The sequence below is a fragment of the Dermacentor andersoni genome, chromosome 4 (genome assembly GCF_023375885.2).
Source record: "Dermacentor andersoni chromosome 4, qqDerAnde1_hic_scaffold, whole genome shotgun sequence".
Classification (NCBI taxonomy): Eukaryota; Metazoa; Arthropoda; class Arachnida; order Ixodida; family Ixodidae; genus Dermacentor; species Dermacentor andersoni.
Genome location: NC_092817.1, coordinates 53,864,657 through 54,119,754, shown reverse-complemented (window position 1 = coordinate 54,119,754; position 255,098 = coordinate 53,864,657). Strand labels below are relative to the sequence as shown.

General features: G+C 46.9%; 10 protein-coding genes, 1 long non-coding RNA gene and 1 other non-coding gene across 15 annotated transcripts; 6 read left to right on the top strand and 6 right to left on the bottom strand.

Moving 5' to 3' along the window:
• Window positions 1–26,674: 26,674 nt before the first annotated feature.
• Window positions 26,675–29,183, bottom strand: LOC126537183 (uncharacterized). Its single transcript, XR_007600756.2, has 3 exons — window positions 28,260–29,183; window positions 27,984–28,177; window positions 26,675–27,905 (listed from the first exon to the last, which is right to left on the bottom strand). It is a non-coding gene; the product is annotated as an uncharacterized lncRNA (long non-coding RNA).
• Window positions 29,184–35,019: 5,836 nt separating this feature from the next.
• Window positions 35,020–88,278, bottom strand: LOC126536681 (uncharacterized). Of its 2 annotated transcripts, XM_055073783.2 has the most exons (6): window positions 87,971–88,278; window positions 82,481–82,673; window positions 60,473–60,624; window positions 54,656–54,756; window positions 48,577–48,773; window positions 35,020–35,852 (listed from the first exon to the last, which is right to left on the bottom strand). In XM_055073783.2, exons 1-6 carry the CDS (start codon window positions 87,974–87,976, stop codon window positions 35,734–35,736), a joined length of 768 nt encoding a protein of 255 aa, XP_054929758.1. In that variant the 5' UTR covers window positions 87,977–88,278; the 3' UTR covers window positions 35,020–35,733. The 2 variants fall into 2 exon arrangements, with proteins under 2 accessions (XP_054929758.1, XP_054929757.1); XM_055073782.2 differs by lacking the exon at window positions 87,971–88,278 and having other exon boundaries at window positions 82,481–83,114.
• TRNAS-GGA (transfer RNA serine (anticodon GGA)) lies at window positions 87,114–87,188 on the top strand. Its single transcript has one exon. It is a non-coding gene; the product is annotated as a tRNA-Ser (tRNA).
• A 520-nt stretch (window positions 88,279–88,798) lies between the features above and the next one.
• Window positions 88,799–90,648, top strand: LOC129386201 (uncharacterized). 2 transcript variants are annotated; one of them, XM_055073781.1, is made up of 2 exons: window positions 88,799–89,375; window positions 89,957–90,648. In XM_055073781.1, exons 1-2 carry the CDS (start codon window positions 89,125–89,127, stop codon window positions 90,594–90,596), a joined length of 891 nt encoding a protein of 296 aa, XP_054929756.1. In that variant the 5' UTR covers window positions 88,799–89,124; the 3' UTR covers window positions 90,597–90,648. The 2 variants fall into 2 exon arrangements, with proteins under 2 accessions (XP_054929756.1, XP_054929755.1); XM_055073780.1 differs by having other exon boundaries at window positions 89,954–90,648.
• A 9,104-nt stretch (window positions 90,649–99,752) lies between these two features.
• On the bottom strand, window positions 99,753–115,077 carry LOC126537175 (uncharacterized). 2 transcript variants are annotated; one of them, XM_050184363.3, is made up of 5 exons: window positions 114,970–115,077; window positions 114,001–114,183; window positions 112,582–112,785; window positions 107,730–107,965; window positions 99,753–105,126 (listed from the first exon to the last, which is right to left on the bottom strand). In XM_050184363.3, the coding sequence occupies exons 2-5, from the start codon at window positions 114,062–114,064 to the stop codon at window positions 104,569–104,571; spliced, it is 1,062 nt and encodes a 353-aa protein (XP_050040320.1). In that variant the 5' UTR covers window positions 114,065–114,183; window positions 114,970–115,077; the 3' UTR covers window positions 99,753–104,568. The 2 variants fall into 2 exon arrangements, with proteins under 2 accessions (XP_050040320.1, XP_050040319.1); XM_050184362.3 differs by having other exon boundaries at window positions 114,755–115,073.
• Window positions 115,078–120,082: 5,005 nt separating this feature from the next.
• LOC126536680 (ovochymase-2-like) lies at window positions 120,083–170,969 on the top strand. Its single transcript, XM_072287608.1, has 19 exons — window positions 120,083–120,972; window positions 124,337–124,540; window positions 129,994–130,059; window positions 131,151–131,405; window positions 132,723–132,817; window positions 136,042–136,148; window positions 137,713–137,975; window positions 138,809–138,981; window positions 140,442–140,633; window positions 147,148–147,166; window positions 149,675–149,893; window positions 157,895–157,960; window positions 158,387–158,452; window positions 158,876–159,160; window positions 162,767–162,867; window positions 165,455–165,561; window positions 166,692–166,960; window positions 168,653–168,825; window positions 169,412–170,969. The coding sequence occupies exons 1-19, from the start codon at window positions 120,885–120,887 to the stop codon at window positions 169,619–169,621; spliced, it is 2,958 nt and encodes a 985-aa protein (XP_072143709.1). The 5' UTR covers window positions 120,083–120,884; the 3' UTR covers window positions 169,622–170,969.
• Window positions 170,970–171,055: 86 nt separating this feature from the next.
• Window positions 171,056–178,309, bottom strand: LOC129386200 (uncharacterized). Its single transcript, XM_055073778.1, has 3 exons — window positions 178,024–178,309; window positions 175,731–176,008; window positions 171,056–171,365 (listed from the first exon to the last, which is right to left on the bottom strand). The coding sequence occupies exons 1-3, from the start codon at window positions 178,168–178,170 to the stop codon at window positions 171,233–171,235; spliced, it is 558 nt and encodes a 185-aa protein (XP_054929753.1). The 5' UTR covers window positions 178,171–178,309; the 3' UTR covers window positions 171,056–171,232.
• Window positions 178,310–191,928: 13,619 nt separating this feature from the next.
• Window positions 191,929–202,907, bottom strand: LOC129386310 (cholinesterase-like). Its single transcript, XM_055074142.1, has 7 exons — window positions 202,901–202,907; window positions 202,139–202,385; window positions 200,418–200,726; window positions 197,402–197,606; window positions 194,848–195,039; window positions 193,586–193,866; window positions 191,929–192,055 (listed from the first exon to the last, which is right to left on the bottom strand). Exons 1-7 carry the CDS (start codon window positions 202,905–202,907, stop codon window positions 191,929–191,931), a joined length of 1,368 nt encoding a protein of 455 aa, XP_054930117.1.
• Window positions 202,908–202,968: 61 nt separating this feature from the next.
• LOC129386345 (uncharacterized) lies at window positions 202,969–204,337 on the bottom strand. Its single transcript, XM_055074202.2, has 2 exons — window positions 204,102–204,337; window positions 202,969–203,445 (listed from the first exon to the last, which is right to left on the bottom strand). Exons 1-2 carry the CDS (start codon window positions 204,239–204,241, stop codon window positions 203,151–203,153), a joined length of 435 nt encoding a protein of 144 aa, XP_054930177.1. The 5' UTR covers window positions 204,242–204,337; the 3' UTR covers window positions 202,969–203,150.
• A 5,778-nt stretch (window positions 204,338–210,115) lies between these two features.
• LOC126537178 (uncharacterized) lies at window positions 210,116–214,318 on the top strand. The gene is made up of 5 exons (XM_050184366.2): window positions 210,116–210,153; window positions 211,498–211,703; window positions 212,745–212,865; window positions 212,950–213,025; window positions 213,800–214,318. The coding sequence occupies exons 2-5, from the start codon at window positions 211,552–211,554 to the stop codon at window positions 213,895–213,897; spliced, it is 447 nt and encodes a 148-aa protein (XP_050040323.2). The 5' UTR covers window positions 210,116–210,153; window positions 211,498–211,551; the 3' UTR covers window positions 213,898–214,318.
• LOC126537176 (uncharacterized) lies at window positions 214,055–225,963 on the top strand. Its single transcript, XM_055074141.2, has 7 exons — window positions 214,055–214,076; window positions 216,366–216,385; window positions 217,161–217,232; window positions 224,301–224,367; window positions 224,491–224,573; window positions 225,259–225,341; window positions 225,729–225,963. The coding sequence occupies exons 1-7, from the start codon at window positions 214,055–214,057 to the stop codon at window positions 225,889–225,891; spliced, it is 510 nt and encodes a 169-aa protein (XP_054930116.2). The 3' UTR covers window positions 225,892–225,963.
• Window positions 225,964–237,276: 11,313 nt separating this feature from the next.
• LOC129380241 (uncharacterized) lies at window positions 237,277–249,922 on the top strand. Its single transcript, XM_055074140.1, has 10 exons — window positions 237,277–237,285; window positions 240,885–240,967; window positions 242,048–242,101; window positions 242,165–242,203; window positions 243,250–243,267; window positions 243,376–243,390; window positions 243,475–243,504; window positions 245,553–245,573; window positions 245,722–245,799; window positions 249,489–249,922. The coding sequence occupies exons 1-10, from the start codon at window positions 237,277–237,279 to the stop codon at window positions 249,658–249,660; spliced, it is 519 nt and encodes a 172-aa protein (XP_054930115.1). The 3' UTR covers window positions 249,661–249,922.
• Window positions 249,923–255,098: the final 5,176 nt, after the last annotated feature.

Here is a 255,098-nt window from a genome sequence, read left to right as displayed (position 1 = left end):
GACTTCAAGCAAATAACTGCATTTACAAATGTACCATGGAGCACATACCTATAGTATCCCCATAGTGCTTTGTGTTTCATTATGGCCACATTTCTCTTCCCCTTTGCTATTATTGTTTTTTCCTGTGTTTCCATATCTCTATTGCTTTCGTTTATCCATATACAAAGGTATTCATACTCTTTTACTCGAGGTATTTCCTGGCCCTGTATTGACACTGCCTGTTCACTGTTTTCATTGAATACTATAACACCTGATTTTTTAACACTAAATTTCAGATCTAAGCTCTCGCCTTCCTGTCCGCAGATATTAGCCAGACATTGCATATCTGTTTGCTCGTTGGCTAGCAACACAATGTCGTCCGCATAAAACAAACACGGATGCTGCTGCTCTACTACTGTACCCACCTGTTTGTATGAGATCAAACTCAATATTAGTTCCTTCTAGTGCCCTTTCCAACCTTACCATGTATATCATAAACAGCAGTGGGGATAAAGGGCACCCCTGTCTCAGTCCTATGTTGATATCAACTTTCTCCTCGATCCCCATCCCTTCCCATTCAACGCAAGCAGTATTTTCTTGGTAAATCTCTCTAACAAGCTGTACACAATCGTCGCCAAAGCCTTCCCCTTCCAGAATATCCCACAGGATGTCGCGGTCTATGTTGTCATATGCTCCTATAATGTCTAAAAAAGCCACATACGTTTAACGGTCTCCTTTCCATTCTGGATATTTCAATACACTTAGTAAGTACAAATAAGTTATCATCCAGATGCCTACCAATTCTGAAGTCATTCTGAAGTTCTCCCAATATGCTCTTATTCTCTGCCCATGCTTGTAGCTTTAATTTAACCGCCCGTATTTTACCAATGTAATGGTCAACGGTCTATATGAGTGAATCCTATCTTTTTCCCCTTTACCTTTATACATTACATTCATTCTACTTTGTCGCCAACTGTCTGTTATTGGTCTATCAAGGTTTTTTCTACTGCTTTCAGCAAAGCTTCCTTACTTTTTCTTCTTCGTTCATTAATCAGCCTAATGGGAACGTCGTGTAGCTGTGTGGCTGTGTGCTTTGGAATTTTCTCTTCGGCTTTCTTCTAGTTGAAATTTGTCAGCACCAGCTCCTTTTCGATCTGGTTCTTTTTTCCCTCAAATACAACCTCGTCATTGCCTTGGAAAGATTCGGCTGTTATTCTTCAGATGTAATTTAATGCAGTGTCCCCTTCCAGTTTGTTTCCATCTTCATCTAGGATACATTGTATTGTTCCAGACTTCCTGACTAATAAGTTTATGTGGTTCCAAAATATTCTAGGTTTGGCCTTCTTTTTCTGATATATTTCTGACAACAAACATTCACTTTCACCTTTTATCTTTGCTTGAACCAGCATTTAAACCATAGATTTTCTTCTCCTGGTATATTTCCCATTTTTCCGGCTACTTCATCCTGCAGCAACTGCGCGTTTTTGCCTGCCTGTGCTCTCATGATGCTTTCTGCCAATCGGCTATTGCTTCTCATATCTCTCTATTCCACCAGTTTTTCGGTTTCCTTTTTCCTTTCCAACAAGCAAGTTGCTTCTCTTTCCATATTTCTGTCGTAATTACACTTAGAAGCTCACTATATTTCCATTCTTTGCTTGGCTATTTGCCAAGTGCTTCCTCGACTTTTGTGATATATTTATTGTTTGTTCAGCATTCAAATTTGGAATGGCCATTCTTTGCTCCTTGCTCTTTTTCCCAACTACACATCCCATTTTCAAAAGGATGCGTTTATGCTCATGCCCTATGATGCTATACCCTTGCTCATCAATGGCCATTTCTCTCAACTTATCATAAATTTCTTCTATCATCAGACAGTAATCAATGGTTGATTGCCGGTGTCCCACTTCACAGGTGGTCTGCCCATCACACTTAGGCCCTGCATTCATGATAACGAGGTTATGTTGCATGCAAATCTCTAGCATTGACTTCCCGTTATTGTCGGTATAGCCATCTTGATCCTGTATGTGGGCATTCATGCCACCCAACAGGATAATTTTGGCATCATTCCCGAAAACCTTAATAGTAGCACTTAGGCATTCTACTAACGCTTGATTTTTCTCCCTGCAATTATTTCTGGCCCACAAATATGTTGCGCCTATCCAGGTATTCTTTCCACTCATTGTGTATGATAACCAAAGATGATCTTGAAATTCTGAATTGACTCTTTTCCATATGGCTCCCTGATGGATGAGCATTCCAACTCCTTCCCTTCTTTCTGATTTAGTTCTGTTGCACCATTCCAAAGCATAATCACTGGTGGCGCTTCCGAGTCTCTAAAGCGCATTTCTGTAACCACATACACACCTATTTGTTCTCTATTTAACTGCCCCAGAATCTCTAACCACTTTTCCTTTCTTCTTCTGCCTTGCATGTTTATGTAGCCTATCGCACGGTGAGCCCTAATTTTCTTCTTTTCCTTCTTTTTCTGTTATTGACTGTGATGCTAGTCTGAGGTTCCCTTAGGGGTTCTTCTTCATTACTACCTACCCTGGCCTCTTGAATGCCTGCAGGCCCCCCCAAAAAAGCAAAGGCACAACCAGCATGTCGCTAGCCCACTTCTCATCCAAGCCTGTGATTGAAGCGGATTCCATCTCATTGAAGGCCACCATACCTTCTCACTTCCCTGTTTACTTCCACAACCTTGAAACCGTTCTTTCGGCTCACTCTATATAGCAACATTAGCGGCCACAACTGTTTTTTGTAGCTTCCGTATGGGTTCAAAGTATGTTTTAAACATCCATCCCCATGAATCGATGCACTATAACAGGTGACAATGAAAAAAAGCCGAATAAAGACTCGAAGAATATTACCATTAAAAAAATTTCTAGCCATTAGCAGCATATTGCAACCAGACCATTTCCTGTCCATTCTTCTCCTTCCCCTTGTCTACTTTGAGGGACCCCCCTATTCACTGCACACTTTACCCCCTTTCTTGCCATATGCTGCACTTATATTTCTCTTATGCTAACATGGAACCTTTCGAACCACATCCGACAAGCAAAGGCTGATACGTACAAAGCCTAAATCCTTAAAATGCCACAAATTATTTATCTGCAATATTGTAAAAACAATAAATGTCAAACAGACATAAGATATGTCACACGGTGCCATGTGTTCAAACACGTGGCCATGCTCTGACTGTGCTTCAAAAGCAATATTCCCAATACAAATACATACACACTAAAAACACTAATAGCTAATTCTCTTGCCACTTCCAACCTACTATTTAAAGCGATCCTGATACGATTTTGACCATTTTGTACAATCAATCTGAGTCGTTAGGTGTAGGTCCTTCCGATCATTAATTGACGCATCTAAGTGCTCCGCACAAAGTGTGTAATTTATTATAAGCTTTTAAAAATTTATTTCTCTACTGATTGGTTGCCCAGGACGCATCATCGATTTTTTTTCAGCTTTATGGCAAACAAATGCTGTTCGTAATAGTTGGAATGTTAGTTCATTTGTTTTTATAAAGAGAAAGTAATAGAAAGAGAATGCACAATGACAATTTATCACTGCACTCAAGACTGCTATCACACAGCGAGTGTCATCTGCTTGTGTTGCAATATTCTCAGTGTTGATGAGAGCTCCATGATCAGTGTAGGTCTCGATCTTTTTTTTCACGAGCGCCATGGTTCACCCTTGTTACGTTGTGGGCTGCAAACACAGTGAGTGACAATATGTCAAACTGCAACATCGTGTCCCTCTGCAAGGCAGCAGACAAGCGGAGTGGCTGCAGTGCATCGAACTGTCGGTACCAGAGGATTACTACCACAATAGTGTTTTGTGTATCCGGTATTCGGGTAAACGCAAGTAGACTTGGCCTGGACATTTCACAAGATGAGTGAAGGCGCAAACGTGACCCATGCGTGAACGGTCTGCACTGTGCAGCCACCTGGTGGCACAGAGCTCAACCAAACACAGAACTTGTATAGCAGTAACGAAGTGCATTCTACTTTGCTCCAAGTGCAAATTTTGGGCATGAGTGTACATGAGCTACAGCAAACACGTTTTTCTAAATTTTAAACATGTTTTACACTTGATTAGAGTAACATTAGCTCTTTGGCTGCTTAGGCTCTGGACACCAGGTGGCTCGATCGTGCAGAGCAATCTTAGGCTGTTCAGGCCACATGTCAGGCCACTTGCGTACGTCTAGGCTAAAGCCCCTTGATCATAGCAATAGTAGTATAGTGGGGCTTTAGTTTACGCCTCCACCCATCCGTTCAAACAGCCAGCTCACCTGTGGTTACCGGAATACTGTACATGCGCGGTGCTGCGACAAAATGCTCACAACGCACGCTGCTTTGATAGCTCTCGCTTCGGATCGACTGTCAGGCGGCTGGTGGAGAGGTTGGAGAGGCTTCGCACGCTGGCTCTAAGACACTCGGAAGTAGACAACATGACATCCCACCGTGATGAAGAGCCAGTGAAAGCGAAGCGTAGCCCTGATCACTCGATGAACGAGTCGAGGAAAAAAATGCGCGACTATGGAGGATGGTAACTTGTAATCGTCTGTAGCTCTTTAATATGAGATGCTTCACACATATTGTGGTGCGAATAATTTACTGTAGCTGTACCCTACGTGTCTACAAAATTTGTCCGAACCGTTTCAGAGACCCCTTAAAGGCTAAAGAAGCCTTAACATGCCACACGGTTGCATGTGCTGAAACACGTGGTACGAAAGGATGCTTTGACCACCCCCTACAAAACCAAATATATCACACACACGCACAAAAGAAAAGACACTAATAGGTGATAGCCTTGCCGCTTCCAACCTATTATTTAAAGGCTACAAAATAAATTGGCCGACGATTACACTTCTCGGAAATGCGATCCTTGAGCGCAGCTGCTGCCTTATTTCAACAACAGGCAACCACATACAGAACACGTACTGCCTAACGGAGGCGATTCTGCGTTTCGGATTGGGCAGCACACACCGCGATCCCACGCTATCGCGCCATATTATAGTGGGTCACCGCAGCAGTGAGGTGGAGGGGGGGGATTAGCAATTATTATTTAATGTTTCTTCTGAGGTGGGATGAGGAACCGGGTGGAGAACAGGGGTATTGAGTAGAGGTCACACACTCATTCACTCACAGACAGACCTCAATGTGGCCGCACAAGGTTGGGGTAGGAAGTAGAAGTAAGGGGACGAAACATAACTGTCTTTCGAGTCACTACAATGGCACTGCACCAGGTGAGGGGAGGTATAGAGCAAGAGTAGAGGTGGGAGAAGGACAGCCGGGCACAAGCACTGCCAGAGGTGACAAATGCCACTGAGGAACGCGCCCTGCAAACGGGGAAGCGAGAGACACGGCTGAGAGCCGTACAGCCACGCGACACGGAGGAGCAGAGAGCCGTGGATTACGCGTGAGGCGGCAATGAGCGCCCGCCGCAGGCACCGCGGCAGTGCCGCGACAGCGGGAGAAGGGACGGCGAGTACGAAGTGGACGGTAGCGGCGAGAGTCACCGCAACGGCGATGCGCGGAGGAAGGGGGCGAGATGATAAGCGAACACGTGATCCGGCTTTGGAGGACAAGGGTAGAGCAAGACTCGCGCCGCGCGCGAGAGATGGCAGCAGGAGCGCGCGCAGCTAGAGCAGCGCGCGGTTGATGACCTTGGTTACGGCGAGGCCGACGGCGGCGCAAAACGCGGGAATGGGCGCCAAAGAGCTGCGCTCTAAAAAGAACACAGCAAGTCTAAAAACAGAAACAAGCTCAGAGCATGGACAAAACGCTTTTGTCACCGCCACGAAGCCCATGGTAGTAGTGGAGTTACTGTATAAGCTCCCTTTAGGCTCCTTAGCCCTAGGGAGCCTCACTAAGCCTCGCGAATACAGAGCGCCACCGCCGCCAAGATCTGTAAGTGGTGGCGCTGGCTAACACTCCCAGGGTTCTGCTAGGAAAACGAATACCCAAGAAAGTGGATGGGGAAACGGCGCCGCGGTAGCCCAATTGGTAGAGCGTCGCACGCGGAATGCGAAGGTTGTGGGATCGTTCCCCGCCTGCGGTAAGTTGTTTCTTCATCCACTTTCATTTCCATTTATTTATTGTTTCTTTATTTCATTCATTAAGCACAAGTAATTTCCCCTATGTTGTCCTTGGTGTCAGTGCTTGTTGGCTTCTCATGATATGCTCAAATCTCCAAAAGTAGTGCCAGCCACTTCCCTCCTTCTCCGCGCCACTCCCACGCTCGGCGCGGCCTCGACAGTGGCGCCGCCCATGCTGGCCCTGCCGTTGCAGACGACGGCTTACGCGCTACCGGAGGAAATCCGCAGAAAAGTTCGTTCGAGCCCTGCGGAGCAGTTTTGGGGCGAGATTTCGCTTCAATTGGTAATTGGCCTAAATAATGTCGCGTTGTAATTGCGCAAAAAATAGAGAAAGGAACCATTATTTAAGGCGTAAAGCGACCGTACGTTGAGAGTTCGTGTTGCTGAAACACGACGCATGCACACGGTGTACTCAAACACGCACGTAATTACCTCAGTTTCAGGTTTTGACTGCGTGAGAGTATGTGCACGTGGTTTCGTAGGTTCATTTACGTACCTGCAGGATACTTTTGTTCGGCCGGCGCCTGAGAGATTCCAACTGTCTTGGCCCAGCAATGCCTAGCAGCAGGGCCGCTACTGCTCTGCACCTTTTACAAATGTGTGTAGCTCATGCACGGGTTGCGGCAGCCGTGAGGAACGTTTTCCCAAGTAGACAGTATTGATAATTTGAACAATGTACCAGCACAAAATAGTTATTTATTTATTGCAGTGCAAATGGTTGGAATTTGATAGCAAGAACGAACTTGATTGGACAACTGGACAGAGGTTCCGAAAATAATTATCCCGGCATGCGTGCCGGCATTGCAGAGTGGGGTCGAGTTTGTTACCTGCGTCTCCCCGCAGGCCGGCTGGGGCCTCTGAATAATAGAAGGCAGCATCCGCGCGACTTTGCGTCCCCCGATTTGGTTCCCTAAGCTGGTTTTCAACTGTTCCTATGAGGCCACAGAATACCTAGTGTGTCACGTGATTGGGCCGTTTCTTCTCTGTATTGCCGCCGCAATATACAACAACCCACGTGTGTGCAATGACACGGAAACCATGTGCTTCCAAACGCCGCGAGTGCGTCTATAAATATGACTGCGCTCAATTGTCTTGGTCTTGCCTACTCCGCTTCGGAATGGCGCACGTCTGTGATCGAGCTGCCATCGGCGATGACGAACGTCGCTGCGAATTTTGCAGCAAACTATTCACCCAAAGGAAGAACATGCTGAAACACACCAGAAACGTTCACAAGATGGCCGTGGATGTCAAGAAATTGATGAAATGCGACGTATGTGGCACTTCCTTGCCTACAATGGAGTATTCGGAGCACCATATCGCTGCGCATAACTTCGACGCTGAGTAAGTGCACCTGGTGTTCCAGAACGATAAAGGTAAGGAACAGATTTATTAAGTTTGTTCTCATTCATCGTGAGCAAATGACGTTTAAACGCAAAATTATATTTCGAACTTTTTTTTTATTTCTTGTTGCGCGCAGTGTGCCTCCAAAAAGCAGTTGTTTATGCCTTGCGCCTATGTTTTCTCTCTCTTTCCTCCGTTTCGCGAAGAGCAGCTTTTGCGCAAGTGCCTAATCTATTTCCGTTGGGTATTTTGTAGTTTGTTTCCCCATTAAATATCGTTTTTTTTTTGTCTATTCATATTTAGTTAGTCATGTGTGCGCGCGCTCTGCGGTGCGCTACATGACATACGTTTGTCATGGTCTGCTTTCCTGCACAGCAGTGGAGTGAAATTTGGCGTTTGTACATGTATCTCTCTTTTTTTTTTTTAAGCGACAGGAGTAAGCTGTTCTGCGTTCTGACGCTGCTCTGTGCCACGTGCGTGCGTGGCCTGGTCTTCGCCTCAATGCACGTCGCCATGCGGCAGAGACGCAGAACCGGCACCATAGATGAATTTGCGGATGTCGCCGGGAGGGTCTCCCAGCGTATTGTGGGAAAACTCTTTTGTAGTACATTTCATAAAATAGAGCGGAATTTGACGCTCGCTCAATCCCCCCCCCCTCTTTTTTTTTTTTCTTAAACGAAAGGAGGGATTTGCTCTGCGTTCTGACGTTGCTCTGCGCTACTTGCGTGCGTGGCGTAGTCTTCTCCTCAATGCAGGCCGCAATGCGACAGAGACGTAGGTCCAGGACCACACTTGAAATTGCGGCTGTCAACGGCTTGGTCTCCCGGCGTGCTGTGGAAAAATTATTTCGTAGTACCACAGTCCTTCAATTGAAGGACTCTGTAGATTTCATAAAATAGAGCGAAATTCCTTTTTCTTTAAGAAGTGTGTGTTAGGAGGCTACTTGGTAAGACATTTTTTTTGTGAAGAAGAAGAACAAAACTTTATTGGTAGAAAGAACTTCGTTGCCCCTAAAACGGGGTAACGCCGTGTGGTCGGGCCCCTATTCCAAGGCACCGCTGGCCCTCGCCATCCTTTCTGCCCTCCGGACGAGCCTGAGCTGATCCCCGAGGGCGGAGCTGGATAGCGATGGCTCCCACCTCGCTCTCGTGTTATCTTCTTGTTCTTCTGTGTGAGTTGTGCACTCCCATGTGATGTGGTAGAGTGTTGGTGTGTTCCCACACCACGGGCATATGTCCTTTTATGCTGTTGGTTTGTATATGTGCAATTTATGTAGGTTTATGTATGTGTCCGTTTGGAGCCTGCGTAACGTCGCTGAGTCCACGGCTGAAAGGTTCCTATGAGGGGCTGGGTAGAGCCTTCTGAATTCCCTGTAGTGTTGCAAGATCGCTTTATAACTTGGATCGATGAGTGTCGGGTCCTCCACCATGTTGCCATGGGCAGCTCGGCAATTAGTGAAACCTCGAGCCGCCTCATCTGCATGGAGGTTCCCAGTAACACCCTCGTGTCCCGGGGCCCATGTTGCCGTTTGGGTATACCTGACGTCAAGGTCTCTGCTGATTTCGGTAAGTATCCGGCGTGCCCTCGCACCGATTTGTCCCCTCTGATAGTTCCTACATGCGGCCTGAGAATCTGTGATTATTGTTAGTGGAGCATTACGCTCTATGCCTTCTCATAGCTAAGGCGATGGCTATCTCTTCGGCTTCTAAAATGGTTGCTCGGGAAACCGAAGCACAGGCCGTGATTTTCCCTTTACGGTTTACAACTGCCACCATGTTCTTTGCTTTGGCCCGATATGGTGAAGCATCCGTGAATCGTGCAGTGTCCAAGTATTTTGTTGTTTTGTCTATGTATTCTGCTCTAGCTTTTCTCCTTCCTGCGTGTAATGTCGGATCCATGTTTTGTAGTATTGGTGATACCCCATACAAAGCTCTAATCTGGCAGCGTAGACCTTTGGCGTGTTGGTATATTTGTATGCATTCTCCAAGGCCGAGAAGAAGAGCTCTGCCGACTGTCGTTTGCGCCAATCACTCCTCTGCGCTATGAGTTGGGCCTCAGCCAGCTCATGAAATGTATTGTGGAGGCTGAGGGCTAGAAGCTTCTCATTTGAAGTGTTGCGTGGCAACCTCAGGGCTGTCTTATATGCCATCCTTATTATTGTATCAGCCTTTTCTTCTTCCTCACTGTTCATGGTATGGTAAAGTAGCGAGTACATTAGTCTGCTAATGACCAGGCTTTTCACCAGTCTGAGGGTGTCTAGTGCCCCCATTCCTGTCCGATTATGAGCCACACGGGCTATCATCCGGTTAATCTGTTGCGTTGTTTTTCTGATCGTGTTTAAAGTGTGTAAACATCTGACATTAGATTGCAGCCACATCCCCAACACTCTTGCTATTGACCTCTCAGGAATAATTTTCCCTTCCAGCCTTATGTCGAGTTTGAGTCTCGGGTCAGTTCTTTGTTTTTTGGTTTTTGTGAGGCGAATGAGTTCTGACTTCTCCGCAGAGCACTGGAGTCCTCTTTGTTGGGTATAGTTTTCTATTATATTGGCTGCCCGTTGAAGCTTCTCCTCCTCCTTTCCCAAGTTGCCCTTGGTTATCCATATCGTTATATCATCCGCGTATAGGGAATGACGGACGTCGGGGATTTCTTGGAGTTATTTAGCTAGTCCAATCATGGCTATGTTGAAGAGTGTAGGCGAAATCACCGCACCCTGTGGCGTTCCTTTGTTAGGAGGATGGATGACTTCAGATTCATCGTTTTCTACTTTGATAACTGCTGTTCTCTGGTTGAGGAAGCTTCGGATGTACTGGTACGTCCTTTGACCGCAGCTGGTCTCTGCAAGTCCATCCAGTATCCCCAATTGTGACTTGCGTTGTCGAAGGCCCCTTTTGTGTCGACAGCCATGACAATGTGTTCTCCTGCCTTGGGGACGTTCGTTAATACTACCTCTTTTAAAAGCAGGAGTATGTCCTGTGTTGAAAGATGTGGTCTGAAGCCAAACATGGTGTCAGGCATTAAGTTGTTTTCTTCAATATGACGTTGGAGTCTAGTGTTTACTAATCTTTCGAACATTTTTAGACATGATGTAAGTGAGATGGGCCTAAGGTTGTCTAAAGTAAATTTCTTCCCTGGCTTTAGAATCATGATTATCACAGCGTGTTTCCATTGCTGTGGCATCGTTCCTTTGACCCAATTGTCATTTATAAAGTTCGTAAGGGCTGTTATGGCTTCATCATTCATGTTTCGAATCATGGCATTTGATATTTGGTCCGCCCCTGCCGCTGTGTTCCGTTTTGTACTGGCGATTGCTGCTCTAACTTCTGCCACCGTGAAAAGTTCATCCATTTCTGGGTTTGGGTGTCCGGTGTAATCAGCTTGGTATGGGGGCATCGGGGCTTTGTTACCGAAGCATTTTCTATGGACTGCCTGAAGGAGTTCTTTTTTTGTGCCTGGGTGCGAGTGTAGCAATCTCTCCAAGTTCTTTTGTCCTTCGCGTCTGGTTTTGAGCGGGTCAATCATTCCTCTGAGGATGTTCCACTTTTTGCCGTCCCTAGGGTTCCATTAAGTGATCCGCAGAAGCGTTCCCAGTTGGCTGTTGTAAGTTGATTAGCGTATTCCTCGGCCCTCTGTGTTATTTCTTTGATTTTCATTTTGAGTTTGCGGTTGCATTTCTGTCGCTTCCATCTTTTGGTCAGGCTTCGTCTTGCATCCCACTTCAGGTGTTTTGTCCGTCCTGGTGATGGTTTTGGTATGTTTCTGCTTTATATTTCGTATGCGTTCGCACCAATGATCTAAATCATTTATGTCCGTGGTTTGTTCTTTAAGCGATTCTCTGTACGCCCGCCAGTCTGTTATTTTAGCTGTGCCTATTTGTTTGCGGATTTGAGCTGTGCGGATTGTGGTGCTTATAATGCAATGGTCACTTCCTAGATTTTCGAGGTTGTTGCACCACTCCACATTTGGACAATTTTTGGTTATTGTTAGGTCCGGACTTGTGTCTGCGGAGATACTATTCCCTGTTCTTGTTGGCATTGCAGGGTGTGTTAGAAGTGTCATGCCGAGTGCTTCTATTTGTCCCATGATATATTTGCCTTTATTGTTCTGGGTTGGATACCCCCAGAATTGAGTGCCTGGCATTAAAATCCCCAACTATCACTAGAGGTCTCCCCTTCGCCACTTTTGCTGTCTCTTGAAATAGTTTGTCGAATGTTGCTCTTTTGTGGCTCGGCGGGCTGTAGACATTACTTATGAAGGCACTCTTTCCTCTGGTGCCTTTAAATGTGATTTCTGTTATTATATGCGGAATGTCCGTTCCTTCTATGGATTTGTGACATATTGCCGTGACTTTCTTGTCCACCAATGTTGCGACCTTCCAGTTTTCACCTTCGGTATTGAAGGTTTCGTATCCCCGTAATTTTGAGTTTTTTCCGGCTTCTTGTAATGTAATTATAGCTGGTGATCTTTTTTGTGTCATCACCAGCTGCGAATGTTGTCCCATTTTGCGCCGGAACCCGCGGCAGTTCCACTGCCATATTTCGCACTCTTCGGAAGCGTGCTTTTGACGTTTAGGCATCGTATGTCGCCTGGGTCATGGCTGACAGGCCTGGCCTGTTGTATACTTTCTCTGCTTTTTCTCTTATGCTGCTGCCTGTGGCATGTTTTCGCAACGCTTTCGTGAATTCTATTTGTTGTGCCTGGATTTTCTTGTCCAGAGCTTCTAGTTTTCGATCTACCTGAATCACCACCTGCTCTATGATTGTGGGTATAAGTTATTTTATGGTTTCTTTCAATATCGACAAGGTAATTACGGTGTCGCCTTCTAAATTCGGTAGTTTTCGTCCTTTCTGTCCTGTCTGGACTGGTTTAGGTTCTTGTTGTGGTTGCTGCGTTTGTTGCTTTTTCAATTGCCTATTTTCTCTTTCTAGGTCTCCTATTCGCATTCGCATTAGCTCTAGTTCGCGTTCTAGGCGTGTGAGTTGTTTGGTGTGGGGGTTGGGAGGCGATTGCTGCCCAGCTCACCTTGTTTTTGCCTTCCTTGTTCAGCGTCTTCTTGCTCTTCTGCTGTTGTTTTGTTGTTTGGCCCCTCTCTTGGCCACTGTCCCTGGAGTTGGAGCGGTCTCGGGAGCCGGACCTGGATCGGGAACTGGATCGGGACCTGGAACGGGCCCCGTCTGGTGATGCAGAGCCCTCGCGGTCCGTGCTGAACCAGCGTCTCTTGAGGATTCCGTTGGCTTGTGGTCGGCGTAGACGTTGCGACAGTGGTGACCTGCCCCTTTGGGGGCCCGTTTGAGTTTCTTGGTGCACTCCGATGCCGCCGTGGGATGAGCCCCCCCGCAGAGGGCACACTCTGGATCACAGGTGTGGTCCTCAGGAGGGTCCCTTAGCCAACAGTTGCTGCACGCCTTTGCCGTGGGCGTTGGGCAAACGTCCGTTCTATGTCCCTTGCTTTTGCACAGTTTGCAGTATTGTCTCGTGGGCTGATAACGCACACGTGGCATTTCGCCAGCGTAATAGTAGAGGAAGCGTGGCACTATCGGTACATCGAACGTTATCATTGCGGTTTCAGACTTGCCGAGCATCCAGGCTTGGACGATTGTCACTCCTTGCGTGCGCACTCGGAGATTACTTAAAGTTCATATTCTGGGGTTTCGCGTTCCAGTCCGTGTACCGCTCCTTTGAGGTACCCTTCCGGGGTGGTTATGTAGGTGTTCATCGGATGTTTAGTGCCATTGAGCTCCAGCATTTTGGTCTTCACGATCTTCTCCGCCACTTGTTCGTAGGGGGTACTTGCAATGATTATGTTTGACCCGTTGCGGAGGCGAAGCAGAAATTTATCGCCCCTGCAGGTCTCCGGGTCGCCGCTTGCACGTTCTATCGCTCGCGCAACCTCGTAGATTTCAAGTTCTTTTACAAGTAGCCCTGGCTTGGGACGCATGATAATTTTCATGTCATTTCTGGGCAGCGGCGCCGCGCGCGTTCGCCGTCGGGCTCTTGCAGGCGCCACGCCGCGTTTAGTTCGCTCTCCCGAAAGGCGCCCTGGTGTTGCAGCTGCTGTTGCCCTCACCGCCGCCTCGAGCTCCGCTGTCATCAGAGGCTGCTCGCACTTGTTTTCTTAAACCTTTTCGTGCTCGCAAAGATAGTGCAAGTTGCCACTGACCGTTCTTGGCCGTGCTTGACCGTTCTTGAAAGAATTTTCAGCAAAACTTGACGCGACACACGTAAAATCGTAAAACATTCCCAAATTCGTTAAACTTACGAAACATACAGCAGAGATAGCAGGTGCGTTATACAAAAGCGCGTACAAAGAAGAACCTACGCGCACAACTTTGTAAACGAGGGAAGACGCTTTTTTTTTAAACATCCTCCGACTAACTGTTTCGGTTCTATAGTCTGCATTATAGGTGCAGGTGCCCGACTTCAAGCACCTTACCCGCCGCGGTAGCTTAGTGGCTATGGCGTTGCGCTGCTGACCTCGAACCAGCTTAAACGCCGACTTCAATGTTTCAAATGGTCATGAACAAATAGTATTCCCATTAGGAATGACTTCAGCAAAGCTGCAAGGCTCTGAATCCGCCTTTTCTTCTTTTTTTTTCGTTTTCCTGTGCTGCTCTCTGCCGCAGCCCGCTGGAAACGTTTTGGTAGGGTGCCGGGCGGCTTTCGCCGGTTGATTAATGCACCAATGCTCATGTTGAGTTTGCGTCGGCAGTGCATTTCGTGGATTGCCATTAATTATTAATGACTTCCCCGGGGCAGCATGTCGTACCTGGAAGCCACGTCGCACTCACAGCGAATACTGGATGAGCAAGTCTTAAGCGCGCTGTTGTGCCAACAGTGCCACCGTTGAAGACGTGCGGAGTTTGGTCTGCCAACGCGGCTGCCTTGGAGTTTGTTGTCGCTGATTTCAGTCCTCGCACTTCAGTTTTTGTACTGCTTCTACATATTCTTTAGACATTTCGCGCATCCGAGAAGACTTAGAGCGCAGCCATCCGCGTCGGAATTACCAAAGCGGTGTGTTAGTCATCTGCAGCCACCGGTAGTTAATTCTTAGCTTCAAATGTTGTGGAAATGACGCATCGCTGATATAAAATAACGTAAAAACGTAGCAAAACAGAAACATATCTGCGCGTATGAGTCACCTTGTTGCGCATAGATACGAGTCAATATGAGCGGCCGAGCCACTTAAACACCGTGAACTGTCATCCAGACACATTACGGGCTGTTATTGTGATTACCGTTTCTGTTTTACTTCGTCATACTTAGTTTGCGCGTACCATAAAGTATTAGAAAAGGAAACGGCTCGACATAAGTGCTCACTTTTAGGCCATGTAATTCCCTCGCGAAAACACGGATGCAAGCGCGCTGGTAATTGAGCGAGGTGGTTGTTTATGCTGGTGTACAAAATGCAGTCTCTTCTTCCCCGTTTGATGTAGACGTAAACATGCATCTCTGGAATTACACGTATCGGCACGTGACGGCGCCCATGTCTTCAATTACCGACCGATTTCCATAGTATCCTCTTCTTGTAAATTAATTGAACACATTGTTGCTGATTACATTAATGATTTCTTAAACGAGCGTAACATTTTATCTCCTTTCCAACATGGCTTCAGGAAGGGACTCTCGACAGTCACCCAATTAAGCACAGTCATTCACTCGTTTGCTTCTGTCCTTGACAAGGCTGGCCAAGTAGATGTGGTATTTTTGGATTTTCAAAAAGCATTTGATGTAGTTCCGCATGACAAATTAATTTGTAAACTAGAATTCCTTGGTCTTCCTGGCTTTATCTTGCCCTGTGTTTCTTCTTACTTGACGCGTCGAAAACAGTACGTAGTGATTGATGGGCAGCAGTTCGATTCTCTTTCAGTAACCTCAGGCGTGCCTCAAGGCAGCGTGCTTGGCCCACTACTATTTCTTATTTATTGTAACGACATAGTTGGTGTAATAGATGCCCCGGTCAATATCCGTCTGTTCGCAGACGACTGTATCATTTTTAACAATATTATTACAGTTAATGATCAACTATCTCTTTATTTAGCCTTAAACAACATTCTTGAGTGGAGCAACAAGTGGGGAATGAAACTTAACTCGGATAAATCTGTGCTTCTATACGTATAACAAACAAAAAACTACCCCTGAAGTTTTCTTAATCTATTGGCCAACATCTCTTGGCCGAAGTGAGCGAGTACAAGTATCTTGGAATTACAATTACTAACAACCTAAATTGGAATACCCACATTGCTGCTACTGCCTCTTCTGCTTTCAGAAAGCTATCTCTACTTCGCTATAAGCTTAAACATGTATCCCATGAAGTAAAATCATTAGCCTATATCACTTTTATTAGACCGAAATTGGAATACTCGTGCGTTATTTGGGACCCGTTTACCAAAATCAACATTAACGCCCTTGAAAGGATACAGAGAAGAGCCATACGTTGTTTTTTTTTTTCGAAATACGGCCGGGAAGAGTCTGTAACTGAATAACTGCGGACAAATGGCTTTCACACCCTTCAAACGAGGCGAAAAATATTACGCCTGAAGTTCCTTTACTCCTTCATAATCCGTAAATTTTCTTTAGATCCTAGTCTATACATAACTATTTCTGCATCCAGGAAAACCCGTCATTCCCGCCCCCTCGCTCTCTCCCCTTACGTTGCCAGGACAAACCTCTTTAAATTTTCTTTTTTCCCTCGAACTATAGAAGCATCGAACCTCTTCCCTTTCTGTCATCTGAACTCCCATGAATCAATTCAGACTCATATAAGTATTTCCTAAATAACATTGCTGTTTCGTGTTATATTGTTTCATTTCTTAAGTTTCATATTTTGCAATTTCTGCCTTTTGTACGCGTATATTTTATTTATTACCTTGCCCCTCCTGTTTGGGCCACACGGCCTGCAGTATAGTGTAAATAAATAATAGCACGCACGGACCCACCAATCTACGCAGCGAATGCGACTGTCAGTCTTCGAAAACGGTGGCGTACATATGATGGCACAACGCTGTTTCGCCGCTTGCCACTTATTGTGCACGCGCCTTGCGAAGTAAAGATGACTTAAAATCGCTAAGGCCAGAGCTAAACTATAAAAGCAGCTTCCATCGACATAACTGATTACATTTCAGTTCAGGTCTGCCGGTAGCGGGTGCCCTAACTAGACGGCGCCAGGCCTAACCTTCCCTGAACAGGACCGTGGGTGATTATCGGATACTGTCCCGCACCACAGCATCGAAGACAATCAGCATGCTGCAAGTAAGCTGAAAATTCTTGGAGGCATTTCAAATGTAAGACATTTCAGAAGCTGCATTATCGATTCTGGAACTATGTTCAAAATTTTATTTCAGTTAGCATATAACTCCAGTGAACGCCGAGTTGACAAGAATATGCACTACAAGAAAGTGCGAGCGAGCGAAGCAACTTTATTCTGAACGCCTGCAGAACGATTAGCCTTCCCCTGTAAGGGAAGCGCCAGGACGTGACGCGGCCAGGACGTCTTCCCGGAGTGTGGCGCCTCTACTCCGACCGTGGCCGCACTCCTCCCTTTGGTCGACCGCGCCTGCCAAGTTCTCTAGAGGGTGTTGGCCTGCCCCTCTTTGGGGAGGCAGCCTCCCTCCGGTTTCGCTCGGTCGTTGCCTTTCGAGGGCCGCCGAGATCTGCTGGACGGCCTGGGCTTGGACCTCTTGATCGTAGCACCTCGTTGCGACCTCGAGTCGCGGCGGCATCGTTGTCATCGTTGCAGCTTCGTTCGGATTCTTGGCACAGTCCCAAAGGATGTGAGCTGCAGTGGCTCTTTACTTTCGGCACACACAACACAGGTCACTCATATGAACACTCGGACACACGCACCTCATCAGCACCGTGGTGAATAACGACCCCGTCTGAAGTTGTCGATATAACACCGCTTCCCTACGGGTCAAGTCCGGATGAGGTGGCGGCATAGTCCTTCTATAGTCTGTACCACTTCACAATTTCGTTGTAGGTTCATTCTTTCCTTGCTTTTCCACGACCATGTGCACGACGGGTCGACCTCAATAGCAGCGGCACGGTTGGTTAGTCCTCGCGCCGCCGCGTTCGCCGTCTCGTTGTGGTTTGCGTTGCCGCGATACGACACATCACTGCCCATGTGCGCCGAAAACCACTTAATCACGACACACCGATTTTCACTCGCAAGATCAACCGCACGCAACACACGCGCGGCTTCACCACACACCCTTTATCTGGCGCAATTGCTCACTGCCGTCCTAGACTCACAGAGCACAGTCGTGCACTCGGGGTCGACGATGGCCAGGGCAATGGCCACCTCCTCGGCTCGACGACGGCGACGTCAAGATCACCACCGATGCAGCAGGGACGCTCGCGGCGTCTCTGAGGCGTAGTGCTCGAGCTAAGCCTCAGCGTGGTCAGGATCGGCGTCCAGGGACAACCGACCTTGTCCAACACCACGAAAACCCGTTGACCACGATAATGGATGTGGAAGCTACCAACGGCGACGATCCAGCAACAGAAGGATATCCAGAAGACCCGGCGGATGGATCATGGCTCACTGCTCGCGGCCGGCGGAGACGCCGCGCCGACGCTAAGTCTGACCCAGCAGCCCGCCGCCAAGAGACGCAGCATTCGAACCAAACTGTACCACGACGACCCCAGAGGCCCCCACCTCTGCCCATTGACGATTTTAAAGTCCTCCTGCGCCCGAGAAACGGTCTCACATTCAGTGAGTGGCCTCGCCACACTCTGACTCGCGCCGTCGGCATCGAGGCGCGCCTCAAGGAACAAGAGGTCGACGAACTTCACCTACGTGTTCAACGTGCCCAAAACATCGCCCTCATCAGTACGCCCAGTGAAAGAATAGCGACCAGCCTTAACAAGGTGACATCGCTTGCACTTGGCCCGCACCGCTACCCCATCTCAACATACATTGCCTCCCCCGATAATTCCTGCAAAGGAGTCATCACGGGTCCCGACACAGGGACTACATCAACCGAACTTTTAGACCACCTGTTGGCACCTGGGGTGGAAATCCTCCATGCTCGCATGATGGGGCGAACAACCACGGCCATCATAACATTTGCTGGCCTCAAGGTACCGCGCTACGTTAGGTATTATGGGGCCGAGTACCGATGCTACATACACACCCCGAGGGCCCAGGTGTGCAGTGTATGCCTCACAGTGGGCCACCGTGCGGACGTCTGCCCCACGCCAAGCATCAAGCGCTGCACCACATGTGGGACTGAAAACCCATCCACCACCGAACCTCACCAGTGCCAGCCCCGGTGTCTGACGTGCAAAGGGGATCATCCGACAACCGATCCCAGCTGTCCGGGCCGGGCACGAAAGCCACCTAACAAGCAACGAGTGCGTCAGGAACTCGAGAAACAAAAACGGCAACAGCATCGTCCTCCGGCCCAATCTAGAGAGCGACGAAGCCGATCGCGGTCCCGTTCCCGATCTCGGTCCCGATCCCGGTCACGATCTCGGAGCCGAGGCCCCTGCGAGTGTTCTAAGAACCGCGAGCGGGTACCGCCACCATCTTCATCACCACCGTCGTCACCACCACCGTCGTCACCACCACCAGTGGCACCACCACCGGCCAAGAAGAAGCCGCCACCACTACCGCAACAGCTACCATTAGCAGCGCCCGAAGGGCCAGCCGGACCTAAAGGGGTAAGTTGGGCGGAGGGCCCGCCACCTTCACTGCGCAAATCTCCCTCACACTCATCCGAACCTCAGTGCCTACCACAAACCCAATGCCAATCCCAGGCGCCCCGCGCGAAAATCCCTCCCCAGTCCACAACTGCATTGTGCCGCGACCTCCAGCAGGAGCTTCGACGAGAATTGCACCGAGCTATACAGGAGATGCGAGAAAGCATTCTCACGGAGGTTAAGGAAATGATCCGAGCCGCCTTTGTAGACTTCCAAACCACCGTGCTGAAACCAATGCTACAGGAAATTACTAACGAACTCAAGCAGAGCGTGAGAGAGCTCACGGCACAACCCCTTCCCCCTAAATCATCATACTCCTCATCCTTACTAGTCGCACGCGCTACACCAACCTCAGCGCCGTCACTAGCGACAAGCGAGCGCGCTCACCCGTACGTTCGCCCAGCCGAGATACAGAATGATGGCTCCTGCAATGCAAATGCAAAATAGAACGGCTGGACTGACGATGTGGCAGTGGAATTGCAGGGGGTACCGATCTAAACGGGGCTCGCTGCAACAGTACATTGCCGCATCGTCAGAACCGCCGGACATCATACTTCTCCAAGAGCCGGGCGCCACCCTTGCAACTATCAGTGGCTACGAGGCCGTTAGGGGCTCAGACGAGGCGAAAGTGTGCGCGCTTGTGTCCAAGAAACTCACCTATACCCATACTACTCTCACGTCAGATATCCCTCATCAAATCATAGAGGTTGTCCCCGCGGACACGAGACAAAATAGCCTGTACATCTTAAATGTATACAGTGCACCTCGGGCTCGGTGCGACAATTTTCAGTATCTACTCTTGGAACTCATCAAGTTGGGCCCGGTGTCCGTAGTGTGCGGCGACTTCAATGCCGCACACGTGGCCTGGGGCTATCGCAGTAACACACCGAAGGGCACCCGGCTTTGGGACCTCACACATAATCACCGATTCACCCTCATAACAGATCATACCCAGCCTAGTCGCCAGGGAAATAGCGTCGAGAGAGACACTTGGCCGGATCTCACTTTCACGAGGGGGGTCCTGGGCGAGTGGCTGAACACTGGCGAGACGCTGGGTAGCGATCACCACATTCTCATCATCCGCATCAATCACACAAGTTACAAACGCCCTGAAAAGAAAATTTGCATTACAAATTGGACCAAACTTCGCGAAATTCGTAAGGATCGAGCCACAGGAGATGAAAGCCCCAAAAATTATGACAGTTGGCTCAGTGATTTACGCAATGATCTAAGCAAAACGACTAGCCGCATTACCACGACGACAGAGACCCCCGAGGTTGACCCGCATCTCCTACATTTGTGGGACGCGCGCCGAGGTCTCACGAAGCGATGGAAGCGGCAAAAGTTCAATCGAAAATTGCGCTACAGAATATCCCAAATTAGGAGAGCAGCCCAGGAATACGCAGACCAGCTAACCGGTGCTAACTGGCAAACGTTTTGTGGTAAGCTAAGTGGTACGCTGGGCACCGCGAGAACCTGGGCAATCCTTCGGTCGCTAATAGATCCCAGAAACACGAAATCCCATAAAAACCGGCAGCTTCAAATTTTCCTCCACCAGTACGGAGGAGACGCAGACCAGCTCCTGAAGGACCTTGAACAAAGGTATCTTCCCGTGGCTCTAAGCCAAGCTATCCGGACTATCCGTACAGAGAAGAAAGTGACCCGCTAGGCACTGACATAACTGTCCAAGAAATCAAAGCCGCACTCGCAGACATTCATAGGAACACCGCACCCGGAGAGGACGGGATACGTTATACTCTACTGCGAAATCTCCCGGATGAGGACCTGGAAACGCTCTGTGCTATGTACAATCAGCACTGGCACGCCGGCACTCTTCCTCTAGAATGGCGACGTGCCGAGATCACTTTCATGCTCAAGCCCGGAAAACCCCTGTCGATCCAAAATTTACGGCCGATTTCCCTCACATCGTGCATCGGGAAGCTGCTTGAGTACGTAATCCTAAAACGGCTTCAACCTTTCTTGGAGATGCAAAATTTCTTCTCCCACACACAGTTTGGATTTCGCCCCCATTTGTCCGCTCACGATGTTCTTCTTCAAATAAAAGAGGATCTCGTTGACCCCCCCATCAGGGCTCAGACGAGAGCTCTTTTGGCGCTTGATGTCAAAGGAGCTTTCGATAACGTTTCCCATGGTCTCATCCTTGAGAACCTGGCCCACTCCCACTGTGGCTCCCGTATGTACAATTACGTGCGAGCCTTTCTCAAGGACCGTGTAGCCACAGTGGGAATGGGCCCATATCGGTCAACAGACATTAAAGTTACCGGAGCGGGGACACCTCAGGGGTCGGTGCTCTCGCCGACGCTATTCAACATAGCTATGGCGAGACTACCCCAGCTACTGGAGAAGGTTGAGGGGCTATACCACGCGATATATGCTGACGATTTGACTCTCTGGACGTGCACCGGCTCGGATGGAGACATTCAGGACCGCCTACAGACGGCGGTGGATATAGTGCAGGCGTACCTCGCGACTGGAGACCTCGAATGTGCGCCAAATAAATCAGAACTATTACTAATCCGACCCCGATGCAGCTATGAAACGCCAATTCCAGTGATTGAAGTGAAAATACAAGGCATACCAATTCCCACTGCACAAAGGGTCCGAATCCTTGGTTGTCACCTACAATCCAATGCCAAAGCTCACTTCACGGTAGATCTCCTTGGTCGACAGTGCGAGCAAATCATCGGTATGATGAGGCGTGTTAGTAACCGCCGCTCAGGACTCAAGGAAGCCGATATGCTGCGGTTGGTCAAGGCATGCATTATCAGCCGGCTAACCTATCACCTCCCATACCACAACCTCACGCTCTCTCAGACCAACCGTATAAACACAATTATTAGAAGAGCCGTTAAACAAGCACTCGGAATTCCTGTATATGCTTCCACGGAACGACTACTTGCTCTCGGGGTACACAATACCATCGAGGAACACATCGAAGCACACAGGATGGCACAACTCGAGCGATTGAGACTGACCCCTACAGGCAGGCATTTGCTCTCACGGCTGGGCTACCCACAGCATTCACCCTCTACGCGAGAGCATGTCCCAGTCCCATCAAACATCCGAACCTTACTTACCATAGCGCCAATACCGCGCAATATGCATCCAGAGCATCATAATGGTCGCCGGGATGCACGTGTTAGATACCTTCGGAAACTGCTCAACGCCCAGCCGGAGGGCACCGTCTATTATACCGACGCTGCCCACTATACTCTTGCGACCAGAAACAAAGAAAGACAAGTGTCGGTGGTGGCGGACGATCAGGGTAATATCGTCACCTCGTGTAGCGTCCAAACCGAGGCTACGCTCACAGGGGAGACGTTGGCCATAGCACTCGCCTTCAACCACATCGTCGGTCACATGAAAAGATCACCAAAACACGACCACATCATCATTACAGACTCACAAGACGCATGTCGAGCCTACCTCAGGGGTCATATACCTCAGGAAGCCAATCGCGCTCTCACCAGCACACGTATGCTCCCCGCCATTCCAGATCCCTCAATACCACGCATCAGGCTGATTTGAACACCTGCTCATGCCTCACTGTCGGGCAATGACCGCGCTCATGCGGCTGCCCGAGAGCTAACCTGCCGGGCACCTGGCAGTGAGGCGAGCAACCCATATAGAGCCTCCCAGAATTTGCCCAACACATACCGGGACACTCTAGACTTTTACAGACTAGAGCGCTTGCAATATCACCCTCCTCCCAAATCTTTCTCCCGGAATGAAGCCGTATCCCTGAGACGGCTTCAAACCAACTCACATCCGAACCTCCTCCTTCTCAACAAGCTCTCCCCAACCTTATATCCCACCATCTGCCCAGGGTGCGGTGCACCACCGACGACGTTCCACGTCACGATTGAGTGCCAAAAACCCCCTAAGGATATCCCTCTTCTACAATCCCCCCAACCAACATATGCGCAGTGGGAGGCGATCCTCCGTCGCTCCGAGCCTCAGGTCTGGCTGGCCCTGATACGACGAGCACGAGCGGTAGCGACAGCCATTGGGGCCCTGGACTGAGGGCCCCAACCACATAAATCCTTTCACTTTATAATAAAGTTTCTTCTCTCTCTCTCTCGGCTCGACGCGCCCCTCGAGTCAACACACTCGCCGCAGTTCTCGTTGCACCGGTCGATGTTCCGACGACTGCTGCGGCGAATGCCTTTCTGTCATTGGATACTCTGCCGCGTCCATAAACACGGCACCCCTGTCTTTGGCATGGAGATCGATGAGCTCCTTGGCCCTCGCCGCCCGCCGTTCTTTGTGGAACTCAAGGTTCATGTTTCTTGGCACCGGACATAGCCGTCACCGTCTACTAATTGCGTCTGGTACAGGCACTTCTGTATTTTCGGGTCCCATTTCCTTTGGCCCCAGGCCTAGGTCACGCAGCACTTGTCTGCCCGTTCTTGTTTCCGATAGCCGCACTAGCTGGGCGGTCCTCTGCGCCTCGGCGATTTCTTCTAGGGTGTTATGCACTCCCAGGGACAGGAACTTGTCGGTGCTTGTGCAGTCGAGAAGTCCGAGTGCAGCCTTGTACGCTTTGCCTATGAGCGCATTGAAGTTACTTCGCTCACACTGCCTCCAGTTGTGGAAAGCAGCAACGCATGCAATGTGGCGTATAGCGAAGGATTCCACCAGCCGGGTGAGGCTTTCTTCCTTCATGCCTGCTGTTCTGTATGACACCCGCTTGATGTGGCGAAAGCCGTGGTGACTTTGGTCGCGAGACGGTTGACCGTCTCGCCGTTCACTCGTTTGCGCTCAATCAGCGTCCCCCGTGTCTCGGGTGATTGAGTTGCCAATTCTTGTACGGTATGCTGGGTCGGTGATTAGATTTAGTTTCAAGTCGGTAGCATCTTACATTAAGTCCCTGCCCTTTGCCAATGTTATGGAATAACCCCAGGCTTGTTAAGGTCCCCGCAGATTACCATCCTGCTGTCGGGCCCCGCGACGTTGCACGCTTTGTGTAACAGTGCTTTGAATTTGATTTCCGTGTGACGGGCTACTGTACACGTTTGTCAGAAAAGTGCTTTCCTTCTGCTTCTTCCCGGTAACCACCTCTACCATGGTGTGCTCGATTGTGCTTTTACTTAACAACTGGTGCTCGACGTACGTGGTGCCTTTTCTCACCAAGGTGAAACTCCCCTGCCGTTACTGCCGGCCGCCACCCGAAGGCTTGGCGGGCTGGCGTGGGACCGATAACCTGAGAGCTTGACCTCCTCAATGAGGGTCTCTTGCAACATGATGATATCTGGCTTTCTTGATACTTGTTCTAAGTGCTGTTGAAGTGCAGCCTTTTTCCCAGTAGAACCGTTGCAATTGCAATGCCAGACCAGGAGGCCTTTCACTGCTGTTGCGGTTGCGGTGGTTGATGTCCTATACATGTTTGCTTAAAGTTAGTCATTTGCGTAGCCAAATTCTGCACTGCCGTAGCCAATTTCTGGCACGTCTGTTCAATTGGTATGAAACGGTAGGTGATCGTTTTCGTGAACGTCGTGCGAATATACTTTTCAAAGCGGTTGAGCCTATCTTCAAGATTGTCTACCCTATCTCCGAGTCTACGCTCTTTAAGATCTTCAATTGCCCTTCTCTTGGGTGCCGGACCCGCCGCGGCCACGTTCTCTCTCCTCGGATTCGCCGCTACTTCTGGTTCATCCTCGGTCATTACCATCTGCTGTGGTGGAGGCGATAACTGCTGTGCTTGCTGCTGCTGTAGCTGAACCGCCATCATTCTCTTGATCTCTTCCATTTACTTATTTATCTTACTGACTGTCGCCTCTAGTTCATTGTTCTTCCGCAACACCTCGTTTGCTTCTCTGAGCGACTCCATCGCCTCACTTTCGTCTTTAAATTTCCCTCCGCCAATTTGCAATGGCGGTGACTGCTGCTGCTATCGCTGCTGCTCCTGCTGCTGCTCTCTTGGCTACCCCCGACTTTACTGCGTCTGCCCAGCCGACTTTGTCATTGGATTGGTATCGGCGGCTGCGGCTCATGATTCCGTTTCGACTTTCGCTGTTGTCCCCGCGCGAGCGTGACTCATGGCGACGAGCTGTGCCGCTCGCTCCTGCTGACGTCAGCAGCGGTGCTCTCCGGGTGTTGCTGTACGCGCTGTTCCGCTACCTTGCGCTCCTACTGCCTTTTCGTTACTACGTAGGGAGTTTGTTCTTGCATTCTCTATCGGCCATTCGGTGTTGTCCCATATAGAGCTTGCATTTAGGGTTACACTCGCTGCCATTGACAGGGTTATTGGCCCCACAGCCGAAGCGCACTTTCATATTGGGGTTAGGACAAACGTCTCTTGTATGGCCTAATTTGCCGCACTGCTTGCAGACATCGAAATACTTGCGGTACGGACTGCACCTCGTCAGACTGCACCTCGTCAGACTGCACCTCGTCAGACTGCACCTCGTCAGACTGCACCTCGTCAGACTGCACCTCGTCAGACTGCACCTCGTCAGACTGCAACACAGGGCCATAACATACATAATTTGGAACCTTTCGGGCTTCGGAAACTATAATTACGGTAGTCGTATTGCCAATTCCTTGCGCCCCTCTTCCTAATGGATTTCTTGAGTTAACAACGTTCCGGTCAATCTCCGCCGGAGTATCTTCGATAGGAATTCCTCGAACGATCCCCTTGACCGTACCATGGTGTAGTTTGGTACGCGCCTACCTCGTGTATCTTGTCCCCGATGCGAATGGCTTGAATCTTGGCATAGGACAAAGCACGCCCCTTATCGGGGATACTCACCACCATGATATTCTGGTGTAGGTTGGGGCAGAAGGTATCCGTCGCACCGTCTTCTCTCGAAACCCTCACCGCCACCATGACGGCCGAGGCAACGATCCCAGTCTGCGTTCTTGCGATGTTTAGGCCTCCCCGCGGCCTCTCTCGGCAGCACGTCTGGCATCCTCGCTGCCCTTGCTGCCGATGCGATCACTTTTCTGTTGAAGTGGTCTCTTGTTTTAGGCATCGACTGGCGAGTGGCGGAGCCCTCGCTCGCCGGGGCTGTTATGCGCTGGCCCGCTTGCCACCAGCCGATCCCAGTGTGGAACACCTCAGGAGAAATCTATTGCCCTTGCACCTCGACGCACATCTGGCCGGGGCCAAGGCTCGACGTCTTCGGAGACGTGGCCATCTCCATCTCGGACGCCATGTCGTATGGTTCCACGCCGGGATCAGGCCCAATCCCGGCGGCCGCGGAGCAAGCCTAGGCTTAGCTCACCACCGCACCGACCCCGGCGAATAAGTTCCAGAAAAAGGTGAAACATTTGCCTTACGTCGAAAGTTGGATATCGGGCGATTCCTAGCGCATTCACAAACACACTGGTAACAACGAAACTGCGATTTGAGTCAAAAGGCACTGTCAAATCGGTCATCGAAGACGGAGCCAGTGTTCAATTAGAGGATCACGACAAAAAATGCCAAAATGTTTACAACTGTACAATGTTCTCCACACAGGGGAAATATTACTAAAGAAAAAGAACACCGTCGTCATTTTATTAATTTCCATTGAACATTGTACAGCAAGTACATGTTATAGAAAAGTACAAGTGCATGCAAGGTAAATTTACACAGGGCAGTGAACAGTGAAGTACAAAAGTAACGGTGATGAAACAGTAATCAAGACTTAACATCGCAGGCACGTGCGGTGGTGGCGTCCGATCAATGTCCAATCTTGCTGAAGGAAGGATCAGGATCTGCTTTGCTTGGCTGTGTAGTGGTACGCAGCTTTACCACTAACATGAATAATGACTGTAGACAGGTTTTTAAAAGTAAGCTGGGTACAATGCCAGCACTGTATTTCGAAGGATAAGCATGACGCTCACAAGCGAACGGAAATGTTTTATTGTCTTTAATTCAACCATATGCATTTTGTAACGATACGCTGATGCTTCGCATTAGCCGTGATGAATAACTTGGTAAACAAGGAAGATATGGACAAAGGAAATACCAGCAGAAACCACTTGGATTAGAAAAGTTGACGAGGCAAGGGCTACAGACAAATACACCACTGGAAGCCCTTCAATTAAGGGGAACGCCCAGAGCCAAAGTTGGAAGGATTTTGGAAAGGATTGGAGACTATCACTGCGGATCCATCAACGACCGTTCTGAAGAATTCACAGACGAGACGAGGCCAGCCACCAAGGATTCCATGGAAGAAGTGAGGACGCACCCAGCTAAAAATACGCCAACAACCAGATGAAGTGATCGAAGTCGCACGCGCGTACAATAAATAGACAACATACATGCAGCACCACACGGAAACCCACGCATGCTGATACGAACACATACGCGCGTGCAACTTCACAATGCGAACCAGCATGAACGTACCATTACGAGAGCACAGGATGTGAATTAACCTGCAAGAACCTCCAGATTGACTGAGCAGTGTATCAGATGAGCCAGGATGTTACCTGGAATTGTTTTAGTCCGCTTGTCAAACAGTCAGGGACCTTCAATACGAGCCTTTATCGAACGGCCATTATACAGCTACCGGGCGGAAATAACTGTCACAGGGATGTTGTGATCGGTGTTCGTGTCACGACTCCGCAGTCGTGCAGCGTGATCGAAGCAGCATGGATGAGCCAGAGAGGTACTTTTCCTGCAGCTCAACGTCAGCGAGCGTAGAAATGTGACGAACTATCTCGTGAGAAAGGCTTGCCGCACTACTCTGAGCACTGGACTTCATGTCCTACTACACAGGCGGAACAAATCTTTAGGGGCGGCGGATGTCAAGACAAGGGTTGGAGACTGAAACGACAAAAAAAAAGCGTGTTAATGAGCCGTCAGCACACCGTCGCAGCACGGGCCCGGAGAATTCTGATGTACCTACGCAACGTCGACGTACTGCACGGCGGGTCGTGCAGGTTTCTTCGTTGGCCAGGACACCAGTAGCCGTGTGGCTGGAGGAGAAGTGCACAGACCGTCAGCCACGGGACGACAGGCGATGAAAGTCACCCGTCTGGGACACGGCAGGGCGCAGGAAAATCCGTCGCACGTGACTGATGGCAAAGGCTGGGGAACTGAAACGACAAGGAGGCGTCGTGTTAAGCACTCGTAAGCACAACGCCAGAGCACGGGCGAGAAGAACTCGGATTTACTTACTAGCAGTCGACGTACTGCAGGGTGGGTCGTGCAGGTTTGTTCATTGGCCAGGAAACCAGTAGCTGTGTGGCTGGAGGAGAAGTACACAGGCGGTCAGCCGAGAGATGACAGGCACTGAACGTCAACCGTCCGGGACACTGCTGGACGCAGGGACGTTGCTGGAGTGCGCTGAAAGCGGAGGCCTAGGGTGCGTACCTGAAACTTAAAAAATGACAGCTTTTCAAATTGGGAATATAACCAGAAAGTAGGTACTCACCATTACAAGCGTCACCGCACGACCCGTGGGAGATGAACTCGCCAAACATGGTCCTCGTGTCGAGCGACAGAAACAGCGTGGCACAAGGAATGGAAAAGAAAAAAAGTGGTCACGTACTTTGGCCGCAACGCGCCGCGTTGCGGACCGAAGGCAACGTCCGTGCTTCAGCGTAGCTAGACGAACTGGAAGTAATACGCCACTGGTTAGCCTGACACAAATTCCGGATGCCACCGACTTCTGCGATTCCACATTACGCGCCCTTTCGCGCGCGTGGACGCGAAATTGTGGCCGGGAAGCGATAGCACCCGGAACGGGCCGATTGCCGTGTCGCAAACGAGAGAGGACTCCTGCCAGCTGTGGCCTGCGCAGTGTCGGCTACCTGCCTAGTGTTAGCTAAGCCTGCAGCTAGAATCGCCCCACCCCGTCCTCTCCGCTTCCGTCACGGCGACGACCCGATGTGGCTGCGGCCGTCCAAGGAAGCTCGTGCCTAATGAAGCACTACAGTTAACTGCACATAATTTGCCAATGTTGTCAATCAGTTTTGATGAGGAAGTTAATGGCCGTGCCGCCCTCGCAAGCTAAACACTCCCACCTCGGCGATTAGATGCCGAAGCGACGCTGCGGCGACAGTGGCTGCGTTGTCCCTCAGGGCAGTGCCACGGTCACTTGGTTACACGATCTGCCCCTAGGGTTGGGAAGATAAAAAAGAAGACAAGTCATGGCACGCACGGGTATTTTGAAATATGGCGTATTTGCTCGTAAATAATGCAACCACGAATACAACACGATGGCGTAGGACTTTCGGTTCCAGAAAAGAAAGATAACGATGCACACATACATATATATACACATATATATGCATGTTACGAATATAACGCGATCTCATGTCTAAAAAGAAAGGCGCATGCATCGCAGGGCTTTATTCACCATTACTGCAAAATGCGGTCTCAAAACGAAGTAAAACTATGGGCTCAGACGTGTCGGTGATAGCGGAGTCACGCGTTGCTCTAACTAACGTTACTGGACAAACAGCACCTCGTGTATACTACAGCGACACAATCGAACGGGACAATGCCTTTCGTGGACTGTGCGAAGATTCACCGCGCGACTTCGAAGACAGCGCGACGCACCTACACATCGGCGCCTATTGTCTTGCTCAGAGCTGCGATGGTTACACTGCGAGCACGTTCACGCGGCACTAATCAGAATACGGCGCAAAAATACGCAGTGGCAGCGCGCACGGAGAGCTGGAGTAGAGACGTGAGCGCCTTGTCTACAGAGCGCGCTTCTCGGACCGCGGCGGTGCAAGACAGGGATGTCTAACGTTAGCCGCTGGGCTCGAGTAGCACTGCGCACGCGCTAAGAAAAGAAAAGAACAAAAGCTGGGTGCCTCATCGCTTCACTGTCCAGTTCCCGCCTTGTGCGCTCGCTTCCCGCCGCCATGGCCACGCTGCATGGCTATGTGGTTTTAATACGAGGCGCAGTGATCACCCCGCCATCACTCTTGCTTGCCTGGAAGCAGTGGCAACGTCATTTTAAAGCCGCACTAGGGATGAAGTGCGGCCACGGCGCCACGAAGCGAACACCCCAGGTGGGAAGCGGTCAAGGAAGCGATGAGCAGGCACCCGACTCTGCTGCGCGGGCGCAGCGGACACCAAACTCGAGCCCAGCGGTTAGGGTTAAGTCGAGTTGCTCCGCAGGGCTCCGGCGGCACGCCCTAGACAAGCCCGCCCACTTCCGTAGAGAACCGCATCAAAGACTATATAATCTTGCTACGAATCCGAAGACTTCGCGAGGCGCGTAAGAGGAGAGAAATATCGGGGGAAAGAAAAACTCGTTATATTTGTGGAAATACGCTCGTTACGTATTAAGGGTTAAACATGGGAAGAGGCCGTCATGCAGGTATAACAGCAAAAAGAAAAAGACAGCCGCGCCACCGTAAGATGTGGCGTTCCAGCTAACCTTAGCTAAGGTGTTACAGAAAAAAACATGGTGCAAAACAGTCCTAAGGTTACGGTGTTCGGTTGCCAGAATTCTGACGATATAACACCGCAGGTATTATCGTATCTTGCGCCGTGAACTCTTATACGCTTTTTTGTTTTCTTTCTTGAACAGCTCTGATAACTTGAACTGCGACATACAGTATACACAAGCGCGCGCGTACACACACAGTGGCTCACCTCACAAGGTAGTTGAAACACGTACCGACAACAGTTGCCTCGTTGTCCCTCGGTTAAATGGAGAGAGAGTTCGTTCGTAGGAACACACGCACAAAAGAAAAGACCGCCACAAGCGAGTCTTCAGGCTTGTTGGCAGCAACGGCGTCGTTGGCGTCAGGCGTGACAGCTCGTGCGTGAGAAGGGATGCAATGGCCGCCGCGCGTCGCATGCATACGTATTCCGAGAGCTCCAATGGACCGTGCGAGAATTCCGGAGCAAAAGAGAGCCTCGTAACCGCAATTGCAGGAGTCCAGGCCGTAAGTGGTGCAGCCGCGACTTAAAGCTTCGAAGCACGCCATAGAGCAGAAGCCATCGCCGGAACCCATGGCTGTTTCGGGGTCGGTGATGTGGTCGACAATCGCTGCTACAGCATATACGGTACGATGCAGAGGTTCAGCTGACACAGGCGGCTGCGGCGTGAAACGCAAAATGAAGGGCGCGTCTCGGCGGCTTCTTAAAGCAAAATTTAAGCGCGACTCTTAACTGTTGGCGCATGCGCTGCTGTGCCCAGGCGTCTTTCCTTCATGCGCCGTACGTTATCGTTCGTCGCCACTGGACCGCAATAGCCGTTATCGCCGAGATCAAGAACTCGGGGCAACCGCTCGTCTGCAAGAAAAAGAAAGAGGAAACAGAAGGAAAATAATTGTTGCCATAATCTGGCCTTTCATAATCCGCCGGTTTCGGAATGTTCCAGTAGCGTCCACTTCGTTCAAGTGCGGCTCCGTGCCCTACTGAGGATGACGGACCGCCCGCAGCCGCATTGTCTATCGGTAGGGCACGCTGACGCAACCGCTGCTCCGAACGCGCTATCAGGAACTGCGCGTCTTGCAATCCATGGGCGCGTATACTACGTGACGTGTCGGAACCCCTTTCGAGTTTCGTTATCGATTTCATTTTTTATTCGCACCGTCTCGTTACGGACTGCTAGCGACGATGGTTCGCCGTTCATTTGATGTGACCTCGCGTAGCAGATGTTTCGATTTCATATCGCGCGCGCTTATATGGTGACACCGATTTCGTGAATATGATAGCAGAGCCCTAAATCACGGTTAACGGGTAAAAAAAATTGAGACTAAAGGGCCGTTTATAGTCCGACGTAACGCCCGCGCGCGCGCACGCTACGTCACGTCGGCGAAAACGACCCCTCTATAGTCGGGCGCACCGGCGCAGCCAACGTAACCGGCGGCTTCCGACGCGCCCGGCACCGATATGGCTCCTGAGCCATTTGCGCGTCGGAGTCAGCGGAACTCTCGCACCACAATGCATTGCGCGCGAAGAAAAGGCGCCAACGCGACTCCGCAGACGGCTTTTGCGGACGGCGCGCGACTTGGCGAACGTTCTGCGCATGCTCCGAAGATAATAGCCGACGGCGGACGCGTGGAAGTATAGAGGGGATGGCATCTCGGCTGGCGCAGCGCAACCGACGTAGCGTGACTGACCGCGAACGACGCTCGCCCGCGCGCCGATAACGTCGGACTATAAACGGGCCTTAAGTGCTGTTCGCTGCAATGCTCGCGCGGATGAGGCCAACCGCCGAGGCAAAGGCCAGTGTCTCGATGACGATGACTATACTACGTTGCGAGAAACATTTAGCGCCGACGATACGGCTGTTTCATAACGTCTCTGCGCCTGGTTTCAGAGCGTGCTTTTCGGGGCAGTAAGCTCGCTGTGCTTTAGCTAGCCACTGATCCTCAATCTACGTACATCTTCGTAGCTCCTCGCCGCAGCTGTGGCATTCTGCTCCCCAACCCAAGGTCGCCGGCTCGGGATGTAGTAAGAAAATGCTTGTCTACATAAATGCAAACAGTCGGCGTCATCCTTGGGTAGAGCGCGAGAACGGCAGCCCCCGCGGCGCTGCCGAGGCAGCCAGCGACATTTAACGCTAAGCTGCTGCTGGGCCCGACGTGTCGGTAGCTGCTGGGCTCTTTTGAGCCCAGCAACTATCGTTAGACGTCGCTGGCTGGCCCGTGAGCGCCCCGCAGTCCGCCGTTCCCGCGTTCTACACAAGGCTGACGCCGATTGTTCTTACGTCTCTTTACGTAAAAAAACACTGCGGCCGTTATGACCGTTCGTGACCGTCCGCGGGTCGTCCCGGCATTGCACTATCTTCGGGATTGGTCCACGTATGGGGAGTGCTTAACGCCTGCTTCACCTCCTCCGCGGGCCGGCCCGGCATTGCACTGTCTTCGGGATCAGTCCACGTATGGGGAGTGCTTAACGCCTGCTTCACCTCCTCCGCGGGCGGCCCGGCATTGTACTATCTTCGGGATCGGCCCACGTATGGGGAGTGCTTAAGGCCTGCTTCACCTCCTCCGCGGGCGGCCCGGCATTGCACTATCTCCGGGACCGGCCCACGTATCGGGAGTATTTTGCCTACCATGACACGAAAATTTCCTTGGACGGTAGAGGTATACAGCTTCGCTGTAAAAAGGTATTCGGACCCTCCAGATGCAATTTTCTCCAAACTAGGTGTTTTCTTGGCACGAAACAAGCGTTTCGAGGTTCCTGGAATGGTACTTAAAGAGACACTAAAGGCAAATATTAAACTCACGCTGAAGTGATAGATTACTGCTCGATTATCTCTAAGGCATCAATATTATCGCGAACAGGGCCTTAATAATCGAGAAATTGAGGTAAATGCAGGACATGCATGATTACAGACTCCTCCGGGACATTTAAGTACTTGCCCGATGACGAAAGCACTCCTCAGTTAAATTCTGTGACTTGTGGTCAATCACTCGTTGCAAAAAACATCCTTGTATTGTATTATAAGACGAAATAAAACGCTACTTGTCGAGCTCTATTTCTTTTTTAGAAAGAACAACTAATTGAAGTTACCCTTGACAACAACGTTGGCGGTCGAAAGGTTTCGTTTTTGCTCGACTTCGCGCAACCCACGCTTTCGCGTTTCAGTGGTTTAGTTATCACGTAGTGCTGCGATGGTTTTGCTGCCTCGCGAAACTCGCACAAAACTGCAAGTAGCAAGTAATTCAACTTCCATGTGATGTCGCGGGATGCCCGAACGGTCTATGCCACTTGACCAAAAAGCAACTGCAGCGGGAGAATCCACCGATCTGTGTTGGTTCGATACCGCCGCCTATCGGGCGCCGTTTTACCCACCGACGGCAGCAAAGGGCGGTGATGGCGTATGGAACGTCACCACTTCCTCAGTCGGGTGGCGGGAGATTTGAATCGCGATAAAGGTATTCGGACCCTTCCGATGCAATTTTCTCCCAAATTAAGTCTTTTCTTGGCACGAAACAAGCATTGCGAGGTTTCTCGAACGGTATTTAAAAAGTCAACGTCGACTTAGCATCAGCCTTTAGTGTCCCTTTAGGCTTCGATTTTAATAGTGGAACGCGATAGCATTAAAAGATCCCTGAGTGCTTCTCACGCTTCCCGGCAACTACAGCTTATGTAACCGTAATGTTTACCGAGAAACGCTGACGGCGAACGCTATATATGCACGAAGGAGAGATTTTGGTTCTATTTTTGATGTGCAGGAACCGAGGAGGCCGCGCCGCTCCTACTAAGACAGACTGTTAGATACGGGCCGTTTCCTGAGCCTACTTCGAGTTCCCCAGACCACATCGAATCGCACCACAGCTAATTAAGGAGCGCAGAAACACGGATACAACATTCCTGAGGCACGGCACGTGCAAACAAGTTGGCGGACCCCACTTCGTGTGCAGCCGGTGGAGCTATTCACTGCTTGACTCTTCCCGAAAGTGAAGCGAGAGCCTGGCACTGTGGCGGGTAAAGTGGGTCCCGAAGCAAGACGGCTGTAATGCGCCGTGACAACCTGGCGGCGTCGCCCCCCCATCCGCCTATTGTGACGGCGCCTTGCAAGTCAGCAAGGCAAGACCGCAGGGCACGTGCCGCAGGGAGAAGAAAGCCCTCGGACAAACACACGAGCAGCGACTCTCTTCGCCGGGTGTGACTCCATCGCACGGGCGCCTACCATTGGCCGAAAATGGCGTCACCTGAGCGGGCTCTCCCATTGGCCGAACGTGACGTGTCTTCGAGACACAGAAGGGCTTAAAAGACGCAGACCGGGAGCATTCGTAGAGAATTCCTAGAGCAATCCTTGATTCATCTCTTTCGAGCTTCTTGCCACGGGCCAGAGCGTCCGAGTTGCTGCCGGCCCGTAATGACTTCAAGACTGTTAATTGACTCTCACTGTAAATCATGTAAATAAACCTGCCAAGTGTTTCATCCCAAAGTCCTCCTCAACTCCTACAACTGGTTGCTAGCGGTGGGATCGCCTCCAAATGCTACAAGACCTCAACGGCAGCTAGAAAACGCTATTTCATTAAGAGGGGTTTGTGTTTGGTTTCCGCGTAACAGAATTGTTTTCTCGTATATTCAAATTACAATCCGACGCTATCATGTCTGCAGGTTGTATTTAAGTCATACTTTACAATTTTTCTACGTATTTTTCGAGAAATTCAATTAGTTCAGTAACTTCGTAGCGCCATATGAAAGGCCTGCGTGGTTGAGTATGCGTGGTTTGGTATTCTTTTCGCCGAAGCGACGTCCGATGCTTGGCGCGGGACGCCGATGCCGGATTTTCTGCGACACGGGCGGGGCCCTTAGCTATCTCATTAAAAACAGGTGCGGCCTTCCGCATCACGCGGGTTCCAAGGAACGAACGTTGCAGCCGTTGTTGCATTCTCGGCCGCTTGGCTGGGCCGAACGGCGCTAGCTGTCCGCGGGACGCGTCGGCTTCCAGGGGCGACGGCGTTCCAAGCGCGTTCCTCACGCATTTTCTATGCCAACCCCAGACAACAGTACCCGACTGGTGACGCCATTGCAGATCGCACCGTTTTCTATGCAAGCGGCAGGCCGCGCATTTTCTTTTTTTTTTTTATTCAGCGACTTTTCTTTTTATTTAATCCGGCGGGCGTGCTCCAAGATTGAGCAATTCCCCAACCCTACCCATCACTCAAGAGACCACGAATTTGGGGAACAGCACACTTTAACTGAGATGTATTTTTTTTCAATATATGGTGATGAAAGCATAAGGGAACACTGGAAATTGCTTGAGAGCGATGATGATGAGCAAGGTCACGAGGGCTGGGACCATGAATGCTGTGGGAAGAGTGTTGGTCGCCTTCCCTGCAAAAGGATACAAACCACAAAGCGGGATTAAACATGAAGAGAGTCAAAGACATTGCCACATTCCTTTTGTACGCATTTATTTACTGTTTCAATGCAATCGCTAGCAGCACAAGATCGCGGGTCCTATCCACGGCCGCATTCTGATGGGAGCGGACTGCAAGAATACTCACTTGGTTCTCAAAATTCACGCTCACGTTAAACAACTCAAGAAAAGCCACAGCGTGGCACAGAAGGGCAGGCGTACAAGCACGGGCAAAAGCAGAAGGAAAATGACAACACTCTTTTCGTTGTACGCATTCGCACACCTGCATGTCTTTGCGATACCGCGAATCCCCACCAACTTGCCCAGCTTTCAATCGTTCTAAAGCCATACCCCCCCCCCCCCCCCCCGGCTGCATCTCTGCAAGTCCCAGAATTGCTCTGAAATGTTAAAACCCAATCAATCCTAAACGAAAAAAAAAAAAAAAACCGAGGACACACTAAGCACTGCTTATGAGTTGTGAATGCGAAAGCATTAATGTCCAATTCAACGCCGCTGAAGGGTCCTTCAAGTAATGAACTCCTCGCGGGTAAGCGAGCCGGTTGAGACGCTTGGAGCTTGCTTTGATTTGGCCTAACCGAGGCGCATTTAGAACGCAAATCGAGAGCTTGCCCGGACGAAAAGCGCGCGTAAGAAAGACATTTCGCCAAAGGGGTTATAATGCTTGCGCATTCCCGCACGTAAGCAGTCTTAAGTGTACCTGCCGAACTTCTTTTTTTCTTTTTTCGGGGAAAATAAGGTGAAATGAAATAAGTATCTTGTAAATGTTAATTAAAACGTCTAGTCGTGCAGATATGGATGCCCAAATATTTACATATTACAGTAAAAATTATGTGAGCATAGGAAGTAAAAAGAACAATTTTAGCACGCAATTCTTTTTGTATCGCGCAGAAAGTTGTAGAGGGTTCCACAAACGTTCCTGTGGCTGTAACCCAGTAGGGTAGCCCCAAAGGAAAGAATTACCGGAAAAGTCAAATTCAAGCCAAGGTTTTAGAAGGGTTCTTAAAGAAATATTTTCTCCGAATAATCAACCGGCGACATGTCAAAAAGAAGTGTTCCCGAGCTTAACTATCATTGCATAAAGCACACAGATGTTATACAGTCAAACCAGACCTGTGGAGGAAAAAGTTCAGTGGGGAGACTCGGCACTGTAGTCTCGTAATCGTTACTTCAATATTTCTAGTGGAGCGCCATTTGTTGCTTCAAGGAAAATTGAGATGCGGGGCATCAGATGTCGACGACGATGATTTGGCGAAGTTATTTGCAGTAGCACATTTTCTGAATAGCGCTGCAGTGATGAAAGCGGACGTTAGTAAAGTGGGAATCACAAAACCATCGTAAAATGATACTGCGAGTGCACCTGCATATTCGGTTAAGACTAGGCCTTTGTCGTCTGGCACCCACACTAAACGAATGAGACGTAAACGTCTTGTGACGAGAGAATAGGCTGCTTCTAATGAACTGGATAAGTTGGACGTGGTTAGTCAAAAACAGAGAGAGAGAGACGATAAGTTAAGATTACGGCTGACGAGAGAGATGATAGTAATTTGCATAAAGCTAAGACAATTGCAATTAATTCCGCCTGAAAGATAGGCGTGAAGTCAGGTAGCCGAATGGAAAAAGACCAACTTAGTTATGGTGATACAATGCCCACACCTGCCTTCTCTTCACAGACAGAAGCGCCAGTCGCTATCACGGTCTTTGTATCTAGGTGCGTAAAGTGGATTACCAGTATACCATTCAGATACTGATAGGGCAAATGTTTAGCATTCTTTGGAAAAAAAAATATATAATGACATTCAATTTTAGCGATTGGAACAGAGTAGTTTAGTAAGACCACCTCGCATAGGTGAACATTTAATGCGTCCAACAGTTTTTGTACGAAAACAACTTGATGGTAACGTGAGCGATACCATCGATAGTTAAATGAGGCCGTTTCATTAATGAAAACATATTGTGATCTCCTCTGTGGTGACGCATGTATGTTTAGAAAAGTTTGTGCTGTTAGGATATCAAATCACGTGAGAAGAGAAGGCAGGCATGCTTCTAATGTAAGACATCATTCGAGACAAATTTAGGAAGCCCAAGACATATACTTATTGCCTCTTGTTCTAATACAGCCAGAGAGCGAATTTTGTATGCAGGTCCGAAAGGAAACAAAACGTCGCCGAACTCTATTATTGGGCGAACATACATGCAACAGATCATAATGAGGGCATGCCGGCGCAATCTTGATTCACTGCTGTTCAGCATTTCTACTACGCGTGCTGTCTTTGAGGTAATGTGCTCCATATGCGGACGCCAATTAAGCTTTTCGGTGCAACTGACATCCAAATATGTACGTGAATTCACCTGCGGGATACTCTCTTGTCGATAAAGAATCGAAATTTGGATAGGAACGTTTTTAGGGAAAACTAGGATTGCGCTTTTTCTGATATTAAAGGCCCCTCACCAGGTCTGGCCATTTTGAGCTGACAAGCACAGAGCATACATTGTGCGATAACGGTCGTGCCTGCAAAGCATTACATCGCTACGCGCCGCGGAAACGTTTGAAATTTCAAACCGAACGCCGTTTTCCCTTCTCCTCGCTGCCGCCGCGCTCGAAGCCGGAGGATGACGTACACGTGCTTACACGTGTTTGCACTGTGACGTCACTCGTGGTGACACGTGACTTCGAGAATTATTCGAGGCAACATCTGTTATTTGTTTATTATGTTGCTTGGATAGACGAATTAGAGCTTAGAAAAATAATAATACACACAAACCGAATGCATGCATGCTTTTTTTTTTATTTCGCACCGCAGCAAGAGAGATGTACTTCCGTTTCGTCTGCTTGTTCCCTCGTTGTGCAGTCGCACTCGCAGACACCGAAACTATGTCATTTTCTACCGTGTTTCAGCGCGGGATCATGCTGTGTGATCCGCTTGTGTCTGGCTCTGTATTCGTGTAGCACTGACTTATGCCGCTAGTCAGGTATCCCCGTGCACATCGCGCAAAATCGCGCGCTGCGCGAAACGCTACAATCACAACAGCTCGCGCGCGTCGCGGTCAGCGGAAGTGCGCCGCACTGCAAAAAAGGCGAGGATAGAAAAAAAAAGAAGAAGGCGGTGCCCGTGACGTATGCGTCACCCGATCCTCGAGGTCCGTATGGGAGAACGAAGAGAAGGGATTTCGCTTGTGGAGGCTAGACGGAGCAAGTGTAAAGAGTGTCTCGCTTGGCAGTGGAGCTTGCCTCCTGAAATCATGGGTTCGCGGCACTGAAATATTTATATCTCGGCTATTAATTAGATGATTTGAAAATTTTTTGCGGCAGAACACTCCTTAGAGGACGCGTAACAACTTCTAGCGTATAAGCAAAATTTGCCATGGGGCCTGGTGACGGGCCCTTTACCAGAAAGATTAATGCCATCAAGCCTCAAATCAATGCTACTCATATAGGACAGTAGCGTTTGGTACAATGTATGTATATCTACCGATGCCGCAAAAAATGATGTCATCGGCGTATATACACGTACATATGCACATCTTATTGCAATTGAAGGAATATTATAGTTAGTAAAACATTAAACAGCAATGGCGATAGGGCTGAACCTTGGGGTAGACCGATTGACTGTTTATACGTAAATGAAGACAATCCGCGATAAAAGCAGTAAAATTCCCTGCTGCTTAACCATTCATGAACCCACGCAACAAAACAGTCTGGCAGACCTATATTTCGAAGCGCGCTTACTAAGCTTACATGTGCTACATTTTCATACACTTCAGTGACATCCAAAGTGACTAAGGCATCATATTTTTTTTCTGATATCGAGCTAGTTGAATTGGAGCCCCTGCGTCTGAAGCTAACTTGGCATGGGCTCAAAATCATGTTCTCTATCAGCCAATTGATTTATGCAGTCGTGTATCGTGTAAGATTCTTTCGATGAGTTTTACTAGGTTAGACGTAAGAGATATTGACCTAATGTTATCTAAGAAGTTACCAACACCTTGCTTTTTTAATAATGGGATTGCTTCTGCAAGACTCTATTTTGAAGGAACCCACGAATTTTTAATATAATGGTTTGCCATAGTAAGCAATGCGTGAGGCGATATGTTAAATAAAATTATTATTATTGGCGTTGTAATGCCATCGGGATGTGGCGCTGAATTGAGCAGTTGGCTTACTACATTTACCAGCTCCAAAACTAACTTTTTCAAAGTCTTCACCATGAGTAGGCGGCCTAGCGTTACAAGGCAAAATAAACTTAAAGCAAGTTTCTAGACCTTTAGCGATATCTTCCACTAATTGGGTCAATTCGCAGGGTGCTGGAACCACACAGTCGACGTTTATTTGTGCCGGAATGCTTTTTTTTTTTTTACTTCTCAGAAATCTGCAGAGTGCTTTTCTGTTGTGGCCTTTGAAAGAAAGTCGAAGTACTTACAAACGATGCTGTATTTCGCATTTTCAACTGTTCTTTTAAAGGTTGCTGCCACGAACGTATAGTATGTCCAATTGCTAGGACATACCCGCCGTGGTTGCTCAGTGGCTAGGTGCTGGGCTGCTGAGCACGAGGTTGCGGGATCGAATCCCGGCCACGGCGACCGCATTTCGATGGGGGCGAAATGCGAAAGCACCCGTGTACTTAGATTTAGGTGCACGGTAAAGAACCTCAGGTGGTCGAAATTTCCGGAGCCCTCCACTACGGCGTGCCTCACAATCAGAAAGTGGTTTTGGCACGTAAAACCCCATAATTAAAAAAAAAAAATTGCTAGGACACTGGTCATGAAGCAGTTTTTTGCAACGCCGCTTTTCTTATCATGTGAGCACGTGAGCGCTTCGTGTTTCACCAACGGTTAGAAGACGCGCTTTTACTGGTGTTTACAATGAATTGAGACTTTGTTACGAAATTTTTTAAAACAGAAAATAAATTCATGGCCTTTTCTTCGTCATTGCCTGCCTAAAATGTTGTCAACTAACTCGTGTAGGTTCAGGCAAGTTATTCATCCCCAGAATACACACACAATTTCCCTCACCGGTGCATCAGGTGAAACTATCTGTGAATCCGAATGCGCCAACATTTTTAACGCAGCTTTTTCACCCGCGTTTACTAATGAAACCGATTCGACTGTTTCTCCAAACCGCGCAATTATTCAGGAGACAATGCCTGCACTTGTATTTTCTTCATAGGGGATTTTGTCCCTAATAGAAAACTTAAAGCATTCATCCTCTGCTGGCACTGACAACATCAACACCAAGATACTGCAGAACACCAAAGATACATGTTCATCTCTGTTGTGCTTGTTATTCACTCAGTCACTCCTCACAGGCCAACTGCCCAAAGATTGGAAACAAGGGAAAGCCGTTCTAGTCTACAAATCAGGTAACAAGAACTCACCTCTAAATTACCGTCCCATTTCTCTCACTAGTATTCCCTGCAAAATCATGGAACACGTCATCTATACTCACACCATGGCATTTCTAGACTCGAATAACTTTTTCAATCCTGCACAGCACGGGTTTCGCCGCGGTTACTCCTGCGAGATTCACCTTGCCACATTCTTACACGATCTACGCTTTAACCTTGATTATAATCTTCAGTCTGACGTAATATTTTTAGATTTTGCTAAAGCCTTTGATAAAGTACCCCGTAAACACCTTATGATAAAGCTTTACCGCTTAAATGTTCACCCTAATATACTGAAGTGGATTGAAGAATTCTTGACTAATCGTTCACAATTCGTCACCATTAATAATAGGAATTCTAATTCAGTCTCTGTAACGTCAGGCGTGCCGCATGGATCCGTGCTCGCCCCGCTACTTTCCCTAATATACATAAGTTATTTACCGTTACACGTGACATCTAGCATACGTATGTTCGCGGACGATTGTGTGATATATCGTGCTATTATTTCCACCGCTGATCAATCTTCACTTCAAAGTGATCTTAATGCAGTCCAGGACTGGTGTAACAAGTGGCTAATGGAACTTAACCCACGTAAGTGTAAATATTTGTCCATTCACCGTCGCCGTAATTCTCTCGTATTTCCTTACGTAATACCTGAAGTTCCGGTACAACTAGTTCATTCTTACAAATATTTAGGAGCAACACTTTCGAGCGACCTTTCCTGGAATTCTCATGTTACAAACCTTATATCATCCGCGAACAGGACGTCAGGATTTTTAAAAAGCCATCTACATCATGCTCCTCAACATGGAAAATTATTAGCCTACAAATCATTTGTCAGGTCAAAACTAGAATTTGCATCGCCTATTTGGAATCCACATCAAGCATACCTAATTAATGATCTTGAATCTGTACAAAATCGCGCCGCTCGTTTCATCTACTCGTCATATTCCTTTGATATCAGCGTTTCCTCCTTAAAAACTGCGTCCGCATTATCCCCCTTATCGCTCCGTCGTCGTATTGCCAGCCTAGCTTTATTTCACAAATTCTTTCAAAGCCCTATGCGCATCGCATCTTATATCCTTCCACTTAACACGCATATCTCACCGCATCAGCCATCAGCTACTTTGCCCGTCCACGCTTACGCACTGTCAAGTTTTCAAATTCTGTTTTTCCTCGCACAGCTGCAGACTGGAACGGCCTTCCTAACGACGTTGCTGTCATTATGTGCCCATCGAAGTTCGTCGAAAATGTAAAAAAACTTTCTGTTATTGTGACTATGTATTTTTATTCTTGCCACCCCTCATGTAACACCCCATATATTGGGGCCTTTAAGGTAATAAAATGAAATGAAATGAAATTATCCCATAGCCGATCAGATAAAGCCGTGCTTAAGACCGTTTTAAGTGCGCTGAAACTACCAAAAGTATCCGAATGCATAGTCACTGGAATCAACGAGCATAGTTGTATTTACCGAGGGGACAGGGGGAGGCGCTACCCCGGCGAAGGGGTAGTTCGCTTTGGGTTCCGTTGCTGTGGCTTGGCTGTTGACTCGCGACCCTGGCCGCGCGCGCCGGTCGCGCGACCCCGGAGACACGCGGGCGTTGCGCGCGCGCGCGTGCGTGCGCTTGCGTGCTTTGGAGGCTATTACATGACTTTGTCGTCTGCTTGTCCTTGCTCTTTCGGTGTCGACCACGGCTGGAAGTGCGATACGTGTTCAAAGAAATTACGGATAATTATTTGCACTGCCCCTGCCGGCTTTCTAAGTAGACCTTTTGCAGGCTACGCTATCGATTGGAGGAGACTCGGGTGCAAGCGTACCAGTGGTCATTCCACGCAGAGGAAGGAATTGCACGCTGCGGTTCATCGCCACCGGCCTGCAGCTCCCGGAGGTCGGTCGGAAGCGAAGCATTCATCGGAATGGCCTAGATCTCTGCTGCCGACACTGTCCACGAAGTTGACCTCGCAATTACTGTGTTGGCCGGTAGAAGGGCTGGGTCAGCTTTCCCGTGACCTCCGCTTCAAAGCCAATGCCAAGGAGATATTTGCATGGTGAGATCGAATTCCCAGTGCTATCGCCAGCGTGAATAGCTCGCAGATCGCCGTAATCATAAGGGTTCAACCTAGGCTGGTCCAGTGCTTCCTTCGTTAGGCTGGTAAAACTATACAGTCAGGACGGGAAGATATTGTGGAGATCTCTTATCTGGCTGCCCTTTCTTTTTCTAGTTCGGCAGTGCCGCACCTTGTTCCTCAATTTTACGGCACAGCGCGCACCGTCAGCACCACGCTCTTCGATTTGACTTTGCGCATGCAGGCAATGCAGGGCCCGTACATCGTAATGTTCAATTTCAAGTTCAATTGCTTCTATCACGCGACGCGCCGTGGGGCAGATCGCAGGGAGCGCGGCGAGCGAGTCACGTCCGAGCCGACGACGAAGAGAGAAAAAAGAAGGAAGATTGATATAGTCGGCTGGTAATTAAAGGTGACCCTAAGAACCAGTTCACGGTTTGTTGCGCTCGCTACTTGAGAAGTGATGGCAGTGCGTTCCTATTGCATGCATCGAGCAAGCTCCTGGTAGCAGACGACATAGCGCTGCGCTCTGCCAACTCATTTACGCTTGCGATACCACCGGTTCGCTGAGAATGAAAAAGAATGACATTAACAAATTACTTCTGCCCTGCGTAAACGCCCGGCACCACACGTTTATACTTTAGAACTTGCCGAATAATATTTAATTTATATCTTATATTTATTTAGCAAGCAGAAACATTCTGCATTTCCTCGATTAGCTCGTCATATAATGACGTACACTTCAGAGGTGGCACCCCCTCATCTATTGGTCGCGTCCTCCCCCTTCTTCCACCACCGGCTTGGGAGTGGCACATTTAGTGACGTAAGCAGCGAAGCGAACGGTTCGTATACCGAACCGTTATAAGATTCGGCCCCTGAATGCGTTGCCAACGTAAGTAAAGCTTTTCTTCATTACGTATCTCCTGCTTGCGCAACGACGAGCGTCTTTCGTGCGTCGACGCGCTGTAGCGGCTGACGCGCGGCATGGCCCATATACGGGCAGTTCCCGTCTTATCAAAGTTCAACTTGCGCTTCTTGCATCATGCCCAGTTTATTAGGACTACCTAATCATATTTGAAAACACAAATACAGATTGTTATATTTAACCTCAGGGCGAGTGCTGGAGTCCGGATACAGTGTTGTAATCAGCCGCGCCCAAAGATTGCATGCTTAAAGACACGAAATCGTTGAATTATCAGATACCAGAACTATTGAATCTCTATCCAGAGTGTGTTCACATAGGGTTGAAGTCTGTGTCTTTGCATCATAAAAAAAAAAAAAAAACGTATATTACAGTTCTGACTGTCGAATTTCATTCTGTAATCACGAGTTATCCTAGATACGTTGGTAAAAAGGACCTGGTCTAATGTGCAGAAACATTGTAATACCACTACAGCACTAGCAGTCGTAAGCAACTTTATTGGGGTACCTGAATTCTTGCTATCGGCGTGTGTTCTGACGTTGTTTGTCCATTTCATTTTCAAGTTGTTTAGACATAAGAGTTACGCCAGTGCATGTTCGCTGGCAGGAGAAAGAACGAGGGGATATCTAACATTTTGAGAAAAATGGAGGCCCTTTTTTGGGTGATGCATACCGAAAGTTAGAATTGTGCAAGTTACTTATGTGGTTTGAAAATGATTTCTAATTACTCACTCTCTCCCAGTTGTTATGGATTATGCAAGTTATCACATCGAAGCTGTATATGCCTATGCGAAACGCTCGTATGTCCAACCACAGAAACCCTCCTGCGGGTGCACGAGACATTGTTTAAGCCGGTGTATGAGCCACTGCATTCGTCTTACGTAACGGACGGACAAAGTTCTCGTTGGGTAGGCATATAAATGCTTACGCATTTAAAACAGGCATTTATCTATGTATTATTGCAGGAAAAGGACACGGTGGGGGACGGGGTGAATACAATATCATGATGACATAATTAAATACTTTTACAGCAAAGCTGGATATGCCTAAGCGAAACACTCGCGGTGCGACCACAGAATTCCTCTGGCGGAAGGTGCGGCGCGCCATTGGCTACGCCGATAGTGACGTCGTTTATCTCTCGCAGCAAAGGCGTGGCGCGCCATTGGCTACGCCGACAGTGACGTCGTTTCTCTCTCGCAGCAGCGCGCGGGTAGCCGTCTCTCCCCGACTTCGCAATAGGTAAAAAATAAATGTGTTACCGTCTTTAATTAAATGAAATGTGCAGCCGCGGTGTGTCACTTGGTAACTACAGTGCATAATCGAATCATAGACACTATGATTCACGCATCACGGACACAATTGCGTAACATAATTAAGAAAGAATTTGATGAATCCGCTGGATTAACACAATGAACCGCGCATTGCACCCCTCCATGATGGTGATTATGCGAAGCCTAATGTGCGGCATTTTAAATACACAATGTGATGAACCCAAACCAAACATGTGCGTAATCTCCTTAAGAAACGCAAAGAAGTGACCAATAATTGGGAAAGAGTTTAATAAACCGTCAGAATTAACCTAGCGTTACAACACCGGGGCCGCATATTTCAGCTTCGCTGGTTTACCATTTGTACTGGGTGTATGGGCAGTAATTTTTTGGTCACTTTTCCCGCTTTTCTCGTAAATCATATGCGTAGCACGGCGTTTATAGTTCGTTGAAGTAGAAAGCATGTTCTGTGTGACGAGTGATAAATGTTTAATCGGTGTAGATCCATTACAACCTTTGTAGAAAATTACTTATTCAAGCGTTCCAGGGTGTCATACTACCCTTATACAAAATGTTCCCAGACTCCTAAAACAACTTTACTAGACGCGAACTTCAAGTTAGCTGCGAAACGTTGAATTCCCTGCTTTAAATGAAAGCGTGGCAAGACATTGCTGAACCCTCGCTTTCCCGATTCCCGTATGTGATACGAGGCTCTTAGTTTATTTCTCCAGTGACTTTGGCAAACTATAAACATGGTCCAGCGTTCATATTTGCGGGAAATTAAGGGCACGGTATGGGCAACGTGTAGACAATGTCTAAATGGATGGGCTAAATGCATCTTTTTCGATAGGTTATGCAAGTGGAACGGAGCGTTATTAGTGTGCTTTACAAGAGGCGTAAAACTTATACCGCAGCCCTGGCATAACTCCAACGACAACCGAGATCACATTTTGGAGACAGGAAAGACCAGGTAATGGGCGATATGTGTAGGAAAATCACCGCCCGTGCACCCCGTATACACTGTAAAATAATTTACACCCTTAAAAATAAAAAAAGGTGTAAATGTGTCTAACTCGCACGCTTAGGGTGTCAATTATATAAATCACACCCTAAGGGTGCGAGTTATAGACACATTTACACCCTTTTTTCACATTTAAGGGTGTAAATTATTTTACAGTGTAGATGGTAAACCAGCGAAGCTGAAATATGCAGCCCAGGTGTTTATCGCTGGCTTAATTCCAACGATTTATTAAACTCTTTCTCAATTATTGGTCACGTCTTTGTGTTTCTTAATGAGGTTACGCACACGTTTGGTTTGAGTTTATCGGTGTTTATTTCAGATGCCGCACATTGGGCTTCGCATAATCACTATCATGGATGGGTGCAATGAGCGGTTCCTTGTGTTAATCCAGCGAGTACATCAAAGTCTTTCTGAATTATGCTACGCATTTGTGCACGAGATACGGTACGTGCGATAAACATGTTGTAGAATGTTTAAAACTTCAAGAAATAGGTGTCAGAACTGCACTTCGACTGAACTTATTGGTGCTTCAGAACCGTTAATTTCTTCATACAGCCTTGCCTTTTTAATGCAGGAGAAAGCCCTTTAATTCCCCAAAAGCAGCGTTGGTGGTATCTTTTTTTACAATGTAGCCAAGGTCGCGGCCCAATATGCTCTATTCTATAGCAACAGAAAAGGTCGCTTAGTGATATGAAGACTTGCTCGTAATCTTTTCTTTACGTTTTATTTGCTCATATTGTTACCAGCCTTATCATTTTTAGAACTACATGCTTTACGTTACCTCCTACGTGACGAGTCAGCGGTCGGCACCTGAAAGGGCAACGTCGTGAAAACAGCGTCAAAGTAAAAAAAAAATAAAGAAGCAAGGTTCGTCGCCTGTGCAGTGTGCGGTAGCCGATAATGTCGAGATTTGGCGGCGTCTAGTTCTTTGATGATCCGACTCCGACGAAGCGGTCGGAAACGTTGATTGTCCAGCAGGAAGTGACTAAAATGCCGAAAAGGCAAAGTTGTTGTGAAGCCTGGCTAAGAATAGGCGGATTCGACGCATATATGGGAATCGATGATAAGCGAAACTTTCATGTTTACTTAAATGTTTTCACCTTTTCTTGTCTTCTCCACAGCTCAACGCCGCTCGCTCAATGTACGATTGGGGCCTACTTTGTTCCCTTTACTTCTTTCTCCACACTCGGTTGAATTCGTTGCCGACTTCTTTCACTTCTTGCCTGTTGTTCTGCTCATCTATTCGGATACTTACCGAGTGGCACATACCCGTCCTGAGTAATTGGCCAGTAATGTTCACATACCCAGAGCCGCATCCCCGGCTTTGCACATGGCTATGACCCAAGTTGTCCATTTGGGCACATACCACCCAGTGACACAGAGCCATCCTGGGGGAATGGCCAATAATGTTCACATACCCAGAGCCGCATGCCTAGTTGCACACATGCTTAGTGACCCAAGTTGGCCTTTTGGGCACATACCACCCAGTGACACAGAGCCGTCCTGGGGTAATAGCCAATAATGTTCACATACCCAGAGCTGCATGCCCAGATGCACACATGCTTAGTGACCAAAGTTGGCCATTTGGGCACGTACCACCCAGTGACACAGAGCCGTCCTCGGGGAATGGTCAATAATGTTCACATACCCAGAGCCGCTTCCCCAGATGCACACATGCCTATGACCCAAGTTTCCATTTGGGCACATACCACCCAGTGACACAGAACCGTCCTGGTGGAATGGCCAATAATGTTCACATACCCAGAGCCGCTTGCCCAGTTGCACACATGCCCAGCGGCCCAAGTTCTCTGTTTGGGCACACACCGCCCAGTGGGCCAAGTTGTATGCTCAGCACGGCAGCAGCAGCTATCAGCTAGCACCCGAAAAGTGGGAGAAGAGGCAAAAATTCGCTTAAAAGCTGATAGAATTTAAACTTTTTCGCAAAATTATCAGCACGGCCGCAAAAGGAGTTTTCTTTTTAGAGTGACATAGACGAGCGCACTCATGCTATACTCACAGCGGAAAGCCGAGTTCGGGCTGCTACCATGGGGTGCAGATGGAGGCGCTTCAGGTGGTTTAGGTGGATCTGGTGTAGCCGGTGCAGCTGGTGGGGCTGCGGCAGCCTGTTTTTTGATCGTGAGCGCCGCAGACATAATCGGCGACGAACAGGAACTTTTCGGCGGGGTGCCCGCGGCCTTCAGGCACACGATTCCTCTGAAATAGAACCGTTCACATATAGTAGGCAACGCTAACGTATGCTGGAGAGACTTCTATTCACGACCAAGGAATAGTGCATCACACGTGACAGAAATATATACATACGCGTCTTGTAATGCGATGTAACGTCAGGTATCACACATCTACACCGCAATGTATGACGTAATATCACCTAGAAGGGCGTCGCAGATCACACGCTGTTCCCCGCCGAAAGAGACTGACTGGACAGCCTGGCTCAGTTCCGGGGACGTCGACCGACAACTTGAACTGGTGGACTGGGCGGAAAAGGCCAAGCAGGCCCAGGGCCTTACTTGAGCCCGAACCCTCAGCCACGTCCCTTTTTACCCTTCCCCCTTTCAATAAAGTTTATCACCACCAAAGAGCGGAATGACACGTTTCTGTGACCAGCGGTCATAGCGCATCGCTTGGGCTCGCTACACAAATATAGCCCATTGCATACTAGTAGCACAAGCGTGCACAAATACTTTCTTTCCAGTAAGCTTGCGCCCACAAGTTATTAGTTGTAATCCATAGGACTTTTTTTTCACTATACATAATTTTTAAAAATCTGTTGTGCCGGATTACTAGAATAGGCGGACATTACTTTCACGAGAAATCAATGTGAGTTATCTACTAATTAACGCGTTTTCGACAACTCAGTTTTTACTAATTACCTTCCCGCACACACTGCAATTAACCAATCGAAGCCGGTCAGTTTGCAAGGCCGGCTTCGAATTCTGAAATTGGCACCCGTTTCGTGATGCGCGCAGTCAAATTTGCGGTAACACTGCAGTGTTGTTCTACTTATTCCTTCACCAATACATTGTTTTAGGTATTGAAGCACAATAGTATAAATGGAACGTCAATATCGCACATTTAGGAAATCAATATCTCTCAACTGGTGTCACCCTCAGAATCTGTCCTAAATGTATGCGCCTTGGGATCTCACCCAGTCACAATTCGTCGGTTGTAATATGTGCCGTAAATAATCAGCTAAGAACTTAATTAGCACAATTTCATTAATTATTACATTACGCACTCTGATTTCTCGCGCAAGTAATGTCGACCTCATCGAGTAATCCAGTTCAAGGATTAGAATTGTTATCGGCCACAGGCAATATTTAATTCTGCATAGCCTAAAAACAATAAGAAAACCGCTACGAATAATTACATTGTACAAAGCGTCGAAGACTAATAACAACTGTTGATGATGTTCTGTTATACAAGCTCTTAACTATGACAACAAACACAAAAAATGGCGGGGGTCGGTAATGGACAAAAAGATTCAGAAAGATGTATTTTTCGTTAGTAACAACTATATAAATCCAACAATGAAACAAACTGAAAGCACAGGGGAAATTAACTGGGACTAATACTTAATGCTTAGAAAAGGGAATGAAAGCGTAAGGAACAGGTAACTTCTCACCGATGGGATGTGAACGTATGCAAACTCCACATGATGTGTGCGAGAAATAAATAAATTCAGCACTGACACTTAAGACTCCTTACGTGTGGGAATGCGAAAGCACTATATTCCCTTTGGTGAAATGTTTTTCCGCGCGTTCCTTGTCCGCCCAAACTCTTGCCTGCGTTCTAACTGCGTCTTGGTAAGGCCAAATCAAAAGCGCAGAAGAAATCTAGCGGAAACGTACTTCGCTACTCGTGTAACTGCAGCTTCTGTAGGTTACATGCTCATAATTACCGATATACACCGCAGTATAACTTTCTACGGCACGTTTCTAAGACAACACCGCATTCACTAGAGGCGCTTTTGTACCGCTTTGAAGCATCGAGATCAATAAAGAAAAAAAGAACTCGTGGCTGAGTGGTAGCGTCTCCGCCTCACACTCCGGAGACCCTGGTTCGATTCCCACGCAGCCCATGTTGCAAGTTGTTTTTATTTATGAATTGCCTGCAAGGATTTTTCGCTCACGGCCAACGCCGCGGACGCCGACACCGACGCCGACGACACCGGCTTTTCTGCGACACGAGCTCCTTAACGCTGTCGCGTTAAAACGCCCGCCAACGTCTCAACGCGCTCGCTTACCTGCGAGGAGTTCATAACTCGAAGGAACGCTCAGTAGCGTTGAATTGGACATTAATGCATTTTATTTTACCAAGTTTACAAATTCATAGCTTAGCATCAAGATTAGATATCGCGGTTCTGTAAACGGCATCCATTAGATCATTCAAAGCGGACAAATTTGATATGCCATTTTACATCTCGCGAGAATTTCTTACGTTGTTTACAAAGGTTCTGCAAAAGCTGTGTTAACATATTACTAATTTTTTTATATTCACGTGTAACATATTAATTTTCTCCGCTTTAGATGTACTATTAGACGCAATTCACAGAATGATCATTTTTCGTTGTTGAGTTACAGAGTTGTAAACTTGATAGTCTCGTTTTTTGAAATGTTTCCATTTTGCCACTTAATAAAAAATTGACGACCTAACTAAAGAATTCGAAACCAACAGTCACTAGATTTTAAGTTTTTCTTTTAAATGCAACAAACCTCGTCAAATTTAGTGCAGTAGTTGCCGAGAAAAACGAATTCTCCTTTTATATGTATTTAGATAGGAGCAGCCGAGCTAAAGCTTCCTAACATGGCGCGTAGCCGGAGCGCCGGCTCTATAGCCGCGGATGGCGGTGTGCGCTGCCCAATGCGAAACGCAGAGGCGCCTCCGTTCGGCACTTCGTGCTCTGTATGCGGTTGCCTGTTGTTGAAACAAGGCAGCAGCTGCGCTCAAAGATGGCAATACCAAGAAGCGTAATCGTCGGCCAATTTTTTTTTTTTTTTTTTTTTCACATTCTTACTCCTTGCGCCGTCTGCCATTTTTGGTACCATCATGCGGTCACACCGCTGACTACGACGAACTTTCGAGTAATGGGGTATTTAATGCTTTCGTATAAATGAAGGGTCATAAGGGACTCATCAAAATGTAGTCGCCGGGAACCAAACCTGCAATCTTTACTTGCGGCTGCGGCGGCCGCATATTGTTGAGCGAGAGATGCAGGAACGCTTTTAATGCAAAAATGGCAAGGTCGCGAAAAATAAATTTTGTTTGCACAACTTTCTTGTGCTCTGCCGTGCTTTACTGACTCAAGTGAGACAATGCGAGATCATACGACACCGTTTATCGCGTTTGATAGCCGCATATGGTAATATGGCCGAATGTGGTACACGGCAAGAGCAGCCACTTCGGTGGGTGCCACCACGTTTGTTGACGCAAAATTATTGCGTTGAATTCGAGCCGCTGTGCAACGCCGGAGAAATAGCGTCGCCGACGCGAACGCAAAACCGCTCTTTGCGTCTCGCGCATGCATAGTTGCGCTGACGCTATTGTTGAGTTATCCTGTTTTTTTTTTGTTTTTTTTTTTTTGTTCGAAAGCTCCCTAACGTGCTTGGCATGACTTGTGCAGGTGCGCGCACGCGCATCTGCACAAGGTTGACAGCACTGCATTCAAAGCAGTAAATTTTTCTTAAAAGTAGCAGATTGCAGTTCATTATTAAATTTAATGGCATCAACAACAATATTATTGGCGGCTACTCTACTCGACTTTGAACAATATGTACTTGGTTGTTTTCGCGTCGAATGGCCCGCCTTCTTTAAAAAACGTGATGCATGATAGCTGAGACACCCTGTATGCCGTGTGTCCCAGTTAACGTTATACCGTGTGTCTCAGTTAAGGTTAGCCAAGCTGTCCAACGCGAAAATTAAATAAAAAGAACACGATGCAAGATAAGATTTTAAGACCTACGGTGTTCCGTTTGCGGAACGCTAACAACCTAACACCCTAGGTATGAAAATCGTATCTTGCACCGTGTTTGTTTTAATTATTTTTACGGCGAAGCTGTGTATAGCTAGCCGATTCGTCCGTCCGTCCTTCCGTCCATCTGTCGGTCGCCTGTACGCCGAAGCTCCTCCGGTGCAAGCCCATGCGCACGCGCGAAATAAGAGGGAGAGATAGAGAGATAGTGAGGCGGGGCGCGATTAGCCAACACCACCTAGATAGCACAAGGTCTGTTTACTCCGATCCATGACGCCACGTTATATGGCCCGAAATTTCCATTTACATGGCTGGCTTGATGAAAGCGGTGACGTCAAAATAAATGTCGCCTACAAGGGAGCATCCCCATTAGGTTCTATGGCAGTCGGGCTAGGTAACATGACGTCATGGATCGGAGTGAAAAGGCCTTGTGCTATCTAGGTGGTGTTGGATCAGCTGCGCCGGTAGTGACGTCGTTGTTCTCCGTCGCAGCCGAGCGCGCACAGCAGTTTCTCAACAGCTCAGAATTGGGTAGGCCACGCGTCATACGCACTCCTCAGGAGCAGGCAGCTTTCGAACAGCAACGCCGCGAGCAGAACCGGGAACGAGTTCTGCTACGCCGCACCGATGCTGCAGCCCGAACACAAGTACAGGCTCGTGCAGCCGAGCGCAAGCAGCAACCGCATACCGAGCATCCGGCAGCCTATCGAGCCGTTGTTTAATGAAACGCCGGAATTAACCCAGTGATAAACACCGGGATCGTATGTTTCAACTTCGCTGGTTAACCATCTGTACGGTGTGCTTGGACGGTGATATGTTTTTCTAAAGCTTGCTTCTTCTTCCGACTTTCAGGGCGCTGCTGCTGTGGTCTTGCTCGCGCGTGCCGCTGGGTTTCTTGAAACATCACCAGATGACGCTCGCCTCCACGCATCCTGGCCGGCGCCGCCACAGCAGCGCTTCACAGTTTGTGTGTATGGCACGTGCTGTGCTTGCTTTCCTATGCGACAAAAATGCAGGTGGTTGGCTGTAAAGATCGCGTGCTGGGCTGTGATATTGTAAACATTACAACAGTTCATAGCCTGAAGACAGCGCTTGGAGTTGGTGTCTCAACAGCGTGCTGGCCACGTGTGCAGGAGCACGTAAACACGCACCAGCTAAATGGCTCCAGAGCGTGCACTCAGCGTCGAGGACACCCAGGCCAGAAAGAAGCGTCGCGCGGAACAGGAGCGTCTTCGCTGCGCAGCAAAACGTGATGCAGACGGCTACTGTCTCGATGCGATGTGCCATGTGAGGCAATGATAATGCTCAATCCTTTCAGAGATTATGGACAATGACGGGCAAGAACGCCTCAAACGAACACGTCTCTCTGTGTGTTCTGTGGACTACGCAGACAAACAGCAGGGATGCACGCAAGAGGTATGCACGCAAGGTATGGACTCGCCACTCTCGTACTGGACTAAACCCTGAAGAAATTACACAATCACCGCCATCATCACCGCTAATTATCGTCTATCGAAGCAAATACCATACAAAGCTTCGCTTACATCGATTCGCACAGTGCGTGCGGTTTGCATATCTTTTTCGTTGAGCAGCTTGGCTAAAGTTATATGGGACGCCCTGCATATATATATATATATAGTTTTACAACTCATACTTCCTATAAACATGGCAAGAAGGTCTTGTAATGTCGCGATACTATGACGTTGCTTTAGAGTGCTGGTCGCACTGACATGACCGTTTATTAAAAATTAAATTACATTGTCGGGTTTTACGTGCCAAAACCACTTTCTGATTATGAGGCACGCCGTAGTGGGGGACTCCGGGAATTTCGACCACCCGGGGTTCTTTAACGTGCACCTAAATCTAAGTACAGGGGTGTTTTCGCATTTCGCCCCCATCGAAATGCGGCCGCCGTGGCCGGGATTCGATCCCGCGACCTCGTGCTCAGCAGCCCAACACCATATGACCGTTTATCGTACAGCTTTGCTTAGTGTCGCGACAGCCGCGTTGACTGCATCATTCCCGTGCTGCCCCTTGCTCTAGAGTACTGCACAATCAGTACTCAAAAGGGTCGCGCGCCTTCGGGGGCCGATACGTGCGCACCTACCTTGCGATGATTTTCTTGTCTTCATCTTTTGTCAAATCCGCAGGGAGTGTAAACTTGAATTTCAATTCTGTGATGTCTGCTGCCGAAACGATATAGGCGAACTGAGAGGAGAAGAAAAGTAGAACAAGCACGGCTGTACTGTCTCTCTCAATACAGTTAAACCTTCTTCATCAGAGGCTGTATACACAGTGTTTCATTCAGAAGTGCGGTTTGACATTGGCCGGCGCTTCGATAATTATAAGTACAACATCGCAAATGATAGCATCTGCTTTCACGAACAAGGTGTGTGTGTGTGTGTGTGCGTGTGTGTACGTGTGTGTGCGTGTGTGTGCGCGCGTGCGTGTGCGTGTGTGTGCGTGTGCGTGTGCGTGTGCGTGTGTGTGTGTGTGTGTGTGTGTGTGTGTGTGTGTGTGCGTGCGCGCGTGTGTGTGTGTGTGTGTGTGCGCGCGTGTGTGTGTGCGCGCGTGTGCGCGTGTGCGCGTGCGCGCGTGCGTGCGTGCGTCCTCTCGCCATTAAAAAGTCCTCTACATCCTACGGTTGCCTATGTCTAACGACTCCGGATCTATCAGTACTTTCTCTTCATTTTTTCCACCAATAATCTAAACGTCTTTTGCTTATCTCGACTGCTTACTAGTTAATGCTTCCATATATGCTTTGAATCACAGCGCTTCTGACAGGTGGCATATCATTAAGATGACTCGAGTTGTTTCCGGTATTTTGGTGCATCAAACACGTGCGTCATCCTGCCGCAAAAATTTGCCTCGGTTTGTGTTTGTCCTCAGGAAGCCGTCCGGGCTTGAAGTAGTATCTCCTTTTTGTTTTATCGCACAAGTTACTTTTCCTGATTTCCTGCTTGCCGGTCAGAGGTGTGCGCAGCGAATCATGTGTAATTAATTACTTGTAATCAATTATATTTTAATGCGATAGCAATTATATGGACACTCCGTGCAGGCGCATTTTGGTCGTCGCCGTCGCCGTGCTATTCCGTATAAAGTCCAAGGGCGATAACACTCGCCGCGCGCCGTATGCTGTATGTGCGAGTGAAATCGTGCGAGGGTGAGCCGACGGCGATTGCTCAATCTCACGCGCGCAAAGAGGAAAGTGGGGAGGAATCACGCCGTCTTCCGTCGCACCGGGGGTAGGGGAGGGAGGGGGGCGTTCTACTCCGGTGGTAATTGCGGGTGGCTTGGCAATGGGGACACAGCCTAGGTGCGCAATGGCTAACACCTTCGTTTGCGCTGTGTTCTCGCGGCCCAGTTTGCGTTGAAGCAATAGGCAGCACAAAGATCACTTCGCCCACTGCTGCTGGTGCTGCGCTTCCTCGCGCCAGCGTTTTCACAGCGAGTGTCGGCGGTCATCGAGTGTGATGTGTTCATGTTTGCCTGCGCGCGTGATACCATGCTTGTTAATTCATGTAGTAAGTGAATGTTTACAAGCTCACACGGCCGATAAAACTAATATCCTTACTCCGTATAGCTGTCTACTATTTTGCTATCGCAATCGATGCTTCGACTTTCGGGCGAAACTGCGTCTTTTTTTTGGCAGTTCTTAATTTTCTGAAATAATCAACTGCATTTCTTTTAATCAGTAACGCACACTGTAATTCAATCACGTTTTCTCGGTAACAAGTCACATGTAACGTCTTAACACTCGGCTAGATGTCGACCCAAAAATTAAAACGGCACTGCTGTGGCTCGATAGCGATAGCGACTTCGGGCGTTGATGCAAGGAAATCATCCACGGATGTTCATGACCTTTCATTGGGCCTGCCGGAGCGCCTTCTGGCCCCAGCAACCCTGAAGCGCTAAACTTCACAGAGGACAGAGACACAAGCATCGCTTCATTGAGTAACACCAATATTGTGGGTAAGGTGTCGGTACGTTACAACACAGCCCTTGTATCCGGCGCCCACATTGAACGGGTGCTCACTTTCGCAGCTTATGTATTCACAGGAAAACGAGGTGTCCGAACAAAAATTCGGAAGGTAATTGTTAGTGAAGCTCAACAATGCGTGAAGCACTGAATAGTGACACGTGTACATGTTGGTCTTTCTCGGGTGACCACGTTTCACCGCTTAACAAATGTTATCGCACAGCGCAGGACGCGCTTGCATGTGTGGGAAATTTCTGGAATGTTATCGATGGTTCCATCCACTGTCTGTGACCGAACCTTGTGTAATCTGATTGCATGTGTGCGCGACGCGAATAATGTAGAACTTTGTGGAAGGCGCGCGGGTCCCAGCGATTAGTCTGGAACATTCGACGATTGATGTATAAAAGCCGACACGCTTGACCCGTTGAACAGATTTTCGACGATCGCCGACTGTGTTCGCCGCTGTCGCCATTCTTTGAGTGTAGCCTGTTTTTGAGGGCACAAGTTCGCCCAATAAAACGCTAGTTTCGTCTTTCTCAGTTTGGCTGCTTTCTTCACAGTCACTACCACGTGACAATAGGATAAATTGAAAGATCCAGGCCAGGTCGTTCCATTTACTGTATTTTGTGCAATGTTATTAAAAGCTGGGAGGAAACTATCGTAAAGGTAATCGATTACTTTATGATAATTGTTCAACTACTTTCGTGGGGCAGTAATTGGTTACTGTAATCAATTACATTTTTGAAAGATGTAATTGTAATTGTAATGGTTGCTGTTTTCCTGTAACGTGTACAAGCCTGTTACCGTCTTTCCAATCCTCTATGTACATTTTCATTCCCGCCCTTTGCACCCAACTTACTGACTCTGTTTCTCTACATTTCTTATTGGCGGTTCGAGTCTATTTACACATTCAGTTACACTGTACCTGGTTGCCAACTTTCTTGACTTCTTTCTTCATTCCGTGTCCACGCTTTTGAAGTACAAATATTTGTGCACTTTAGCTGCCCCTTTCTTTTCATCCAAGTTCCCGGGTCTTTCTTCCAAACTACTTTTCGTTTGCGCTTTCCAGACTTTGAAAAGAGGCCCGACCTATGCCACCTTGCCCTGCCTACTTTGTGGTTGTACCGTGGGCCCCCAATCCCAAACGGCCCACTGCCCTTTGGTTAACTTCCAGCCCCGACGGGATCTCCGATTTTAAGCTTACGATGACATAGTACAGGGGAACAGCGCCGAATCTGACGAAGACGACGAGCGTCTTCGTCAGATTCTTCTGTGTTCCCCTGTACGGAGCACAACAAGCCCAATTGGAACACTGCACAGAATGGAATTTGCGAACGTCAGCGCTATCAACACTACTCCTCTCCAAATTCGTCGCACTACGTTATATTTATTGTAGCCACAGAGTTCTCCACGGCAGGTTTCCTTTTCGACGCATTCCGCTTCTCCTTTATGCTTGGATTATCTCGCCACAGCAAGTTCTTCCTTCGTATATGTATGCACCCAAGTAATTATATTGCTTGAATATGGATGCGACTTGCTGTTGAATAGACACTACGTCATTACTCGTCTCTTCAGTAAAAATCATAATTCCCACTTCTCAGTGATAAAATTTAGGCCCAGATATGTAGTTCCAATACCACGCGCATTCGCAAGTTTCCCTTGAATTTCCCTCTAGTAGCACTGCGTCGTTCGCATACATCAGCCCGAGGACCGTCCTCTGTAGCTCCTTTTGACACCCATCACGGATGTAAGACAAATAAAAATCTCATTCACTGTTTTCCAGTCGTATTTGTATGTCGTTGATACACAAAGTGTGGGAAACACTGGAGACAGAGAGAATCGTTGCTTGAGTCATCGGTGAAATTCCACTAGTACTTTGCATTTCGGGTCTTCCTATACGATTTGTACTCGGTTATCCTTATACATCGTACTCAGCAGCTACACAAAATCCTCAGCTATGCCCTCGTGCATTGGCGTCCCTAGGGGTGCTAGGGAGGCTTAGGCGGACCGCCCCTGGTGCGGTCCGCCGAGGGACTGTTTTGCTCGAGCCGACAGCGCCGCAAGCCGCACCAGACGCGTGCGCTCGTGCGAAAAATGGTAAACAGTCCCTGAGCGGCGGCTGTACTGCGGTCGCCGCTAAGTAACTGTTCCCGGTTATAAGAAATAGTAATTATATTTTGCTATAACCATTGTTTGTGCCATGGAGGTCAATTATGACTTTATGCAATTTCAATGCATAATATTTTAGCTGCAAACTGTGGGCTAGAACTCCAAACTGTGTTTGGAGTTCTAGCGGCACAAATTCTGAACGCTTACAAAATGTGACATGTCAAACCCACCATGTTGTATTTTATTTCTACAGAAATAAATGCCGGATTACAGACAAGAAAGAAAAGAGGAGCACGCTTTCATTTATTTAAATCTGCGTTACGAATAGGAGGGAGTGGCAAGAGAAAGAGAAAATGGGGGGGGGGGGGGAGGGTTGCGGGGCTGACACATCAAGCAGCCGTACCGGGAAGCCAAGTGACGCCACTTCCCTCGTGCTTAAAAAAATCGCATAGCGATTACCTGTCTACATTTTCGTAGTCTCCTTTAATATCCAGAAATGCCACCCATAAAAGTATATTCTGAGCTATTGAAATCCCTATGCACTGTGTTAGTACAAATATATTGCCATGCAAGTGTGGTCTCAACCCATTCCGTAATACCGTCTCAACCAAAAATGTGACGGGGATGAGTGGGCAAAATTATATTTGTAAAATATATACACAGAGAAGCCACAGCCAAGATAGCAGATCAACAACCACGAACACGCCTTGCCGACCGCCATCTTCATCGCCTTGCTGAGCGACTTCTTCAGAGTGCGGTAATGGCCTGTAACAACATCGTTTCTTCCCGCCCACTTAGACAGCTGTAATTTTATTGTTTGCATTGCCATTCAAAAGAGCTGCCCCAGGCTCATCATACAGTTGCTTACCGTGAGACTGCTGCTTATGGTAAGCGCACGTAATTCTAATGGCCATTTTGTTGTTGTAGAGGGGGTCGCAAATGATTGCGGCCATGAATTGAAGTAGCTCGACGACAAAGAGCAACAAGTGCGTCTGTTTTATTCTGTCCGTGTGCTTGCGCGCTAGCGACATTATTCGTTTCTTGTTCAAAAACGTCAAGCTTGTCTTTATGTCACCGCGGTTACTATAACTGGTCTATACGAGCTTGCCTTATCCATCACCTTTGCAATTATATGTAATGTTCATCATGCTTTCCTGCCACTAAGACGGGATTTTTTTTGTGTTACTCACTTGTTCTGTGGGTCTAGTCAGTTGTATCTTGCTCTTTGGAAGCAGCTGTTCAAAATTAGCTTTATTGGGATTTCATCTGGTCTCGCAGCCGTGTTAGTATCGGAGACATTTTTTTCTGCTTTCTTCCAGTAAAATTTTCTGCGCTAAAATTTGATTTCTCAGGCTTCTGTGTTGCTGGATCTGGTTAAGTGTGGACTACACTTTCTTTCTTGTCGAAGTTGCCACTAATAACTCGCCTCTTGTACCACGGTGGGAGGTATCTTTTTGGCACGTCTTTATCTCTTTTGCAAATGTCATGCACTCATTTACTGTTTTCTTCTACTAGTTCAATAGCATCGTAGCGGTGGGAGATGGCGACGGCGTTGCGCTACAGAAAAATCGACACTTCTTTCTCAATAAGTGGCGACAACGCGCACTTGGGCTTTATAGAGAACGAATCGGGCAGGTAATACTCGGAAATGTTGTATGAGACTAAACCCATCGCAGAATGTTACCTCTGTGTGATAGTGCATTGATCACACACAAATATGCACGTAAGCGCACGACCACACACGCATGCGTACACACGCACGTCCTGATTGTACACAGTCAAACTCTGTCGTGACGCCATTGCGGCTGCGGGACGACATACGTGATCTATACGTACGTTGGTATCTTTGCCTTGGCTGGTGCACTTCGCTGTCTTTACGGGAGGAGTTACCGTTATAGTTGTCCCAGGAAGGAACATGGTCCCTTCCAAGTAAACTCCCACGTACGCCTCGACAAACTTGGCGGTGGCGCCCTTACCAGCAAGCGTAACTGAAAGGAAAAGAAAATGGAGAGGGATAGAGAGAACGAGACGTGCAAGAATATAGGGCGCTCGTAAAATGGCTCACGACCATGGACAACAAAGCGATGAGCTCCGTATTTCGAGCCGTCCGTTCTACCCCTTTCCGATTTTCATCAACGTCCTATTTTACGGACCTCTCTACCGGGACTGGGCAAAGATACTTTGCAAATTTATCATGATACAAATACAAGATTAAGTAGGTAAGTATTTGAGATACAGATACAAGATACCAGCAAACTAATTTTAACCGATACAATACTAGCCATTTGTATCTTAAGGTACTCGGATATATTGTCACGTGTTCGTGACTTAAAAGAACACAGTAGCAATACGGTGAACGACAAAACTAACTTTTATTGGGCGAACCTGTGCCCACAAAACAGGCTACACTTAAGCACAACAATAGCGGCGAACACGGTCGGCGATCGTCGAAAATCTGATCAGCGGGTCAAGAGCGTCGGCTTTTATAGAGCAGTCGTCGAATGTTCCAGACTAATCATTCAGACCCGCGTGCCTTCCACAAAGTTCTACACCACTCGCGTCAGGCGATGAAATCAGATAACATAAAGTTCGGCGACAACAGAGAGCGGATAGAAGCATCGATAACTTTTCAGAAACTTCAGATACATGCAGGCGCGTCCCGCGCTGTGCGATAACATTTGTTAGGCGGCGAAACGCGGTCGCCCGATAAATATAAGTACACGTGTCAATACCCCCCTCTTAAAAAGCATCGAACCGATGCTGCAAACAAACGAAATAAAGAAAAGCACTCGTAGCAAAGAAAACAACAAAATAAGGAAGTTCGTCAGCGTCCGTAAAAGGGTTTAAGGCGCACCACGTGGACCACTTCAGATCGTGCGCGGCGCCGCTGTGAATGCGAAATGCCGTCTGGCACGACCTCATAGTCCAGTGCGCCAACACGTCGGATGACCTTGTAGGGTCCGAAATAGCGTCGCAGTAGTTTCTCACTGAGTCCTCGTCGGCGTATCGGGGTCCATACCCAAACACGGTCGCCGGGCTGGTACTCGACGAAGCGTCGTCGGAGGTTGTATTGTCGACTGTCGGTACGCTGCTGGGTCTTGATCCGTAGGCGGGCGAGCTGTCGGGCTTCTTCGGCGCGCTGGAGATAGGTAGCGACGTCAAGATTCTCCTCGTCAGTGACGTGCGGCAGCATGGTGTCGAGCGTCGTCGTCGGGTTCCTGCCGTAAACCAGCTTAAACGGCGTGATCTGTGTTGTTTCTTGCACCGCCGTGTTGTAAGCGAATGTTACGTACGGCAGGACGGCATCCCAGGTCTTGTGTTCGACGTCGACGTACATTGCTAGCATGTCGGCGAGGGTCTTGTTCAGGCGTTCCGTGAGACCATTCGTTTGCGGGTGGTAGGCAGTTGTCCTCCTGTGGCTTGTCTGGCTGTATTGCAGAATGGCTTGGGTGAGCTCTGCTGTAAAAGCCGTTCCTCTGTCGGTGATGAGGACTTCTGGGGCACCATGTCGCAGCAGGATGTGCTCGACGAAAAATTTCGCCACTTCGGCTGCGCTGCCTTTTGGTAGAGCTTTAGTTTCAGCGAAGCGGGTGAGGTAGTCCGTCGCCACGACGATCCACTTATTCCCGGATGTTGACGTCGGAAACGGCCCCAACAAATCCATCCCAATCTGCTGGAATGGTCGACGAGGAGGTTCGATCGGCTGTAGTAATCCTGCTGGCCTTGTCGCTGGTGTCTTGCGCCGCTGACAGTCTCGGCATGTATTGACGTAACGGGCGACGTCGGCGGTCAGACGCGGCCAGTAATACCTTTCCTGTATCCTCGACAGCGTCCGGGAGAATCGGAGGTGCCCAGCGGTTGGATCGTCGTGTAGGGCGTGCAGTACTTCTGGACGCAGCGCTGACGGTACAACAAGAAGGTAACTGGCGCGGACTGGTGAGAAGTTCTTCTTCACGAGCAGGTTGTTTTGTAGTGTGAACGAAGACAAACCGCGCTTAAATGCCCTAGGTACAACGTCGGTGTTCCCTTCCAAGTACTCGACGAGGCCTTTTAGCTCCGGGTCTGCTCGCTGCTGTTTAGTGAAGTCTTCCGCGCTTATTATTCCAAGGAAGGCGTCGTCGTCCTCGTCGTCTTGCGGCGGCGGATCGATGGGGGCGCGTGATAAGCAGTCGGCGTCAGAGTGTTTTCTTCCGGACTTGTATATTACGGTGAAGTCATATTCTTGCAATCTGAGGCTCCACCGCGCCAGCCGTCCTGAAGGGTCCTTTAAGTTAGCTAGCCAACACAACGCGTGATGGTCGCTGACCACTTTGAATGGCCTGCCATAGAGGTAAGGGCGGAATTTTGCTGTAGCCCAAATGATGGCGAGGCATTCCTTTTCAGTCGTAGAATAATTGCCTTCCACTTTTGACAGCGACCGGCTAGCATATGATATCACCCGTTCAAGTCCTTCTTTCCTCTGGACTAGGACGGCACCGAGGCCTAGGCTACTGGCGTCAGTATGGATTTCAGTATCGGCGTCCTCGTCGAAGTGTGCAAGTTCCGGCGGCGACTGCATGCGTCGTTTAAGTTCTTGAAATGCGTCGGCCTGCGGCGTTTCCCACTTGAATTCGACGTCACATTTTGTTAGATGTGTTAGCGGCTCCGCGATGCGTGAAAAGTCCTTGACGAAGCGCCTATAGTAGGCACACATGCCCAGGAATCTGCGCACTGCCTTCTTGTCGATTGGCTGCGGGAACTTTGCGATGGCAGCTGTCTTCTGCGGGTCGGGGCGGACTCCAGATTTGCTGATGACGTGGCCTAGGAATTGAAGCTCATCGTAAGCGAAGCGACACTTTTCCGGCTTCAGAGTGAGCCCTGATGACTTGATGGCCTCTAATACTGTCGCAAGCCGCTTAAGGTGATCGTCGAAATTTCCGGCGAAGACGACGACGTCATCCAAGTAAACAAGACAGGTCTGCCACTTCAATCCTGCTAAAACCGTGTCCATCACGCGCTGGAACGTTGCAGGCGCCGAGCACAGTCCAAATGGCATAACCTTGAACTCATAGAGGCCGTCTGGCGTGATGAAGGCGGTCTTTTTGCGATCCCTTTCGTCGACTTCTATTTGCCAGTAGCCAGACTTGAGGTCCATCGATGAGAAGTATTTAGCATTGCAGAGCCGATCCAATGCGTCGTCTATCCGTGGGAGGGGGTATACGTCTTTCTTCGTGATTTTGTTCAGTCGACGATAATCGACGCAGAAACGTAGGGTTCCGTCCTTTTTCTTCACTAAAACAACTGGAGACGCCCACGGGCTTTTCGACGGCTGGATGATGTCGTCGCGCAGCATTTCGTCGACTTGTTATCTTATAGCTTCGCGTTCTCGCGTGGAAACTCGGTAAGGGCTCTGGCGTAGTGGTCGAGCGCACTCTTCGGCTATTATGCGATGCTTTGCGACTGGTGTTTGTCGAATCCTCGATGACGTCGAAAAGCAGTCTTTGTATCGTCGAAGCAGACTTCTGAGCTGTTGCTGCTTAATCACGGGGAGACTTGGATTTATGTCGAAGTCTGGCTCGGGAACTACGGTCGTCGGGGTAGATGCGACAGAATCCGAGAGGACAAAGGCATCGCTGGTTTCCTGAATTTCCTCGATGTATGCGATCGTCGTGCCCTTGTTGATGTGCTTGAACTCCTGGCTGAAGTTTGTCACCAACACTTTCGTGTTTCCTCCGTGCAGTCGAGCGATCCCTCTTGCGGCGCAAATTTCACGGTCGAGCAGTAGACGTTGGTCACCTTCGATGACGCCTTCTACGTCAGCGGGTGTTTCGGTGCCGACCAAAATAACAATGCTGGAGCGAGGCGGGATGCTCACTTTATCTTCGAGCACACTCAAGGCGTGGTGACTACGAGGGCTCTCCGGCGGTATCGCTTGATCTTCCGACAGCGTTACTGACTTCGACTTCAGGTCGATGATTGCGCCATGTTGGTTCAGGAAGTCCATGCCGAGAATGACGTCTCGTGAACACTGTTGCAGGATAACGAAGGTGGCAGGGTAAGTTCGGTCATGAATGGTAATTCTTGCCGTGCAGATTCCACTCGGCGTGATGAGGTGTCCTCCAGCGGTCCGAATTAACGGGCCTTCCCATGCAGTCTTAACTTTCTTCAATTGGGCTGCGATGGGTCCACTCATGACAGAGTAATCGGCTCCTGTGTCTACTAAGGCGGTGACTGCGTGGCCGTCGAGAAGCACGTCGAGGTCGGTGGTTCTTTGTCTTGCGTTACAGTTAGGCCTCGGCGTTGGATCACGGCTGCGTCGCGTTGACCTGTGGTTGGTACGTGGCGTCGTCAAGTGGTCTTTTGTCAGCGTGTTCTTTCCTGCCAGACTTCGTCGGGACGGCGGTGTGTCGTCGTTGTTATGTCGTCGAGATAGGCTTTTCGGCGTCTTCGTCGGCGGCGGAGGATCTTCGTCAGTTCGACGAACAGCAACCGCACCTCCATCGGTTGCTGCTTTTAGTTTTCCGGATATGGGCTGACGGACCGGCCCCGGGCTGGGCCAGTGTATGGTTGGCGCTGTGGCGACAGGTAGCGGCCTGGTGACGGCGAACGGGACGGTCGTCGAGGGCTCCACTGAGTAGCGGCGAGGTAGTCGGCGATGTCACGAGGGCGTTCACCTTCCCTCGGGCGCTGTGCGTTGACGGCGAAGCCTCGCAATCCCAGCTCGCGGTACGGGCATCGGCGGTAAACATGGCCGGCTTCGCCGCAGTGGTAGCAGAGCGGGCGGTGGTCGGGGGCAGCGTTGCCATCTGGTGAAATTGGCCACCAGATTTCGGAAATCTGGTGAAAATGAAGAGCTCCTGGTGGCCAGGCCAGCAAACTACTACACCAGACAAAATCTGGGGATATCTGGGGAAAACCAGTCTACCGAAATTACCGTCTACCGGCCTTGCTCATCCAAACATCTAGCGCTAGGTAGCGCCTTTGGCCGCCCGATTCTAAGGCCTATATTTGTATTTGTCTATTCCTCATGAAATCCCTGTGTTGCTGTGCTAATGCTAGGGTACAGTGAACTAAAGCTTACTGTATCTAAGGTTTATGCTAGCGTGTGATGCTAGCACTAGGTTTCAACGCACGTATAGTTATAAGAAGTTTCAATAGGCGGCACCGTCTGTTCTAGCGGAGGAATGAAATTACCGTGGAAAGCGCGGGAAGAGCTACGCCGGGCCACCGGCAACGAGGCAAGTGGCCAGCCAATACACGTGCGGACGCTCCGTTCGTTTCGCTTTCACAAAACGCTGTTGCGCAGTATAAAGGCATTTAGCTTCCATGAAATTGGTGGCCTAAGATCCACCCAGGACTTCGCAGGCAAAGCACATCGCAATTTGGTAAGTTTGGCGGTAATTGTTTACTTGTGTTGCTTTTTTGTAGCGTTTGCTACAAATGCCCTGATTCTTTTTCTAGACTCAACCGCTTCACACTGTCGTAATGAGCAGTGAAAGCAAGTCGACTCCGAAGGGAGATGGTGATCCAGACTGTGCCAAGACAGTAAAAAGAGCCCGCAAGTCCTATGAATACAACAGGAAGTACCTCGAATCCTGGGAAAAAGAATTTCCATGGCTTACAAGTGCGACATCACAAGGTAGCAAGCTTCCATTCTGCAAGTTATGTCGAAAATTTCTTCGACCACACCACGGCACACTAACCAAACATGCACAGGGAGCTCAGCACAAAGGAGCTGTCAAATCTACATCAGTTTCTCAGACGCTGAATTTCCCAAAGAAGCCAAACCTATCGGACGACCTGAAACGTGCTGAGTTGGAGTTAGCGCTTGCAACCTGCTGCCACTGCCCTACCTTGGCTATTGACCATTTAGGGGAAGTGATAAAAAAAATGGCAAAGGAAGCTTTCTTGAGCACCTACGTCTTCACCGTACCAAGTGCACTGCTTTAATCAACTCTGTCTTGTCCCCCTCTCTTCGAGACGAAGTTATGGCTGATATCAAAGGCAAGAAGTTCTCTCTGATGCTGGATGAGACCACGGATGTCACGGTGGAAAAGTTGCTCGCGATCTGCACCCGGTATTTTAGCGAAAGATCCGGCGAAGTTGTGACTGCATTCCTGGGGCTTTATCCAGTGATTCATGCGACTGGTGAGGCGCTTTTTCAGATTGTCAGAGATTGCCTTTATGAGTATGGGATGTGCCTTTGCGATTGTGTCGGCATTGCCTGTGATGGAGCTGCTGTAATGGTTGGTGAACACAACAGTGTTTGGTCACGAATCAAGGAAGAGTCGCCTAATTGCATCCTGAACAAGTGTGTATGCCATTCACTGGCCCTCTGCGTGCAAAAGGCTTTTGAAACGTTGCCTTCTAGTCTAGGCTACCTCCTAACTGAAATCCCAGCATGGTTTTCAAACAGTACACTCCGACGCCATGCTTACAAGGAACTTTTTGAAAGCATGAAAGAACAAGAAGTAGAAGCACAAAGTGACAAGAAGCCTTGCCACATGCCATTTTTGAAACTATCTCGCACACGATGGCTTGTTCGGGGGCGTGTCATCAAGAGATTGATCGAACAATGGAATGAGCTGAAGGCTTACTTTACGTTAGCCATGCAAGAAGGTACTCAAGAAGTAAGGTACAAAGCTCAATTGATCCATGACATGCTCCATGATGATGTAAACTACATTTACGTCATATTTTTGTCTCCCATCGTCCAAGAATTTGAAAAGGTCAATGCCATCTTCCAGTCAGTGAACATTGATCCAGACAAGATGTACAAAGAGCTTGATCTGCTTCACCGAACGCTGAAGTCAAGAATTTTTGACAAGCAAGAGCACAGACTTTCATTGGGAATGACAGACTTTGGGTCTCAATTTGTCAGTGAACTCCTCCGTTGCAAGCACCAGGAGACCAACCTCAACGAAGCTGCTGTGCAAGGGGTGAAGCAACGCTGCCAAGATTTTCTCACTGACTTGCTGAAGGAAGTGGAAAAGCGTCTTCCCTCCAATCAAGCCATTTTTCAAGGCATGAGTGGACTTCACCCTTCACGAGTCTTGTCTCAAACTGCACGACTTTCTCTTTTGCAACTTTCCCTTCAACATCTGGTTCAAAAAAACATGGATGTTATTGAAATGCAATACAGGAGAATTGTTATGCATCTTTGGAGTGAGGAGGCCGTCTTCGACGGGAAACTTCCCGAGGATTCTGCAACGTTCTGGGCTGGAATTTTCAAGTTTAAAAATGTCGTGGGGGAAAAGCCCTACCAGGAACTTGCATTGTATGCACTGGCATGTCTTTCTTGCCAAGTGTCGACTGCGGTGGTGGAGCGTGTCTTCAGTCAGGTCAGGTGTGTGAAGACGAAGTACAGGAACAAGATGTCGCTGAAAACTTTGGATTCCATTGTACGAATTCGCACAACGTTGGCCTTCAGAGAGGGGTGTTGCGTGAAGTTCACTATCACAGACGATATGCTACGCAGGTTTCGTTCAGACATCTACGATGCTCCAAGCGATGATTAAAGGCTCCTAATCATCACAGACGATATGCTACGCTGGTTTCATTCAGACAATTACGATGCTCCAAGTGATGATTAAAGGCTTCTCATCATGATTTTATATAAATAATAAAATGAGTGTTTGACGAATGTTAATTCTTGGTCATTTTTGTGCATTTTAAGGCAATTTTATTTTCTGGTGAAATCTGGGGAAATTTTAGCGAGTTTCTGGTGTCATCCCGACTTTACAATCTGGCAACGCTGGTCGGGGGCGCACCAAATGTCCATCTTCCTCGTGTAGGTGCGCTGGGCGACGGGTGGTCGTACTGGAGGCGGCGGCGGACGACGGAATTGGGGTGTTGCAGGGCCCTGGCGCGGTCGCGGAGGGGGACCTTGACGGCGTGCGACGGCGGCGTAAGTCATCGCTTCTGGCTGAGGCTGTGGTACTTGTGGTTGCACCTCAGGAACTCCAAGCGATCGGTGCACCTCTTCCTCCACGATGTCGGCGACCGAGGCCACTTGAGGCTGCGACGATGGCAAGACCTTGCGCAGTTCTTCGCGCACAATGGCTCTCTTTGATGGTCTCGCACAGATCGTCCGTGGCCAGTGATTGAATTCCGGCGTAGCTTGTTGGCTTGGTGCGGCGGTTGAATTGCCGGTTCCGCAATTCCAGTGTCTTCTCGATGCTCGTCGCCTCACGAAGAAACTCGTCGACGGTCTTCGGTGGGCTTCTTACCATTCCGGCGAAGGGTCGGCGTGCCGGAAAAGACGGGTCATCTCTTCTGTGAGATGGCGATGGTCTCATTGGGTAGTTGGCCTCGGGTTTCCAGTAGAACTTCGGCCCTTTCTTTTCGGACAGCGCTCGTGAACGTCCTCAGGAAGTTACTGCGGAACAGGTCCCATGTTGCTAGGGTGGACTCCCGGTTCTCGAACCAAGTCCTCACGGCATCTTCCAAGGAGAAGTACACGTGTCGTAGCTTATCCTCAGAGGTCCAGTTATTGAAGGTCGAGATCCTTTCGAAGGTTTCGAGCCAGGTTTTAGGATCCTCTGACGTAGCTCCACGGAAGGTAGGGGGCTCCCTGGGTTGTTGAAGTACGATGGGTGACACTGGGGCAGCCATTGTGGTTGTCTTGGCCACAATCTTCTTGGGCTTCTCAGGTAGAAGTCTGTGCTCCGGGGGCAGCTGTTGTAGACGACGGCTTGCTCGATGGTCCAGGACTACGTTGGTGCTCTCTTTGCGGTCCGGGCTTGGATCACGGCTTGTCGGGGGCGTCCGGTACATGGACGAAAAGCACCTCCACCAGATGTCACGTGGTCGTGACTTCAAAGAACACAGTAGCAATACTGTGAACGACAAGACTAACTTTTATTGGGCGAACCTGTGCCCACAAAACAGGCTACACTTAAGCACAACGATAGCGGCGAACACGGTCGGCGATCGTCGAAAATCTGATCAGCGGGTCAAGAGCGTCGGCTTTTATAGAGCAGTCGTCGAATGTTCCAGACTAATCATTCGGACCCGCGTGCCTTCCACAAAGTTCTACACCATTCGCGTCAGGCGATGAAATCAGATAACATAAAGTTCGGCGACAACAGAGAGCGGATAGAAGCATCGATAACTTTTCAGAAACTTCAGATACATGCAGGCGCGTCCCGCGCTGTGCGATAACATTTGTTAGGCGGCGAAACGCGGTCGCCCGATAAATATAAGTACACGTGTCAATATCATATTTGATTCCTCATTGCAGTTCCTCTATAGGGGCCGCTGCAAGTATGCGGGTGTTGTAAATAAATTTCTTATCTGCCGCCCGCAGATATCGTTCCCATCAAAATTCATCTACTAAAAATTTTTTACAGCGGAGCTGTGTACACTATAGCCCGCGTATGCATCCCCCGCATGCGTTCCCCGGGTGGCTTACGTCCGCATCGGGGACACGGCGCGTGGACAGGAATGGAGGCGGGTGGTGGAGGTGGGGGAAGGTGTGTGGCGATGGCGCCTGTGCACGTGGTCTGCGCTTTTGTGGCTAAAACGTCACGCGCGTCGCAGGTGCTCGCGCGGCTGCAGCAGCGGTTGCGGAAGATACATGGGAGGTGCGGTGACCGCGGTAGGGTGTCTAGCCACCCTAACCGCGGCGGCGCTTGTGTCGGCGTTGTGTGGTGCCGTAAGAAAAAAAAAAATATGTATGATTTCATAACGTATGCAGCCCATGTATGCAGTCCATGTATTGTTGCGTTCTCCAGGGTAGCGTATCTCTCCGCTGCCGAGCTGCCGAGTTGCGACGCCTGTTTATCGAAGCTCGACGGATGTTACTATTGGGTAGTGTGGCGTTGTCGGCGGGCTGCAGGCATCCGGTAGACCATAGCAACCAGGCAAGGACGAGACGATTTCGAGTGCGAAACTTTCACGGTTTATTCAATGGTTGGTGAAAGAATAAGGAGAGAATGAAATCAAAAGTACATTGCGGGGCCCCTTAAATAGGCCCACTAAAATTGTAGGCGGGATCTTGCTCACGTCAACGTCCCGTGATATGCATTAAGTCCCACGGTGCTTGGCAGCGGCACCCACTCACCCGGCGACCTTTCACGAGCCTTCCTCCGCAGGGGCAACCCACGGAGTCTTGATCGGGGATAGGCAGCGGATCCCTTTTCTTTGGCGAGTCGTTGGTTCTCGGAAAGGGCGTCTGGTTGTGAATAGGCGGCTGATCCATTGTCCCAGTAGACGTCTTCACGAGCGTGCCTCTGTTGGCGGCAGTCCGCGGTCCTGGGAATAGTAGACAGCTGATCACTTCTGTTTCGCGCGTTGCTGGTTGGCGGAAAGGGCGTCTGGTTGTGGATAGGCGGCTGATCCATTGTCCCAGCTGACGTCTTCACGAGCGTCCCTCCGTTGACGGCAGTCCGCGGTCCTGGGAATAGTAGAAAGCTGATCACGTCTCCTTCGAACATTGCTGGTTTGCGGAAAGGGCGTCTGGTTGTGGATAGGCGGCTGATCCATTGTCCCAGCTGACGTTGTAAGTCCTCGTCGTGGCTGATCCTTTCTTCTAGGCGACGTTGGTTCGCGAAAGTTCTCCTGTAGAGCTTGGCAGTTCGAGGAAAGGGTTCATCTAAAGTTGCACACACACAAAGGGGACTGTAAGCACTGCGGGGTGCCAGCCAGACCGGCAACCCCTCGAGACAACCACAACAAATCGGGAATTCACACTTCGTTTCGATGAGGCATGGTGATCGAGCATCCTTTTTGCACGGGGTGCTACACGCCAACCGTAACACCATCTCCGACGGGGGGTGAAGATCCCAACGCGCAGGCGCCAGCAGCCACTGGGCGAGGGATCGGCATTTCAGTAGCAGAATTTCCCTCAGGAGTGACGAACCCTTGGTTCGTAGCTGGTAGATTCCTGGGAATCCTTGTGGCGCTCTTGTGTCTTTTCTCCGTGGTTCGGTCCGGTGAAACTGGACTTGCAAACAGGTCTCGCAATTTTTCGCCTCCTGTTTGGGCAAGCAATCACTCCAGAACAGTGCCGGACCTACAACCACAAAGCAGCGAGCACAAGGCCACCCTCGTCGAAAACACACCAGGCCTTTAAAAAAAAGAAAACCCGCAACTGCTTTCCCATTCCTTTCGCGCGTCGGTCGAAAGGTTCCGATCGGGGAAATAAACGTCGCAAGCCGGCTTGCCCTCTCGGTCAACGGAACCTGCCAGTACCCGCTGACTAAATCGAGCGTAGAGATGGAACTAGCACTCCTCACTTTCTCAAGCCTTTCTTCGATATGAGGTATTGGGTAGGTGTGGTCTTTCGTGAATAAGTTGAGCCTGCGGTAGTCGATACATGGTCGCGGCTCCTTTCCTGGGACCTCAACCAAAGTAAGAGGCGAAGTATAATCACTCTCTCCTGGCTCGAATACACCTAGCTCTAACATCTTGTTTATTTCAGCGGCCGTGACTTGACGTTGACGAGGTGAACCGCGATAAGCCTTCGAACGAACTGGGTCCGATGAGGCTAACTCGATATCGTGAACGATCGCAGTGGTCCTGCCAGGTGTGTCTGAAAATGTGTCTTTAAATTCAAACACGAGCTCCCTAATTTCGGCCCTTTGATTGGGATTCAACTCCGCCTACTCCACTAGCTTGTCAATAGTCTCGTGAATGTATTTTGCCCCCGTTACTGATGTTAACTCCGGAAAGTCGACAGGCATCTATTCAGGTTGGTTAAGGGTCATGTTCACAATGACCTCTCTCTGCCAGTAGGGTTTAAGTAGATTGGTGCGGTACACTTGTGGTGTCCTTCGTTTTCCCGGTACCGTGATTATATAGTTTGGTTCAGGTAATTGCTGAGTTACGTCAACCGGTCCTTCCCATTGAACCTGTAGTTTGTTTTTCAATGAGGGTTTCAGGATCATTACCTTTTCCCCAAATTCAAAGCGTCGCGTTCGTGCCGTCCTGTCATAGTAATGCTTAGCATTGCTTTGTGCCTTATGCATTTCCCGTCCTGCTAATTCTTGAGAAGTGTGCAAACGGTCCAAGAGCTCTAGCACGTATGCCACAACCGAAGGATCGTCCGCCCGGCCTTCCTAGGCTTCTCGAACAATGCGAAGAGGGGAACGAAGGCAGCGACCGTAAACTAGCTCTAAAGGTGAAAAAACTGTTGACTCGTGCGGTGCAGTTCGAAGCGCGAACATTGCTGCAGGCAAGCAACTCTCCCAATCGGCTTTGTGCTCATGACAAATGGCTCGCAAAAGCCGTTTCATGACCTTACCTAAGTTTAACGCCCCTTTGCCGCTGTATACGCGCCTGTGAACGTAATATTTACCAATTAGTTACGTGACACATTTGCACATTTTCTATACTGTGAGTCAACGTTTTTCGAATGTTGCCAACATTTTACCGTGTTTTTTTCCAAAGCCCCCCTCAAGAGAATGCGCCAGGTGAGTTTATTGTCAAATGCGTGCGACCGCCGACATCCCCTGCACGGTAGACGCATATACAGCTTCGCTGTAGAAGTCAAATCAAGATGCGTGTTTTGTGAGGCTGTCATCAGTGATGCGTGCTGCTCCACGTCGAACTTTGATATCAACTCAAGATTGCGCACAATATATATATATATATATATATATATATATATATATATATATATATATATATATTGTAACAGGCGTGTTCGTCTCAGCAACGTGTGCACGACGTCTGGAAAAGGGCCATTAACACAGAACAGCCACAGCCCGAAAAACCGACAGACCGAGACACACACGAACGTCAACTTCTTCCTACGTGCTGGCACAGAACTGGCGCCGAAGTGCTCCGGTTCCCCGGATAGAAAGGAGCCAACCTGGCGGCCTAGGCAGAAGACAGCACAGGAAGGTCGTAGCACGGTTTAAGCCTTGAGACATGAACTGTTTCGCGCCTTCGGAAACGATTGTCGGGAAATGGCTCGACCGGCTGGATGACATAGTTCACGGGCGACGTTTGCTCTAGGACTCTGTAGGGACCGTGGTATTTGGACAAGAGCTTGACAGAAAGTCCTAGAGAGGTGGATGGAGCCCATATCCAAACCAGCGTTCCGCGGGAATTGTGGGCAGTAGATGCAGAGGCGTCATGGAAAGATTTTTGACGACGCAAGGTCTTGCGTGGTAAACAAACGCGCCAGTTGACGTCATTCTCCTGCACAAGCAGTCGCTTCAGAAATAGGTTTCGCTTCAGAAACGACAGGTCGGTATGGTAGAATTGTGTCTATGGAGTATGATGGGTCACGTCCATAGATTAGAAAGAAAAGTGAAAAACCAGTGGTAGCTTGGGCCGCAGAGTTATAAGCGTAAGTTGTCAATGGAAGTACCCGGTCCTAATTCAGGTGATCGTCGGACACGTAAATCGCCAGCATGTCGGAAAGGGTACGAATGAAAAATTCCGTCATGCCGTTAGTTTAAGGATGGTAGGCTGAGGCGGCGCGATGTACAATCTGACATTCCTTTAAAAGTGCTTCGATGACGTTTGAGAGACACACGCGGCCACGGTCGCTTAGTAATTCACGTGGTGGACCATGTCTCAAAATGACGTGATGAAGGAGGAAGTAAGCAACGTCTTTCGCGGTGGCGGTTGGCCGCGAAGATGTTTCAGCATACCGTGTGAGGTGATCAACGGCGACAATGACCCACTCGTTGCCGTCAGGAGTGTTCGGGAGGGGACCGAAAAGATCGACTCCAACGCGGTCGAACGGTCGGGCAGGGCAAGGCTGTAGAGGCTCTAGAGGACTGGGGGTGCTGTGAGGAGGTCTCTTGCGGCGCTGACACGTAGGGCATGACCGAACATACTGGCGAACGTAGCGATATATGCCGTGCCTGTAGTACTGCAAGCGAAGATGGGAGCTCGTTTTGAATGTGCCAGCATGGCCACATGGGGTCGTCGTGGAAAACGCTGCAAATGTCCGAGCGAAGATGACGACGAATAAGAAGAAACCACTTGCGGCCTTTGGTTAAGTAATGGCGACAGTACAAAAAGCCTTTGCAAACGTCGAAGTGTGGAGCTTGACGACGAAGGATGCGTGAGGGCAATCCAGGCGAAGATCGAGATATATGCTCAAGTAGCGATCTTTGCACTGTTACAGAATTCAGGGATCTTTGCACTGCTCCACCGGCATGTCGGTAATGGTAAGAGATGAGGAATCGCAGGTGGAAGTTGTTGAGCAAACAGGTTCAGAAGGCAAAGGCGAACGGGAGAGGGCGTCAGCGTCCGAGTGTGTTCGTCCAGAGCGATAAATGACACGAATATCATATCCTTGAAGACGTAAAGCCCAGCGAGCGAGTTGCGCCCAGTGGGATCTTTCAACAACGATAACCACCACAGGGCTTGGTGGTCGGTGACAACGTCAAACTGACGACCGTAATAAGTAAGAAATTTACCGATTGCCCAAATAATGGCCAAGCATTACTTTTCCGTTACGGAGTAATTTGACTCTACCTTTGTTAGTGGACGGCTGGCATATGCCACAATATACCCGTCAAAGCCATGTTTGCATTGGGCGAGTACGGCACCAAGTCCGATACCACTAGCGTCCGTGTGTACTTCAGTAGGTGCGGTAGGATCAAAGTGACACAGTATTGGAGGGCATGTGATGAATCGGCGAAGCGTTGTAAATGACTCATCACACTCGAGATTCCAAGTCGAGAGGTCAGTGCTGCTGGCAAGAAGCTGCGTCAAGGGGGCGATAATGAAGGCCAAATTGCGGATTAAACGCCGGAAATACGAGCAAAGGCCGATGAAGCTACGGAGCTCCCTTAGAGTGCAGGGCTTGAGGTAGTCAGCAACCGCACGAAGCTTTGCAGGATCGGGTAAGATGCCTTCTTTCGAGACTACGTGGCCTAAGATCGTAAGTTTACGGGCGCCAAGATGACATGTTCAGCTGTATTCCTGCGGCAGTGAAACACTCGAGAGCTTGTTCAAGGCGAGTGGCGTGAGAGGAAACATTTGCAGAAAATACTACTATATCGTCCCAAGTAGTACAGACAGGTCTTCTATTTGAATCCTCTGAGAATAGAGTCCGAAACGTCAGCGTCAACGTGGCATTCTGGTCGTTGAGGTGCGTATTCAAAACGTCACGAAAATACCCTACACTGCGGCGACAGTGGCGCGCGACATGCCCAGCGATACCGCAGCCGTAGCAGACGGGGTGGTTATCCGGAATACGCCATGGGTTGTGAGAGGGTCCGGGAGGTGGGCACATGTATATATGTATATACATAGGAGCATAGTAGCATTCGAAAGGCGTCGTCTTCGATGCCCTAAAAAGATGACGGATCTTATCGGATTCGGTCACTGATGCATTGACGCGCCTGCAAAGGTCGACGACGTCTTCTATAGAAGAGTACGCATTTGGGCTGGTTGGTTCATGATTACCAGCTATAATAACAGCGCTAAACGACAGGACGAGTGAAGGGACACAGACAACAGCGCTGACTAACAACCAAAGTGTCTTTATTCTTTCAGTCAGCATACATATGCTCCGCCGCTATCTGAAACCACAGAATCAACAGAATTGGGCATGCGCAGGGGGATTGCAATTAATGCGATATGAAGGCAATCTCCTTCGGAAGGAGAGAAATGGAGGGAAGGCTTACACATGCTTCGCCACTAACGTGAATGTGGAAAGCTTCGGAAATAAGGCGTGCGCGGTCATCGCGGTATTTTGACAGGTAGGTCACACCTTCGAAAGATGGCTTGCAGCCGCATTCATTGCAATGCAGTGACAACTGACTATCTTTTGCCCGTTTTTGAAATTTGAGTGCTCGCGCATGCGGTCATTGATGCACCGCCCCGTTTGGCCGATATAAAAACGCTTGCATGAAAGGGGAATCTTATACACCACACAGTCACAACAGTCACCAACAAACCTCTGTCTGTGCTGCTTTCTACAACTTTTTTTTTGTTGTTGTTCTTGCTTACCCGATTGACTTGGTGGCACAGGCTACCTAACTTATTTTTGGCAGTGAACAGCAACCTGACGCCTGCCCTGCTGACAACCTTTTTGAGATTGTGCGCAACCTGGTGCACATATGGTATAACCGCAACCATTTGCCGTGAGCGATTCTCAGATAGAACAGCTGCCGACTGCTTTCCTTTAAGGTTCGTTGCGAGACTTTCAGCGATGCTGGTCAAAAGCGGTACCGGGAAACCTGCGAGCTTCAGCCTGGCTACTTGCTTTTCGAAGCTTACATCCACTTGGTGGTCACAAGACCGGATGAGGGCCGCCTTCATGCAGGATCTTGCTATACCGCGCTTGACTATCTTTGAGTGCGCGGAAGTAAATGGGAGAAGGCTCTTATGAGACCGAGGAGCGTAACCCCAACATACATGATTGCTTGAGAACGTTAGCTCCAAGTCTAAGAAACGAAGCTTGTTGTCTGACGGATGCTCCGCGGTCAATTCAAAAGACTCTAGAACTGTGCGGAACAAGTCAAATATTATAGCAGCAGCAGGCTGCGCGTCAGTGGTGTTAGTATTGTAAAAAATTAAAAAGTCATCGACGTATCGCATCACTTTTACAGTGCTTGTCTGGCTGAGCTTAGTTACAAGATTGCGGTCATAGCTCGCTAATAAAATGTCACTAAGAACAGGGGCTATACATGAACCGATGCACACACCTTTCTTCTGTATAAAAAGCTTATCCTCCATTGAAAGGAAAGTGGAAAGCATATAAAACCTTAAAAGCTCTAAAAACTTGTCGACGTTGATACCACATGCATTCTGAAACCTAAGAACACCATATTTGTCAATGCAATGGCCGACTTCAGTGCATACATCTTCTTGAGGCAAATAGTAATACAAGTCCTTGATGTCCACGGCAAAGGCTCGGACAGCCTTTGGACATTCCTCACGGAGGAAGGTGGAGACAGTACCTGGCGTCTTTATGAGGATGGGGTCATCGATGTCGAAGAGGCATAAAAACCTTTGCAGGAACACTCCCAATTGTTGTTGCCAGGTTCCGCGCTCAGAAACAATGGCCCGAAACGGGCACAGTTCCTTGTGCGTCTTGGCGCTGAAAAACACAGAAAGACTGGTTCCATTGCAGGCCTTTATGTAGGAGGCCAGATTGGAGAGCCCGGCTTTTTCGCAGAGCTGAACAGCCTTTGTTTTGACCTTCGCAGGAGCCACTCCATGCACTTCTTTGAAGTTGCCTAGAATGGCCGAATCTGCTTTGCTCTTGTACAAGCCACCAGGCATCACGACAAAACCACCTTCTTTGTCGGATAGGAGCAGCTTGAGCCCCGCATTCCGAAGGACGGCCACTGCTGTGCGGAGCCGAACTGTGTTGCCTTTTTTAACCTGCTGGGGCAGGCAGTCAACACCTTCTCTGATGTATCTGTCAGCTTCATCTGTTCTTGCTCTACCAGCAGCTATCCTGACCAGGCTGAGCAGTTCCGTCTTGTCCAGAGAAGGATGCTCACAAAATTTAGGACCAAGCTTGAGTAGATCGGCAACATTGTTCGGAATTGAGGCATCCCCGAATGTCGTTACCTCTTGGCCTTGCCCCGGATTCCTACGTCCTCTACTAGGCAGTCGAACCACCAAGTTGCCCCACAGGAAGTCTGCTGTCTGAGACGCCATTCGCAAATCTTGAAGAAACTTCTTCTGAGCACTGTGGAAATGCAGCTCGTTCTGGTTCACAATCTGCAAGCAGTCGGTGTAGAAGCGTACCTGTCGAAATGCTTCAGAGCGCAAAATTCGGCACGTTCTCTTTATGTGGCCCTCCGAAGGCATCAGTCCCCCGAACAACACGGCGACTTCCGGCGGTAGGTAAGAATGCTTGAGCGAGCAAGTGTAGAGGCGAGCTCTACAAGTCGCGGTGGCGAGCAAATGTCTGTGTCCCTTCACTCGTCCTGTCGTTCAGCGCTGTTTTTATTGCTCGACGTCTTCTATGTAGTTGGTGAAGTTCTCACCGGGCTGCTGGGAACGGTTGCGCAAGTGCTCTTCAGCACGAAACTTTCGCTCCGCGGGCCAACCGAAAACTTGCTTGAAGGTCGGATTCGTGGTTGCGGAACCACACACGCGCGACGCCCCTGAGGTAGAAGACCGCACTGTTCAACTTGTGAGTATCGTCCCATTTGCTGTGGGACACACACACACACACACTATATATACATATATATATATATATATATATATATATATATATATATATATATATATATATATATATATATATATATATATATATATATATGTTATGTAAATATGGAGCTACAATAATGCAATCGAGAAGAGAGAAGTTATGGTATTTTAGAGCGCTGAGCCCTACTGTTGGAATCCATATAAAGGTATCCGACTGTCTGAACGCAGTGTCAGAGGAGAAAATTTGCGGATCAGTATTTGTTTGTAGGGTCTAGAAATAGCCAAGAAACTATTCAGCCTGCTTTGTTATGTCATAGCACCTATGTAAAGCTAAATAAGGAGGTAGTTAACCTGTCGAAGGCGGCGAGCTTTAAAGGAAGTAGGAGAAACGTAAATGAACTCGGGCTTGAAATAGTAAGATACGGCTGGAGTGACAAAGTAGAGCGAAAGTAGGCTCCGAGTTCCCTTCTACACACCTTGACACGCTGCGCGCTAATTGTGATAGCAACGATGTTGTTCCACCTCATGTTAGTCAAATCATTCCTAGTGGTCAACTGCTGACCAAATGTCGTGTAGCTGCATAATCTGGCAAATAGATTTTAGGTCGCCTGACTTGCACCATACCGGCGCGAAGGCAGATGTGCGACAGAGGCTGTCAAAATAAGCACAATAAAACGTCGCTCTCTTGTTTAGCGCCCGCTTTTGCCGCTTCTTATTCTATTAAGTAACCTATGTGCGGTGAGCACTGAATGGTCAGCACTCGTAAAGTGTAATCAATATGCTCAAAATCGCAAGCGACGCGCATTGCTGTTCCAGATGATAAATTTCTGCATTGTGCAAAATGTATGTAGAACTGTTAGCGAGAAAAGCAATGCATTTTACCGCACACACGTGTTCAGAATGTATTGCTCGAAAATGGTTCTAAGCACGGAGTTTCTAGCAAAAGAGCATGTTATGAGAAGTGGCTTGACTTCCAGTTTGCAGTTGCAACAGTCCACCTATTAACTACAAGTAAGAATGTATACTATATAATATTTTACTATTTGTTAACAGCGGTGCCACATTGCGTCCAATTTTCTTAATCGCGTTCGTTTATTTAAGAATATGAGTTAGCATCGAAGTGCCGTGTCTTAGAATAAACTAACTGTCGTCGATTGCTTGTCTTAGTGACTTTGCGCGTCTTCTTGGATTTTGCTATAAGTGTATCTTGGGTGATAAGGCACACGATACTTCGTATGATGTATCGAAAAGACAGATACTGATAACGTCTTCATGAATGTATCATGAAACAGATATAAGATAACCAAAGAGTATCCTAAGATAGTATCTAAGATACAGGTATCTTTGATACTGCTCAGGCCTGCTCACTACAAATTCCTACTTGTTCCTAAGTGCGCCATAATAAGAGGTCTCTACACCCACGCCGACAACAAAGAAACGAAACGGGTACCTGTCGAAGAGTTGTGGCTCTCGGCATAGTACAGGGTCACCACTCTGTTCGTTGCATTTAAGCAAGAGACGCTGGTTAAGGGCGGACAAAGAAGTCAAAAGCACGTACATTGTGCCCTACGCATAATTAGTACAACTCGAAGAGCGTTGTGCTCTGCTTGGCTAAGCACCGAACGCAGCAACAGTTAGGGTCGGGCATGTCAAAAGGGGTAGCTGGCCCATGCCGTCGTCCGACTCATCCACGCTAAGGACGGTGTTGAAAGGAGGCACGTGTTCTTATCAAGAACGAGGCGCGTACTGGGTTTATTTACAATATCTACGTGAGGAGTGGAGAACGTTACGTCTCATCAGTCTAGCATGACTGAATTGAAGCATCCTGAGGAGCCGAAAAAGTTCGCTTAAACCCCCTCGGTCATCCCTAGATCCCTAGGCCAAGGAAAACTGCTGCTCCACCTTCGTCCGATCCGCGCGTCCAAAGTCGCCGAAGGACCCGCGTTGAGGGCGACGGTTCACAGTCACTCCCGCACTTTTGTCCACTGAACACACAGAAAAGAGGGGCGCTTTGCCGACGGCGATTGTCACATTTGACTCAAACTTGCGCGTCTTGGTTCCTGGGATGACCCAGCAGTTAGCTGGAGCGTCTGTCAAACGACCGTGGCGGTTACCGGAGTCTGCGAGGTAACGCCGTAGAACACCCTTTTTCAGGAGTTTCTTGCTCCCATTGGTCTCTGATGGCGACAGTGAACCAACAAACAACACTCGATCCGCCAAACGTGTCTCACCTTGCTGGCGCCCTAGGTCTGTCCGAGGGGGACGCATCATTAGATTCACGAAGCGACTTGTCGCAGTGGGACAGGAGAGGCTAGACGATCACCACTCCCGCTGGCCTACCGCAACAACGTGCAAAAAAATAATAATAATAATAATAAACTCTAGGTTATTACGTGCCAAAACCACAATATGACTACGAGGCACGCCTTAGTGGGGGACCCCGGATTAATTTTGACCCCTTGGGGTTCTCTAACGTGCACCCAATGCACGGTGCACGGGTGTTTTCACATTTCGCCCTCATCGAAATGCGACCGCCGCGGCCGGGATTCGATCCCGCGCCCTCGGGTTTAGCAGCGCAACACCAACTGCGCCACCACGGCGGGTCCAAATGCTCGTTGAACCATGGCACGTAACAAAAGCATATTTCGTGTACCGTTTAAAGCTGCGGTTACCGCTCACTGAGAAGGCGACGGCATTTATTAACGATCGCAGTATTACGGATATAATAAGTCATGCATGCAGCTCAACTCGTTGATATCCCTCCTTCAGGACATCGGCTTATCCGCTCGACGTGTTTATCTAGGTTACCTAGTTTTAGTAACAAGATGACATTAACGGCCTAATTGGGAGGGGCGTGTCACCAGAAATGCTGATTCCGCGGAGCCCCTGAAACAGCTTCCCGGCCGCGGAACACAATCGGCATGGCCGATTGCGAAGTGCGAGCGTCTCTGCCGAGGTGACCATAGTTATGTCAGCACATAGCCACTGTCTGTCCGCGTTCTCGCAACTCACGAGTCATAACATTATGTGCGCGGGCTTAAGTATTTATTTATTTATTTATTTATTTATTCAATACTGCAAACCTTGTACATGTCCAAGCAAGTAGTGGCTAATCAAAGAGTCGTGCAAACTATTAGCACCCCTTGTCGCATTATGTCCTTGAACCGATTCGTGACAAACCGGTAACCATTATAATTTTTTTTTTCGGTTGAGGTACGGTTCAGGTCCAGGCCACTCCCAAAACTATCGGTTCGGATTCGGTTCGACGCATTGGTCAGTACGCCTTGAAAACTGGATGAGGGCGTGAATTATTTCACAGCGAATAACGTTCTTTTGAGCTTTTCTAGTCGCATTAACACATTTCGCTGCAAAACAGCACAACTGCACCGCGAAACACGCGGAGTGAGGCGGAGTGAGAATTGTACGACTGCCCCTCTTTGCGCATAGCTTTCTCAACGTTGCTTGCTAAGTGCATGCGAGAGACAGTATAGCGTCTGTGTCAGTCCACGCCGAAGGTGCGGCGCGCCTGTCTACCCGTCCTCGTCCCACGGCTCTTTGCAGCCATCAGTCAAAAGAGAGCTTTAGGTTAGGGGACGCGAGCGGCATGCGTACGCAAAAACTGGGGGTGACGGTACTGCGCATGCGCAGACCCAGACGTAGGGGTCTGCGCATGTGCAGTACCATGGCCCCCAGTTCTTGCATACGCAAGCCGCTTGCGTCCCCTAATCTAAAACGCTAAAGTTTCTGCCGAGCCCTGCGGTAACGTTTAGCACTTACCGTCGTAGGGCGTTGCCGTGCCTGTGATTTTGATCTCAAACGCACTTGAGTCCGGTGCACCAGTAGCCAGGACATGAGTTGCGCTCGAGGGTGACACTGCCCCTATGGTGCAGTTAAACGCAGCATGGGGGTCATTTTGGCTCTGTACTGCTCTGAGACACATTAGGAGCAGCAGTTTCGGGAAGACGGCTGCCTGCGCCGTTAAAAAAAGAAAAAGAAAATTAATTGCCACGCGACTCCACCGCCGCGCACGTTGCATGTCGATGAACCCGCAGGCAAAATGTACTGACTATCATCAGCTTGCGTTCTCCCGCCTTGAAAAACCGCGGGAACATGAAAACGCTTTCGTTTCCCACGGCAACAAGCCATCCAAGTTTGGCAGCCTTCGGGCACACAAACACAGACTCTTGTGGGGGTTATTTCCCAAATCCCGCGTGGCGTGTGGCAGCTGCCCGGCAGATATCGATGACAGATTTGTCGCATAGAAACATCAATCTTTTCGAGGATTCAACAACGACAGGACACGTACGTCCGTTCGCTTTGAGTACAAACGCGAAGGCTCTCTCAATTCCTGTGGAGAGGCGCGTATACAAAGGAGGCTTGGAGAAGGAGAAAAATAACAGCACACACCAAAGAAGTCTACGAGTTTTTCACGTTCGTCCGCACCACTCTCGCACACCACACGTGTGACCGCGAACGTGCTCGAACTGCGGGTCGGGGAGGAAGGGGGAGGAGGGCCCCGATCTCAGAGGCCATGACGTTTTATATGTATACAGTTTCTTTTCGCCTATAGCCGGGGGGGGGGGGGGGGGGCGCCTTCGAGCGAGTCGCGGATACCGAGTTATCTGGAAAGGTGTAACGGTTCCAAGACTTACATTAGGAAATGCATTTGTTTGCTTGAAGTCGGAAGTACAATCGGGACTCGATAGCAACCGAAGGTCACTGGGACGCCTCACATTGGGCTGCTCACGAGAAGACTACAAAATCAAGCCGTGCAGAGCAATATGGGCTGGACAAGTTTTGAAGTGAAGGAAAATCAGAGTAAAATTGATTTCGAAGAACGACTGAGGTATATGAAAGAACGTAAATGGGTAGCGAGAGTGTTCATGTATTCATATATGAAAAACATTACTCACAGTGGAGGAAAAGAACTAGAAAGCTTACCAGTAGTATGCGCCCGGTACGTGAGCGACATGGCAACAAAGAGTGTTAAACGCAAAGTCAGAAAGGCTGAGACAATCTTCTGGGTGGTGGCAATGGAAAAGAAACCGGCTGTGGGTAACTACTTAAATGGTAAAAACAAAATAAGGAAACAATTTGTGATATCTCAAAGAAAAGCTCTTTACTTTTCGAAGCGAGATCAGAGTGTCTAAGAACGCGTACTTATAAAGCGAGGTACACCAAGGAAGAAGCATGTGCTTGCTGCGGTAGAGTTAGGGAAACGACGAAACACGTTTTATGAGAATGTGAAGATATTTACCCGGTTGTCGGTTTGGGCTCCGCTGGCCTTCTTGAAACCCTTCGTTTCAGTGATAACAGGGGGGAAATTAAACATTTCCGCAACAAAGATTAGTAAAAGACGATCGGAGGTTTTGCGTCAGACAAGTAGGAAGATTACAAACAACGAAGGCTTTAAAAAGATTACCTATAATGGTTCCGAAAGTGTGATGCTGAGATTTTTTTTATTATAAAAAAAAACGACAGGTAAGACATTTAGTTAAAATTAGAAAAAGAGCTTGGTGATGAGACCCACTGGCTCATGGGGGACGCTCACAGCATCCATCTATCCATCGAGTAGGATGTCTCGATAGCACAGCTTCGCTGCTATCGAGCCATCGTAGGACACAACCAGCGACGCTTCACGAATGCAGGATAAATGTATACATGTTTGATTTGAAGCGTGGTACACTGGCCGCGAGATCGACCTATAAGAATTGTGGCCAGCAAATTCACGAAATTAACCCTTCCGGACACAAAATGTGTGCTGAAGATTTAGTTCCATCAATATTTTCGCCCATTTAGCATATTTGAATACAGGGAGCACCAAAACAGGTTAAACATTGTGATTTCTTGTATTTTTTTTTTTGCGGGATTTGTTTATTTCCCACAAATGCACACTCTACGCGTTAACACCGGGCCTTATTTCTGCTGCATAAGCGATATCGCCTATTTCCCGTGTACTGTGCTTGGAAACACGCAGACACCTTAGAAGTTCCCGTGATATAGTCACTGTCACAAACAACGATAAGAATAAAGTCTTTTACTGGAGCAGCCTGAACGTCTATCTTTAAGTGCCTTTTCTCTTTCGAACACACTTGGCACATAACCAATTTTGAGGAACAGGTCAAATAAAGCAGCATCCAAGATACATAAACTTTAACAGTAATTGGCTTTGCTAGAATTTCCGATTTTCAGATATCTTGCCGCGCACAATCGTACCAGATATGAATCAGTTCAAGCAGCAGTTAAGAAGTGGTCAATTATTGAAGTGCAAGAAACACTTGAGGCATATATATATATATATATATATATATATATATATATATATATATATATGTATATACAGGGTGTTCAAAGTTGGACTTTCCGGGTTTAAAAAAAAATGCGAGTAGGAGTACACAGATGACATCTTTATACCTAGGTTATGCGGCCAGGCGGTCGCAAACTGAGGGTAATTGTCGTCGTAATGTTAGTACTTCATTAAAGTTGATAATTAGCTATTTCTTTACTGCAGTTAGCATGTATGTTTACATTGAAGCCTCAGAGGCGGTGCCATTTGGTGACCATTCCATTTTGCACAATTTTAGTAACGCGCCTGTGTCCCCGAGATATGCACGTCTGAAATTTCAGCCCAAGCCGTCTAATTACGCATGCGAGACGGCGGCACCCGCTATGAGGCCCCTCCCTAGTGTGGCGCATCTGTTTCCTGTGACGGAAACAGATGCGCCACAGAATTCGGGGTGCGGAATGCCAGAATGCGGGGTGACAGGCGACGGTGATTATTTTTCGTTCTTGGCCACCGTTTTCGCTCGTGACCAACGGAACCGAAGGATGACTTTGCGTGGCGGCTTGGCAGGGCTTTTCTGAAGCAATGACGTGCAGAGTTGGCGACAAAGCGCGGTGCCATCGTACACGTACTGTCGAAGCAATCAAGTGCAGGATTCGGATATTGGCTTTGGTTTTATTTATATCTTTTACATTTCGCAGGCTCAAAGTCATGCAAGCGCTAAGCATGAAACAAAGGTGACAGCCGCCGGGCAGCACATTAGTTGCCAGTGGTGTTGCAGGGGCGATTTGAGGGCCCTGCATTGCCTACGCCTGAAAAACTGCTGTGAAATAGGACGACTGTGAACTGGCGCGAGCAGTGCACTTCATTGGTGTACGTCTGACGATTTATTTTTATTCTTCGCGGTTTTGCGAACGTGCCGAACAGATCAGGCATCGCCTTGCAAGCGCATCGTGTGAACCCCTGAGCTTCAATTATGTGCCTTTGCCAGTGATTGCCTCTACTAAGCTGGGCCGTTGGAAGAAGCGATTGTCATAATTCTAAGTTGAGTAAGATTTCATATCACTCGAAACTAATATTGTGTAAGCAACGGTATGTTTGAAGCAAATTTCTAAAATGTTTGTATGTTTTGTATGTAAGTCATGGATTTACACTGTACTTTTTTTGTTCTTTTATTCCCACTTCTTCCTAGGTAATGCCGGAATCGGAGCTGTGTGTAACTAAACAAATATGAATTTGACTACGTTGACACAATTTCATGCTTTGTCACGAGGACTGGTAGATGAGTTCTAATTTTTAAAAGGTGACATAGAGAATACGAGTCATTGAACGCGTTTTCAAAGCGCTGTCAATGCAGGATCGTAAATTCTCTTTACGCATGTGCAAGGTGCCCTGGAAGCTTGAGTGGTTAATAATGTGCTGTATGCCAGCTGACGCTGTCGCTTAATGTTTTGAGATGGCATTAATTTCAATCATTCCGCAAACAAAGCTTCCATCGCCCCCCCAAAAAAAGAAGAGCGGTATCGCTGCACCAGAGTGCATAAGAAGAAATCGTAAGCGGCACGGCGTCTTGTCACCCACTCTTCTAGCAATTTCTCAAAGAAACAGGGCTAGTCTCACGTCACCCGCGCAGTCATTCCTCGATTTCGCAGGCCAAGAACGGAAACGCTGGCCGAGAAAGAAAGGTAATCACCGTCGCCTGTCCCCCCACACTCTTGTCAGACGGAGCGCCATGCACAAGAGCTGCGTCAGACTAGGGAGGAGCTTCGCATGCGTAATTAGACGGCTTGGGCTGAAATTTCAGACGTGCCTATCTCGGGACACAGGCGCGTTTCTAAAGTTGTACAAAATGGAATAGTCACCGAGTCGCACCGCCTCTGAGGCTTCAATATAAACATATTTGCCGTAATAGTCCTGCGGATACCCGCAAGCTGGAGAGAAGTAATTAATGAAGGGAAAATCAGACATCCACATTTGTAGCATTTGCTACGGATGGGTGGATGTCTGATTTTCCCTTCATTAATGACTTCTCTCCACCTTGCGGGTTTCAGCAGAACTATTACGTCAAACTGTTGCCTTTGCTTCGTGTTGTCGAAAAATTCGACTTCGCCCTGCCATCTGCTAGCCGCCTGGTTAGCTCAGATGGTAGAGCGGCTGCCCTGGAAAGGCGGTGGTCCCGGGTTCAAGTCCCGGACCAGGACGAATTTTTCTTCGAGGAACCCGTGTGGGTTTCCTTTTTAGCATTTGCTACGAATGGGTGGATGTCTGATTTTCCCTTTATTAATGTAAACATATATGCTAACTGCAGTAAAAAAAAAGTTAAATGTCGAATTTAATTAAATGCTGACATTACGACGACAACTATCCTCACAGTTCGCGACCACCTGGCAATCATGCATAACCTAGGTAGTCAAATAGCTTCTGTGTACTCCTCTTCCCATTAAACACAAAAAAAGAAACCCGGAAAGTAACTTTGAACATTCTGTATATATGGCACGCTGACCAAGCTCAGACATGGACTTCATCAGACATGTGCATACGTCACAACCCGACAAAAGGTCCAACACAACCTGCGAACCCACGTGAGTTCTAGGCTGCTGGGGCTAATTTTCAATCGACAGCTTTCGCAGGATGTCATGCAGCCAGCCACCAGGTACGCGATGGAATGACTTTCTTAAGGGCAGAAAACACATTCCGCGTCGATATTATTTTCACGTCTTCCAGGGAAACGGCGCGGTTTGCAACGAGTTCAAGTCACCACGGAGCACGCCAGCTTCCGCTGAAACTTTCGTGGCACGAAACTGAAAAGTTTCTCTCACCGTCCGTCACCGACCGCCTGATAAGACGGTGCCAGTCGCACACATCGCGAAGCAGGGCACAGCGTTCACTGCGATGCGTGGCCGCTACAAACCCTCGGACGGCCGTAACGTGCCGTCCGAGTTAGCACACGCGAGCGAGGCGAAAAAGACGTCGTTGCGTCTTACCTTCATTGCGATCGAACAAGAAGCGGGTATCACTTTCGGAAGGAACCATAGGCAAGGTACGGCTCCACGCGGTCAACCAGTCACGCGAGGCGTCCGCAAGACTTCCTCTTCCTTCACACCTACACCACGCAAATGACGCCGCGCTGCTCCATCTGCGACCGTGTGATTTTAGTGAGTGAGTGAATGAACTTTTATTGGGTCCAGCAAAACGCGACAAAACGCGCACCCGGCTAATCCCACGACGGGACTGACAGATCTAGCCTGCCGGCCCGATCGCGCTGGACGGCCCGGATTTGGTCCTCAAAGACGGGACTTCCCAGGAGCGCGTCCCCTCACGCTCGCTTCTGTGATTCGCGATACATACGCAGCCAATGCAAGGTCTGTCGTGCGCTTCCTCTCGTTTACGGAATAAACGCCGACAGCTACAATATACCTGACGCACTGCAGCGCTAACTGCGCCGCCGTTCACCGGGAACACCGCCATCCGAGAGGCTTCAGGCTGAATCCATTTTCTTAGACAATTGCGCACATTCTGTGCGACCAGTTATTTCTTTTGCTGTTGTTTACTCGATTTCCTTTAGATCAGGCTTGCCCCCACTCATGCTGATGCATGCTGTTCTGTTATATAGGGAACAAGTTGCACAACTGCTGCCCGCTATATATATACATATACACATATATATATATATATATATATATATATATATATATATATATATATATATATATATATATATATATATTGTTGTTGTTGTTGTTGTTGTCGTCCTGAGTGGCCGTGGCACATACCTACAGTGGGAGATATATTCTGTACGACTTCTCTTTTTTTTTTACACCTACGCCACGCAAATGGTGCCAACACTGGATATATATATATCCAGTGAAGATTGTTCTGGCATTAAGCGACACAATGGTTCGTACACTCAATTTGGTGGTCGTGGAGCACTTGTAAAGCACTTCGACGTATACAATTTTTTTTCTTCACAGGGTAGCTAGGAAGTTTGGGCAGAGCGACAGCTGATGCGCAATTTCCCAGCGATGTTTCCGCCGTTTACCGAAGCGCGGCACGAGAAGAAGACAATGACGCAGGCGGCGGGGCCGGGTGCGGCCGCTGCGGCACAGGCCACAGCAGCAGCCCGCGAGAAAGGGAAACAATGCCGGGGATTCCGCGACCGTGTTCGCCACGTCGCAAGTCACGATCGGCGTCGGCGGAGCGAGAAAAGGGACCTGTACTCGCGCAGGCCGCTGCCAAGCCCCAACCTGCCGCCACCACAGGTCCCGTGCTCGTGTACCAGGTTGCGAAGCCGGCTCGCAGCGAGTCGTCGAGCCACGACCCCGTGATCGTGTACCAGTACCCGAGAGTCCTCGACAGCCCGTCCAAGTCGCCGACACGAGCGACCAGCAGGTATAGTAAACGGCACCTACTCGATCGGCGCTTTGACTCGAGAAGAGCGAACAGAAAAGGGGGGGGGGGGGATCACTCGATTTGAGCGAACTTAATTTAAGCACTCACACATAAAATACATCTGGGTTACACAAGTCCCGCGCTCTCTTCTCCGCGATGATCGCCTCCTTTAGCTTGTATTCTCTATCGTGCGCTGCTTCGGTGGCTCCATGCGCTTCCCCTACACTGCTTGTACGTACTTACTACATGTGCTACGGCTACTGCACGGTGCCTCCGAGGCTGACTCAACGGCGAACTCTCCTTCCAATTTTTTCACCAATGCCTTGTGCACATTTCTTATCGCTTCGCCTACATTTGTTCATCGTGCCACTAAAGATTTGCATGTCACTACACCGTCTTGCCACAACAGGCGTGGCGGCTCAGTCGGCTTCCGAATCTCCGAAACTGTCCCTTGTGGCATTCCTGTAGGACACGCGATAGAACCACAGGACATGACGCGAGTGCGTGCCTTTTCGTCGCGTAGCGTCGCGTTTTTACAAGAACATGCAGCGTTCAAAGAAAGCTGCTCTTCTGACCAGCAGGTCTTCGAGGAGCAGCCGAGCGAGCCCTTCTCCTCGGACTTCACCTGTGCGAAGGGCGGCCGTCTCTCCGACCGAGGAGCAGCCGGAGCCGCAGTCGTGCTGCATCATGGACCGCATCGAGAAGAAGTACCAGGAGTCGTCGAGCGAGCTGGACGGACAGCACCTGTACATCGTTCTCTGCTTCCAGTCGGCCATAGCCACGCTGCTCTTCCTGCTGTTCCTGTGCGTGCCGGTCGCCATGATCACGGTGGGCGCGCTCAACCTGTCCAACTGCCGGCTGAGCTACGCGATACCGCTCTGCCTGACCGTGGCCGGCTGTGCCTACCTGCTCATACCGCTGCTCAGCGCCGCGCTCGACTGGAACGCCAGCAACAGTTACTGCCCAATCATGATATCGGTGCTGGTGGTGGTGGCCATGGGAGCCTCAACCACGGGCTCCGTGTTCGTCTTCTCTGGCATGTGGCCCTCTGGGAAGCCAGACGACCCTCGGTACTGCCATCCAGCCGTCTACTACTTCTCGTTCATCATGTGGTCCACCTTCATCGTATTCATACCCGTCATGCTCGTCGTGTCCGTAGTGGTGTTCAGGAAGTACGGCAGGCACAATGTCCACGCGGCCACGATGCCGTCGCCTAGGTAGCGACATTCCTGCCGTATCCGTTTCATATAAAGTGGAGGTTTGATTTGGTTGACTGATTGATCAATTAGTCGAGTCCACAGCACTCAGGTCCGTTTTGTACAAATGACATGTCATCTACAGAGCGTAACGTGCGAAATACACAGAAAGAAAAAAAAAAGGAAACAGACTGTCAGGTTTAACGCCCGAAGACAGAACAGGCCATGACCAAAGTGGCAGTTTATGCGCGTTGGTAATCATAAGAACCTTAAAAAGCGCGAACTTGACACGGACGAAAAAGGTATACGTGTGTGTTCATATGTGCCTTTTTCGTCAGTGTCCAGTTCTTACAGGTTACGACAGACGCCGCGCTGGGGTCTCGGAATAAGTTGTACTGCCTGGGATTCTGTACTGTGCACCCAAATTCTGCACTGTGCCTGAGCGTGTTTTTTTTTCTTTTTTTCATTTTGCGCTTACCGAATTGCAGCTACCGCTGTCGGGCATTTAAACCGCGACCACACAGCTTCCTACAAATATTACTGGGGAGAAATATGGCGCTAGTGTGTACGGGAGCTGCACAATGGCGGTTCAGTCAACATATATAAATGATCAGGGAGGAACGAAACGATTTCTGGCAGAACCCATCTCACGATGAATGCCGACGTTGATGCGATTAACATTGAAGCAATGCAGCGGCGCACCGTACTGCCAACACATACCCAGTGTAGTACATACGCAGTGGCACATATGCCCAGTAAATTTTGGCAGCAGCATTGAGTGCTGCGGCCAGCATAACCCAGCGAACTTATTTGGGGGAGCCCCAAATAAGCTCGCTGGGTTATGCCCGAGGATAAGCGGAGGAGGAACCCAACGAAGTGGTTGCGGAATAAAGCGTGCTGTAACTTTCGTGAAATTGCCACGGGCATGGTATATCAAATCCCACTAAAATGTGGACGAGTATATGTGGGCCAAACAGGGCGCTGCGTGAATAGACGCGCAGTGGAGAATGCATTGTCAATTATAGAAGAAGAGAAGGTGCTAACTTGCCCGCTCATTGCATTACATGTGAAGGACGTAGACCACTGTTCAACAAAATTAGGATTCTAGGCAGAAGCAAGAATAAAATAGCCCGTGAGCTTTTAGAAGCTTTTCAGATCAACGAAAAGGGGGATGACTGCATGCGTAAGTGACACTTCTGTTGCCTTATATCACGCTGAGCGCAATTTCCTGCGTAGCTTGCGTTGACATGAGTCAGGCTTGATCTGCCCTGACCTCCTCTTTCCCCCTTCCTTTTTTTTTTTTTCTGTCACGTGTGAACACTGCCTATATATGCAGATTTGACACAAATAAACCCAGTTCGTGTTCTTTTCGTCTACCTCGTGCTTTCTCGTGTTCGTTCTTTCTTAGGCGCAACTCTTCCTAAAACATACCCAGTGAAGTTGGCGTTCAGTTCATCGAAGAGCGGCACACACACAGTGACTCAAGTTGGCGCCAATGAGGTTAATTGAAGAGCGGCATATACATAGTGTTGCATATTGATCAGTGACCCAAGTTGATCAACGGTTGTTGCCTATTTTCTAGCTTTTAGACCATGGACTACCCAGCGAGCCAACTTGGCGGGAATACCCTAAGGGAACAAACATCCTGGAAAGTGCATTAAGTATTCTAAGAATTATACTCGCGTTCCTAAGAATGCCAAGACTGGGAGGGAACATGACGTCAGGCAGAAATCCTCAGCGAGACAACCGCCACTGGCGCCGCCCGTTGCTTACTCCGGGGCCGACATACATGCGCGTTGCGTCTTAGGGGAAATAGGCTTACATGGCTGCCGAACCTTTTGAGGCATTCTTTGGTTCGTGATAGATGTAAATCTATATCCTTGGAAAATAATGGCGTTGTGGTAGACCTTAGTGACCTCCTCGTCACCGATCGGCCCATCGCCACCCGCTCTGCTCGTTCCTATAATACACCCTGCCACCGCGCGCGCTTGGCGGCTAGAAATTCCCGCTTGCCTATCACGTGGTGAGAGTGAGTTAAATAACTTTATCGGAGGTCCGCCGAGGACGCGAACTCGTCGCGCACCCGGCTATAGTCCCACGTCGGGACCAACAGGTCTAGCCCACTGGCCCGGTCGCGGGCACGCCGGACAGCCAGGATTTGCTTGTCTAGAGCGGGGCTACGCAGAAGCGAGTCCCACTCCTCTTTGCTGAGGCTATTTGCCATGGGCTTTATCTTTACATGTTTATCATAAGGCTATCTTTCCTAGTCTGTCTCCTTTCTCCATAGGAATAATAAGTAACTTTATCCTTGTCGTTGCTTTACTCTAGTGTTTGTGGCTTTGTCCCTCTTCCTTCTTTCTTTCCTCTTCCTTTCTGCCTGTCTTCTCTTCCTATCGTCCCCCTGCCCTTCCTAAAGAGTAGGCATTTGCAAGCCAGCTCCCTCCTTATTTCCCTCTCTGGCCGTATACCGTCGTATGGCCGTCGTGTTTTCATATCAAATAATAGTAGTAATAAATTGTCATTCGGCTTCGAATGACCTTGTGGCTCAGCGAATTGATCAGTTTCAACAAAATTGTGCGCTGTCAACGCAACAATTCGCTATGCCTTTCACGTGCGTGCGCATGGAAACTTCTTGCCTCCGTATAACTTTAAAAAGGTATATGAATGCTTGGTAATCAAAATAATAATAATAATAATAATAATAATAATAATAATAATCCATAATAAGCAACTCCACAAGAGCGTCTGCAGCTACAAGTGCGAAAATTAAGACAAATCCCCACACTACTCATCATAGCAATATGCAACAAGCAATATGCAATATGCAACAATATGCAACAAGGAGACAATATTATACTTTTGGGTGATTTCAACCTACCTGGAATAAACTGGAATGCTCACTCTCCTGGAGATACAGATATTTTGAATTTCAATGAGCTTCTTGATCTTGTTTTTTGTTTTGGTTTAAACCAAGTGGTGACCGACTATACTAGAATCAGTGCTCGTTCTTCGTCTATCCTTGACCTTGTTTTCGTGTCTAATAACCTGTTGCCTTTACTAATAGACTGTGAGACCAGTGATGGCATCTCTGACCATAAACTTGTAGTACTGTCTTTGAGCCTTTCTGCCAATACTGTAAACCATCACCGCAAAAATGTCGTGTTAAACTTTGCTAGAGCTGATGATGTTGGGGTTCTAGAATTGCTAGGGGACTCTTACGAGAGATTCTCTGAACTTTATATGCGTAATCAGGGTCCTGATTGTCTCTGGGAGTACTTTGCTAATTTGGTCATGTCTTCTATAAAACTGTATATACCTAAGCGTTTAAAGAAAACTAGCAATAGAAGCCCTTGGATAAATAGAGAAATAATACACTTAAAGAGGCTAATAAAACGAAAACGTAAGAATTGTAAAAAGAATCCTAGCACTCAGACTCGTTCCACCATTCAATGTCTTGGAAGGAATCTTAAGATACTTGTGAAAGAATCCAAACAAAGGTTCTTTGGCATCACAATCCCAAAATTTCTAAAAGAAGCACCGGGTAAATTTTGGAGATATATTAATCCATCATCGAATGTTCACTCCACGACACAATCTAATGAGCATCCTTCTTCCGAGAGTTTCAATGATTATTTTGCATCTGTGTTCACAGAAGACAACGGGATTATGCCGAGTATTGAAACTCCATCTGACAGGCCGCCTATTGCTGACGTTGAGATTTCTGAACAAGGTGTGCTCAACCTTTTGCTTCGTTTGAACATAAAGAAAAACCCTGGACCCGATGGCATCCCTAACGAGTTTCTTTATCGCTATGCCGAATGGAATTCTAAATATCTTGCATTAATTTTTCGGTCTTCACTTCATAGCGGTTTTTACCAAAGGTATGGAAGCAAGCTAAAGTGATTCCTGTCCTTAAAAGCGGCGGTGCTGATAATTTAGCAAATTATCGCCCTATATCAATCACTAGTACCTGTTCAAAGATGCTTGAACATATCGTCTCGAAACATCTGTTAACTTATATTAATGAATATAATTTGTTATCTATCCACCAACATGGCTTTCGTCAAGGCCTATCCACAACATCTCAGCTCATCGAATTAGCCCATGATCTTTCAGAAACTATTAACTCTCGGGGACAGACGGATATGATCTTCATGGACTTTGCGAAGGCATTTGATAAAGTGTCTCACCATAAACTACTAAGAAAAATTGATGTTATGTTCAAAAATGCTGCTATACTCAATGGTTCTCATCCTATTTTCTTTCTCGTGAGCAATATGTCGAAATTAGAGGTACAAAGTCTCAGATTTCATGTGTTAAGTCGGGAGTTCCCCAAGGCAGTGTTTTGGGCCCCCTTTTATTCCTCTTATTTATAAACGACCTCCCGAATGAAATAGACGTTTCCATCAGGCTCTTTGCAGATGACTGCATTATATACAATAAAATTGATGCGGTAGGAGACCAGGCAAAATTACAAGCAAATTTACAGAAAATAAAGAAATGGTGTGATGAATGGCAAATGGTGCTAAATCCGTTAAAAACTGTAGTTATGACAGTCTCTAGAAAGTTAAATTTCTTAAACTACTCTTATTTTATTAATAATCATGAACTGATAAGAGTTGATCAGCATAAGTATCTTGGCATGATTTTCACAAGTGATCTTCGCTGGAACCACCATATAGATTATGTGTGTGCCAAGGCCAACAAGGCACTCTGGTGTCTGAGGCGAAATTTGCCATTCGCAACTCAAGAAACAAAACTTCTAGCCTATAAAACATTAATTAGACCTATAATTGAATATGCTAAGGTGGTCTGGGACCCTTACACTGCTATAAATATATCAAAAATCGAACGAATACAGCGTCTGGCAGTCAGATTTATATTCAATAAATATCGGCGGACGGACTCCCCTTCTCAACTTTGTGTACAGGCAGACCTACCGACATTCCAGGCTAGATCTAAATATGAAAGACTTAAATATCTTTACCTAATCATTCATCATCATGTTCATATAAAGCATACAGACTTTTTTGAAATTCTTTCTAGTGAAACCACTAGACATCGTCATTCAATGTTTATTCGTCCCCCTGTTATACATACCGATTGTTTCAAGTACAGCTTTTTTCCAAGAGCTATCAAAGAATGGAACTCTCTGTCGGAAGAAGCCGTTTCATCCTCATCAATTGATTTTTTCGCACAACGCATTGGAAATATCCTAGTTTGTAAATAATATACTTAACTTTGTGTCCTTGTTATCTTCAGCGGTTTACGCTGTTACCTCTTGGTGTTATTAATTTTAATTTATTGTCCCTTTTTGTGTTTCAATGTACAATTTTCCATGTACAAAATATGTGATTTATAATTGTTCGTATTCCTCTCCTGCTATAGCCCTGTGTAAGGGCTGGCAGTATCTGTAAATAAATAAATAAATAAATAATTCCCACGGTGGGTGACCGAGTCAGAATAAAGCCCCTTAAGTGGATGGATGGATGGATGGAAGGTAGGAGCGTCCCCTTTTAAACGGGGCGATGGCAGTTGCCACCATGCTCAGATTTTTATTTTGCCTTTTATTTTTATTTTTATCTGTGTTGTGTGTTATTGAATTTCTCGATTTTCTTTAAATACGTCTTCCTACCCTTTTAACCTTATGTCATCTCTGCTTTTGAGCCACCAATCCACCAATCGCCTTTTGCTAATTTCCACCGCATATTTATTTACCTGACTATTATTATCTCTGAACCCCAGGGCCTCAGGAAGGGTGACTGTGGCCGCATCGACATCGGGCTTGATACCATCACATTTTAGTATGAGGTGTTCCATTGTTTCTACACATTTATCACACACAGTACATGTGTCTTCTTCTTCGTTAAATTTCTTTTTATAGCTCCGCGCTCTAAGATCATCCTGATCTAGCTTCAAAGAGTAGGGCACTGCCTCTTGAGTTATCATAAAACGCTTCCTTCCTTATCTGCTGTTTCCAGTATCGATATAGTTCCACACTATGCTTCTTTTCCATTGAATTTATCCAATTTTTACCTTCCGCGTTTTTAACCTGTCGTTTAATGCTCTGTCTTTCTTCGTCCTCGTGTCTGGCATACTTACTGGTTAGCTTCCTAGTTCTTTTCCGCCATTGTGAGTCAACGCACTTTCTGTATAGGCATTTAAACACCTTAGCTGCCCACCTGTTATCGTCCAATTTCCTCAGACGTTTTTCGTATAGGATTTTACTCCGAGCTTCCCGTGCTTCGAACGATGCCCAGTCCATATCTCCCTGTACTGCTTCGTTTGTGGTTTTCCCGTGGGCACCTAGTGCTAACCTTCCCACAGCTCTCCGATTTACTTCTAGTCTCGACTGAATCTCAGCCCTTAAACACAGGACCGCAATCCCGAAAGTAAGCCCCGGCACCATTACTCCCTTCCAAATACCTCTCAGTACCTCATACCTGTTGTACCCCCACAATGCCTTATGTTTCATTATCCCGGCATCTCTTCGCCCTTTTGCTATGAGAGACTGTTCGTGCTTTTCCGTGTACATCTGCCCTTTGTTTATCCATACCCCGAGATATTTGTATTATTTGTATAAGTCAGAATGGCGAACAGCGCCGCGAACGGGATAAGTCAGCACTGGCACGTGAAGCAGACGACGGGACAACGGCGCTCACGGTGATTTCGCACTGCAGGCTTTAAGGCCTGACGTACCGGAAAACGAATTTTCGTGTGTCCGCTCTTGAGAAAGGTCTCAACTTGTACGAGGAAAGTCACATTCATGGCACCAGGTACTATATAAAGTAGAAAATTAGCGCAAATTGCGATGCGAATGCACCCCACCAACAGAGCTCACTGCGGTAAGCTAAGACGTGGAGCTCCAGCATTTATACCCCAGAGGTTATTTTGCTGTGCACGGTAACAGTGTCGCGTGCTTAACCATGTAAATAGGGGAAGAGCACAAAAAAAGAGAATTCACCGATATATGAAAAATGCATAAAATACATACCGTTGGGTATATCATGAGGAGCCAACAAACAAAGAAACCAAGGAAAACACAGGGGAAATTACTTGTACCTACTAAGTGCACGCGAAATGCGAAGACGTGGGATCGTTACCCCACATGCGGCAAGTTATTATCGCACGTGTAATTCGAAGACGTGGGGTCGCTCCCCACCTGCGGCAAGTTGTTTTTTCTTCCACTTTCATTGCCATTAATTTATCATTTCTTTAATTCAATTAGTAAGTACAAGTTCTTTCCTCTGTTTTACTAGGTGTCTTTGTTTGTTGGCTTCTCATGATACGATTGGTATGTATAATGAGGCCGCGGTGTGTGTGCCACTGGGTACGTGCCCCAGGAGCCAACGGGATTGTGCCGCTAATCAATGAATCTTTCTTGACGTCAACTTGAGTCATTGAAAGTATCACAACATCGTCACACCTACGTGGTGGCATTCAGGGAATGCGATTTTTCTTGCAAATGAGGGTCGGCATCGACCATGTTTTATTTTTTTCGGCGCTCAAAAGGTGCGTTCTTGCCAAATATGACCTTCAACATCGCGTTTGTGCTCTTTAAGGGCTTTGCAGATTGAGCTAAAAGGCTTTCGCTGCTACCGAAGCGGTGCACTAACTGTTGTGATTTTCTCGTTATACATGCAATGACGAAGTATTTGTCAGGAGACTACAAAGATTACCAGAGTGACTGCAGTGTTATGAGCGATAACATCTAGGCTTGTGTGTGTATATTATTTGGCTGCAATGGGAATGAACACGTGGTGCAACATCTGCGCAACGATCCCCCTGGCGCAACACACACACAGCAGCGCGATATTCAAGCCGTATGCATGCTTCTCTCATGCCGACGCCAACTACAGTTTAATGGAACGGAATGACCTGTATAACCAACGAATTAACCCTGTACCTGTTATTGTATGAGCTGTGCGCTGCGCGACCTTTACAATGAAGTGACCTGTATAAAGAAGGATTTCGGACGCCCCAAGCACTTCATCACAAAGGCGTTCGATTGTATTACATTTCTTTGACACGACTGGCACGCATACGTCGCGTCCCACACAGCAAGAGCTAGAACAGTTGTGTGCGCTCTAGCTTCCATTCGGCCACTACTTTCTTCCTTGCGTCACGATCGGGAGCGTGTCAGTTTGTCCCATTCTCGCCTTGTGGCAGCTAACGCTTTGGGACACAGTGTTAAAATGCACCCCGCCCTTCGGGTTCGGCTCTCATTCCCCAGTCCTTTCTCAGTAGCCGAACACCACGAAGATGCTGCGAGACATTGTACCGCGCGCCTTCGGCTTCGGCACGGGTTGTACCTTTTCTTTCTGGAGTCGAAAAATTCGCCGACGATTACGTTACTCCCTAATGCGAAATCTATACGCGTTTTCATTTCGCGATATATTAGCTGGCGTGGACAATCTGTCTCGTCACCACTCTGTCCCCAAAGGGAGCAACCATTTTAAGAGTGTAGGGGTCTTTGAGGTGTATATTTGCCACACAACGATAATCGTCATCTGTCTTGCTTACGTTTCCTTTCTTGAAAACGCTGTGCTCGCTACTTTCCTGTCGAGAATGCTCTGTCATGCTAACGCGCATGCCGTTCCTGACTTAGAAGAATCGGGCTCGCAGCGTTAAAGAAAGGAAATGGCGGCAAGACAGATATGACGATCATCATCATCATCAGCCTGGTTACGCCCACTGCAGGGCAAAGGCGTCTTCCATACTTCTCTAACTACCCCGGCCATGTGCTAATTGTGGCCATGTTGTCCCTGCAAACTTCTTAATCTCATCCGCCCACCTAACTTTCTGCCGCCCTCTGCTACGCTTCCCTTCCCTTGGAATCCAGTCCGTAATCCCTTAATGACCATCAGTTAGCTTCCCTCCTCATTACATGTCCTGCCCATGCCCATTCCTTTTTCTTGATTTCAACTAGGCAAAATGATGTTGATTCTAGGCAAAATGGTGTTCGCTAGAGCAAACTGACAAGTACATAAGTGACCCCTCTTGATCAATATTATCACGCACGCACACTGAACTGGGCGAAATGAACAAATTCACGCAGAAACCCCTCAGGGAGTTGTCTAAGTATGCGTAAGCATTGTGCCACTTGCTCATCTCCATGCAGCGCGGTGTCATTATCAGTGTTATGGAACAGTCCAAATCTATTAAAAAGGACCGCCCAATATAAAAGCAAATCCTTTATTGTACAATATCACAGTACAATCACAAGAGAAAAGCAATGCGGCGCAATAAACCATACAGCAGAGCACCTGAGTGATTCATTCAGCAAACAGCATGTTGAGCTTTGAACTGCCACATCAGGTGAGTAACTAGCAATGTGCCACATCATCAGATTTCGGTCTAATTAGTGTAAGGTAATTTATGAACTAAAAAAATAGATTTGTTGTATGCATTCACAAAATAATTTTGCATTAGACCTGTGCAGTTAATTTTATTACAATAAATCTAACTGCATGGGTTTCAATGGGAACTTAAAGCAGAATTATTTGACCAACTTCAATTGTTATAATATAGTTTGACTGTAATGGGGGGGGGGGGGACACTGGCCAAAATTCAGGCTAACCATTTGTCAACCATTGTAGGTGTGGACATAATGAATTTTTGTGTACACTTGCAAACAAAACTGAATAGGAAAGTAATTCCTTCCTAGAAAACCATATATTTTGCTCAGGCTCCGGATTATTTGTACAAATTGGCAGTCCATACCGCCGCCTCCCCCATTTCAATACTAGACAGCTAATCAGTAGGGCACAGTGTATGTGAGGGCCCTCGTCTTTACAAACCCTTAATATAGGAGTAGGCATTTTTCAGAACATACATACTTTGAACACAATGGACAGCATTTATTCGAATACCAGCGTTTGTTGTACTAGTTAGCATCACATATATAATGAGTGACAGGACTAAAAAAAAAAATATGACACACATTATTTTATTACCAATACAAATAGCAGGTAGCCATCATTTGCACAAATGAGTTTTCTTTTTACACACTAAATTTACTTCAGACGATGTAATGACAATGACGACAGTCTCGCAGTGGTTTACTTTGGTAAACGTAAAATGATGTAATGTCAACTAAAGACTTATACCATAATGACCTGCATATATATGAACTTTCTTTTGCAAAAAATCTTGCACTAATGAATTCTTTCTATTATTTAGGGTGTCACAACTCTTCAGGTTATTCAAAGCATCTAGCCACGGTGTTATAGTATGGTGCATAGCAGCAGGCACCTATCACTACTGTCATCAGGTGCTGCTCTGATGAAAGTGTAAAATAGGTGTCATTTGCTCGTGTGACATGCTTATGATGTTGGAAAAAAATCATTTCATTCCCTTGTTCTCTGTCTAATCACGAAGGTGTTCCGACCTTGCATGACTATGGCACTGTTACCCACTTTCTGAAATCGGGCTATACTTACGGACAACTTTCTCTGGCTATGAAGGGAAGGCTACGGGTGCGTGGATGCTGCACGTGTTACCATGCCAAGTAGTCCGGCAGCGTTTTACAGTGTTTTTGGTTGCTCGGAACAGACACAGCTTCTACGTGCGACGGTGTCACACTTCCCCAGAAGTGGAAGGGAAAAGCCACAAAATGAGTAAACCTTTACACTCAGTGCTGCTTCCAAAAACGGAAAGGAAATGCTTTTACTTGCTTGTATTCGTGTACCTTGTTCTTCTTCCTTGCTTGTTTTCTTTAATGTAAAGCCACAATGTAAGGAGTGGTCAAAGGAAATAACTGTATAGGGATGGCCAATAGGGGTAGCAGAGAGAAACCTCATTCACTGGTTTGTTCCAACCAATACTTAATCTAACCAACCTAGCCTAGCCAATGGTTCATGTTACAGCTGCATGCTTGCAAGCTACTTGTGATTGGTAGAGACTCTCGACTCTAAGGTGCTGAGTGGTTGAGAAGTGTAATTCCTTGTGAAACGAATTGCTTAAAAATGTGGGTTTGTTTTCGTAAATAGAGAAAGAGCAGTCAGAGCTTTTGGAGCTCTGTCACTCCTGAAGTTGTTGTCAACATGTACACAGTTGACTTTCATTAATTCGACCCTTACGGGACTGACGAAACTGATCAAATTATCCGGGAGGTCAAATTAAACCAGATGAAGAAAGAAACTTCAAAACTCACTGCTGATTCATTTGACAGTGTTTGCCTGATTGCTGTGTGTCCAAAGTAGAAAACTAATGTAGAAATTATGTTAAAGCTCCTAAAGAAAGTAGAAATCTAATGCGTAACCGATTTTTTAGCAAGAACAATGTGCAAGGGTCTAATACAGTCGACTCTCATTACAACGGACCCTGATAATCCGGAAAAAAAAACCATCTGGTTTTTCAGAAGTCCGTAATATCCGAAATGTCTTACTTCCGAAACTTTCGTCACGATGTATAACAACTTTATTGCAAAGAGTCAGTGACGAACATTTGAAGTAAAAAACAAACAAGAAAAGTCGCAGTTTCGCCCAAAAGGCGAAGCATCGATTGCAACATCAAATTAGGCAATGTAAGTGCGGCAGCAGCAGCGAGCGAACTGACCTTCATGCTGCCTCTCACTTCAACGCGAACTAAACATTGGAAGCATAGCGCATACGAAGCTAACGGCAGTGGGCGCACTTTGTCCACATTACTGATCGCTTTCAAGATACGACGGCCGCGCCCTAAGCAGTAGGCGCTGGAGTAGAACTCCCTTTTCCTTGCACCCCCCCCTCCTCGAAAGAAGACTGTGTGTTTCCGCACCGCCTTTCTCCCTCGCGCGCGCGATATTGAGCCGCGATGGTCGGCTGACCGTCGCAAGTCAGTTGCCAGCCAGTGTCAACAAGGGAAGAGTACATTTCATACGCCCGATTTTGAACAAAATTGCCACTAATCTTGTCCGCTGTAGCCGATAGTCCGTTGTAGCATGGTCCACCAAAGCGAACTTCATTGCATTAATAAAATAGGTAGCACAAACTAAGGCTGAAATATGGTCCGTTATATCCAAATGTCTGTTGTACATGGATCCATTGCAAGGAGCATAGACTGTATATGTTCTGCACAATACCGACCGGTTTTGCAAGATCAGCTTTGCAGCACGATTTTTAAAGTCAGCTTTGTCGCAATACAGATGGGCTATGCGGTAAGGTAAACGAATGCCGTGAACACAGTTTTCAGCTCAATTTTCTTTGGAAAGAAAGGTGCTCGTTAGAATCATTGTAAATTCCATAGTTAGACACTGCGAGCTCCTGTTATTGCTTGAAAATCTTCCTAGGGCAGGCAGAAATAGGTGTTTTCAATGGGAGAAAGTATGTGTGTTCAACACAATCACTCCACGAAGCTCTGCTGAGACATGCTGCCATTAAAGTGGTAAACATAGGGCTCAGGCACGTGCATGCCAACTGATGAAGTTCAAATTATCCAGCAGACCAAATTTGATAGAAATAACAAAAGATTGGGCGTATAGAAATACATCGAGGTCAGTCGGGATCAAATTAACTTAAAAATTGAATCAGCCAGTGTCAAATTAACGGACGTCTACTCTATTTGTAAATAAACCTGTGCATACGGAGGAATTAATGCAGGCCCTGTTTGCAGTGCGTGTTCGAACAACAAACAGAGTATCAATTAAGGTCCAGGAGCCCAGATCAACAGTGCTACCATTAGGAGAGACGGTCACCAAGCCGATAGCCCTGAATCGAGCATAATCATCAAGTATGGGTTTTTCCAGGAAGACCGTGCTAATAGACAGTGGATTGCCAAAACACAGGCTGCTATTTCTCGGACACTGTCATTGCAGGCTTTTAATAAGTATGGACTGTCAACACACTGGACAACACAGAAGATGACCTCTGAGAGGACCTCCCCAACAAGATGTCATTTGAGAAAATAAGGGTGACAGAGCAAGCAGTGCAGCTTCAATAAAGAATGATTTGAAAGTATGTATTCATGAGATGAATTACAAGCAGACAAAAGTGGATAAAATGTTTTCTTTCCTTAGCCCGAAATTACCCCTGCTATTATATTTGGGTTCATATTACATTGAGGTTTTTACGGCAGTCACCGACTGATTTTTTGCACCTCGCGGGGACCAAAAAATAGTACGAAAAATTGAACACTTCGAAAAACTCATTCATCCCAAAAAATAACATTTATTAGGCTGAGAGGGGCTTTAAAAAATCTCTGATCGTTAACGCACTGCCCCATACTATGCTTGGAGGTGCGAATTTTCTTGGATTTGCACAAGAGTGACGTCGTCTCTGTATACAATCGACAAAAGTGTCACCACGTTGGTGATCTCCATTGGTGGGAATCACCACGGAGATTGAAAAAAAGGAGACACCTTACTTCACACCACTTCACTCTCGTGAAGGCACAGGAGGTGGCGCCTATCACACAAATGTGAAGCTGCACAGACGTGCGATGTCTTTAAGACACAGCTGCTCTGTGGACACACCAAGTGCCACCGAAACATAAAAAAAAAGATCCTGCATTAAATGATTATGACAATAGTACAGACCGAAAAAAGAGCAAGAAACAGCAAGAGTACCGCGCCACAGATGATTTGTCAGCTAAGGAAGAGTGGGCATGGCCTCCAAGACGAGGGGATGGCGCGTGCGCTCTCTATTGATAGCCTGCACTTCCCAATATTGGAGGCTATAAAGTGGGCCACTGAAAGCCAAGCCAGTGGAAAATCCAACATGGCGGCCTCCAAAATTGGGTAGCGTGGCTCAGAATGAGCGATTTAGTCCAGAAAATCAAACTTTGGGGCCTAAATTCATCTGAAAAATCGGTCACGAAAATGCATTAGCTCTATGGGAACCCTGAGGGTGCACTTATGAAGGCCAAAATATCGACCAAGTCCAAATTTCTTTAGTCCGAAAAATCCATCAGCGACTGTACATGGTTACATGCAATGTCATGTTAAATTACCATAAATATAGGATTTTAGAGAAAAATTAAGACTAATGGATTGCCTTTCTGCCTACAGACATCCAAAGTCACCTATCCACCGCTGACGGCCACAAGTCGGACAAGAGAAGATACTGTAGTAATCGAGGTGGCAGAGTTGATGTGTACATCGGAGAGTCAAGATGGCAGGCATACTTGCGCCGAAATGCCAGAGAGCACAGTTGCTGAAGCGTTGGAATGCTGGAGAGCTCCGACATGATACTTGCTACAATATGATCTGGACGTTCGGATTTACCATCCAACATCCGCCTCGCAGCCCAGCGAGGTGCGCCCATATAGGGATTTGCACGGATCATCCACAAGGCTAGTGGCCTGTTTGAGCACAGCGCTTGCTGCATAACTGTTGTGCCAAACCCGTCTTGACTGAATGGATTGCCTCCGTAGCGCACGAAAGTCTTGACTGGCTCCAAGTCTCTATAGTTACTGGCAATACACGTGGCTCGGTGAAGAACTGTCTGACTCCAGCACTCGATGAAGAGGTTGCAGTCTGCTCCTTTGCTCATGAGGCTTTGCACCAATAAGGGACTTGCATGTGCCATCAAGGCAAAGCTCAGTGCAGTCATACCATGGTTATTTTTCCGATTCACCTGTGAACAAAGAAGACCAAAGACGATGTTACGCTGTGCACGCAACTAAGACTACACCACTTTACAGCCTCTGCTGTGCCATTGTCTATGGCGGGGGCTCACCGCACTATGCAATGCATTTGCAGCAAACATTGATGCAGGGGTGGAAGTGCCAAGAGTGCTTTGAAGTAGCTTTGGGAGCAGCAAATTTGGCACAATGGAGCAGGTTTTGAGCAGGAATTGCACATTTTGGAGCAGAAGCTACATGTTTTGGAGCAGCTTGGTAAAGCTCAACATGAGCAAAATGCAGGCAGGTAAGTAAAAGGTGTTCCTTACTTGACATTGCAGAACACTATAGAGTTACATACTGCATGTGCTAACTAAATGCGACCAAGAAAAAAGAACACCGAGGGCTTTACGCAAACGAAATCCCTCTGTATGTTGATACACATTTGTTCATGCTAGTCACGATAATTTCGAAGACAATGCATTCCTTGGTGAGTTACCTCCACTTTTTTGTATTGGTATGCCTGTTTCTAGCCTCTTCCAATGGCCAATTCTGGAGATAGTACAGTCTAAAAATGTGGGCCAATCCCGAAGATAGTGCCATCTAAATATTTAAGCAGCGTGATGCTCCTCTTAACCCCCTCACGAGAGCGTCTGATAGGATAGAGTACCATGCCTGCTGACTCTATCCCGTTCTCACCCCCAACCAGCTCAGAAAGGCATTGTCTTTTAGACTTCAACTAGAGCATGAATCACCTTCCAATCTTTCTTATCCTGTTGTGCACAAGAAACTAATATTTAAGGTTAATTAGCTAATAGAAGAGAAATTTGGGCGAGTTGGTGGCGATTCACGTTTTGGAAATTAACAGTGCAAAACAGACAAGGACGAAGGAAAAGAGCACATATGTGGTTTTATCCACATAATGACGCACTGATGTTTCCACGTGTGTTTTGACAAGTCACCAGGATGGCTCCTAATGCACATGCACAGTCGCTTAGTTGTTGCCATGTTGGCCTCTGTTAGCCTGTGTATATAAATGTGACTTTCCTCAAAATAAACTTCAGTTGTGACAGCGCCAGTTTCGTGTTCTCCTTTTCCTTCCTCCTTGTCTGTTTTGCGCTGTTAAATTCTGAAACATGATAAGCAAGTGCTTATTAACTTACTAATCGATAAGGCCCTGATGTGAATGCTGTGGAGGACATGAAGTGACCGATAACAGCGTTTGAAGGAACCTAGGTTTTGTGTTGTCTTATCTTTAAAAAAAGAATGCAATTTTAAAAATACAGCGTGACAATGCATCCGCACACCAGTGGTATCAGTGGTCTCATATCAAGTATCATATCAGTGGTATCATATCATCAAGTACTTTGTGTATTTTATGCACATGTTAACCAGGAAGGAAAGTGATTTGGATTCATTCCTGAAGAAAAAGTGCACTTTCGCAATTTCCACAAGCGGCTGGAAAGAGTTGCATGCAAGCAAATGTTTGTTGTATTCACACTATCTAGACAAAACTTGTCCAAAAATTTGTTTGTTGTAACCGATAATCTGTTGTATCATAAAGAGCCGTGTAAGGGCCGCGCTTCCAACTTGGCAGCCTAAAATTTGGAGATAAAGATTTACAATGCACAAGCAATCGTGTTTGATGCCTTCACGCTGTGTGCACACACATAAGAATTTACGCGTACTGTGTACTTCCGCATGCTGCTACCAGATGGCGAGAGCTAATCATTGACCTCCGATGCATTGGTACATCCGGGGATCTGGGTTATGCGCAAGTCAAGACTGCGCTGGCACTATTTTGACCAAACGGTTCGGTCCCTCATGCACCTCATGAAAATTGGGAAAGAAAAGTGGGGCCTTTACATGAGTTTACACGGTAGCTTTGTCCGTTAAAAGCAGGATTTGTTATATTGATAACATATACAAACCAAACAATGTGAGAATAATGGTCTTTTATATCCGAAAGTATGTTGTATGTGGATGTATCAGTAACAGGGGTGGACTGCAAATGTACAGGAAAGTGCTTGGAGTTGAATAGAGTTTATATTCAGCAATTTAGCTGTTATTTCTATATTTTCTTTTTTTTTTCTAGATCACTATTGCAGCTCAGTGGCCATGAAATAATGAAAGCAGAGCAAGAGAAAAAAGAAAAACCTAAGTATAAGCACATGTTAGCGGTTGCAGGGTGACACAAAGCAAATTGCTATTTTGGCAGATTTGAAAGTGCACATGGCAGCCCACTATTATTTATTGCAGCATTTACCCTATTCTAATGCAGCCTTTTCTCCAAGGAAATTGTCCCCAATATTGCTGGTACATTACAATCGGATATGACACCGAAACTGCACACACGGCATTACCGACAGTCAGAGACAATTTCATCGTCACTGATACCACAAGATGGTGGCAGAACATGTTTTCACTAAGAATGACAATGTACTGTTTGCAGGCTTTAATTATAGTAAGCTAATACCCACAGCCAGGTCACTGGGCCAATCCCAAAGGCATCTGGCAATACTGGTTACGCAAACATGCGAAGAGGATATCAAAACCGCCTGGAGAACAGCAAAATAAGCAGGACACTGTAACAATTGACAGCAAACAGAACACTCACCGGCGCTCCAGCTGCAAGCAACCGGTCCACCAATTCAACATCGTTTGGATGTCTGGCACATGCATGGTGTAGTGGAGTGTTTCCCTCATTGTCAGCAGTGCTGGCATTGGCCCCAAGGGACAATAGGAACAGAGCCAAGGTGCGGTTGCTTCGGCAGGCCAGTGCCAGGGGTGTTGCTCCACTTCTATCCCTGTGCTTCTTGTTGCTGCCTTTCTGTACAAGAAGCCTTGCCATTTCTGGAAATTTATAAAGAAAGCTATATTTAAACTGACCAGTCTCTCTGGTGTGCTCCCAGAGCACAGTGATAGCATAAACCCGTTATTTGCATTTTAATGTCCTTTCATTTATCACTAGTGTCTCTCTCTCTCTTAGCCATCTTGAGTGTAGCTTTTACAAAGTGTTCAAAGCTGCCCACTCAGCATGTTTTGCACATGCTTGGTTCAGACAATACTTGTGGTCCTTGGGAGTTTAAGTCAACTCGAGCAGACTGCATGCCTTTTACTAAGGGTTACATGCCTGTTCAGTACCTTCAAATTTTTAGAGACTGTTCTATATGCAGTTTTTTCTGCAGACACTCTCTCCGAAGAAGGTGGGTTTATTGCTGGTGTATAAATCGGCTTTATGACATTGGAGCACATGGTAATCAGGATGGTGGATTTCACAGAATATGAATGACATGGCTTTTAAACTGAAACTATATTTACAACAGAGGTTCTTATATTTAAGTTTTGATAACTTCTGTTCTACTGAAGATCCTACCTTACTGCGAAAAACATTTGAAGCCTTCTTTACCACACAATCAATATTGCATGCATCACATTTCAACTGCTGCACTACAAATAATTTGTTTTAAACCATTTGTCACAACTCAACTCATGGCTAAATCTTTTCTAGTAACTAAGCATTGTCAATAGCTCTTCCTTCACACAATATTATCAGCCAATTTGTGGTTAAGCAAAGATACATGTATAGTACAGCATATGCTATACTTTTCAAGTAACATTCTTAAAGGCCTACTGCAACATAATTTTGGGCCACATTAGAAGCCTAGTTTTGGATAGCGTAGATATCGAAGCGATACCATGCAAACTTATAACGCGACAGCGTTAAGGGCCCTGTGTTGCAGAATATCTGGCGTCAGTGTTGGCGCCTGAGAAAATAATCCCGAACCACGTAGGCCCTCCGCGTGGGGTGTAGGCCTTACTGAACTACCTGAATTTCTCAAAGTAAAATGCGTAAGAAAATTCATAAAGTATGACTGACACACAACCTACAGACATGATAGCATCAGATTGTAAACTGAACATACAAGAAAACCTAATTCTGCTACACGGAAACTCAAACACGAACCCCTTTTCCAGCTACCGTTTTGAGATCTGTCTTAGTAGTAGTTCCTTGCAACACCATCAAAAAAAGAACCAGAAAGCTCGCCTTCGTGCATAGCTTTCACCGCCAGCGTTTTCAGGAAAACATTACAGTTACATAAGCTGCAGTTGCTGGAAAGCGTGAGAAGCAGTCGGGGATCTTTGAATGCTATCACATTCCACTCTTAAAGGGCCCCTCACTAGGCCCCATAGCAGATTTTGGTTATACGCTGGAAGTTGTTACGTGTCCTCCAGGGAGCGTTCTGCAGCAAAAATTTTTCAAGTCGGCTTAATATTAGCCGAGATAAAAATATTTCAGTGCCGCGAACGCGTGATTTCAGCAGGCTAGCTCCACTGCATAGCGAGACTCCCTCTCCATTTGCCCCGTCTAGCCTCCGCAAGCGAAATTCCTTCCCTGCGTTCTCCCATGCCGGACCTCGATGATCGCATGACACACACGTCATGGGCGCCACCTTCACTTTTTTTTGCTTCTGGCTTTTTTTTTGGCGATGCGCACTTCCGCTGGCGGAGTTGCATGCGAGCTGTTATTGTTTTGCACAGGCATGATCGGTCCTTTCTGTTCTCATGCTCCTATTGCTACGCATGCACCCCATGAATCATTTGAAGCGTCCTCTTGGTCAGTTGTACAGTCAACGTCCGATTTTTCGGACTCCCTAGCGGCCATAAAAACTTCCGAAAATTCAGGCAGTCCGAAAAAAATGAATGCATGTCTTTAACTGCCCTTAAGGGCTAAAATTGCCACAAGCACATCCGAAAAAGCTCTTAAGGCCTGCCAGTACACTTATTAGGCATATCAGTACTCGTACTGTGACAGGAGATGGGGGTGCACGCGTGTATAATTAAGAAATAGATACTGTGTCCTGTGACAATTGCCCCTTCCCATGCTTGTTATCCTTCACCACGTAACAGTGCTGTACTAAGGCAAAGCTAATTTTTGGAGAGTGGTATTACGCAACGCACTGTGCTCTGCGAGCTTCGAAGCCAATCGCGAGGATTACAAAGGCGGATTGTCGGTGCCATTGCTGACAGCGGCGAATTCTTTCAATGAAAAACACAGCATTGCATGGCAAGAAGCTGAATAGCGAACGTAGAAGCAGCTACGCCTAATGTTGCTGCGGTGGTGGCTACGGCTGCCAGCGAATCTGCGTGCAAGAATGCTGGTTCGAGGCGGCGAGATAATCAAAATGACGGCGGTGGAGGCTTTGATTAATGCCATTTCAGACCTGCAGTCAGGGAAATATACATTGACTATATGGAGTATGTGGTGGTGCCGCAAAGCCGTGTGAATTATCGGACGTCTGGAAAATCGGTCATTAACTACTCTGGCAGTACCTTCTGCCGATGGCACGGTGTCAATGACGATTTTTTGCAATTCCTCTGTTACTAGAGCCAGCATTAAAAGGACTTTCATTCCCTTTCAATAAAGTTACAGCTAATTTTCCCTGATAAAAGCACAAATTCCCCGAGTTTTCCCTGAGTATTTCCAGACTATTTCCAGTTGGTAGACACCCTGGTATTTTTTGTTGTTGATAATTGCCCGGTGCACGGTGACATCCCACACCTGAAAGCTATCAGGATGGTATTTCTTCCTCCGAACACCTTGTCGATCTCGCAGCTACTGGACCAAGGCGTCTTTCACCACACGAGGAAGATTTACTGCCACCACCTGCTCAAGCACATGCTCCTTTGCTATGACAACCTCAAGGAGTACTCCGTCGACCTCCTTGGGGCCATATGTCTTACTGTGCATGCATAGAAGGAAGTGGAACCAGCGTTGATCATGCACTGTTTTGAATATGCTGGCTTCTCGAGGGAAAGCACCGCGAGGCTGATGCTGACTATTCATGTGCACTTGATGAAGAAGGAGCCGAGTATTGAGACCGCATCAATGCACTTTGCGCAGAGGACAGCGAATCTGGTGCAGTCGGCTTCGCCGAGTATCTGCACTTTGAAAATGATCAACAAACGTGCTACTCAGACTTGGAGAGTGAAGCTACTGCTGATGTGACCATGTGTGATGACAGCGACGACGACGATGCCGACGAGCCCTCCTGAGCACCCGCTCTTGGGGAAGTTATTGGATCGCTAAACGTTATCTGCAGTTTTGTTGAGTGCCACGGTGGAAATTTTCAAATGTTGCACGTAGTTGGCCAACTAGAAAACATGACCCTTGGAGCCTCTAACTACAGGACGTGGCAAACCAGAATTACTGATTACTTTAAGAATCCAAAGATCGCCGAATAAAGGTAGTGCATTCCTGCAGCCAAATTTTTTGCCTGAGTTGCATTGCTTTGTGTGTTCGGTTAATTCGAAAACCCGCTTAATTCAAAGATTTCTTGTAGTCCTGATGACTTCGAATTAACGAGGCTTTACTGTACATGTAAAACGCAGAAATGCTTTTCTAAGATAACCCCTGGACCGGTTTTAATTAAATTTGTTGCATTTGAGAGAGAAAGTTAAATTCTAGTGACTGTTGGAAGTGGAATTTCAATTTAGTGCCTGCATTTTGTTAAAAGAATTTTCAGAAATTCGGAAGTTCAATAAAAATATAGAAGCACTAGTTCACAAATTAATAGCTCTGCATCAAGAACAGATATCGCAGTCTATAAATGGCATCCATGAGATAATTCAAAACCGACAAATTCCATATGTCAATTCATATCTTACATGAATTTGCTACATTGTGTACAAGGGTTCTGAAATAGTTGTATTTCCATATTACTAAATTTTTTGCAGATTCATGTGTAACATAATAATTCTTTATGCTCAAAAGTACTATTAGATGCAATTCACAGAATTGTGATATCATTTTTGATTGCTGAGTTAGAGTTCTAAACTTGACGGTTTCATTTTCTGAAAACTTGAGATTATTGCCAATTTTTTATAAAAGATTGACGGCCTAAATAAAAAATTCAAAATGAACAGACACTAGATTTTAAGTTCTTTTTTTTTAAGTACAACAAACTTCATCAAACTTGGTGCAGTGGTTGCCAAGAGAAACGAATTCTCATTTGACATGTATTTATATGGGAGCACCCGTGCTAAAGCTTCCTCTTAAAGGCGAAACTTAAACAACCTCCCAAATTTTATGTTTGAAGTAGGAGTGGTCACATCACGAAATGCTTGCAAAGTAGTTCTTTATGCTGAAACTGAACAAAAAGAAGAACCATTAACATTTGTCAGAAATGACACAGAAGGGAGAATGCTGAGAGCCAGCACAGGTACTCTGCATAACCTCGATATATGCATCTCCATCCACCTTTCAACCTGTCTTAACAAAGAAATTTACACATACTATTCAATCTTGCAGCGCAAGTCCAATCAGAAGTGTTTCAAGATTTATGCTACACATTTTAAATATACAATTACATTCATCAGTGCTTCCGCTTTTAATGCACTATCTTGGCATGCACAATTGTGTACAGGGCACTTAGAGGGATATGTTGCAGCATAAGGAAAATGCATACCAAGACTTCTGCCACTGTAGTTGCAGACAGCCAGATGGTGTAGTGGCGTCCTTCCATTGCTGTCTACACAGGAAACACTGGCACCATTCTTCAGCAGAAGGCGCACCAAGGCAATATTGTTGCGCATGACTGCTATGTGCAGAGGAGACAACCCAGTAGGTGAAAACTGGTTCACGCTGCAGCCTCTCATGATTAAAAGCCGAGCTGAAACATATTTAGACAGAAACAGAATGAGAGCTTACAATAAAAATGGAATAGCACAGTAAGACATGTGCGTACACAGAGACCAGCATAGATATTCTGATGGTACAAAAAATAGCATTTATTTAACAATTTCCTCAAAATGAAGAGCGACATAAAACTATCAAGGGAACAAAGCCAATGCACATAATTGTGACACATATACGCAAACACACACGTATGCAGAATGAAGACATCCAAAGTATGAAAGACACCATTTACTTGTACACCTTTATAAACACTAATTGAAAAGGTGACAAAATATAAACAATGCAATAATTGTTGGCTAATTTGGCAAGGCAAAGTGCTCGAAGTGGCACTAAATTTGCTCATCTGACCAAGGTATATGGGTGCCAGAGTTGTGAATTTACTCAGTTACTCAGTTTTTCAGTAGCAAAGACAGTACGGTCATGAAGAAGATTCAAATAGGGTACACCAGCTTCAAGGAAGGCCAAACATCCAAAGAGTGAGTCATGCCATGACAAGCCTTCAACAAGCCAAAACGATGCAATTCTTAACGAAGTGCGAACCCCAATAAAGAGATATGGTCAGCTTACGGTCCGAGAAGCTGCTCAGCTGGGGATAGCAATAAGATGCTGGCTATGAATTACTTTATAAAGACGATTTGAGTATGCAGCAGGTTCCACCAAAATTTTACAAGGCTTTTGATGGAGGAATTCAAGGACTTGGCAAATGTACCAGGATGGCGCCTCTGTTCGTGCGGCTCAAATTATTTCGTTTTTCTTGGCACGGCACAGTATTCCAGTGGTTCGTCAAGCTCCCTAGTCTCCAGACATAAGCCTATGCAACTTTTCGCTGTTCACAAAAATGGAAAGGCACCTAAGGAACAGACTTTTGAACCCGAGAGGACATCCAAGTGTAACACAACAGCTGCCCTAGCAGCACTTCTTGAGGAGGGATTCTTGGACTGTTTCGAGAAGTGAAAGGAGCATAGGACTCAGGTTGCAGAAACAGGAAGGAACCATCTTCAAGGGAGGGGATTAGGATGATGAAAACCTTAATCGACGCTTCTGGTTTTCCGGGACCATGGTCAGATACCTTTTAAACAGGCTTTGTGAATGAGGCTGCTAAAGACTTAGGGATTGTTACATGCCATTAGATGCGGAAAAGAAATTGTACTAATCTTGTACAGTCTTCCTGGGACCTTTACACACTTACCCATTTCTATGAGATCCTTCTCAACAGCAATGCATATTGCTGGCTTGCTTTCACCTCCTGTCATGATTCTTACATCCGGATCGACTGGAGGTCCTTCAAAGCCACAGAGCAAAGTCCATGCCAACGATGTGTTGTCATCATTTAGGGCGGCCAGGAACTGGCAGTGTCGTTTCCATCTAGGTTCTGTGAAATGGTATGAAATGTTGGCTGAACACCAGGCAACTTCCTCACAATATTTCGTTTGCGGTAGTTTGGAGCTCTGATCAACACGCCCGATAATAGTATAAGTGAAACTCGCAACTGGTAGCAGTTTGAAAAAAAATATTATTATTATTATTATAATTATTATTATTGATGCTATGGCTCTTTATCTCAATCTGGCTTCACATACATTACGAAAGTGCTGCGCTCACTAGTTATTATATCGGTATAGCTGCTTGAAAGCTGATGTTTGCTGCGCTTAAGCTACAAAGCAAATATTTTTTTCAAGCCGAACGCGCCCGTAGGCTGCCGATACCACTTAGGATTAAATCACGGTATTAAAAGCTGCATGATCTAAACAGCAAGCCACGGATCGCTTTGAATGGTAAGTTAAAGCCATGCGACACGGGTAGATTTACTACAACGCACACGCGCGTATCAAGATTTCGAAGTATATCCGTAACCAAACGCCGCTAATTTTCTGTAAACAAAACTGTCAACGGGGCAACTGACCATAAACACACAGGTTACAAGAATCACGAGCAGTACTTACCAGCTTTACTCATTGTAAGATAATCCTCTCCTTTCGATCGCTCTAGCAAGGAGCGAAAGAATCGTTTTCTCCTTTGTCAGTCCGCGTGCCCGACGCGGATACAAACTAAGCCGCCAGCAACATGCCCCTCGCAACATCGGCGCAGTCAAGGTCACGGGAATGCCCAGCCAGACTCCGCCTCGTCTTTCGTTTCGCAAGAGACACAGGAAACTTACATTTTTAGTTTTAGTGAATTGAAGCTTTCCGCCAGGTCGGTGCCAGCCAGCTGGTCGAAAGGACAAGAGTACACAAAAGCCACATGCGCTGGAGAGAAAGATAAAAAGAGAGCGAGAGGCACGCTGAACATGGTTGCCAAGGCATAATTCTTTAGACGCTCTCTTTGGCCTGGCCCCATAAACGGACAAGGCGCGTCCTATCACTGAGGCTGCGCCGCTCAGCAGATGTTTGTGTCATAATACTATGAATTAGGGCCTTCTAAAGTAGTCCATACATTGTTGATCGAAGGTCGAGACTATGAGATTTTCATAGGGATTCTCTTTCGTAAATACTTTCCGAACTAGCCAGAGTCTGGGCGTCCGCTACACATGATAGCGGTTGGTGCAGATCAGCGCGGCAGGCACGGCACGAAAGAGAAGTTTCGTGAATACGGTTCCAGGTACTTGCGCCACAAAAACGCTTAGTTACTTCAGGCGTAATCTTCTAACCTTGTTGTTATCATTTGAATTTCCTGGTTCATGCCTTTGATCTGCTCCCGTCGCGTTCAGGCTAACAAACGTTATTGCTTGAAACAAAATTAAGATTCCTTTAAATAGTACCAGAAAAAAAACAGAAAAGAATTAAAGCTTAAAATATAACAAGACCGCGTCGAGACAGATGATACACTCGAAACCACACTTTTATTTGCACTGTATTTTTCGAACGTCATTCTCGAGTAATTGAATTAAGACGCGTTGTGAGTGCATGTGGGCGCTACTGGGTGCCATGTAGTACTGCGGCCAAATAACAAACAGAAAGAAAGAAGGAAAAGGAAGATAAGCTAAATTTGTATGGTTGATTATACGATTAAGTTTCATGAGCGTTATTAGGTTCTTCGAATTAAAAGAAATGAATCGGGACCAGACCATAACATCTTCAACGAAGCTCCATCTTTATTGGTATGAGGGAATAGGGAACATTTCCTGCCACAGACACCATACCTGTCTCTAGCCGGGCCTGAACTATTTCACAGAAACTCTGCACTATTTCGCAGAAAGTACACCAGCATTTGCATTCCCAAGTGGTTTTTCTCTCAAGGGATGACCGATTACGATGGCCCATTCAATAGGACATGGCTCACGTGGGACTGGCATTTCATTTGTGCATCAACTCCAGCAGCACGCTAATGAACTTCATTGTGGAATGAAGTAGTGGAACAGACAGTGAAGCTCACCCAGTGAACTTCGATGGCATCAACTCGACTGAGTCAGCGAAGCCCATACATCTTATGCCGGTGACCAAGGGACACCGTATTCGCACACTGTCAGCGAGATAGCACGCGGTAAGCAAAAACTTGTTGACTGCGCGTTACTTCACTCACTACATGCATTCTCGCTGGCCACGTGCTATTGTTCTATCTTGTGAGGACACACGGTAGGACTCTCGCCCTCACTAAAGTGTTCTTTAACTCTGCCACATTCATAGTTATATGACACATTACTTGTTGGCATGGCCAGAATTCGTGGACAACTGCAAGACATCCCTCGGCGGGTCTGACCAGCTTATTGTTGCCCCGTGTGCTACCTTGGAGGACAACCTTTTTTCAAGGACCATGGATTTTCAGGAGATATGTGTTTCGCCTCCTCCTAAAATTTCTTAAATGCACTAATATATTCAACGAACGGTGACGTTTAGCAAGTAACGGTAAACGTCACCCACCATTTGATGCAGTAGATGTAGTCTCACTAGGCAGGGGATGAACCGACCGTCGAGCGGAAGAATTGTATCTCTGTATGCTGCGTTGAACTATTTATTCCCATGCATGCCTTTGTTCGCACTTTAAAAGGAGACATGTACGGGCGCAGCAATTGCCGACATACCTCTGCAAGGCTAGGTCTGCCCGTAGCTACCATCCTCATCCTCAATTTCTCAATCTGATGACTTCCTCACATGCTCTGGCGGCGCTCCACGTTACGGGCCGACGAAGACGTTACGTTGTCCAAGTGGGAGGCTGCCCCACGCAGTCCCGATTTTCAAGCCCAACTATGGGCAGACCAACGGGCCTGCGACGCTGCGGAGAGGCTAGGTCTTTCTGTACCGACGTGGGAGCGGCCCGCTAACTGCTAGTGCACGTTCCGATGGACTCAATAAAGTTTTCCACCTATTCATCCATCCATGACTTCCTCTGTTCCTCATGCTAAACCATGCATGTTCTGTTGTCCTTCATGTGCTGTCCGTTTCACGTAATGTTTAATCAGCCGTACATAGGACGTCCACACGCACGTTTCTCGTCTTGTCGCGTTTTAATGTTTGTACAAAATAGTTTGCGACGTTCTACTGCGAAAACGCCTGCTTGCGCGTTGCAAGGATGACTATACTGCAGCCCTATAGTGCATCAGCTTTCGAGGTTGCACTTCAGGTGATCGGCTATTGCCTTCATGAAGGCGGAACGAGCTAGATGACCTGCCATTGCCTGTCTTCAGCACAAAGGGACTGCAACTTAGGTATTAACAGGAATTATTCTGAATATGCACAAAGCTGACAACTATTGCTATGTCTGAACGATTTGGTAATTCTGAACAAGACGCCTCAAACTCAGACAGTCCTATAGCGGCTCCTGTGTTTCTTTATTTCTGTGACTTTCTGAGCCGAGTCAGAGTCGCTGAAAAAGAAAGAAAAAAGAAAGAAAAGCAATTAAATTAAGCTTTTTTTTTTCAACAATAATAAAGAACCTCAGCTTCCTAGCGCTCGCCCTCATTTATCTATGTACTGTGTAGAGAGAGAGGGAGCAAATGATAAATGAAAGGTAGGGAGGTTAACCAGGACTGAGCCCGGTTGGCTACCCTACACTGGGGAAAGGAAAAATGGGAGGGAAAGATTAAAAGAAGAAGAGAAAATCCACTGGGGATATCATTCGGTCACTCAATCCGGTTTACAGACGGTGACTCAATCCGGTAGCTATCAAATATCGCAGCAGCGCTTTTGTGGCTGTTTATAGCAGAAAACGTGCAAATGATTCATGCCGACAGCTATATATCGGGCGCACAATTTACAGATTAAATGGAGTTCATTTATTTGCAAGGGGGCGGGGATGTAATCTTGTTTTCTTTTATAAGTAGTATAAGGGGAAGTCGTTAAAAGTGGAAGAAATAAAGGAAACACGCTTGCGGACAGCCGGAGTGGAACTAGGGACAAAACGAAAATATGTATCTCAGTGGTTTTAGGTGCCAGAACCACAATTTCATTATGAGGAACGCAGTATTTGGGGGCACCGGATAAATTTTGAACACCTGGGGGTTTCATTACAGCGTGGAACCAATGCGCGGTACGAGGGCGCTTTTGCGTACATCTCCCAACGGAATGTGGCCGCGCCGCGGCGGATTCTTTCCCTATACCATGGGAAAAATAGGTGTTCTTGTAGGATACGCCAGACTTGTTTTTTTCTGAAGGAACTACTGCACTCAACATATGATGCAATAGATAAACAATAGGTAGAATGAATGCACTTTTCAGGCATAAAAATTTTATCAACGAGATGTATGCCATAAAAAAGATATAAACTGACAAAATCAAGACTATGGGAAAAATTGACCATAGTTTGTAAAGACACGCATATATCTACTAAGAAAAAGATATGTAACAAAAATTATGAGATACACAAAATGTATTGCCGTCTAATTGCCACTATTTCTGCAAAAAAAAAAAAAAAATTTTGTTTCATTGAACTGTTATTTTCCTACAAAAAGTTAAGTGCAAGCACTTGTTTGGCGTGCCGGGCTGTGGTCGTCGATGTTACATGACCATTTCTTCAATGTTTGTATTATTGTTTTGCACCCCCCCCCCCTTATATGTAATCCGGGCTGGCTTGCGTCGTCGTCGCTCTCAGGTTCAAAGTCCGACGAAAAAGTAGCATCCTCAGACTCGCTGCTGCTCGGTCCATAAATGAAATCAGCCGCAGACGCAGCGGAATCAAAAGATCTGCGATCTTGTGAAGCGCGCGCCCCGCCCCCCGGAGGCGGCCATTTTTGCTTTCTGCTTTGACGATCGCCAAACTTCGGATTGCGTTAAAAAAATCAACGCCTCGTTGGGAAAAAGCGGAGTGCCTAGAAAACGAAAATATCGTTCTCCTCCTTCATGTCCTATGGCGCAGAATGTCACTGAGCGATGCGGAAGGCCTCGAAAGCTGCGTTTCAAACCATCGATAGCGTGCGGCCATTTTTGCTTTCTACTTAGACAACTGGGAAAACTTCGGAGCGCGTTCAGAAATCACCGTCTGGGGGAAATGAGCAAACTGCTTAGGAAATAAAAGAATAGTTCTCCTTCACGTCCGATGGCGCAGTGTGTCCATGAGCGGCACGGCGAGTCTCGAAACCGGCGTTTCAAACAATAGTTAGCGGGCTAACGATGTCGAATGGGCGCGGTACGGAAAGGGTTAACCGGTAACTTGCGCATATTACAAGTATCTCATGTGTCCTTCTACAGCAGCAACCGTCCTTGGCTCTACTTCCGCTGGCGCGAACGTATACACAGCATATTTAAACTCGAGTAGAAAGTATACTATAGTCAGGATGACGACAAATGTGCGTTTATTCGACCACGTTACGTTCCATTCACAACTTGTATATATATATAGGTGAACCGCGCCACGCGGAAGTTTGTTTGGCGTCCACATTCTATCATTTGTCTGCTATACGAATATATTACAGAAGGACCCTCGCATTACATCAGCCTCTTCGGAAATAACAATGCTTCAACGTACGTGCCTTCTTTTCACTTGCTTCAATTGTTCGACCGTATAGCTCGATTCACTCAATTCTCCTCGCTGCCGTACAACTTGCAAGACACTCTAAAGCGGAGAAACGAAAGATCGATAATATTATTTCCTGGCCAGTTCCGCGTCTCACAAGTTGCAGCTCGCGTTCGCAACCGGAAGAGCGACGACAAAAATGATCGAACACGCAGCAACGACAGAAATAACGTCGTCGCGGTCTCAGCGCAACGGCCGCAGTTAGACGAAGGCATATCCTATTTAATATAATTCTTATCTTAATCCTTAGCTCGCGACTACAACCTCTGCTGCCCTATGGCTCCTACCAGTCCCGTGGGCATTTGTACTCGAGCGACGAATTAGTGAGATCGGAGGACTTTGAGACCACGCCTCGTCTCCAAAGCACCCAATTAGCAAACGCGCGAACTGGTCCGTGTTGAGGTGCTAATTAGGAGCTGACACAGTCCCAGGTTACGCTAACCATACTAGATAGCGACGCCATAACCACGCTCAATGCGGAAGGCAGTGGAAGAGTCAGACACATGCGCTGCACGAATGACGCATACATGTCTACTATACAATTGTTACGTTTCTTTTTAGCTACAGCGCTTTTGCAAGCTAAACGTCCGCGTACAAGAGTGCACACAACTATGAATCTGCTCTGCGCAGTGAACAGGAAAACTTGGCGCGGACTCTTATTGCGCGATAATATATCATTGCTCCCGCTTCCACGTACGCATGCGAATCGTCCGACGCCTCACCAGAAAACGCGTCAGCGAGGTCCTGCGCAAGAGCCCCGAACAGACGACGCAGACAAGTGAAGCTCCATGGCACCGTGCCATGCGAGAATATTGCACGCTTTTTGATCAGGTCCGTTTACTATTAATCCCTCCTCCTTTTTCGCCGGGATTCATCAGCGTGCAAGGGTGCGCAGTCGCCTGTTTATCGCCGGTGGCGATTGCCCATCGCCGATGCAAGTTTCCCGCTGAAAGCGCCGGGAGTGTCTCTCTGGGCGACCGGTTTGACGCACTGGGCTGCGGCGACAAGCAGCAGCAGCAGCAGCAGCGCGGTTCGCTTGGTCTCCTGCGGCGCAACGAGTGAACGTCGACAAACCGTATACGTGCCAGCGCGCGCGTTCGCGCTATTTCCAAGTGTCCTGGTGTGACTATGCTGTTGACATCGCCAGCGAGAGCAGTGGCCGTGGCCGCTACGATGGTCTTGACCGGGCTAGCAACTGTAGACGCCGCGGTGAGAGGTGGGTGCACCAGGACGACATTTGCACGACTATCACGATCCGTGCGCGTGTCCAGTGTGACGGCAACAACTCGATGACTATAACGTCCCCGCTGTGGCCTCTGTGGAAGCGGCGTCGTTAGGCGGGCGACGGTCGGCAGTGTTTCGGTGTTTCTGGGAACACTCGGGACTGCTTGTAGCGGGATCCTATAGAATATTTCTACGTTCGCATTCACGCTGCAAGACAATGAACATTCAAACTTGTCGTATAAGAAACAAACATGGCATTGCTTCTTCATTTAACGCCGCCAATGGCTGTGAGCTGTCCGCTGTATATTTACGTACGTGCGCACGAAAACAGGTTAATTAATATTGGCCGGTATTTCTGTTCATTATTTTTGATCCGCCCTGATATCCGCCACCTTCACTGTTCGCATTATCACCTGTTAAACAATAAATGCGCGACGAACTAGGTTTTTGGACAAGCAAGAGATTCCAATCGCGAGCCCACTTCGCCCTTCGGCTACATACATAATATAGGCGTTCGCCTTCATAAGGAACGTCCCCTATGGCTTAGATGACTTTGTTAATGCATGACGCATGGTTGACGGACACACCTCTAGAAGAAGGAACGCGAGATTAAAAGGGTGAAAATTATACGAAGCCCGTGGTATCACCATCGTTATCATCCTTTCATGGGCTTATTGACATCGGTCTTCAGGTATTGTTGCCATCAACGGAAGCTCCGCAAACATAATGATGTCGCCGTCTAAATAAACGAGTGCCATCCGATAAACACAACCACACGCTCAGAGCTCACGTGTTTAGCAGCTCCGCCTTATTGAGAACAAAAAGCGACTTCTGCAATGTATTCTTATTTTTTTTTTCGAATCATTTAGAATCAAACTTTCGGAATCAACTATAATATTTTCCAAGCGCGCGTACTTCGATCTGAAACAGGGGTATTTAATAAGTAACCTCATTTGAAATATCCGAGCGCTCAAAACTGCTCAACTGCGCGTACTTGTGCAGTTCTGCTTAATCTTACCTTGTATACTCAGTAACGCTATGTCTTGTAGTCTTTGTCTTTAGTAAATTTAGTACGTAGTGTATTCCTTCTTTACGAATAAACTAGTGTAGACGCTGTCAAAATCTATGACGTCCCGACTAACTGCAGGTGCGTGAAGTTCAGGACGACTTCACCACCTCTCATTTTTCGTTTTTACTGACTTACCCGGCGCATACTGAAATTCCCTTGACTGCAAGAATGGTTACTGTGCTATTGCAAAAGTTTAGGTTACTTATAGAACGGAACTTATGATCACTTTTTAGTGTAACTTACGTCCATTGCTGATAAAGAAAAGAGAAAGAGCGTTGCAACACGAAGGCACCTCTAGGGCCGCAAGCATTGTTAATTCCTTTTTCACATCATCTCGCTCACCGCATTTCTGCTCTTTAACCGGGTGAACATGCAGCTGTTACATTTTAAACAGGGATGTGCTGTGTGACAAGCTCCAGCGAATATCCCGACTATGTACGTACTATGTATACTTCACCACAACTATCGGCGAAGTAAAGAATACTGCTATAAGTACTGTTGTTAGGCAGGCTATTGCTGGTTTCTGAATCCTCAGTTCATGCTGTATGAGGACAAAATAAAACGGTACACATGGTGTCGGTGTCTTCTCATTGTCCCGTTTGATTTTGTGCTGATAACTTTGATCAAGACGTTAAGGGAGGGACGTAAGCTTCGATCCCGTTGTGGCGACATTACGTTCACAAGTCAGGGCCCGTAACCTTTATACGCCATTATGCCACATTTTCTTTTTCGCGCATGTTGGTAAGCGCGTAATATTGCGCACGAAAACTAGACGGGTACCAGCCAGACATGTCACACTTCAATGATTTGATAAGGGCTCCCGAAACACGAACTAGCAAACCGATAAAGCAGAGAAAATAAACACAGGCAAAGAAGCAAATTAATTAAATTGCGGTGTTTTGTGTGCCGAAACCACGATCTTATCATGAGGAGCGCCGTATTTGGGAACTATGGAATAATTATGACCATCTGCTGTTCTTCAACAGGTACTTAAATCTTACTATACGAGTGTTTTTACATTTCGCCCCCCGTCAATATGCGGCTGCCGCGTACAGAATCGAACCAGTGCAACTAGAGTTCAGTAGCGCAACACCACAGCCTCTGGTCTACAGCGGCTGGTAGAGAAGCAAGCATATTTGCACATAAAAAGGAAGCAATGCAATCGAATGAAGAATCAATCAATCAATCAATCAATCAATCAATCAATCAATCAATCAATCAATCAATCAATCAATCAATCAATCAATCAATCAATCAATCAATCAATCAATCTTTGTTGTTTCTTACATATAGATTACAATACATATTCTATAGCTTATGGCCCAGAAGGCTTTAGAATGTTGTAATGGCAGATCACTCAGATTTAACGGCACAGAACAACCACTATAGAAGTCACGCATTATGCGGCAACTTCAATAGATGCCATGTGCGAAAAAGAAAAAGAAAAGCGGTAGTGACGCAAAAAATACGTCTCCTGGCTCGTGAACTCAAGGTCTCTGGCTCAAACCCAAGTAACGTCTCCCTCTTTACGTCGCCGAGGGTTACGGTCAAGTACGTGCCGGCGCCCCATTGAAGAGGACCACAGGATGTGTAAAGCGCAGTCCTTGCTGACGAAGGGGATCCTCCAGAAAGCACTTCCTCTGTAATAAAATCCTGTGGCATGCTAAAATTAAATGTTCTATAGCTTTATTTTTATTGCTAAAATGACAATGTGGTGATGGAGCTGAAGAAATATCCATAGCTGTGCAAATGAATGTTAGGTGGCGTACTCTACTCGAAGGCATAGAGCTGGAGAGGTGCTTCTCAAGCGTCTACTCTAACATTTCAGCGCATTCGTTTATTAACTTCCACGTCGATGCCCATTTTATCATGTGGGCACCACAATTACGCTCTTATTATCGGTGCTCTCCTTACAATATCTGGCTTATTCAGGTGATCGTTTGCGCAGCAGTACATGCACGGAGTTGAGAGCAGTGCTGTAGAACCATACCTACTAGACTGACAATTTCTCCCCCTGTTTCCTTACGCTTAGAAAAGGGTTTATATCTCCATCTTTGCAGCAGTTGCGACCAGAGTCATTAAAGCGCAGCGTGAGTTATAGTCGAGGAATGGTAGTGTCCTGCAGTCGGCGTTATTGATCGAACAGTCTGAACAATTTCGAATAGAGACACTTTTGTGAATACGGAGTCACACTCTTTTTTTATTTTACTCAATAAGTATATTGAGAGCACGTTATTCCCGTAGAGACACTGAATCGTTGCTACATGGCTGTTGTGAACGTCTGCAGTGAGGAGGGAGTCGTGTCGAGCGCGGCACCTCGTCCGGGTCGACGAGACGACGGACGGTCGCTGCATGCCCTTGCACGAGTGCCTACAGTCGCTGAAGGATGTGGGCAGACTCAAGTTCCCCATGTTCTGCGGCGTGCGGGGCCTGCTGCCCGTCGTGTGCTGCCCCAACAAGGACCCGCCTCCAACGCCTGCCCCTGCACCAGGTTTGTTGCCGAAACGTCGTGCACATGCTGATCGCCAGCCGGTGCCCACGCAGTTATTGTTACTTCGTCATCGCTAGAGCATTGTCGCTGACCCGAGGTCGAAAGCGTTTTAAGGAATTACAGATGCTCTCTTTCTAAGGCAAATATCCAATGCAGTATGCGTCGACGGTGCGCACCCATCGCCGGCGAGAGTCTTCTGGGAGCGATCCCACGAGCAACCTGATAGGGGACACCCAAACACATGCATATTAGAATCGTTTTCAGTCAATCCCGACAACGCCGGCAAATACTTATGCCGTTGCGGTACTTCCAAGCATGTCACAAATGACCTGAGAAACGACGCAAATATCCTCGATGGTGCACTCACAGTTGCCAAAACAGCCAGGCCTTTTTGTAGCACACACAAACAGATGGTGGAGCGGAATGACGCGTTTGCCTGTCGTCATATAGTGTCGTCAAGCGTAGAGGTTCGTTGGTGCAAGCTACTACGACGTCAAGCAGCGTGCCTCACTAGACGCAAGCACCAGTAAAGTCTGCCACTTCTTCCTTGCACTTGAATCACGTCTCTTACGCTGTATTTTTCTCGTGTCAGTATTATTGAACAAGTTGCCTAACTTTGATGTTGTAGGATACTGAAGACGGTACTATAGGTCAAGCTAAAGATTTATGTACTGTTCCAAAACGTCGAAATCCTCGTTTTTAGAAAGAAAACACCTTTCTTAAGAGTGAGAATGACCTTAACGGTATAGCACAGGGCACTACCAGTGTGAAAATAGGAAACAGCTCCAAATGGTGCGTCACATCTTGTATGTAATCACTTGATAGTACTTAGTAAACCACAAATATTAAGAACAGAGATAACCACATTGTATTTGCGCCCGAATGCAACGCCTTTTTAGCAATATCTTTAAAACTTTCGGTGAAAGAACACATACTCATGATAGATTCCCACATTTCATCGCTGCGAAAGTTGCGATATGAGAGAGCATGGAACCTTCTCTGCAGTGTACGGCCTTCCGACTCATAGAGAGCTGTAGCGCACGTAATAACTTGACTTCCGAGATCTCCACTGCAGCGTCAATGTGTGGATGAGTTTTCTGGGCTAATATACGCGTACTTTGAACAAGAGATGGTGCTGCTTTTCAGTTGCAATTTTCACAGCTTTTGGTACAGAACAAGCGTCGAGAGTTTTTGAGACCGTTCTGCACCACTTTTGGCATTATTTCCTTTTATTGATTCATTAACTTACTCGAGGCTACGTTCTTCTCGCGTTCATTGTCGCCGTTTAGCATATAAATATCGCTGCATTAGGTCAATAGAGGGGAACGACTTAATTTTTCTTTTCTCGTTTGCAAACAGTCTTCTTACCTGTATTTAGAAACGCGAAACACTGCCGAAATATCTGCATTATGTCACACCGAAAGACAGACGGTAATATTTGCAGAATAAAGCAGTGACAGTGCTTTCTACATATTTCTGGAACATATTATGAAGAACAATCAAGGAAGATTTACTAATTACGTACCTATCATCTACCTGCTGTTGTAAACAAAATCGCCACTCTGCTATTGTTACTGGTATGCCGTTGTACCTTATCTCCGGGAATTCCACATACTAGACCGAAACAGCATACTTCCATGGTACTATAATGTTTCCTCCAAAACCAGGCGGCACTGGTTCGCGGTAGTAGTAGTACTAGTAGTAGTAGTACTACTACTACTACTACTGGTGGTAGTAATAGTTTGTACTATAGTAGTAGTATTAGTAGCACTAGTAGTAGTAGTAGTAGTAGTAGCATTAATAGTAGGAGTAGTACTACTACTAATAATAATTACCAGTAGTAGGAGTATTAGTAGAACTAATAGTTGTTGATGTTATTAGTGTTGTTCAGTAATAATATGACTCATATCCACTATTGGATTGACCAAGAATTCAACAAAAAATTCCAAGTTATATTCGCAAAATCGTTTAGAAACCATGAATCTTGCTCCTTCCCTTTACTAGGTGCCTAAATTCTGCTGGACTCTTGTAAATTTTTGCCGGAGATATATTTTTCATAGCCAAGTGTGGCTATGTATGTTTTTATAATTTTACTGACAGTCTATTACATCTTGCGACAAACACGTTCACATAATAATAACAAAAATAATTCAGAAACAAACAAACAAACCAGCAAGAAAAACATTGGCGTGGGAGTCTTGTCGTCAAAACGTTAAGTTTCCGCGTCAATGGTATTTAAGATAGTAGTCTCTTTGCTTACTCTCGAAATCGCGTTCTTTTTTTTCCTTTTTTTTTTCGTTTTTGATGCGGAAGCGTCAAATGGGCCATTGAGCGAAAAAGCCGGCGTCTGTAGTAACAAAACGGCACCTAAATTCCCATTGCCTGCGACGCCCCGTCGCGAGAGCGCCTCGACAGAGCAGAGCGGGCAAGTCGTAGCACCTGCTGCTGCCTCAGCGCCCCAGGGTGTTGCGTGAGGGGAGAGGACATCTCGGAAGCCTGCGCGCGTTCTGTATCTCTCTCTCTTTCACCTCCACTGGTCTTAGCTGCTGTGCGTGCCTGACGGCATTGGAGTCCGCTGCTGCTTGCTCGGTCTGTCGTCCCACAAAACGTCAGTGGCATGGGGCGTCCATGATTTCTCAGCTATGTCGTCCAAATGATTCCAGTCTACAGCCAACTTGTTAACGTAGAAACTTAAAAAAAAATATTCACACCAATTTGATCACAAAACTCGATAACATACCCCGCATCAAAACTCTATAAAACATTACTCGCAGTGCCAAATTCGAAGGACCGCTCAGCGGCGTTCAATTGTATATAAATACTTTCGCATTAACAACTCATAAGAATGGTTTGGGTGTCCTCTGATTGTTTTTTTTTTTTCAGATGTGTCGGCTGTTACCAAGCCTGATCTTTGGTTAAACAAGTGCAATTTCTTTTTCTCACCGTATACGAATACGATTTATTTCTCTGCGTCGTGTTATACCATAAGTTCACCATAACAAGATCATTTAAGAACACGGGATTTGAAGGGTTATAATACGCATGTTTCGCTACCTCTATAATGAAGGCCAAGTCTCTCAGCGCGAATGCAGCACTCGTGTGCAAATTTCACAAACTAACTCTGCTGAGCTATAATTAACGCATCCAGCTTGGTGTAGCAGCATTGTTCGCCCATTGTTATGCATAACGCTACGTTTTGATTTTCAGACAAAGCAAGCACACCGCGCACAGCGCGCTCTTTTGCGGCTTCTCGGGGAGTTTCACTCATGAGTTTCCATAAGCCAGAGGCCGCTGCTTCCCATTGGCCATAAAGCGAAATTGTCATCACACGCTTCCGGTCATCGTCTCTTCCGTTTCACAGATGCACGGAGGATACACAGCGGCGGTATGCGGCGCAAGCATTTTCTTGCATGTCTATTGACCAGCTACAGCCATGATCCAGGTAGCATCGGACTCCCGAAACGGCGCGAAATAAGAACGAAAAAAGAACTGTCATAATTGTCAGTTTAGCATATGCCACGACTTATAATCGAATATGGTGCTTAGATGGCCGATTTATTGTGGTATTCCTAAACATTTAGATATTTTTCAGACAGCGGGGCAGATTTCGCACTTGCAATAACGATTGGCTGGGCTATAAAAGCTTAAATTTATTCGAAATTAAGAAACGCTAGAGCTCATTTGCCACCACTATGATGGAGACCATCATATACTCGCCATACTACGATCTGTGGTGATGTCGTTCTGTAATTTACTATGATCATGTTTCATCTTGTAATGCGCTGAGTGAAACTTAGCACAGCAACGCAGAAGGACACAATGGACTATTAAACACCAACTAGCGCGATTTCTCGCTTTACTCAAGGCCATGTTTGTTTTTCAATATTTGAATATCAGATACGTTGCTAAAAAAAAGAAAGCAGAAAGAAAATGAAAAATCTCAAAAAGATGGCTCAGGGGCCCAAGTGGTAGAGGAAGTTAGCGGCTGAAGAAGTTTATTAACTGGAAAAGGCAGAGATGTCGGCAAGAAAGTGGAGTTTCTGGCTTGCTACTCTGCGCAAGAGAAGGGGAAGAAGAGAAGAAAGGTGGTCACAATGGGCGATGATGATGGGAGAAGCGCGATGAAAGAACACATCGCATAAGTGCTACCATCACAAGCGTGAGTCCAGGCCGGTGTCGCCTAAGAAACGTGAAAAGGCACGCATTGCCTCTATCGTCTGCCAACTCTTCGGCCATGCGCCTAGGAGGAGGTCCTCCGATAGTGGTTTGTTGTCTAAATGCCTTAAGGCAGCTGCCAGTGTAAGTCTATACGCGCGCACACACAGGGCACACCACGAGCACATGGTCTGTAGTCTCAACAACGCCACACGCTGAACAGTCCGGAGAGCCCGCCGGTCCAATCATCTGCAAGTATCTGCGCGTGAAAGCGACGCTTAAACGTGGTCTATATCAGGAAGGCACGAGGGCATGGAATTCCACGCTGTACAGAAAAATTCATAGCGGGATCCAGCCTTTTAAGGCGGACGTGGCGAGCGTCTGGTTGGGCCCAGTATCTTCTCGTCGCACTCATTAATTCCGACAGGAGGCACGCGATGTCCGGTCTAGGGAACGGCACAGCAGTTCGCGGGCTATTTCTGAGGGCGCGTCTTGCTTCAGTATCATTACCATTGAGCCCACAATGTCCCGGGGTCCATTGGAACACGTACTATTCGGTAGTCTTTTTGTTGAGCGCATGAAAGGAGCTCAGTGATCTGCAGCGCCAGAGCCTGATAGGCGGTGTGGCGCAGCAAGCATCTCAAAATTTGCAGCGCGGGTTTTGAGCCCGCGAAGATGCACCACTCTTCAGGTCATTCCCCGCAGATGTGGTGAATCGCTTCCCGAATGGCCACAAGCTCTGCAGCGGTTGATGTAGAATTGTGGTCTAAAACGAAACTTCGAGTCGTCGGCTGGGCGGGTATCACCACAGCTGCTGTCGATGCCTTTGGCGACGCGTATCCGTCAGTGTACACATGGACATAGGTCTGGCATCCTGACCAGATGTGTGCCAGAGCAAGTTGCTGCAGTCCGCTAACGGGAACCAATGATTTCCTTAGTATGCCGCGGACATGCAGGCACACTGAAGGTTGAACCACCACCCACGGTGGTTTGACGGGGTGATATGGAAGGGCCTAGCCTGATGTTGTGTCGGGTAGATGGCAGCGGAGTGCCCTTGCGAAACTGCTGTACGGCCGCTCATGCAGCATCGTCATCAATGGATGGCGATGGTGTCATGTGAGTAAGCGCAAATACAAACGAAGTGGTTCGTGGGACATGTGTACCGATAATGGGCAGACGCGGGCTCCCTCAATTGTGCTTTTGTTGAAGGCATGCCGTAGCTGAAGGTAGCCGAAGAGGAAACGTTCTGAATAGCTACGTATTGTTGCCCCAGTGTACAACTTATATACTGCATGCAGCAACTCCTCCACCACCGGTGCCAACTCCAGACCGTTCTCAACCAGTCGTCGGAGAACCGCCTGCAGGTATCGTGCCAACTGTTTATATTACAGAACTTTGTTTCGTGAAATTAGGGAATGAGCACGCAAAATAACAACACGTTGAAGAAAGGCGCAACAGTAAATGCTTCCTAAATCGAATGTTGCTCACCCCCGCCCCTCCCCGTTTAACCGAACAGTATGAAATTACTGCTAGTGAAACAATACAATGTTTGTCTCCTAAAATTTCTTCAGATCGGAGTTAACCGGCAGAGTGCTTGCTTATCCCCTTTTGAGAAACAACACAGTTGAACCCTTTATTGTTCACAAATACCACGTGCTACATTTCAAAGGAAGTGTGCTCGTATTATTTACCCATTCCTTTAAGCCACATTCATATAAGATTTGTAAGAACCAAGTCGAACTTGCAAAGCTTTTTGTTCGTAAGTGACCTTTGAAATTGTATGGTCGCCTTCGATCGCTAATAATAAGCTCGCCCCTCGCCGATGCGCGTTGTCGTTGATAACAATAATATATGTATGTGCTTTCTTCTAAACGTAGAACTTCTACTATTAAGTATCACTCTCGAAACGTAGCGCTCTCACTTCTGATGGTTATACGATTCAGCACGTTACACTTATTTGAAGTAGCACTAAAGGGGGGGGGGGGGGGGGGGCGTTTACTTTACGATAATACATTAAACTCATACATCAGTGCGCACTAGGAAAATGGTTAGCTAAACTTAACTGCTGTGTATGTTGAATACGCGGTAAATGTTCCTTTCGAACACTTTCATCTAGTTAAACTTTGTGTTTAAAGGCAACAATTTTCTCGTTTGAACCGTTTACTCGATAGACAGGCAACTGATAACACGAATAGCTCATGCGTACACATCAGTGCTTGCAATGTCATCTCCGAGAGCGTGCGAGTGCATGCGTGCGCGAGCCCTATGAAGTGTGTCTGCGCGTGCGAATTCTACCTTACGCTACAACGGAAGGAACTCCGTCTGATAGTGTGGAATGTGAACCAGACAGCTGCAGCTGACTTCTCGCAGAGATTTCTCGACAACCTCAGATTCTTGCATGATTCGCAGTGCTTGCTGCCCGTTTGTCACAGTTTGGCGAAACTGGCCGCCGCAGGGACTCCGTGCACGGTGGCCGAGTCCGGCCTGCCGGGCGCGTGCGTTCCCCTGGACAGCTGCGGGCCGCTGCAGGAGCAGGTTCGGCAGAAGAAGTTCCCGTCGCTGTGCGACCTGAAAGAGGGCGTCGCGTACGCCTGCTGCCCACGAGCCCAGTCGCCGAGCCGGATGGTGATGACCACGCCCATTCCGCCCACGCGACCCCCTCTGGACAGAGCCGTAAAGATCGCCGGACTCAAGTACGAGAACGGAAAATGTACGTCTCGGAAAAGGACGACGGGGAGACGTGGTCGCGAGAGCATCACATGACTGAGTGACTGACAAAGAATTAAGGGCCCTCGTCGAGCGGGTGGGCGTCATGCCCTTTCAGCAGGCAGTTGCTTGCTTGGTTCTCCTCTATCTCCCTTGTGTAATGTTATAGGTAAAAAAGTAAAAATAAAAAGAAAGAAGAAAAAAGAAAAAAATTAAATAACGACATTAGAACAGAAATTCTGGCTATTTAGTGTCGTATGACAGGTGGACCATAGCACATTGCGCAAGGGACGCAGCGCAGAAACAAGTGTCTCGTTTCTGAGGTTTTCTCTGTATAGTCTAATGAGTTGCAATTCACCTTTCGAACAACCACAAGAGCATCTCATAGCAACATCAGTGCTGCGAGGGACGCCATAATGCACGTCTCCGGAATAATTTTGATCACCTGTAGGGTCCTCCGCGTGCACCTAAGTATTAGTACACGATCACGTTTTGATGAAGTCACCATCCTAATGCGGTCGTCAAAGCTGGGCATCGAGCCCGCGACCTTGCGTTTAGCTGTATAGAATGCGATAGCTCACGGACCGTTGCTATGGGTGAAAGGCTGAATAGCGCACAGGAAAACAGAACTCTTCTTACGAAATGAATAGTGACTGCAGCGGCGAAGGGTTAATAACGGACAAATTTACTGATTGCTTCTATCGGCTTTGAGTGACGCTGCATGGTGGAAGGCTACGAAACAATCGTGGTCCTGTGGAGTATTTCAAAGCGCACCGTAATCTCAGTCTGCAGATTTTCTTTCATTAGGAAACCATATGAAATGAGACTGAAATGGGTTGCGGGTTTCGAACTCGCGACCTTGTGCTGAGGTGAACATATAGGTTATAGCCGCCGCGGCGCCTGCATGACAAGGAAATTTGCATGGGAAAACAGTTTCTCCAACTTTGTCGTCAAAAAAGAAAAACAGGAAGAAACGAAAAAAAAAGGAAAAGACGAAGCAGGGAGGAAGAAGAGACAAGCCTAAAACCCTAATTAAACGAAGCAAGAGAGAAAACTGCTGATCTAAACGCAGTTATCTAGAATGCCTACTGATATATTCGCAAAATACGGCGTCAACAACGGGACGCTTGCATGAACCAACTAGGCTGACGGTATAGCGACCTATACTGTAGCCTTCGATATAATACGTTCAACTAAATATCGTAGGAGAAAGAGCTTGCAACCTGACGCAATCAAGTCCCTGCAGTGAGGAACTGCACACTGTCATCAGAACATATATCGTCTGCTCAGGATTCGCTGTTTTTGCTTTTGCTTTTTTCAGACTGTGGCAAGACTCCTAGTAAACCTGGTCATATCGACTTCAGACCAGTCGTGAAAGGTGGGAAGGACGCAGAGCTTGGTTGCTATCCGTTTATGGTAAGCAGTTGCTGCAACAGAAGCTAAACCACATTCCAAGTTTTGGGAATGGGCAACTCCATTTTATTTTAAAGGGTATCTGCTAGCGGCAAAGATATTCCTTCACTGTATGTATATTATTTATATCTTTTGTCTCTCTATATAATCGCAAAACACATGGCATTCACGGGGCGAAGCCAACTACCATGCCGTCATGATAGCGGTATATGTTCATCGGTAAAGCTGACGTTACATCGTACGCTGCGTTATACCTGGACCGATAACTAAAACGTGTGTCAGGATCAGTACAGGTAAAGTATGAATATTACGCTAGTCGATATTGCAATAACAACGGATTGCTAAAAAATTACCAGCGGAGGCCGAAGCGGACGTTTATTAAATGTTGCTTCATTTAACGTGCTCGCAAAAACATTATTTCAGCACTCAATCATATATGATGTAGAGTCCCACAAACCGAAACAACGATCCATTCCTTACAAGACGTCTCTGCTAGCCTTTTTCATATACGATGAAGGCGGCAGTAGGAGGCTGTCACGCAGTGCCGTAACTGATGTAGTCGACAGTTCAACGGAATGACGTCTGTTCGGGTGGAAGCATCGTTATAAAGATAGGGTTGGGATAATGCAATTAACGATTCTATTCCAATTCTATTCTTTCTCGCGCTTGATAAGTGGTCCGAACGTGACTCGCGCCCACGCTATTATCATCGAAGTCGGCAGGCCATGGATGGTGGAGGATATGAAACCAATATAACCGAGCAAACGGAACCCTTACATTGCACCGGTTCAGGTCGCAGAGCAACTGCAAAACGCAATCACATTTTAGGGTGTACAGAGAGTCCTTGCTGGTGATCACGGGATCTGAACAAACAGGAGAAACAAGTGTGTTTGTTTATTTGTATATTAACCAATGATGTGCTTTACAAATGGGATTCGAACAAACAAGCAAAATAAGTAAGCTTGTTTCGACGTTATTCAAGGGCGTGCCTTTACAGCCACTGTAAAGCTTGCCGTCAATGTAAACAATTATGGGCCTCACTTCACTAGGTGTTTACTTTTACTTGCGCTCTCAACACTCTTAAAACAGTTGCACCTTTTGGGGTGTATGTTTGTCCCACAGCAATACTCGTCATATGTCTTGCTTGCGTTTCCTTTCTTGAAAACGCTGCGCTCGCTACTTTCCTGTCGAGAATGCTATGTCACGGTGATAACGCGCATGCCACTCGTGACTTGGAAGTAGGGTTCGCAGCATTAAAGGAAGGAAATACCGGCAAGACTGATGATTATTGTTGTGGGACAAGATACGGCCCAAAGGCCCAAATTTCTTTAAGAGTGAAAAAAAGTTTGCACCCTTGTAGGCCATATCTTGTCCCGTAACAGTAATCTTCACTTTTATTGCTTGCGTTTCCTTTCTTGAAAACTCTGCACTCGCTTACCTGTCAAGAATGCTATGTCACGCTAACAACGCGCATGCCATTCGTGATCTGCAAGTACTGGGTGCGTATCGTCAAGGAAAGAAAAAAGCACGCAAGGTAGATGAACATTATTGCTTGGGGAAAAGTCCCAAAGTGTGCGGTGTAATGCGGTGTAATAGAATGCGGTGTAAGTCTACAGGCTGCCCTAATGCCACGCGCTACTGTGCACTGTTCGCTTCCAGCTCCGCATGCTAACGTCGCTGATCTTCCTGCAAAGTAGCCTATGCGCTATGTTTACCCGGTTCACCTCCGCCTACACAGCAGCAGAGAAAGCACCATTTCTGCAGAAACATCCTTATTCCTGCTCTGTGTTTATGTGGCGATGCGCTTTGCGAGGCTGCCTTACATGTCGCACATATGCGTGAAGCACCTTTGCCATAAGGTGTCGCCTTCTCCTTTCGAGGTCGCGTCTGCAGACGCCCGGTGACTTTTGGGTATAATGAAAACGCCAGAAGTAAAACGCCGGTGGCTATATCTGTTTCGCATATGCTTTTCTTTTTTTCCCGTAAGAGCTGTGCATGCAGACATGGCTGCAGCGCTCTCGACAGCGCAGGATTCCACGAACATCAAATGACCGACCGGCTCCGTTTCTGTACACGCAGAACTTTCACTTCGGCGTGTATGTCTTGGGCAAGGCCTGTAGTGCCGTAATGCGTTTCTCCAGAAAAAGAATGATGGTGCCAGGTTATTCCACTTCGGGTCCGCAAATGTTTCATGCCATCACCACTGCTTCTGCACTGTAACAGGCGCAGCACGATGTTTTCTACCTTGCTATTTTGGATCCAAAGCACAGGGTCTGTTGTGTCTGCTTTATTTCTCACGCTTTCCATCTGCAAGAGTGATGGATACTTTTTTTCCCAGAAGCAGGGTCTCTCTGCTGTGGGCAATACAGCGTGTCGTGCACTTACCTTCTCGACGACCAGCTATAGAACAGCATGTTGCAGTATCAGCCGAGGTAGCAATCGGTAGTATTTGCCCTGTCAGATATCCGCAGAAACATTTAAACGATTGTCCCAGATCCGCTTATTGTCGCATTGAGAAATTCGAGTTTCTAAGTACAAATTCAAATAAAATTTTCTATTTAGTCTTGAGTTGGAACATTACATCACGTAAAATGTTCACCCCATTCATCAGCCGTTTTCTTTTCATAGTAACACCGAAAATTCGTGTTCTCTAGGCAGGTGTGACATTTATCGAAAACTTTCTTCTTTCAATTGCTTAAGGCGGATAAATAAGGGGTGCACTTAAGTGTTAATACATCTAATCGACAACAACACGAACATCGTGACATCTATTGGTCGCTTAATGACAGAAACGAGTTAAAGACGGCAAGCATAACTTCAGTTGCGAGACCCAGAGAAAATGCTAGTGGAAATGTTTTATGACCTATGCTGGTCAGCAACTTCAGTAATATGTTACGTCAGAGTGAACTGTGACTGCTGTATCTATATGAGTTTAAGGAATGGGATAAATAATTGAGCCCACATTCCATCCTTATGTTATCAACTATAGCCGACGCAGCAGTAGCTGTCATTGAGAAGCGGGGACAGTGTACATGGGCGCGCAAGCGAACGAATAGCCTTTCTGCCTTTCTGATCGCCAGATAAGTTCACGGGAGTAGTGCGCACTCTTAGGGTGAGATTTGCGGATCGTTGTACTGACCCATTATTTCCCCTATTAAAATATTGCAGTGTCGTACTGCAAAAGGAGACCTGTCCGTGCCGAACATCTATGGTTGCTTGTTTCACAGGTGGCCGTATTCCGGGACAGTGTGAGGGTGCTGAACTTCTGGTGCGGAGGAACTTTAATTTTGAGATATGTGGTCCTATCGGCTGCTCACTGCTACTATGGCGACTTGTAAGTACCCTCATGTCCAACCAGTTCTCATTGAAGCTGTCTCTCCCTTTGCACATGTGCGGCAAATGAGTTGGTGCTGACGGAGTCTTTGAACGTTGGCTGACGAGTTTTTTTCCAGGTAGAAACAAACAAAGAAAATAGTTTTGAAAAATTTCACTCGGTTTTCCGAAATGTTATTCAGAAAAATTCTAAAATAAGATCAACACTTGCCCTGTGTCCAGAGTGACGTCATGACCCGCGCACCACGCTCAGGCGTCGCTACCAAATATATAATCTGGCATTATGCATTTTTCTTTATTTTTCGCTCCCAATATGCTACTTAGTAGCCCGTAAGCTTGAGAGCACTGTATATAATACGTACAGAATGGCTTTCATTTATCATTTTCTCTTTATAACTAGCAGACGCAAGTGGCTCGGGATATCGAAAGTTTCAGTTACGTCTCTCAGCTATTACTGGAACAAAAAGTTGTTTGCCAAGAACCACTCCATCGATCGTCTTTCAGTAGATACTAACAGCGTGTGACAACGAAATTATAGACACAAAGAGATTATTGAATGCCAGGAATCATCGAGGATCGTGCAAGTGATTGTAATGCCAGCGACTGTAGTGACTGAAATTACTGTACGTCGACGCACGAGCGGCGAATCATTAGAGAGTTTTAGTTTCGGGGTTGCAAGCGGCTTGCGCACGCAAAAACTAGGGGCCACGGTACTACGCATGCGCAGTACCGCGGCCTCTACGTTTGTGTCTGCGCATGCGCAGTACCATCGCCCCTAGTTCTTGCGTAAGCAAGCCGCTCGTGTCCCCTAAACTAAAGCTCTCTATTATCATCTCCACCACAGCACCGAACATTATGATCAACTTGGACGCAATTAAGCGGTGCCAGCGAATGTTCTCTGAAATGACCGGCTGAGCCCGTGGCCAATTAAGAACAATACCGTCTTGGATTAAAATATACGTGCGCCCGGTTACAGCGTAAAGCGTCCAACTGATCGGCTACTCGATAATTAACTTCCTCGAGGAACGGCTGTCCTTCTCTCTCGATAAGTACTCGTAAAGACAAGGAATGTTTAAATATTTCAGGTCTAAATATTTATTTTCTCGACTGCGACCTCCACTCACGCATCGAGATCTCTGGCACTTTAGTTATCTTGTAACGCATACATATTAGGCTAGGAGGGAGGGGGGGGGGGGCAATTGTGCTGCGAAAGTCCAAAAAATAAGGCGTCTTTTCTGGACGCCGTGAAAGGCTTGTCCGACTTAACACGCGCTCAACACGACCACCTGTAGCTTGCACATCAGCCTAATAAGCCAGCTGAAGAGGGACAACTTCACTCGAGCTACTTTTCTCTTTTTTGGAATCACACAAACGCTGCGAGTGTCGTTTTAAACTACCAGTGAAGTGCACTTCCCTTTCTCTTACCTCCAGTGTACAGGGTAGCGAACGGGACGTTCGTCCAGTTGTATATAACTCCTTGTATCCTTGCTCCCTCTCTTTCTCTTCGCTTGACTCGTAGCCGACGCACTCTCATATTATCGTGACTTGTGTCCTTTTCAACGCAGGCGTGACACGCGATACGTGGTCCGCATCGGAGGCGTCAGCATATCGGACGCCAGCACCGAGCCCTTCGTGGAGCGCCAAGTGGAATCGGTTCACGTGCACCCGGACTTCGACGACCGGTTTCACTACAACGATGTGGCGCTTCTCTTCCTCAACCGATCGGCGCAGCAGCACATCACGAAGCCGTTCGCCTGCCTGCCCGAGCCGGGCTCCGTGCCCGATTCGCAGCACGCCACCGTGCTAGGCTGGGGACACGACGATTTCGGTGAGTCCGCACTTAGCGCTCAGCCTGTCGGGGGACTAGAGGGTGACAGTTTGGGCGAGTTGGTCTGCCATTATGTAACTTTTTTTTCTGTCCTCTCTTTATTCTTGTTTTGTCTTGTTTCCTTCATTCAATCTGAATTGCCCTAATTATGGAAAACTGTTATAGAAATTATATAAAAGTCATTGTGACAAATGACGCTTCCCTGAGGAAATGAAAATACAGGCAATGAGCAACACCGCGACTTACTGCTGATGGATATGCTTGGTTTATGGCGCCTGACGTGTTAATAGTATAAACCAAATTCACTCGAAATCCAACCTTGACGATGACACCGAGGAAATGAGAACACAAAAAAGGACTTATTTACTTATTTATTCACTGTCACCGATGGGTTGTAGCGTGTTTTGTCACACATACCGTTGATATATAAGCCGGGCAAGTTACCTTCCCGATCACGAAGGAATTTCCCAAACAACGTGAACCTTTACGCTACGCAGCATCTTGTCAGTTCAATCGTTTCTTTTGCGCATATACACATCACTTTCGGCTGTACTAGTGAGAACACCCTCTGTGGAGACGCCAGTCGAAACAGCGCTGCCTGTGTATATCCAATGTAACTTATGCATACTTCTCAGGTGCTGTTCATTTTGTTATGCTACGCAACCGCAGAGGCTCTGCGAAACTTTCTGAAATTAAGAAATTGAAAATTGTCCGAGTTTAGTGTGCGCCAGCTAGGTTTTCTTGAGCAATCCTGTTCTAAACAACCAAGAGCAGTGGCGGCGACACATCTGACGGCCATTTGAAATGCCGCGCTACACGAACACTGTGCGCAGGAGGAAGACTGCAGACGATTCTCCAGGAGGCCAGGATACCGCTCGTCGACAATCCGTCTTGTGAGCGTGCCTATAAGAAGCTGGACTCATACGAGACCAAGTTCCCTCGCGGCATCAACGACGACTTTCTATGTGCCGGGAACATCACGGACGGTGGTGTCGACGCCTGCCAGGTACGTTGCATCTTGTCAAACGTAACCCACCACTGTGAAACACTCCGATTGGTCTAGTCGGTACGGGATCCACGGACATACGTATACACAGCGCAAAACGGATGAGAAGACAGATCGCTAGAACTACTTGTGCCCTCTTTCCCTTGCCTTCTTGTCTGTTTAGCGCTGCCTACCAACGGAGGAAGAGATTGGCTTGAAAAGAAGACAAAAAAAAAATACGTTTAGCTCGATGTTAGACAATTTCATTTTTCTATAATTTAATCATTCTCCGGCAGCAAAGTTTCCTTTATTGGCAAATAAACAACTGTTTACGATATATCGACCATTTAGAAAACAGAAGGCCGAACTTCAACCTTTAACCATAGTGCCGGAATCGTAGTGATGTTGATGCTTCACAATTTTTCTACCTTTTATTGCACAACTTTGACCCTTCCATAAAGTTAGGCACCCAAATGTACGTGCAAAACACGCTGTAGGCTTTGGCGTTATTTTAACACTGGTCAACTCTGAGAGGAAAAAGAGACTGAAAAATATTACACAGTGCTTCTCTTGACACAATGTGATATACCCACCGCGGGGGTGTGCTGGCTTTGGTGTTCGGCTGCTAAGCTCGAGGGTGCGGGATCGAATCCCGGCCGCGACGGCCACAATTCGATAGGGACGAAATGCAAATACACCCGTGCATTGGATGCACGTTAAAGAACGCCAGGTAGTCAAATTTAATCCAGAGTCCCCCAATCTATGTGCGTCATAATGATATCGTAGTTTTGGCTCGAAAAACCCCACAATTTAATTCTGTTCTTTTTCGATGTGATAGTCGCTGAAAGGATGCAACATTTGGCCGGTGATAACATAAAAAATGTTTCTTATCACGCTCCGATGTACCCCAATGCAACAACAGATTATTCATGAGCAGCAGTGTTGACCAATTTGTCGCGGTTCCAGAACACAGAACAAAATGGTTAACGCCATTTGCAAACAATGTCAGCCAATGTAAGCCATGCAAGCAATGGCGGCCATGTCACGCCGCAGCAACTACATACTATAGCTACTAATCCCGAGCTCCCCAGTACGGCGCCTTCCACAGCCAGATTGCGCTTTCTGCACGTAAAGAGCTATATACTTGATTGATTACAATTGTTACATGTTCTCATGCTCCAAGAACGAAGTGGGCTGCGATAATCAAGCTCCATAAGGACGTGTTTTGCTGACATCAGTGACATGTATCTGCAATGCAAAACATGACATTGTCCTCACATATGTATACTGTTGTCTCAAGGCAGCTGCGTTGGAAGTGATGCAGTAAGCCTAATAACCGTTGAGAGGTTTGTAAAAGCGAGACTTGATTACGAAAAATGTCGATTACGTTTGACGGACGCACCTGAACAAGCCGCCGGACACCCGTGGCTTTCGTCTTCTTTCTGACCTACAGCGAACGTCTTTGTATGTTTTCTTTGCAGCAAGATTCGGGTGGACCGCTGGTGATGAACTCTACCCGGGACGGACGGAATTTCTTCGAAACTATCGGCATCGTCTCGTTCGGCGTCGGTTGCGGGTCCGCCGCCTACCCTGGCGTCTACACAAGAGTCTCAACATACGTGGACTGGATACTCAACGTCATGGCAGACGTCATACCGGACAAACGAATATACGTTTAATTTAATAAAACTGTGGCGCCCTAGTTGTACATAAGAAAACTACATTCTCCGTTTGTTTTTACTCTGTCTCACAGGACTTCACCTTACTGCTCTAACCATTGGCCACGAACGCGCCCAAATTCTCACGGCCTAAGTCATGCGAACTTTGCAGCGGGTATTTGGCTCGTACATGGTGTCTAATACGTCCTTATTGTAGAACAATGCGACCCTGAAAGACAGCTAGGTGGTCCGTGTTCAACGCTGGCGATATACGGTATATGTATGGGCATGCGAGCAGCACTCGTTGCAGTATGCCTCATGCGCAACTTTCCTTCGCTCCACATATTTTGCTGCTGCTGGCCTTTCCTTCACCTTCTGCGCTCATCCACATCTGCCATACTGTGGGCGCGTGCGTTGATGCTGTCCAAGATCGTCACGAACCTGTCACACGCACGTGTGGTCTCCATAATATTCTGTCCTTCCTGGATGTACCGCTAGACGGACACCCCATCGCTTCTAGGACGACGGCACCGGCTGATATACCGCCCTTTCCCAGCCCCTTGAAAAGCAGCTTGCTGATTAGCTACTCCTTCAGTGGGCATTCGAGTAGCACTCGTTGCACTATATGCCTCATGCGCAACTTTTCTTTGCTCCACAAGTGCGTAACAATTTGACCATATATGCTAAACGGAGCGATAATCGCTCACTTTTGCTGTTCCCATGCCCACTTGTCTTATATGCTACTGTGTGTGATTGTCTCGACGTGGCGCTGTTGTTGTTGCAATGCAATGACGTCGAGGAAAACCCGGGGCCTTCAAGGGTGCAGAAGACGTCTCAAGATTTCTCTGCCTCGAGTAGTCTTCCCGAATCTCCGTCTGATCAGATGAGTACCGTCTTATTAATGCTTAAAGACAAAGAATACGACAGTCGAGTTTACTAAAGGTCCGTTCGAGTTGAACTCAGATATGAAGCACGTGAAAACCAGCCAAAAATTGAAAGCAAGCTAGCCGATATTTGCCACCGTCTTGAATCATTTGAAAATAAATCTGAAGCATTAGACACTGTTTGCAATGATTTCGCCATAACTCAAGAAAGTGCTGAGCGGTCGAAAAAGCAGCTGGGCACATAGTCTCGCGCTTAGACGACTTGGAAGACAGACCAAGGCGCAATACTTTTTTTTTTTTTTTTTTACGGCATACCCTATTCCCGTGAGTCATGGCTGCAAACTGAACAGAAAACTCTGGATGCCCTGCCGTCAGCGATGGGAAATGCCTTGCCACGAAACAGTTGAACGGGCGCATCGAATCGGGACTTTTTCAAATACGAAGTGTCGTCCGGTTATAATGAAACTATAAAACTTTACAATTAAGGAGAGCATGCTTTCATCGCGCAGCCAACTTAAAGGTAGTAATATTTCAGTATCTGAGGGCTTCTCGCCGGCGACAAGGCTCGCTAGAAAGAAGCTTCTCCAATTTGGTAAAAACCAGCCTAATTCCCTCTCATTTAGACTACGTTTTAACAAGCTTTTCATTGATAATCGATGTTTCATATATTATCCAACAAGTGACAGCGTTAAGCGATTTAAAAGTGTTGTTCCAGATCACGCAAGCGTATACCTGACGATCTGCGTCATCACCCTACTACATAGCAATGCGCGAGGGGCAATGGCGTATCTTTAACACCACAAGCCTCCGTGCACATGTTTGTTGATAACGCTAGAAGTGTGTTTCACAAACGCGAGGAACATGAATCGCTCATCGATAGCTGTCATGCTGGTATTATTGCATTTTCTCGATTTCGTATCTTCCGTTGCGATCGCACTGCTCGCAAAGGCGGAGGCGTACTAATCGCTATTTCAAAGTCCCTGCAGTGTCATCAAGTCCACATTCACTGTAACCTGGAAGTTGTGTGCACTTGCGTTGATATCGGTTACAGTAAAATTACGATCGTTATTTGCTACCGCGCTCCATCCTACCCATTCACTTTCACTTCTGAGCTTCACGATGTGATTAACACCCTTACTTTGCGGCATCCTTCAAACCCCATTATTTTATTGGGGTATTTCAGCTTCCCCAACATATGCTGAACTACTGATGCTCCGCACTGTTACCCATTTTCTTCACGAAGTAACGACTTTCTTGATCTCTGCTCTGTGTTTTCCCTGACACAATTAGTATTGGAACCAACTAGGATCTCAGGCAGCGCTGCTAATCTCCTATACTTAATCTTATGCTCTCATCCTGACATAGTTACCAATGTTTCATGCTTACCGGGCTTAAGCGACCACCTAGGTCCTTCTCTCAACATTTTACCTCGTGTGTTAAAACCAGTTTAAAAAATAATAATTTACCTCTATGATAGGGCAAATTTCGACGCTATTAATATTGAGCTAGCTAAGTTTCTTGATCCTTTCCTAAGCCAATTTGATGATCGCGCGGTTTATGAGAACTGGATCGTTTTCAAAAGTAAAATACATAAGCTCGCCGACAAGTTTATTCCGTCTAGTGTAATATCCTGCAATGTCAAGAAGCCCTGGTCCAACTCCAACTTAAAAGGCTTTCCAACCGAAAAAGACGACTGTATCAAATAGCTGTGACGAATAAAACTGCTCTGGCATCGAAACGGGATTTTTATAAGGAGGCGAAAAATACTTAAACAGAAGCTACAAAACTTGCCAAAAAGGAATTCCGAGTACACACTTGGCCCACAATGCTTGCAAATGGCCCTAAAAAGTTTTGGCGTGTTATCAACCCTCCCAAAGATAATTCAGTCGCGCTGATTGATTCCAGTGGTTCACCGGCACCCAGTGATGTATGTCCCCATGTCCTTAATTCTGTTTTCTGTAACAACTTTGTTGTATGTAATGACCCTGTGCTTCCAACTCTTGAGTGTTGCAATTACCCACCTATGGATTTTATTATCATTGAACCTTTTTGGGTCGAAAATGTAATTAAAGATCTGAAGTTGTCAAGTCCTGGTGCTGATTTGGTTAACGCTAATTTTTTGAAAAATACTGTTGTTTATTCATCTGTTCTGCTTTCAAAATTTTTTTTCAGCAATCTTTAGATACCCATCAGCTACCTGCAGGTTGGAAGGTCGGGAAGGTGGTCCCACTTCACAAGTCCGGTAGCGAAAATTCGCCGCTCAACTACCGCCCCATTACCCTCACCAGCATTCCTTGCAAATTTCTTGAACATATATTGTACTTAGATTTAACAAAGCAATTAGACAATAGTTCATTTTTCAGAAAAGCACAACATGGTTTTCGAAAAAATCTTCTCCTGCGAAACTCAACTTCTTTCTTTTACTCACAGCCTTCATCTTATTCTCGACAAAGGTTCATTCGCAGCTGTGTTTTCTTTTATTTCGCCAAGGCCTTCGACAAAGTGGCCATAAATTGCTTCTATTTATACTTAGTAAACTTAACCTTGATCCTAACCTGTTTACATGGCTTCAACATTTTCCCCTTAATCGGTCACAGTATGTTGTGTCAATAATCATGTCCCCATTTAACACCGTAGACTCTGGTGTGCCCCAAAGATCAGTTATAGGCCCTCTTCTTTTCTTTATTTACATTAGCAATTTACCCAATGATGTCTTTTCTAATATTTACCTTTTCGCAGATGACTGTGTTATTCTCCGTGAAATATCAGACAAATCTGATAACAAATTCCTACGAGACGATATAAACGCTATCTCTAACTGGTGTGACGTGTGGTTAATGCAACTTAACATAACTAAATGTAAATGTATGCGTGTAAGTCGCAGCAGTATTCCTCCGCCGAGCTATTACCTTAATGATACTCCCCTGGAAGTCGTAACTTTCCTATAAACACCCATGCGTCCGCATAACCCCGTCACTTTCCTGGTCGCTGCACATCGATAAGGTAATTAAAAATACTAACCACATGCTAGGCTATCTTCGCCGAAATTTTTCTTCTGCTCCTACATCATTAAAATTAATCTTATACAAAACGCTTATTAGGACCCGCACCTCGAAACCCCTATTCAGTCGCTTGAACTAATCCAAAATAATGCCGCCCGTTTCATTTATAGCCATTGTAGTCGCACATCAAGTGAAACGTTCATGGAAAACTCTTTGCTACTTGCTCCTCTCTCAGCCCGACGTAAGTGCTTTCGCCTTGCTTTATTTCATAAACTATATTTCCAGAATTCCAACCTGCGCAATAACCTTACATTATCTCCTACCTACATTTCCTCTCTCATTGATCATAGCCATAAGGTTGGAACTATTCAATGCAGCAGCAGAACCTGTCACGAATCATTTTTCCTAGAACTTCTCAGGGATGGAGCCACACTCCCGGCTCAGATGTCGCAATCAAGGACAACTCAAAGTTTCGTTCGGCCTTCTCAGACATCACCACTGCGGAATACAACAATTAACTAATAAATTTTCCTGTAATAACTAACCACCTTTCGCTGCTTTGTTACTCCCTTATGTATATGTTTCTGACCCACTCTCCTCTGTAATACTTCGGTCTTGAGGGTACAATTAAATAAAAATTATAGATATGGAAGACGTATTAACGTTTTCGGCTGGTGGACCAGCCTTCGTCATAGTACAGCGACGTCAGACGTACTCTGACGAAAGCTGTTCCACCAGCCGAAAACGTTAAGTAAATACGTCTTCCAACAGGTTCGTCGTCTCTTCCCTGCACGCACGCACTCACGCGCACGTATACAGGGTGTCCCAGCTAATTTTAGCATGAGCTTAAAAATATGCGAATACCACGTTGCTGTACAGAACCAAGGTAATGTTGCTTGCCGTCGCTTGGAGATACTCAAATTATTTTTTACACCGCCTATTTAGATAATTAGTCTTCTTCAATTAATCGACTTCTCAAGTATTATAGTTAGATGACAAGTGTCGATGAGAAAATTGTGGAGCGACATGAAAAACTGTCGATACAGCTTTCTGTTGCTCAATACATGCTATCTAAGATTGTTCTTCCGAGTATGAAAGAAGTCCGCGAATACGCGCAAAGTGCCTCGAGTGGCCAGGGGCGCTGCAATTTAGAAACAAGTAACTGAAGGGCTTTTTACTCTTTTTTTCAAAATTGACAAATATTTCACAGCAGTGAAAAAATAAAAGCAAGGCTGAAAAACTTAACTATGCAAAGCTTTACAAACAAATTATATTTTCATTTTAAAAAATCAAGTGAAAGGAGATAGAGTACCATGTTACAGAACCTGTCATACAATGTGTCTCGTTCGCAGGCCAAATTATCCGCTTACTACAGCTGATGCACGAGAGTTACCGGTGCTTGAAAATGAAATCGTTTGCAGATACAACTTCGATGCGGCGCCCTTTCTGCGTCAGCTTCCTACCTTTCCTTCTTTCTCTCTTCCTCCTTCCGCATCGACGTAAAACATGTCAAGCCAATTAATGGTGAACGTCCGTCTGGCAACTGAAGAGTCACAACCGCTGCCTGATATGTAGCGGGAGTTATAGACCTTTGCTTTTCTCAACGTACACTCTCGATTTTCCATGCCACAAATGGCCTATATAGTGACACTGTCGATCGGTTGACATGGAGCGGTCTCTCAGTGGACGAGAACGTACAGACCTCTGATAATCGGACGCAAACATCGGCAGCACTGCCTCAGCTGTCACCTTTCTTTACTTATTCTGCCGACTTTCTCGTATATCATGAAGCTTGTGCATTTCGGTATGTTTGTGCGCACGTTTGTATATTTGTTTCTTTATTCTTCAACCTCGTCATGCGGAGTATTGCATGACAAGCATTGCAATAGGCCAGGTCATTTGTATTCACTCACTCACTCACTCACTCACTCACTCACTCACTCACTCACTCACTCACTCACTCACTCACTCACTCACTCACTCACTCACTCACTCACTCACTCCGTTTATTTGCGAAGGGCCACGTGCAGTCCTATTTCTCGTCGACGCTACATCTGACGATAACGCGGAAGCCTTAGTGCGGATCTATGAAATGCTCTAAACGGGTGCACACATCGCAAGAGCTAGTGCTTAGGCCAGTTGGTATTCCATGATGCGAGGTGTTGTAGCGCGTTCCCTCCCGTTGTCCCCCTTATTAACACGTTACTCCGCCTCGCGTCTTGTCCACACAGCGCATCCACTCGCCGAAAGGTGTCTCCTGACACTTGAAAAAACAGGGTGAGAGTAGAGTGAGCACGTGGCCCGAGGAAAGGAAAGGAGGGGCTTTCCCTGCGCCTGATTACGCAGATCGCGTGCGCGCTTCGAAGAAGGCGATCTGTTGCTGCCTCGTTGTGCAAGGCCGCGCGCCTCTGCGGCCACCAAGACGCATCGAGCGTGGTTGCGGCGGCGACGGCGGCGAGTACCCGTCATCGTTGGTGCGGAAGGGGAAAGGCCGCGCCTCTTTGTGTGCCCGGTACAGGAAACACGGCAAGAGGAAACGGTGGAGACACGATGCGTACTGCTGGCTGGAGGATGCGGCGGCGGCGGCGACCGTGCTCCGCTCTGCTTCTGCTTGACCTCCTCGTCCTCTTATTCCTTCACGAGGAGGCGGAAGCAGCCAGAGGTAAATGCGTTGATCGCTGCGTGTTGGATGCGGTTACGCAGTTTTTCAGTAGTCAGCTTTAGTAGCCCTAAAGCATTCTGTTTTGGGCGCCTTCCAGCGTGCTTGAGTCAAAACAGAGCAAACTCTATGTAAAGAGACCGCTTGATCGAAGTAAGAAAGAAACGCTTGACTTCAACCGGTCATCTTTCGTATTAATCAACTAGTCATCTTTCATAATACTGGGTACGAATTCAATGGGAGTCAAAACTGCCCATGATATCGGTGTTTTTCTCTATTGGTCACTTTAGACGACACTCGATGTTTTTAATTTGCGTGATGGAAAACCATACTGAAAATTCAAAAATGCGTACCTCTGCACCCTGCAGTTATGAATTTCGAAGCAACGATGTTTAATGATAACTATTATGGTTAGGCTGCTGTTGCTACTCTACTCTCATTTTCTCTTTGAGCCATTAGAGTCGCGTAATCAAGTTGTCCCATGCACTGTTATCTCTGTAACGTAATCTGAACCAGATGCCTTGAAAGACTGCGTTCAAGAGGATCAGTTGCCAGAGTGTCTGCACAGGGATTTCTAGATAGGTTTGAACACCATTCTCCGTCATTTAGAAAACTACATCTTATAAATGTTGCAACATTGTCTGCATAGCTTTTGACCTTCGGGAAGCAAGTGTACTTGTACAACACAGAGACTTCCATGAACTCCAAAGATCTAACTGACGGTAGCGTTTAATCGGAAGCCGTCGGCAGAAATTCCTTAATTCCTGCAATGCCTCCGCGGCACAATCCCCGGCCAGCTGCTGCTACTGCTATTCTTACGAATGCTGATGATGCTGATGATGATGCTGCTGATATTAATAATAATAATAATAATAATAATAATAATAATAATAATAATAATAATAATAATAATAATAATAATAATAATAATAAGAATAATAAAATATTATTATCATGGACCACCAAGCTGAGGACCCTCCGTGTGTGGAAAGTTGTGACGAACAGGACTCGCTATTACCATGCTTAACGCGCGGTGTTCGAAATAGCACATAAAGGCGCGGAGTTTTCACCTTCAAGAAACGTACAAAATCGTTGTAACTGTTCATTACGGAAGGACTAAAAAAAACACGCCCCATAGCTACAGTTCGACTGCTAACTTCTCAGGCGTACTGGCATCGATAACGAAGTCAGAGCTTATAACCCTGCCAATTGCGGCCTCACTTTGGTGGGGACAAAAGTGAAGGCATAGATCTCAGTGCGATTTCTTAATGTACCGTCCTCCCTTATGTACTCTTTGTTTTCTGCCTTCGTTTTACAACGAGCAAGAGCTGCTGAGCTCGTGCTCAGCAGTACGTAGCGTACGGGACAAAGAAGGAGTTCGGACAAGATACGACACATGCTTTCAACCAATGTTTCATCACGTTTTCCTTTTTGTACCGTCCGCATTTACGCACTGACACAAAACATTAAATTGAGAGAACGAAACGTTCAAAAGTATGCATGGTACAACCACGCAGTCGCGTCGATACATAACTATCTCATGTCAGTAACAAGAAGGCATTACCGTGCGCATCACTGAGGGCTAAGGAATTCGTCGTCCTTACTGCGCACGCTTAATTTGGGAACGGGAAGGGAGTGACCTGATTGAGACAAGCAGCAACGTTTGAAGGTACAAGCTATATGACTCCTTCTGAGCTGCTTAAAAATTTTCGTATTTTTACACGGTGGAAATAAGCCAAATTTAGCGATGAACTCGATTTTCGCTTTTACTTTCCTACAAGGTCGTCGTATCCGTTGGAATATCTCCATACAATACGATCAGCATGTCGTGCTCTGAAAATGCTGTAGTAGTGCTGCTTTAGAGTGGCTCATTAGCATTACCGCGAAGTGTCTTCAAAACACTCAAGCGCTCTAACAGAAATAGCCTACACGGTATAAGATAGGGATATTAACGATATGAAATATCTAGTTGGCTAACCTGTATTGGTGAAAAATCATAAATGTCACAAGGGAGGAGAATAAAAAAAGGTGACGATGGAAAGAGAGTAAAAAAAAAGTCTGTACATGTACGATGGGGCTTCTAACAACACTCACACTCCATCGCGCAGTCCGAAAGGTACCAAAAGACGCAGCAGCGCCTTTATTGACAGATCGAACTCCACAGTGGTCGGGGTCCAGATTGAAGAATTTCCCACTCGAGAGGTGGGAGAAGTGGGAGAGGTTTCCCACTCATGAGGTTCAGCGCCGTGTCGTCGTTTTATTGCTTCTATTGTCCTTGTCTTGGGTGCGCTGTTACAAACCTTACCATGAATCCCAACCAACGGCCCAACTTGCCGTTCTGATGAGAGGTGGGTGGTTGTCGCGAGCTCTCACCCAGCGCAGTGTTCTTGCCTTTACTCGCTGAGTCTCGAATCAAATAATCGTACACGTTGTGCTTGTTCGTCAAATGAACACTTCCTCAATTTTCTCTCGTTCTTTTTGCATCTCATGTACATACCTTCGGCTGTTCAGTGACCAGGGGCCCGTGTCGCGCCAGGCACCCGACGAAAAACTTCGAGCTGACCGACGGCCGCTGCATGCCGGTGCACGAATGCCTGCAATCGTTGAAGGACGTGGGCCGCCTGAAGTTCCCCATCTTCTGCGGTGTCGAGATCCTCCTGCCCATTGTGTGCTGTCCGCTCAGGAACCGTCCGCGCGGGACGACGGCGACTCCTAACGAACAAGTCGCCGGTGAGGGAATAGGGGTAGCATGCAAGACTATACCTGCGATTTCACTGTTGCGAATAACCTGCAAAAAAAAAAAAAAAAATCCGCCTCCACTTCGCTTTGTTAAAGTGGTTGTACAGAGAAGCTGTTGCCTACAAGCCCTCAACTACAAGCGACGTACGTCGCACGCGCAGGCACCTCTGCGGAAATGCAACATGCATGCTCATTCTTCTGTAGGTCCTCTTCCAAGCGTGGGCGCATTTTCGGAATAATTGAATTTTTCAGACTCAATGGCATCAGAAAATTCGTGAAGTATGTCTTACATACAAGCTGCAGACGTGGTAGCTTCGGGTGGTAATTAGAATTTACGAGAAAACATAATTCTGTTATGCTTAAGATAAAGCCATTTTCCAGCAGCCGTTTGAGGTCTGTACGAGTGGGCGCGGCCGCTAGGTCGCCGTACTGTTTTTTTGGGGCAAGCACAGAACGAGCACACTAAAAATCCCGACCAACCAGAGGCCAACAGCTCGGCTGTAAAAAATGAAATTTCACGAATTTGGTGAAAATTTAAGTGAGTACGCCTAAAGGTCTATGAAATATTTTTCGTTTAGCATTAGGAGCCCGTTCTTACAAAATTTCCATGACGTACATGAGTCCACACTGGTAGGTGTTCTGGCGGCTTCCGCTCATGAAAACGAGACTTGGTGGCAGCCAATCCCAGATAGCATTGACGTAAGATGAGTTTTGTTAAATTAAATGATAGTGCTGACACATTTAGATCTCTTCTTTCTTGCGTTAAGTGAGCGTGGATGTTGAAACCGCAAGAAACACTGGCACGCCTCAGATAGCCCTATGTAATTTATTCTAATGCATTTTCTACGAAAAGTTTCGGTTTAGTTCACAGTAACTCTACATCTATGTGTCATGATGTCATGACGTGGAAAGTTGTCAAGAGAGAGGGAGCAGGACATCGGGACGTTAGGGCACTCGCTCTGGCTGACTCTCAACTTGAGTTGATTGTCAGCGCTGTTGTGTGAACCTGTCTCATTGTCTTCGTCCTCGTCATTGTTAGCTCTGTTTTTTTTTTGTAAAGTGTGAATGTAAGACGCGAACCTTCTTTTTATGATGCAGCACTTGTTTACTTGTGTGACGCGGTGCTTATTGAATACGTCAAGAAGACCTAGAAGTGTACATAGGGCGCCGACTGAACAGACATTTCAAAGTGAGGTCTATGATTTGTGGAGACATGTAACAAATAATTGTTGGTATTCTTTTCTTCACGAGAACTGCTCCTTGGCATAGTTGGTTTTTACTAAAACCTATATTTACCGCAAATAACGCGCAACAAGGTAGACACATGATCGACGACCCTGCCACCCGTATCGTTATGTCTACCATGCACTGCATGTCTTATTTGCGGTAATTATGCCTCTCAGTATTTTTTTTGTATCCTGCCATTATTCCGCAAATGTAATCCAATAATATTTTTTGTGAATATGCTGAAGGTCCATATTAAATGGGTTGGTTGAAAAAAAGAGCAACAGTACATTTATGTAATTGTTTCTTTCACTAATGCACAACAATATCCTAATCTCAGTCTGTTGCAAAACAAAGTATAAAATTCTCTAGCTCAAGGATAACATCTGCCGAAATGGCAATGCTGCAGTCTAAAGCCACACATTCTTTAGAGAGAGAGAGAGAAAAAAAAAGAACGTGCCAGCAGAAGTAAAATAATTTTATTCACATACACTCACGGGCCGAATTCGCAAAACTTTTCGTTCTTTGTTCTTTGCCAATGACTGGTCGTCTTCGTTAATAATACGCCCAGCATCAAGATTGACTAGCGTTTTCTCTTAAGAGCAATTATGTCATAATATCCTTTTGTGAATAGGGATCCTGCTATAGAATTCACAAACAAAAAAGCTTTCTCGCTTTTTGTGAAAAGACACCTACGAGTGTCTTTGACCTTGTAATTTCTACCCGAGATTTTCCCAAACATTCATGAAAAATTCCACTTATGTGCATGTAGGCTGCATAAAATTTACGCAAGAACATTAGCTCTGACGATCACACTCCGTTGCGATGCACTTCGTTCGAATCGAGGCTGCTGACTAAAATGTACATACATACACTCTTCAATGTGCACACTTTAGGTGACTATGATTTCAAACCAAAACACAGCTAGTAATAGCACCTACGACGTACTTTTTTTCTTAAATGATACGGTATACACAAGTTATGATTGGCTCTTGGAAAATCGAACAACTCAAAAGCCATACTCAGCGCTGGAAATGCTGTATAAGTATTGGAAAAAGGACTGTCTTTCGTGCCGCTTCATTGTCTCTGCAACTTACTGGCCTGCAATACACTGTCTAGCCGCAGCAAATGTATCGTGGCCGTAGATATAACTGTATTCATTTTCAGTTTAAGGGAACAGTGTGGGGATACTTAATGGAGAAAAAAGGGCACAAGTATGAGCGCGTGTACATGGAGTACATATAATATTTAAGTATACGTGTACCACTTGCCATGTGTCCGCGGCATGCGTGATCGTGGGTTGCGATGAAAACTCCGCTGACGCCGGCAACGAAAGTCGACGCTAGCTTGTGCGGTGCTTAGAGTGGCACGATAAGACAAGTGCCAAGAACTTCGACTCGTTTTTCTCAGTTGCACCACGCGGGCTTGGGCAGATTTGGCGGCTTGGCTGTGGGAAAATACATAAGCGAGATTGCAAAGTGAAACAAACGTCAACATGATTTTTATAAGTCTCACGTCATTTGGTCTAACTGAGCGACAAAGACTTGGGCATTGATGAAGTGGTTCTGGCAAAAAAGGAAGCAGACACAGAATGCAGATGGAGGTTCATTCATAAAGTTTAGGACTTCAAGCTTTCTTTTAGAACTTTAAAATGATATAAGGTTGAACTGAATAATGGTATAAGGTAGAACTTTAAAGATATAAGGTTTACTAAGATAAAAAGAGGACATTTCAGTGCAAGTTGGGCGAAGTGAGCCATTTTGTCCTTCTTTCCTGTTGTACGCGCTTAACAAAGCACTGTCGAATGATTTCTTTTGACTGAAGGAACGCATTACATTAGAAATGTTTGTAGGAAGCGGTTGACCAACAACCCCGCACCATCACCCCATCTCCCTATCGAAAAGAGCTGGACATGAAGTAACAACGAATGACATGAATATTTATTTTGCGCGATATTTGAAACGGTAAGTGGTTAGACGTCGTGATAGACAACACAATAAAAACAGATGGGACAGAAGAGTGAACACAGCGCTGTGCAATGTGTTATTGTTTCGCTGGGTATCGGGACATTAAGCCATGTTCTACCAACGAGCCCCATCCTACATTTTTCTAATGAGTGGAAATTGCTCGCGGTCAGGAAAGTACAAGTACTTTTAAGTTTGTGGCCGTCAATATTTCTATAAAACTGCAGAGAAAGCTGCGATTGTTTTACCCTTATTGAATTGTAGAGGCTAGTATTTATTGGCACAAAATGACATTGGGCTGACGAAACCCGTTCTTTTCTCTATAAATGTTTCATCACCTGTCGAAGACATGGAGGTTGCTACAAGGGACAAACCGTGGGTTCTTGTCTGAGAGATGCTGATATATGAAAGCAAATTGAAGTAAAAAGGCAGCTGCTGAAGGGTCGGGCATTATACGTGAAGACGGGCCACGATTTGTTTTTTTGCTCTTGGTTCATTTTCTTACCAAAGTAATTAAGAGAAACTCGAGCAAGAGAAATGAAATAATGGTTGGAAGCATACGCCTGCGCGGAGCTTTTAATGAGGGCTGAACTAACTTGCGGTGCCACTCTCTCTCTCTCTTCCCCCTCCTTAATCCTCATTCTTCCTTTTCGCGTGCTACCCACCGTGACACGTTTCACCGACATTCAGCGAGAAATCAAAAGTCACCATAGAACCATGTAATATATAATAGTTATTATTTATTCAATAGTAACTTATTACATTTCCACATTGCGATGTGCTAGGCTGTTGTTTAAAGTGCATACTGATCATAGCTTATATTAAACAACCTGCTGCCAAACACCATACAGTAGGATACAAGCAGGTGCGAAGGAACGTTGTTAGCGTTTTCTCTCCTTTTGTACAAGAAAATTCATAAGGTGTACATTGTCGCGCCGTCATAAATATGTAGGTCTCTTTTCCGGACTCGCCTCAGTAGAAGGAATGACACTTAAATATGTTGCACCGTCTTAGATGCAAAAAAAAATTCCACAAAAATTTTGCGTTGTGTTTTTCAAGGCAGTAAGTATTAACCGACCTGGGGGGATGCTAAAACGGATAATCCGAGTAAAGGCTCTAACATATACACATCGTGTACTCGCCTATTTTAAGAAACAGCCTGCATTCTTTTGAACAATGCTGAATGACCGAAGCATAGCTGGTAGGCAGCGCAAAGTCGTGCTCAATAAACGGCAAAAGAAACCACAGAAGGCATAGGCAGAAAGTTCTCATTTTTCCAGGGAGGGGGAGGCTTTCCAAGTACCACCACTAAATAAATAAATAAATAAATAAATAAATAAATTAATAATAAATAAATAAATAAATAAATAAATAAATAAATAAATAAATAAATAAATAAATAAATAACCTTTAGTAACAGCTGAACTTGAAGAAACGCTGTTTGACCTCGAAGAACTGTTCACTGAAGTGACGGCCTTGAGGAGTTACAAGACCTCACACTAGGAGACAGTTCAATTTCACAGCCTGAGTCCCCTCGGACCGACAAAAAACTGGTGTCTCTCGGAAGGGCCATTTGACAAGCGGATACAGTGAAACACGCTATGAAGATGTATGTGCTTTCTGCGTATTAGGTCGCACAAATACACATCAATGGTGAAAGCCATGTACGCCTTCTAAAAGTTTTAATTCTCATAGATACAGTCAAGAAATCTTTCCCTGACGAAAGGTCATTTGAGAAGATAAGACTTAAAAGGAATAAAAATTACACAATAATACAATTTCTGAACACAACTGCTGACTAAAATTATTAGCATAAAGCAATGTGACTTCATATAACGCCATAGTTTAATTATTTGTCAAAGCATACTTTATGCCATTGGTATCATTTATTTCCCGGCGGCGAAAGAAAGGATCATAGGGTAATAAATGATCAGTGAGCCAATAAACAACCATATTAACAAATAAATTAAGAAATAATAAGACGCAGCGACATCTCAAAAGTGCGAAAGGACACGAGAGCAAGTAGGAACAGCGTGGAATGCGTTATTGAGTACCTGATATACAGCATATGACAAATCAAGATTGATAAGGAAAATGCACAGGATTGACTAGGGAGCTTTATAAAATAGCACTACCAAACGTCTTTGCGTAGCCAAGGGCGCTATAACGTAAAACTATTTCAAACTTTTCTATTCTAATTCTGCTATCAGCCCTCCGCGATTGGTCAAAAACCTCTTTGGACCGCCCCTACTTCACCTGTCTTTCACGCGACGTCACGAAAACAGCGATAGCTCCCCATCTAATATGACGTGTGCACACTGATTATGCATGATTGAACCCAACAAAAGAAAAATAGCCATTTCTGATTCGACGCCTTTTCGCCATTAGCCCTCAACTATTAGTCAAAAGCTTTCGGAGTGCACCCACTTCACCTGCCTGTTACGTGACGTGATAACTCACCGCATCAAAGTGACGTCTACGCGTTGAAGATGCGTTAATATGACGAACAAAACTTAATTTTCTACTGAATAGCCGCAGGCTGCCCCGTTCCGAAAGGAGTAAAATATGGCTGCCGCCGATCGCTCAGGCACTGGCTGCTCGCACCTGCCCGAGAGCATGGGTTTATTTGCTTATAATAAAACGTTTTGCGTGGCCGTGTAACGTATTCGGGCAGTTTCGGCACGTTTATGACCTCGCTCTGCCAACTATTCTTTGCTGAGGACCCGTTTTAGCTGCATTCTTAACCTTCCGTTGCACGCCGCCGCGATTTTAGATCAGCCAGCTCAAGCGAAGTAAGGAAAATTGGCAGTGGCTAAGCTCGGCTATGCCAGGATATACGTAGCGAAAGCTTAGGCATAGCATGGTTAGCCTTGGTTAATCTTGATTGCAAGTCCAGGTTACTCTGGTTGTCTAGCTATGTTGCGGCGTTTAGCCAGTCGTTCGGCGTGCTGTGCGTGTGTTTCGTGGGTGATTCGTTTCCCCTTCATCTCGTTCCGATGTCGATTCCAGGCCTCCTCTCGCTTATCAGAATTGTTGCCGTACATACCGCCGCCTCAACTGTGGTTGCGGCTGATGCGAGCTCTCCTTTTCAATCCTCCGACATGTTATCAGGCATGCGACGCAGCTGGCAAAGCGAGCGGAGGCGAACACAACGACGAGGAACGCGGCATGACGTCATGTGCCTCCTCGGAGCGCGGCCACGGCGAAATCACAAGTTCGCGGCCAGAAAAGCTTGCGCTTTATCAGCAGACCAATCGCAGACTCTGGCACCACCCTCTTCATCCACTTATCTATGTTCAGTGCGCTGGCTCGGCTCCATCGAAACTCTCTACACTTGAGCGTGTTCAGGCAACACTGAGGGTCACTGCCCTATGTTCTCGTTGGCGGTTACGCAAATTTGACGTCAGGAGATTGAAATAAAGACATATTGGAATAGTTTTACGTTATAGAGCCCCAAAAGGCCTCACCCTTCTTGCGCTGTTCTGTATCCCATTTTCGTTGCTTTCTATAACTTCTTGTGTTGTTTTCTAAGCCAGGTGGTTTGCTTGAGCCTTGCCTCACTTCCTTGAAGTTTCCCTCACTACCTCCTTGCGTCCTATTAACGCCTGATAGCTTTTGCCGACTAAATACTTCATGTATGCCTTACTGGGGAAGCAACACTCTCTGTAAAACCGTCTCCCTGGTACAAAACAGGTCAGAGCTATGCGATGGCTCCCAACTTCTTTCTTCTATCAAGGCTTATTGCCACGCAATCATCATGAAAGGCACCCCTCCATTAGAACGAAAGTGAACAATTTTCCGAATCAGTCAATCGCGCCGAATCAGGTTCAGCCAGTTACGCCGAATGAGACAGTTAAGGGCGGGTTTTCTCCAAGTTTGTGTGTCACTGCACTTGGCTGTCCGTGCGCCTGAAGACTACTACATACGCGGGTCGTGAGCTTTATTTTGAAGGTAATCTGCTCCGGGTTCAAGCTTGTAATCCGAGATGCCTGGTCCCTTCGCGTGCGCTCTCTCCCCACGCGCCTAGTGTTATGTTTCCGCCGGTGCTTATACGGTGGAAAATATGTTTCCTTCTCAGAATCGGACGGGTTCTCGCTAAGCACCGATAAGCGACGTGTCCCCTGTTTGCTTTGTCGTTGGTTTTCATGCTGTGTTTGTAGCGGGGGTATATTACGACGTCCGCAGCCGCGGTAGAAGCCGCCGCTGATTATTCTAATGCGCTTGTCTTGTTATTGTCAGAATTGACAGAAATAATGCGAAAGTATGAATTAAAAGCTGTGCACATCGCGCCGACGATGACGCAGTAAGCTTTCAGCAGGAATAAAATTTTGAGTGAGAAGGTAGAGGCAACTCAAAAGAAACCTCAAATAATGTGGGCAACAGAACTCTGGTAATCACACTCGAAGGGCGGGAGGCTTTGGAATCGCCGGGAGGGAAGCTTTGACCCCCCCCTCCCCCTCCCCCCCCAAAAAAAATCTTCATTGGGGGTTTGGGCCTCGAAGCCCCCCCCACCACCCCCCTCCCCCTTAGTCGGCGCCTATGATAGAAAGCGCTCATAGGACATGGAAAGAACGACTGTGAACACTTATTTAGCTGTAGAGTCTCATACTAAGTGACATTAGCATGAAAACTTGTCTGGCAACTCACGCTGAACACTAGCCCCGTTCACGTAACAGCAAGGGCTACGGCTACTTTTTTATGACTTGCTTAACGACGTCACCTTTATTATTTACGGATAAAAAAATAGTACAAGAAAACGTTCTCGTGTTTGTGTCTGAGCGCTCTATATTTATAATATGCGCAGTGACACCACCACCGGCGTTGCCAACAATGGACCGATCTGAAGCAGTCATCAGCGAACCACAAGAAGGTAGCGTAAGAACACTTCATTTCCCTAGTTTACGGACGCTCAGTCCGAACGCATGTCATTACAATTGCACCATACTAAGAATAGTGTTTATCATAGTGAACGAAACTGTCGATCTACCAGAGGTCATTGAATTTGCTAAGATGCTGTGCACTCGTGGTCAAAACGCAAACCCGAATTTGACATCTCCTTTGGCTGATTTCGGAGAGAAGGGAAGGGGCAGCGAAAAATGCAGTTGAACGAACTCAGCCACATTGCTTTTACAACATATGAGCACAGTCGAGTGTCATCATGTTTGCGTCTCCTGCAATCATTGAAATCAAACAGAGCTCAGCTTCGCCATTTATTTTACCGAAAATCTTTTAAGCATAGTATCAGTCATTTGTGTTACGAGGCAAACATTACTCTGTGAAACAATTTTGCTTTCAGAGCCACACCGCTTCGCGCTAAGTAGCCAGCCGGCTGTTCCTGTCGTTTTTTCCGGATCAGCAGATGGTAAGACTGCAAATTTTTTGTTGCCTTCGCCACACACTTGGCCCTTTGATGAACTTTGCCCACTGCATGTTGGGGCAGAAAGGCGACCGTTTCTATTTGAGAATCATGCTATTTCATTGGGGATGTCATTAGACAAAAGACCCAGGTTCCCTGCAGCACGATTCTGACAGCTTGTGAGAGTCATGTTTTTGCGCAGTCTCTCTGACATATACGACAGATCCGCTCCTTCCATTTAGGCTGGGCGGCAGGAGTGGCGCACGGTACGACACGCTCTTTGTCCAAGTTTGTTTATGGCGCTGAATGTTTATATATAAATGGTTGTTTGTCTATAGCGAATTTCTAAAGTCCAATGTACCAGTGTAGCCTATACCTTAGTACGTCTCTTCAATGTCATTTCGATATCGCACGGCAATCATCGCGCAGAACCATCGGCTGAGTGCGAGACACCCAGTGGCCAGCAGGGCGCCTGCCTGCCTTTGGAGAGCTGCATGCCATTGCGCGAACAAGTGCTCCGCAAGGAGTTCCCACCACTGTGCGACCTGCGAGGCACCACGCCGTACGCCTGCTGCCCTGCGAGGCTCTTCCGCCAAGGCTCGCATCACATCGATGCCGTAGAGACGACTCCTGCTCCACCAGACGATGACATGTCGAGTGCGGCCGTCAACAGAGCCATTCGCGTGACGCAGATCATGCTCGAGAACAACCGGTGTACGTTTCATGTATTCATTCTCGAAGCACGCACGTTTAAGGCACTCATTGCTGAGGCAGGAAAGGTTTGTGCTCGTCTCAGAAGCACATTGAGGCAATATTCTCATAAGCGCTTAACACGGAGTTTTCGTAACATTGATAGACTGAGGTGATTAACTTTCGTAAAACGAGGAATGTCGGTGAAGCCAACGTTTCGACAAGGGGACTTGTCTTCCTTAGGGCAACAACCTGTTTCACTTGCAGCCACTCACAAGTTGCTTTACTTGTGAGTGGCTGCAAATGAAACAAGTTGTTGCCCTGAAGAATACAATCATCTTGTCGAAACGTTGGCTTCAGCGACATTCCTCGTTTTACGAAATTTAATCACTTAAAACCTCCATCTTCCTGTGAACCTCTTTATTCTTCGATCGGCTGTGTTTCACGTATAGGGTGGATGAAGCAAAGCTGACTGGCCTCTTGGTCTCCTGGTAGGGTACTTAGACTAGGAGGGGCCAAACACATATGTTAAAGCCGGATTCATGAAGCGTTTTCGTTCGTAAGTGTTATATGCCTTTGACCGCAGCCGCCTGCCTCCATGTTCCCAGCATCAGGATTGGTTGAGATGTGCTGTTGCGAACATTCCTAGCATAAGAGCTTTTCTGTGAATACGGGCCCCGGACTTGTATTGACGTGTCTTATATAGGTGCCGTTCGCAGCTTACCATCGCCGAGGAGGTCGCTTCGCCATCACACCGATCACTATCATGAATAGCGGACGCCCAAAGATTCACCAATGGCAAATTATCCTGCGTAGGAGATTTGTGAACATGGTCCCAAAAGGCCTGGTTTCCAACAAAAGCCAACTAGAAGGTCCGTTAAGCGGCTGTATTGCTTGTTAGAAAAAAAATGACGACTCATTACAGGTACGAAACCAAAAAAATAACCATCTAACCAGTTATTGGTCAAGTGGTCCTCCCTTCATGACTTTGCGGTCGATTACTAGCATTTTTACATATGGCACGTCTACACCCTGATTCCGTAATGCCTCCATGACTGCTGAGGTTTCGATTGAATCAAACGTTTTTTCGTAATCAATGAAAGCTCTACATAAGGGTTGGTTATATTCCGCACATTTCTCTATCACCTGATTGATAGTGTGAATATGGTCTATTGTTGAGTAGCCTTTACGGAATCCTGCCAAAAGTGGGGACGCCAAAGACTTGAAAAATTATAGAACAATCAGCTTACTGTCCGTTGCCTACAAAGTATTTACTAAGGTAATCGCAAATAGAATCAGGAACACCTTAGACTTCTGTCAACCAAAGGACCACGCAGGATTCCGTAAAGGCTACTCAACGATAGACCATATTCACACTATCAATCAGGTGATAGAGAAATGTGCGAAATATAACCAACCCTTATATATAGCTTTCATTGATTACGAAAAAACGTTTGATTCAGTCGAAACCTCAGCAGTCATGGAGGCATTACGGAATCAGGGTGTAGACGAGCCATATGTAAAAATACTGAAAGATATCTATAGCGGCTCCACAGCCACCGTAGCCCTCCATAAAGAAAGCAACAAAATTTCAATAAAGAAAGGCGTCAGGCAGGGAGATACGACCTCTCCAATGCTATTCACAGCGTGTTTACAGGAGGTATTCAGAGACCTGGAGTGGGAAGAATTGGGGATAAGAGTTAATGGTGAATATCTTCGAAACTTGCAATTCGCTGATGATATTGCCTTGCTTAGTAACTCAGGGGACCAATTGCAATGCATGCTCACTGACCTGGAGAGGCAAAGCCGAAGGGTGGGTCTAAAAATGAATCTGCAGAAAACTAAAGTAATGTTTAACATGCAGCCTCGGGAAGAGAACAGCAATTTACGATAGGTAGCGAGGCACTGGAAGTGACAAGGGAATACATCTACTTAGGGCAGGTAGTGACCACGGATCCGGATAATGAGACTGAAATAATCAGAAGAATAAGAATGGGCTGGGGTGCGTTTGGCAGGGATTCTCAAATCATGAACAGCAAGTTGCAACTATCCCTCAAGAGAAAAGTATATAACAGCTGTGTCTTACCAATACTCACGTATGGGGCAGAAACCTGGAGGCTTACGAAAAGGCTTGTGCTTAAATCGAGGACGACGCAACGAGCTATGGAAAGAAGAATGGTGGGTGTAACGTTAAGGGATAAGAAAAGAGCAGATTCGGTGAGGGAACAAACGCGAGTTAATGACATCTTAGTTGAAATCAAGAAAAAGAAATGGTCATGGGCAGGACATGTAATGAGGAGGAAAGATAACCGATGGTCATTAAGGGTTACGGACTGGATTCCAAGGGAAGGGAAGCGTTGCAGGGTGCGGCAGAAAGTTAGGTGGGCGGATGACATTAAGAAGTTTGCAGGGACAACATGGCCACAATTAGTACATGACCGGGGTAGTTGGAGAAGCATGGGAGAGGCCTTTGCCCTGCAGTGGGCGTAACCAGGCTGATGATGACTAGCACCACGTCAACTCACCAGTGAGCGGCATGTGGCTCTCAAGCAGCGTTTTACCACCACGATCTAGGTCCTAATATTGGTAGCTCTATAGAATACGCGTATTTCGAACGCAAATGGGTGTCACGGTTTATCGCTCCTGCTTGAGCGCCGTCCGGTCAAATTGTCAAGCCGCACTTGGGCCACCACGATTACAGAGACCAAAAACTGTGTGGTTGAGAGAGCTCCACGAGAAGTACGTATGCTAGTCCAGTCACGTGCGTAATTGTTGCTTCAAGTGAAGAGCGGGTCATTCATCTCCACACGCAGTTGCCAGTGTATACATAGGCATATCATAGCCCTTTGCGAATGTCTCTCATAGTCGATAAGTTGGCGAGAGTATGCACGTCACGTTGAGTTGTTGTACGAGCTGCTACTTTTCCGCTCCAGTAGTACGTTGTTGCTGTTGTTAAATGCGAGATTTCGACTTTCGTTAAACGTGGGAAGCTTTCCTTGTGTAACGCGCAATGGTCGAGTGCCATTCAGTGGCGCATTATGTACTGAAGAAGCGAATTTGGGACCGAATTCACAAAATTTTGTAAATGTTCTGCTCCATTGACGGGCTGCCTTCTCTAATATGTCCAGCAGCAGGATTGGCTAAAATTATCTGCGCTTAGAAACAATTCTAGCCTATGAGATTTTTCGTGAATACGGATTCTGGGCCCGTATTTACGAGAAAAAAACTTCTTACGCTAGAACCATTCGTAAGAGCAAACTCCCGCCATTTGCGACGTCGGGCTTATTATTTGCGAGAGTGGCCGGCCAATGGCCAAGAGCACTTACGAACGAAAAGCTTTAAATTTTCCGCTTGTTTTTTGCCCTCTACGAAACTAGCCTACATATGCGTTTGCAGAGGCCTCTTCTTTTGTGCACTGAAGTTTGTTTTAAACTGGCGAAGAGAAACACACTCTGCGCAAGAGTCATAAGGTTAATGCGTTATGTGTAATTAACCATGCAATCGGCAATCCTTTGTTACGGGCGTAACTTTCTGGTTTACTGAATGCTCGTTGCCTGGTTCCTTTTATGAAACATGTCTTTTCACTGTGTGTACCCTCGTCAAATTTTCCATTCATCTGCACATGTACAGATTGTGGCAAGACACCCGCGCAACAGTCTATGCGGCCAGGGAGGTACACTCCTACCGTGCTTGGAGGCCGCTCTGTAAACCTCGGAAGGTACGCTTTTGCTGTAAGTAGCCGGTGTTTGATTTACCACTAATATTCGTTACTGTCCTTCCACCAACTTATTAAACCCTTAGAAAGTGTAATAAGGGAACGTAAGAGGTAAGAAATAACAGGCAGATGCAATGCACTTGTTGGAATCTAAGTAAAGCGAAGCGTTAATTGTTGAAACATTTCAATTAAATGCTACGCAGAGACACATGGTGTGAAGAAGAAGAAAATAAACTTTATTGAAAATAACCGTCAGGCAGTTTTGGTTGTGGTGGCCCCAGGTGGCTTCTCGAAGTCCTTGGACTCGGGCGCCATCTTCGGCATGTCGGACGGCCCAGAGCTGGTATTCCAGCCCCTAACTTTTGAGGACCGCCTCCCAGTGGTGCCGACACCAACGGGGAAGGTCCCCGGCGGCCCCCGCAGCTGGGAAGGCGTCGGGAAAGAGTGAGCTCGAGGCTTCCTGTATTCTGATAACGTCTGCCGTTATGGACGCGTCGCGAACGACGTTGGTTTTGGTACCGCTGTTGCCGGCACACTCCCAGAGCATGTGTCGCAGCGTTGCTCTGTGTCCGCACGCTTTACACGTATCAGTCGGGTATATACGCCTGGGTAACAGCGGTGTAAGGCGCTTACTGCAAACGCGCGCTTACCCCATCCCGACACATGATGAGTGAAATTTTATTTCAAACTGCGCACAAGGAACGTGCCGTTCACGTTCTTCTGCAATTCCATATGTTTTATGTTATTTGACTTCGGGGACACGCGCATGGAACTGCTCGTGCTATAAACCGCGTTTCGCAGAGCACATAATGCATTCGTGCCCGGCAAGAGGTTTCTCCTTGGCGTTGAAAATGCGCTTCGCTTCCATGTCACATACGCAAATGCCACACACTCTCACAATGCGAGTTTTTGTATACTAAGTCTTACACAAGCCCTCTTCAGACCGCGCCATCGCGGAAACCCCCACCGCGCGGCCAACGTTAGCCACACAAGCTCAGATTACACAGTCTCAGGGATCTAATCAGCTTCCATTACAGCATCTTTTGAATTGGCCCAGTTTACGAATAGATAGATAGATAGATAGATAGATAGATAGATAGATAGATAGATAGATAGATAGATAGATAGATAGATAGATAGATAGATAGATAGATGGATAGATAGATAGATAGATGGATAGATGGATAGATAGATAGATAGATAGATAGATAGATAGATAGATAGATAGATAGATAGATAGATAGATAGATAGATAGATAGATAGATAGATAGATAGATAGATAAACTTTATTAAAAGAATAATCAGAAAAAGCACTAGTGGTCGGGGCTCTTAGTCCAGGGCTCCGCTGGCTCTTGCCACCTTCTCAGCTCTCTTAATCAGCTTGAGCTGGTCGTCGAGGGCCGAGCTGGACAGCAGTGCCTCCCATTGCTCCCTCGTGGTGTTCGTGCCTGGGTGTTCTATGCTGTGTAGTGTGCGCTCCCACGTAATGTGGTATAGGGTTGGTGTGGCCCCACACCATGGGCATTCGTCCCTGTAGGCTGTGGGGTGTATCCGATGTAATATGTGTAGGTTCGTGTAAGTGTTTACGAATACATTGCCTCTCGAATGGGCCCAGCTTTCTCATGAAAACTCTATAAATTCTAATATATTAGACCATTGCGCTTTAATAAGCACGTGAAACTCCGATTTCTCAACCTCTAATATTTGTGAGGTATCCACCGTGTATAGTGTTTAGGTCGAAAAAAAGAACAGCAATAAAGGCTAGGTAACTCTAAAAAAATGTTCTAGTAGTTACCTTATGAACTCCTAGTGATCAGTTACTGCACACATAGTAAGCCCTCCATTGTGGTTTGATTCAGTAGTGTTCTGAATTCTGAATATATGCCAACAATGCAATTATGTGCGAGAAAAAAAAACGTGTTCCCAAGAAAACATTTTATTTTATTTCGAGGCGGGCTACCTTACGGCTTCTTATTGCCTTACATCGCATGCAGTACATCTCATAATTATTGCTTTGCTTGAATTGTGAAATGAAAAAAAAAAAAAAATTTGGCACACGCAGTGACATTTCGGTGGCGAAGCTTTGTAATATGTCTAATCCAAGCAACCAAAGTCTATTTCAAACATCCCGACCGCTTACGACAACTATGAGAAGAACAGTAAGGCTGTCCATTCTTATTGAAATGTTCCGTACATTTCCGTGTAACTTTGACGAAATATATATGTATTACGTATAAATTCCGCGGCACTTCCATATTGGTCGTACGGAAAACACGTGGAAGTATAGGAATGCATATGCGACGGTTCAAGAGGGCTGATTAACCTGGCTAGTAAAATTGTATAATTGTGCTTCACAGGGAGAAGCCCTGTATATGGAGTCATATGAGCAAAATAAACATTTCTCTCTATCAGACATCACCTGGCTGCTTTGACTAGTTCTGACAAAAACAACGACCCTGTTAGGTCCAATGCCTGTCTCACTTCTACAGCGGGGTAAAAAATGAATTGGAATCATCCGAGGGTAACTCTTGCATATGCCATAGAATGGGTCTCGCCTCCATAAAGGAAAAAAAAAACAGCATTTGCACGCGTTTCTTTTCAGGTGGCCATATTTCGAGATGAAGTGAAAATCCTGAACTACTGGTGCGGCGGCACGCTGATAACTTCCCGGGTCGTCCTCTCTGCTGCCCATTGCTTCGTATATTCACTGTGAGTATCTGGCGGTGAGCATTCAAACTGGTGAATTTTTAAATGTCCAGCATTTATAAAATGACTAGTTCTTGAACTTCCGCTTTTTGTTCAGATCTGGTCTGGAGTAAACACAAGAGGTGAGCATCCGTGCCTCACAGAGTTCTAAATATAAGTGCTGGCTGTGCACGTATCTGAAACAACGTTATGTTGAGAATTGCATTGTTCCAAAGACAATGCGCATCACAAGATCAACCGGCGCCTTGCGTGCACCAAACCCTAAAATCCAGCCCACTTTAACAACAACAACAACAACAACAACAACAACAACAACCTTCACAGTACGGTTAATAATGTGTAACGCATCTCGGAGTTACTCTGCTAAGATACGAATACTACGGGAATATTGTGAAGAGTGAATAACAGTGGATGGGGATAGCGCAAAGAGACACACTCTTAATGACTGATAATTCGTATATCAGGCTGCATTTTGTATTTTGGTATTAGATGCGTCTCCTAGCTTGTCCCGTTAGAGTGTCCAATGCCTCTCTTGTTGCTGGCGCTGCCCAAATTTCTAATAAACGCGGTGTTGTGTCGCTAATCACAATTTTCTTTGAAACGAGTTTTCGATTACTGACCGTGCTACCCAAACATCTTTAAGAGTACATGAACCTCAACTTAGTTGATTCTCTTGAATTTTTTTTTCTCAGTCGGCTATATTGTTTTCTTCATTTTTATTTCGCGTGGAGTGTCTTGGTTTTGAAATCCCGCAAGTGATTTGCGCATGCGATTCCTGGTCATATAAATATGCACGTTTGTGGTGTCATCGAAGTAAGAACTCGTGCACTATGAATAGAAGTTATATTGCGATAACGTCATACTATCAATGTATAATTAATATACCCTATATGCGGTATATAACAATTGGTAACTGTATATCGTATGTGGCTGCTCAGAGCGACGCACATCTCCATGTTGTTGTTTTTTAACTCCGTTGTGTTGCACTTTGAGAGCTAATATGCAGTATTATAAACAGCACTCCACATATAAACAACACTCTCCGCGCTATTCGCTGGGGACACGCTAAATTTGGAGGCGCCTCCGTATACCTGCGAGCTGGCTGTCTCGCTCAATGAATGCCACTGTCGCAGGAACGACACCAAGTACATCGCACGAGTTGGCGGCGTCAACATATCGGACGTGAGCAACGCCACGTTCGTGCAGAGAAACGTGGCGTCGGTGCACCTGCACCCGGAGTACAACGACCGGCACCACTACAACGACGTCGCCCTGCTGCTGCTCGATTTGCCCGCGCGACAGCGAGGCGTGCCACAGCCGTTCGCTTGCTTGCCGGACGCCGATTCGGCCGCGACAGTGCACGGAATAGCCACCGTTCTGGGCTGGGGACACAACGCCTTCGGTGAGTTCGAGAGGGCGTGTACAGTAGTGAGCAGCGTGGAAGGGAACACGGAAGTCTGTTTTCGAGTAACCGTTACTGTACTTGTACGCGGATTCGAACCTGACGCGCGAACGCGTAGCTTTCCTCTCCCGTTGAACGTCTAGGGCCAAATTCACAAACTTTTCATTAGTGAGAACAGTTTGGCTTTGGCTGGCTGCGCCTTCGATGTTCAGCATATGCATTGGCTGGCATTTCCTCTTACGGACATGCGGCGTTCTGCAAATTTCCCTGCCTGAAAGCGACCACCAGCGTCCGTATTCACAAAAAAAATCTCTTATGCTACAGTTGTTCGTAAGAACCAATTTCGAGCTAATTCTGATGCCGAACATGTTACTAGTGAAGGCGGCTGGCCAATGGCAAATATAACTTACGAACTTACGAATGTCACTAGCGACGATGCCTCGGATAATGAGCAATTTGAACAATAACATTTCTCTCTCTTACGAATAATAAAAGCGCAAGAGCTTTTCGTGAACAAGGGCCTTGTCTCTGTGGAACATGTCCATGTTCAGCGTACATTCATGGTGAGCTGCGCTGCACCCTCTCGAATGTATATTTAGACGTCCCCTTTCCGCGAAGCTGTTATTGCGATTAGAACCGCGTGATAAAGCCCAAGTGCAAGCTCGAAAGGACGGGACGTGGTGGGAAGGAGGTGGAAGAAATACAACAGTAACAAGTTATTTGCAGGGTATGGTCACCTGCAATCGCATACCAATTAAATAGTTGCACTTAAAAAGGTATTATGCGCAAGAAGACGTAAATGTAGGATGCGCAAACGGATTTCGTAAACGATACTTTAATACCATCTTTTACAAGAGGGAACACTTCCAAGGACGTCACCAAAGAACCATTAGCGGCACGTCAAGAGACTCGCACCATAATTGGCGGCATTGAGGAAAGACGAAATTTTCCCTATGGTCGCCGAACCAAAGAACGAAGAAGGTCCCGTCGTAGACAGAGAGAAATATAAAACTTTGCACTCGTAACTCCTTTCAGAGTCACTTAATTCTTCACAAAAGCACTCTAACGACATCGTCCACGGCACTACCGTCGCGTGTACCGGAAACCAAGCGGCAAAGGCGTGGAGGCTTAACCTTGCGAAAAGCATCGCTAGGTCTAGCAAACCACATTTACTTGATAGTAACACGCCCCGAATTGCACAGCACAAGATTTTCGCGGACAGAAATAGAAAGTGCAATGTCCTCAATTTTAACCCGCCCCCAATATTCATAGTTTAGGAAATTGAACCTCCTTTGAATGTTTAGTTCTTTAAGGTAAGAGTGGGAGTAATGGCGATTTGCTCCCATTAAAGCAAAAAAAGAAAGAACACTATTGTTTGTGGGCTACAGTTTATTGGACATATGTTCGCTGTCATGGACCTTTTTGTCCCTATCAACTACATATATATATATATATATATTCAGCTTATGCAACGTACGTCGTACTCTCTTCATTTTACGACCGGGGCCAGCGTGATTTCCTCAAGCGATATATATACCGTCGGTTTAAAATAGTTTCCCGGTCACTGCTCGCGTTAATATAGCTCCTATAGAGAGTATGTACCCCCCGTGTATATATATATATATATATACATATACTTCAGTTGACGCCTGCAGAAATCACCGTTATAACGACAGTGATTTACGTACTCAGGTGGCACCCTGCAGACTGTCCTCCAAGAAGCGCAGGTTCCTCTTGTGGACAACGCCGCATGCGACCGCGCGTACCACTCCTTGGGTAGCTACGACCGCGAGTTTCCGCACGGCGTCAACGAGCACTTTGTCTGTGCCGGAAACACTACGGACGGTGGCGTAGACGCCTGCCAGGTAAGGCGACGTGCACGTTTTTGGATTGCGCTTTTTTCAAACGACGCGGAAAAATTTGTTCGTAAGGACTGCCACGATTAGCGATGTAGATTATTGGGACCCTAATCAGAAGCGCTAGATAAATTTTGCCTGCTGGATTCCTTTTAAATTCTGACCATATTTTCTGGACAAGAAGCATATGCGTGGGAATCAGCATACTCGAAACTTCTCGACAGCTTCCATCACATTCTCAAAACAAAGATGCTATCGGTCTTTCGGAGTAAGTAGAACGCTGTCTGTCTTACCACGGTTCTCTTCACGGTGAAGCTGATAGCAGTTCCAGACATGTATGCTACCTAACCGATCTCTCGGTGCTTTTGAATGCCACTTTTCTTCCCCCTTCCGCAACCTAGCCTAATTGTGCTGTCAGTTATCTTCTGTTGTCAGTTATCTATTCACCGTTGCTTTAGTTGCCGATTCCTGCTAATAAACCTTGTAATGGGAGGCAGTAAGTGAAAATAAATAAATAAATGAATAATTAAATAAATAAATAAATAAATAAATAAATAAATAAATAAATAAATAAATAAATAAATATTGCTCGCAGCAAGACTCTGGGGGCCCGCTGGTCGTGAACGTGGATCGTGACGGCGGAACCTACTACGAACTCGTCGGCGTCGTGTCCTTCGGTGTCGGCTGCGGCTCGGCTGCCTTCCCAGGGGTGTATGCTAGCGTGTCACATTTCATGCCCTGGATTCTCAATGCGACGGCCAACATCATTCCCGAGGAAGCGTACGACCGCACAAATTTCATCTGAGCACTATGCAATGGCGTCTCATCATCTGAAAGACATTGCTCAAGCAGGATCTTGTTTTTGGCAAGTTGGCCATTCGTGTCGAAGGGCAACACGTAGCGCGAGACAGCGAGGACAGCAACGTATGTAGTGTACCTTCCGTGAAATACGAAATAGAGTCGTAGGACATAGAGTAATAGAATAATGGAACTACCAATTGGAGCTGGCAGTTGGTAGTTGAGGCCAGCTCTTACTCAATGTTCATGTCCTCGTCGGTTTACGCCACTTATTGCCATTCGACATAAAAGACATTTATCCTGCGCCTGATGGCACAGAACGCGCCTGCAGGTGTCATAGGCAGGTTTTGCTGGTTGCGCGAATTCAAGACTGTACCGTTTGTCGGTTTCACCTGATGCACTGGAACTATTGAGGAACCAAACTGAGCTGCCGCTCCACCCGGTGTGACCCAAGTGCCCAGGCCTGGCTTCACCTATCACTGGCGCGCGTTGAACGGTTTACGCCTTCGTACCACGGGGCGTGAAATATGTTTTGTTGCGAGTTCAGACGAGCAAGTTCACTTCTATTTTCCTTCTGTTTGTGTCTATTGCTTCCGTTTTCAAGATCCAATACGAACTAAGCCGCCAATGTATACCCTGCTTTAGGCTGAAGTGCTAGCTGTCACTGTACACAGCATAAAGCAGAACCAAGCGATGGAATAGGCACATGTTACATTTTGCACGCACGTGTGTTCAGGGAACGTTCTCTTTCGCTCATCCTTCTAGTCCGTCATACTCTGTGCAGGGTAACCTACTGGATGCTATTAATGCTAACCACCCCACACAATTCTCTACATGTTATTCTCTCTGATTTGCCGCTACCGTTGCAATTAAATTATTATGTTGACGATTCCAATGATGATGACGGTAGCAAAAAAGGAGTCATTTTATTAGCGCCACCAGGGGAGGTTTTATTTGTCTTTTCGTATTCAATTATTTTTGCAATAAGTTCCTACGCCACCTTACGAGCCCTGTTCTGCCTGCTGTAACGGCCTCGATTTGTTCGTATTAATTGTGACGAATCGCACAGCTTCATAGGTAGTGTTGTTCAGCCTGTGCTGTAAAAAAGTTAATAGAATGCAGCAAACGAAAAACACTACAAATAATTGGACACACAAAGCAGGCTGTGCGAGGAGCTTGCGAGCATAAACATATGTCATGAAGGAAGTGAACATCAGCGCTCCTTTCACCCAAGTTCTTTCTACTTCCGACCTGGTAAAATTTTCAAGCCACATTTCTGGCTTTTAGTACCGGTCCGTTTCCATGTATTATCATGCGAACAAATAAAGAAATACTTTGATTTACTCTTCCCCATACTAAGCCCACATAAAACATCATTTTTTTTTTTAGCCAGGTTTGCTCCTATTGGTATGTGGCTATTGTTGGGACTTGAACTCACGACCTTGTGCTGTTGTTCAGAATTGTAATGTTTGTAGAAACAGTACGCATACTCAGGTTGTTAACGTGTTGAGTGATGTTAGTGTACACTCGAAAACACACGCACATGCACAAATTAAGAGCGTTCTGCCGATCACCAGCTTGTCTACGCATCTTCACTATTGCTTGATTTGATGCGTCATTACACATCAACTTCTTTTAGAAACTCGCAGTATTCCTTACGACTGTCCAAACTGTCGTCATTCTTTTTCCTTGCGCGGCCTATGCGGAAGGTAAACCGGCCTAAGATGAGCCCATTGATGTCAGGGATACTCCTGCGGATAGAAAGACAAGTCACTGTTATAGTGCTTGCAAACGCATATGAACGGAATTATTACACACACACATGAAAATAGGCGTTACTCCGGATGATACCACACATCTGTTAGCACATTGTTCTGCCATCCTTACTGTCGTTCCGTTTCAGTGCCGTTTTCCTGTTTTAGTACAGAACTGTGTCGTGATGTCTTTCACATACATGGCGTGAATGCTCCTCAAGTTCCCTTTTGATTTGTTTGTCTTGCAGACCAAGTTTTGAGTCTTGCATACGTCCACGTGCTAGCAAGGCTTATTCTTCACCTGGGGCCGAATTCACAAAACGTTTCGTCAGTAAGAGCTGTTTGTCGTTGGTAGGGCACCTTTGCAAATAATATGTCAAACTGGTTGCATGAATTTGCTTTTAAGAAATGCTCTAGCGTGGGAACCTTTATGAATACGGGTAATGAACTTTTATTCTTACAACATAAGCCTGATGTGCGAAAAAATTAAGAAATTCACGAAAATTCTCTAGCCGGAAATAGGACGCGGTCACATTCCGGGTCAATTGAAAATCATATAGTAGTATTCTGATTTTGCTTTATGACTCCTTTATAAATGTTTACCATGTCTGTCGTCCTCCAAATATCCTGCAGAACATTGCAGAATAAATAAATACAACTGTAATTTACCAAATTACAGCTGTATTTGTTTATTCTGCAATGTTCTGCAGGATATTTGTTGACGTGCTTGCAAAAAGCAGGAACGCAGGTTTGCTGCAAAATGGCACCTTGTCGTATTTTGTCGCATATCTCTTGTACTTATATACTTTTTACAGCACCATGCCCATGGACGCCGCCATATTTGGTCACATGACAGTGCCCGTCATCGAGCATCTTTAGATCAGCGTTTGTTCGGATGGCCACGGCGGCTGCAGGCACCGCTCCGACAGCCGCTCTTAACGCGATAGCGTAAGGAGCCCATGTCGCAGAAAATCCGGCGTCGGACGTCGTTTCGGCAAAAACATTTTCGAACCCCGCATACCCAGGTCTTCCACGTGACGCAAAGAAATGACTGAACTAATTGAATTTCTCAAGATAACATAAGTTGAACGATCGTAAACTATACGACTTACGCACAACCCACAGACATGATAGCTGTCCGATTGTAATTTGAATATACCAGAAAACATAATTCGGTCACGCGAAAACTCAAAGCAAACCCTTTTCCAGCCTTTCTACAACGCGTAGACAGGAGACGGCGTCGCCATTTGCGCACGACGGCGCGTAAATATCTCGGCAGTCCAAGGAGCGGCGCGCCTTTTCCTTGAAACACTTCCAGATGGCGCTCGCCTCCACCGCATTGCGGCCAATGCAAGAGGCCGCGTTTCTACCAGAAAGCCCGCCTTCGTGCATAGCGTTCGCCGCGAGCGTTTCCCGGTAAACATTGCGGTTACATGCGCTGCAGCTGCTGTGAAGCGTGAGAAGCAGTCATGGATCTTTGACTGCTACGCGTTCCGCTCTTCAAGCGAAGCTTAAGCGTCCTCCAAATTTTCTTCCGCCGCTATGGTGAGCAGTCAGCTGATAGAGCTTTGGTTAAAGCTGCAGAGTGTTATGCGTTCCGTCTGCATTGCTCTCTTACTGCGCGCAAGCTTACCGGTCGAAGAAGACGAATGTAGTGGCGTGATGTTTGCTTTGACCCTTTTCATTCGAGTTTACAGCGGTTGGTTTGTAAGACTCTTACGGCAGTGGGAATGTTGTGGTTAACATTACATGCGCAACACATTCGTTTTGGAACATAGGTAATTGTGCGCGGGTAGAAAATGCCTGTTTGCGACCTGCTCAGACCACGGTGGTTAACCCAATTTCATAAAGATTTTTTGAATACTTACAGCGCAGATAAAAATGTAGTCGCGTACGCGTAGACAAAGAAATTGTTGCAGTTTCACCCGAAAGGCGAAGCATCAATTGCGACGGCAATTTAGCAGACAGCCACACCAAGTAAGGATAATACATTAATAGGCCGTTTCAACTTGCAAACAGTCGTTTGCTAACTAAATTAACAAGCATGGTGTCAGCTCGCACAGCAAACATGAACACATCATACTCGATGACCGCGGACATTCACTGTCAAAATGCTGGCATTAGGAGACGCGGCAGCAGCAGCGAGCGAAGTGACCTTCGTGCTGTCTTTCGCTTCAACGGAAACTGAGCGCCGAGAACACAGAGTACGCACAGAGCTATATACGAGCCGCCGATGCACCTATACTCTGCCGACAACGCAGGTCGTTCTCAAGATACGGCCACGCGACCGCGCGCAGCCGCCATATGCGCAGTTAAAGCCGGAGTAGAACGCCGCCCCCTCCACCCATGTGCCTCGCAACGTTGGGGGCCTCGCGCGCGACGGCAGTCGGGGCGCTTCCTTCTTGCGTTCCTCCCTTTCGCGCAGTCGAGATTGAGCCGCGATTGTTGGTTCCCATCGCACGCTTTCACTCGCACATACTGCGCAGGGCGCGCGGCGACGGTGTTATCGCCCTCGGACTTTATACGGAACATCACGGCGACGGCGACAGCAGGAATGCGACTGGAGTGTCCATGTAATCGCAATCGCACAAAAATGGTGCAAGTGGTCGAGCGGTCGCTCGCCTGTTGTTGGATTCGTACCGCAGCGAGAAAACTTGCGGTGCCCGCCTATTATAACACGCTTGACTTCGCTGCAGTAGAAAATAAAGTTGCTCGAGTGGATCAGCCGCGCTTCAGTCAGTCGAGTACGTAGCGTTGAATTGCATGCTTATCGAAGTTAAGCGTTTCGTCATATTTCGTGTCAGGCGCAGTGCCATAACGCTGCGTTGTTGCTGAAGGCGGTCATTTTCGGCAACCGGATATTTTTAGCGCTGGCGGTTGGGCTTGTGCTCGCCTGCGGTAAGGGCTTCATGACGAATAGTCGTAAATATGGGCACTCATTGTGCAGCTGAGGAGGATAAAGCTCGCGCACAGCCTCATCTCTCTCCTTCAAGTCTCTGACGCAGTTTTTTGCAGTTCACGACAGAGCACGTCTTCCTTCTATTCTGGACATTTTAAATAAATAATGCCGTGGGATTAGGCGATCCCCAACCTCTCGGTAGAACGTTACTAGAGAGACAGCTGGCGGCTGGTGCCTGCTTGCTCTCAAGTAAGGCCTTCAATGGTGGCGCGTCTGTGGCGGCCTCTAGTGCACGGTGCGCAGACTGCTCGCTGTAAAAGGTCTTTTTTGCGTTGTTGTTTCCAGTGACATGATTACAGTAATATGAAGTGCTCGTCGTTAGCCGGCGCCTTTGCTGTCATTGTCTCTCGTGTGGATCAGCGTTGTATCGAACTAGTTTCTCTTGTGCAAGAACAGCATTGCAAAGCCCAAGGAACAGCAAAAAAGTTCTCGTGCACGCAATAGTAGTCCACGATGGGTCATCGCTACGACAATCGTCTCGTTATCAAGTATAGCGTTTTCATAATAGGTGGGAGCCTGGGCGCCGGCCAATGAGAAACCCATTTTACGTTAGAGAAGTGTTTTTTTTTTTAAATACGGGCTCGGGGGCTCAAATTGACCGATTTTTTCGTTCGTAAGTGCAGCTCGTCATTAACCAGTCGCCTTCAATAATAATTTGTCTAACATCGCGATCGACTGGTATCTACTGTTCGAAAGGATCTAGAGTATAAAGACTTTCATAAATAAAAGGGATGATTCGCAATTATTTCGTAAAAGCCTTCCGTGATAGACCATCATGTCAAAATTGGTGAATGATGTAATAGCAAGCACGGTGATTATACGTCGTGAGCCTGCAGCGACGCCAGAAACTTAGGAACCAAATTTTAGTGCCAAAACAACAACATGAATGTGGTCTTTGTTACAGAAGGTGGCAGGATCATCCACTCTTAGGAGAAATGAATCATCATTATTCAAGCGCCGGTGCAGCGTAAATGTGAGAATGATTACCTGTAGATAGGCCTAGTATCAGCTACTTATTGCCGATCAGCTAGATGAAGCGTTGACGTTCTATCAGAATGAGCATTAATAAGATGCTCTTGTCAGGAGCAGATGACCCCGTACCATGGGGATCAGTATCAGTGGGAACACGTGATTTTCATTCAAGAGTGTAACACGCGTTTCTTTTCCCACCTACATCAAGAAAATTAAGAATAAACACCACCTTGCCCTCAGAGCTACACAGCAAGTTTCAGCAGTGCGATCTGGAGCTTCAGTGCTGCTTTGTTTGAGGCCCGAATGGGATCACCCCTTCATACATATGGTGGTGTATCCTGTACACGCCCAATTTCTTCCCGCCTTCGTGGTGAGTGAATGCACGAGTGTATACACATTAGGGCCAAAGCAATATGTTCGTCAGGACGCACCCTGTCCTGGCGAAGCTCGTCCAGAGGTTGATGACTTGCTCACTAGCGGGCCGCATGCTGTCGTGCTCGAGCGGTCGTAGGAAGGGCTTTCCGAACAACAGCCGCAGCATGTCGCCCGCCTTGACTGTCGTACCAGTGGTCTTGGATGAGATGAGGTAGCGGAAGATGCGATTTTCACCCGTCGAGTCCAGAATTTGGCTGAATTCCCGCACAGGGCACGCGACCAGCAGGTCCTCGAGCATCTGGTGTAACACCTCCGTCGTCTCCCAGCTGTACTCCTGCACTAGCCGAGTGCGGTGCCGCAAAACTCGTTTACGCTATATTGGAAAGACAGCGAGCTGGCGAAATCGCTTAATCACGTACTATATATGCTCTGTCACACACTGCGCAGTATAGTGCAGCCAAAGGCTGCATGTCAGTAAATCAGTAACAAGAGCCGGGCAGGAGCGCTCACCCATTGTGAGCTACTAGTCCTTCCGCGAAACTTGCATTCAGTAGTCGTCGCGCGATCAAAATCGATTAGTGGAGGAGTCCTTGTTCCGTTCTTTTACCTGACTGGCTGACAGGATTCATTGCTTTCGCTTCACTGCACTGAGTAGGTGAGATGGAATATAGGGTAGACCACGGACACGAGGACAGGACCGTACTAATTAGCGCTTACCGCGACAAGCTCGTTATACTAAAGAGAAGGTAAAACTCGGTAAGTTTGGTACTGGTGCATGGTTAAAACTACCATCGTGACGAAAACGAAGACAACGCGTTGTGTCACTCGCCCTCGTCTAAGCTCATTACTTTTGAGGAACGAAAGAGGCCTCCTCTGCTGTTGCAACAAAGATCGATGCCACTGCACGTATCGAGGCCCGAGCATTGTCCATTGTATGAGGGTGGGACACGTAGCAGCCATGTCTGCTTAAGAACTTACTTTCATGAGCATTATGAAAGGGATCACGCAAGCGTGTGGCGGATTGCCTCGTACGGTGTGGATCACGATGCGCTGTGCCCGAAATGGAAAATATAGGCAAAGATCAGTGCATTTCTCACGGCTGCAGGTGTCCCCCAGTATCTTCACGTTTCCTTCGATAAATTTACCGTTTGTTAAAATTTCAGCTAACGTTCTCTGAACGCTCATGTTTATGTCCGTGCAGATGACAACCTCACTGGTGATGGAAGACCAATCCATCAACATCAAAGCATCCAAGATATTGGTGGACTGGCCTTACTTCACCGAGCATAAACCGATACTGAAGCAACTGAAGCGTGATAGCGTAGTGCAGCGCGCTTCATCCTTTGCAGCCAACCAAAAGATTTGCCTGCAATAGATGCCATAGGTGCCGGAAACGGACAGGATAGCAGTGATCTCTCCCTTCACCTTTAATCTTGGCCGTTGTGCGTATTTATTGGTACGCAAACGATACGTGTTTTCTCTAGTAAAGCTCACGGTAATACAAGTTTCGAAAAGAAAAGTGAGGACATGGTATTTTAAATTCTGTCACGCACTACATTTACAGCTGACCGACGACAATCACGAACAGGAATGACGACAACCGTAACGATAATAACGATGTTGACGGATCGACAAATATACGAAGACTACGACACGACGGCTACTTCTGGCCAAGGACAAATGATTGTGATAAACTAGGTTAATTCGTTTTATAAACTTGTTTAATCGCAGTCGTGTGATCACTGCACGCCCGACATTAAAAGACAAGTTCCAAAAAAAAATTTTAAGAACATTTTGTTCCAGTAATTCTATTCGAGTAAAATATTGACGTTAGTATTAGTTTATGTTTCGTGTAAGCAAAACCGATTCAAGTCCTGCGTCAGCCGTGCGTTTTCAAAGTGATAAGCACCACATTTTAGTTATATATGCCACTAAACGGCCGCTTGTAATTTCACGCTGCCTTCATACGAACATATGTGCTGTGCATACGAACCCGCGACCTGTATTGGCAAAAAACGTTACCCTAGGAATATTTGTAAAAGCAGTAGCCGCCTCCGTTTTGTGCCCGATATCACCTGAAACTCCGACCTGCGTTGACAAAAACGTTCTTAGGCCAGAATTGTTCGTAAGAACATGTGCCACTTCGTTTTGTACTTGACATAGTTATCTGAGTTAATGTGAGCCTATATGATAGATCAGTTTTATTAAAGCGAACAGGCTAACTGAAATCTAAAACAGGAAGAAAAATGCTATCATCCCTGTAATAGCAGAGTTCCGATGTTTAATGCAGTATCCTGGCTTATTATCTTAACGCAAAGCTTTTACACGATAACATGACGTAGTATATACCTTCTTATATCTCTCGATGATGGCTTCAACTGCGGAAATGTTGAGGCCGAGTGAACGGAACAGCTCGACGACGGCCACCTTTTCGTTGCTGGACGAAGCGACATTGTCCGCACTAGTCTGCACGGCGTGCACCATTTCGCTGTCCATGTGGCCGAGGAGAATTTCAATGCCTGCTATGCGATTCTGGGGAGGAGGGACAGCGATGTAAGCTTACGAGATAACAATATGCAAGAAATTTCCGTTACTGCCCCCACGAAAACACAACGGGACAGAGCAGAATTTCCTTGGATCTGTCGTTATGTCTTCGTGCAAGAAACGGAGAATAAAAAGATAAACTATAGTGTTGTGAGTGTGTGAGAGGTGGCGCGCCTTCGCAATGGTGTTGGGAAACAACTCCACGTTACATATATATAGGTTTGCCTAAACGGTATACGCTGTCTTTCGCGCTCAGAAAATGTATGGATGTGTTCGAAAGCTGATATTGTCAGGGCTATTGTTACATACGTATGTACGCCAGAAGAGAATGGTACATAATAACACGCTGCTTCAGCAACGTGTACTTGTCCTCTACCATGTTTAGCGCATGCACCGCCATATCCAGCGCTATATATAGCCTGAGCCAGCGTGATAAAGCTGAGACGCTGTGACAAACCAAAGTATTGACTGCGCCCGTCCTTGTCCCATGCTGTCTCTGTGGTCCGTTTGTTAGCGCAGTTAAACAATGTTCGCTATTGACCACAAATTCGACCCACAAAATCGCATTGCCCCTGCCCTCCGAAACATGGTCCGCGAACGAGGTGGATTCAGCGCTTGTCCCTGACTTCACGGCAGCTGGGGTCAGCTCACAGGTGAAGTGCTATTGCTCTCGTAATGTAAATAGTAGGCTAACCGGAAAATAAAAGTTCGCTATTAGTGACTTGAAAAGAGTCGCTGTTTCGCCCGAAAAGAGAAGGATCGATTGCGATAGCAAATGATTAGACAGCTATACGAATTGAGGAGAGTAGTTTTATTGGCCTTATTCATTTCCTAACTAAACTACAAGCATGGTGTCACACGCGCACTGGAAAACAGGAACACATATCTCACTCGATGCTTGATGACTTGATGACCGCGGACACTTGCTGCCAAAACGCTGTCGTGAGGAAGAGCGGCAGCTGCGGCGAGCGAATTAAGCTTCGTGCGGCATCTCGCTTCAACGCGAACTAAGCGGCGAGAACACAGCGCACGCGAAGCTATCAGTCCTCGGTGCACCTAACGCGCTCCCGCCCTCCTCCACGTTCCGGAATGGAAGACAGCGAGCTTTTTCCCCGCCTTCTGCCCTGGCGCCCGCGAAATCGAGCCACCATCCGCGGCTCTACCTCGAACGTTTTCACTAGCACCCACAGCATACGACGCGCGGCCACGATGTTATGGCACTTGTGCTTTATACCGAACATCATGGTGACGCCGACGGCGGAAATGCGCCAGGAATGTCCATGTAATTGCTATCGCAATAATATTGCGTTTAGCTGACTATACACATATCATGATCTCTCATACAAATAGTCTAGACGTTGAGGTTTCATCGCAAAGCCAGTAACACAAAGATCTGTATGGCGAAATCAGCCCTCATCATGCAGGAAAACAGAGAAATGGTTGACGTCCCTCAAATGAGTGACCTTAATTGGCTGGCGCACTTATGCAGGTTATCTTTGAGCTGGACGGCGGTACCTAAGCCATTGCGTCCTTGGGTAGTCAGCGTCTTATAGCACAGAGCCTACGAGCCATCTCGTGGACTTGCCTGTCGCTTTCTTGGAAACATGCCGCGTGCCTTCATCCATCTGAACGTACAGCACATCAGATCTAAGGAGATGGAGTGACCACCCGAGAACTCAAGCATGCCGATCCTCGGCAAGGCATTGTCACTGGGCCAGATGTAATACTCGCCTCTTCGTTTTGCAGCATCTCTCGGGGAGGGAAGGGAATGAGCCCCGTGAAAGAAGGGAAGAAGAGCGGAGGTGCGGCCGTCTGGACGATCAGCGACGCACTCGCATCGAGCATGCACTTAAAGTCCGGCTCGCCTGAGTTCAGACAGCGCATCCTCTTGGCTTGCTCGATCACGCGCCGGCCCGCCGTCTCAGTGTTGTCGGGATATCTGAAATGTAACCGAGCGGAACTCTCACAAGGTGACTGCATTGTGCCGTTATGAGGTCGCGTTATGTAATTATTATTTTAATTTTCAATTTTTTGTCGTTAATAATTGACAGCCACTAGGTCACGCAGTTCCTGTCGCCGATAGGCCGATATCGGCCACTCACTGATAGGAAATGGATACAATCGAACTATATATACAGGGTGTCTCAGCTGACTTTAGCCAGAGTTTGAAAATGTGCGAATGCCTCGTAGCTGGAGAGAACCAAGGTAATGTTTGATGTCGCTTGGAGGTACTTATTTTTTTCCAATTTCGCTTAATTAAATAATTAGTTTTTAATTATACAATCAAATAATTAAACGATTAATTAATTAATTAATCAGCTTCTCAAGCATTATAATTAGAAGAAAAGTGTCAATGAGCAAATTGTAGAGCGACATGAAAAACTCACGATACAGCTTTGTGTTGCGCATTACGTGCCACATAAAAGTGTTTTTCCGAGCGCGATAGAAGGCCGCAATCGCACGCAAAATTGTCGCCCGACTGGCCGCTCGAGGTACCGAGCGTGTATTAGGCGGCAAAAAAAAAATTGGGTATCTCTAAGCGACGTCAAACAACATTTCCTTGGTTCTTTCCAGCTACGCGGCATTCGCATATTTTAACCTCTGGCTAAAGTTAGCTGGGGCACCCTGTATTTGAACATGACCACACAAAGCCAACATACAATGAAGCCAATGAAAACATCGGAGAAATTAGCTGTAATTGAAACTAAAATGTAGAAAATAATGGAAATGAAATTGGACGAAAAGATAACTTGTCGCCAAGTGCGGAGTTTGTGGGTTCGGCTCCCAATGGCGACAAGTTATCTTTTCGTCCACTTTCATTTCCCTTTTCTTCATTGTTTTCTACATTTCAGTTTCAAGTACAGATAATTTCTCTGATGCTTTCGTTGGCTTCATTGTCTGTTGGCTTTATGTGGTCATGATTAACAAAATTCGTACCTCTCGGTACCCCTTCTCTTGTAACACATACACAGACACACACACAGCTATATATATATATATATATATATATATATATATATATATATATATATATATATATACATATATGGACCTTGGACCTACTAAGCAGTTTTTTAGTACTTCCACCACCCGTCCGTGCATACGTGCGTGTTTGCGTAACCAATCATGCAGTGCATGCACGGCCTTCGGAATTATGTTTTAGAGGTGTTTTAAATTGTTTAAATTAGTATTGTAAAGGAGGAAAAGTAAGAATAACGACGGTTGAGTCACCATGTGACTACGAATTTGCCCGCCGCTGTGGCTTAGTGGCTACGGCGTTGCACTGCTAAGCACGAGGTCGTGGGGTCAAATCCCGGCCATGGCGGCCGCATTTCGATGGTGGCGAAATGCAAAAACGCCCGTGTTCCGCGCATTGGGGGCGCGTTAGAAATCCCCTGGTGATCAGAATTAATCCGGAGCCCCCCATCAAGGCGTGCCTCATAACCAAGCCGTGGTTTTGGCACGTAGAAGCCCAGAATTCAATTGAACAACGAACTAAGCGCTGTCGAGAAGTGATCCTTTTTTCACACGAACGTATATGTTTCGTTGCGTACTCATGATTATTGCTACCTCATCGCGCGCAAATGCAAAAAAAAAAAAAAACATATGCATACCTAGTCAGAGGACTTCCGCTCATAAGGATAACACGTCTGGGCACCACGCCTGCTTCGTGCGCGCTGGTGGCCTGGCTAGCAAGCAGATAGCCGGCGGCCGCTGCGCCGGAGCCGTAGCCGACTAGCACCAAGTTTGAGCTGTTGCCGCCAAACCTGCCGATGTTGTAGCGCGTCCACTCAAGCGCTAACAGCTGGTCGTAGAGGCCCACGTTGCCGGGAGCTGCGGAGCTGCCGTTGTTCAAGAAGCCCAGCGCGCCCAAGCGGTAATTGGGCACCACGACAACCACGTCGCCAAGGCCACACAAATACCTGCAGAACAAGTGGAACAGGGTCCGTATCGCAAGAAAGAAAATGAAAAGAAAAAGCTCTTTTGCTAGGACCAGTTATTGTGCAAGAGATACGATTAGCGAAGGCGGCTGGCAAATGGCAAACAGCACTTACGACAAGTTTTGTGAATTCAGTCTCGGGTCTCATATTCTCAAAGCAGTGCATGCTCCACACAGCGGTGCGTGAGGACATGTGCCCTACAACCACAATAGAGAAGGTACAGTGACATGCGTTTTTAGCGCTTACTATTTCGTGTTTTCATTGAAGTTTGGCCAAAAGATTGCATATCTTATTCCTCATCGTCTTATAAAGTATTTAGCATCGCTGTCGATCTGGATCTGTGTTCACCAACCTTACAGCTCGCGTGTGATTTTTGCCCTTGGCTGGGTACGTTCTCTTTATGCCCAACATCACAACTCAGTAGCACCTGTTCTTACGAGCGATTCCAGCATAATAACCCGCTTGCGTATACAAGGCCCAGTTCGGAATTCTCAGTTAGGGCAGGCCGGAACACTTATTCATGTCTCTGCAGCGGCTCGATTCAGCACTGGTGAGATAAGTGCACGATGGTTGGTTATTCCTTTTCTTTTTCGGACAAACCAGACATGGCAATGATGCCAAGTTCCTCATTAAACGATGCGGAGCAAAATTTTTTTTGTCATGTTGAGCAATACCAGTAAAAGTAAAATAGTGGTTAGCAATAAATATATTATTTTATTGTTGTTAGAATAAAAAAAATTCCAGCAGACCCCATCTCACGATTGCTGTCTGCGTTAATGCGATAATCACGCAAGCAATGTAGCCATACGCCGCATTTTCATCACCGAAACACGTCATTAATGAGCCGTGTACTGCAGCCGCACTCCTCTCTCGTGCTTCCCTCTGCGCAAGTGGCGTCATCTAGCGGCGCGCCCGCGAAGTCGTGACCCTTTTGCACGGCCTCAGAGATCGCAGCATTGGTGCGCTGGTTCGTGCTAACGCTGAGAATTATTCCTTGGCTGCCCGCGGGCATTCTTGACGCAGTGCTAAAGCGTCGGGCCAAGAATGCTAATCGCATTAATGCCTAAATACATTTCAGGATTCTAATGCAGGTTGCGTCATCACAGTGGCACAAACTCATTCTAGAGCATTAGCCAAGAATGGGTGCATACCCAGTGGCACCCAATGACCAGTCAAAGGAAAATCAAATAAAGTAAATGAAAGAGACTGTTGAAATCATGCGCTATTTCATTCTGGGGGTTGCGTGCCTTACGGATAACTTTAGAACGAGATTATATGCTCAGAATTCAGGTAACCAGTAATCCCTCGCTGCTCGCAGCCATCCGTGACGCAGCGCTGAACCACCGGGCTCTTGTGCTGAGGAAGTCGTGTAACGACGCGGGTTCGATTCCGCCCAGCATCGGAGCAGATTTTATAGCGGAGAGTCTTTGCGAACCCTCCCGGACTTTCCTGGCCACAGCTGCTGGGTGCTGCTGCTGTCTTCCCGAACAGCTCGTACATAAATGAACATTTAATTACGTGCCCTGTGGTGGGATTGAACCTCAGTTCTCCAGCGCAGCAGCCCCATGTTCTAACCATTCTCGAGAGGCACAAGCGTGCGCACTCGAGCAGATGTAAAGGGGCTGCCCTTGGACAGCTTGTAATGTTGATGATGTGGTTTGGGCGAGAGCTTTTGGTATGACCTTGCACTGACATTGCAATAACGCAGAAACACGGGGGTGTCGGCACTCTTTATGCATTTAAACAATGCTTCACTGTACGTAGATTCCAACAAGATGCGCTGGATCCGCCATAATTTATATATATATATATATATATATATATATATATCGTTTAAGAATAATATAAATAGGCTAGATAGACACAAAGTGATTGAAATGCGCCAATAAATCTAATCGCATTAAAATGCAGTCACGATATTATGAAAGTCCACATGCCTATGGTCAATCAGCCCTAGCGACTACAAACCTTTAAACTCTGAGGAGCACCCAAAAAGGCACATCTGCGGGGCCGTGAAAGCAAACATATTACTTTTCGCACACTACGCCGGCTGCGCCCCATGTGTTTGCGTCAACTGCTGATGACTCTCATGGCTAGGTACACAGCTGGTCCTGTATTCACAATAACATTGCTTACACTTGTACTGTTCGTAAGAGCAGATCTCCACCAATCATACTGCTGCACATATGATTAGCGAAGGTGGCCAGCATACATGACAAATAGGTGTACGAAAAAAAAAGATCTTTGTGCATTCTGCCTCTGCAGAGTCGAGCGAAGTCATTCTGACTATATTTCCTGAAAGCCCCAAATAACTTCTATAAAAATCAAAGACTACCCGCGAGGATCTAGGCTGCTTCTTTACTCGAACAAAGTCTCGTCAACTACCGCCTCTGGCGATTCTCAATGCGTACATAAATCCAGCGCTTCCAGTCGCACTCACAGCATCGCCGTAGAAGTTTACCTAGGGCAATATTTTCTAAGTATTTTTGTCCTTTTGCTATTGCTTTTCATCCATGCCGCAGAATTGTCCCGGCAAGAATTGGGCGCGGCTTCTTGCGGACCAATGACGTCGTATAAAAAAAAGATTGTAAAATGAAAAGAATCTTTACAAAATATGATCTCGGATCACATCTTTATAAAGTCCTGCTTTCTTCTACTAAAATTTGCAGTTTGTGTTTCAGCTTTGTCCTCGTACACTTCGTGCCTCCTCTGTCAATGTTGCGCCTCCGCTAGACAGAACACCTGCGCAGAATCACGAAGTGAATAGTCGCACTTAAATGGTGAATTTGCGGTTTCAAAGCAGCCAACGGAGGAGAGCACGATAGGCCTGTGCTTGGGTATCAGTCTCCAGTCCTCCATCAGCGTTTTGCTAATTATACTATTTGTAGGGCTAATGTACCAACTAGCGTGAACCTTCGCGTTGCTAAATAATGAGTCAACAGCGAGAGCGTACTTTCCGTCGTATAGCGGGTCTCTGTTGCCGCCTGTCTGGAAAGAACCGTCGTGGAGAAAGACAAGTACGCTCTTGTTGGCGCACTGAGGAGAGAGGCACTCTCGCGACGTCGTCCAGATGTTGAGGTGCAGGCAATCCTCGGACATAGTCGACAGCGGATCGTCGTCAAGCGCCCTCTGCTCACACGCGGGCTTGGCCACCGTGGCATCAATCACCGAACCCTGCGGAGATCGACGTGACGAAATGCGAGATCGAGTCAGAATTCTAACGTTGCCATTGGCAAAAAAAGAAAAAGAAGAATATCGTGAGATTGGTGTATACACGCCTTTATTGTTTTGTTTTGTTGTTAATTGTAGATGTTGCCTTATTTGCAACGTGGAAGCTCCTCTTCCCTACGAGACGCGTATCGAGGAAATGTGATCGGTTGGGTTCAACTGGCGCTGGCATCATACCTCATCCACCGAACCCCTTAATGACTCATCAAATTATGGGCCCTCACTCTGTTTCAGCATTCTCCTGTTCTCACAAAGCCTCGCAGCCAGCTTCAAGAACTTCCTCGGCAGGCTAATGCATTCACTGGCATCGCGAGTCCTTTCGTAGCCAAGCCGGTGGCATTATTTTCTTTTCTTTTTCGCAATCGGTCATTCTTATGCAGCTTGGCGTTTCGCTCTGAAAGTGCCCCATCTGGCACTGAATGAATAACGCATGATGAAGCACGAAAGAAAACCCTATAAAACACGAACAAGAAGCTATCTCCCTAGAAGAACCTCAGGGTCGGACCGCGTATAGGAACATAGATGTAGGGTGCATGCTCTTCAGACGGCGGTAAAGGGGGTAGCTGGCGCTGGCAGTGCTATTGGAGAGTTATTAACTGCCATAAACCTTTTTAGTGTGATCCCTAGCATTGCAAGGGCAGAAACAGTGCACCTGGCCGAAGTCGTATTCAAGGAAGGTGCGCCGGAATCGCAGCTCTCCGAGAGGAGGGTGCGCGTACGGCACCCCCAGGAAGGCGTACACATCCGTGTGACCAAGAACCTTGAGGCTGAGTCCCTGGACGCGACCAAAGTGGCCACTGACGAGTACTTGGTGCACTCCGTCACCAGGGAGATCGGTGGTCACCATAACCAGGCTCAGGATGACCACTCCGGTGGCCAGGATAGTGGCCACAGCTCCCGCCAGGTCGGTCACTGTGAAGTACCGTCTGCGCGGTGATCACACCGGCGCCGCTGTATAATTAGGGATTCGACTTTTGCTGCGACAGCAGACAATAGGTAGTTCACGCGACTGTTCTGTCACATTGTCAAAATCTGAGAAAACACGCTAGCTCCGTAGCGAAGCCAAATTGGACACGGATGTTACACGCAGATGCGCCGCCATGCCGAGGCTTGTGGCTCAGGCGATCACTCCATCTCCCCAGACAGACCAAGCGACACAAGACGGTGAATAGAACTAGTTGGCTGATATTCGTAATAGAAAAGAGCTTGAAAGGCAAGAGCACATGCACAAAATGTGAGGGAACAGAAAATGGACAGGACATCACTTCTGTCTGTTTTCGGGGACCGAAACAGGACAGTAGCGCTGTCCTGTCCGTTTTCTGTTTTCTCACCTTTCTTGCGCGTGTTCTTTAGCTTCGATACATTTTCCTGCAAGCCTGCGTCAAGTCCGCCGCAACGGACAGGGACGGCCAGTGGATGCGTTCATCACCAAAATAAACTGTGCGAAATCGCACTGCATCTCTTGCCACCTGTCTCTGTTTCTTACTACTCGCTAACCTAGGTCTGGAGTTGAGGTGAGTGGTTGTAGGCTACTGGTGGGATTAGTCTTGCAGTAGCTGCCGGCAATTGCTCCACCGCTAGGCCTGAATACCGTAATGACTATTACGATTCTATGCCTTGTTTCACTTGGTCAGAAGTCCAAGCGGCAGAATCCACCCACGTTATGGTTGGTACCGCGGCCCGCCGCGAAAATTTATTTAAATATTGAATAGAGGGAATGATACGAATGAAATAGAATTGAATAAAAAATACCCTTAAATTATACCGACCCTAAAGGCTCCCCTCTTCTCCGGTGAAGAGTCATTTTCGGTGCGATCGTCAGAAGCACTTATACTTATTTTCGGCACTACTAGCGGACCAAGTGGCGTTTATGCACAGGTTTGGCGGCGTACAATAAACTTTTAAGATGTAGCGATTTAGCTAGCGGTGGTTGCGAGTTGCCACTCACGTGGGTCTTATGCGCGCCGCTAGGGGATAGTACATGCTCCAGAAGCTGTGCGCCTGGGCCGAGCGCATCTGCGCACCGGCGGACTTGGACGAGTCGCGGGAGATATCGGTGGCCATGACCACCGCCTTGGCATCTGCCTTGGCGTCTGCATTGGCATCCAACTTCGTGGTGTACGCAGGTTGACGCTCGTCTGGCCTGCGCGAAAGCGTTGGCGATCGCTGGTCGTAGGTATATTCGCGGTTTAACAAGAAAGGGTCAGATACATCTACCATGGCACGACCAGAAGAGACACTGCTTCTTCTTCTTCCTCTTCGTTGTCCACAGCTAGCTTAATTACCTTCGTTTATTGTCGATGTTGGTTGCTTCCACAGGTTATATACAGTCAGCAGGGGCTAGCGCCCTGTACACGTGCCAACCGAGTTACGCTACGAATGTGAGGAGTCTGGCTAGAGCGGGAACGGGCTGTTGGATATAACAGAATTAAAACATGTCCTCCTGTAGTGCGTTCCGCATGTGTGTTCTTCATAAGGGGTAATCGAAGCCATCAAACCCGTCCCGGAGCGCATATCACGAACTCGCGCATAACATGGTATAAGCACTGATTTCTCCGGTGGAATAGTAACTATATTTTTCTGTGCGATGGCGTCGTTCCTGCCACCAATCCCGCCGTTCTCGTTGAGCTCCAACGCCGCAGAAGACTAGAGAATTTGGAAGAAAAAGTTTGATGTCTTCAAGGTGGCTACAAGATACCAAATAGAAGATGCCGAGACGCGGCTCACGTTGCTGCTAGACGTCGGAGGGCCGGAGCTCTTGCAGAACTACCAGACCCTCGTGTTTCTCACAGAGGAGCCGAAATTCAAAGACGCCGTGGAACGCCTCGACCACAGCACCTTGCCAAGTACCGCAATATGACGCATGCGTTCCACGTATTCCACAACATGAGCCAGACGCAAGGTCAGACCTTCGAAGCGAAACTGAGGCAAAAATAATGTCTTTATTAGAATCATGTTTATCTTCATTTTATAGACATTAATGCTGTATCCACGACACAAAGGCGTATAGATGCAACGATACGACCACACAGACTGAAATTAAAGAAACCTGCACAGTAAATAAGAAAGGAAATAAGTACGTTAAAACAGAGCAAAACAATTGTGTTTCCCCTAACGCACAGAACACAAAAAGAAAGCGAACAGCACGCATCTCGTCACGCTTTTAGACCGAAGCTGTTTATGACTAGGGTTCCGTGCATTTTTCGTGTCCGTCAACAAATCTGTGTGAGCAAAAAACTATCATTATCAGCAATGGCTCGTACCCGCGCGTTCGTCGTCGTCTTCTTTCACAGGTGGCTCCGATGCCGCTCATCATGCTAGCGCCCCCATACTGCCCCTCCCTCATAGCGTTCCATACAATAAAACTCTATGCCCTTCCTCTGCGAATGCGTTTACGGCATTCACCCACTGCCAGTCGGTGCGGTGATCTCGGTCTCAAATTCTTTGCCTGAATATATCGCGAAATGAAAACACGAACGTATATAACGAATGCATAACACAAATGAACGTGGATGTACAATAATAGATGTGTGTGCGTGCCTTTCGTCACGATTACCACCGATAAACGTGTTCGTACCTTTTTTCAAAATTCTGTTTCACCTCCTTGTCGTGTGCTATACAGCTTCGCTGGTGATCCACCTACACAAAGTGGAATTGCTCATGATTTTCTTTCTTTTCTTTCCCCCAAACTGAGGTCAATTCCTTTAACTTTTATGCTTCATTTTGTCCTTCATTCTAAAATAAATCATTCTCTCCGATCATTATCTTCTAATTCTAACCTACCTATATCAAACTTTGCTTGAATTCTTTTAAATTTCTTCTTTCTTATTTTCTTTTGAACTACCCGGTTCTTCACCAATCACCCAGAGTGGGTACGTGCCGCTAACTCCGAGGCTCCACATCTACACTGTTATTGCGATAGCAATTACAACTCCTATTTCCCGCAGCCCACGCCTCCATCGCCAAGAGAGCGTTTGCTGCCCTTCTCGACTTTTTTGTCGACACACAACTGAGAGCGCGGCTATAAGCCCCGCATTGCTTCTTCTTCTTTTTCAACCCTCTTGTCTTTTTTTTTCCGCCCTCTTTCATTCTCTCTAATCTTTTTCTCCCCACTTCCCCTACCCTGTGCAGTGCTGTTGAGGTGTCCTCCTTTGAGAGACAGTTACGGCACTGCACTTCTCTCTTCCTTTCACCTAATAATCACTACACACACGATAGCAATTACACGGACGCTCGTAGCGCATTCGCGCCGGCGCTTTTGGCGCCGTTGTCGTCATGATATTACGCTATCACGCGCGGCACGCGCATGGAAGGTTAGAAGGTATGCCCTGCTGTGCATAAAGTATTTCAAGTGCAAAAGACAGTACGCAACAAAATTTGGTCTCATCACTTGCAGCACTGAGGCGTGGCCCCTGCAACTCCGGCGGTGACGCTCCTCACCACGCCAAAATTGTGAGACGCCTGGTAGCTGCCAGGGGGGCTGTTTCTGGTGGGCCGCAGAAGTTGACTTGCGTGCTGTGTTGCGTCAACGTGTTGCCTCTTTGTGCTCTTAGAAGACCGACTGAAGAGCTCCAGCGCAACGCTAAACCTTGCTAGCGATTTCAATGCTTCGCCCTTCGGGTGAAACTGCCCAGTCTCTTCAACATTTTCTTGAATCATCGCACCGCCCAATTCATGCACGCCCGTATCACCAAGAAACAACCAAATTACCAGCACATCGTAGCACATTTCATTTATTTGCGAGTACGTGCTATGTTAGAGGCTCAAAAACACCTGTCGCTACCGTTGGTATCTTGCGGCTGTCCGTATTTGATGTAAAAAGGATGAATTAAATAGTCAGAAACGGACGGGCAAATAGACGGAGAAACTGCTTTCAGGAGGGACACAATCCCCGCCTGCCTCAAATGGGATGTGAAAGGAAGGGTGCACGGAGGAATCGGAGGAATGGCACTAAACAAGAGGATATAGGGAAGAGGAGGATGCAAAAGTTATGTTCATTTCACAATTTTTACGAGCTTTGAAATACTGAGACAACGTCAACGCAAGTACCCAATTGTTGCTGCAGTAGTAGTAGTAGTAGTTGTTGTTGTTGTTCTTGTTCTGAAAAATTCTGGCGCATACCCACAGTGTGCGATTTGCCATGAATCTGGTGATTTAGCGTTTGGGCAACGCTCCTTTTTCTTTTCTTGGCCATTTACTAATGTCGCATTGTCTTTCTGAAGGATCGCGCCACGAGCCTTTTCAGTACACATCACGGCAATGTGGCTGCATGATATAAACGGTATACGTCCGCCACATTGCCGTGATGTGTACTGAAAAGGCTCGTGTCGCGATCCTTTAAAAAGACAATGCGACATTAGTAGAAGGAATCCTGTACATGCTCATCGAGCCCGCTTCGTTTGCTTTCACCTACTTTGTGAACAAACTCCTGCGTACCACACTACTACTATGAGTAACGTTCATTTACCGATTGCAAGAGGTTACTTTCCCAATTTCTCACATTATCCTCCTCCTTATGTCATCATGCAAGATGGTGCCGGTGACACTATCATAAGATGGTGTCGGTTGACACAATAATTGGAGATCACGGGGGGGAGGTCTCCTCCCGGCAATGAACATAAATAGGCTTACTATTACGATTTTCTTCTTTAGAGCCATCAAGAATGAGTAAGGCGCAAGACAATTCGGGCAGAAAGCATATTGTGAGCTGAGAGTGGTGAATTCACGCCACGTCTTTGCTGCAGCCCGAGCTCATGACTGGCTGCTACTTACCTTCGGCCCAGAATGAAATAGGCTTTCATTACCATGCCGTGAAAGTTTTTTCTATGCATTCATGACAGGTAACGGCGGTGTTCTTTCACAATACTCAAGCTCTCCTGCTACAATAAATCTGTGTCGGCTATCTATACTTACAGGCTTCCGCACGACTGTACTAGTCAAGTGCCTTTGCAAAGATCCAAGCTCATAATAGCGACCCTCCGAAGTCTCGCCTGCTGGACAGAGTTTATGAAGTGTTACAACCGCAGGCATACATCGAACACTTAAGAAGATGTATACACCGTTACCGAATGAGCAAGCTTAACTTTTAGAACACTAGCAAAAGTAACAGCAAGTGATCGATGTATTTCACAGTGATGTCCATAAAACCTTGCACCACACAGGCTGCGCAAAAGAAAAAGAAGCCAAGTCCCAGTTTTTTAGTGCCATATAACTGCACGCGGTGGTTTGTATGGATAATATTGCCGAAAACGGTTTCCCCAATAATCACTTCCGACGCAAAATAGCAAGGGTGAACAATATATAGAATCGCTATAGGTTTTCTATACGGTGAAAGACTCGCGCATTTTTTAACATTTCTGCGCTATCGGCAGAGTATTGCAAGATATAAAAAAAAATGCGAATGACCAATTCGCCAAAGAAATAAAAAATGTAAGGCAATTGTGGGGTGGTGGGCGGATGTGATGATATACTTTTCGCGGGTATGTACGCGTAGGGTAAACAAATTGTCCGCGCGCCGTTTGAACGGGGTACACTTGAATCGTCAGATGCCGAGACTGCTGAGTAGTTTGCACTGCTCCCGCCGGATGTCAAGGACGCTGGTTTCCCGTTCTGCAGTAATTGTGATCCTGTATTGACCCTGTCCCGGCTCGGTCGAGTTGGGGACGCTCCTGGAAGTCAAACAAAGCAGCTCGTCTAATAGGAGCAACTTTGGGAGGGGAGTGGTTCTGCATTATGACGACCCGCGTCGGATTCGATACGAAAAAGAAGCACGGAAGCGAGGATGGGCACTGACTTCCAACTATATTAATAAACAATATTGTATGTATATTAGGAGTGTGCAAATATTCAATAGTTCGAATACGAAACGAATATTCTTTGCTATTCTAGTATTCGTATTCGGTTCGACAATGCACAATTCGAAATTTTCCAATATTCGTTTGCGTTCGAATATTCTACACTCTGAAAAACACCTCGGAGTCTCGAGGAAGGGACGCCGATACTAGCGGTGAGTGTTGCGAATGATTTTGCTGCAGGAGTGCCGCGGTTTTTGCGAAGACGCATCAGTCCCGGAGCGAATGTGCGGGACAAATAACCTGGCTAATTTGTGCTTATTTAATAAGAATGCCTCACGTTTAAGCATCTTACATACGAATTTGTCGTCTCGATTTAGACGACAGAACTTGTTATTTGGTTAGTCTCACCGCGTTGCATTCAGTTTAAACAATGTGAGGTGTATCAGACTTCTATCGTTCAATGAACACGACAATCTGTGTACATGTGATGGCGCACTGTTTTTTGTTTCATTACTGTCGTTGTCATGATGCTGCAGCTAACTGACATCAGTTTCTCATTTACAACCTTTTTAATTGAATGGGCATCTAGTGTCGAGCAGTATCGCATGCATCTATCGAATAACTAAATAACCCTCGTTCTTTATTTATTTTTTTACTAGACAGGCTTTATGCAATCTTTATGTGCCACTTTGTTTATAAATGACAAGATATTCGACATTCGATTCGATTTTCGTAGTCGTTTTTCTCGAATATTCATATTGGATTCGATTCGGAAATTTCACAATTCCAACACCCTTATGCCCAGTCTACTGATTCCATGCATAAAAAAAAAGCAAGTTAGAAACATTCAGCAAGAAGGAAAGCAGGAAACGAAGGTAATTAAACAATGAAGTCAGGAAAATATTGCCTGACATATGGCAGCAGCTCCTCTAGTAGAAAGCAAATCGTTCGCTTTATTCGATCAACTGCCCCAACCTTCAACCATATGCTTCAACCATAATAATTCACGAATCATGTCCGTGTGCGCACAAGAAGTGGTGAAGATTGATGCCCGCATTCGCAGAAGTTTTTACGCTGTGACTGTTCGTCAGAGCAGGTATACAGCATGCACGTCCACAGCCCTGCGTAACTATGCTAAAGTGCGGCGAGCCAATGGCAAGCAGTATTTACGAACGAAGAGTTTTGAAAATACGGACACATGGAATGGGGGGCTTGTACTCACAAAGCACTCCGTACGCTATAATGGTTGTTAGTAAGAACAGACGCCGGGCAATCATCGTCGCTTGTGTATTAGCAAAGGTGGCCGGCCGATGACAAAATGTTCTTAAGAGCAAAACACTATTAATTCGACCTTCGGGGCCAAATTCACAGGGAAAGTTACGGCGAAGGCAACGCTGTACGCACCCTGTCCTGGCGAAATGCGTCCAAAAGCCGATGATGGCCTCGCTGGCGTGGCGCCAAGTGGCCATTTCGACAGGTCTCAGAAAGTGTGCGCCGAACACGAGTCGCAACATGTCGCCTGCTTTGGTCGCAACGGCATTGGCTTCTGTGTTTGTAGAGACGAGGTAGCGAAAGACACGGTTGCTGCCGGCCGAGGCAAGCAGCCGGCCCATATCACGGACGGGGCATATCACCAGTAGGTCCGCCAGGAGCTTGGTAAGGGCCGTCATTTCCAAGTGGTTAACCTGAAAGATGTTAAGTGTCAGTCAGTCGCAGTCAGTCAGTCGCAATCAGTCAGCCACAGTCAGTCATTCACAGTCATAGCCGAGCCAAGCCAGGCCAAGTCAAGTCAAGCCAGCCAGCCAGCCAGCCACTAAGTCAAGTTAGTCGGTCAGTCGGACGGCACATGGCTGACAAATTCCTGAACCAAGGCGTTTATGAGTAAAGAACTTCTTCTGACAGAATCACTCCAGTGCCGGAACTGCCTGCTTGCACAGGCGCAGGATTCATGTATAGCACTAAAATAAACATAAAAAAGAACTTAGCAGCACTAACTCTCTAAATATGAGATATAATACTCAGATTCTGATGATTGTGGCGTCTCCACAGTTAGCAAAGTGATGTTTTCATACCTCGCGTTTCTATGCCGTACAAACCCACGATTTAGTGCACTGTGACGCGCTCGCGTACGCTCAACACACCTCGAGTTTTCTGTTATATACCTCTAAATGTGGATGAAGTCCGCGTATGCACAGAAATGCACGAACGATAGAGGAGTCAAACCACTGCCTTCCAGCACAGCAACCTAATGCATTATCCATTAGGCCACGCATCAGGCCACGCATTAGGTCATTAGGCCACGCACGCTTCTTTCGTACCAAAGTCGCTGTTTGAATTGTCTAACGTGTGCGTAACGTCCCAGTTTCTCCCATTCTTCCCTCGTGACCGATAGCTTTATGAGAGGCTGTGTTAGACTGCACTGCCTTCGGTATCAGCCCATATATTATGTTAGATATCTCCACGGTGGATGAAGTTAGTCTATAGTGCTATGGGCATTAAAAGCAAAAGAAATAGTTCATGTCCACTGGCCAATAGTGATAGCAAAGGGACTGGACAATGACAAACGTTTCCTAAAAAAATAAGGTTTTGCAAACTTCGCCTTATACATACTTGTGCTAGAAATGCTTTGGCAAACTGGTTCATGTTTTTGCATGTTCGCTTATTACCTTCGCGTATTTATGCACAACAGCCTTCAAGGTGTCGCCGCTTATGTTCATTGCCTGGAGGATTGTAATGGCGGCCCTCCTCGTTTCAGAAAGTCGTTCTTGCTGTACGACGACCAGGCGAGCGAACAGCGTGGCGAGCGGACCCTCGTCGTCCATGTGTCCCAGCAGAATTTCAACGCCGGTTATGCGCTCCTACAAGCCGGGAAACAGTGCGTTAGTGGATATACTTAGCACACCTGCTACTCCTCCGTCGTTACCGCAATGCTTCGGTCCCCATTTAGTTTGCGGGTGCCAGCTAATCCGAACCACCATGCACATGCGCAGCGTATTTCTGCTAAGGGATGCATATGAGCTCCCGTTATCCTCTAAGTGAGTACTTATTAAATACTGACAAATTGTGGCTAACATCCTGCATCACTTCTCCTGTCACATCAAGCGATCGATAAACAGGAAAATGTGCAGTTCTCCTTCAACGTACAAATTATTTAAGCTTGATACTATTGTCTTTCAACAACGACTAAAGAACGTAAGATAATTTTATTTAAGATGTTCTTGTAAGCAGCTACATGGCCTTTTTCTGCTGTTTATTGGTTTGTCTTCTTACATAATAAGTTCCGTAATTGTTATTTTTAATATGGATATTCATTATATGTATGTCATCATATGTATGGTTTAGTGTCATAGCTTGTATTTACATGTATTGCCGCATTTTATAAACTACATTGCTATTTACACTATGTTGCATGATTCCTCGCGGAGGGCTATGACCATTCAAGCAGCCGTAACGCATCTTTTACGATGACGTCATCGCCACCAAGTTTGAACGTTAACAAACTGGGGAGCTAAGAACCACGCAGGCCCAGCGAGAAATTTGAGGTGTACAGTAGGGGCATTAAAACGGCAGTATGGGCAGTATAGATACGAGTGACGACATTGGTGGCTGTCCCATTTGACATTAATGGTGCAGATCATGCAATACATAGACCATGTGTAGACCAATACGTAGACCGATACGTAGATCATACAGTACGTCTTGCGTAACAGAACGGCCACCGCGGGGTGCGACAACGAGCGCGCTCGCTGAGATCCTGCGGCTCGCTGAAGACAACAGCGTGCTCTGACTGGTATTTGAGAGTGATGTGCCTCAAGGCCCGATCGCCAAAATACGACAAACAGGTCGTCTACTCCTCGAGTTGCATGCCCTTGGGGTGTGTCGCCACCACGGTCGAAGTTCGTTACGTTAGGAGTCCTTTAAACGTGAGTCCGGAGTGTGCCATCCATCGCTTAACCGATGTGCGCGCTGCCCAACGTTATAAACGTTGCGTGCTGCCGACGTACTCGCACGAGCGAACATGACGTTTTTTCGACCCTCGGAAATTGTGTGATTGTCGTCGAGATAAGTGCGAAAGAAAATCTTCTACTCATGGTCCCTAAGTGCGAGAACAGCCGCGCGTAGCTATCTAGTACACTGTAGCACAGCGAAGGGACCAGACGCCGTGAACGCAACCGTAAGCTAAGAGATACCATCCGAGTTTGGCACGTGATAGGTGCCAAAATTGGAAGTAGTGGCGTACACGTGAACTTCCAAAATCAAATTTGAACTGCGAGCCATCGTGACATTCAGTAGGCAAAGCGTCGTGGGCACCACCCTGCTCCGTCGTAGCCGTCGCAGTTCATTGCATTGGAGAAGGGCCGGGCGATCTTTGATTGCCAATAACTGCGCTTCTGCTGAGTGCATTGAAAGTCTCTTTGTGGCAAATTATTTCTAAAACAGGCTGTTTTAACGTGAAATGCATTTCTTGATTTCGATAAAAAGTAATTCGGGATTCTTTTAACACGGAAGCAGGGAAACAATTGTACGCAGGCAACCCACACCGGGAACCTAGCTACACACTGTAATCGCGATGCTCAGGCACGCCGGAATTTGCCAAAACAAAAATAAAGACGACAAGAGTGATTTACGAATTGGTAGTCATAGCTTCACTGGGTGCAGAAAAAGTGTTCGAATGCACCGTCCATCTCTTTGTAATCCGTGGAAATTGATTGAATTGCTGGTGCGCGGAACAATGATGCGGTCTAAGGGAAGGGGGGGTTTTATCGCTATTGTACTATCCTATCTTTTACAGATCTCATTATGAAGATGCGGGAAATAATAAACAGCTGCTAGTCGCACTTTGTCATGTAACCTTGTGTATCACACTCTTACTCGTGTGGTGCTTTTCAGTGAGCGCTTCCTCAAACTCAACATGAACCAACTAGCCCCATTTATTGTTCTGTACTTTTTAGCCCTACCTTCCCCTCAAATGTACCATCACAGACAGACAGACAGACAGACAGACAGACAGACAGACAGACAGACAGACAGACAGACAGACAGACAGACAGACAGACAGACAGGACAGACAGGACAGACAGGACAGACAGACAGGACAGACAGACAGACAGACAGACAGACAGACAGACGGACGGACGGACGGACGGACGGACGGACGGACGGACGGACGGACGGACGGACGGACGGATGGACGGACGGACGGACGGACAGCACGCGCACCTTTTTCTGTATCCATTGTCGTGGTGGAGACGGAATGACACCAGTGAACGATGGGAAAAAAAGAGGTGGAGCGGCCGTCTTTGCGAAGAGCCGCTTGTCTATCGCACGCAGGCACCTGATGTCTGGTCTGGAGCCATTCATGCATCGCAACCTTTTCGCCTGGTCGACCACGCGGCGACCTTTAAACTTCGTGTTGTCTGGGTATCTGGAACGCGAAAGTCATATTGCAGAAGTTTGGTTCACATCTCGTCAGCGACAGATGCCAAGATGCAGATCACCGGTGTCGACAATGTACAAGGTCTGATAGCTGTTATATCGCCACGTTGTACAGACTGTTAGATTGATAGGGTAGCACGGAATAAAAGGGTTATTTGTCATGTTATAAAATGCTTCAGCGATGTATATCCTCAAGACTTGTAGGACTGAGTAAATGATGCCACAAAAGCGATAAGTACTGTTGTTATAAGGTACAGATCGCACCCCTTCTGGCTTCACAATTAATCAGATATAGCATGTAGAGTAGCAATGGAAGGAAAGCGCAATCGAGGACGGCCATGAATTAGGTGGCGTTCTGAAATCCTGAAATTGAAAGGAGTGATATGCAATCAGCTGGCACAAGACAGGAATAATTGGAGATTGCTGAAGAGGCCATCCACCTTCAGTGGACACAAATAGACTTATGATGATCAGTATGTAGAGTACATACTGGTTATCAGGAAGGCTCGGTGTCGTAAGAGTCCCACCGCCCCGCAGCTATGAAGGCAAGACGTTCCTACGGCGCGAAAGTTCCTACGTTTAGGTACATGTCCTTAAAATCTGCAATGGTTATGCTGAGCTTAGCCTTTTCCGGTACGGACAGAAGGGGCCATACTTTGTACCATACCAATTTCCTGTTAAATTATTTTCTCCCTTCGTTACTGGCTCGAACGCTACTGAATCGCCATTATCCTCCTCTGAAACAGGGCGGTGACAAACAGAAACCCAGTCGTCTTGAGCTCATCCGGTTTTACCACCTCTATCGCAGTATAGCATTCTGCTCAGCTCTCTTTGAGCTTTTCTTTCTTCATTAAAACCTCTATCACTGTATTGTACAGTTACCTATGCATGCAACGACTTCTATTCTATTCATTTGTTTTCTGCCTCCCCCCACCCTCCCCACCAATACTGTAAACATCTCTTTCCTGTCTCGACTGCTGACCAGTTAATACTTCCACCCGCTTTAAACACCAGTGCTTCTGGAAAGTGCATGTTCCTTACAGGTCTTGCTGGGCGAATATCATGGCATTCCATTGCGATGTGCTGAGTCGTTCCCGAGCTTTTGCTGCAGTAGATATATACCGCGTCTTGCGGCGCATATTTGTTTCAATACGTTCTTGTCTCCGGGCAGCAAGGTCATGCCTCAAATAGCAAGGCAATTTGCGCTATTTTACAAATTTTCATTCATGATTTCTGTCTTGCTGTATTTAATTAAATCTCCATGAATTTTTTTGTTTCAACCCTTCGCGTCCAATTTGCCCTCTGTTTCTCCCACTTTATTTTTTATGATCCATGATTGTCGACTTACCCTTTCAATTACCTTGTAATTGGTTGCCAACTTGTTTGACCTCTTCTTCCATTCCGTGTCCATCCGTTTAAGGCACAGATCACGTATGCACATCCCTTTCCTCCTTTTTGTAAATGTGAATGTGATCCCTTTTTGTGAATGTTCCGGAGTCTTTCTTCAAAACAAATTTCGCTCTGCGCTTCTCTGACTTCAAAAGAAGGCCAACCCATATCACCTTGCAATGCCTCATTTGTAATTTTATAATATGCCCCCAATGCCATTCATGATTACTGAATAATCGACATTTGGTTAGTTTCCCATCCTAAAAGATATTTGAATTTAAGCACAAAACTACGTTTTCGAGCCCTAGCGTTGGGACCATTACTCCCTTTCAAATTCCTCACTCCACCTCGTGTTTATTGTAGACCCAAAGTGCTCAATGTTTCAACATTGCTGGATTCCGCTTTCTCTTATATACCTCAGATTATCTTAGTGGACGTTTAATTACGTGTCTCCTACATCTGTGTGTACGCCCAGGTATTTATATTGCTTGACTATGGGTATGACTTGCTGTTGGATTAATACCACTCATTTGCTCGTCTCTTCAGTAAAGCTCACAGTTCCGTATTTCTTTCCTCTAAACTTAACGCCTAGATTTGTCACTGCGCTGCCGCACATATTCGCAAGTCTCTGTAAATCTATTGCATTGTCCTCTAGTAGCACTATGTCATCTGCATACATCAGCGTAGGGAACTTCTCTCTCAAGGCGGTGAGGCCAGCAACCCCTAGCAAGTTACTCGGCCCACGAGTTTCTCCGTGCTCTGGCGACAGCGGCGCAAACTCCGCTCGGACAGCATGACATGAGCGCTAGAAATGACTGACTGGAGAGCGAGTGTGCATTTTGCCAGATACGAAAAAAAAGAAAAAACCCGTCCGGCAGCTAAACTGAACAAAAAAAGATGGCAAAAGAAAGGAATCGTTACAAAATGCAGTCCCCGCTCTGCAGGCGTTTTACGTGGAACACATAACTGCATTGAATATGGCGAATAAGTTGAGCGGAAGCCCGCGAGCTGGAGGAAAGTGCATAAAAGAGAAAAATTGACGCCCACGCGAATTATAACATGAAGCTACAGCGGAAACCCGTACGGGTTTCTCAGAAAGGAAGCCTCGCAGCCGAAGAAAAATTCGTCCTGGTCTGGGATTCAAACGTGGTACTAACGCCATTCAGGAGCGATCGCTCTACCATCTGAGATAAGCAGGAGGCTTGCGGATCGCAGAGCGAGGGCGAATGAATCGACGACTCGAGCCACTTAGACAATGAATATGGCAAATAAGTTGTGGGGAAGCCCACGCAAAGTGGAGGAAAGTGCACGAAAGGGAACAATTGACAACCACCCGAACTGTAGCGTGAACCTACAAAGGAAACCCCCCATACAGGTTTCTCTCCCTTTCATAACTGCGTTAATCAAATACCTGGTGAATGGGCTGCCGCTCATCAGGATCGCTCGGTGGGGCACCACGGCCGCATCGGCGACGCCAGCCGCCCTGCTGAGGAGCAGGTGCCCGGCAGCCGCTGCACCCGCGCCGTAGCCCACCAGCACGAGGTTGGAGACGTTGCCGCCGAAGCTGCCGATGTTGTGGCGCGTCCATTCGAGAGCCAAAAGCTGATCATACAGGCCCACGTTTCCGGGAGCATTGCCGGTGCCGTCGTTCAGAAATCCAAGCGCCCCGAGACGGTAGTTGGGCAGCACGACGACGACATCACCGTACGCGGCCAAGTACCTGCAACGAAAACCATTTGAATACGATATAAGTGTGTACACCAAACTCTACAAGTTAGTCTGTCTCTTTCTTTAAGGGGCATCGGCCATTAGAGGAATGTAAGATGTGCCACCTGCGGAGGATTGACTAATTTCTTGGGAACTTAAGCTGATTGCGACAGCTCTCATTTGCCGATAGCTGTTTCGGGTCCTCGACATGCTAGGATGTGGCTGGAATCGTCATAGTTTACCTTGACCACATGCGGCTTCGCAGCCATACGCGAGTAAAAACGGTACATCTTATATATGTGCGTATTTCGCATTTCTCTAGAAAACCGGAACTCTTTCGCCTCTAGATAACGGTAACATACTCTAAGTATATATAGTGTGACTTAAAAATAATGCTCGTGTTAGGCTTAAAGTTTGCATCGATGCTAATTAAATTTGCAGGCGCTGACAATTCGTAATGGCAGTGCGCGTGTAAACTTCGTGTAAATCATACTGCATTAAAATGCAGTATGGTTGACTGCATAGAAATTTTAATGAGACCATTTTTTCACCTAAGAAAAAAGTTAGCTAAAACATTCAAGCCTGCGCTGCTTTTAGCGTTATTTAGGATAAAACCCAGTCAATGGTGCTATTGAGGTACGGCTGAACGTCGGTATAACGAATTCGATGCTACCCAAGAATTATTTCGCGAAGTAATAAATTCGATAGCAAGAAAGGAGGAAATTATTGCCCTGCGTATACAGTCATTGTAGGCAGGGAGAGCGTTGAGCACGTCTTACGTTCCTTCATGGGAGTGGCAAACCTTTCCACCGCTCAATGGCAGCCTCCACCTGAACTGAAACCTGACATATCAATATTTTAACAATACTTCCCCTAAAACTTCGTTAAGCCCGGCGAGGCGTTGGCTTGAGTTCGTTGCTTCGAGGTTTTCAACGCACCATGCTCTGTAAATATGTCAAATCAAATATTTAGTAAAATCTTGTTTCGGTAAATCATGGTTCGCCTGTATTTGACAGTATAGTTAAGAAAGACTAGTGCTTCCATATATGCAAAAATGCGAAAACATGCTCCTTTTCATAAATCACTATGTTCAGATTGCACATACCAGTCACGTTCGCTAACGGCGATCAGCACTACAGCTACGCTCACATCTGTCGGTTTTGACGCCATCGGCGCTTAAGCGCCATTCACTTGCACATGCATCGCATGCAAGAACGGTATACGCGCAGGCCAGTGGCCACATTGGGAGCGTGATCCGCCAGGGTGGCTTAGTGGCTTTGGTGTTGCGCTGCTCAATACGGAGCGCGCGGCATTAAACACCAGCTGCGGCGGGTGCACGTTAAAGGACACAAGGTGGTCAAAATGAACCCGGTGTTTTGACACGTAGAACCCCGGAATTTAATTAGATTTTAGTTGGGAGCGTACTTTCCGTCGTACAAAGGGTGCCTGTTGCCGCCCGTCTGGAAGAAGCCATCATGGAGAAACACGAGCACGGCCTTGTTGGCGCAGTCGCGAGAATTGCACTCGCGCGACGTCGTCCAGATGCTGAGGTGCAGGCAGTCCTCCGAGACTGCCGACAACGACTTGTCGGGGGAACTCTGCACGCACGCCGGCTTGGGCCCAGTCGCGTCGATCAGCAAGCCCTGTGCATCGAGCTTGCCAGTGTTTCTTGCTGAAGATGCCGGTTAAGCTCCGGCGTACCTTGCACCTAATACAGGGTTATCTGAACGACGACTGTTGTCTGTCATTGAAAATTGTGCATGGATTTGAGAGAGAGACAATTCTTGCCGGAGAAAATTTATAGCCGTGTGAACAGAAATTGTGGGATAATTTCCATTTCGGTAATTAAAGAATGATTACTCATAAATGTAGAGTGAAACACTGATGACATATCGCAAATGCGGAATTGAAGCCGCAATAAAAGTTGTGCTAAGTCAGTGTTGCGCTAAGTTGGAATCCTGACGCTACATCACTTTTTGAGGTATTCAGACTTAGACTTGCGAAGCCCCCAGTGCGTTGGCGCTGAGCTCAATATTTCTATGGGAGGCTTTCACGGTGCATCGCAGGCAGCAATGCTGTGAAACGCAATATTTTCTCTCTGTCGTATAAGCCGGATGTCTTTCTGTTGCCACAAGGACAGTTCTGTTGTGACGATTAAATACAGTCCATACAAGACGTCAGGCTTACAACGCATTACGGTAGTATATCGAGAATAGCGGCCTCAAAGTCAGCAATATTGGCACCGCGCGCAAGAGAAAAAAAAAAGCAACGCGAGTTTGGCTAGTTTGGATTCTGCGTGTGTCGCACTGCCGCTAACGCTGTTCTTGCTTACGCCAAGCAGCTTGCGTCTGCCATTTCTGAAACTCCGTATTCTTTGCTGTCGCTTTTTAAACTGGGACATGGCTTTATTCTACACTAGAGCGAGATAGAGTTTCACTCAAGGCAAGCACACCCGTCTGACATCGACGCTGTAGTCCGTGAAGGTACGCCGGAATCGCAGCTCTCCGACAGGCGGGTGGGCGTACGGCACGCCAAGGAAGGCGTACACGTCCATGTAGCCGAACACCTTGTGACTGAGTCCCTGGACGCGACCGAATCGACCGCTCACGACCACGTTCTCCACGCCGGAATTGGGGGGCCTGCTGACGAACATGGTGAGGCTCAGGATGAGCACCGCAATGGCCAGGACGGTGGCCACCGCACACGCCAGATCGGCCACCGTGATGTAGCGCCTGCAAAGCCGCGACACACGACACTACTGCAGAGCATAGTGGCAAGCCATTAACGGGTTCCAAAAAACTAAGATTTCGGGCTTAAAATTAAGGCTGCCGTAGTGGAACGATCCGCAGTTAGTTTGACCACTTGGCGTCATTTTGCGCGCACTTCATCTAACGATAGCCATGGAACAGGGCTCGTATTCACAAAAAGTTCTTGCGCTGAAATATTGAGACATAATGCCAGCCAATCCCCATCTAGGACATAAATTTCGCTAAGTTCACCGGCCCATGGCAAACATTTACGGGCGAAAGGCTTTGTGAATTCGGGCCCAGTTGTCTAAGGCGCGAAAGCGTTGCGCTCAGAATTTATTGCACACACACACACACACACACACACACACACACACACACACACACACACACATATATATATATATATATACGACGCCATTCACAGCGCTGATACCCAAGCCAGCGCTACGGCTATATGGTGCTCTACTACACTACTTTCTCTACCTCACTTGAAGGTTGCCGCTCGTTTACAAAAAAAAAAAAATACGTATGTGTAGTTCTCTTCCCCCCCCCCCCCCCTCCCGCCGCCACCTTTCCCGTTTCCAGCGCTTCAGATAATCTAGCCGGCTGCGTCGCTGGACACGACACCGTATACTCACGTTGGATTTATGTGCGCCGCGACGGAAGAGTACATGCTCCAGAAGCTCTGTGCCTGAGCCGACCGCATCTGCGTGCTCTTAGCGACGGTGGACTTCGTCGAGTCCTGAGTCTTGTCGCGGGTTACCTCGGCCGCCGCCATGGCGTCTAGCGTCGGCGAGCGCGGCTTGCTGGCCCTGCGAGAGTGCCGTTCGGCCGTCTTGCTGACTGTGAGCCTCGTACCATCAAGCGTGCTCGCCATCTTCCTTTCTTCTTCGTCTTCTTATTCTTCTTTTTCTTCTTATTTTTCATCTCTCCTCACGCGCGCACATGACCACGGTGTACCTATAGTAACGCGTTGCAGGGCTAAAGTATTAAACAAACGTGGCTCTGAAAAGCAGATGAAACTGGGTTACGAGCACCGAAAACTAATAGTCGCGAGAGACTTCATAGTGGGACGTCGATTGACGTAAATTTAGGCAATGAAACGGCCATTAACTATTCTCAGGACATCGTCACCGATTACGTCTTCGCTCGAGCAGTGCTCAAAAACTCGGAACTGCAAAACCGTAAATATGTAGCAGCCTGCCTGAAACGGAATTATTGCGACGCTATTGCTTTACCTATGCTACATATATTCTATTTTCTTTGAAGCTTTTAGCTTCCTCGGCTTGGACGTCATAATCTCATAAATGGCAAGAATCCTCCACAATAAAAACACTTTTGCAAAAGCGCGCAGCGAGTGAACTGAGAAGAAGAAAACGAAGCGAACAACCGGGTGGCTGTTTAGTCTCTCAGCAGCTTTCGAACTCTGATATAAAGAAAAAAAGAAACAGCAAAGAGCTAAAGTGCGTTAAGGTAAGTAGAAGCAAAATTATATTTTTTCTACTGCTCCAAGAAGCATGTTCCGTATATGCAAATCAGACAAACGTTGACATTGGTCCCAACAGGGCGTATAGTGGGTGATGCAGAACTCTTATTGTGGAATGCAGTGTGCACGTTCAGTAGTTGGAAGTAGCATTTGTCGGCAGGCTGTAGCGTTTATTCTTCGTTACAGGGTCTGCAACGAGCAGGAGGAGGCATTCTCGGACGTCCGCAGCCTGATCGCGTCACTCTATAGGTACGCCGCAATGCGAGTGTTCCCACATCTTGTTTCCTGCTGGTTCCTCATATATACCGGTTGTCCTACGTAACTTGAACCAAGCTTTAAAATTATACAAATACCGCGTAGCTGAAGAGGCTTGCGCCCTCTAGCGCAATCCTTCTGCTGTGACGTAGCGTTCCTTTGAGAACAATGGAAACACACGCAGCGTTGGGTTGGAGTTTCCCACACGCAGTTTCCAGCAATGCCTAAACACGGTCTAGCGAGTGGAGGAAGCAAAACTGGAAACGCGCGATTGAGATTTGCGATAACGCTTGCGCACGCTTATCACGAGGCAAAAGTCGCGCTCGTTCATGGAGTTTGATTTGAGAACATTCCCAAGCTTGGGCATTGGACTAAGACATAGAGTTCGGCGTGCAACGCTCAGACAAGCGTTCCGTGGCGTTTGGATAGTCATTTAATTTTCATCGCACGCCTAGCGGCAGCTGTCCGCGTCACTGGTGTGACAAATGAAAGAGTTGCAGCGTCTTCTTTTTGGTGCAAGGGGCTGAACAAAGCGTCTGGGAAGGGCGTTGATATAGTTCGCTATGTGACGACTCCTTATACAATGTGGCCTGGCGGTGTAACGCACTCAGTGTTAAACCTTGAGGTGCCTTAGCACAAGACCTCGCGGGCTTCAATGCAGAAGAAAACAACATTTAAACGCCGAGTGATGTCAGCACGTATTGTAATTGTGCATTACGCTCTAGACTCACTAGGGAAAATAAAGCGGTTCTCGTTGATTTTGCTTCCACGTCTTTACTTCCAAGTAAATCTATACAGAATGTGGCACCTCTCGCCACGCTGAATTTCTGGAGGATGTGCAGTTACACCCTAAACGTTCTTACATGTTTAAGGGTGCTGGTTTGTCCTATGGCTGAACCCTTGCCCTTAAGGCTATAAAGAAAGTAATGTAGACGACAGCTAGCCAAAACTATAATACTACATGTGTGGTGAGAGAAGCCATAGGTGAAATCATGTCTATTAGTTCCAGTCAGCTTATGTGCATCAACGTATCTGACACGACAATTTTATTGCTACAGCTATTGAAGTTTGTCATGCACTTTTCGTGTCATCTGACACAGCTGCATTATCATAAAAGGTCACCGTAAAAATAAACTCCTTCGTCCACATCAACAATTTTATCTTACTCCTTAAGGGTGAGGCTGCTATCTATCGGACAATGTGCCCTTCAAACACACGTATAAGCGTGTTAACATGTTTGGTGTGACATAGAGTGTCTACTAAGGAGTGCACGCAGAGGATTAATGTCGGATGGAAGATGACAATGCATCACTTACTTCCAACAGATGAGCGTTGAAGCAGTATTGACATATCTCGCTCCTAATCTTTCAGAGCTCTGAACAGGGAGCCGTGCAGGGGGGCGTATTCACGAACGATCACGTTCAGAGATATCACGTTCAGTGCGCGCTGATCAACCGGTTAATTTGAGCAAAACAAGTGGCGATGATTGGCTGGTTGAGCAAAACCACCTCGAATCGTCCAACGCGCGATAGTTATAGTTATGACGCGAAAGTTATAATATATCTTCAAAAGGGATCGTCCGAGAATACTACCCCAGCTAGCGAATTCACTGTTTGTAATCATCGCAGTGTAAACGTACATCGTTCTTTCATCAAGGATCCAAAAGGGCGAAAGACATCATCTGCGATGGGCGACAGCGCTGATCGAGAGGATCCAGCAATTTACTTGAGAGCCTATTACCGCTTGGTGCAGATGGCAGTGTCGGCAATGACTGTGGAAGTCACTGACACCGGTAAGTACTCGTGTATTATCAGCATACCTTTGTATTATAAGCATTTACTGAAAAGTATACTAGTCAATCGAACAGTGCATACATTCATTGAAATCACCCACGCAACACACAGAACACCATACGTTTCAATAAAGAGCAAGCTCCAAACAAGCGCCCGAACCATCAATAAAGCATTGCGTACCCTTCTCAGCAAATGTTGTGGTGGGTTTGCAACAGCTTCACTGGACATCCCTGTTGATAGGGACCGATAAGAGTTGATAAGGGTCCGATCCTGTTCTATAAGGTTGATAACGGCCCACAAGGGCCATAAGGGCTAATAAAGGCTAACGACAGGTATACTGGTCGGATCAAGTTTCATAACATTGATTATGACACCGGCCCGCGTGAGAGGAGCAAGTGGCACAATGATTACGCATACTTAGAGAGCTCCCCGAGGAGTTTCTGTGTAATTTGTTTGTTTACTAGTAATACAATGGTGTTGATGTGAAGGCAACTTCTGTTTTCAGCCAGACCTATAGAAAACGAAAAATACGTTGCCTCTGCGCTACAGTGTTACAGTAAGCTCCCGAGCACTTTGATCATAATGCATTCGTAATCAGCCACAAACACTATAACACAAGAGGAACAGACTTAGTGTCATGGAACAAGACAGACTGTAGTGCCAAATTTCATTATAATGCATTGACAGTAGTGTCCCAGTGGAACCAATAAGCTTCACTTCAGTGCTTATATATATATATATATAGATGGCGCAGGCTCAGCGCATCGATGCTAAACGAGCAATGCGTATGACATCCATGACGAAAATCAACTGTTTGCCTAAGTCACGCTCCGTAAACTTGGTTATATTTATGTGACATACTTATCCAGAACAGCCATCATTAACGCGTCGTAAGGTACTATAACCCAGCAAGAAAGGGATGGTGGGAATACAAAGTAGGCGTACTGCAATGACAGAATCAGCGGCTTACTTTATTTCCAAATTGTTTCTTTCCGAGGGTGGTAATTAGACAACTTACACATTTACCGCTATTGTACTTCAAATATACATTAGTGCCACAAGTTACCACCAAGTTATTTGACTTGTTTAACTGTTGAAGTAATGAAATAATAAAAATTAATTAATTGAGAGATAAATCAATATTATTATGCAGCTTCCCGCACATGTTAGATATATATATACCGGGTGTACTTGTGAATACTGTCACGTGGTAGTGGCGTTCTCAAGAAACACAGCAGCAAAACTGTCAATAGCTTGACTAACTTATTATTGGGCGAACATGTGCCCGCAAAAGCAAGTTACTCTCAAAGCACAACAATAGCGGCGAACTCAGTCGATGATTGTCCGAAATCTGAACTGCCGGTCACGCCCGTCGGCTTTTATACTTGAGTCATCAAATTTTCCAAAGCAATCACTGGTGCCCGCGTGTCTTCCAGAAAGTGCCACAAAATTCGCGTAGCGCATGCGATCAGATTACACAAGCTTCGGTAACAACAGACAACGCACAGAATCATCGATAATATTCCAGTAAGTTCCAGTCAAGTAGGCGCGTCTTGAGCTGAGCGATAACTTTTAAGTTGTTAATGAATGATATGCAGTTCCCGATAAAAGGACAAATAACTACACGTGTCAATACCGTCAGTATTGTTTTTAAATATAGCGCAGTTCTAGTCCTTGAGCTAAATTACTCGAATCGACAAAATCGAAATGCATAATTAAATCATTATCAAAGTTTAACTAATTAACGTCAAACTTCATATTGCAATTTCCGAATTGTAGCCGATGAAATTGCACGGCATATGCACTTGGAATGAATTCTGACGATGACACCAGTTTTCAGATATACGCTGTCAGTAATACGATGAAGATACGCTGCTGTTCCAGTTGCTGTTTTATCAAAGCGCCGTTTTATGCACTGAAGCACAAAAGTAACTGGAACGCTAGTGTATTTCATCGCACAGTTTCGAATGGATATCTCGAAACTGTTGTTATTTTCAGAATTCTTTTCAAGTGGATACTCCTTGCAAATTCACAGGCTACAATTAGTAAATTGATACATGCGCCGTAATCAGTTAATAAGTTAATTTACAAAATTGTGCTAATTAGTTTAATGCATGTTTTGATTTCTCGTCCGGATAAGGTCCGCCTCTTTGAATAATCCAGCTTCAAGGTTAGCATACTGTACTATCTGCCACAGGCGATACTTAAAAAAAATTTTGGTACCCCTCACTAGAACACCCGGCAGATATTAGGTAAAGCTTAGTCGAGTGATGTGTATTAACCCTATAAAGCTAACGACGTTGCGCATAACTGTATGTCATTTTCATTATACACAGCGTACAACCTCATCCAGTGTTTACGTTTACCCACCACGAGGGTCACAATTTGAATTTCGCTCAGTTTTTGTGTTTACGTTCTACTCAGCTCAGAAGCAAACACTTAGACAGCCGGATGCCCAGTTAGAGATGGTCTACGCAGCGATTTCACGAGGACCAAGACGATGTAAGATGTTTGTCAAGGAAAGAATTGTGATCAAAAGAGTATTCGCAGAGAATTACCACAAATATCTAGTTGCACCTAAGGTTTCTGTGCCACTATTGTTGCGTTGGCTCGTGCCCACTCTGGAGTACTGGCCGCAAATGGGCACATACACCCAGTGACACATACCGAATGGTTAAATCAGAGAAAATCAAGTAAATCAAAGAATCCGTTGAATAAAATGCGCTATTTCGTTAAGTGGTCAGGTGTGCTCTAGAGTTACTCAACAGCGAACATTATGTGTTCAAGTCTTATGCAGGAATTTAATCTCTTATTACGCGGAACAGAGGTGCGCATACGGACGCTGCTTTGTCTGTCAGAACACATTGCTTATTTAAGCCCGTTTGCTGGAACCTCCATCCGACGCACGTAAAACCACGAATATATCCGCTGAGATACCGACCGATCAGGAAGCAGCTACCACAGCAAACCCAGGAAGGTAGAAGAATAGAGCCTCACTTTAATGAATAAATAGAAGATACGATGTACCGTGAAAACGAGTATAATAATTAATGGCCAAGCTTTTATATTTTCTTACATTTTTTTCGTGTAGGCCTAATCACCGCCATCCTGACAAGAAAGGAAACCGAAAACGAGCTCCTCACGTACATAACCGCAGTAAGTTGCAGATGCAAGTGGCAGTAAATTATCAGCGTGTTGCTCTCTACAATGATGCAAGCAATTAAAACTCGCGCCAGTTATTAAATAAATCCAGGAGTGCGGATTTTTGGACTAGTTGGTTCTTTGAAATAATTGAGGTCATAGCGCTCGATTCACACGGACTCGTCCTGTCGTCTTTCTTGTCTGCGTGAATCCAGCGCTATGACCTCAGTTACTATAAAGCTTGGGTGGAACCTCCATTATTGAAATACATGTAAAATTTTAGAAAAGAGGCACTGGTTAGGCCTCCGCTGAATGAAATGGAACAAATTTACTTATTTGTAAAGAAAAGGCCAATTTTCAGGTGCCTAAGCTTGGTTTACTTCCTTAATATTTTAAAGACCCAGTCAGTAAGCCAGTTTTGCAACAATACCGGCTCGGGGCGATATTGTAAGATTCCTAAACAGTGAGTAGTAATTGAAATGAAATGAAATCAGTCTTTAATAAACTAGATTGCAATCGTAAAATTAGAAAAATTAAAATTATGGGCTTTCAGACAACTGCACACTATGAACGCCGGACACTGAAGCAAGAATGAACATTTACACGGGAAATTTGCACGTTATGGTGAGGGATTCACAGCACGCAGGTATTTTGTGAGAAAGGCACTTAAACAAACGATAATCCGATCCTAACACGCTTTATCTGTTACCTTTAATACGCGCCATTTTGCTTCCTTTGTTGCACAGTTACACGGGTAAACTAGATGATCAGTTTTTAAAACTCCAATATTATTCAGTTTTTATACATGGTATCAGAGCTTGAATAATCTGCTCCTCACAGTCAATATAATTTGACTTCTTTCTATAAATGGAAAGAAAAAAATTATTCTGGACAGTTCACCCCTTTCCTGATAAATCATTCTTAAATTGCTGTTTTTTTTTCGGCTCAATTGGAAGCATTTCGTTGCATCCCATTCACAACAGTATCATTTTGCACAGACGGTTTTCTCACGAACGCACAAGTGTAAGTGTGCACACTGCCTTCCATTGAGCGAAATAGTGATAGTTTCTAGATAGTTCCAAGCATCAAGAAGCGCAGGCTGCGAAGTTCCCGTTAAAGCACTGAGACAAGACTGAACTGATAAATGCGGTCCCTTACCATTGACATGCTTTCATTCTTTATTAAGCCTCTGTATAAGCTCATACTTCGATCTAATGTGCCAACAAATACGAGAGCTCGTTATCTTCAGACCAGCGAGGACCATTGTCCTGACAGTTTACTGCCTTCGTTGTCTTTGCATCGCTAAACCGTGAACCACGTGGTATCATCGAGCTTCTTCTGTTTTCTTGCGCACGGCAGCTGTTCACGTACCAGCCGATACTGTGCCTAGTGGGCTTGGTCCAGACGGTGCTCATGATCGGCTCCTTCGTGGGCGGCTTCTTCTTTGTGCTCGCCCGCATGGTGGGCGCGTTTGGCGGCCGCAAGGTGCAGAACATCACCACAACGTACATGCGCGTGCTGCACTTCTACACCGTCGTCATGGTGCTCCTGCTTTCCTTGAACGCGTGAGAACTACGTCGATTCTCTAGTAGTCGCCAACTGGCTGAGCTTGGCTAATGGATGCGCTGGGCTGGCTGAGCTGGCTGGCCGACTGGTCTGGGCTGGGTAGGCTGCGCTAGCTGGCTGACAGCACTGGCTAACTGGCTGAACTGACTGGCTAAACTGACTGACTGAACTGACTCAGTAAACTGACTAACTGAATTGACTGACTGATCGAATCGATTGATGTTCAGCTCGCTTAACACATTTATTTGGAAGCTGTGCCTGCTATAACGTCGCAGTAGAAGGTTCTAGGTTAGATAGTCGTCATGCCCTCTGAGACCTCAGAACATGGCCAGTTGCGCATTCTGCCAACATCATATTGGCGGCTGTGGCTGCTATGCTGCTGCTGCCACAACCTGCTACTGCTACTGCTACTAGTGCAGTACTGATGCTCTCGCTGCCGCTGAGAGTAACACCCGCCGTAGTGGCTTTGGCGTTGCCCTGCTAAGCCCAGGGGGCGCGGGATCGAATCCCGGCAGCTACGGCCGCATATCGATGGGGGCGCAATGCAAGAACGCCCCTAGCTGTGCCATGCATTTGAGGCACTTGGAAGAACCCAGGTGGTCAAAATTATACCCGGAGTCCCACACTACGGCGTGCCTCATAATACGGCGTACCCCACAATTGAGTTTAACTGCAACTACGGTCGTTATTGAACTTCCGCACTAGTTACATGGGGCTTATGTATTGAGTCGAGACCGCAGACACCCTTATGCGCAGAAGGCTAAGCGATGCACAAAAGTCTGCGCTTGAGCGCATCTGTCAGCCCGGTGTCATCGTCACGGTTGATTCTTACTGCGTAGTTTTCTGCAGCTGGCCGCCTCGCTTTGTCACCTTCCTTTTCAACAATATTCGCTTGAGCCCGCAAGGAAAGCTTCACTTCACCAATTTTGATCATTATCGTTGATAAGGAAGTGTAACTTCAATTTTGAATATTTCAATTGTGAATGCCACCGGAAAAATTTACAAATTTTTCTTCTCAATGCGACTGCTTCGCTACCAAGTGTCTCCATCTTCTGGCTGTGGGGCAGCACCAACCACTTTTCCACCGCCGTGGAAAAGGGCGAAAAAATCCTACAGCCAGGCGTCACCGACGTGCGGAGCTACATCGTCGACACTATCAAGGTGAGTCATCAAAATTATCGATGAATAAGTTTCCTGCGTGTATGTGAGTCTGATTGTCCTAAACTCTTCTCTTCGCCTTAACAGAACCTGAAAAGCACTCTTGCCGATCTAAAGTCAACGAGGGAACAAATGTTCAGCCTCATGACTTCTGGAAACCAGGGTCTGTACTCTGTTCAGCTTGCTCTTTATGATCTGAGAAAACATCAGAATTAAGAAATGAACAATCAATTGAACTGAATTTTGAAATTAACCGATTGTCACACTCTCGCAGTCTGTATAATTTCTGGTATTCGCAAAGCCTCATGAGGCCCGAACCAATGTAGTCAGGATGGTCTAACAATGTTTCGATGCAGCGGTCACCGAAAGCCCAAAAGCGTATGGGATAACCTTGGGCCATCTCTAAAAAAGTGACTGATCTGCACAATGAGAGACATGACTAACGAGGGATAATCCAAGTGCAAATGATAAATTGTCATGTTCAGTGGGAAGCACCCAGTCCTTGCTAGTGGCCGGAAGGATAGACGAAGCTTTCGTCAGATGCTTACTCGCAGGTAATAGACACTTCCATACAATGCAACACTCTCTGATTCCGACAAAATGTGCGCATCAAAGGTCTCAACATTCGAACACCCGGTTAGATACGCAAGGCTACGTTTATGGCAACTGTTTTTCATTAGCCAGCGACCTTGGCTGACGATACTGTCACTACCCTGCCACACTCGCAAGAACAGAACTTACGAACCACCCAAATGGACGGTGTGTTTTCTGAATACTGTAACAGTTCTGAAGCTTTCTGAAGTTCTGAAGCCCGTCAAAGTGCAGTGCAAACGTAGTGAAAGGGACACTCTCATCTTAGTTGGTAGAGAATGCTCGACAATTCAAGAGTAGCAGTTCTTATACAGCGAAAACCTTGGCCCAATTTTTGTCTTTTCAGAGTACCGGAAGAACATCACTTATCACGCTGACCGAGTGCTAACCGACTGCGGTCTTCCAACGCCATCTGTACTCGCGTCGCTAAAGGACTGTACGTGACAGGAATTTGAAGATTCTATTGCTCGGCGCTAATTCAAATTTCAAGCGTGGTTATAGACAAGTTTTAGGGAGCTTATTCGATCAAAGGATCTGTTTTTGTATAATAAACATTATCACAGTTTCGTCATAAGGGCGAAACAACGAATGCGGTAACAACATGTTTGACTATTACACGAAGTGTAAGACTCGTAGTTCTAAGGGCAGTGGGAATTGAAGTAAACGTAAGTTAAGCAAGAACGAGCTGTTGTGCTAGGGGTCCTCCCTTTGAAAACTGCCATCGGACAATTTCATTTGTTTAATAATTGACGACGACGTCTTTCTTTGTGACCTTACCGCCAATTTTCCGTATCGGGTATGTTTCGAACCTCTCTTCTGAGCCGACCCCGGAGGTACTGCACAGCCGCACCAATAAAATTACATCATTTTCCATCTTGAACCTTGTTATTGTTTCGCACTTTTAATATTTAAGTGTTAGAAGATTTAAGATAAAAGGCAAGCGCTGTCGGGTGTATTGCTTCATTACATTTGTTCTAGGGCTGCCGTTCTCAATATTCTGAGCAATAATTTTGTCAAGAATGTAAGATTTTGTATAAGCAACTTTAGTGATAGAATGATGAGGCAATATAATCCCCGCGTACCATAAACCTAGACATATGTAGCATACATATGATAAATATATACGGAATCTTACGGCGACGACGACGGCGACGACGACGGCAAAAATTCACTTGAAGTGTGCATATAATTACTATGTCAATAAAAAACTTATCTTGCTTAAGAGCTTTTCCTCATAAGCACCATACAGTTATGGTAGTGATTGCCGGGATAACGAGAAGACCGCGCTTGCGATGGCCAGTCCCGAACGGCACTTGCGTAAAAGAATTTTTGTGAATGTAGGCCAGTATTTGTTGATGCGCGCGTAACTTCTAAAACGAGACGCACGCGTCTTGCCCCAGGTAGTTGTTTCTGCTTTCCGGTCACGTGGTCTGAACACAATGGAACGTTCGCAGCTCCTTGAAGCATGATTATACCACGCTTCCCTCGTAACGTACGCCTAAATTGGAAAATGTGCAAGTATCGCGTAGCTGGACCGAAACAAAGTAATGTTATTTGCAGTCGCTTGGAGCAAATGAAAATGTGCTTTTTTTTGTATTTCGTGGGCTTTCTTTCAAGCTTGGAAAAACTTTTATGCAGCACGTTTTGAGAACAGAAGCGGGGGATGAGGAATTCATGATCGTGTACAATTTTCTGATTGACATTCTTGCTCTGAATTTAATATTGAACCAATTGAATAATTAATAATAATTATGTAATTAGGCGAAATACAAAAATATAGCCCGACTTGCTCCAAGCGGTGGCAAACATTACCTTGGTTCTTTCCAGCTACGTCACAGATGCATATTTAACAATTTCGGCTCAAGTTACGAAGGACACAGTGTATCCAAGAGTTCACGTAGTCACCAGGGGAATGCGTTTACTATGTATACCCAGTCAGCGGGAACGCAGTGCGCTACAAGCGTGAGCGATCAACGCCTTGAGGCGCAAACGTCAGTGGCATCGAATGCGCAAAGATAATGCGCTTAGTCAGGGCTGTAGACGGCTAGACAGGGCTTCGGCGCTATGACTGCCTCACATCTTCCCCGCGCGCAGCTTCCACACAGAGGAGTTTGAAAACTCTGGATATTAGCGTTCAACATTAGACAAAGATTTTCTTCAGAAAAGGGAGTCGCCTGCACAATCGTTGTGCTTAAAGGTGCTTTTTTGGTGCTTTTTACCAGCCCTTAGTGCTAGCGATTCTCACTATCGCATTTTATCGAAGTTTGCTGGCGGCGAAATACAATGCTAATGCTATCCTGCACCCGAACAATAAAAGTGTGACTGCCAACTTTCTTTGCGGAAGTTTTACTTAATCCCATTTCAGAAAATGTTCGACTCCATTTCTGCGCCCAACCTTCTTTATCGAAGTAACTGAGAAGTGGCCCATATTTGGCCAATTTCCAGCTACTTGGCCGTACAATCGACCCATACAAATCACGACCCCCCCCCCCCCCCTTTCTGCTGACCCTCACCTTTCGCCTCTGGCTAGCCCGTCTCCGGCAATGCGGTAGAAGCACTCTGTGAATCACAAGAAGATTAAATGTACTTCTAAAGTAGTCGAGTATTCTCTTAAAGTGAAGCACGCAATCGCATCCGTATTAAAGAGATGCCGTCATTTCTTTTATTTTTTGTATTATGTAGATGGTGGCGCACATGAGCCCTATATTTATTCTCTTGAATTTGTGTGCCAAACGTTGACTGAACAGACGTGCCCTTTGTGGCCTATGTGACATTACCCAGTTAACCAGTGAAGTAACGTCTAGCTAGCATCATTTGATTTGAAAGCAGTGTAAGGGAACATGATCACCTAGAAGTAACGTTCGCCTAAATCTGTACGCACATGTTCCTCGCTTTTTTTCTCCTCACTACAGTTCTTGACGGCGTCAGACAAGTAAGTTCCTAAGGGACTACGAGAACCATTAGTCAAGGACACCGAAAACTGCTGACGTGGCGGAGAAAGGGCATCGCATGCAGCTCGTTCCTAGCGCACCAACAAGCTCAGCGTCAGTCACTTGGTTAACTTTTTTTAAATTCTTGGATACTTTTTTGGGGACAGCTGGTACATGGGACGTGACAGCAAATGGCGCAGGAAAGCGATGAACAACGTTTACTGCTTCTCCACCTTAACTTCATCGTGTGAGGTATTGTAAGAAAAATGTATTACTCCACCGCTCTCTGTGTTTTACTCTACTTGCACCAACGAGTGCCTGACTGTTTCCTACTTATTCCCGATCTTTAGCCTTCCCAACGGTCAAATTTTTGATAAGTTTCGCACTCGTCGAGTTGATCTCTAAAAACACTGCACGGGAGCCAAAAAACTGTCTTACTGAACGCCATCTTAGTTATTGCAAGAAATTGTTGTTTTTACGATTGGTTGTTCTTACGAGTTGCGCATGCGTACGAATTGCGTTGTGAACACTCGCCCTGTAACGCTCACAGCGTATCGAATCGGCCACTTTGCTGTTCAGTTTCTGTAGGGATTTGGTGTGAGCCCATCGAGAGGGAGCCTGAACATGATTGAGAAAAATTACTGCCGTAACTAGTCTGCCGATCATAGCAGCTCCTGTATATCACGGTCTTCCCTGAATATCCGCTTATGAAACTTCCTCCGCCTTTTGGTGATCTACAGAAGCCATTTGACTGTTCAACTTTCTTGCAAAACTCAGGAATGCGCGTCGGATACTTCGTGCAAGAAGAATGTGGACGAGGCAGAAGCGGCCAGAAAGAATATACTCAACGTAAGTACCTACGGGAGAATAATATTGTAATAAAAGGACACTAAAGGCAAATAAGTCGACGTGGAATGTTTGAATACAATTCCAGAAACCTCGCAACGCTTGTTTCGTGCCTAGAAAGGACTTCGTTGACGAGAAAATTGCATGTGAAGGGTCCGAGTACATTTTTGGAAATTCAAATCTCCGGCCATCCTACCGGGGGATTGGTGACGTTGCATACGCCATCACCACCCTTTGCTGCCATCTGTGAGTAAAATGGCATCCGACAGACGGCGGCACCGAGTCAGGACAGAGCGGTGGATTCGCCGCTGCAGCTGCTTTTTGGTCATGTAGCGTAGACCGTTCGGGCATCCCGCGTCATAACATGGAAGTTGTATTCTCGGCTACTTGAAGTTTGTGCGAGTTTTGCGAGCCAGCAAAACCAGCGCAGCACTAAGTGATAACGAAACTGCTGAAACGGGAAAGCGTGGGCAGCGCAGATTCAAGCGAGAACGAAGCCTTTCGACCACCCACGTCGTTGTCAAGGGTAACTTCAATGAGTTCTTTTTTCTAAATATGAAACAGAACTGGACAAGTAGCATTTTATTTAGTCTTGTAATACAATACAATGATGTTTTTTGCAACGAGTGGTTGAGTACTACTAACAGAATTTAACTGAGGAGTGCTTTCGTCATCGGGCAAGTACTTCAATGTCCCGGGGAAGTCTCTAATCATGTCCTGCGTTTACCCCAGTTTTTCGATTATTAGGCCTCTGTTCGCGAGAATAGTGACGCCTTAAAGATTCTCAAGCACTGATCTATCACTTTGCCAATATTTGCCTTTAATGTCCCTTTAAACTAGAGCGTGCAAATCTGACAGACAGACAGACAGACAGACAGACAGACAGACACACAGACAGACAGACAGACAGACAGACAGACAGACAGACAGACAGACAGACAGACAGACACACAGACAGACGGACGGACGGACGGACGGACGGACGGACAGACAGACAGACAGACAGACAGACATTGTGATACACCGCCGTCTGGCTGCTTGTTCCGACGGTGTGATATTGACACGTGTACTTATCTTTATCGGGCGACCACGTTCGGCCGCCTAACAAATGTTATCGCACAGCGCGGGACGCGTCTGCATGTATCCGAAGTTTCTGGAAAGTTATCGATGCTTCTATCCGCTGTCTGTTGTCGCCGAACCTTGTATTATCTGATTTCATCGCGTGACTCGAATGTTGTAGAACTTTGTGGAAGACACGCGGGTCCCATCGGTTAATCTGGAACATTCGACGGCTGATCTATAAAAGCCCACGCGCTTTACCCGCTGATCAGATTTCCGACGATCGCCGGCTGTGTTCGCCGCTTTCGTTGTGCTATAAGTGTAGCCTGTATTGTGGGCACAGGTTCGCCCAATAAAATCTAGTTTTGCCTTTCACAGTATTGCTACTGTGTTCTTAACGTCACCACCACGTGACATCTGGTGGAGGTGCTTTTGGTCCATGTACCGGACGCCCCCGACAAGCCGTGATCCAAGCCCGGACCGTAAAGAGAGCACCAACGTAGTCACGGACCATCGAGTAAGCCGTCGTCTACAACAGCTGCCCCCGGAACACGGACTTCTACCTGAGAAGACCAAGAAGATCGTGGCCAAGACAACCCCAATGGCTGCCCCAGCGACCCCGCTTGTCCTGCAACAACCTCGGGACCCACCGACCTTCCATGGAGCAGCAACTGAAGACCCGGAATCCTGGTTGGAGACGTACGAGCGAATCGCGACTTTCAACAACTGGGACTCCGACGACAAGTTGCGGCATGTATACTTCGCCCTAGAAGACGCCGCCAGAACGTGGTTCGAGAACAGGGAGTCGACATTGACAACATGGGACCTGTTCCGTACCGGCTTCCTGCGCACCTTTACAAGCGTCGTGCGCAAGGAAAGGGCCGAAGCTATGCTGGACGCCCGAGTGCAGCTACCTAACGAGAACGTCGCCATATTCACGGAAGAAATGAACCGCCTGTTCCGCCACGCCGACCCGGATATGCCCGAAGAGAAGAAAGTCCGCCTTCTCATGCGTGGCGTGAAGGAAGAACTTTTCGGCGCAATGATACGAAGTCCACCGAAGACCGTAGAAGAGTTTCTTCACGAGGCGACCAGCATCGAGAAGACACTCGAAATGCGGAACCGGCAATTCAACCGCCGCACGAACTCTACCAACTACACAGCAATTCAGTCACTGGCCACCGACGACCTGCGCGAGACTATCCGAGCGGTCGTGCGGGAGGAACTACAAAAGCTGTTCCCGTCACCGCAGCCTCAAGTGGCTTCGATTGCCGACGCCGTACGTGAGGAGCTCCAACAACAACTCGGAGTAGCCCCTGAATCGCCGCAGCCTCAGCCGCAAGCGATGACATACGCCGCTGTAGCCCGCCGCCACGTTCCCCCTCCGCACCCACGGCAGGGCCCAGTGACGACACAGTTCCGTCGTCCACCACCAACCCCGCCGCCAGCACGCCAACCCGTCACCCCACGCGGCATTCCAAGGAAGACTGACGTTTGGCGCGCCCCTGACCATCGCCCGCTTTGCTATCACTGCGGAGAAGCCGGGCACATCTACTGCCGATGCCCATACCGGGAGATGGGACTCCGAGGGTTCGCCGTGAACGCGCCGCGACCACAGATTGGCGAACGACCTCGCGATATCGCCGACTACCTCGCCGCCACTAAGTGGAGCCCTCGACGACCGTCCCGTTCGCCGTCACCAGGCCGTTACCTGTCGCCGCAGCGCCGACCATACACTGGCCCAGCCCGGGGCCGGTCTGCGAGCCCATATCCGGAAAACTAAAAGCAGCAACCGATGGAGGTGCGGTTGCTGTTCGTCGAACTGACGAAGATCCTCCGACGCCGACGGTGACGCCGAAGAGACCATCTCCACGACATAATAATGACACGCCGCCGTCCCGACGAAGTCAGAAAGCCAAGACTACACCGACAAAAGACTACGTGACGACGCGACGTTCCAGCTTCAGTTTAACGCGACGCAGCCGTGATCCGACGCCAAGACCTAACTGCAACGCCAGACAAAGAACCACCGACCTCTACGTGCTTCTCGACGGCCACGCAGTTACCGCCTTAGTGGACACAGGGGCCGATTACTCCGTTATGAGTGGACACATCGCCGCCCAGTTGAAGAAGGTTAAGACCGCATGGGAAGGCCCTCAAATTCGGACCGCTGGAGGACACCTCATCACGCCGACTGGAATATGCACGGCAAGAATAACCATTCATAACCGGACTTACCCTGCCACCTTCGTTATCCTGCAACAGTGTTCACGAGACGTCATTCTCGGTATGGACTTCCTGAACCAACACGGCGCCATCATCGACCTGCAGTCGAAGTCTATAACGCTGTCGGAAGATAAAGCGACACCGCCGGAGAGCCCTCGTAGTCGCCACGCCTTGAGTGTGCTCGAAGATCAAGTGAGCATCCCGCCTCGCTCCAGCATAGTTATTTCGGTCGGCACAGAAACACCCGCTGACGTAGAAGGCGTCATCGAAGGCGACCAACGTCTATTGCTAGACCGTGAAATTTGCGTCGCAAGAGGAATCGCTCGACTGCATGGAGGGAAAACTGAAGTGTTGCTGACAAACTTCAGCCAGGAGTTCAGGCACATCAACAAGGGCACGACGATCGGGTACATTGAGGAAATTCTGGAAACCAGTAATGCGTTTGTCCTCTCGGATTCCACCGCATCTGCCCCGACGACCATGCTTCCCGAACCAAACTACGACATTAATCCAAGTCTCCCCATGGGCAAGCAGCAACAGCTCAGAAGTCTGCTCCGACGATACAAAGCCTGCTTTTCGACATCATCGAGGCTTCGACAAACACCAGTCGCCAAGCATCGCATAATCACTGAGGAGTGCACTCGACCACTCCGCCAGAGCCCTTACCGAGTTTCGCCGCGAGAACGTGAAGCTATAAGAGAACAAGTCGACGAAATGCTGCGCGACGACATCATCCAGCCGTCGAAAAGCCCGTGGGCATCCCCTGTTGTCCTGGTGAAGAAAAAGGACGGAACCCTACGTTTCTGCGTCGATTATCGTCGTCTGAACAAGATCACGAAGAAGGACGTATACCCCCTCCCACGGATAGACGACGCATTGGATCGGCTGTGCAACGCTAAATACTTCTCGTCGATGGACCTCAAGTCTGGCTATTGGCAAATAGAAGTCGACGAAAGAGATCGCGAAAAGACCGCCTTCATCACCCCGGACGGCCTCTACGAGTTCAAGGTTATGCCATTCGGACTGTGCTCGGCGCCCGCAACGTTCCAACGGGTGATGGACACGGTTTTAGCAGGTTTGAAGTGGCAGACCTGTCTCGTTTACTTGGATGACGTCATTGTCTTCGCCGGCAATTTCGACGATCACCTTAGGCGGCTTGCAACAGTACTAGAGGCCATCATGTCATCAGGACTTACTCTGAAGCCGGAAAAGTGCCACTTCGCTTACCAGGAGCTTCTATTTTTAGGCCACGTCATCAGCAAATCTGGAGTCCGCCCCGACCCGCAGAAGACAGCGGCCATCGCAAAGTTCCCGCAGCCCATCGACAAGAAGGCAGTGCGTAGATTCCTTGGCATGTGTGCCTACTACAGGCGCTTTGTCAAGGACTTTTCACGCATCGCGGAGCCGCTAACCCATCTAACCAAATGTGATGTCGAGTTCAAGTGGGAAACGCCGCAGGCCGACGCATTTCAAGAACTCAAACGACGCATGCAGTCGCCGCCCGTACTTGCGCACTTCGACGAGCACGCCGATACCGAAATTCACACTGACGCCAGTAGCCTAGGCCTCGGTGCCGTCCTAGTCCAGAGAAAAGATGGACATGAACACGTGATAGCTTACGCTAGCCGGTCGTTGTCAAAAGCGGAAGGCAATTATTCTACAACCGAAAAGGAATGCCTCGCCATCGTTTGGGCTACAGCGAAATTTCGCCCTTACCTATATGGCAGGCCATTCAAAGTGGTCAGCGACCATCACGCGTTGTGTTGGCTAGCTAACTTAAAGGACCCTTCAGGACGGCTGGCACGGTGGAGCCTCAGACTACAAGAATACGACATCACTGTCACATACAAGTCCGGACGAAAACACTCAGATGCCGATTGCCTATCACGCGCCCCCATTGACCCGCCGCCGCAAGATGACGAGGATGACGACGCCTTCCTTGGCATAATAAGCGCCGAAGATTTCGCCGAACAACAACGAGGGGACCCGGAGCGAAAAGCCCTAGTCGAGTATTTGGAAGGGCATACCGACGTTGTCCCTAGGGCATTTAAGCGTGGATTATCTTCGTTCACGCTTCAAAGCAACCTACTCGTGAAGAAGAACTTCTCACCAGTCCGCGCCAACTACCTTCTTGTTGTTCCGTCGGCGCTGCGTCCAGAAGTACTGCACGCCCTACATGACGATCCGACCGCTGGGCACCTCGGTTTCTCCCGAACGCTATCGAGGATACAAGAAAAGTATTACTGGCCGCACCTAACCGCCGATGTCGCCCGTTACGTCAAGACATGCCGAGACTGTCAGCGACGCAAGACACCAGCGACAAGGCCAGCGGGATTACTACAGCCGATCAAGCCTCCTCACCGACCTTTTCAGCAGATCGGGATGGACTTGTTGGGACCGTTTCCGACATCAACTTCCGGAAATAAGTGGATCGTCGTAGCGACGGACTATCTCACCCGCTTCGCTGAAACTAAAGCTCTACCGAAAGGCAGCGCAGCCGAAGTGGCGAAATTTTTCGTCGAGAACATCCTGCTGCGACATGGTGCTCCAGAAGTCCTCATCACCGACAGAGGAACGGCTTTTACAGCAGAGCTCACGCAAGCCATTCTGCAATACAGCCAGACAAGTCACAGGAGGACAACTGCCTACCATCCGCAGACGAATGGTCTCACGGAGCGCCTGAACAAGACCCTCGCCGACATGCTAGCAATGTACGTCGACGTCGAGCACAAGACGTGGGATGCGGTCCTGCCGTACGTAACATTCGCTTATAACACGGCGGTGCAAGAAACAACACAGATAACGCCATTTAAGCTGGTTTACGGCAGGAACCCGACGACGACGCTCGACGCTATGCTGCCGCACGTCACTGACGAGGAAAATCTTGACGTCGCTTCCTATCTCCAGCGCGCCGAAGAAGCTCGACAGCTCGCCCGCTTACGGATCAAGAACCAGCAGCGTACCGACAGCCGACAGTACAACCTGCGACGACGCTTCGTCGAGTACCAGCCCGGCGACCGTGTTTGGGTATGGACCCCGATACGCCGACGAGGACTAAGTGAGAAGCTACTGCGACGCTATTTCGGACCCTACAAGGTTATCCGACGTATTGGCGCACTGGACTATGAGGTCGTGCCAGACGGCATTTCGCATTCACAGCGGCGCCGCGCACGATCTGAAGTGGTCCACGTGGTGCGCCTTAAACCCTTTTACGGACGCTGACGAACTTCCTTATTTTGTTGTCTTCTTTGCTTCTTTGCTGTGTTCGCCGCTTTCGTTGTGCTATAAGTGTAGCCTGTATTGTGGGCACAGGTTCGCCCAATAAAATCTAGTTTTGCCTTTCACAGTATTGCTACTGTGTTCTTAACGTCACCACCACGTGACAATATTGAGCTCAGTATAGGTGGCGGTTCTATGATTGACATTTCATGCCGATCACTGCCGCCTCCCTTTGTAGCCACCGCACGATGAGTTATGAAATACCACTAAACGTCTTCGCTATAAAGAGTTCCGTGACATAAAGGAAGCTTTAGGGTTTTCAAGTAAACTCGTGCTGAAAGAATCGGCAACCTGAAAATCACCAAAACTACAAGAGCTGTTGTTCTATTAGGCACTACGTTACTCTGCATAATTATTGTTTTCGGCAAGAGCTTAGTCTGTATTGCCACAAGCACATCGTTTCGCTCACCGCTATTGCGGTCCTCCACCGTCACTACAACTCGAGGGTACGATACAAAATATCAGAAAACATTAAAGTGTTGTGTTAATTTTGTTGCTCTTTCTCAGGTGACGCGAACAATTCACGAAGATTTCCGAGAAAAATTCAACGCCTCCGTAGAAAGCTTCCTGTTGCGTGAGTGTTTAAATAAGCCCGAAAATTTGTCAATAATTACGTTTAAAGCCCAGGTCCATATTTCAAAACTTAACTTTTCGTTTGTGTGTTTTTTGTCGTTCATTTACTCTCCTCTCTCCCCAGTCTCTCCTATTCAGACTGAGTTCGACGACATAGACCGCAATGACTTGGGCAGGATCAAGAAAATAAACTTCTTGGAATCAGCTGTAAGTGAAGCGCACTCTAGCAGAGAAAGTGTGGACATTTGTATGCAGACGAGGTGACTTCTTCCACTTCCGATATACGTGTTCGGCACAAATGAACAGGCTCCATGAATTTGAATGAGTACATGTGTCACACTGCCCGAGATGTGTTGCGCATAATTCGTTGAACGAGTTCCAGCATTGCTTCGGCAGGCTTGGCCGTTAAAAGTGTCGTAGCCGTTGTACACCGCTCCACAAAGCTTCCGCATACTGATTAATGCATGCCATTGTGCATTGAAAGCTATGCGCAAGTGCTGTCAGGTCTCTAGCTCTCTAGCTCCTCGTTACCATGAAAAAGAGTTATCAATTTGTGCATCAAATTGCGCTTAAAAATTAATTTCAGCTGAACTACGCGTAAAACATATATATATATATATATATATATATATATATATATATATATATATATATATATATATATATATGTGACTACGAATTACAGCGGGAACAGGATGAAGAGTAATGCAATGAACACATGGCATTGTGTCCGACCTCGTTGATCACAGTGTTTTTCCAGATCAGTGATGTGAATTTAGGAAAAGCATAACTTAACAATTGCCGTAGCCTGCTTAGTTTTTGTGCCTTTCTAGGCACAACAATTGCAAGCTCGCAGGCTATCCTTATAAGTTTGTTTTATTTTTTTCTCAAGGTGCTCTCTACACGCTACCCCAACGTGTCCAGCATGGGTGTCCTCGGCAGCCTGAGTCCGTATGACGTAGTCTTTGCCACTGGGTGAGTTTTCCATAAGTGCACTGCATAGTATAGCACAAATACAATTGTTATTTATTTCTATTTCATCTGGCGTTTACCATCTGCCATGGCATTAATGACGTAATCGGGAAGTGTCAGGTCACTTAAGCAATTTGTCAGTGAACCAGTTGATCATACATAAGGGACAACATTTACAAGCTATACCTGAATTGTTGGAGCTTCAGACACAGTGATCATAACAACCCAGTCCGAGCTGTGTGCGCTCCGTTGCTCCTGCCGCCGCGTCCTCGCGTTCGACAAAGCACTGACTATTCCCTCTCTTCTTGTGTTTTTGTCTCCCGTCTTCCTTCGATCGAAGCTTTGTTCACCATATCACTAATGAAATTTTGTCAAAATTACACCTTTCAGAGAGGAATACAGCAAGGTAGCGTCTACGGCGGCCATTGTGCTGGAGTCCGTCGCAGGCATAAGCTTCGTCTTGGGAATCCTAGTCCACAGCCCGGAAATACCGCCCAACAAGCGCAGCTTCCTTTCCAACCAGTGTGGAATTCTGCTTGTCGTGTACGTGTGAGATGTCTGCGCTAAGCGAAATTTGAACGCCCCGTCGGGAAGTATATACTCAAGAAATTCAGCCTCAAAGCGACAGCACCATGGGCTTCATGCTGCTATATCCCCCTCCCCCCCCCCCCCCAAAGAAAAGAAGGGCTAAATAAATTTTAAAGATTCTTTTTTTCGAGAAGAAATCACGCATATTGAGTTAATCACACGTCTTGCAAAGACTGCGGACACGTTCGCATGATTTACTTCAGAATGATGCGAATTTAGCCGCTAGTGCGTACCACGCTTGTGTTAAAGCGAGCCACGTTAAACATATAAGCACGAATGTATTTAGGCTAGAGAAGGAGGGGATACCGGAAACATTGCATTCCATCATTTTGCAGGGTTTTCTGCATCCGCCGAAATTTTGGTGCACGCGCATCTTTCCATTCGACCCCTTGGAACGCGGTCGCCGTAACCTAACGCGGTGTCAACCGGTTCGCCGGCCGCCGAGCGCTGTTCGCCTGCGTCGGTAAACAATAGACCAACCCGCCAAAAAGGAACACCTAAACAGATAAGCTGCAGAGCATGATGTCATAAATGTGCAGTCGTCATGTAGATTGTAAATAAAGTACATTTTCTACAAATGATACTGTGAATGTCTTTCAAAGTCAACTTTAATGGCTAGGAGTAAATTTTCCAGAACTGACCAGGTTTAAGAATATTGTCCAAGTCACCACGCTCCTCTGTTTACAGATGTGAAGCTTATCTAAAGATACTCATTAATACATAGCGTGGTGGCGAAAGCTCCCCGCTGAATCATGAAATAATTTTATAATTCTTACCTGTCATTGCTCTTTGGCGCCGCAGGAGCACACTCTTCATGTGGCTCTTCAGCACTGTCATGGCGCCGTCTTCGGTGCTATTCATGATGGGCGGCGTGATCTCCCAGCAGTACATATGCGAGCCCTACTCGACCAATCGTTTAACTTTTCTCGACAACGTGAGTAACTTAATTCGCCCTCGTGGAATCCCTAAAAATGCCTCTGATGTGCCATTTCCAGTAGCTCATATATAGAGACACATACCCAGTGCAAGGAAGGGTTTTAGCAAGCGGGTTCTACGCCCACTGGCCACAAGAACTTTCACGCGTCTTACTTCCAAGTGACCTAAGTTGGCAAATACCCAGTGACCCAAGTTGGTGTCAAAGAGGTTCATTGAAGGGCGGCACATACCCAATGTCACATTCCCAGTGACTCAAGTTGCTGTCAAAGAGGTTAATTGAAGAGCGGCACATATCCAGTGTCACGTCTTCAGTGACCCAAATTGTCACTGTTTCCCAGTGACCCAAATTGGCGTCAAAGAGGTTCATTGAAGGGCGGCACATATCCAGTGTCACATTCCCCGTGACCCAAATTGGCGTCAAAGAGGTTCATTGAAGGGTGGCACATACCCAGTGTCACATCTTCAGTGACCCAAATTGTCACTGTTTCCCAGTGACCCAAATTGGCGTCAAAGAGGTTCATTGAAGGGCGGCACATATCCAGTGTCACATTCCCCGTGACCCGAATTGGCGTCAAAGAGGTTCATTGAAGAGCGGCACATATCCAGTCTCACATTCCCCGTGACCCAAATTGGCGTCAAAGAGGTTCATTGAAGGGTGGCACATACCCAGTGTCACATCTTCAGTGACCCAAATTGTCACTGTTTCCCAGTGACCCAAATTGGCGTCAAAGAGGTTCATTGAAGGGCGGCACATATCCAGTGTCACATTCCCCGTGAACCGAATTGGCGTCAAAGAGGTTCATTGAAGAGCGGCACATATCCAGTGTCACATTCCCCGTGACCCAAATTGGCGTCAAAGAGGTTCATTGAAGGGTGGCACGTACCCAGTGTCACATCTTCAGTGACCCAAATTGTCACTGTTTCCCAGTGACCCAAATTGGCGTCAAAGAGGTTCATTGAAGGGCGGCACATATCCAGTGTCACATTCCCCGTGACCCGAATTGGCGTCAAAGAGGTTCATTGAAGAGCGGCACATATCCAGTGTCACATTACCCGTGACCCAAATTGGCGTCAAAGAGGTTCATTGAAGGGTGGCACATACCCAGTGTCACATCTTCAGTGACCCAAATTGGCGTCAAAGAGGTTCATTGAACGGCGGCACATACCCAGTGTCACATTCCCCGTGACCCAAATTGGCGTCAAAGAGGTTCATTGAAGAGCGGCACATATCCAGTGTCACACTCCCAGTGACCCAATTTGGCGTCAAAGAGGTTCATAGGTTCATTGAAGGGCCGCATATACCCACTGTCACATACGCAGTGACAGAAGTTCACCCGGCACTTGGTTGCTATCCCAGTTTCCTCAGCACAACGGCCCGATAATCTACCCATTAGATCATGGACTACCGAATCACACAAGTTGACGGGAAAGCGGTTAGCCGAAGACAAACATAGACAGGCATACTGCAAACTGGGTGAAGTTCCTAAAGAATGCTAATCGCATTAAGAAAGGCTCTGTGCTTAACACTGCTCTACTCTTGCTGAAAAATTTTACCAAGATTGCATTAATTAGGGGAGACTCGCAGGGGCTAGCGCTGAATTCGTTCGGCGACATAGTCTACTCATTCTCCGCATTTTATGGTCCGGATCAATAAATAAGCTCTTGGAACTCTTACGTGTGCTGTTTATTAAGAAAAGAATGCAAATTTGGCTTCTTATGCGCCCCTCGTGATTTTGAGTTCAAATAGGATAGCAGCTGATGTTTTTGACTACACTATGTTAGCTCAAATAGAACGTAAGACTGGGAAGGGATTAGGAAGAAATAGGTCCATTGCCTGGGACACAGCACCGTGAAGTTGCACCACTGTTTTGTTTTTGATTATCACTTTCATTTCAGATCGTACTCACAATGTTCGTGCCACACCGGGATGACGACTCCGATGTGGCGCACCAGGAGGAATATAACTTCAAGGCCATCGAGCTCTACAATACCACCATGAAGCCCAGCATAGTACTCAGGTGAAGCATTTGCCTGCGCTCCCGGTGCTCCGCATAAACGGTGGACCATGGATCGCGAATTCTCTGCACTCCGAAACACGGCTGCTTAACTGTTTTGAGCGACATTGCGTGTTAATGTCAAAATGGAAGTCAGAATTTGCAATAATTTACCGAACTCATTAACCAAAGCTAGCAGAAGGACACGTGTACGCGCATTCTTGTAAAAAATAAAGTAATAACAACTGCGCAATGTATCGAAACTAAATGTTCTCACGATTTACAAACATGTTTTTTTCTCTGTCACGTTAGCAAGGAGTAATAGCACCAAATGTAGGCGATAATTAGTATGAAAGAACCGAAATACATCTTATAAGAGTCGCGCAGCCCGCCATTTACCTGTCTGTGCTGCCATGTCTTACGAGTTGTGTAAAATATGCTTTTGATTCGGTGCAGGAACTGCGCCAAAAACGATACACTGCTGGCGACTACTAGCCTCAGTGACCTCAAGTCACTCGAAGCAGCGTACATAGTAGCCGTGAGTACATGCGCATATGTTATTGCCAGTATTTGTACTGGATGTGTCACAATTATGGAATGTTTCTCTCGGTGAACACAGAGAGAAAACAAACCTAAGCCCACCACAACCGTAGGAGCACTTATAAGAAGCGAGAACAACCTTGTCGTTCACAAAACAAATTCACAAACCTTGTCGTTCGTAAAAGCCGTTTCTAAATTTACGACCTCCTTTATTAAGAATATCCCAACTCCATAAAAAGCTGGTAAGCCTGTATATCTGATGGTAGATACAGTTCTGGCGCAAGAGCTCTTTTTGTAAATATGGGGCTCGGTACTGTGTGCTCATGTTTTTGCAAAAACATGCAAAATATTCAGGGTGGCGTGCTCACACACCTGGGGCCGTATTAGATAAGATGTAAAGAAAACGATTGATAGCTTCGCAAGTTGAGTCGCTATCGCATGGCTTGGACTCAGCTCGTCAGCTTGGGGCCGTATTCCGAAACTATCCACGTCGGCGATACAATCGCCGAGGCGATAGTATCGCCGAAGTGGATCGTTTCAAAATACGGCCCTTCCTCAGCTTCGGAGCTGCCGTGGCGTTTCTTGCTTCTGCTTATAGAACCGAATAAAACCCTTTAAAAACACTCTTAAAATTTTGCACCCTTTATGCTTTATCTTGTCCCGCAACGATAATCGTCATCTGCCTTGCTTGCGTGTCTTTTCTTGAAAACTCTGCCCTCGCTATACTTTCCTGTCAAGAATGCAATGTCACGGTGATAACGTGCATGGCATTATGTCGTTCATGACCTGGAAGTATCGGGCGCACAGCGTTAAAGAAAGAAATGCGCGCAAGACGGCGATTATTGTTACGGAAGGAGATGAGCCCCAAAGGGTGCAAACATCTTTTTAAGAGGGGAGAATGATTGTCGTTCAATTGTACTTATTTCTTATTATCCGCCGCGGCGAGCGGCCGATATCTGCTATACGGAAGGTGCAGTCTTATGCCAGCCAGTGACAATAAAAAAGTAAAATGAGAAGAATCGTTACGTAATATGGCCTCTGTTTATTCACACGCTATAAAATGGTTTGAGAAAACAGGCGTCTGTCAATCGCGATGGCGAACGTGTAATCGAAGGTGGCTGGCCAATAGCGTGACAGTCTTACGAAAGAAAAGATTTGTGAATGTGGATCCAGAGCCCGTATTCGTAAAGGCCCCTTACGCAAGTTCGTAAGATAAAATTTCAGTTAATCCCGATGCTGGACATACTATTAGCGAAGGAAAAGCTTTGCGCGTGGATTCGGTCCCTGGGGCCCGATTCGCGATGCTTTTCATTCGAAAGTGCTCTTTGCTACTGGGCGGCTGCTTCTGCTAGTATCCCCAGCATCAGGATTAACCGAAATTCTCTCTTACGAACAATTATAGCTTAAAAGCTTTTTTGTGACTATAGGCCAATGTGTTTAGAATCACGCTTGCGTGCACCCTCATTTGTTAGAAGGAAACATTGCACGGTTGTAACGATGAATCCTTGTATGGATTGACACCGTGTTTTAGATATAATGAATAACTGGGATTTTCAGACGAGCTTACTTGCATGGTTCCACCCATCCAAAGACATTCTGCATTCTCGTGGGACAAACATCACCGCAAGTTTAACTGTGGAAAATTACTTTGTTTTTCATTCTTCATACTTACCTTTATTGCGGAGAAGAGCCTTAATATTTGTGAATATTTGCGCTTCACTGTTTTGAAGAAGCTGTTGTGCAGCATAGTTATCGAGAACATCTATAGCTTTGCTGCATCGCATTGCAAAGGCGAAATAATGACGCCACGGTAACGTTATCTTTGCAGTAGTTTCTTAAAACTATTATGAGCCAAGCAAAATTGGACTTGTGAGCATTTGGATTCTTATCTTTTCTTAGAATCCGCCAAAATATCTGCTCAAGCTGATTAACAAGACTGCATTCAGCGCCAAAGGCTACAGCGATGACTGGAAGGGTCTCATAGGAACCGACTTGGCGGACCTGGCGACCCCTGTGGAAAAGCTCGCCAACTCATTGTCTACCGACACGGTAAGTGTACAAATTGCTGTAGAAGAGGACTTCAAGTGAATTCATTCAACACATTTGTTCACTATAACGGCAGTAAAGTGTATGAATTATGTCCTCTGCTGCCGGAATGTTAACATCTTATCTCCCTCCCCTCCCCTTCTTTTTTTATCCTTTCTATAGCATAAAGGTCCCATAAACGACATCTCTAGTGCGAAGGTAAGTCACGTTAAAAGGCAGCGGGGAAGCTTTCTCAAAGTCAGCCTGCCGATCACTGCTACGTTCTTTCGCTGCTTACGGCGCACCACGTATACAGATTTGACATGGAACGTTCTTCTTCTGCGTCTTGAATTGGCTTCAGCACCTTTAGCCACTTAGTACTGCTGTTCTGCAGACGCAGTTGCCTGCATGGTGTTGCGACGCCGGTTACTTGAACCTCAACCGGCGTTACTACTGGGTAGCGTGACGTTGTCAGCAGGCCGCAGGAGTCCGGGAGACCATCGCGACCAAGCAGGGCGAAACAATTTCTAGTGCGAAAGTTGCACTGTTTATTGCATGCTAACGAAGTAGGAAAGAAAGAAGAGGATACGTACAGACACATTGCGGCACTGCTTAATATAAGCCCGCTAAAATCGTAGGCGGGCTTTTGCTCACGCCAACGTCACATGGTATGTACCAAGTTCGGTCGGTGATTGGTGGCTGCCCCCACGCTCCTGGGCGATGTTGCTCGCGCTCGCATCCGTTGGCAGTGACCCGTGGGTCCGTTTGGTTCGAGAAAGACGATGCTTCCTTTGACTCGCATAGTTATCGGAAGGCGCCCCCCCACCTCCTCCCCCCCCCCCCCCCCCTGTCCCGCACACACACAGAGGGGCCCGTAATCACTGCGGGGCGCCAGCCAAACCGGGAACCACCTGAGACTCCCACAGAAATTTTGGATATACCCTGCGATTTCCGATTAGGCATGGTTTCTCGATGATCCAATTTGCGCACGGCGCTTCACGCCAATCGTAACAATGCCTAGGGCATTCAAGGAATTCAGGGTCGAATTTAAGAAGCGATCCGTAAAAAGACGCGCGCCGTATATAATAGCGAAAGTAACATTAGAAAAGATTAAGAATTAGCAAAGCTTTTAAGAACGATAAACTTTGTGAATTCAGCCCATAATTTTGTGAATGTGGGACATATGAAGGCATCCCGAAACCATTCCTATGCTAGAGCGGTTCGTAAGAACATTTGGTAGCCAATCGTAAGAGCGATTGTAATACTTGCGAAAGCAGCCGGTCAATGACAAATCCCTCTTACGAACGAAAAACTTTGTTAATTAGGGCCTTTATACAAAAAAGAGTTACTTAAGTTAGAACTGTTCGTAATAGCAGATGTGCATGCAATCGTGATGACGTACATATTAAAAGGGAAGGCGTCCTTTTAATGATAACTAGCACGTGCTTACCGAAGAAGAAGCTTTGTTAATTCGGCTCGTCCTCTTTTGTAAGAGCATTTCCTCATTCGCTGGCGCTCACGTGCTCGCTATAGACATGGTAGCGCTCGATGTAATGTCCAGATTATTGCCGCTGCCAGACAGCCCTTGCATGTAAATTTTGTGAATCCACCCTCGCTTGCTGTAACCGCTCCGAGGAGGAAGGTAGAGTATCGGACAAGACTGCTAGTTAGGAATGTAGTTGGATAACGTCGACATTCTGAACAAATAGTGCCGACAACAAGGCTACGTGTTGTCGTCGTTCCGTAGTTCCGTTGCTTGTGCTGTTTCTTCAGAATTCTGAATACGGACTGCGTGTCCGGGCCCCGTGTGCATTATGCGTGTTCCTCGCTTTCAATGTCTCTCGAAAGGTTTTGTGAGGAGTTAGGACGTGCTGATAGAAGGGAAATGGGGAGTAGGCGCATGCAAGCGTTATATAAACAACAATGCGTATTTTTAGTATTTTTAAGACTGGCGAAAAATTCACAAAACATTTAGTTCGTTATTGGTCACTTGCTTCCTCTAACAAAATGTTCGGCATCACAATTGGGTCGAGTTTTGCCAAGCATTCTATAGAGCACAAACTGCTTTTTGAATAACGGACCCATGGATCCGTATTTGCAGAACTGTTTGTATGAGAAATTGGAAGAAAGGAGGCTACCTATACGTTTCCTCCTTTCTTCAAAAAAATGTCAAAATATAACTTTTATATCAGCACGAGGGGCACCTTGCTGCTGATATAAAAATGATATTTTTGGCATTCGATTGGGTTAGTCCTCATTTACTCTAACAGTATAAGTACACCTGACTCATACCTCCACTTTAAGTGATGCGATGGTTTAATGCTCGGCGTTGACAGCACAAACCGAGAAACAAGTGCAAACGACCGTGAAGTTTTTCCGAGTAAGAACCCGAGGTCGCGTCTTGTCGCACCGCAACACCGTTCCGACGCAACTCGCAACAACCTATATCGCAGGCACACGTGGTCAAATGGAGGGAGGCCGAGAAGACGTTATACGACTGCTGGGAGGCCATGGAGAACACCATCAGCGTCAAGATGAACGACGTAAGCATGGTACTTCAGCGGAAAACTCGCTACAAATTCTGCCAACAACGTTAGTCAAAGAAGCGGCGATTGCTCATATAGAAGAGAGGCGCGAGTTGACACCGCAACGCTTCTTGTTACCTGCTTCCTGGGGATACTAGACACTGGACTTGCAACGTCTGCTTATACGTGTGCATCTTTCTCCGTTCTTGACGTTTCCTACTTTTTTTTGAAGGAACGAACAGCAGAGCCCCCTGCCTGCTCCCTCGCTATCACAACCAAACACTTCCGCCCTTTCGCCTCTTGTTTTGCGTATCTTTTTTTTTATTGAGATAGCAATTATACATGGCCACTCGAGGCTCAAAAATGCCCTCGGCGCCACAGTTGTCGCGCTGTTGCACTCGACGGTGCAAGCGCGGCTCGCGCACGGGCCTCCAGAAATGCGGAGTATGCTTTGCCTGCGAGAAATACCAAATGAAGTCAGCGCACTCTCAACGCTATGCTCAATCGACTCGGTGGTGGAGCCAGGGTAGCTGGTTCTGCCTATCGCGGCTGGCGTGAACGTTGTGCGCACGCCACTGCAAGCACACTACCGTTCCTGCTGAGCTGCTGCGTGCATGCGCTGCTCCGAGCGCAATGGTACAGTAAACGTCAAGCTAACTTGACTAACGCCGGCGGTTTCCCGTCGGTGTCATCTCTTACGCGCCATTTTGGTGCAACGCCTGTAACGCCAGTGGCGACGCTCTTCATCGCGCAAGCGTTGTCATAGACGCCTGCGCTAGCTGCTGCAGGGCGCTGTTCCTTCTTGCACAGACGATGTCGCCTTGCGTGCTGCATCGCGCCGTCATTTCGCAAGAACGTTCAGTTAGAGCACCGTCCAAGGAGTCCAAGCGCAGCGATGAACCTTGCTAATGATCTCTATGCTTTGCCTTTCGGGCGAAACGGCCAGATTTTGTGCACTCTGGCTTCCCTTAACACACCCTATGGTATACAGTGTAAAAGCGTTTACATCCTTAAGGGTGTTTTCTTGTCGCACTGGTAACACCCTTACTTTGGGGCTTTGCAAAAATTTATAGATGCCGACAACAGAGTTCTAACTAGACGTGCGATGAAAAATTAAATCATGGGATTTTACGTGCCAAAACAACTTTCTGATTGAGGCACGCCGTAGGGGGGGACTCCGGAAATTTCGACCACCTGGGGTTCTTTAACGTGCACCTAAATCTAAGTACACGGGTGTTTTCGCATTTCGCCCCCATCTAAATGCGGCCGCCGTGGCCGGGATTCGATCCCGCGACCTCGTGCTCAGCAGCCTAACACCATAGCCACCGGGCAACCACGGCGGGTATAGTTTGTATTGGAGATGCACCCGCAATGGACTATACGTGAAACATCTTGTGAGCGTTGCTGAGGGTGTGTGGGCACGATAGAGTACAGAAATGACGTAGCAAAATACACAAGCGACATTTATTCACGCATTGCAAAGATTAACTGTTTAACTTATGATAAAGCTAGGGGGTTTCCTATAGGGTCTAATCTTGTAATCGTACTCGCTCCCTATTCGTAGTGGTCCCGCCGTGGTCAAATGGGGTGGGCGCGAATATGCATCTCCCTGCCTCGCTGCTCGAGTCTCTGCATGCCACTTCTGGACTTCGCGCAGCGAACGCGGAGGCGCCATAGGCGAGCGATCGTCAAATTGTGAAATAAATTACACAATTGTAAGTGTTAACGTTCTCATGAGCACCAATTTGAACTCGTTGAATTACGCCCACAATGGCATAATTAGATGTCTCAATTTCCTGCTCGGATCGAGGAACGTACGGCCGAGCTAGACGCTACTCTGAACGCCGAACGAAAAGCTAAATTTAGCATTGATTGCGTCACTCGCGGCGCGATAACGGCACCATTTGTGCAGGCGACACATGCATGATCGAGTAATGGCTTCTTTCCTCTACACAACGATATCAAAGCGAAGCGCGTGTGTGGTGCGGTTGCAAAGATATAAGCGATAGTATTTTAACACGTTTTTGTTACATGCGGTTTTAGCAAGCTATACCCCTAATGCAGACAAAACTGAAAGACGTTCCAAGTAAAACACAAAAAATAAATTTGTTCTGTTGAATTTAGTTGCACACTAAAAGAACAACGTTTGTTCAACTTATACTGAAGCCTCTACTATGATTAATCGTACCTCGTAGTGTCAGAGATGCTTTGGTAAGTTAAGTTCGTGAATGAATGAATAAAGGTTTGTTGAAGAAAAGAAAGTTTATAGCCTATTAGAGGAGACGGGCATTACAATTAGGCGAAGAGGTTCACCTCAGAGTCGGTCTGTTACTTTATTTCTATGAGTCAAAGTAAGCGGATAGCAGATTTGCATAGCCTCGAAAAGCTCGATCGTCATTGTGAATCTGAAATATTATATACCTTTGTTCCTAAACATACGCATGTTTCTCGCGCAGGACCACTACAATTTCATCCGGGCCAGAGTGGGTAGTCATCTAAGTACCATACAGAGGTTGACTGATCGCGTAAGAATATATATATTTTTTATCTAAGAGAGGTTTTCGGCACTTCAAGCACGGGAACGTGGGGGACCATCAATCTGTGTTACATTCCCTGTGCATTCCATACAGTTCTACAGCCATGTAAGTAGCTGCCTACAAGTGGCCACCATCTACAAGAGGAGCTTCAACGTCTTCTGCTACGCGATACTCGCGAACCTGGTAAGCTGCGGTATGCACTTCAAATGCAGTCGCACGGCGGCTACACTTGCATTAACAGCCTAACCCGAGCCAAACATGTGGCTCGGTTTAAATAAAGACGAACATGTGGCTGTCCAAAGTACTCTCACTTGTTTCGTGTGTGATGTTTCGTGGCGCAAGGGCCAGATGTGTTCCTAAGAGCTCCGCGAATATGAGACATTGCTTTTCAAGGCTGTTGCAAAGTCGCGTCGAAATTGGCTGGATTGCGTGCAGGCACAGTGGTGCGCATTCATAGTTTCCCTCACGCTTCTTCCCTGTTCGGCTAATTGGCACAAGGTTTGTTCTTCTTTATTGTTCTTTTTTTAATGGTCGAAGCTTTCTACTCGCTCTCTTCCTTTATTTAAGGCAACTTACCCGCAATATAGTATGCCAACTTTATTTAAGGCGACTTACCCGCAATATAGTATGCCAACTTTGCTTTTTGATGTTCGAAATTTACTCTATGTTTCTTTGAACTGCACAACGCACTCTAGACGCTCTTCGGAACAAACAACAATGCTAAATGGTTGCAAACGGCGACTATTACTGGCGCCGTCAAATGCCGCAGCCTTGCAATCTCTAATTGGCTAAAATGGACGTTGTGAGTGCTTTTTACTACTCAAAAAAAGAAAAAAAAGACGGAATCAGGGTCCGCGTGCACAAAAATCCCTTACGCTCTAATTGCTCATGAGTGACTCCCCCCCAATACCAATGCTGGACAAACCATTAGCATAGGTGGCCGGCCAATGAGAAAAAGCAATTGCAAACCAGAGCCCGCATTCACGGAAACGTCTTACGCTAGAATTGTTCGTAGGAGAACATGCTACCCAATATTGATACTTGACATATTATTAGCGAAGGCTGCCGGCAAATTCCTATGAGCAATTACCAGCAAAAAACTGTGTGAATTTGGTCCCCAAAGTATTAACTGGGCCCCAGAAAACGTCCATAAATAACGCTCCATGGAATCTGAACAAGCGGAATTCAAAGGGGCCCTGCAACACTTTCTTTTTATTGAAGTCGTGGAAAACATTTCTCCTGCAAGAACCCATTTTTAGAAGTTTCTAGAAGCAAAAACTATTTGAATGCGTTCAGTAGAAGCGGAATTATCGTCGTTCAAAGATGGCCCTTCATCCCACCCTCGCGATGTGTCCGCCCCATCTTCGCCGGCTGGCACTGTGGAGGCTACGGCGGAGTGGTGTGGTGCCCGCAGCGCTAGGCCCACTGGTCGTCATGGGGGGGGGGGGGGGGGGGGGCGCAGTTAAATTTGGTTTTGGATGTTCACGTAGGCATCACTACTTCCTGTTTTGGCGTCTTCGACACGCTAAACTCGGAGGCTGTTCCTAAACTTACAGTTGAGTAGGTACAGAGCATTGTAAAGCGCTTATATGCTGCAATGGCGAGCACAGTCGATCCAGCTCTGTCGCTTAGTGTGGCGCGTTCAAAGTAGTTAAAAAAATTTGGAAGGCGCATCAGCTTGGCCTTAACAGTGGAACGCGATGACATTCAAAGATCCCTGACCGCTTTTCACGCTTCACGGCAACTGCACCTTATGTAACCGTAATGTTTTCCTGGAAACGCTGGCGATGAACGCTATGCCCGAAGACGAGCTTTCTGGTTCACTTTGTTCTTTCCTCCCCACGGCGGGCGCCGCCACTGCCGCGGATGCGCGGAACGGAGCGCCATCGGGATGGTTTTCTAGGGAACCGAGTGGGGCGTGCCGCTCCTGCTAGGACACACCTCAAACGGCAGCTGGAAAAGGGGTTTGAGTTTCTGCGTAACATAATTATGTTTTCTCGTATATTCAAATGTCAATATCCGACCCTCTCATGTCTATAAGTTGTGTGTAAGTCGTACTTTACAAATTTTCTGACGTATCTTGCTTTGAGAAATTCAGTTAGTTCAGTAACGCCTATATATATATGCGCCACGCGGAGAGCCTGCGTCGATCGGGATGCATGGTTGGGGATGATTTTTATTATACGGACATCGACGCCGGAATTTCTGCGACACGGGGACCTTCATGCTATCGCGTGCATAAGTTGAGCAGGCTTTCATCCGTGGTTGACGCGTACTGCCCCGGTGGCCATGCGGGCTCGATCGTGTATCCAACGTGACGATGGGCCCTGCTTTTCGACGTCGACCTAAAGCGCTTGACTGCTGACAAGTAAATAAATGTATTTTCGCTGCTTGAATTCTGGTTGCCCGATGCGCTCTAACCAGACAGCCGAAGCTGCGCGTCTTGCGGCAACCTGTGCAATACGTCTTTATCAATCTCAACGCCTTTGCAGCCAACAACTGCACAGCGACGACGCAGTCTTCCATTCATTCTCGTCGAACGACTAGTAAAGCGAGTTTTAAAAAGTCTAAAACTGTGAACGCAAAAACACCACGGTCGTTCTGCGCGTCTACTCTTCTTCAAATGAGTCTATGTGAACACAAATTCTACACGAAAGGACTTCGCGGGAAAGCATGCCTGATTTTTAGAACGAGATTGTGCGTTTTCCGCTGCATGTAATTGACTAATATTTGGCTGACGTATTCACTGAGGCATTGTCTCGCATGAAGTATGATTTATTTACCATGCTCAATTAGTGTTGCAGGGCCTCTTTAAACCAATATTTAAGCGCTCAGCGTGTGTTTCCCACACGGCTGGAGAGGTGGCTGTGCACGCCGTGACAACGTCGTAGCAACTTGTCTTTTTTTTATTGCGATAGCAATTATATGGCCACTCCAGGAGAATTTCCGTCGCAGTCGCCGTGATGTTCCGTATAAAGCCCATGTGCGATAGCATCGCGGCCACGCGCGTATGCTGTGGGTTCGAGTGAAAGCCTGCGAGGGTGAGCCGAGACGGATGGTGGCTCGATTTCGTACGCGCAAGGCAGGAAGTAGGCCGTCTTCTACTACGGCGGCGGCTGCGTATGGAGCGGCTGAGCGCAGCCGCGCGGTGGGGAAAGAGTCTAGGCGCGCCGAGAGCTGATGGCTTCGTGTGAGCTGTGTTCTCGCCGCTTAGTCTGCGTTGATGCCAGAGGCAGCACGAAGGGCAATTCGCTCGCTGATGCTGCCGCTCTTCCTCAAGCCAGCGTTTCGACAGCGAGTGTCTGGGATCATCGTGTGAAATGTGTTCATGTTTGCCTGTGTGCGTTGGACACCATGCTCGTTAATTTAGTTAGTAAGCGAATGTTTACAAGTTAAAACGACAGTTAAAACTACTAACCTTACGTCGTATAGTTCTCTAATAATCTGCTATCGCAATCGATGCTTCGCCATTTGAGCGAAACTGCAAAAAAAAATTTTTTTCTTCTTTGTTCCTCGCTTTCACCTTCGTTCTGCCCTAAGATGTGTACTGAATGGAGTTAAAGCACGCCCTGGTGGTAGTAAAGCGAATAATCGTTTCATCCTTGCACGTTTAGGAATTTCTGTTGACATTTTTCTACTTCTTCGGCAGTGATCCATATTTATTTATTTATTTATTTATTTATTTATTTATTTATTTATTTATTTACTTATTTATTTTTACAGAACGGTGTGTGGTTCGCCCTCTGGCTCGTCAGCTTATTTTTCTCGGCCACAATAGTGATCAACCTTAAACTCGCCAAGTATCTGATGCGAATGGACGACTATATGTACGAAGGAGTTGAGGTCGAGGAGTCCGTGTAAGTGCTTCGTTTACGTCTTGGTGTACTAAAGCGCGGCCTGAAGTGGTTTCTAATGCGCCTTTAACCGTTGCGGAAAGCACGTACGACCCTGCTATGCACGGTCATTTACGCTGCTGCTTGTCGCTGCTCGTCTCCCTTCTTGGCGCAGCTTTGTGGCGTGCAACCCGCCAGTTCCATTTTTACCGCTGTGGTGTAGCCAGACCTGGCCGCATTAGAAGGGCGTCACTCCGGCACCGCAGTTGACGGCGTGGTTTCGCCAACACCAGGGCCCCATATTAACGAAAAACCTGTTACGCTTGAAGTATTTGTAAGCACAGACGCAAACCGACCGTGCCGCTGAAGATTTTGCAGCGAAGAAGAAGAACACTGTAGTGGGCCATCCTCTCCGTCGCTTTCTAGTGGGTCAAGCTCTCCAGCGCTGTTCTCGGGGGAACGCCGCTCATGTTGAGAGTCCGGGCCCTGCGCTGACGGTCAGCCCAACCACTGGGGGCTAATAATGAAGGCGGAAGGCAAATTATATATATCTCCTATGTGAACAAAGAGCTTTGTAAATTCGCTCCCAGGTCCTCCCGTAACGCAAATCCTCATCGCTCCACCGGATCCCCGTTCCGTGGCGTTCCTTAGGTATATATATAGTTTTGTGACTTTCAGACAGTGCAGCTACTGAGTTTAATGCGTTCTTCACATTTTATACAGGCTATCGTAACTTTAAAAAGAAAAATTGGTCCAGTGTTGCTGCCTGAGAGCCGTTGTGTTTACAGGAACCATTTCAATTCTACGCTTGCATTATAGCACCAAGCTATGGGCTCTCGCATCACTGGAGGCGTCTTCTGCTTAAAAATTAAGGACGCGGCCCGTCGGCCTGTGTGATCAGATTACTTATAGAGGCGCAAGACAACGGCACACCCATACAGACTACCTTCAAGTTGTTCACAGAGCGTTCCGCAGATAGCAACGCCAGCTATGTATTACTGTGTCGTTCAAACCGCGGGTTCGTTGCCGCTCTGAAAGCGGGCACTCGAGCGCTGGCGCAGCGGTCTGTAGCTTTACCAGCTGCGGAGAGGGAATAATCAAGCACGTGGCGACATAGCACACAACGAAACGTTTAATTACATCGCTACGTAAACAGCGGTCGGCTTGATAAGCTAACGAAGACAGAAAGCGAACGCTCGGAGCTGCTCTCCCCGTGGGCGAGGGGGGCTTTCCCGGGAACGTTGTCGCGCAGGAGAGGGCATGGCCGTCGTCGGCGCGCGTGGTTGTCGGGTCGTACAGCAGTAGCGTTTTGAGTCGGATTATTTTGATGCCGCGGTTGGAAATATTAGTTGTCCTGTTTCCTGCACATCAAAATAAACGCTCAGCTGCGGTGATGCTAAGAAGTCGTTTTTTGATTAGCGGGAAATTAACGGTCTCCCGTTGTGATGGCGAAACTGTATGCTACGGGCGAGACAAGGATCCCACGCGCCTTGTTTCACCGTTAAGCCGAAGGACCCCGGTTAAACTGACAGACGGCGCCATGGTTCCGTTCCTGCAAATTCTTGGATTTTCTCCGAGCTCCTTCAGGCGTGTTACCAAAGTGTCAGTTTTCAGCAGTATTATCGTCGCAAGTAATAATTGTGAGCCGATTACGAGTCTTTTATCGCTCCTAATCTGTAAAAACGAAGATAGCACATCGACTTTTTTTTTTCTTTTGCTTCTGAAAACCAGCGTCAGCCCAGCGGATGACAAGACGTCGGGTCTGAGCATCAGCTACGCACCCAGGTATGGACAATAATTCATGACGGGTTTTCTGAATGCGCTGACGCCACTACTTTTCCGTCGCAGCGCCGCTTCCAATCTGCCCACTGGTCCCTACAAGTGGAGGTGAGTGCCTCTATTTGATTTTTGCAGATATTTATGCAATGCGTATAGTCGGCTGTTGGCACTCAAAACAAACATCGCGCTACATTTAGCTTCCCCCCCCCCCCCCCCCCCCGTTATGACAACGGCACCATAAGGTGTGAACGTGTTATCTTGCCATAACCATTTAAGTGCTCAGTTATTTACGTCCCTTGAAAATTTAGGTTCGCCAATTCATATTTTTTAAATTTAAAATCATGAAAAGCGTATTCCCGCAGAATAAATTAAAATGTTTCAATTCTTTGGAATGTGAACTCTATGCGAGAACTCTCTACAGGAACATCTGATATGAGAAAATTACCTGCTTCCTGTCTGGCGCACTTGGAAAGCACCGATCCAGCCACTCGAAATAAATGTTTCACGTAAATCATTGCAAAAATAAAAAGAGTTAACCTTCTACGTGGTGTCTCATATGTCAAGAGCAAACACCTTCCAACTCATTTTATTAAAGTACCTTAAACATATAATTCAAACATTCAGCACAGGTCCAGTCGGACGTGTTTCAAGACGTTTACGGCACATATTAAAAATCACTGTTTTTGTTAGTACTCTTATTCCATCTGATGCTCTACCTTAGCACGCACATAACGCCTGAAGGGGATAAATCTCTCAATAAAGAAAGTAATGTACTGATTCTTCAACAGTACAAGTGCGTTGCAGTGTTTGTTGACTCAAATGAGAAGGTGTCCAAGCGAGGCAGAGGTTTATAGGAAGCTGTAGACCCGCAGTGATCAGCAGTCATGCATCAAGGAATGTCCCCGGCTGGAGCCAACATTTCGACGAAGTGCATTTGGCGAAACGTCGGCTCTGGCCCGTGACATATCCTGTCAGTTCATTGGCCAAAAAAGGCAGATGGCTCCTCGCGTGGCGCGAACTGGCGTTGGCTTCGGATGTCGTGCAGTTTTTGCTGACGTCGTCGTTTAGACGCGTGCTATCCCTGTCAGTTCTTCATTTTGATTAACACTTTCTCGCGCAACATGACAAAAGCTGTCGCGCTTTTTGTTCTACAGACGGCCAAAGAATGATCCGTAAGTTTTGATTATTCGCCAAACTTCCTTGCACAAACTGAGAAAGCGGTTTTCTTTCTTCAATATTTTTTTCGGTTTGGTTCTCACTTACGCTCGTCCTCACGATAGCGATGGGCGGTTCCAGTAAGTATGCCACTATAGGGAATACTTATCACTACCTGTTCATGTCGGCGTCCTTTTTATATTTACTATGCTCTTACAACGCAGGAAATTTGAAAGTCATCCATTCCAAAAGCCGTAAGTATTTTTCATGGACGAATAAAAACGCCATGTGCATTTTTTCCAATACGCAAAAAAATATGCTAACAGACAATAAAAAAATAAACTAGATCGTCGCACGCCTTAGCGTTTCCAGAGTCACTCATTACTGTGCGATTCTCTGCTATTTATAGCAGTGCAAAACCTACTCATATCCTGTAAAATTATGCGTGTGGACCGAGTTGAAAGGGAGGGTTTTATTTAATTATGGGGTTTTACGTGCCAAAACCACTTTCTGATTATAAGGCACGCCGTAGTGGAGGACTCCGGAAATTTTCGACTGGTTCTTTAACGTGCACCTAAATCTAAGTACACGGGTGTTTTCGCATTTCGCCCCCATCGAAATGCGGCCGCCGTGGCTGGGATTCGATCCAGCGACCTCGTGCTCAGCAGCCCAACACCATAGCCACTGAGCAACCACGGCGGGTAAAGGGATGTGTTGCAGTTGTGGATAGATATCTTATAAGCAGCGGTATTCTCATATGACATTTCAATTGTACGTGTATTGAGCATTGACTGGCTTCTGGTTCGCAAACAGAAACGCGTTCTCTACAGCACCGAAAAGTTGGCGATTTATCTTCAATTAAAAGTTTTAATGCTATCGCACAACTTGTGGTATGCACCGTCGTGGATAATGTGTTGCCGAACAGACAACCGGTTTAACCATACTGAATTAAAAAATAATAATAATCTAAAGTATTTGCCCTAAATGCCGGTATGTATAGTGCGACGAAGGAAGCCGACTTATTGAAACAGCAGGCTTAAAAGCGTTGCATCTACCCCTGTTCAGACCAAATATACAAGTTAGGCACGCCGAGCGTGTTTATGAACTATACCGGGCGTTTCTGCGAAAGCTTTAATGTATAAAGGTCACGCGTGGCAGATAGCACAGTCGTAATCCTTGAGCTGTATTACTCAAACAGGTGGACATTATGTGCACAAGAAATGGAAATGCATAACTGACTAATTAAGAAGGATTCCTAATTGATCACTAATCACCTTATCACTAAAAATAACTAATCACCAAGAGCTTAAAGAAAGCTTTAGCTCGGGTGCTCGTATCTTAATACATGCAAAAGGAGAATTCGTTTTTCTCGGCAACCACTGCACCAAATTTGACGAGGTATGTAGCATTTAAAAGAAAAACTTAAAATCTAGTGACTGTTGGTTTCAAGTTTTTGATTTAGATTGTGAATCTCTTATTAAAAATTGGCGAAAATCAAAAATTTTCAGAAAACGAGACTATCAAGTTTACAAATCTGTAACTCATCAACGAGAAATGATAATACAATTCTGTCAAATGAATCTAATAGTACATCCAAAGCGAAAAAAATTTATATGTTACACATGAATCTCAAAAAATTTATTAACATGGAAATACAGCTTTTGCAGAACCCTTGTAAACAACGTAAAAAATTCACGTAAGATGTAAAATGACATAACGAATTTTTTCGCTTTCAATGATCTAATGGATGTCAGTCCCAGAACCGCAACATCTGTTCTTGATGCGGAGCTATGAATTTTTAAACCTCGTGCTTCCATGTATTTCAAACTTCCGAATTTTTGAAAATTCTTTTAACAGAATTCTGGCCTTAAATCGAAATTCCGTTTCCAGCAGTCACTAGAATTTAACTTTCTCTCTCAAATGCAACAAATTTCAGTAAAATCGGTCCAGGGATTATTCCAGAAAAACGTTTTTGCGTTTTACATGTATTTGAATAGGCCGCGTCGGAGTTGGGCCCGAGCTAAAGCTTCCTTTTAAGCAACCTTGTCCAACCTAATTGATTCCTCCCAGTTTCCGTTAAATATGTGTGTTTCACTTCAGCGAACGGCCGAAAGTAGTTTTTGCTATTTCACTAAATACAACTTCATCTTCAGAAGCAGAAGCATTAAGATAAAACCCGGCTCACACTTCTTAGTATGAGACGCACATGATTTATAGTACCTGTACGACACACCCATACGCTAGCAAGATGATTTACTGAGTCCGCACCTGCGACTAACACACGTCCATTTTGATGCTGCAGGGACCTCGAGGAAATACTCGCGTAAGCAAACGATCCATGACCATGATCCATGGCAGATGTACTCTCCCATAGTATATACCCTGTATTTGTGTTGTGAAAAAAACAACAACAACCCTTATCGTCATTTATAATCGTGCTCACTCACGATGTGCTTTGCCGCTTATTGCAGCTTCCAGGACGACTATTCTGATTTAGACGCTGCTCGGTGGGAGTATGACCGGCTGCGAGAGTACGTGCCCGACACGCTGTGAGTGTACAGTCGTAATTTTGTTTTGTTTGCGTGTGTATGTGTGTTCGCTTTAAATCATTACTAGCGTCATTCAGTTGTATACGATCACATCGTCGCCGGGGGCGAAGTTTACAAAGTTTTCCGTTCGGCCGCGCTGTTTGTCGTTGGCCGATAGCCTTCGATATATTAATAAGTCCGATATTATCCGATTGGATGGCGTGTGCTCCCACAAACGGTTTTAGCCTAAGAATCTTTCTTGCGAAGACGAACTCGCGCGTCTTCTTTTTCTTCTTCTTTCTTTCGCGTCGTTTTTTATTACCTGTTTCTAAGGGAGGGAGGTGGGGAGGCGTTGATCAGCGTACGATCGTGTCGATTGCTTACTTTGATGCGCGACTTTCGTCCTTTACCTCCGCGTTTGGTTTCACATCTTTCACAATTACTTAAGCGGGCTACTTCAGCGGGCAAGACCAACCTCTCTTATGTAGCAGAATTTTTTTATTCGCCAGCACTTGGGCGTCTGCCACTCATCTTAAGATGTACGCAATAACGAGACGATTGCCGCAGCGATGACCAAAAAGTGACCCTGTACGAAATGAGCCGCGCAACACGAAACTACGTAAAATACTTGACAATTTATAAATCAAGATGTGCCTAAGAGGGCAAGAATGCGCTGAATTGGGTTGGTTGGTGCATTGTTACAGGTTAATCGAACAGTGCTTCAAAGAGGACAAGGGCTGCGTCCTGTCGTCTTTATTTCGTCCTAGGTGAAGCGCTGTTCCATTGCCTTCTTAGTACAAGAGAGCGTTGACGCTGTCTATAGCATCATAATATATATACATTAATATATATACATTAATATCTACACATTAAGAGATCGAGTTTTTGGTGATTGTCTGAGTGCGCGGCGGGATCAATAGCACCACGTGATTAGAAATAATATGTAATGTCCTCGTCAAGATGTCCTTTTGTTTGTGTTGCCCCCTTTTCAGTGTATTATATTCTGTTCACAGCATGCAATAAGCGTTAGAACTGCAAGTTAACGCTTTGGCCGTCCGTCTTCTTGTCCTGTCCCGTTCATTCGCGCCGTTTTGTCTAAGATATAATAGTTGCAATACGAAGCTATCTTAAAACTTGCTTTACACAATTTATGAAGCGTATCGACGGAGAAAGAGTGTGAAATGGTGCTTCGCGCGCATGACCGAGAGTACTATAAGACGTACTATAAGACGTAAGAGAGAGGAGGAGGAGGAGGAGGAGGAATAAGCTTTATTGAATAGGCCATTGGTGTGACGGCACGTCCGGGTGGGGCCCTCATTCCAGGGCTCCACTGGCTCTTGCGGCTCGTTGCGCTTGGACCAGGAGGGTCAATTGGCTCTCCCGGTCCTCGCTCGCGAGTAGCGCCTCTAGGGTTCCGCCTCTAGGGTCCTCTAGGGTTCGGGGATGTTGGTCTCTAGGGATGCTGGTCCCTCAATTTCCGCATCAAGTCTGTTTCGTCTCCGCAGAACAGGGGTGGAGTGTCGTGCCCTAATCGTTGGCGAATAGACCGGCCCGGAGCTGTAGAGTTCAGCCTTTCTCCTTGCGATATGTGTACCACAACGGCATGTTCTTCGTAGCTGTTGCAGATCCCCAACTGCTCCAGGCTCTCCGTGCTGGATGTGTTCGGGAATCCCTGAGCATATTTATACGCCGTTCTGATAAGCGTGTCCACCTGCTTCATTTCAGTTTCGTTAAGTTTATGGAACGGGATGCCGTAAGTGATGCGGCTAATCACGAAGGCGTACACCAGCCTGAGGGCTTCTTCCTCCGTGAGCCCGTTGCGGCTTTGTCCGACTCCCCATATTGTACCAGCCACGTTCTTGACGGTTGGCTTTAAGTTCGGAGAAGAGGGTACACATATATATACACATATATACAACAATGATCAAACTACAATACTTGCCTCGGTCAACCAAATTGGGGATAGCTCCGATAACGGGGCAAGAAATAAATGTTGAACATGTGCGCTGAAAGACAGACCCAACACTGGGGACGCTTTCTTTCTTTCTTTCTTTCTTTCTTTCTTTCTTTCTTTCTTTCTTTCTTTCTTTCTTTCTTTCTTTCTTTCTTTCTTTCTTTCTTTTTCTTTCTTTCTTTCTTTCTTTCTTTCCTGTTCTATGCTGCTGCTCGCAACGCTCTACACAACGCAAATAGGTGTAGTTTGCACTAGCAAACTGCCTGTGGGGAAAGCCTTAGGGAAATTTACTGTAAGCAGCCACCAGTGGGACCAGATAACTTTGTAATGTGTGCGAGCTAGTCGGTAGACTTCTGCATATACGCCTAAATAAGGTGTTAGGCTTGATAACAATAGCTACTCCCCCCCCCCCCACCAAAAAAAAAAAAGAAGGTCTTGAAAGCTACCCGATGCCGAGGGAACAATGTGCCCAGGTCACCCTGGCCTGGCTACGCCCCTGGCGGTACGCAAAAAAGTGTAGCAAGCGTCGACGCTACACGATTGCGGAGTGGTTAAAGTGTTCACTTCCTAGAACACATTACACACCACTTTTTCGCGGTTGTAAATGCTCTCGTATTAAAAATTCGCTTTTGATATTATACTTTCGTACATTTTCCATCATGGCAGAAATCGATTAAAGCTTTAAGAGAAGAGGGTCAGAAACTGTCCTGCTTTTGTTGCAATGCTGCCTTTCGCGGCTTTTCGGTTCAGCTCCTCGTTTCCGACAAGAGTTCAGGATTCAATGTAGCATCAGTTCATGCCGCTTGGAAATGTCGACACGAATGACTGAGCACGACACGAATGGACTGTGTGTTTTACGCTTCGGAAGATATAAAACGCCGATGCGTTCATCGCCCCCTCTCCTCCCCTTCCCCCTAAGAAAAATAATGACTTGCCGAAAGTGACAAACCCAACTTCACTTACAAGCTCGTAATCTGTTTAAATAGAAAAGGAATGAAAAAAAAACGGGAGTAAAAATTAAGAAATACGCTGGCACATTTTTTTTTCAGGAATTCGGTTTTAACAATTTTTTTCTTGTTCGCTTCTGTTTTGCTTGTCCCATCGAAAAAAAGTTGATTCCGGGATGAAAAAGCCGGAGAGGGAATGCGCAGATGGGTCGGGAAAGCCCTGGCTAGGTTCCTTTCAGTTTCGCGCTGAGGTCGTTGCGCTGAATTAACTGGCCAAGTTCACTGATAGTATCGCTAGATCCTATCTATCTCATTTTCTCCTGTATTATTAGTTGTAGCATTATTCGTACCCGCATAATGTTACCAATTAAGCCTCATTATAGTTTTGTTCGAATGTCAAATGCACTTTCGGTTCCTGCATTGTGACATCATCGTATGGCGTTGCTCTGTGCAGCTATAGAATGCTTCTCGAAAAATTGTCGTATTAGATTTCGTGGTATTGTGAGTGATTTGCGCCAGCTGATGAATGTGTTCAGTATAAGATATAACGTATGTCGTCTGTATATCAGTGAAGGAGGTCGATTCCTCACTATGAAAATTTAAGTTTAGCCTTCTAACTCCTAGCTCTACACTCAAACATTGTCCAAAAAAGATAGTACGAAACTAAACACTGTTATTCTGTGTATTGGATGTAACTACAGTGTTGAAGACTATAGGATGCGGATTCGCACCGCGCGCTGCACTGCACTGCTGTAGCGTTCTCCTGCGCTCACGTGATTGGCTAAATTCTCTCTTCGCCGCACACGCAGTGAGCCCGAGGTGAGGCGCGTCCGCGACATGCGCCAGCGGCTGGGAATCCCAGCCAATCAGCCGTTGCCCATCGGCGGCCAACAACCCATGCGTACGGGCATGGGACGGGCCGGGCCCCGAATCTTGTCACCCAGGGCAGCGGTTCCGCCCGGCGCTCACCGAGCCCCATAGGCGCCACACAGGTGCCTCTGGCGGAAGTTCGGGGATGACTGCAGAACACGCCAGAGAAACTGAACTCCCATTTGCTAGCACCTCGAAAAGCAGTGCTTCAACCGGGCGTCGCGCAACGTGGTAACGTGAACATGCAGGTTTCACGAAGTTCCGTGAGCGTCATTTTCCTAAATTCCATCGGCAGCACTCTGACGTCCTGCAAGAACTGCATGACGCGGCTCTCTGCGCGGAGCGCGCTGGTTTCGTTTGTTGAATAAGTATTCAAAACGATAAGGATGGTGGTGATCATGATTGTCTTTCCCACCCTCAGGTGTCGCCGGTCCCCGAAGACTGCAAAATCTAAAGAAAGTAGACTTCGCTTCCAGCGTTATGTATATGGTCAGTTCAGTTGCACTCGAAGCGGCCGCCAAGAGTTTTCTGGCGCGTAAAGATTTCTGCGGCGGGGAGGGGGGCACTCGTGCGGCCCAATTAGCATGGGCTACGGCTTTGCCAAAGTGTGCTAAAAATGACAGGTGACTTATGTGACCTTGCAGAATCAGCCCAATTTCACAGTGAATTGCTGGTTATTTCACACACTTTGGAACGGTGCCCGCATATGACTGACCCGTTTGAACCGTTGGCCGCATACAACCACCTTCGAGCATCTGCTTGAAGTATTTTTAGCAAAGACCGTACTTTAAATTCACGCACTTCACTATGCGTGCACATCAACCATAATGTTACCCCCCCCCCCCCCCCCCCGCCCCCGCCTTTATAACGAAATTTGTTTTCGGCGCCTGTTATAATTCTTTCGGCACAGCGGACTGAATGCTGCATCCTTCATAAAACACAATCATAACGCTCCGGAGGGCTTGCATACGTAATTTACTGCGAAGGCCATAATTACTCCACACACTTCAAAGTTTGCCCACACATTCCCGACATCCTGTTCATTATTTTCAAAAAAATATTAATAAGGTTTCTTATTTCCTTCACCGAGGACACCGGAAGAACCTACACGAACCTCGTGGAACGCACGAAAATAAGCAGAAAGCAAGTATTCTGTAAATATTTGCAATAATCGTAATTATTATAAGCCAAAAACGTTAAACTTTCTGAATACATCACCTCTAACATGTACCGCAATTTCACTGAATGTGAACTCAACGTCACTCACAGTTCTCTTAGGACTCTGCGAAATATTGCGGATAACGCAGTAAAGCGCTTTCAAACATTTGTGAAGGACTTCCTTTTTCAAAGCCTGCAAATAGTACATGGTCTTGAAAATTCGTCCATACATCCCCCTTAACATGCCCCTTCTTAGAAATGTCAACTTAGTAGCACGTTGAGTTCTTTCAAGACATTTGTGCAATCTTCTTACGCAGATCGTATATGAAATTTACTTGTAAAGCTCGGAAACGCTTGTAGAAAAAACTTTCTACAAATATTATAATCATACACTTTAAACGTTTTCTCGTAAATTAAACACAACATATATGTTTCCATCTCAACGAAGTATAAACAGTGTGCCTCGTTAATTCACCAAGAAGACCGGAAAAGCCAAATACACGCGTCGTATAACTCAGAAAAATAGGGAGAGAACGAGTATTCAGTCATTATTTTCGAAGCACATAACTAACCTGCGCACTTTAAGCGTCCCGTACACGTCACCGATAACACGGTACGTATTCATTCTAGATATAATATCGCTGCCTCTTTTGACTCCCTCAGGAAATCGGAGAAGCATTGCAAGCGTGTAATGTAACGCCTGTTAATAGGCAGTAAATGCAAGGTATAGCAATTTTCACGCAGCTCCTGATTAACCCACACAATGCGAAATTTGCGGGCTGGTCACCCCTATACGCCAATCTTTCAAGCACTCAATTCTCCTAAATATGAACTCATCCAACCATCTACTTCTTTCAGGACACCGGGAAAACACGCATGTATGACATCTTCAAGTGCTTCCAGTCTCACTAATAGCTTTGATGTAATAGTGCTAGCTGCGCTTCCCTCACGGCGTAGATTCTCCGTGCTATATGTGGTATACTATACGTGGTTGGTGGGTATCCACATACATCCCACCGCACATGACGCGCCAGAGCTTTGCTCCAACTTGGCCCGGCGTGGATTGGCACAGTCTTCATTACAGTCTGCACATATGCCAAGTTGTATAGCATGCTCAGTGTAGAGCCTGAAGTTGTGCATCTCAGAGTGTAGCGTTAGTGTTGGAGCGTGATTACAGGAACGTAAATACACATTAAGGCGAGCCAAAGTGATAACTGGGTGGTGCTCCGCACACATTCGATAGAGGTGGATGGTTAATTTTGCCGACAGAACAAGCTACAAGCGTGATCATTCATCGGCGCCTCGCAAGCCTGAATTGTCATTTAAAGACTGTTCTCATCAACTATCGTGGATACCAGTGTCAGAAGTAATAGGCAAACTTGTCCCCATGTAAGGGCACATTTGTGCTCATGCAGTGGGGCCGTGGCTCTTTAATGAACACACTTCACGCCGAAAAGGAATCTGGCGGTCCCGTACAGCCAGCTTCCCAATAGGTGGGTGTACTTCCAAGTGTCTTGAACTACTGTTTGCCGAGCACCAGGCTGGAAGCGCGCTTTTATCTATTTTACCGGCGCTAGTTGGAATCTGTTGCCGCAGGAGAGGGGTAATTGGAGATCGCAGGGAGAAGTGGACATATAATAGACTGATGACGATGATGGTGACGCGGCGGCAACACTCGTCGGCCTCCCGCAGCATCGGTGGGTGCTCGACTGTATCACCAAAGCAGTGTTGGGATCAAGGGGCGCCCAGAGAACCTCGCGAATCTCTATAGGGCCCCCCTTTCAACATGAGAACCCACAGAAACAACCGAACACCATCGTGCTCGAAAGAACGAAGCATATGTGCAGGCAGGCTCGAATGGACCTTCGGGAAAATTTGTTTTTAAGTACGTAAGCATTTCTATGCCTATCCAACGAGGAAACTCGTCCTTCCGTCCGTCCTTCCGTCACGTAAGACAATCGCTTTCAAGATAGGGCCCACAGCAGTGAGTGAATTGAACTTCGTGCTGCCTCTCGCTTCAGCGCCAAATAAGTTGCGATAACACAGCGCACGCGAAGCTATCAGCGCTCGGCGCACAGTGTCCCCATGGCAGATCGCTTTCGAGGTAGGCCCGCGAAGCCGCGGCATACGCAGCCGCTGCCGGGGCACGGTTGATCACGGTTGACAGTGGTTCACATCGAGAGGAGGCAGCGTCATCGACCACCTCAGCGTATGAAGTCTACTAAACGTGACTTTGTTTAATTACGTCAGCACGCACCGGCCAGTGCTAATCTTCCGCGAAGGAGCAGCACCATCCAAACGTACAATCATCCAACGTGAATATAAAGAAGAAACGCAAAAAGAAGAACCAAACAAGAGACAGTGTACATCATATATATATATATATATATATATATATATATATATATATATATATATATATATATATATATATATATATATATGCTTCATTTACAAGATACGCACCCGGCTAATCCCCCGACGGGACTGACAGATCTAGTCTGCCGGCCCGATCGCGGGCGCGCTGGACGGCCAGGATTTGGTCCTCAAAGACAGGACTTCGCAGGAGCGCGTCCCACTCTTCCCTGGTGAACTTCGGGCCCAGCGACCCGCACTCCCAGAGCATATGAGGCAACGTAGCTACCTCACCACAGGCCACGCAAGAACGATTCGGACAAATCTCGGGATATATGCTATTAAGGGACGCCGGATTTGGGTACGAGTTCGTTTGCAGAAGTCTTAGTGTGACCGTCTGCGGCCTGCTTAGCTTGGAGTGAGGCGGGGGGAAAGCCCTTCTCTCTAAGTAAAAGAAAGTGATTTCGTTGTGTGTGAGAGGAGCGTCTCTGTGTCCGGGGAGAGAGTCGCCCGATCCGAGGGCAGCGCGGTCGGTAAAGCCACGCGCAGCCTCGTGGGCAGACTCGTTGAGGTTCAGAGGAACGCCCTCAATCGCCCCGACGTGTGCAGGGAACCAAAGGATCGAGTGCATGGAGGTGTTACCCTGTTTGGCGCCTTTCAGAATTTGAACTACCTGCCGGGCTACCCGGCCTTTCTGGAATGCCCTGATGGCGGCTTTCGAATCGCTATACACCCTGTTTCTCCGACCATCTTGCATGGCGAGTGCAATGGCCACTTGCTCGGCCACCTCTGGGTTCGTCGTCCGGACGGAAGCACAGTTGATGACTTTGCCCAGCATGTCAACGACGGAAACCGCAAAAGCCTTGCCGTCTCGGTATGCAGCTGCGTCCACGAAGCTTGCTGCGATTTTGTCCTTGTTTATTTGCTTTAGTATATTAAATGCTCTTGCCTTGCGACGACCTGCGTTGTGAACGGGATGGACGCTGCGGGGCAAAGGGGCGACAACGATCTTCTCCCCTATTTCTCTGGGGATTTGGGTGTCTTCAGCCAAGTTCTTGGTTGGTGCGAGTTCGATCTCCTCGAGGATACGCCTGCCGGCCGGCGTGGTGGTCAGCCGAGTTAGCTGGGCCCGTTCCTGATCCTCGGCCATCTCCTCCATGGTGTTGTGTATGCCGAGCCGAAGGAGGTCCTCTGTATGCGTTCTGACGGGCAGCCCGAGGGCTCTCTTGAAGAATTTTCTAATGAGGGCATTAAGCTTTTCCCGCTCGGCTCTGAGCCAGTTGTGCATGGCCACCGTGTAGGTGAAGTGACACAGCACAAAGGCGTTGATGAGCCGAAGCAGGTTGTCCTCCTTGAGGCCACGATGTCTGTTCGTGACCCTTCTGACGAGGCAAAAAGCATTGTCGGTTTTCGCAATTATCTTGCGTAACGCAGTGCCGTTGCCGCCGCGTGATTCTATGAGCATACCCAGGACTCTGATGGTGTCGACCCTGGGTATCGGGTCACCGCTCCGAGTGAACAGGTGAATGTCACTTTCCGAGACCGGTTTCCAGCCCTTGGGTCTGCGGCCTTTTTCTTTTCTATAAAGGAGAAGCTCAGATTTGGTCGGGGAACATCTGGTCTCGGTTAACATTTTAATGTTGCAACCGCGCTTCTCCATTTAACGATTCTGTCGCGGTGTTTCTCGCAATCATACCAAACACAGCAGCATACGACGACGAAACAGCAGTTGATTAATTGCTAATGCTTACGCATCATTAGGAAATTTACTCCCGCAGGAGATTCTGCGTGTAATTTTTTGTCCTCGCTTTCTTGCCCTGCGCAAAGAACGCGAGAACAAAAGCGGGAAAGTATTTTTTTTTTGCTTCTTATCTAATATCAATAAAGAGCTGTATAGCCAGCAGAAAGAAAGAAAATGTACACGCTGACGAAAATCGAGAATTTTGTCAGCTGCGGGTAAGAAAATCTATTATTCAAAGGCGACATACTCCGGGAAGTCATTAGGGTGGAATAAGAGAAATAGTGTCCTTTCTACT

Bases quoted from the DNA above. Each gene is read 5' to 3' on its own strand.
- LOC126536681 (XM_055073782.2), bottom strand. From the start codon at position 82,739: ATGCAACGTGCGCGGCGGTGGAGTCGCGTGGCAATTAATTTTCTTTTT. The intron at 54,757-60,472 runs GTACGTATAGAT...TTCTCCTCTCAG, and splicing joins GCCAAGGCAAAGATACCAAC to TTCGCCTATATCGTTTCGGC. The intron at 35,853-48,576 runs GTGAGTATAGCA...ATCCTTTTGCAG, and splicing joins CCCGAACTCGGCTTTCCGCT to GGAAGGCGACCAACACTCTT.
- LOC129386201 (XM_055073780.1), top strand. From the start codon at position 89,125: ATGCCGGGGATTCCGCGACCGTGTTCGCCACGTCGCAAGTCACGATCG. The intron at 89,376-89,953 runs GTATAGTAAACG...TCTTCTGACCAG, and splicing joins CCGACACGAGCGACCAGCAG to CAGGTCTTCGAGGAGCAGCC.
- LOC126537175 (XM_050184362.3), bottom strand. The intron at 112,786-114,000 runs GTAAGTGTGTAA...AATATGTTTCAG, and splicing joins GAAGGATCTCATAGAAATGG to CTCGGCTTTTAATCATGAGA. The intron at 107,966-112,581 runs GTATGCATTTTC...ATAAATTTCCAG, and splicing joins CTACAGTGGCAGAAGTCTTG to AAATGGCAAGGCTTCTTGTA.
- LOC126536680 (XM_072287608.1), top strand. From the start codon at position 120,885: ATGCTGTTGACATCGCCAGCGAGAGCAGTGGCCGTGGCCGCTACGATG. The intron at 136,149-137,712 runs GTAAGTACCCTC...TTTTCAACGCAG, and splicing joins CACTGCTACTATGGCGACTT to GCGTGACACGCGATACGTGG. The intron at 166,961-168,652 runs GTGAGTTCGAGA...TTACGTACTCAG, and splicing joins CTGGGGACACAACGCCTTCG to GTGGCACCCTGCAGACTGTC.
- LOC129386200 (XM_055073778.1), bottom strand. From the start codon at position 178,170: ATGGACAGCGAAATGGTGCACGCCGTGCAGACTAGTGCGGACAATGTC. The intron at 176,009-178,023 runs GTATATACTACG...CGGCTAGTGCAG, and splicing joins TCATCGAGAGATATAAGAAG to GAGTACAGCTGGGAGACGAC. The intron at 171,366-175,730 runs GTGCGTCCTGAC...TTCTATCCGCAG, and splicing joins ACGAGCTTCGCCAGGACAGG to GAGTATCCCTGACATCAATG.
- LOC129386310 (XM_055074142.1), bottom strand. The intron at 200,727-202,138 runs GTACGCTCCCAA...TTTTCGTTGCAG, and splicing joins CACCCTTTGTACGACGGAAA to GTACTTGGCCGCGTACGGTG. The intron at 195,040-197,401 runs GTGCGCGTGCTG...CCCGGCTTGTAG, and splicing joins GACAATGGATACAGAAAAAG to GAGCGCATAACCGGCGTTGA.
- LOC129386345 (XM_055074202.2), bottom strand. From the start codon at position 204,241: ATGGCGGCGGCCGAGGTAACCCGCGACAAGACTCAGGACTCGACGAAG. The intron at 203,446-204,101 runs GTGAGTATACGG...GCGGCTTTGCAG, and splicing joins GCGGCGCACATAAATCCAAC to GCGCTACATCACGGTGGCCG.
- LOC126537178 (XM_050184366.2), top strand. From the start codon at position 211,552: ATGATCGGCTCCTTCGTGGGCGGCTTCTTCTTTGTGCTCGCCCGCATG. The intron at 211,704-212,744 runs GTGAGAACTACG...TTCGCTACCAAG, and splicing joins CTCCTGCTTTCCTTGAACGC to TGTCTCCATCTTCTGGCTGT. The intron at 212,866-212,949 runs GTGAGTCATCAA...TCGCCTTAACAG, and splicing joins ACATCGTCGACACTATCAAG to AACCTGAAAAGCACTCTTGC.
- LOC126537176 (XM_055074141.2), top strand. From the start codon at position 214,055: ATGTTTGACTATTACACGAAGT. The intron at 214,077-216,365 runs GTAAGACTCGTA...TCCTCACTACAG, and splicing joins GTTTGACTATTACACGAAGT to TTCTTGACGGCGTCAGACAA. The intron at 216,386-217,160 runs GTAAGTTCCTAA...TGCAAAACTCAG, and splicing joins TTCTTGACGGCGTCAGACAA to GAATGCGCGTCGGATACTTC.
- LOC129380241 (XM_055074140.1), top strand. The intron at 242,102-242,164 runs GTATGGACAATA...TTTCCGTCGCAG, and splicing joins AGCATCAGCTACGCACCCAG to CGCCGCTTCCAATCTGCCCA. The intron at 243,505-245,552 runs GTAAGTATTTTT...TTGATGCTGCAG, and splicing joins AGTCATCCATTCCAAAAGCC to GGACCTCGAGGAAATACTCG.